General features: G+C 37.0%; 2 protein-coding genes and 1 pseudogene across 3 annotated transcripts; all 3 read right to left on the reverse strand.

Moving 5' to 3' along the window:
• Nucleotides 1-23,086: 23,086 nt before the first annotated feature.
• COMMD10 (COMM domain containing 10) lies at nt 23,087-206,645 on the reverse strand. 2 transcript variants are annotated; one of them, XM_041761617.1, is made up of 7 exons: nt 206,559-206,642; nt 204,968-205,058; nt 200,972-201,082; nt 199,188-199,343; nt 175,083-175,193; nt 24,301-24,360; nt 23,087-23,549 (listed from the first exon to the last, which is right to left on the reverse strand). In XM_041761617.1, the coding sequence occupies exons 1-7, from the start codon at nt 206,597-206,599 to the stop codon at nt 23,511-23,513; spliced, it is 609 nt and encodes a 202-aa protein (XP_041617551.1). In that variant the 5' UTR covers nt 206,600-206,642; the 3' UTR covers nt 23,087-23,510. The 2 variants fall into 2 exon arrangements, with proteins under 2 accessions (XP_041617551.1, XP_041617553.1); XM_041761619.1 differs by lacking the exon at nt 204,968-205,058 and having other exon boundaries at nt 206,559-206,645.
• LOC121494763 lies at nt 181,885-182,385 on the reverse strand (annotated as a pseudogene).
• Nucleotides 206,646-223,916: 17,271 nt separating the features above from the next.
• On the reverse strand, nt 223,917-230,814 carry ARL14EPL (ADP ribosylation factor like GTPase 14 effector protein like). Its single transcript, XM_041760864.1, has 4 exons — nt 230,746-230,814; nt 230,183-230,287; nt 227,849-227,988; nt 223,917-224,139 (listed from the first exon to the last, which is right to left on the reverse strand). Exons 2-4 carry the CDS (start codon nt 230,276-230,278, stop codon nt 223,917-223,919), a joined length of 459 nt encoding a protein of 152 aa, XP_041616798.1. The 5' UTR covers nt 230,279-230,287; nt 230,746-230,814.
• Between the last annotated feature and the right edge of the window lie 11,909 nt (nt 230,815-242,723).

Genomic DNA, 242,723 nt, shown 5'->3' on the forward strand with positions numbered 1-242,723 from the left:
TGCCCAACCTTTGGCCATAAACAAGAAACCCACTATTAATATAAAGACATATATAAGTTAGAAGTAAAGAGTGGACAAAGATATATAATGTACTCTACACAACAGCAAAAAATGGATTAGCTATTTCAACTTCAGATGAAGTAGACTTTAGAACACAGAATGTTGGGCAGCCCCAGTGGCGCAGTGGTTTAATGCTGCCTTCAGCTCAGGGTGTGACCCTGGAGACCCAGGATCGAGTCCCATGTCAGGCTCCCTGCATGGAGACTGCTTCTCCCTCTGCCTTTCTCTCTCTCCCCCCACCCCCGTGTCTCTCATGAATAAATAAGTAAAATCTTAAAAAAAAAACAAAACACGGAATGTAATCACAGATAAGGAGGGCCTTTACATAATGATAAAGGGGTCAATTATTCAAGATGACACTAATCCTAAATGTGTATGTGCTTTACCTCAGAGTTTTAAAACAAATAAGGCAAAAACTGGTAGATCTAAAGGGAGAAATATACAAATCCAATATTGTGGTTGGAGATTTTAAGTCCTCTCTTAGTAACTGATAGAACAAACAGGCAGAAATCAGTAAAAATATCTGATCTGAACAACACTATCAACCAACTTGACCTACATGAGATTTATGGAACATTCCATCCAATAATGTCAAAATGCAGGTTCTTCACAAATGCAGTAGAATATTCTCCAAGATAGCCAATTTTGTGGCCCATCAAATTTTTAATGATTATAAAGAAAAGAAATCATCCAAAGTATCTCTTAGCATATGCCAGAATTCAGCTAGAAAATATTTAAAAATTTTTTGGAAAACTACCAAATATTTGGAAAATTAAACAATATACTCCTGAACAAAATTTAAATTGAATGAAATTTAAAACAAAATATGTCAAATTTGTGAGATGCAGCTAAAGTGGTGCTTACAGAGAAATATATAGTATTAAAAGTATTATAGTATAAAAGAAGATCTACAAGGATTAACTTAAGCTGCTATCTTAAGGAGCAAGAAAAAGATAAATACATTAATTCAAAGAAGCACAAAAAAGAAAAATACCACTAAAGATTAGGGTAGAAATCAATGAAATTGAAAACAGAGCAACAGAGAAATCTATTAATCTAAAACTAGGTTTTAAAAAAGATCTATAAAACTGATACAATTGCACCTGAATTAACAAGAAAAAAAAAAAAGAGAGAAGACACAAATTACCAATATTAGAAACAAAAGATGAATATAATTATAGACCCTACAGATATTAAAAAGTTGCCAAGGAATCATTATGAATAACATTTAGGCCACCAATTTGACAGTTTGGAAGAAATGGGTAATTTCTTTAAATAAACAAATGATTAAAGTTGACTCAAGGATAATTCAAAAACATAAAGAAACTAACTGTCATTAAATCATTTGTCACAAATAAAACTCATGTGGCTTTATGTCAAGTCTATTAACTTTACAAAAAATACTAATCCTACACAATACACAGTGACAAATTTGGATTGGATCCCAGGAATGTAAGTGTGGGTGGACATATAAAAATCAGTCAATGTAATCTATCATATTAATGGAATAAGGGAGAAATAATAACATTTTCCTCTTGATAAGTACAGCAAAAGCACCTGTTAAACTAATCCATGATAAAAATTCTCAGCAATCGAAGAACTCTCTCAATTGCCTGGATGACATATATCAAAAACTTAGAACTAACATGATACTTAATGGTTTAAAGACTTGCTTTCCCATCCATGGTTACCAGAAGGGAGGGGAGGATGGGGATGGGTTACATAGGTGATGGGGATTAGGAAGTGCATTTGCTAGGAAGAGCACCAGGTGTTGTATGGAAGTGTTGAATCACTGTACTGTCTGCTAGAGACTAATATTACATTGTATGTGAACTGACTGGAATTTAAGTAGAAAGAAGAGAAGACAAGACAAGAGAAAGAAGGGGAAGAGAAGAGAAAAGATTTGCTTTCCTCCAAAGATAAGGAACAAGGCAATTTTATTTGTTCTCATCCCTGGGTCACTGCTAGTGCAATATTTAATATTTATTTAATATTGTCCTGGGGATCACTGCTAGTGCAATAAGAAAAAACTGCATAGAGATCTGAAAGGAAGAAGTAAAGCCATGATTTTCCTCAGACTGCATGATCACATGTGCAGAAAATCCAGAGGGACCTTAAAAAGTTACCATCATTAAGAAACAAGTTGATCAAGTTCACAGAAAACAAAATTAAAATACAAATATCAGTTGTAGTTTTAGACCATGGCAGCAAATAATTTTTTTTTAAGATTTTATTTTATTTATTCATGGGAGACACAGAGAGAGAGGGAGGCAGAGACACAGGCAGAGGGAGAAGCCGACTCCATGCAGGGAGCCCGACATGGGACTCGATCCCAGGTCTCCAGGATCACACCCCGGGGCTGAAGGCGGTGCTTAACCACTGAGCCATCCAGGGATCCCCCGGCAGCAAATAATTAGAAAGTTTAACATAAAAAATACCACCTAACATGGCATTAAAAAATGAAACCCTAAGAGATAAATTTAATAAAATGAGTGTCAGATTTGTGCAATGAAAATGACAAAACAGTGCTGAGAAAAATTAAAGTGGAAACTCACTATTGTTAAGATGTGACTTCTGTACAAATTGACCTATAGATTAAATGCAGTCTCAGTCAAAATCTCTAGGCTTCTTTTTTATCCTTCATGTCAACTGACAAGTTAATTCTAAAATTTAGAAAGAAACACAAAAGCTCTAGAATATCCTAATCAATTCTGAAAAATTATAATGAAGTTTATTTCGTGAGTTACTATACAGCTACAGTTATCAAGTAGTGTGGGTTTGATGTAAGAATATGAGACCATGTAAAGAGTCCAAAATAGACCTTCATAATCAATGGTCAAGAGATTTTGACAAAGATGCCAAGATAATTCAATTGGGGGCATAAAGATACTCTTTTTAATAAATGATGCTGGCAAACTGGATATCTACTTAGAAAAAAAGAACCTTGGCCTTTACCTCATATCATTTATCAAAATTACCTTAAAATAAATTATAGTTTCAGCTTTTATGTTTAAAACCAAATACAGGGGATCCCTGGGTGGCGCAGCGGTTTGGCGCCTGCCTTTGGCCCAGGGCGAGATCCTGGAGACCTGGGATTGAATCCCACATCGGGCTCCCGGTGCATGGAGCCTGCTTCTCCCTCTGCCTGTGTCTCTGCCTCTCTCCCCCCCCACCCCCTCTCTCTCTGTGACTATTATAAATAAATAAATTGAAAAAAAAAATAAAAAAATAAAAAAAAAACCAAATACAGGAGAAAATGTGAGTTTGAGGGAAGTAAAGGTTTCTTGGGACAGAGAGAGCAGGAACCATAACAGAAAACAAGTGCTAAGAGTAGACTTTTTCAAAATTACACACTCTGCCTTTGGGAGGTAAGACACTGATAAGGAGAAAATATATGTAATGAAAATAACTGAGAGTGGAGTCATTTCCAGACAATATAAAGAACTGTTATAAATCAACATTAAGAAGACAATCATCACAATAAAAAAACAAGCAGGTATTTGAAAGGACAATTCTCAAAAGAAGGTATGTGAATGGCAGAGACCACAAGAGAAATTGCTCAATAGCATTAATCAACATTAATTTGCATTCGCATTAATCAATGCGAATTAAAACCACCAGGCATCTAGAAAGACTAAAATTAGACTGATAATACCAAGTGTTGGTGAGGATGTGAATCAGTTAAGAATCTGATGGATGGATGGTGGGAATGTAAAGCAGTAGAGCTATTCTGGAAAAACAGTTTGGCAATTTCTTGTAAGTTAAACATTTTTCATACAACTCATTAGTTCTTAGGCATTTCCACAAGAAAAATCAAAACCAAAGACAGACACACAAACGGTCATAGTGGCTTTACTCATAATAATCCCAAAATAGAAATAATCCAAGATCCCATCAAGTGATAAAAAGATAAACATTTTGTGGCATATGCATACAATGGAATATTCTTCAGCTATTAAAAGGAACCAACTTTATATACATATCACAACAAGGATAGATCTTAAAAATATGCTGGACAATGGAAGCGTGGTACAAAAGAGGACATACTGTATACTCCTCAATGGTAAGATTCTAGGATAGACAAAACAAATCTACAAAGACAGAAAATTAATCAGTGGTTGCCTTGGGCCAGGGGTGGAAGAGACTGAGTGTATAGGAGCACATGAGATTTTTTAGGAAGGGAAATGTTCTATATCTAGACTGTAATGGTGGTTATATGAATCTATGTATGCATGTTTCAAAACTTACTGAAATGTACCATTAAAAATGAGTATACTCTACTGTATGTAAATTAAATCTCAACACATTTAACTAAAAATAGGTCCTAGGTTTGGGGCTTTTTTTTAAATATTTAGTTTTCAGACAGACAGCTGGATCTCAACATCTGGGGAGATGCACTGCAATGGAGCAAGCTATGCCATTCTAAGGCCTGTGATGTATCCAACTGCTGGACTAGAGCCCTGGGATGGTTTTCCTTCAAACATAGTAACATCCGAGCTCTACAAGTTCACCATTCTGAATGTCTCTGTTTATAGAACCCTATTCTAGGTGTTAGGAGAGGGTGGTGAGGTCTTGGATAACAAGGAAGTCCCATCAAGAGCTGGTGTATTCTGAATCTAGCACAGTGCCTTTTGGATGAATGAATAAGACACAAGTAAAAGAAACATTTCCAGAGGAAACCTTAGGTCTCTGGGACAGTACAAATGCAAAGACTGAGGCCAGCGGTGGAGAGGAAGCAAAGCAATAGCTTCAAAGACAACCATCAGGCTGGGAAATGCCTCAGTACTGGCTCTTAGAGCACGCCCCAGCTATGAAGTACATGGCCTAAGCATTTGCAAATCCTGGCAGTGTCCTTCACTGATTTTGCTGGTCCAGGTAAATAGAGCCATCCTCACTGTAGCAGATTCCCCAGTGAGAGGAATTTTATTTCTCGTGCACCTGCAACTCTCAACAAGATTCATCTTCAGTCCAGGCCAGCCTGCAAAGTGTAACTCTCATTTCACTGGAACCCCTTGCAGACATCTGGCCTCTCTAGGCCACTCACAGGCAGGCCTATTTTCTCCGCACCCACATGTCTATTGCTTCCCACCATAGAAGTGTATGCACATCCCAAATCAATTAATCAGCATGGGCTTCTTCACAATGACAGCCAACAAAGACATTGTAATCATGGCTGGACTTAGCTCACACAGCTCTTGTTATATCCACACTCCTCCTTGGCTCATGTGTGACCCATCTGTTGATGAGAAATTAATGACACACAGTGTATCACATATGCCAATACATTCATTGTAGGATTCAAGCTAGAAGTCATGCTTTTGGGGAAGCTTCAGAGAAGTATGTGGAACATGCTCTGTTGGCTCTCCTCCACTATATAAGACAGGCCGTGGCTCCCTGGAGAACATCTGATTGGAAATTGCAAAATGTCCTAAGTAAACCAACATGATAAAGGAAGATCATTAGCAAAATTAAGCCATAGATACTATAAAGAAGTGATGGGAGAGGCTTTATGTGAGGTGTATGACCACCTCAGAGAAACCAGTGATGCTTTGAGGATGGTAGAACAGGGAATATTTTGCTTTGCCCCACAAGCCTGAGATGCTGGGAGTTAACAGGTGGCTAATTACCTTAATGAGTGACAAACCCTAAATTCAATGTATTTGACAGACGGCTAGTTGCTTTCCCAAAGGTAATAGCATTGGCAGGGGAATTTCTTGAATTTCCAAAGAGACTCTTTTGAACTAGCAGGTAAGAGATAACCATGTTTTGGAGTGTTTTCCTCCATTTCCTGAGATGGCGGTTCCTATCACCCCTTTGCAGCCCACCGGAAGAAGTAATACAATGTAATTCATAGTAAGTATTTGGATCGAGGATCACGAGACCTGCTTTCTGTTCCAGGCACTGCCCACAAGATCTTAGATAGATCACGCATTTTCTCTGAACCTCACAAGTGGTTAGACCACACTTGGTATTTCCCTAGTTTCTTCTGGGTCTTTTCATATTGTTTTCAGAATGTTCCTTTAGCTTGCCTTCTAGTAACAATCATTTACTTGACCTCCCAGTTGAGGGCCAATGCTGCTGCTCCCAACCAGCATTTGGTCAACTTTACTGTAACAAGGAAATCTAACTATTGTAAACATTTATGCTCCCAACTTATGAGCACCCAAATATATAAACCGATTATTAATAAACATAAAGGAACTCATTGATAATAATATAATAGTCAGTGTTTAACAAGCCACTTAACATCAATGGATAGATTATCTAAACAGAAAATCAACAAAGATCAACTTTCACATACACATACATAAACAAATTCCTGACTCCACCCTAATGGCATGTTGGATCCTTCCTTGGGCTGCTACTGCTTCCAGTCAAATAGGAGTGTTAAAATTAAGTTATGCTGAGCTAATCAGTCTTATTCAGGATTTTCTGTGTGTCAGGCATCAAAGTAGGCAGATACTTGCACTGGTCAAAGATTTATGACAAGATCCCTGCCCATTAGAAACTCTACTTCCCTTTCCTTGTCTGTGACTATACTAACAGTTAGTGAATCTACTAGTCAGGGTCCAATCAGGAGACAGAAACTATACAGTGATTTAAATAAGGGAAGTTTAACATAAAGGACTATAAGTAATGACAAAACATTAACCATAAAAGAGAACTTTATAGGGTACCACAGGGCTGAGGGAGAGTACTCAAAGAAAATGAACTTGGAATAACAACTCCCTCTTTAAGGCTAACGTTTATAGCTGGTTGGAGAAGGTATAGCTTGAAGTTTGTTGGGTTTCCCAGGCCAAAGATGGTCCCTAGTCCCTGGGAGAGCACTCAGCAACCTTCTGGGAAGTAAGTAAGCCACAGCCAGTGACCAGATGTGTACAGGTGCATAGGGAGTGCCACTGAAGGTAATACTCTGCACAGGATGCCCAGAGTATGGAGCGTCTATGTTGGGAGGACCATGGCAAGGTGTTCCCTAGGCCAGGACTGCAAGGTGGTCATCAAAGGATTCTGCAGAACCTGTAGGAGAGGCCTCTTCCTCCTGCCTAGTTCCTCCAGCGCCTCCACTGAGAAAGCTCAACATGGTGATCACTGTAAAGGGAAAGAGCTGGAAGGGCTTCCAACCATTATTTCAGAGCAGGTATTGAAGGGGACATGATCTCAGAGAGCCCGAAACTGGGGGTTAGAAATTGCGTGCACCCATGACCCCAGTGTCTCAGTCTCAGTTTATCCATTTATGCAGTGGACATAATACCTGCTTAGTTTACTGAACAAGACTACTGTGAGGACCCCATAAGGGTGAAAGGGCTTTGTAAAGTGTGAAGTTCTGCACGTCTGCAGCGGGTCACTGCTGTGCTAGTGGTAGTCAGCATTACAGTTGCTGCTCCATCAAGCTGGGTGAAGTTTCACCTGGCATTAAGGCCTTGGAGATGAGACCCTGTCTTATTTATTTTGAACTGCTGGTACCTGGAACACTAGGCACAAAGCAGGCAATTAGTCTTTGTTACCAGAACTATACTGTTTTACTTATTTATTCAGAGTCTCATTAACTGAGTTGCTGAGCTGAAGGTAACACTGTATCTGACCAGTAACGGATCCACTATAGTTCACCTTTGTGAATGTTTCCCCACCTTTCTTCCTACCACCAGGAAGCTGCTGGAGTGGTCCCTGGGGAGAGCCTCTTTGCCTCCTGATCAGCCTCTTCCTGGGGACCTGGAGCAATGCCTTTGTTGCAGATCCTGATACACAAGCAGAACAGGAGCTCCACTAGGACTTCACTTGCTGGACTATTAAATGGTTGCATAAATGTATACATGTATAATATATGAATGAATTTATAAATGTATAAATGGTGGATAAATGTATAAATGAATAAGCAGTCACCCAGCTAAGGTCTTGCCCAGCATCTAAGGCTACCAAAATCAATCATTGCTTAAATATACAGCTTTAAAAAGCACACAAATTCTGTCCATCCTTTTCTTCCTCTCCCTTTAAAAAAAAATAAATGAAAAAATAAGGGTATATATGCAAAGCAACTGGTGATTTATTCATTTATTTACTGGATTTTTGCAGCAGAAAGCTCACAGAATTCAGCAGGGTTCTGTCCAGGCATTGTGTGTACCACTCTCTGAAGTCTGAAGAGTCTCTCTCTGAGTAAAGGGTAATTTCTTGGGGGTCTGCCCCTTCCACTCTGCTAGTCCTGGCACTGCTGCTGATTCGGGTATGGAGAAAGCTGGGAACAAGCTGTGGCTGGAGGGGGCAAAAACTCTGGACATGTGGATTTGTCTAGGAGAGAAGCCTCCTGCCATCTGGCTCTCCACCCCCATAATGGCAATCCCGAAGGAGAAGCAGAAAAAAGGCAAGCAAGTTTAATTAGTACCAAATGTATCATGGGACATTTCAGAGATCTCTGCAGGGAACTTTAAAGCTAAACATCACTCATGCAATGATAATTTTTTTGTTTTTGTCCTGCCTATGACACGTTTTGTGGATGATGTTCAACCACTAAGCACTTCTACAGGTTTCGGCATGGTAGTGGTTAATCGTCAGAGGCACAAATAACTTGGATGGCAGAATCAGTTTGCTCTATTTTTGATACACAGAGGGATGGGTCCAATACCTCAGAGTGAAATGAACTATGGAAACAGTCTTTCATTCATTCATTCCCCTGCCTGAAGCAAATCCTGTGGGTTTCATATGATGTAAATCAGACCGACTTGCAGATAACGAAACACATTTAGAAAAGGAGGCACAAAGGTAGCCCTCAAGTGGCTGGGTCATCTGTTACTGAACCACATAACAGCAACTTGATCAGTCCGTTAATATCTCATGCACTTTATTTCTCAGTTTCCTACTTGGCTGGGTAGTGTTGTAAATGCTTAGTCTGGAATGAGAGGAGCACTGTTTTCGATTGTTCTTGTTCTTCCACAAATTCAGCAAATGGTTGAAAGACAGAATCATGTCAGACTACCAAAGGTACATTCTTCCTTAGCTTCCTAGGGAAGTAGAGGGCGAGGATGGAGTTCAAGTTCTCAGGAATGTATAGGAAGGTGAGGGTGAGGTTGATTGCTGCCCTGCAGGAAACCGGTCTCACTTCTCTGTTGTGGTAGGTGTTCAACCAATGAGCCTTTGAAACTGACTCAGCAATGTCTCCCCTCTGTTGTCAGAGAATAGGCTAAAAGTGTCAAGCTGGTCTTCGATGAGAATCAGTCATTGATTTTAAGGACTTGCTCTCTTATTCAGTGCCTACTTGAGAATGAAAAGGTTTAAATAATGTCTTAGGTATTTTTGTCCATAGCTCTCTAACACGTTTACCACTGAAAAATAAGGTCTGCTAAGAGCTGTAAGGGACAGAGAGAAAACTGTGATTGCATTTAATGGCACTTGACTAGAGAACCTCCAAGTGCTCAAATCTTGTCCTGTCAATCACTCCTCAACTTTTGACATTCCCAAGAGAGCTGCATACTGAAAAACTCCTAGCAGATGGGAAACAAAGTGATACTTCATCATTACCTTTCAGAGCTTGATAAAGCTGGGTTAGAGCACATGGTTCACTCGTAAGGCTTAAGAATGACCCTCCCACCCTCTTCTCGTACACACTTCTGCTTTATCTCCAATTTTGGATGCCAACTATATGGTGTGTAACAATAATGTTTCACTAAGGTGGAGAAAGATGGTGAGACCCTGAAGGATCCTGGTTTCACTGGCATTCCAAACCACGGAGTGAAAGCAGGGAGTTCAAGAAAAGATGACCATGCACAGACACAGTCTTTTTATAGTACTCTATCCAGCATCTATCCAACAGTAAACACGGCCAACAATATTTCATTTTTTTGATTTTCAGAAAAAATTGATCTAAGTAGAGTTGACACAAGTTTACATTAGTTTCAGGTGTACAACATAGTGATTCAACTTCTCTATACATTATGCTACACTCCCCACAACTGCAGCTACCATCTGTCACCATACAAAGCTATTATAATACCATGCCTAAGTTCTCTCTGTGCTATGCCTTTTATTACCATGACTTATTCATTCCAACTGCAAGCCTATATATCCCATTCCCCTTTGCTCATTTTGCCCATGCCCCCACCCAACGTCCAGTCTGGCAACCATTAGTTTGCTCTCTGTATTTATAGGTCTGATTCTGTTTATTGCTTCTGTCTCTCTTCTTCTTCTTCTTTTTTTTTTTAGATTCTACATACGAATGGAATCATCTGGTATTTGTCTTCTCAGTCTGACATATTTAATTAACATAACACCTTCTAGATCCATCTATGTTGTCACAAATGGCAAGACTTCATCCTTTTTAATGCTGAGCAATATTCCATTGTTCCACATGATTTTTACCCACTCATTAGTCAATGGACACTTGGCTGCTTCCCTATCTTGGCTGTTGTAAATAATACTGCAATAAACATAGGGGTGCAAATATATTTAATTAGTCTTCTTTTTCCTTTGGGCAAATACCCAGTACTGGAATTACTGGATCATATGGTATTTCTATTTTTAATTTTTTTGGGAACTTCATACTCTTTTCTGCATAGGATCTACAAATTTATATTCCCACAAACAGTGGACGAGGGTTTCTTTTTTCTTCAAATCCTCCCAATGCTTGTTACTTCTTGTCATTTTTATTTTAGCCATTCTGACAAGTATAAGGTAATATATCATTGTGGTTTTGATTTGCATTTCCCTACTGATGAGTGATGTTGAGCATTTTTCCATGTGTATGTTGGCCATCTGGAAGTCTTTGGGAAAATATCTATTCAGGTCCTCTGCTCATTTATTTAACCAGACTGTATTTTTGGTGTTTAGCTATATAAGTCCTTTATATATTTTGGATATATTAATCCCTTATCAGGTATATAATTTGCAAATATCTTCTCCCCTGTAGGTTGTCTTTTTGTTTTCTTGATCATTTCCTTCACCATACAAACGCTTTTTACTTTGACATAGTCTCAGTAGTTTATTTTTGCCTTTGTTTCCCTTTCTTGAAGAGACACATCTAGAAAAATATTGCTATGGCTGATGTCAGAAAAATTACTGCCTGTATTCTCCTCCAGGAGTTTGTGGTTTCAGGTCTCATATTTAGGTCTTTTTTTTAAAAGATATTTTATTTATTTATTCACGAGAGATACACAGAGAGAGGCAGAGACACAGGCAGAGAGAAAAGCAGGCTCCACATAGGGAGCCCAACATGGGACTCTATCCCAGGACTACAGGATCACGCCCTGGACTGAAGGTAGGCACCAAACTGCTGAGTCACCCAGAGATCCCCTCATATTTAGGTCTTAATCAATTTTGATTTATTTTTGTGTATGGTGTAAGAAAGTGGTCTGGTTTTATTCTTTTACAGGTTGCTGTTCAGTTTTCCCAACACCATTTGTTGAAGAGACTGCCTTTTTTGCACCATATATTCTTGCCTCCTTTGACATAGATTATTAATTGGTCATATAAGAGTGGTATATTTCTGGCCTCTATTCTGTCCCATTGATCTATGTGTCTATGTTTGTGCCAGTACCATACTGTTTTGATTACGACAGCTTTGTAACATATCTTGAAATCTCAAATTGTGATACCTCCAGTTTTGTTTTTCTTCTTCAAAGTTGCTTTGGCAGTTCTGGGTCTTTTGTGATTCCATATAAATTTTAGGATTATTTATTCTAGTTCTGTCAAAAATGCTATTGGTATTCTGATAGGGATCATATTGAATCTGTAGATTGCTTTGGGCAGTAGTATGGACATTTTAACAACATGAATTCTTCCAATCCACAGGCATATAATAGTATCTTTCCATTTGTGTCTTCTTCAGATTCTTTCATCACTATTTTATAGTTTTCAGAGTACAGTTCTTTCACCTCCTTGGTTAAATTTATTCATAGGTATTTCATTATTTTTGGTGCAATTGTAAATGGAAGTGTTTTTTAAATTTCTCTCTCTGTTACTTTGTTACCAGTGTATAGAAATGCTACTGATGCCTGGGTATTAATTTTGTATCTTGAAACTTTACTGAATTCATTTATTACTTCTAGGAGTTTTTAGTGGAGTCTTTAGGGTTTTCTCTGTGTAGTACTGTGCCAACCAATATCTTAAAACTGACCAAATGGAATAGCAAATCACTCCCTTAAAAGATGCTGGGAAGCTAGAGAGAGAGAGAGAGAGAGAGAGAGAGAGAGAGAGAGGGAGAGAGAGAGAGAGAGAGAGAGAAAACAGGAAGTGGAGAACTAAAAGCATTTCCCCTCTACAAGACATTCACCTTCTCCCCGCAAAAAAGTTCTATTTAAAACCCTGTACAGAGAAGCTTATGAAATAATAAAGAATAGAATTCTTTAGAAAAACTCAGAATACATATTTAGTCTTAGAAAGCCAATGAAACAGGGAGGAATTATTTAATACAGGAGAATTGTTCACTTCTCAAAAAATATGACTGGATAGAAAGAAAATGTGATGGGATGACTAGGTGTTTAGGTAGTTAAGCATCCAACTCTTGATCTCAGCTCAGGTCTTTATCTTAGGATCATGAGTTCAAGCCCACAGTGGGTATGGAGCTGAAAGAAAGAAAAGAAAGAAAAGAAAAAGAAAAAGAAAAAGAGAAAAAGAGAAAGAGAAAGAGAAATAAAGAGAAAAAGAAAAAGAAAAAGACATTCCATGCTCATGGATTAGGAGAACAACTACTGTTAAAATGTCTATACTACCCAAAGCAATCTAAACATTTAATGCAATCTGTATCAAAATACCACCAGTATTTTTCACAGAGCTAGAACAATCAAAATTTGTATGGAACCACAAAAGACCCTAAATAGCCAAAGCATCTTGAAAAAGGAAAGCAAAGCTGGAGGCATCACAATTCCAGACTGCAAGCTGTAATACAAAGCTATAGTAATTAAAATACTATGATACTGGCACAAAAATGGACACAGATCAATGAAACAGAATAGAAAACCCCCCAAAAACCCCCACAACTATTCTTTTTCAACGCAGTAGGAAAGAATATCCAATGGGAAAAAGACTCTTCAACAAATATTGATGGGAAAACTGGACAGCTACATGCAAAAGGATGAAACTGGACCACCCTTATACGCCATACACAAAAATAAACTCAAAATGGATTAATGATCTAAATATGAGGCTTGAAGGGTACCTGGGGGGCTCAGTCAGTTAAGCATCAGACTCTTGGTTTTAGCTCAGGTTACAGGGTGAAGAGATTGAGCCCCACATTGGCTCCACAGTCAGTGGGGAGTCTACTTGAAAATTCTCTCCTTTTCTCTCTCCCGACTCACATGCATGTGTGTGTTCTCTAAAATAAATAAATCTTTAAAAAATAAATATGAGACATGAAAATATAAAAACACTAGATGAGAGCAAAGGTAGTAAGGTCTCTCACATTAGCCATAATAAAATTTTTCTAGATAGGTCTCCTGATGCAAGGGAAATAAAAGCAACAATAACTATTGGGACTACATCAAAATAAAAAGCTTCTGCATGGCAAAGGAAATACCAGTAAAAGTAAAAGGCAACCTAAGGAATGGGAGAAGATATCTGCAAGTGGCGTATCTGATAAAGGGTTAGTATCCAAAGTCTACAAAGAACTTACAAAACTCAACACCCATAAAGCAAATGATCCAATTTAAAAATGGACAGGAGGGACGCCTGGGTGGCTCAGTGGTTGAGTGTCCGCCTTCGGCTCAGGGAGTGATCCTGGAGTCCTGGGATCGAGTCCCACATCGGACTCCCTGCATGGAGCCTGCTTCTCCCTCTGCCTGTGTCTCTGCCTCTCTCGGTGTGTCTCTCGTGAATAAATAAAATCTTAAAATAAATAAATAAAAATGGACAGGAGACATGAATAGACATTTCTCCAAAGAAGACATCCAGATGGCCGATACATGAAAAGATGCTCAACATTACTCATCATTAGGGAAATAAGTCAAAACTACAATGAGCTGTCCACCTCACATCTGTCAGAGTGGCAGAAATAAAAAATAGAAGAAACAACAGGTGTTGGCCAGGATGTGGAGAAAAAAGAACCCTCGTGCACTGTTGGTGGGAATGCAAGTTGATGCAGTCACTGTGGAAAACAGTATGTATGTTACTCAAAAAGTTAAAAATAGAACTTCCCTACGATTTAGTAATCACACTCCTGGGTATTCAACCCCCCAAATAAAGAAACACTAATTCAAAGGGATACATGCACCCCTATGTTTATTGCATTATTTACAACAGCCAAATTATGGAAGCAGCCTAAAGGTCCATCAATAGATGAATGGTAAAGAAGATGTCATATATATATATAATATATATATATATTATATATATATATATATATATATATATTTAAAAATACACACACGCACACACACACACAAACAGACAATGGAGTATTTATTATTCAGCCATCAAAAAGAATTAAATCTTGCCATTTGCCATGACATTGATGGAACTAGAGAGTATAATCCTAAACAAAATAAATCAGCCAGAGAAACAGGTGATGGGGATTAAGGGCACTTGTCTTGAGGAGCACCAGATGATGTATGGAATTGTACATTGGGTACCACTATATTGTACCCTTGAAACTAATATAGCACTGTAGAGTAACTCTACTAGAACCAAAATTAAAAAAAAAAAGACAAATGTATAAAATTGCATAAAATAAAAATAAATAAATAAAAAGAAAAAAAGAAAAAAAATAAAATTGCATAAAATGCAGAAGTAGGACAGAACAGGGCTAAAGTAGAATGATGTTAGCATTTAAGAATGTTTAAACTTTTTGTTTTAACATAAACTCTGTTAGGGGGTATTATTACAAAATAAAAAAGAATTAAAATGTCTTTCAGATTATCCAAACTGTAAATTGATTACACTGAAAGTGTAACCTAAAAAAAAAGGGGGCGGGATCCAAAAGTATAAATGCATCTAAGGGAATAGTATTAATCCAAGGAAAATGATCCAGGAAAACCAGAGATGGGAGGAGTGGTTCCTGGAAGTCAGTAAAGGAGCACTGCTAAAAGTGACACATTTGGGCAGATTCCCAGAGTGCCTGAAGGAGTCACCCCACATATGGCCCCCACACTGGCCCATCTGCTCAGGGCACCTATCAACACCTTTAAGTCTGCCCAGCAGAAGTGAGTAAGATCACTGACCCAAATGTACAAGGGAGGTTAACAGCATTCTGGGCAAAGGAGCCTTCTAAGCCTGCGGGGTGAGGGGTGCCTGCACTGGGTAATCTGTAAGTCCAGAAGTAGATGCATCCAAATCTTCTTTTTGTTGCTCCTCTAATCACTTTGGATCACACAAGTAATGTATAGAACAGACTTTGCAATAGGGAACAACAAAATTCCGAAAGCAGGAGCCTTCTCTGCTGTGAGGGAGAAAAGCTGGATATTATTAATCATCACTCTACAAAGAAGAAACTGTTACTTCACATTGGATCCTACATCTAAAGACACAGTTGGTTGCACTGGGAAACTTATTATTATTTTTAAATATTTGAGAGAGTGAGCGAGAAAGAGAGCATGAGCAGAGGGAGCAGAAGGAGAGGGAGAAGTAGACCCCACTGAGCAGGAGCCCAATATAGGGCTTGATCCTAGGACCCTGGGACCATGACCTGAGCTGAAGGCAGATATCCAACCAATTGAGCCACCCAGATGCCCCAGCATTGGGAAATTTTTAATTAAAATGTTGCTCAAAAACTTTCTGCATGTCTCTCTGCATCTTGCTTGCATTCTTCATTATCTAGGTGAACATTTTTGGATCTTTGCCCTGTATGTTTTTGATAACCTAGAACGATCTGTGCCATGGAAGGGGAGACCTCTCTAAAACTGTGTCATTGAATTGCCCCACATCAGTGAGGAAAGCCTCTTTGTAGGCATTGTGTATATGTGTGTGTCTTTAATCAAGACACTCTTCAACAGGAAATGAAAATCTCACAAAATCCATACATATTTATCATCTTTCTCTACATAAGAAGGTGGCTGATATCTTTCCAGAGCATTTCATTTGACCCTAGTACGTTAATTATCTCTGAATTTCATAGGAATTTCATAGGAATGTAATTGCTTTCCAGTCTTCAGAGCACTGGCACCAAAAGCATGTCTAGGTCAACTGCTTGACTATCATAGATTTCACAGCAGTGAGAGAACTTGCTCTAGCATTCTGGATGGGAGAAGGCTGGGTCTCTAGCAGTTCAGTGGGCTGTTGTTCTCCCCAAGAACACAGTGACTTTCAGGAGATCCTCCCCAGAACAGTTGTAACTGTTCCCTCGTGAGATTACCTGTGCATTGCTAAATCAGTTTGAAAAATACTCTTGTAAATTTGAAATTTATGATGTCTCTGTTTTTAAGAATTTGGATGATACTGTGCAAATAAGAGAGGCATGGGGGAAAAAACTAGTTATGTACTCTATTAATTCACTCAGCTAATATTTCCTAAGGACCCTGATGTCACAGGATTACTTACATCAGCATGTAATAGAGTGAGATGCTGGATGGCAAAGTGGAGCACATGGCCTGGGATGTATGAGTCACTACTTTCTCTGATCACTTGGAAAATTACTGTGCTCTGCTGCCAGAGCATAACCACATTTCTGGACAGGGAGGGATGCTGAAGATTCGAAGGTGGGAGGGATACAGCAGCCTGTTTCTGGGGACAGCTTTTTGCTTTGTTCCTAAGTAGCCTAGAAGAAGAATCTGAAATGAACCTGCATGAAGAATGGGAGATGTAAACTAGAAACATCATAAAGGAAATCTGGTAGTATCAGAAGCAAGGAGGCTTGGGGAAACACCTTGAGAAATCACAGAGCTCTGTGCCTCGCAGCAAAGCTGCATTTATTACAGATGAGAAAAACCTTATTATTGACTTTTTCTTAAATAATTCAGGTGCGATGTATTGTGTTCTTTAAAAACTCAGTTCCAGAAATAAATGCAACAGGTACATTTACTATTAACTGCTTTCGCCTTCTGTCCTTTACCTAGATTCCTTTGAAGAGAAAATATTTTAAAAACCCGAGTCATTTAGAAAATGAGATTCTCAGATTCTCATTAAAAGATGCTAAAGATGACCGAACTCTGGTTTTTATGAAGGGAAGCTTATTATATATTCATTATTTTTCCTGCCAGTTTCACTAATCCTGTAACATCCTCTTCCTTACAGATTTTTAGACTGGGCCTGCTTCAACTGTCTTGTTTTTGCAGACTATTTCTTTTGAAATAAAAACTAATAACTTTCCATTTCAAATAAAGCAAGCAAAGCAGTCTATGAAAACTGCCATCAGTTGGATGTAAATCGTGGACCTTCAATCAGCTAGTACAACCTTTACACCTCAGAGAAAAGCAAAACGACTATTAAAAGCTTCAAAAGTATGCGTCAGGGTGGGGAGGAGCAGCAGAGAAGAAGCAATGATAAAATCCTTGAAGTTCTCTAAAATTATAAATGCCATTAAGCTTTACTATAAAATCCTTCAAATTAATGTGTTCCTAATTTTAGCATTAAATGAGGCTGGTGTATTGAGTAGAAGTATTTGCATAATGATGACAAAAATCAAAGTTTCAGGGGAAGCAAAATGGACTCATCTGAAACTTAAATTCTAATTCCTGAGCAGCTTCTGACTAATGAGCCTGAACAAGCCAGAATTGTCCTGGCCTTCTTCCTCAACAGTGGAAAAAAGGATTATGTAAAGACTTTGGGGGAAATTTACAATATACACCGCTGGCTCCTCAAACTTTTCCTTCAAAGGAGCCACGTTGGGGGAAGAGGGTGAATATATCTATTCCCAATAGTTCAAGGGCTAAGCCTAAAGTTGCAGGCAGCAAGCACAAAGATTTTTAAAAGCTTCCCTTTTTCTCCTTAATATGTATATGTGTTTCGAACTCTCTGCCATAAAATATTCATGTCTCTTTAAAAATACAAATGGTTTAGATAACTGGTGAATAAGAATTATGTTACCCCCATATTAGTTAGGCTTTAGGCTAAGCTGCTGAATTAAAAAGATCCCAAACACAGTTGCTCAAACAAGATGTTGAATTCCTTATATGATGGTCTAGAAATGGCAGCTTGTTAAGGATGTAACAGTAGCACTGCTCCACAGGATATCTGGGGACCCAGCTTCCTTCCATCTTGTTGCTCCCTACCCTGATGGCATTATCCTTGTCTGCTCAGTCAAATCTATGCTTCAATCCTAGAAAGGGGAAAGAAAACTGAAGATGAATGTCATTTCCACTCACATTTCACTGGCAAGACCTAGTCACATGGCTGCAGTAGCTGTAGAGGATGGAAAATAGAATTTTCAACTGATGGCCATGTGGCTGGTAAAAGTTAAAATGCTAAAGAGAGATACACCACATCTACCTTACAGATTTCTGTATCCCTGCCAACTGCTCCATCCTTTACGGATGCCCCAGGGAAGGATGGCCTAAGGCATGTGTCTGCAAACCTTTCCTCTAAGAGCCACACAGTAAATATTTCAGGCTTTGGCAACTACTCATCCTTGCTGTTTCAGGACAAAGGAGTCATAGACTCTATGACTAAATGTCAACAAAAGAGCATGGCTATTGTTTTAGTCATCCGTTAGAGTGTAACACATTACTATACATTTAGAAGTTTAAATCAACACACATTCATTACCTCACAGTTACTGTGGGCTGGAGTTTGAGTCCTTCACATAAACTATCACAAGGCTGTAGTCATGGTCAGTTGGGACTGTGTCCTCATCTGTAGGTTTGACTGGGAAAGAGTTCACTTCCTAACTTACTTGGGTTGTTTGTAGATTTATTTCCTATGGCTGTAGGGCTGCCGGCCTAGGGACTCAGCTTCTTCCTGGCTGCTGGTTGCGCTCAGCTCACAGAGGTCACCCACAGTTCCTCATCGTATCATTCTGCCCACAGCCCTTCTCACAACATGGCAGCCTGCTTCTCCCAAGCCAAGGAGGGAGGAAATCTCTACAGCGAGTTTGGTAGCACAACAAAATTTTACATAATGCAACAATCAGGGGAGTGACATCCCATTTCCTTTGTCAGATTTGAGTGGTTAGAAGCAAGTAACAGTGGTGCTCACCCTCAAGGACAGAGGTACCTTGTACCAAGATGTGAATACCAAAAGGCAGGGATGACTGGGAGCCTACCTACCTAGCTATGTTACAATAAAACTTGATAAAAACAAGGGGTGGGCTGGGCATAGTTTGCTGACCCCTGGAATAATGAGTAAGATGTATAAAACACTGTTTAGGTAAGAGATAAAAATTCATAGAACAGAGTTAGAGCAAAAGACTGGTCAGAATCAGAAGAGATAGGTAGAAAGAGAGCTCCAGAAAAAAAAAAAATTCAGATTCTGATCCCATCCTGTAATATACAAGTTATCTTATCTTGGGTTATGATGAAGAAACTGAGCTTGAGCAAATTTAGTATCACATAAAGTAGTGGAACTAGGACATGACTCTTAGACTGTCATGAGGGTCCAGACACTTAAAATTTTATTTAAAGTGTAATGGATGCCTTTGAAGGATTCTAAGCAGAGAGATGGTATAACTAATGTGACTGATGTTTTAGAAATATCAGCTCTGTGTGAAGAGTGCATTGAAGGAGGCTAGAGTGGAGGCAGGGTAGTCCAGGTCAAAGACAGCGGTTGCCCAAAAAAGGCAGTGCCCTAAATCTGCAAGACATTCTGGTGGTAGAAGTGACAGGACCACCTTATAACCATAATGTCTCCTTACCCACGACATCTGGTCACATGGATCTTCTTTGGTTCTTAAATGTGCTAAACCTTTCCCAATCTCTAGAATGCTGCATGGGCCATTCTACATGTCAAGAAGGCTTTTCACTCTGCTCTTCTATTATTTACTCTATTTCTCATGGCTTCCTGGCCTTTCAGCTAAGATCAAGTATTAGTTACTCTGTTCTTCAATTGCTTTGTTCTACCTCATCCCACAGGACTCACTTCAAATCTCAAGTCCTCAGAGAATCTTTCCTTGGTGCCCCAATCTAAGCTTGGTTCTATCTCTGATCTTCTCTTAATAGAAGCCAATTATTTTCCATCCTATACTTCGTCACAATGTATTACATTTTCTTGCTTTTAAAAAATTGACTCTAATATATTGTGCTTTAAGAACCATGTTTATTTTGTTCATCATTGTTAATATGGTGCTAGTATACAAAGTTCCTAGAATCATAGGCACTCACTGAATATTTGTTAAAATACATGTCTGGCTTCAATGTCCTTACACTTAAATACTGTGCTAGTGCCTCTCACATTTGCTAATTATAGAACAGATCTCCTCTTCAACTTTTCTGGTGTCATCAGTGTGACATACCCCAAGTAATTAGTGATGTTCCAGCGTCCAACTATTTCACATCATACTCTTCCCAAAACCTGGTCCCAGGTTAAGGATAATGTGGAGAATGAAATGATGAGCAGTAGGAGAAACCAGTGATGAAGTTGTCTTGAGATAGCTGAATTCTCACTTACTGTTGGTGATGGTATAAATGGATATGGGCCTTTGGGAAAAGAATTCATCAATATGCAAACATGGCTTTAAAATAAATATAAATAAGGGTGCTTGGGTGGCTCAGTCGGTTGAGTGTACTAACTCTTGACCTCATCTCAGGTCTTGATATCAGGGTTGTGAGTTCAAGCCCCATGTTAGGCTCCATGCTGGGTATGGAGCCTACTTAAAAATACATACAGACACACATAAATATAAGTAAAAAAATACACAAAAAGGCACGTGCACGTGTGTGTATTTACATAAGAGATCTGAAAACATATAGATCAAGAGTTTCCAAGTAGTTAGGGAGGCACTTCTGGGAAGTGGGGAGTGAGACTGGCAAAAGAGGAAATTTTTTTTAAACTATGGGCAACTATTATTTTTATAATAAAATCTCATTAAAGATAAAAATTGAAAATAAATCTTCATACTTTTTATGTAATCCCACCTCTAGTTGTCTATACTACTAAAATAATGACAGATGTGATCCAGGGGTTGTAGATATAAAGATATGTCACCAGTGAGTTCTTTCATGTGTTAAAAAACTGGTCTAAACGTCCAACAACAGATTGGATAACTACATAAAGTGGAGCTCATGCACATGATGGGCTACTTAATATACATTAAAATTATATTTTAGATTCTAAGGACAGGAAAAACGCTCAGGTATAATGTTACATAAGCAAAGCAAAGTATGGAACTATTTATGGCATTATTTCAATGTGTTAGGAAAGGAAGAAAAAAAGAGAAAAAAATAATGAGAAAGTCATATGGGTAAAAAAAAAAACAAAACCCACGTTAGTAAAATCTACCAAAATGTCATTTAATGGCCATTTGGATGATAAGAGTCTATAATTTTAGGTTATTTCTTTATGATTTTTGTTTTTTCCTAATTAAAAAGAATCACAAATTATTACTGGAGAATCACAAATATTATTTATAGTAGGTGTAAAAATAGTACATTAGTTCTTTTCTAGTAAGTGTGCCCCATCCTCATGTCAAGCACTCATTTAAGAGTGCCTGCTAAGAGAGGAGATTCCAGCACTTGTCTCTCTATCTCCCGTATTTCTATGAAAAAGTAACAGGTACTCAGTACTGTTTGGGAGTATTTTCTTTGGTGCATCACAACAACAGTGGTGCCTCATGGAATGAAATTATCTGCAATTAAATATATTTTGGGAATAATTATGTTCTCAGTTGGAATTCGACCTTCTACTTGTCCTTTCTTCAATGCCCTTGGTCAGACTTTCTTGAACTAGACTCATTGAGAGGAAGCTCTTTACCACATTTTTGTATAGTTTTAGATAATATTCTTAGAGAGTATAAAACCAGGCCTTTTAGGGAGCATAAAATGAGCTACTAATCGAGAATTTCATTTTGGACTGTCATGTTTAATTTAGATAGCTACAATGGGAGTTAAATTGGCCATTAAACCAATGAAAATTTCTACCTATCCATATGGTCACTGTCAGGAGGCCCTAACAAATTCCACTTGAGATGATGTATGTGTTTTTGTATATAAGAAGTCTGAAAGAATAGCTCCCAAAATGTTTAAGTAGTCAGGGAGCTCCCTCTGGAACAGGCAGAACAGAGTGTAACAACATTAGACAGTTCCCATAAGCTACATGGAAATAAATGCTGTTATACTATGAACACGTCTTCCAGATATCTTATTAATGGAAGTTTAAGTTAAAAAAAACTTTTTCAAATTAATCAACTATGGACAGCAATGGTAATATTACTTTCTGAAATCATCCAAACTGTCAATCATTCTAAACAACAACATACGGCATACATAAGGGCATAACTTCCAAATATTGAACATTTATTTGAGAGACCTTCAGCACTTATATGATGCAGATACCTCATAGAAGGAATGTGATTTAACTTCAGTGGCTGTTTGTTTAACCATAGGACATTTCTGAAATCAAATTTCTTCATACGAAGAAAGTTGTGCTTGACTCTAATCAATCTCTGTCTTCCTCAAAAAAAAAAAAAAAATTCTGTTTTCCTCAATTTTCCCCCTTCTATCTTCCCACTCCCTCCTCCTGTCTTTCTTTGTGGAAACAATATAGAACAAGTATTTCAGTCATAAAATTTCAACTGGTAGTATTTTTTTTTATAGGCAACCATACTCACATTTATATAGTCACCGCATAAAATCCTGTGTGTACCTCAGTTCACCTAATTCTAAAACATAAACATTTAATGGACTAAAATTAATTAACATATTTATAGGAAGAAAATGTAAAAGGTATCTGTTTTGAAATTTTAAGGATACTTATTTAGCACTCATGACAATTATTTTTATTGATGGTCTGAACCTGTCTTCCATGCTATGAAGTGAATCATTATTAATTTGTAGTACAAAGAAAAGCACATGAAAACCTAGACTATCATTAGATCATTACACTCAATGAAAAAAATTAAAGTGCATTCAGAAGCTCACAGTGGAATTAACTGATATACTACTACTTGCTCTATTTTAAATTTCTTTCCTATATTTCCCAAGCAAAACATCATTATATTCAAGGAAAAATAAAGTTTTTTATTGCATTTGGTTGCTTTCTTTGCTTTTATTAATGTAATTACTGGAGTTCTGTATTCTAAGCTACACATCGTACTTTGTATCCATGGATCCTCCTTGATACATAAAGTATCCTCAAATATGTAAAAATAAACAGGTCAGGCAATAAAGCGAAAACAAGACAGTAATAACAGTATGGTATTTACTGTTCCCTTTAAAGTGAAAGTATTCTTAACAATTGTTTGCCCTTGGCTTACAGAGCGAGAGAATGTGTGTTAGGAGCTCTAAAAACAATCATCTCACTTGGCTGTTATTTCTCTATGAAGTGATAAGCTGTGCAGTTTATAAGAAGAAAGCTACTGAATCCTTCAGAAAACACAACCTGGCAGTCTATCTTCAGAGCAGAATGATGAGGTGGCAGGAGTGTGATGGAGGAACCGGTCTTAGAGAACATCATGTAAGGGAATCCAGCTGTGCTTGTATGGTCTCCAGCTATTTATAAAGACAAAACAAGAGAAGAAATGGCTGAAAAGAGAGAAATGCATATGAAGGGTTGTTCAGAAACTTGCAGATAGGAGGGAAAGAATGGCAGTAGCAACCATGCATATTAAAATCCATTCATACAGCAATAGATCTACCATGTAGAAAAGTTTTCTTTTTGTATGAAGATATTAGAATTCATAGCAGTGATCTAAGTTTTCAAATTTGTTAAGGACGATGTCTGAGTTCTACTGTTTTAAATATACTCAGCTGTTTTAATTTGAATGATCACTATGCAAGACTTTTGAAAGGGTGGGTAGTGCATCTTCCTGGATTTCAAAGTCAGTAACAGAAATAAGACATACCCTCAAAGACAAATCTTTACAGGCCTGACATCTCCCTTCTCCCTTAGGCCCCAAATTAAAATATTTAGTATTAAATATACCTAACATGCCAGTGTGGCTAGGTACCACACACTTCATTACTTAATGCTTTACTTTAAGGTAAGATAATAATCCTCTTGCCTTAATTAAAAACATTTCTAAAAAAAAAAAAAAAAAAAAAACATTTCTACTTTCTTCCTGATTTAGTTTGTCAGATTCTCTTCATCTCAGCAATGCTTCCTGCCGTGAAACATACGGTGTTTACAAGGGATGTTTAAAGAACTTAGCTCCATAATAGGTCATTTAAAAATAAGAATTCATAAAAAGAATGCAACATTATGCAAACCCCACATAGCAGATATTATTTTAAAAATACAGACCTTGTTGTAGAAATCAAACAACTCTTTGTGACTGAATTCCACAAGAACTTTCTCCATGCTCTGGAAGGAAGAAGAAAAAGAATGAATTTAGTTATACATAATTTACATTGTAGCTTTTTCCTCTCTGGTTAGCTCCAGAATATGCCTTATTATTCTCCAAGTGGTTTAAAAAAATATCTGCTTCACTCAACCCCACTGTTCCTAGAACTCACAGACCACTTAATGACCCTCTACTTTAGCAAAAGATTTCAACTCTGTAGGGACATCTGTTCTTTAAGTTGACTCCACAAAGGTTAATAAAATATATGCCAGCAAAAGAACAATTTCATGATCTACCTTTTTTTTTTCAAGACAGAGATAATATATGAGATTGTATTTCCTCTTTCTCAGCAGTCCATTTGAAATCTAGCAAATACCATTACGCAAAGACACTGGAGGCGGCGTATCTGATTGAACTCATCCAGCCATTAATGCCTCCCGTCAGCACAGCTGCTGCCTCCAAGCATTAATCTAGCAGTTATGATCTTAACATGCTGAGACTGTTACCTTTTCTAATGTACAGACTCAGCAAAAGTTAACAATTAACGAGACAGCTTCAAAGCAGAGACTTCAACACACTCCTTCCTTTCGCCTCAGATGTGACAAGGGCAACCTTTGTGGGAGTCATGGGTACAGAGGAATACTGTGCATATGTGCACAATGGTGTAGCAGAGTGCAATGGGAATCTGGCCCACCCCAACCTGCTTTTAGGTGATTTTGTAAACTGAGAAAACATTCAGAATAGTTTCTGAAGATGGGTCAAATGTGTCTGATGCAAGGTACCTTTGGCAAATGAAAGTTAATGAGGAGAGAATGCCAAGAATGTGTTTCCTGCTCTGACCATGCTGTCATGCTCACAGGACAAAAATGGGCACCATGAACGAAGAAGCAGACCAAGGTTGAAGACAGATGTGAATTCACGTGCTTCATCGCTTGTTTCTATGGCTATTTTTTTCTTCATTTTATCTGTTTTGATGATTTCCATTTCTACTTTAAAAACCAATGTTTTCAAAACAAAGTATTTCCACTAACTCCAGGAAAGTCAATGAGCCTATGTTCAGATATGCTGCCTCCCTTTTCAAGAAGCCAAGGCACAGAGGATCAAATTCCACACTTCTTTTCTCTTGCAACACCTAGCTAAGTTGTTAGCTTTAAAATGAATAAAGGAGCATATCTGCTTTAAAGTTTCATTCTTTAGGAGGGATAAAAGTAGTAGGCTAATTGACACATTATTAAATCTCCAAAGGTTGAAATCAGTATTATCTAGTAGTGCTATATTTCCTTCCAGCAGTTACAAGAAGAGGATAGGCCTTAGTTTATCCTATAGAAAAGCAAGACAATTTCATTACTTTCCCCCCATCCGAATGTTAGGAAGGACTAAAGACTGAATCAGTTTGTGAACAACTGATTTACTGTATGGATACTCAGAGGTCGTAGCCAGGCTGGGTCCTTGTTTCCTGAATTTTGCTTTGTTTCAAGGTAGCGTTTTCTAAAAGGTTACATTAAGGAAAGGGAAGGAAGGTAACTTTGAAAATGTACTTCTTAAAATAACAACAGCTAAAATAATATGTGTGCACATGTGCATGTGAGTGTGTATATATGTATATATAGGGAGAGATATGTATATATATTTAGTGTTTTGCTTGACTGAAATACTCAGCAACAGGAAGGGAAACTGCTGATACCTGAGATAAAATACGCAAAGAACTTATGCCAATATCAGGTATAATCACTGACAGCTATTATCATTTCCCATTCAACCCACAGCGACTTAGAGAAGACCATGAAATATGGGAGAATACGGGGAGAATACAGGAGTGGTTTTAAGTGTTCCATATCTATGTGTACAGAGATTCTCTTTAGAGTTTGAGAATCTACGTTTACCCAAGGGGTGGCCAAGGGCAGTTGTGTTAGGGTGTAAATGATGGAACTTAGATATGTGGGACAAAAAGGAAAGGAGGGCTGGCTGAGAGCCAACTCCCCACATTGTCAAGCTCTGACATGGAACCTCAGAGAGCCCAAGAATTCTAAATTCAAATCTCACCCTCCAGGACACTACTGAAGGTACATTATCAAGGAAGGAGTACAGATTGTATTTACTTAGTAGTTTGATAACTTTATTTATGACTTTAAATTTAGATATATGGCCCAAGGCCTCCATTTTTACTACTGCTTCAGGTCCTGCAAATATTAGGAATGCGTGATCAGAATATTTCTTTGGACCGTGATATTTTTAGGAGAAAAACACACTCTAAGCTTTCTTTGAGAATGTAACCAGAAAGTCACAAATAGGCTTTATCAAACCACAATTAACTCTCTAGCTTCATTGTTTACTCTTCAGAAAATGTGTGGAAGATTCTGTTCACTAAGGAAGCATGTTTTCAAACAACTTCTCTTCAGTTTCATGTCTGGACAGAAATCAGTGCAGCCTAGACCCAACAAAGATATAAGAAGTGTATTTAGTTTAATGAGAGTCCAATTATTAGTATTTCAGTGCTTGGGCTTGGACTGTCTAGCTCTATAAACACTCTGGGCCTTTGACTCAACTCATGGTTCATTAGTATCTTTGTTAAGGCAAGAAAAAAAAATAAAAATGAAATTCAAACGTGCCATCTCAGCTATCAATAGCAACTCTAACAACAAACTTTCAGGTGAGAGATGTAGAAAATCCTGGCTATGGTAGTTTTATAGGCTATTTGACAATGGGTTTAATTATCCATGTGCTTCATGTCTATCACTGTCAATAGATAATGAGATTTGACGACTTAGTTCTATTTTCGCCCCCAAAGGGTCAGAAAGATAGTCTGGATAATAAACTGTAGCCTATTATGTCATTCTAAATAAGAAGAGAAATATCTTAGTGACATAAAACTATAGTTGCAAGTAATCAAAACGCTGTCACCTTGTCCATTATATACCAAAACTTGAACTATATACCTCTAATCACTTGGTGAAACAAATACATGTATGTATTTTTCATATATATATATATATATATATATATATATATATATATATTTAAATAGTACTGTACTTCACTACTTTTTATGTAGTCAAATGTTTAAGAAAAAACTTTATGAGAACGTTACATCCCCATTTTTCCAGTAATCAGATACAGAGGATATTTTCATACAAGGCAAAATGTATTTTAAGTTAAAATAATTTGTTTAAAAAATGGTGATTCTAACAGGGAGTTTATATTGTCTGGCAGAGGAATACAATGACTTGTTAAGTACTACAAATTATTTCTGGAAGGGCTTTTCATTGCTTGTGTGTTTAAGAGGAATATCAATGGATACTTGTTATTATCCAGGACAACTTACGGGTAACATGTAGTAGATTTGGTGAAGAAGAAAAAAAAAAGTAAATTCAGACATGAAGAAAATGACAGTAATATAATAACAGTAGGGGACTTCAGCACCCCATTTACTTCAATGGATAGATCATCCAGACAGAAAATCAATAAGGAAACACTGGACTTAAATGAGACATTAGACCAGATGGACTTAAGAGACATATATAGAACATTCCATCCAAAAGCAAGATGCATATTCTTCTCAAGTGCACACGGAATATGCTGCAGGAACGGTTACATGTTAAGTCACAAAACAAGTCCTAATAAATTTAAGAAGACTGAAATCATATCAAGTATTTTTGCCATAATGGTATGAAAATAAAATCAATCACAACAAGAAAGCTGGAAAAACCACAAACACATGCTAATAAAAAAGTAACCGGTCAACAGAGAATGAATAAATAAAAAAAGTACCTTGAGACAAATAAAAATGGGAGCACAACCATTCAAAATCCATGGGACATAGCAGAAGTACTTCTAAGAGGGAAGTTTATGGCAATACAGACTCACTTCAAAAAACAAACAAAAAAAAACTTCAAACAACTTAATCTTATACCTAAAGGAATGAGAAAAAGAACAAGTTAAACTCAAAGTTAGTAAAGGGAAAGAAATAATGAAGATAGGAGTGAAAATAAGTGAAATAGAGACCAAAAAAAAAAAAAAATCAATGAAACTCAGAGCTAGTTCTTTGAAAAGATAAACAACATTGCTAAACCTTTAGCCAGACTTCTCAAGAAAAAAAGAAAAGGCCCAAATAATTAAAATCAGAAATGAGAGGAAATTACAACCAATACTGGAGAAATACAAAGGATCATAAGACAGTACTACAAATAATTATGTGCCAACAAATGGGATAACCTAGAAGAAATGAATCAATTCCTAGAAACATACAACCTTCTAAGACTGAGTCCAGAAGAAATAGAAAATCTGAACAGACTGATCAGTATTGAAATTCAATGAGTAATTAAAAAAAAAAAAAAAAACTTCCCAACAAACAAAAGTCCTAGGCCAGACAGCCTCCTAGGTGAATTCTAACAAACATTTAAACTAGAGTTAATACCTATCCTTCTCAAACTATTCCAAAAGATTGAAGAAGGAATGCTTCCAGAGTCCTATGAGGCCAGCATCACCAAGATACCAAAACCAGGCAAAGCCACCATAAAAAAGGAAAATTACAGGCCAATATCTTTGATGCAAAAATACTCAACAAAATATTAGCAAACTGAATCATACATTAAAAGGTCATATACCAAAAAATAAAAAATAAATAAATAAATAAAAGGTCATATACCATGATGAGGAAGAACTTATTCCAGAATGCAAAGATAGTTCAACATCCACAAATTAGTCAACGTGATACACCACACTGACAAAAAAAGATAAAAATCATATGATCATCTCAATAGATGCAGAAGATGCATTTGATAAGATTCAATACACAGTAGTTATGATAAAAACTACTGACAGAGTAGATACAGAAGGAAATGTACCTCTGACAGACCCACAGCTAACATTATACTCAGTGGTGGAAAGCTGACAGCTTTTCCTCTAAGGTCAGAAGACAAGCATGCCACTCTCACCATTTTTTATTCAACATAGTATTGGAAGTCCTAGTCACAGTAATTGGATAAGAAAAATAAATAAAAAGCATCCAAATTGGAAAAGAAGATATAAAACTGTCACTATGTGCAGATGACATGATACAAAATATAGAGAACCTTAAAGACTCTACCAAAAAACTATTATAACTAATAAATTCAGTAAAGTTGAAGGATACAAAATTAATATACATAAATCTGTGGCATTTCTATACAATTATAACAAAATCAGAAAGAGAAATTTAAAAAACAATATTACTTGCAATAGCATAAAAAATAATAGAATACCTAGGAATAAATATAACGAAGGAGGTAAAAGACCTGTACTTTAAAAACTGTAAGACACTGATAAAAGAAATTGGAGAATACATAAATAAATGTAAAGATAGTCTGTGTTCATGGACTGGAAGAACAGATTCAATGCAATCAGTATCAAAAACCAATTGCATCTTTCACAGAAATAGAACAATCTTAAAGTTTGTATTGTATGGTCAAAAAAGACCCCAAATGACTTAAAGTGATCTTGAAAAAGAACAAAACTGGAAGTATCACAATTCCAGATAATCAAGATACACTACAAAGCTGTAGTAATCAAAACAGTATGGGGGATCCCTGGGTGGCGCAGCAGTTTGGCGCCTGCCTTTGGCCCAGGGCGCGATCCTGGAGACTCGGGATCGAATCCCACATCAGGCTCCCGGTGCATGGAGCCTGCTTCGCCCTCTGCCTATGTCTCTGCCTCTCTTTCTCTCTGTGACTATCATAAAAAAAAAAACAAAAAAAAAACAACAAAAAAAAAAAACAGTATGGTACAGACACACACATGCAAACAAACCACATAGTTCAACAGAACAGAACAGAGAGGCCAGAAATAAACCTATGCTTATATAGTCAATTAATATTCAAAAAAGGAGTCAAGTACATACAGTGGGAAAAAGATAGTCTCTTTAATAAATGTAGCTGGACAGCTACAAGTTAAAGAATCAAACTGTACCACCTTGTTTCACTAAATACAAAAATAAACTCAAAATAGATTTAAGACTTAAGTGTAAGACCAGACGCCATAAAACTACCAGAAGCAAACACAGGCAATAAGCTCTTGGATACCAGTCTGAAAAAGATTGTTTTGGATCTGTCTCCCCAGGAAAGGACAATAAAAGCAAAGGTAAACAACTAAGACTACAGCAAACTAAAAAGCTTTTGTATGGTGAAGCAAACCAACAAAATAAAAAAGCTACTGAATGAAAGACAAAATTTGTAAATGACATAACTGGTAATGGGTTAATTATCAAAATACATAAAAAGCTCACACAATAGGAAAAAAAACCCCAAACAATATGATTAAAAATGAGAAGAGGAACTGAATAGGTATTTCTCCAAAGAAGACTTACAGATGGCCAAAAGACACATGAAAAGATGCTCAACATCACTAATCATCAGGGAAATGCAAAACAAAACCACAATGAGATATCATCTCACGACTTGTCAGAATGGCTGTTAACAAAAAAGACAAGAAATAACAAGTATTGGCAAAGATGGGGAGAAAAAGGAACTCTCCTGCACTGTTGGTGGAAATGTAAATTGGTGTAGCCACTATGCAAAACAGTATGAAGGCTCTGCAAAAAATTAAAAATAGACCTACCATGTGGTCCAGCAATTCCACCCTCTGGGTGTTAATGAAAAAAACAAAACAAAACAAAAAACCCACCAGCAAATCACCAACCTGAAGAGATATATGAACACCTATGTTCACTGCAGCATTATTTATAACAGCCAAGATATAGAAGCAATCTAAATGTCTATTAATAGATGAATGGATAGAGAAGATATAGTATATATAAATAAAATAGAATATTAATCATGAAAGGAATGAAAGCTTGACATCTGCGACAGCATGGATGTACCTAGAGGGTATTATGCTAAGTGAAATAAGTCAAACAGAGAAAGACAGGGATCCCTGGGTGGCGCAGTGGTTTGGCGCCTGCCTTTGGCCCAGGGTGTGATCCTGGAAACCCGGGATCGAATCCCACATCGGGCTCCCGGTGCATGGAGCCTGCTTCTCCCTCTGCCTGTGTCTCTGCCTCTCTCTCTCTCTCTGTGTGACTATCATAAATAAATAAAAATTAAAAAAAAATAATAATTAAAAAAAAAGAGAAAGACAAATACTGTATATTTTCACTCACATGTGGAATATAGAAAACAAAACAAAACAGAAACAGATTCATAGATACAGGAAACAATCTGGCTGCCAGAGGGGAGAGGGGTGAGGAGATAAGTGCAACAGAGAAAAGGGATTAAAAGGTATAAACTTCCATTTATAAAATAAATAGACATAGGGATACTATATACAGAATAGGCAATATAGTTAATAATATGTAACAATTATGTATGGTGACAGATGGTAGCTAGATTTATCATGGTGATCACTCTGTAATATACATAAATGTTGAATCATTTGTACATTTGAAGCTAAAGTTGACCCTTGAACATGAGGCTTAGGGATGCTGACCCCCTCCATTTAAGTTGAAAATCCATATGTAACATTTACTCTGCCCAAACTTAACTACTAATATAGCCCACTGTTGACTGGAAGCCTTACTAATAATGATAACATAAACAATAGATTAATACAAATTTTGTAAGTTACATAGATTATTTACTGTTTTTATTTTCTATACTGTATATACATCATAAAGCTACAAAAAAGAAAATGTTATTAAGAAAGTCATAAGAGAAAATATATTTACAGTGCTGTACTGTATTAATGAAAAAAAAATCCACGTATAAGTGGTCCTGCCCAGTTCAAATTCATATCATTCAAAGGTTAACTGTAATATAATATTGCATATCAACTCCACTTTAGGAAAAAGAAAAGAAAAAGAAAATTCACCCTGGGCTTTAGCTGTAATGGATAACTCTTAGAAAAACTCTTTTTAGAGATGGACCACACGGGTCCCATAAAAATTGTCAGGTTACATGCGTTTATATAATTACCTCTTCCGTGTTAATGCAGACAACATGAAATTCCACAAGTGTGCTTTTAAATAAAAAATATTACAGTTGTTTTTCAGACACACACAAAAATAGGCTCACAAAATATGGAGAGAGCCCAAATGTCCATCGATTGATTAATGGATAAAGAAGATGAAGTACACACACACACACACACACATACCATAGAATATTACCCAGCCATAAAAAAAAAAAAAAAGAAAGAAATCTTATCATTTGCAACGACATGGATGGAACTAGAAGATATCATGCTAAGCAAAATAAACCAGTCAGAGAAAGATAAATACTATATGATTTCACTTATATGCAGAATTTAAGAAACAAAACAGATGAACATATGGGATGGGGGCAAAGAAAAGGAGATACGGAAAACAAGCCCTAAGACATTCCTGACGACAGACAGAGAACAAACGGAGGGTTGATGGTGGGAGGTGGGTGGGGGATGGGCTAGATGGCTAATGGGGATTAGGTACTTGTTATGATGAGCATCTGATGTTGTATGTAAGTAATGAATCACCGACTTCTACTCCAGAAAGCAATACTGCACTGTATATTAACCAAAATTTAAGTTAAAAAATAAATAAATAATTATTCAATTAAATAAAAAAAGAAATAGGCTCGTATGATGATTATATGTAATCTAAAAGTCCTGACACTGGTAACATTTCAAAGTATTTTCACCTACATTACTTCATGTTAATTTTAAAACAGTCTGAAGAGGAGGCATGTCATAAAATATTCCTCTTTAACAGATGAGCACACAGAGGCACATCGTGGTAAGAAAGCCACCTAAGGAAAACAACCATGCAACAATGGACAATGAACTAGAAGAGTCTCAGTTGGAAATTAAGGGCTATCCAGAACTGTTCTTTTCATGTGAGACAAAATACAGATAACAGTTTCAATAGGTAAGATGTTACTAGAAAAAAAAAGGAAGTAATTTAGCAATACCCAACTAGGTCAAGATACTATTATACATACCATTTCACATAAACAAAGTTTTTTGTTTTTTTTTTAACATTAAAGGTGAGGTCAGTAAATAAGATAGTTTTTCTTGTTGTGATTCTGTTTTGTTGTTATTGTTGGGTGGGGGATAAAGAGGATGGGTGATGTGTACTGTTTATCTCACATACTAAATATAAAGGAAATGATGGATAAGTGAGAATATATTAAAACCCAGAATTTCCATTCATCAAGTCACATCATCAAAAACTAAAAGGAAAGCCACAGAGGGACACCTGGGTGGCTCAGCAGTTGGAGTCTGCCTTTGGCTCAGGGTATGATCCCGCAGTCCCGGGATGAAGTCCCATATCAGGCTCCCTGCACGGAGCCTGCTTCTCCCTCTGCCTCTGTCTCTGCCTCTCACTCTCTCTGTGTTTCTCATTCATGAATGAATAAATAAATAAATAAATAAATAAATAAATAAATAAATATATTTTTTTGAAAGATAAAAGGAAAGCCACAGAGACTCATAGCCAGAATATACAAAAATTACTACAAATTAAAAGAGGCAAAACTCCATTTAAAAATGGACCAGAACATATATCCAATCATTGTGTTGTACACCTAAACCTAGTACAATGTTGTGTCAGTTATACTTCATTAAGAAAAAAAAGCCACCTGGCTGGTGGTATTTGGTTGAAGTGAAGGAGGAAACAGTCAGGAGACTCTCATGATGCCAGATGAGATTGTTAAAAGGGACTCCAGCTATGTGCTGATGATCTGGAAGCCTGGCTCTGGTGGAATACAAGTGGGAGAGAAACTAAAAATTATGGATAGTTCTCTTCTTGGTAGGTTTCCTGGCAGTTTCCCCAGCAGACAGCAGTACTTCTGGGCTGCCCAAGAGTGCCCTGGTTTGATAGCCTTGCTCTGATTTTAAAAAGGCAAAAAAAAAAAAGACAAGAGGCTTGAAGAGTCACTTCACAAAAGGCATCCAAACAGCCAAAACCATGTAAAAATGTATTAGCAACCATATGGCTGGAAGGCATGAAAACTTGTTAACTACTCTGAAAACTTGGCTGGTATTATTTACTCAAGCTGAATATATGCATACCCTATGACCTCAAAATTCACTCCTAAGTATTCATGTTATGTTCAACTGAAATGTACACATACAGACACCGTGAGACAGTACAAGAATACTGATAGCACTAATATTCAAAAGAACGAAAAAATGGAAGTAACTAGAATTTCTTTCAACAGAATATGTAAATAAAGTGTAGTACAGCAATACGATGGAACATTATATAGAAGTGAAAATAACTACAGCTAAAAAATAAAAAAATAAAAAAATAAAAAAAAAAGAAAAAAAAAAAGAAAAGAAAATAACTATAGCTAAATACGACATCATGCATGACCCTCAAACATATAAATGTCAGAGAAAGGAACAGAAGACACATATTGATTTTTTTCATTTATATGGGGACTTAAAAAACAACAGTAAAAAAGGTTTTAGAGACAAATTCTTAGTACAACTATAAAGTAAGCAACAAAGATATTACCAGATGTATTCAAATAGTGATCACCTCTGGATGACTGGATAGAGGACAGAGGAGGTAGTACTTAGGAGGAGGAGGCATAAGGGAGGCTTCTGATGTAATGACAATACTGTATATATTTCTTGGTGATGGGCTAAAGGTGCTCTTTTACAAGTCACTGTGCTTCTTCTATGTATGTGTGCCATATTTTACCAATTAAAAAAAGAGGATGGAACCACTAGGTATTAAATTCATTTGTTCATTTTTATTCAATAAATATGGATTAAATCCCTAAAGGGCCTATTCTAGAAATGCATATATGTAATGAGTGACAGAGACAAAAGTACCCCTCATTTAGTTAACAAAGGCAGACAACAAACAAGATTTGTAACAGTAAGACCAACAGCAATAACAATTCACATACATGCATGTAAGAATGTCTATTGATGTTCAGTGTTAGGAAGAAAAATAAAGCAGGGAAAGGGGAGGTGGGTAGGTGAAGATTCAGTAGTAGGTAGTCAGAGAAGGTCTCACCGAGATGATGACATCTGAGCTAAGATTTAAAAGAAGCAAGGGACAAAAAAAGACAACCCATAGGATGGAAGAAAATACTTGCAAATCATTATCTAGTAAGAGTATAATACCAGAATATATAAAGAACTCCTATAAATCAACAACAAAAGGACAAGCTCAGTTTAAAAAAAGGCGAAGGACAAAACAAAAAAGATACACAAATGGTTAAGTAAGCCCATGAAAACATATTCAACATCATAAGTCATTAGGGAAATGCAAGTCAAAACTGCAATGAGATACTTCTTCACCTTTACTAAGAAAAATATAATTTTGCCAGTGGAAATGGAGAAAACCCAACTGTTGATGAGGATGTAGAGGAACTGGAATCCATACACATTGCTAGTGGGAATGTAAAATGGTGCAGTAGCTGTGGAAAACAACCTGAAATTCCTTAAAAAGTTAAACAAAGAATTACCAGCAATTCCACTCCTGAATATATACCCAAAAGAAATGAAAACAGGGAGTGAATACTTGTATACCAACGTTTCTAGTATCTTTTCAACAGCTACTCAAAGCAATATGTTGACCTAATAGGCAGTTAAGATTTTGATGAAAAGATGGTAGTGGAAGCAAGACCATAAAGAACATTGAGACATTACTTAGAGTAATGCAAATGCATGTATAAAATTATACATGTTCACAACTCCCTCAACCATCAGTTTAGGTACTGTTGTGGGCTGAGTCGTGTCTCCCCCATATTCACATTGAAATTCTAACCCCCAGGATCTCAAAACATAACTGTATATAGTGTTAGGGTCTTAGACAATTAGAGTAAAATGAGGTCATGTAGATGGGCCTGAGTTCAACATGACTGGTGTCCTTATAAGAAGAGGAGTAAGGACCCAGAACACACAGAAAAAGACCATGTGAAGACACTGAGGGAATATGGCCATCTATAAGCCAAAGACAGAGGCCTTAGAAGAAACCAATCCTGTTGACACCTCGATCTCAAACTTCTAGCCTCTAGAATGTAAGTAAATAAATTTCTGTTATTTAAGCAACCTAGTCTGACCTACTTTGTTATGGCAGCCCTGGCAAACTCAAATAGACTCCATCTTCTGGGATGGACAGATCTTTCTTCTAAGAACAATGGAAAACCACTGGAGAGTTTTAACTATACGTATGACATACTTTGGGCAGCCCCGGTAGCCCAGCGGTTTAGCGCCTGCCTTCGGCCCAGGGTGTGATCCTGGGGACCTGGGATCGGGTCCTGCGTTGGGCTCCCTGCGTGGAGCCTACTTCTTCCTCTGCCTGTGTCTCTGCCTCTCTCTATCTGTGTCTCTCATGAATAAATAAATAAAACCTAAAAAAAAAAAAAGAATGACATAATTTTATTTACATATTAACAACTGCCCTGGCTTTTATTTGTAAATGGAATTGGCCAAACTGGATGTGGAGAAACCAGGTAGGAGACTACTGTATTGGTTCAGGCCACATAGTGTTTTGATTTAATGTGATGGCAACAGTGATAAAGTAGAAAAATGAGATATGGTGTAGAGGTGAAGAGATAGCACTTGGTGACAGATTTGAGTGAGGGTATTTGTATAAAGGAGTAGAAGTCAGAAGGACCCTCAGCTTTCTGGCAAAAGATGGAGGCAGGGAAGATTAGGAAACTAGAGAATACCTGAAGGAGAGAATCAAAGGGGTAGTTTCAGACACAATTAGCTTGATTATGTCTGTGAGACTTTCCTGCAAATGAATGAAATAAATACAGAAAGCCAAAATCAATACTTACATTGATATTTTGTTATGATATATTGATATTTACAACTGCAAAAGTGTGGGGCACCTGGGTTAAGCACAGTTGGTTAAGCCTCTGGCTCTTGATTTTGGCTCAGACCATGATCTCAGGGTTGTGCAACTGAGTCCCACATTGGGCTCCATGCTCAGCAGGGAGTTGGCTTGAGGATTCTTTCCCTTTGCTCTTCCCCCTACTTGTGCATGCTCTCTCTCTCTCAAATAAATAAATCTTAAAACAAACAAACAAACAAACAAACAAACAAGAATGAAACTGTAAGAGTAGATATGACTGCCCAGGAAAAGAATGCAGTATAAAAAGACAGGAAGGTCTGGGGCTCACCCTATGAAACTCCAGTATTTAGGGTAGGTGGTGTTCCATAAATGACAAGTACCACCAGGCCCACAAATTAGGCTAAGAGCACTGACAGGTGCATAGTATGTGAAAACGTATGGTGGGCACTTATTACATGGGTCAAAATAATTTAGTGAGTTAGTATATAGGTAATAAAACTGGGGAGCTTATTTTTAAATATATCTTCAATCTTCCATTTTCCAGTAAAACACATTAAAGTCACTAATAATATTAGGTAAACATACACAGACTAGAAGATTTACTCTCTTTTGCCTTCTACATATAAGATTACAACCAAGAACCCATTTAGGAAATTCATTATTTATATTGCCTAAGCTGGTCTCCTGCATTAAAACCTAACTTAGACTTCTCTGCATCCTCTCTGAACACTCTGCAAAGTGAAAATCAGAGCGCGAGATTAAAATTCTGCCAACTTCTTAAAAAACAAGAAAGATACATTTGTTCACCCATTCCTTTTCATTTTTAATTTGTAGTCTTACCTACAAGCACCTGGATAATGTTGCACGACCCATTAGCAAAACTCTCATGGAAATAAAATTTAGTAAGACCTTCAGAGAGGTCTAAATTGATGAAAGCTGACAGTAAAAATATCCTTTGCTTTCTCATTAGTTAGGAAGTAGGAACACATACATTTTCCAAGTGAGAAATGCATTAGCCTTTGCACAAATTATCCAAGTAAAAACAACCCCCAAATAGTACAGGTCTCAACTAGTTAAGAGTTAAGCCAAATTTACATTGCTTAGTTGGATATTGGAATTAGAAATGACACAATTAGCTTTTCACCTAGAAAATCAGAGGTGAAGGATTCCAGTAAAAGAAAAACTAATCTCATGTTCTGACAGAATCTAAAAATACTTTGCTAGGTACCTAAAGAGGAAGTTTTCTCCTTTTCAGTTACATGAAGGGCAAAGATAATACGTAAATAATATTTCAAGCTCTACTGAATGTTGACTGGATTTACAAAACAAAAGACAGTAGGCATCATTTATTTAATAAATACATCTAAACATTATGTTCTAACTATATGCAGTAATAGATAACTGTAAATATATTCCAGTATCTCTATTCACTATTATTGCTCAAAAAAACGAGGGATGTAATTTAAGCTCTCATCACAGACTGAAAATAAAACCCCATGAAATTCTACCGATACATATAAGCATTAGCCATTTCTGTCATTTCAAGAAACATTACAGAGAGCCAATACAAAGACAAACAGGAAGGTGTGATATCCTTGACCAAAGAAAGGTCCTTCTCTAGGTAGGCAGGTTGCCCTTTATAGCTAAGCTCCCAACTACAGGAAGAAGGTACGTGGGACAGAAGGGAGGAAGGGATCCTCTGCCCATCTGTCAGATCAGTGGAATCAATCCTGGCAACCAAAGGGGTAACAGATGTTACAATCAGCTCTGATTCCGAGGGTGCCAGCTTGAGAAGGTGCAAGCAAAAGCACCGTAGGTGGAGGGAAAGCAAATTTCCACTTTTCTATGAAGCAGCTTGACTACATGACCTCCCAAGGTTCTTTTCAATTCTAGAGCTTGAAGATGTTGAAAGGCAAACCTCTATAAACAAATTAAACTGGTGAACTGAGATAGTTAAGAGAACCACAAAATGTCAGTAAGAAAGAGCTCTGGCAATAACCCTAGTTCAACCCTTTTATTCAAAAGATGAGGCAGCTGGTCCCACAAAGATGAACCAACATGAAGTATATTATGGGGAGACCAATCATTGTTCTTTTCATTTTACTGTTAGGATAACTCAACCTAAAATAGCACTTTCACCTGCAAATCAGGCTAATTTATAGAAAAAAGTTCTCTCTGTGAATTTGCACATTTACACCCCCTCTCTAATTCTACACATACACAGAAGCTATGCTGAGAGTAAATCTTTTGAAAAATAGGGTTGATAAAGCACCAACGTGTCTTAAATAACAGGGAAATAATGTGAACTTAAATTTTCAAATCCTCACAACTTTCCAGAAAAAAAAAAAAGGAATGTTTGTCTTAAAAAAACAAAAACAAAAACAAAAAAGAAATACTAGGAATATTTCATAGAAGTTAACATAGTATCAGTGCCATGTTTAAAATTCTAATTCCAAACAAACAAAAATATGTCAGCCCAATGAATACAGAACATCACAGAGAAAGTAAGAGAAATAATCACTTGCACCTGACTATGGAGCTGATAAAACAGCAACCTATCCAGCAGGCTCCCACATCTCCCAGGCACAATAGCCGTGCTGCTTGAGAAGGGGAGCCGGCAAACTGGAGACACCTCAGTTTATATCAAGGACAATTTCAACAAAGAGATGGAATACAAGCCACAAAAGACATTTCTTAAATCAACCAAATGACAGCTTTTCTTTTTTAAATCTTTGAAAAAGTTTGCCAAAACACTTTCTATTTAAGAATATAGAATATATATATATATATATATATATATATATATATATATATATATACAGTAAAGGTGAAGTTCATGCTTATTAGCATAGCATTCAAGACTTCCAGAAATCTGGCCCCTGACTCCACCTATAGCTTCAAGTTTTCGCATCCTTTTAGCAAGCACACTGTATGCACTAGCCATACCAGTACACTCTGCAGACTGCCCTTTGGGTCTTTGGTCATGCTGTTCCCTGTGTTCTTTCAGTGGTGCTCCCAATGGCTCTTGTGGGTAAAAGGAGCACACATGTGGATTTGGCCAGATCCTTAATTCAGTTGACCTAACAGCCCTTTGTGCATATTTCAATTACTGCTTTTCCCTGCTATACAGAATGGAATGACCCACCTTTGAACTACAGATGGTGGGCTCCTCAAGGGCAGGGGCTATGCTTTCTTCCTTGTAGGCCAATAGCCAAGTATGGTATTGATCATAGTACTTAGTAATATATACGTTTACTGAGCTCAATTTTTATTTATTTTTTTGAGAGAGAGAGAGAGAGAGTGTGTGAGTGGGGGTGGGAGGGGCAGAAGGAGAGGGAGGGAGAGAATCTCAAGTAGGTGCCACTCCCAGTACAGAGCCTGAGGCAGGGCTCCATCTCACAACCCTGAGATCATGACTTGAGCCTAAATCAAGAAGAGTTCGAGACTCAATTGACTGAGCCAACCAGATGCCCCTTATTGAGCTAAGTTTTAAGAAAATGTGGTCACTAAATTTAAGCATGCTTAAATACTTTCCCTCCCATGGGGAAAAATACTATACAGAGAGGATTAGAATAACTGGATTTTGTCTAAATGATAAAAATATTTTTCCATCATACTATAGTATTTACCCCACTGATGACAGTAGTCTTGTAGGTCTCATAAGTCTTGTTTTATTCAATATATATGCATAAAGTACAAAGTACAGTAATTTAACTACTGATTTCCTAGTTAGCTTGAAAAATGGCTTTTCACACTTGAAGGCCCCTTCCTATGCTGGTGAAATCAGAAAATTTGAAATTTTTCATATATTTAGCTAAAAACACAAGTTTTGGCTGTCAAGAGAACAGTGAACCATTTTTGACCAGAAACCTTTACTCAATATAAAAACCGTGTCAAAGTGTGTGTGACATATTATCACAAAATGCTTAATCAGAGGTATCTACTTCAGCTGCTAGGACATTTGACCCATTATTTTTATATGCCCTTTTTATTCTGGCTAAAATATTATTTTGTTCTTGCATAGACAAAACAGTATGTTTAGCAGTCATAACATCATCATATTTTCTGTCCTCTTAAAAATTACAATATGCTATGCATGAGCAGATCACAAACTTGGAGCCAATCAACATGCAGCTTCTATAGTATTCATTAACTATAATTTATTATGTGTATGCTGATATGTCATTATGATTTTCAGCTTTGGTACTGAAATATTTAGCTATGGTTGCTGAATATAATCAGCAAGATAAGAGGTTTTGAATATGATTACAAGAAGCTCCTTAAATGTAGTGAGAAATTATGTTAAGAGCACTGACAGCTACAAAATGGAGCTTCTTTTCTGTAATAAATATTATAGGTGATGCTATCTTTTTCTGGAAATTACTCTTTATTCTAATTATAAGTACTTATCTGATTACTGAAGCATTATCATTACAGATTTAGAAAGGCTGCATTACTTAACTTCTCAAAACATGTGTTAGTATCCCAGCTGAGGGATTCCAGGTAAACTAGATACTAAATGAAATGTTCCCAGTGCATGGTTTTTAAAGACTCTGAGCTCAATGTCCAAATTGGAGTTTCTCCTTTGTTCATAAAATCACTTTATTGTATTCAGAGACAAAAATGTGGATGATGTGTGTGGACTTCAAGAGGTACCATGGATTTTGCATCCTAAATTAAATAACTGAATATAATTCACAGTGTTAAGAAAAAGGTAATTAAAAACATGTTGGTTTAATTTTTGTCTATTTTGCATTGTCATGTCAGTCTTCAAGGAAGAGGGCTAATATATGCACCTAAATGGATATTAATTTCACAATTTAGTTACAATTTATATTTCTTACTGGCACATTGGAAGCTCTGTTTCTGGAAAATAAAAAAGGGTAAGTTCAACATTTGCTTCATGTTCTTAATGGCACCGGATTTATCATGTAAGGGACAGCTAAGAATGCACTGTTTGTGAACCTGCAGAGTAATCATAAGACAACCCCTATTCTACTCTCTACACTTAATGGACCCAAAGTCCTAAAGACAGGCAGGAACAATAATTTGATCATGGGGTTAATTTAAGGCAGTAGTCTTCTAGAAGAAGTTGTTATCTTGTAATCATGTTGCTCCATTACAAATTTTTAACTTGTAATGGTGACAGATGAAGCCCGAGCTCATTTTCCCATCGTCATTAATTCCCTGCTAACCTAATTACCTGATTACAATTTGCACAATCTTCTTGGAATTGTGAAATTAACTAACAATGCATATTCCAAAGATGAAATGGTTCTAACACGTTAGTACTTTTCTATAAGCCTGAGTAAATCTGAGGTTCATAATTACATTTTACATTTAAAATACAGTATCTGCTCGTACATTTTAGTTTTTTCAAAAAAAAGTTCATGCTTTTTGATATACTCTTCCAAGAAATCCATCTGAAGAGATAAAGGAAAGTTGAAAGATTAATTTCAAAGAAATTCATCACCATTCAATGGAACATTACATAGCCAGTAAGAATATGGGCATATGTAGATACTATAATTAACAAATATATTAATGGGGCATATTACTGTGTCTGGGGCATAGTACAATGAACTCAACACAGAGAGTACTGGCAGGTAGTTAACTTGGTATTATCGTAGTTGAGGAAAGGGTAGAACAAGGGTTTCATTTTTAATTTGGGGAAAATAATAATTGGAGAATTTAAATAATAATTTTTATTTTATTTTATTTCATTAAGATTTTATTTATTTATTTATGAGAGACACACACAGAGAGAGGCAGAGACACAGAGGGAGAAGCAGGCTCCATCCAGGGAGCCCGACGTGGGTCTCAATCCTGGGTGTCCAGGATCATGCCCTGAGTCAAAGGAGTGCTAAACTGCTGGGCCACCAGGGCTGCCAGAACTAATAATTTTTTAAATGATTTTTTTACTTATCTGTTTTAGAGAGAGAGAGAGAGCATGCACAGAAGTGAGTGTGAGCTGGGGGGTAGGAGGAGAGAGAGAGAGAGAGGAGGAGAGAATCTCCAGCAGGCTTCCTGCCAAGGGTGCGGAGTCCAAGACAAGGCCAACTCTCAACTCAATCTCATGACACCGAGATCACAACCAGAAGAGAAACCAAGAGTTAGATCCTTAACTGACTGAGCTGCCCAGGTGCCCCATTAACTAATTCTTTTAAACAGCTTTATAGAGATATTAATACACCACACAACTTTCCCATTTAAAGTGCATAATTCAGTGGTTTCTACATCCACAGAGTTGTACAACTCTAGTTGAACAACTATCACCACATGTAATTTTAAAGCCTTTTCATCACCCCCAAAAGAAACCCCATATCCTATAGATATCATCCACCTACCCTCCTAACCCCAGTCCTAGGCAATGACAATGTACTTTCTGTACCTATAGATTTGCCTATTCTGGAAACAACATAAATTTTAAACTGACCCCTAATGCACACCAATATTTAAGGAATGATACAAACAAGTGGAAGTTTGCAAACACAAAAAAATGAGGGATGCCTTGAGAGGCAGGATAAAGACCTGGAAACTGGAAAAAAAAAACTAGAAAAGTGTTATTATGGACCCTAAGAAAAGAGTTTTAAGAAGGAAAGTGTGATTCAAGTGTCAAAGGCTCCCAAGAACCAACTGAGACAAGATACGCTTTTATTTTGATTCCATGACAAAGACAGTGTTAGCGACACTGGCCCAAGTATTTTTGGTGGATCAGTAGAGAGAAGCTAATCCCTGCTGATTAGAGGGATTATAGAGTAAGGAAATCAAATGAATGTAGACCAGGGGCTGATAAACTCTAGTCCCTAGGCCAAATCTGCCTTGCTATCAGTTTTCATAAAGGCTTATTGGAATGCAGCTACATTCATTTGTTTAGGATTCATCTGTGGCTGCTTTTGTGTTAGGAGAGCAGAGTTATATAGCCTGCAAGTTTAAAATATTTACTATTTGCCCTTTGCAGAACAAAGTTTGCCAACCCCTACTGTAGAAAAATGTCTCAAATTATTAGTTCTATTTACCAAAAATGCCCCAATCAGTATCCATATTCCATGTTATGTTCACAGTTTAAAAGGTCCTGTTGTTTATACCCAAGGGGAGGTAAGTAAAATCAGCTGTCTTGAATATAGTGCAATTATTACTCACCTCAGGGTTGAAAACTTCCTACTCTCTTCACTATAATCCGATGTGCTGCTGTTTTAATAGGGAAGGCTGGTGATAGGCCCAGAGGCTGTTAGATCATATCCTCTGATTATGCAGAATACATTACTTAGCGGCTTATATTTATGTAACTTTTCAAACATTAGTAAAGTCCTATCTTATGCACACTTCTTTAAGAGAATACAAATGTGATTTAAAACTTGATATTTTTAAAAAAGTAACTATTGGCTCAAGTTTTCTCTCTTTTCTAGTTTATACTAATAAATACTTTTTTGAACAATTAGTGCCAAGGGTTTTATTTTAATGAGTCATATACTCCTATGAAGTCCATAAAAAATTTGAGCGTAGTTCTAAAATTCCAGTTTATCTACAAAGAGAAGTAAGAAACCAAAGGTTTGGATCAGAAACATTAAAACTCAATTGTTCAGCTTTTGCTTGTCCTATGTGGCCTCTGACTGGAATGACTCATAACATAATAAAGCTACACAACTTGGTTTAATGCTTTGTATCTGTTGATGATTAGAGAGACTTAATGCCTCTCTAGTCTAAGTCATTAATATTAATGAGTTTTGTGATGACCAGGGCAAGTTAATAAAAATAAAACTTTAAATATTCTATTAAGAAGTTCTTAATAATTTTGAAGCTGAAATTACTTTACAGCATTTTTTTTTACAGTGCTAGAAAATAAACAAGACTTTCAAAGGCATTTCCTATCCTGAATGGGGGGGAAAATGACAGAACGGTAAGAGCATCTATCAAACACTGCTTTTTGATTACAGGTTACATAGGGCTGCTTCAAAATTACAGCTTAATGGAATAGGGAATTTAGATGTATATTCCCTAGATGACTGGAATACAATATCAGAAGAGGTTAGATCTACTTAACCCCAAAGCGATTACAGGTAATTTTTACTTTCAAGTCAGATCTGAGTTAATAAATACAAAATTGATCAAGTTGGTGGGATTTACCCAAATAACTGTGAAAAAATTACTCATTTATGTCATGGAATTGGAAAAAGTCAGTGATTTTGTAAAAACACAGAAATGTGTGGAGCAATTCTATTTAAAGTGGGGTAAAAGAATGGCCTAAGGATTTTTCTTTTAGAAGTTTATAAAGAGACTGGCTTGAATAAAAGTTTGCAGAAACTTGTAGAAGCAGCCAAAGACTGTTGTAAATGAGAGCTCTGCCAAATAGACACAGGCTCCATGTAGACGGGCCAGACTAATTTGAAATCCATATTGTTGGTAACAGAGCTAACTGATGCTTTCTTAGAGGATGATCTTCCACATAGGTGACAATATTACAGGTCTTGGTTTGGAAATGTTAATCCAGTTCACGGAGAGGACTTAGGTTCAAGCAGTGAACAACTAGATCTGAGATAGGCAGTATATAAAATATATTAGGCAGAATTGGTAGTACATTCTTTCATTCCAGAATGTTTACCAAAAATGATGACATAAAGAAACATTATTCCTTCCTCTTTCCTTTCTATTCTCGATGCCACCACCTGGTCTAAGAACTTATTTATCAAAAACCAGAATGCTGAATTTGCCTAAATTCCATTTCTTCCGTTTCCTTATTCTCTAGGTCATTCTAAATATAGAGGCCAAATTCAGCTTTCTAAAGTACTGCTCTTCTACTAAAGGGTATCTCCACCATTACCCTTTTTGCCTTATTGGTCAAGATTTTCAATAAACTGATCCCAGTCTATCTTTTCCTTTTTAATTAAAAAGTTTTTGAAATATTAAGATTAGAGGGACTAATATGGCAGATATTCATATATCCCAACACTTAGGTCTATCTCATATTACCATTTTGCCTTTAGAAAGAGTAGATAAAAAATACACTTAAAGTCAGCCACCACTCATCCCAAATCCTTCCCTTTAAGAGGATGAAGCCTTACTGGAAATAAAAACATAAAGCAGGAGAGACGCCTTGGTGGCTCAGTGGTTGAGCGTCTGCCTTTGGCTCAGGGCATGATCCCAGAGTCTCAGGATGGAGTCCTACATCGGGCTCCCTGTGGGGAGCCTGCTTCTCCCTCTGCCTAGTCTCTGCCTCTATGTGTCTCACAAACAAATAAAATCTTAAAAAAAAAAATAAAGTAGGAAATCAACAAAAGACCTAAATATGTAAAAATAGAATTACTGACTACACCAAGATGAGAATAATTTTTAAAAATGCTATCCATTTATTAATCTTAGATTGGAAAAGTGAAAATAAGAAGATAACAATAAAATAGCAATTAATACCTCTTTTGCCTTCATTTCAAACTTGTGCTGGAGGTGAAATCAGACCTAGTATTTGGAGATGGGATTTGAATATGCAGAAATGGGGTAAGGGTATTCACTAATTCTCCTGCCCCCATCCCTTATTCTTCTACCAAAAAGTAGAAAATTAAGACTAGCAAAGTATAGATCAGAAGGGGTAAGACAATTACCTTCTTAAAAACTTGTATGTATGCAAACCAAGATGGCCTACAATCTAAGGAACCAAAATAACTGGCAAAAATTATTTCTCAGTACATAGCTACATTCATGGAAAAGTTGGGGAGAGGTTTGCTTAGGAAGGGGCTAAAATACCTGAAAAGAATAAGTATGGTATTTAAAATGTGTTTCTTAAAGAAGATGAAGATTAACCCTAAAATTAAAAATACATAATTTATTATATTAAAAAAATCACAAAAAGTAACATGAAAATGCATGACAGGATACTGGGCAAAAATACAGCTCAGACTAATCCAATTTTTTCTAACATGAACAAATTAAGACTTTTTATTTACTGCCTGAAATCCAAAGGTCAATATAGCTTGTGAAGTAAAACGTGAAAATTCTAAGGGGGAATCATAGACTGTGTAATCATCTCAGTACAACATTATTCAGAAACTGGGTCAGGAATCATAGGTTTGGTAGGTGACCCAAGATTTCTCCAAGTGTATCAGCTTTCCTCTGATAGGCTTGGTAGGAAGTCCCCCTCTACAAATACTACATTCCGACAATACTATTTCAGTTCTTGGAAACAAGGTATTCACGTGCAATCATGCATGTGACAGTAAATGTAAAATTTTGTTGTGAGTGCATTCTCTTTGATTAGTCATACTTTAAATACTGGCAAGTTACAGAAAGGGACTGATTGATTGGTTTTAAAGATTTTATTTATTTATTCATGAGAGACCCAGAGAGGGAGAGGCAGAGACATAAGCAGAGGGAGAAGCAGGTTCCCTGTGGGGAGCGCCATGTACTCGATCCCAGGACTGGGATCACACCCTGAGCCAAAGGCAGACATTTAACTGCTGAGCCACCTAGGCATCCCCAGAAAGAGATTTATTTATTTATTTGTTTGTTTGTTTATTTATTTATTTATTTATTTATTTTTTAAGGATTTATTTATTTATTTATGATAGACATAGAGAGAAAGAGGCAGAGACACAGGAGGAGGGAGAAGCAGGCTCCATGCAGGGAGCCCGATGTGGGACCCGACCCCAGGACTCCAGGATCGCGCCCTGGGCCAAAGGCAGGCGCCAAACCGCTGAGCCACCCAGGGATCCCCCAGAAAGAGATTTAAATTAAAAAGTGTAGTAAGAGTCATTCTTTATAAGGTAGTTTTATTTTTGTTGCATCAATGCAGACCTATTAGTTCAGGTACAGATAGAGTCTTTTAAAAAAGATTAGAGGTAAAACATTAAAACCTGCAAAATATTTTCTAACATCTTTGAAAGAAAGTGATGCTAATCCTTAGTACCTTGGCCAGATTCTAGTTTGGATAACTCTTTGCCATTGAACTAGTCTCCAACATTTAAAGAAGAAAAATGTAGCAATTCAATTTTAAAAGAATCTATAATTTGGATCTGTAATTTATTAACACCTCAGAAATGATGTAAAGTTTCCAATTTTAAGTAAAAACATGTGTATTATATTCAAGGATCTGTGTAAGCAGATTTTTCTTTTCTATACAGTCAAACTAACTTTGGCTGCCCTAGTTTTCATTTAGTTACAGAGTAAAATATATTTAAAATATTTGATGCAATCCTAAATATGCTCTCTGCCCTGATTTTAAAAAGTCCGAAGGCTACTCTTCTCTTCCCACTTGAATCTAACTGATCATGGACTTTTTTTGTTGTTGTTGAGTTCAGATCTTTTGAAGATTCTTCATTACTGGCAGAAGTTCAAATTCCTGAGGTTGCCACTCCAATCCTTCCACAATTCAAGTTGAATTATCTTTTTCTTATTACCTCCCCAAGGATGCTATACAAATTTGCTAATTACTACCCTCAAACACTTGTGTTTCTCAAAACAATGCCTTTGTTTCCATGGTTTCCTTCAAAGAGAATGAACTCCTTCAGCTAACATCCACAGCCCAAATCCAGCTATTCCTCCAGCGCCAGCCCCAATACCTCTTCCATGAGGTCTTTCCTTGTCTCTCAAAAGGAATGCATCTCTCCCTCTGAGCCTCAATACTGTCCATACTTGAGGCAGCAGTGCAGTATCTTATGACACATTCTACCTGGTATTGCATTTCCCCCAAAAATACATCATCACCTTTCCAGTAGGATGAAAGCTTCTTTAGGGTAGGATCTTGTCTTCACTTTAGGATAAACAGCACTGCCGTGAAGTGTGGGGCCTCTGGTGTCAACCTGCTTGTGTTTTAAACCAGCCTTTACAACTGTCCTGAGCAAATTATGAGATATTCTATGCCTCAGGTTCCTCAGTTGTAATACGGGGATGACAAATGCAGCTACCTGACAGAGATATGAGGATTATGTAAGTTTTACGTGTTAGAAGCACTTTAGGCCAGACGCCTGGTATTCAGATTGCAACTGTTTGTAATCATTGTCATCACCATCCTGGTATTTGATGCTCCACATGTACCTAGCCCAGAGCCTTGAACAGAACAGACGTTTAATACATGCTTGCTAAGTTGAATATTTTTTGGCTTTTTCAACTGAATGGAAAGTAAAGCCATATATAAAATACTGAGTAAAGAAAATAAAAGCAAATACTCTTTCAAATATAACATTTTAAAAATAAACAATTAAATACACAGAGTTATCCAAATATATTAACTTTTTGGAAAGGGTATAATAGCACTGCTTGGATATAACCTAAACACGCTCACAGTTCTGAAAGCTACTTTCATGCCTATAAGTTGTCTAAGAGAGCCTTTACATAGAAAATGAAGGTCAGTTCCAAGAGCATTATCAGGACTGCATGAAAGGATCCTGACTCTGGGCAGGGAAGGAAAAGAAGCCAGTATGTATAATATTATGTTCTAGGCAGAGAGCATGGGGAAGATTGGCTTCCTTTCCCACATGATGTTGCTTCATATTAAAACTGCAACTTCTAGCTATTTTTAGATGTAATATCTCTTGAACACAGACCACCAAATAATGCAAAACTATGTTACTATTTTGTAAAGTAGACAAAATGACTTTTGTAGGGAGTCTATGGAGTTCATGTCCACTGGTGACCTAATCCAGAGGTGAAGACATAGTATCAGTAGTAGAAATATTTTCACTACTCTTTTTCATCTATATGTGAAAGCAAAATGAAATGCCAACTACTCCAAATACAGTTGGGATCTGAGGCTTTTAGGACATGAACTTACTTGTGGTTTAGTACTACATAACCATATATACAGTACAGATTTGTACTGTACTGCACAGAGAAGTAAATATTATTCTTGAAGGCAAGGCAAATAAACAATGTCTCACAGTAAAAAAAAACAGACCACATTTTGCATTTAGAGGACACCTTTCAAAGAGGTCAAGATATTTTGTGAAAAGCGAGATAAACAGTATCTTTTTTCATCAAGCTCCTAATTAGGAAAAATACATGCTAAGATAGGCAAGCAAGGAATCAGCAATATGACACAGGGCTCAGGCTCAATAGTCATAATGGAGATCACAGTGCTGTGTGTGTTATGTCAATGGGTAGGCCTCAAAACTACACACTTTTCTTTTCAAATTAGGCCTTGATTAGTGTTTTACATGGCATTGTGGTTATTGTCTTGTGAGAAGAGAAGAAACAAAGACTCTAGTCTTTGCATGCTCAATGTCGTGGTGGGGGGGCGGAGGGGTAACGGGAATGGTAGGTGCTGGGAAATGCTGCAAAATGGCCCAGTGAGATTCTACTGAAGGGATATCTGGAGTAGTTGAACTTGCACGAAGCCGTGCATTTTCTGACTATTGAAGGGAATGAACTAGACTATTACACAGTAGTATGGTTTCATACATATATTCAAAATTTGACTGAATTACTGTTGCACAGATCTGGCAAGATGAAATCTTCTCCCCACTGGCCACCAGGTCCTGCACTTCAATCACCAGTAGTCATCTAAGGATAATGTACACCCCAGAAAGCAGAGCCAGATGCATCCTACACAGCAAGAGGCAGGTATAATGTGGAATAGTCTGGCTTGATTTAGGGGCTACATTATAATAGTAAAAGGCTCTGAAGTACCAGGTTCATGCTCTGGGTAAAGTCCAGCTCTCTTTAATTCTTAATTAAAGAATTAATGTAGTGTGGTTTGGTACAATTCAAATACACCGGAGCATTTAACACATGTTCAAAGAAAGTCCTTGAAGAGTGAAGTATGAACTATTCATTTCCTAAAGTGTGTGTGTGTGTGTGTGTGTGTGTAAATAAAAACTTCCTTAAATATTATTGAAGGTCTTCTGTAAACCATAGACATTTTCAGTCCTGACAACCAAATATCAAACCTCATTTTGAGTTTTTCTTCTTTGCTACATGAACTGTTTCTACTATAGGGACTAACAAGACAATTTCCAAAGCAATATTTTCAAATTTTATGCTCATTTCCACAAAGGAAATAATGGTGTGCCTGATAGAACACTGGCCATTTTAAAGCAAGACTGTAGATTTCTGTGCCATAGAAATATTGGCAGATATTGTACAAATGGGCCTAACTTGTAGCTCAGATTATTTTGGAAATGAGGAACAAAGTTTGAAAAACGTATTTTCATTGTGCAGGTACAAAATGTAAAGAACAAAATGCAGAAGCATTTTGTTCTTGGCTCACTTCAGAATAAAAGACTTGGAAATGCACAGACTTGGACTTGACAACTAATATTTAGGCAATAATCCATTTCTTTTCTTTCTTTCTTTTTTTTGGGCAATAATCCATTTCTAATGATTAGGGTCATATATTTCCAAATAATTAACCCTGAAAAAGCTGACCCTACAATTACTCTTTGGCTCTAAGAAAATCATACCTTAATCGCTAACGATAAAATTTAAGCATTATAATGTCTTGTTATAGGAGTGGCAATTAAGAAAATAAAGATTTATGGATAACGTAACAACACACATGTATGCCACCTATAAATCATCTTAGGGCTAACTTTGAAACTAGTAATGACTGTTCTCAATTTAATTACAAAGGGCAAGAAATTTGCCCATAACATGTATTAAACTTTCATTCTGTTGAAAAGCACATTAAATGATATTTGGACAGTTTTGAGGGATGTAGAAAGTTTTAACATAATAGGTAAGGGTGGGCCAAATGAAAACATGGACTCAAACAAAAAGGATGAGAGGAAACATTGAATAAAAAAGCAGTAGAGCACCAAGAAGTTAAAAGTACCTGCTCTGGAGTCAGACTGCCTGTGTTTGAATCCTGGGTTCACAAATTATTAAGTTGCAGGGCTTCACAGCAAGTAATAATTAATCTCTCTGTGCCTCACACTCACTTATCTGAGTAACTTAGCTCAGGATGATAGTGAAGATTGTATGACATGTAATGTCTTAGAATTGCAAATGACACAAAATAGATGCTTAGTAAACATTAGCTAATATTAAAAACTAAGGGAAACACAGTATTTCTGAAACCCAAATACTACAATGGCTGGCTAGTACTACCACGGATTGACGGATTGAAAGATCCTGAAGACACAAAACAGGAGCATGGAATCTGCTGGTAGTCTTAAACAAAGAATAGTTGAAGTTGATAAGCAAAGATAAAAGTAAGAAACTAAAACTCAGTGTTGGTTCTAGGAATGAAAAAGCCAGAGATCCACATCTATGCAAAAGGATGTAAAGTAACAATGAGAAAAGGGATGAGAAAAACAAAAAAGGCAGGAGTCAGGAGTTTTGGTCACTAATAACCAGAAAGATGTCAAATAAATGCATTGAAATGAAAACTTCTAGACATGGTAACATATTTTTGGAAGGACCCAGCCGCAGGTTGGACTGATCAATTTGATGAAAGAACTTTACTAACATAAGAAAAAAGTACACATTAACATCACTCTAACCTGACTAAAAAATAAACATAAAAAACATCACCTGCCTCCAAACTGCTCCCCGCACACCCCCCATTCCCCGCACACCCCACCTCTGCAAAAAGACCCAAGAAAATCCTCCAAATAGTTGTAGAAGAGCTATTTAGTATTACCCTGGTAAGATTAGCCAAACCTTAAAAGGAAACAGCAATCGTCACATCAAGATTTTCAGACTCAGTATCTCCATGGGTATATCTCTGATTTCTGATTGCATCTAGCTTTTCTGTTCAATAAACAGTTTTGAACATTATAATCAACTTCTTTTTATTCAAAACTAGTCATATTGGCAAATTAGGTAGTACTGAGAAATGTAATTCATTATGGCAGTTTTCTTTTTAAGTATGTTTTTAATCAGTTTTGGATGCAGGTGCACTTTTAAAAGAAAAGCAACAAATTTCCATGGGCTACTGATGTCTCTAAAGTAGAAACTGGTTTTGTTAGAAAAAGTCAAAGAAAAGTGAAATCAAATTTTCTAAGTTTCCATGAGGCAGTTCATGTACAAAACCACTCTGATTTGTTAATAATTTCTAACTTTCACAGAGATCTTGTTGCTTCATGTCTTCCTATTTTTGAAGAGTTTAATGAAAAAAGCATATAATACTATCCCATAAATATATCAGTACCGTGTAAACTAAAATTTTTACTTTTCTCTTCTAAACACCTATTAGCAAATTTTGTTTCAAGATACAATTAAGAAAAATATGACAAATTCAAGCCTGAGATCTAATTTTAAACCACATTCATTTTCCAAAAATGTAATTAATTTAAATGAGGTTATAAAGAAATCAATCTGTTCGTTTTAGCAGATAATTTACTTGTGCAAATTAGCTAGCTATTGCTTTGCATGACTATTAATACCTGATTTTCTCTTTCTATTGAATCTTGTCTAAAATAAGACAGTGATATTCTTTTATTATGCCCACTAAAGTTTGTGTTTACTTCTTTTAATACTGATAATTAATATATATTGATCAAAACGCTGATACACCATGGTACTTTTGAAAGCAACGTGTCTTCTTCTTTTTTTTTTTTTTTACAGATTTTATTTATTTAGTCATGAGAGACACAGAGAGAGAGGCAGAGGGAGAAGCAGGCTCCATGCAGAAGCCTGACGTGGGACTTGATCCTGGGACTTCAGGATCGTCCTGAAGTCGTTCTGGGCTGAAGGCAGGTGCTAAACCACCGAGCCACCCAGGGATCTCCAGCAACATGTCTTCTTAATAAAATGGGTCAATACTGAGTACTGAATACATCAAAATACTCCAGGTTACCTTGGAATAAAAATACTACTTAACCAAGTTCTTCTCAAATAGGGTAACTAAATATAAACAATACCCAAATATTACTCAAAAGTCAGTACTTTAAATCTGTTTTTTGGGGGGAAGAAAATGAGCCCACAAAAAAGGTTAATGCTAAATAAACAGCTTTTACAAACTCATTAAGTACTATAAACATTGATAACGTTTTCTGCCCATTAAAATGTGTTGATAAGCCTCCATTAAACTTTTATCATTTTCCCAGTTTTTCTTAATTTAAAAATCTGTGCTTTCTACAATTTTACTATAAGAGAAAATGGATCATGATGGCAAATGAGGCCACATTTACCTCTTCCTTTTCTCCTCAAATTTCAGACAGAATATCTTGTTTAAGAAAGGTAACATTAGGGGCACCTGGGTGGCTCAGTGGTTGAGCATCTGTCTTCGGCTCAGGTCATGATCCCGGGGTCTGGGGATCCTGTCATGCATGGGGCTCCCTCTGGGAAGCCTGCTTCTCCCTCTGCCTATGTTTCTGCCTCTCTCTGTTGTCTTTCATGAACAAATAAATAAAATTTTTTTAAAAAAGTAAAATTAATAGTTCAGGAAAACAAGAAAGAATACCTTCACAGAACAGGAAATTCGAGGAAGTTCTATAAACTAAAAATCAGAGATTTTTTTTTTTTGAGAGAGAGAGAGAGAGAAAGAGAGGAGGACTGAATGAGGGAAAGAGGGAGATAGAATCTCCGTGAGCAGGAGAGAGAGAATCTCTCCATGAGCAGGCTCCATGCTCAGTGCAGAGCCCAACTTGAGGCTTGATCTCATAACCCTGAGATCACGACTCCAACCAAAATCAAGAGTAGATGCTTAACTGACTGAGCCACCAGGCACCTCAAAATCAGAGATTTGATTAAAGGGGGAAAAAAATTAAATCATAGAAAATTGGACTAAATATAAGCAAAGGGGAAGCTACTACAGAAGTTCAGAAAAACAAAGCTCATGATCAGTAAATAGTATGAGGAAGAGCATATTTTCTCCAATGTGCTTTTTGACCATGCAAAGTCCCAGAGTGGACAGTGGGATCAGAGGAACACAGCAAGGTGCCAGGTCACTTATGGGAAGGAAGCCCCAAATCCAGATAACAAATTTCTGCAAGAAGTCACACCTTGCCCAGCCATACTGTCTGATTTTGCCTTATAAGTCACTGAATGAAGGCTTCTTCTCTGTCAGTACTTACTTATTACCCCCAAGAAATAAAGAAGAATGGGTTCCCATTTGGACTGAGAATTAAATACTGTACAACTACCAAAACTGCTAAACCTAGAGTTTCAACTATACATACAAACAACCAACAGTCACCAATCATTTAAGGAAACATCAGCAAGTCATCACATTTAAACTGAAGAAATAACATATCAGCAGAGTAAAATAAAATTAACATTCTAAGTGAAATGAAAAGATAGCATATCATTAACAACAAAAGGAACAAGCAATTAGTATTTTGATAGGATCACATTAAATTTGTAGATTGCTTTGGGTAGTAGAGACATTTTAACAATATTAACTCTTCCAATCCATGAGCATGGTATATCTTTGCTTTTTTGTGGGTCATCTTCAATCTCTTTCATCAATATCCTATAGTTTCCAGAGTATAGGTCTATCATTTCATTAATTAAATTTATTCCTAGGTGTTTTATCCTTTTTGATGCAACCACAAATGGGGTTGTTTTCTTAACTTCTCTTATTGTTATTTATTAATGTATAGAAATGCATCAGTAGGGGCACCTGGGTAGCTCAGTCAGTTAAGCATCTACCTTTGGCTCAGGTCATGATCTTGGGACCCTGGGATCGAGCCCGACATTGGGCTCCCTGTGTGGCAGGAAGCCTGCTTCTACCTCTCCTTCTGCCTGCCTCTCTCCCTGCTTGTGCTCTCTATCAAATAAAGAATTAAAAAAAAATTTTTTTAAAGAAATGCAACAGAAATGCATTACAGAAACACAAAGTATTTTAATTTTGCATCTTGCAATTTTACTGAATACATTTATTGGTTCTAATAGTTTTATGGTGGTCTTTAAGGCTTTCTATATATAGTATCATGTCATCTCTAAATAGTGGTACTTTTACTTCTTTCTTACCAATTTAGATGTTTTTTATATTCCTTTTCCTTGTCTGACTGCTGTGGCTAGGACTTCTAGTACTATACTGAATAAAAGTGGCAAGACGGGCATCCTTATCTTGTTCTTGATCTTAAAGGAATAGCTTTCAGTTTTTCCCCCACTAAGTATGATGTGGTATGCCACATATGTTCTTTATTATATTGAGCACATTTCCTCTATATCCATTTTGTTGATTTTCTAATCACAAACAGATGTTGAATTTTGTTAAATGCCTCTGCATCTACTGAGATGATCATATGGCTTTTATCTTTCATTTTGTTAATGTGGTGTACCACACGAATTCATTTTTTTTTAAAGATTTATTTATTTATTCATTCAGAGAGAGTGAGAGAGAGGCAGAGACACAGGCAGAGGGAGAAACAGGCTCCACGCAGGGAGCCGGAGGTGGGACTCGATCCCGGGTCTCCAGGATCACACCCTGGGCTGCAGGCGGCGACAAACCGCTGCGCCACCGGGGCTGCCCAACCACACGAATTCAATTGCAGATACTGAATCATCCTTCCATTCTTGGAATAAATCCCACTTGACGTTGGTGAATAATCCTTTTAATGTATTGCTGAATTGGGTGAAAGGGATTTGGAGGTACAAACTTCCAGTTTTAAAATAAATAAGTCACAGGGATGAAAAGTACAGCATAGGGAATATAGTCAATAATATTTTAATAACTTTGTATGGTGACAGATGGTAACTATACTTATTGTGGTAAACACTGTATAATACACAGAATTGTTGAATCACAAGGTACACATGAAACTAACAGAACACTGTATGTCAACTATATTTCAATAAAAAATGTCTATTTTAAAAAAGATTTCTACAAAATTAAAAACACGCCTGATAAAATAACGACAATACAAAACCTAAGAAAATGGACTATAAATGTAAAGGACCTGTCTAAAGTTCAAATCATTGAGCCTAGACAAGAAAAGACAAGAGATTCTCCACAATCTCCAAAATGAGAAAAACATGAAGTAAGAGGAATGGAAGGTGTAGATTTAGAAGCTCCAGAAGCTACCTAACAAAAGGATAAAACAGAGAGAAGTGGGTGAAAAAGTAATGACAGAAATAAAAGAAGAAAATTTTCCTTGGCTGAGAATAGATTCAGGCTTTCAGATAAAAGTACGAAGGGGTACACTAATAATAAACACAGACAATCTAATGTTGGTTAATACCAAAATTCTGTGGACACAAATTTCAAAATCTTCTGGGGTGGAGGGGAGGCTAAGGAGGGGAAGAGACCAAAGGAGAAAGGGAAATAGATCTATAAAGATATAAAAATCATATTGATATCAGAATTCTTTTTAACAAAATTAGATAATGAAAGTCATGAGCAAGGTCTTCAAAATACTAAAGTTATTTAAATGTAGAATTCTGTCAAGTCTAATAAGCAATCAAGTGAGACACTAAATGTACATTATCAGTCATGCAGAGACTCAGGTTAATTTATATCTTCAGATACAATCTAAAAGAATTACTAAATGGTCAATTCTACTAAAACAAAACAAATCAACGAGGAAGATGTAAAATAAAATTGTGATGTCGAAAGTAGTAAAATTCAATTTACTAAATTCAGTAAAACTAAAATTATTTTTTAAAAAGATTTTATTTATTCATGAGAGACACAGAGAGAGAGAGAGAGAGAGAGAGAGAGAGAGAGGCAGAGACATACATAGAGGGAGAGGCAAGCTCCATGCAGGGAGCCTGATGTGGGACTCGATCCCAGGACGCCAGGATCATGCCCTGAGCCAAAGGCAGACGCTCAACCACTGAGCCACCCAGGCACTCCAGTAAAACTAAAATTAAATAATTACTCATACATAATGTTAAAAAGAAATAATAATCTAAAATTAAAGTCCAAAAGTATTTTAGAATAAAGCCAGGAAGAAATAATACACATATACTAAACAGCTCTAGATACTGTTCTGAAAGGTTATCAAAGTTCAGTAAAAGAAAAGCTTTTGAATGTTCTCAAAATATTCTTTTTATTCAGTTATACAAAGAAATGCCCAAAAAAGAAAAAAAAAGATTAATTTCTGTGCCCTTATATTTAACATGAGTTTGCTAGTCCCCAGATATACCCACATTTAGACATCAATAAATCCTTACCGGTATGTAAAAATCACCATAATACTGTTCCTGGAGCTACTGAGCTCTTTTTAAAACTAATTAGACAAAAGCTATAGTATATGGCATTGAATATTCTATACAGATTGGAACTAAACAATGAAATAACATATGAAATGAAATTATTACTCAGAAAGGTTCAGTACTAATTCTTGGAAAATACGTCCTCCAAAGTTCAGATGACCACAGCATTTTTTTGTTTTTTAGTTTCATACATTTTGTTTTTTAAGCTTTAATTTAAATTCCAGTTAGTTAACAGACAGTGCAATATGAGTTTCAGGTGTACAATACAGTGGCTCAACACTTCCATATTAACACCCAGTACTTATCACAAGTATGCTCCTTAATCCCCCATCCACCTTCATTTTCGTAACCATCAGTTTGTTCTCTATAGTTAAAACTGTTTCTTGGTTTGCCTCTCCTTTTTTCCCTTTGTTCATTTGTTTCTTAAATTCCACATGTGAGTGAAATCATATGGTATTTGTCTTTCTCTGACTGACTTATTTTGCTTGGTGTAATACTCTCTAGCTCCATCCATGTTGCTGCAAATGGCAAGATTTCACTCTTTTTTTGTGGCTTAGTAATATTCCATTATATATAATATATATATAGGCACATACAGATACACACACACACACACACACACACACACACACACACACACCACATCTTCCTTATCCATCCATCAGTTGATGGATGTTGAGCTGTTTCCATAATTTGGCTATTGTAGATACTGCTGCTATAAACATTGGGGTGCATGCATCCCTTTGAATTAGTATTTTTGTATTGTTTGAGTAAATATCTAGTAGTGCAATTGCTGGACTGCAGGGAAGGTCTATTTTTAACTTTCTGAGGATCCTTCATACTGTTTTTCAGAGTGGCTGCACCAGTTTGCATTCCCACCCACAGTGTAAGAGGGTTCTCCTTTTCCCACAATCTCGCCAACACCTGTTGAATTTTGTGTTGTTGATTTTAGCCATTGTGACAGGTGTGAGGATTCATTAACCATATTACAATGGGTTCATTTCTGGGTTTTGTATTCTGATCCACTGATCTATGTGTCTATTTTAGCTCATTGTAGTTCTGATTTGTACTTCCCTGATGATGAGTGATGTTGAACATATTTTCATGTGTCTACTGGCTATCTGTATGTCTTCTTTAGAAAAATGTCTACGCATGTCTTCTGCCCATTTTTTTTAACTGGATTGTTTTCTGGGTGTTGAGTTTTATAACTTCTTTATAGATTTTGGATATCAATCCCTTATCAGATATTTCATTTGTAAACATCTTCTCCCATTCTGTAGGTTGCCTTTTAGTTTTGTGGCTCCTATCACTGTGCTGAAGCTTTTATTTTGATGAAGTTCCAATACTTTATTTTTGTTTTTGCTTCCCTTGCCTCTGGAGACATATCTAGAAATAAGTTGCTATGGCCAATGTCAAAGAAGTTACTGCCTGTGTTCTCTTCTAGGATTTTTATGGTTTCAGGTCCCATATTTTGGTCTTTAATCCATTTTAAATTTATTTTTGTGTATTGTATAAGAAAGTGGTCCACTTTCATTCTTTTGCATGTTGCTGTCCAGTTTTCCTAGCGCCATTTATTGAAGAGATTTTTCCCCATTGGCTAATCTTTCTTGTTTTGTCGAAGATTAATTGATCATAATGCTATGGGTTCATTTCTGGGTTTTGTATTCTGTTTCATTGATCTATGTGTCTATTTTTGTGCCAGCACCTTACTGCTTTCATCACTACAGCTTTGTAAGTAATTTGAAGTCTGGAATTGTGATGCCTCCAGCTTTTCTTTTCTTTTTCAAGATTGCTTTAGCTACTCAGGGTCTTTTGTGGTTCCATACAAATTTTAGGATCGTTTGTTCTAGCTCTGTGAAAAATGCTGTTGGTATTTTGATAGGGACTGCATTAAATGTGCAGATTGCTTTGGCTCCTACAGACATTTTAATAATACTTGTTCTTCCAATCCATGAGCATGGAATGTCTTCCCATTTCTTTGCATCATCTTCAATTTCTTTTTTATAGTTTTCAGAATACAGGTCTTTCACTTTTTTTTTAAAGGATTTTATGCATTTATTCATGAGAGACACATGCTTGCATGGAGAGCCTGATGTGGGTGGGACTCGATCCCAGGACCCTGGGATCACAACCCGAGCCAAAGACTCAATCAGCTGAACCACCAGGCACCCCCAGGTCTTTCATGTCTTTAGGTACATTTATTATTCCTAGGTATCTTATGGTTTTAGGCACAACTGTAAATGAGACTCATTCTTTAATTTCTCTTTGGGCTGCTTCATCATTGCTGTATGGAAATGGAATCAGATTTCTGCATTCTGTGATTTTACTGAATTTGTTCCTTAGTTACAGCAGTTTTTTGGTGGACTCTGGTTTTCTATAGAGTATCGTGTCATCTGCAAATAGTGAAAGTTTTACTTCTTCCTTGCTGATTTGGATGCCTTTTATTTCTTTTTGTTTTTTGATTGCTGTGGCAAGGGCTTCCAGTAATATGTTAAATAACAGTGATGAGAATAGACACCCCTATCTTGTTCCTGACTGTAGAGGAAAAACTCTCAGTTTTCCCCAGTTAGGATGATATTACCTCTGGGTTTTTCATATATGGCCTTTATTATGTTGAGGTACGTTCCCTCTAAACCTACTTTGTTGAGGATTTTTATCATGAATTGATGTTGAACTTGTCAAGTACTTTTTCTGCTTATATGAAATGATCAGATGGTTCTTATCTTTTTATTAGAGTGGTGTATCATGTTGATTGATTTGCAAATATTGAACCACCTTTGCAATCCAGGACTTAAACCCCACTTGATTGTGGTAAATGATTTTTTTAATGTATTGTTAGATTTGGTTTGCTAGTTGAGAACTTCTGCATCTGTTGTTCATCAGGGATACTGGCCTGTACTTCTCTTTTTTAGGGTGTCTTTATCTGGCTTTGGTATCAGGGTATAATGCTGGCCTCATAGAATGAATTTGGAAGTTTTCCTTCTTTTTGGGGGGAATAGTTTGAGAAGATTAGGTATTAACTCTTGAAATGTTTGGTAGAATTCGCCTGTGAAGCTGTTTCTGAACTTTTGTTTGTTGGGAGTTTTTTATTACTGATTCAAATTCTTTGCTGATTATCAGTCTGTTCAAGTTTTCTATTTCTTCTTGTTTCAGTTTTGGTAGTTGATATGTTTCTAGGAATTTATCCATTTCATCTAAGGCTGTTCAATTTGTTAGCGTATAAATTTTCATAATCTCTCATAATTGTACTTCTGTGGTGTTGTTATTTCTCCTCTTTCATTTGTGATTTTACTTATTTGGGTATTTTCTCTTTTCTTTTTGGTAAGTCTGACTAAAGGTTCATTGTTTTATTTTGTTTTATTTATTTTTTCAAGGAAACAGCTCCTGGTTTCCTTGATCTGTTCTACTTTTTTGTTGCTGTTGTTTTTTAGTTTCTTTTTTTTTTATTTTGATTTTTTTTTGTTTTTTTTGTTTTTTAGTTTCTATATCACTTATTTCTGCTCTAATCATTATTTCCTTCCTTCTGCGGGTTTGGGGCTTTGCTTTTTCTTTTTCTAGCTCCTTTAGGTATAAGGGTAAGTTGTTTATTTGGCATTTTTCTTGCTTCTTGAGGTAGGCCTGTATTGCTATAAATTTCCCTCTTAGGATGGCTTTTGCTGCATTCTAAAGGTTTTGGATCATCATGTTTTCATTTTCATTGGTTTCCATGTGTTTTTTTTTTAAAGATTTTATTCATTATTCATTTTATTCATTATTTATTCATTCACTCACGAGAGACACAGAGAGAGAGAAGCAGAGACATAGGCAGAGGGCAGAGGGAGAAGCGGACTCCCTGAGGGGAGCCTGATGTGGGACTCCATCCCAGGACTCTGGGATCATAACCTGAGCCAAAGGCTCAGCCACTTACCTACCCAGGTGTCCCTGTTTCTATGTTTTTTTTTTAAGATTATTTATTTATTTATTCATGGGGGGGGCAGAGACACAGGCAGAGGGAGAAGCAGGCTCCATGCAGGGAGCCCGATGCAGGACTCGATCCCGGGTCTCCAGGATCATGCCCTGGGCTGAAGGCCATGCTAAACCACTGAGCAACCCGGGCTGCCCGGTTTCCATGTATTTTTAATATTTCTTCTTTATTTCTTGGTTGACCCATGAATTGTTTAGTAGCTTGCTGTATAGCCTCCATGTATCTGTGGTCTTTCTAAACTTTTTCTTGTGGTTGACTTCTAGTTTCAAAGCATTGTGGTCAGAAAAGGTACATGCATGGTATGACTTCAATCTTTTTTTATTAGTTGAGGCCTGTTTTGTGACTTAATCTGTGATCTTTCTGGAGAATGTCTTCTTCTGGGAATCCTATAATACGAATGTTAGTATATTTGATGGAGTCACTGAATTCCCTAGGTCTGTTCTTGTGTTCCATAATTATTCTTTTTCTATTTTATTCAGTTTCATTATTTTCTGTTATTTTGACTTCTAGGTCAATAATTCTTTCCTCTGCTGCTTTCAGCCTGCTGTTCATTGCATCAAACCTGCTTCCAATCTCATTCATTGCACTCTTCATCTCTTGACTGATTCTTTTTTCAACTCTTTTATGTCTATGGTAAGGGTCTCGCTAATGTCTTCTATTCTTTTCTCAAGCACAGTGAGTATCCTTATGATTGTTGCTTTAAGTTCTCCAGCAGGCATGTTACTTATATCTGTTTTCCTTAGATGTCTGGCCATGGCTGTATCTTGTTCTTTCACTTGGGATAAATTCCTCCATCTTGTTATTTTGTCTAAGTCTCTGCCTCTTTTCTGTGTTAGAAAAGTCACTTACATTTGATTGGCCTCTTCTTTCTCTTTAGTTGTGGAGTTTGTTCTATCTGTCTTCAGGTCAATTTCTGGAGCATTTAGGATGATTGGCAGTTACCTAGTTGTGCTTTTGGGATGAGGTGAGCCTAGGGTCCTTCTACTCTGTGGCCGTCTTCCTCTTCTGACCACAGAATCTTGATGTTAAAGCAGTTCCACACATGAGAATCTTCAATTATCTACTGCTGATGTTTTGATTAAAATTGACCAGAACCTACCACAACAGTCTTCCTTTTGTTTTAGTAACCAAGTTTGAGGTCTTATTTTTCTTTCTGAGAACTGTACACAATTTTGAAAAGAAATGGTATTTACTAAAAAGAACAGCAAGTCCTAAACTAGCACCATGACACTGGGTAGAGGGCTCTTTGCTACGAATGCTCATGGAAATTAATTTTGAGAGTTGAAATGAGTCTTCAATTTACAATGTTCACATTAAGAGTAAACTGATGTCAAAAGCTGTTTTGTCTTCACGGTTTTGCTAAAATGTCCTCTTGTGTATTTTCCTTTCATAAATTTCAAATGAAAATAAATAAATTTTCTATAGCACAGGCCATCTGGAAATGAATAATACATAAGTTTAAAATATTAAATAGAATAAAAACAAAAGAAATTTAACTTTCTACTATTAAAAAAGAGACAGTGGGCCCAAAAATGGAGCCACTTGTGCTAAGCACATGTCAGGAAATGTAGATGTAACACCTAACTTAATTACAGTTTCAACATCTCCAAGGAGTGTAATCTTAAACCAGTCAATGTGGAAAAAGCTGGTCAGTTGTAGTAAGATAATCTGCCTGTAAGATCCCTGCCATCCCTTAAAGGAAGGTGACCTGAAACAACAGACTTCTTGCTAGTAACTTCCTTGTCCTGCTCCCACCTGCCTATAAAAATCTTTGTGCTGCTCTTTGGAGCTCCTTTCTATCTGCTAGATGGGATGCTGTCTGATTCATAAATGGTTGGGGGAAAAAAGCTAATAAAACCTTTAAAATTTACTCAGTTAAATTCTGTTTTTTTTTAACACTGCTCAGTAAACAAGCTACATACTTAAAATATCTATAAAGGGTCTTTATAAGATTCAGAAGACTTCTTTTTAAAGAGGAAGGAGAAGGGGTAGGGGGAGAGGGAGAAAGAATCTTAAGCAGACTCAGTACTGAGCAGGGAGCCTATCACAGAGCTCTATCTCATGACCTTGAGATCAGGACCTGAGCTGAAATCAAGAGTTGGACTCTTAACCAACTAAGCCATCCAGGTGCCCCTTAAAAGACTTTTCGTATCTTTTTAAACGATTTTATTTATTTGAGAGAGAGAGAGAGAGAGAGAGAGAGAGAGAGAGAGAGAGTACACACAGGGGAGGGGCAGAGGGAAAGGGAGAAGCAGATTCTCGATGAGCATGAATCTGGTTCAATCAAAGGACCCTGAGATCATGACCTGAGCCCAAGTGTCAGACACTTAACCAACTGAGACACTCAAGAGCCCCAGACATTTTTAAAATTTTGTTTCAAATGTCAATATGGGGAACTTGGGTGGCTCGGTCGGTTGAGTGCCCAACTCTTGGTTTCAGCTCAGGTCACGATCTCAGGGTCCTGAGATCAAGCAAGCCCTGCCTTGGGCTCTGCACTCAGAGCCCTCTGTCCTTTTTCCAAAATAAATAAACATAGAAAACACACCCAAATCTCAATATGACACAGAAGGAAGAAGTTGCCCATCCTCTGGCTTCTTGAAACATAAATCCAAGGACCTCTTAACCACCAGTCTTCAGATTTCAACTGTCATATACATGCTTGGAGCTGATAATTTTTATAGCACCCAGAATATAAAACATTAAAGTCCAGTACAGATTAAAACTAATACCCAAATTATACTTCAGCATAATCCTGTCCATGCTTACTGAACTTTAGGAACAGGTATAACAGTGTTTGTCATATATTCAGTAACTCCAAAATGAAGACAAGTTGCAAACTCTACATATGAAGTTGGCCCAAGTCTCCAAGTTCAGTGTCATTCAGTGATATAAGATCATCTTCGGCTTTACAACAGTATGGTCAACTTTCATTACATTTTAGATTCTTTTTTTTCTGATCATATATCCATCTAGAAGCCAGGCAGAGCATTTTAATATGGTAAAATATTATGGACTTGCCACCCTTGGGATATTTTTCAAATGCTTTTAGAAATTTTTATAGAAGGTAATTTCAGTCATGTATATTTGGGCTAATTTATTTAGCTGAGAAAGAATACAAAAATAGCTCCATATGCATACCCATGAAAATTTAAGAAAATGAGAAAAATTAAGATTGGATCTAACTGCAATGTTTCTGTAGACTGCAACTCAGCTCACATTAGTAAATGTTTCAAAGATAAGAAATATGCTCTTCTCTCCCAGTTAATGAGATCAACATTTCTCAATATTTTAATAAAGCATTTTATATCTCTTACAGGCAAAAAAGACACAATCCAAGAGTCCAAATAAATCTGAATTTACAGTTGGCATAGATGTGCACTATTAAATATCAGTGTCAGCTTATGCTATCATTAAATTCAAACTAAGATCATGATATGTGAAGGCTAATTGTTCCTAAATCATACTGCATCAATAGATGACCAAAGGAAAACATCTTCAGGGGAAAAATGTAGTTAATGGTAGAGTCCCAAGGCTGATTTACTCTTTTAAAAAGAGAGTCTGCTTCAATTTGTGAAAAATTTGTACAATGGGGCACAAACAATGAACAACAAAAATGAAGATAAAGTAACACAAAATTAAGCATTTGTAATAATGTGAGGGCTTCAGAAACAATGGAGAAGAATAATAACGAAAATGGGTTTTCCTCTGTCATTCTGCCTAATTGGTAGCATTAACTAGGAGCTCTGTGCAAGGGTGCGTGTGGATACAGGCAAGCTCCAGATCAGACAGCAGGAGCCATAGTGGGTATACAGGAAGCCGTCTGCTGGGCTGTAATCCCTCAAAGGCCAGAATAATGCAGGCCTATTTATGCAGTGCCAAGATGTACAATGGAAACCTTACCCCTTCCCATAGGGTTTGCTCCCTTTCTTCTGGGATGAGGCTCTGGTTTCTGGCCTGGCGATGTAGACCTGGAGTGTCCTGGCTTCATGTACAGACTTGTAATGAATCTTCCTTTTTTCAGCTCTATATCTTCTTCCTGCCCTTCTTCACACTCGCAGATTTTCTGCACAGAGGCTCCTTTGGGTTTAGCCAGGTGGAGAGAAGTCCTCTTACCCCTGTGGCTCCCTCAGGGCTTGTTTCATTTGTCAGCTTACTCCCATCTTTCCTTCTCCCACAAACTTCTTGAAAACCAGCAAGTGCAAGTGAGTCTGGTTTTTTGGGATCTCTGGCTGCACGGGATCTACCGCTTTAGGTGCTCCGATGTGCCTCTTTTTTTTGAAGTGTCAGGAGGGACAGGAAGTCCACCTGTCTATTCAGGCTTCCATCTTGTATCGGCTGGGACTACTTTTCAAAAATTTTAACCAGACTTCTTCCATCTAGTGCTTGTAACTGTGTATAAAAGTCTTCTCTGCTAACTTGTAGAATAGCTAAACTTTCTCACCTCTAAATAAATTTTAAAACTCCACAGCATTTCAATTTAATATAAATTGATGGGAAATCAGTAGCGATTTTCATAACTGAATGATAACAAATTACTATTGCTACACCCAATGCTCACTTAAGTTTAATCTACCTCCAGTGAATCTTAAGAAGATTCAGTTTCAAGTTCAAGGGTTTCTTTACAAACTAAAAGATAAAATGTATTTTTTTTTCCCAATTAACTCAGCAATTGAACAATAAGCAATTAGCTGTGAGACAATGAAAATAAAAATCTTGCCTTTTTTCCCCTCAAGAAGTCAACAAGTCAAAAGGTTGCAGAGGTGGGGGGATAGGGTAACTGGGTAATGCGCATTAAGGAGGGCACATGATGAGATGAGCACTGGGTGTTATACTGAATGTTGGCAAACTGAATTTAAACAAAATTTTTAAAAATCACAACCCTCAACAAACAAACAAACAAGAGAAGGCAATGAATCAAAGGGATCAATGACAATAGTATATGGAAATTTGGGGGAATAAAGTTTGCCATTGTTCATAAAATCAAATATGAAAAATAGCAATAATATAATCTTTAAAAATTCTAGAAACAGAAACTAACTTTAGGACAGACACACCACTTAATAACAAATATGATTGTTAAGTGACTATGTGAATCACAATTAATTGAATCATTATGTTGATTTATTCCTTTACTGCCATTGTCTCATTGCTGGTGCATAAAATCAGATGTGGAACTGGTCTCTAGCCAAGAATTCCCAAAGAAACAGAAGTATAACAAGAAGTTACAAGTCGTATAAAGCCTGCTTAAAGTCTGCACCATATTATACTCTATTTTAAAGATTTTAATAAGCTATAGAAAAATGTTCTGAAAAATTACAAAATAGTATAGTTTATGTGATATAAACCTACAGCCATCTCTGCCATGCTGCCATTATCCTTTAAGTTTTTTAGAATTCAAATTTAATGTGGTGGAGAAAGAGCCCTACTAAAGGTGGGAAAAATAAATAAACTGACCTCCACAATGTCTTCTCATTTCTAAATTTTCTAGTCTATTTCACATTCTCAGTTCTTTACTTATTAATGCTTTAGTACCATGAGAAGTAAAAGTTACTTTTCACTTCACAGTAACCTCAAAATCCTACATGAGACAAATGTGTTTAGAATTAAGATCTTACATTAAGACACATGAACATTAGGAAATCAGACTTGGTGATCTGCCATGGTTAGGTTGTTTAATTTATCCAGATGTCTGACAGATGAAAGATCCAAATGCTGATCCACAACAATCACTGGAATAATGTTTGGGAACCTACCTAACTATTGGCATAAAACAAAAAGTAAAGTACTTTTCAATAAAAAGTAAATACTTACTTGTAATCATTTATATATTTGAAATAGCCCCAACCGTAAGAATCCTGAAGAGACCAAGGTAAAGAGAGTATGGTGATAAAAATTTTGACTTTAAAGGAAGAATATGCTAGTAATCATGCTTTGAAGTGAACTAATAACATAGTTAAGAAAATTTTTTTTTCACTAAAAACAATAAAAATTGCTAAAGACAATATTACTAACATTTAACGCAGCATAAAATTATAATAATGTATACTGAACTATATTTTTGTTTTTTGCTTTAGTACTGTTTTCGAAGCCTGGTGGGAAAGTTAAGAAAAATAAGATTATCTGCACAGCCAGAGTAGTTTTCAACTCTGGTTCTAACAGAACCAACAGAGACCACTATCAAACATTTCCTATGCTCAGGCCCATTCTCAAATCTTTAGACCAGGATAAGTTCATTACAACAAAATAAAATTGCATCAGAAAACACAAAACCGCATGGGCTGTTCTGATGCCTAATTAGGTCTGGAACACCAGGAACAGACCAGCTTTACCTTCTCACATCTTCCACGTCTTTGGTGTAAACTCTTTATTCTTCCTCTGTCATCCAGTTTACTTCTGCTTTCTTTCTTTCTTGGTCGTCGTCTTCTTCTTTTTGATTTTTAAGTTTTTATTTTAATTCCAGTTAGTTAAAAGATAGTGTTATATGAGTTTCAGGTGTACAATATGGTGATTCAAGACTTACTTCCGCACCATCACAAGTGCACTCACTCCTTAATCCCTGTCACCTTTCCTGACTTTGACGTTGTACTTTCTCTAATTATTCCTCACAGGGTTGCCCTGTAGTTCATCTATATCAGAACTGAAACTTCAATGTTGCCCCAAAGCTACACTGAAGTCAACTTATGCACTCTAAAATTTCATGTAAGGGGAATTCAAGGTCACAGAGGGTTGATTGTTTAATGAATATTCTGATGTGAGCACACGGTAGTACACAGTAGAGGGAAAAATACACATGTTTTGATCCTTTATGCAGTTACGAAAAGCAATATATGACAAAGAGCATGAGTTTCTGGTGAAATGTAGTGCAGATGAACTCAAAGATATATCCTGGCAGATTCCAGTGGGTACCCCAAGATGGTTTAGAACTCAGTAATGGGAAGGAAAAAACTGATCATCTTTCAGTAGAAAACATCTCTCAGTGATAAGAAAGTCTTTACCAGTCATTATAGGGGATCTATTGTAGTGGCTTTGCACGGTACCTCTCTTTTAAACAGATGTGGCCTAGAAATGGCTAGATGTATTGTTGTCTGGCTTGAAATTCATGCCCTCCGATCTTTTCTATTTTTGGAAATGTTTATAATGTTTTTGCAACAGATTTTATTCTATCTTAATAATTTCTTTCTTTCTTTCTTTCTTTTTTTTTTTTGAAAGTAGGCTCCACACCCAGAGTAGAGCCCAATGTACGGCTTGAACTCACAACCCTGAGATCAAGATCTGAGCTGAGATCAAGAGTGGGATTCCTAACCAGCTGATCACCCAGGCACCCTTCTACCTTAATAATTTCTAATTTCTTACTTATTCTGTAATTGGTAAGCTCATATGAATATCATAATAACAGCACCAATCTTTTGATGCTAATGTACACAATTTACCAACCTTCAGACAATGTATACACAATAATGAAATGCATATACTTCGGAAGGTACCCTGAGTACAATGAGTTCTGGTGACACCAGACTTTGGCCTTTGTTTTTCATTCTTTATATCCAAACCTACAATGTCTTACTCTAGCTCAAATGCATTAAAATTCCAATTCATCAGCATCCAGATTTTCTGATAATTATGTAATCACCTTTAAAAACTAATGGCTGCATACTGTAGGTTATTGGAAAACCAGATGCTTAAATAATTCCAGGAAACCTATTTTCTTCTTGAATGTTTTGAAACCTAATTAATACAAAGATATTCTTTAAATTGTTTTTATTTTGACCTTATCCTCAAAAAATAGATTAAAGAAGAAGTCACAGGATTTTATTTTTGACGCAAGGGAATACTCGAACATTAAAATGATAATAGCTTAAGAGCCAGAAATAACTCTATTTTCTACTATTTTTTTGGGTAAAGATGCCAAATTAAGTTGTCCAAGATATGAATAGATTAGAAGGTCAAATAAATAGACAAATCTGAGTTTGTTTTGAGCTGAGAGAAGATTTCTTTTAAAATATGTGAATTCCTGCAGAACACAGATAATATAAATATGCTTTTATTCCAAACACCATTTGTAAAAGGTCTAACTTTGGGACTGCTGATCCCATACATAAGAAGCCTTCTGAGGAAAGAAAGAGCTAGAGGCCATGTACTGGGTTTAGTGATTGAAGTTATCATAATCCAAAAATTTATGTATGGGAAGATAGAACAATTCTTTAAAACACAAAAGTCTTTGCTCAGATATTTTTTAAAAAGGAAAAAAAAATACTGCCTTTTTTTCTTTCTTTCTTTTTTTTTTTACTTAACATTTCATGCTTAGTTCAAGTCTTTAGCATACCCAACCAAATCTTAGACATAAAAAACCTTAGACAAATGTATGATGTGAGGAGCTGTTTGGTGAATCATTTGAGGATTTATTTTTTTTATTTTTATTTTTTTAATTTTAATTTATTTATGATAGTCACAGAGAGAGAGAGAGAGAGGCAAAGACACAGGCAGAGGGAGAAGCAGGCTCCATGCACTGGGAGCCCGATGTGGGATTCGATCCCGGGTCTCCAGGATCGCGCCCTGGGCCCGCAGGAGCTAAACCGCTGCGCCACCCAGGGATCCCCTCATTCGAGGATTTAAAGTAGGGAAATAAAATGATTAAATCTGCATTTTAGAAAAAATCAAGTATTCACTGTCACACGCTTAAATAATTTGAAACCATGGTAGTTCCTCAATTACAACTTGTAGAATAACTTCAGCCTTATAGAATATTTCCTCAAACTGATTATCAAGTGAATTTCCAAATAAAACTTTCTGGCTGGACTGTCAATGAGTGAAGTTTCCTACTTGACAGTATATTTTCATTCATTCATTCATTTATTTATTTTGAAGATCTAATTGGCTTTATTATATGATTCACAAACTGGGTTATATCCCATCTAGCAAGTAGGGGGGGGGGCTCCCTCCTACTTCATGGTTTAAATAACTTACTTGACAATATTATTTGATGAGTATACTACACACATATGATACATATAAATAAATTACATATAGAGTGGACATACTCCTAAATTTTTATCGATAGTGTATATAATCAAGGAAGGTTGAGGTAAAAAAAATTTCCAACAACAACACTGAAGAAAATTTCATGACACTAGACTGGAATTATTTCTTAATTAGGACATACAAAGTGGAAAACCATTAAAGAAAAGGTTGAGAAATAAATGAGATAAATTGTATCACATTACATTCAACATTTCTTTTCCTTGAAAGATGCCTTAAGACAGTTTAATAGCAAGTCACAGAAAGGAAAAAGACAATTTCAACATATACAACCAACAAAGGGCATGTATCTACAATATCTATAAATCAATATGAAAAGTAAGACCACTTGAGAGATAAATGGACAAGAGATTTAAAAAGGCACTTTCTATAAGTGGTTATTTACACAGTCACATGTACATCACATGTCAAACATGCTCGACTGTTTGGAAATGCAAACTACAAGTTCAGTGTGACACCTGTCTACAAAGTCACCAGAAATGACAAACACAACAATACCAAGTTTTGAAGATGTGTAGCAACCATAGCTCTCACACAGAGCTGGTGGGAAGTAAACTGGTAGAGCCACTCTGGGAAACTTGACTATCTATTAAAATTGAACCTGTGATCCAACAATTCATATCTAAGTATATACTCAACAGAAATGCATGCACATGTGCTCCAGTCATAGTACAAACTCAAATTCCCACCAATATGAAAAATGGTTAAATACTCTATGGTATGGCCATATGGTGAAATGATATGCAGCCAGGGACAAAAGTGATGCTACACAAAATATGGAGGACTCTCACACAAAGTTAAGCAAAAGGACCCAGAGACAAAACAGTACATTCTAACTGATTCAATGTATACGACATTCAAAAAACACATCTAATCCAGCATATTAAGATAGTAGAAAGTGTGGTTAACTTTGGGGAGCAAAGTAGGGGTAGTGGTCAGGAATCAATAAGAGGTCTTCTGAACATGCAGACGTTTTCCTTCTTCAGTGGGTGGTGGTTACATAGGTGTATTCATTTTGTAGTAACTCAATGAACTATAGATACACTATACTTCATTAAAACATACGGAGACCAAAGGCTAACTTTAGCAACTTTAGTCTGAAGATAAATTTATTTTCTTAAACAATGGGCAAATTTTTCTTGACTTTTCAGAAAACCCTAATTAGAGGGAAAGAGAAAATTATTTTAGTATGATAGCTAAAATGTTCTCATTAAAAAAAAAATCATTATATGTGTTTTTAAAATTTTTGTAGAACTGGCATTGGAAACTTATAAGTCTTCAGAGAAACTAATTGGGAAGTAACAGGTGAATATGAATACTGGAGCAGTTCCTTTGATATGATCCAGAAACGAACAGATTAAGAGGAGAAAAAGAAAAGTCAAGTCGTATTTAAAGAACTGTTTAAGATATGTATGAAAACAACTCCTTCTGAATTCAACAACACTGCTTCACACTCCCTCCAAAGCAGGGAAGTTATCTAAATTACTTGTACTCAACTGTGTCAAGCTCAAGAGCCACTTCATACTGAGCTGAATTTTATATGGGAGCTGGAAAGCCACAGACTTCAAAGCCAAAATCTGGAGGATTTGTCCCTCATGGCATGTCAGGATTGCATACTAGAGCTATTTAAGAAAGAAGTCTTGGGCTCTATTTGCATACTTCTTTTCTTACCAGCAGCACATCAGCTGCCATTTGTGACTTACCCATTGGCATATCGGTTTGAACCAAGCTGGGCTGAACCAAAGCAGCTCTGATTAGAAATGGAAGGCTTCAGAGATGTTACAAGGTAGGGGCCTTCATGTGGGTTTATGTAACTGTTGGGACATACAAGTTAAATATCTCTGTCCTAAAGAAAAAATTTTTATACTGAAGTATCAAAATTGTCATAAGAAAAAAAAGATATTTTAGAAAAAAAGATATTTTAGAACAAAATTCAATCCACAGTGTCAGGACCAGAACTCTCTGCTCAAAAGAACCTTAGCATAAAAGTTCAGAAATAACAATGCTTGATAAACTGGAAAAAAAATGACAAATGCAAATACGATGATGCTGAGTATTTTCTTAGACATAAAATTATAAAGTACTTATGTGTGCCAGACACGATTAAAATTGCTTTATATATATTAACACATTTAATCCTCAAGCAACCTATGAGATAAGGCATGAGACCCAGAAATGTTAAGTACTTGTGCAAAGTCACATGAATTACATCTGAACCCAAGTAATCGGATTGTAATTTCCATGCTCATACTGGAAGAGATTGGTTGATTCTAGCTAAAATGTACACCCATATAAAATATGGGGCATAGTAGCATTTATTATATTCATCCATTCAACAAGTATTTATTTATGATGGGCTAGGCACTATTCTAGGTGCTTGGAAGGTAACATATAAAACTAAAGCTCCCTGCTCTTGCAGAGTATGCATGCATTCCAGGGGAGGCTACAGACAATAAACAAGTAAAGTATGTAATTTATCTAATAAAATATATAGCTTGTCTGAAGCTATAGGGCATGGGGTATGCTAAAAATATGGTGAATTATTAGTTCCTAAGGTAGACAGGGAAGTCTTGCTGAAAAGGTGACATCTGACTACACATTTGACAGAAATAAAAGAATAAACCACAGGATTATCTGGGAGAACATTCTAGACAAAGAAATAAGCAAGTACAAAATCCCTGAGAAGAAAGGATGTATGGTATTTTTAAGAAACAACAAGGAGACATTATGACTGGAACACAGTAAGCAAGAGGGAAATTAACAGATGACTGGTTAAGAGAGGTAGTAGTGGGATACATTATAAAAGGCCACTGTTAGGATCTTGGCAACCGTTTTAAGATGGGAAGCCATTTGAGAGATTTGTGCAGAAAACCAAAAAGCAAAGTATTTTGCGTTTTAAGGGCTCTATAAGAATCCTTGGAGTTTTTTTACATGAACACAACAGGCTAAGAGTAACAAACAAAAATAGATGGTAATAAGTGAAGTAAACATGTTTGAAGGGCCAGGATCCCTATTGGCAGTAAGAACGAAGTTAGAAGCGGCTAAATTTTCACTGACACTGGAGTTGGAAAATGGGTCTGAATCAAAATCTGCTATGGATGCCAGGTTGACAGCGGAGGCTGAAGTAATGGGAATGCAGAGTCAGCAGCACCAGAGTAATGTAATGAATTCCTCAAAGAAATATTCCCAGGGAAAGACCGAGAACGTCATTTGGACAGCTTTACTAACTAACAGACACTCTTAGTCAGGCATTTGAAAGACTGCCTGTTCTAAAAACAAACAAAAAAAGTACTGGTTTAGCACTGAAAGGAAAACCATTTCAATCTCCTAACAGTCATTAAAATAAGAAAACAGGAAAATACTTCGCATATAAATTTTCAGGGTAGTAATAATCTAACGCATATGGCTTTGAAGATGGGTAAAACTGTTACTTTAATACACTAAGATGGATGAATAAGGAATGACACAGATTGCTTAGGCAAACATAGTTGAAATGAAGTAAAATTCAGTGTTCAATGGATAAACTATTGAAGTATCCAGTAATGATGCATTTAAATAGGGCAATTTGGCTGAAACTGTACTCATATGTAAATAATTTAAACACACATTGAGCTATGAATTAGCTAAAAAATAATATGAGTTCTAAAAACATACCCAATAGGATAATTTTGTCTTTAAGGTTAAAGAGAGTTGATTTTAAAAGGGTCTCAGGTTCCCTTTTGTGAAGCGATCCCTTAAAGTATAAATGGTTGGTGGAGCACAGGAAGCCGCTGACATGGAACCTTGGAGGGGGGTGCCAGAGGAGAAGGGGCAACAGCTCTACTAACCAGCCACTCAAAAAGAGTCCAGGTCACAGCAGTCTCTGTGGGGTCTGAGACTTCTTAATTTGCTACAAAATCCTCACTCTATCTATCCAAATGTCTACACCCTACCAATGAACTTGAATCTTGAAGGTACTATTTGTAAGATGACAAAGACATCAATCATTTGTGTGATGTAATTTCAGATTGGTGCTTTTTATACCTGCTTCACTGTTTATTTTTCTCCAATTGTGAAATGTGCCAGAACCTACTTATCTTTTTTTTTTTTTTAAACAAAAAACACTGATACAATTAAGAAGAGTGTGGGTTAATAAGAAACAGCTCATCATTCAGAAACATAGATTAAAGGGCAATAGTAAATACTTAATTCCCTAGAGGGGTCTCTCTGGTTCTTCAAGACTAAGAATTATAAAAGCTGTAATTCCCTATGGCCGCTAATTGTGGGACTGCTGCTTACCTGCTGAGTGTCAGTCTGAATTGGTTGCCCAGATAGCTACAAAGCTGTCACATATGTATTTCAGGTATTTGATTTTCCTATTAAATTCCTAGGGCTAGATTCACTGTTTCTTGGCTCTCATCTCTTCATTTTTGCCATTTTTTTGGAGATACGTTCAGAGGTTTTTGAATGTCTGAGTTAACTATTTGCATTCACATTTCATGGATAGATTGGCTGGGTATATACACTTCTAGTTTCAAAACCAGTCTTGTATAGAGCCATAATGACCTTTCCTTGTTGTGCCCTAGAATTCAGGGTTGCTGGTGACTTTAGCAGTCTAATTCATGTTCTTTTGTTGGTAACCTATTTTTTCCCTTTTTTAGAATCTCTTAAGATTTTCTTTACCTTTACTGGATTGAAACTCTAAGAGTATGTATTTATATGGGAATATTGTATTCATTTATTCTGCTTGATATATGCTTAGCCCTTCCACCTGAAGATTAAAATAGTTTTATTCAGGTCTTGAGATTTTTAAAAAATTATTTCCTTAACTTCCTATATGTAGTGCACATATATTATTTATGCACATTATCTTTGAATCCTTCTGTGTTTTATTTCACACATCATGTTCTTAAAAAAATCAAAATATAACACAGTATGTTAGAAAGTGATAGACTGTAAAGTAGAAGGTCTCTGACATGTTTGAGGAACAGTAAGGTTGGTAAGGCTGAAGTGAACTGAGTGAGGGAGAGAGAAGAGTGGAAAATACGAGAGGGGAAACCTTGAGGGCACCATACCATTTAGGATTTTGTAGGCTAAAACAGAGACTTCTCAATTTTTCTCAATTTGAGTGAAGTGGTAAATCTTTTCAGGGTAAAAAGCATGGTTAAATCATGCATTTCCTCTTTGTTAGTATTTTTAAAATAGATTTAATGTTCCAGTTATAAAAATTATGTGATTTATTTTTAATTTATTTCTATCAGAAGCCCAGAAATTTTGAAAAAGAACAATACCACAGCATACTTTTATTCCAATTTGTAGTGATGCCCCCAAAAAAATTGTATGCAAGATTTGTAAGCTGAAGCACTCTTAGAAAAAAAGATTTTTTTTTTTAAGATTTATTTGAGAGAGAGCAAGAGAGATCACAGAGGGAAAAGTAGAAGCAGACTCCCTGTTGAGCACAAAGCCCAACATGGACTTGATCCCAGGACCCTGAGATCATGATCTGAGCTGAAGGTAGATGCTTAACTGATTGAGCCACACAAGCAACCTCTTTTCTTTCTTTCTATTTTTAAGAGAGAGAGAGAGAGAGTTTGCACGCCTGTGTCCTTTGTGGAGCCCAATGCAGGGCTCGATCTTAAGAACCTGAGATCATGACCTAAGCTGACACCAAGAGCCTGATGCTTAATGACTGAGCCACTCAGGCACCCCAGAAAACATTTCAATCAAGTTAAGTAGTTATCACCTTTAATCTGCTTTTTATTATATGGTCAAATTATTACTTAGCGAAGTTCAGTTGGTATAAATATATATATATATATTTTAAATGCAATAAATACATACTGCATTTCTTCCAAGCCGACACTTCTTAAATCTTCTGCCTGATTTACACTAATGCTATCAATTCCTACTGAGAACAGTAAGGCTAACAGTAGAATCCTTTGTTAAGGTGAAATGACTGCAAAGCTAAGGGGTCAGAATATAATGTCATTGGTGTTTCAAACAATTTTCCTAGTTGTAATCCAAGTGAACTTAATACGACTAAAAATCATTTGGTCTAGTATGTGATAACCTTCTGTTCTGAATAAATTCATTTTATCTGGAAATCAATATAGCTCATGCTGCACACAAACAAGGTCTGAAAATAGTAATACCCCAGAGCTCCAACAGGATGCCATATCCATGAGGTTTTTAGACCAATATGAAAGGCTCCTTCCTGGGAGAAATGATGCTTCTGAGCAAGATATTTCTTAAAATACTATTTCCAGAATGGCTTGCAACCACCATAATAAAACATCATCAGGAAATTGTCAGCCCAATTGTTTACCACATTGGTGACATCGAAAAAAATTCCCAAATTTCCTGGAGCACGGTAATTAACAGAACAGTTTTATGATTAATAGGCTTAAAGGCAGGAGTTTCAGTGAATCTAGACCAAGCGACTTTTATATCTTTGATGACTGTCCTGACCACTTTTAACTGGTTTAATGTAATTTTAAAATGTTTCCCTAAATGGCACATCTGTTAACAGAAACCAGCTTAAATTCCCATTAAGTTTTATTCCACAAACCTCAAGGTTCTGCTCTGAGAACCTCATAAGTATCCTCCATGCTGTAACAGGATTAGTTGTGTATTTCAACGTTAATCTAACAGTTGTTTTAAAAAATTTTTAACTGTGTATGCTCTTCAGGAGTTCATAGTTAAGCAAGCAATATCAATTCTGCTTAAGGTATAAAAACCCATTTCTACTGGCAATGATATGAAAACCCAAACCCATAACCCTTATATGGGTGGGACAAACCCCCAGGGAATGGGCTCATCAAAGCATAGAACCAAGACTATGATGGAGACTGAGCTTTGACAAGGTACCACTGGGTAAGACTCAAATCAGTAATCATTTCTGTCATTTTCAAATATGGATCTGTTTAATGCCTTCACTAGTTTGGACTAACCATTTGGATGATCCCAAACTGTTCTGAAACCTTTGCATTTAGCTGTCCAAGGTTTTGTTTTTGGTTTTGTTTCAAGCTTGAAGTAATTCAAGGCATCCTGTAGCAACATACTGCATCAACAAGTTGATTTTTAAAAAATAAATGTCTTCCACTGAAGAGATCAATGTTCTTAACTATTGTGTCTTTAATTAAAGAAAATGCATGTGGGTGGCTCAGTCAGGTGTGTCTTTGGCTCAGGTGATGATCCTGGAGTCCTGGGATCAAGCCTCACGTTAGGCTCCCTGCTCATCCCTGCTCAATGGAGAGTCTGCTGCTTCTTTCTCTCCCTCTGCCCTTCCTCTCCCTCAGCTCATGCTCTCTATCTCACTCTCTCTCAAATAAATAAAATCATAAAAAAAAGAGATGTGCTGTACAACAGAGCACCTAACTACACCTGATGATACTGTATCAAAATCTGTTAAGAGCACAGATCTCACATTAGTTGTTCTTGCCACGGTAGTAATAATAGTAGTAATAATAATAATAGTAATAATATTACCATTCAGCAAGCAATGAAGAAAAAAATAATAAACCTGAAGGTAGTGAGCCTGCTCAGCCACATGGCCTCCTTATGCAAAGCTAATAAGCAGAGGACTATGCTCTTTGACGGGAACTTTCAAATAAACACAACTCAGAAAACCTGGACAATGGAAAAATTAAACTGTACTTAGAATACATAGTAGAAAACTGACAGAGTGAATCTTTAGAATGTGAGAGAAAAGAACAAAAACTGGATAAAACCTAATAAAGTATATATTCGATAGACTGAGCCAGAAAAAGGGAGTAAAGCATTCTTGAATTTATTTAGTCTCATGTACCTAACTAGTGTTTAAGTTGGGCTCAACGATATTTTAAATAAACATGTTTCAAATTACTTTTCATTTAAAATAATTAAAAATCTTAAATAACCCAGGCTATGTTACTTCATGTACAAATATATCTTTTCATTGCCAAATAACTGTGCATGTATTCTGGTTCACAAACAAACCCACACTAGATTATATATTGTCATGTTCTGTTCCCCAGCTGTTTCATATATGAATCGTTTGTCTCCCTATTTGATGATAAACTTCTTTGGAGCAAACCAGACTGCCTTCTCCTTTTGTATTTGTTCCTGCTAACATACCGCTGGACTATGGAACCACTCAGTAAGTGCTTGTAGAATTGAACATATCCTTCATCATTGTCATCTCTGTTCTCTGAAGTACAGTTGAATAGATTTAATGCCTTGGTGCTGTCAGCTTTTATACTTTGTCCTGCTTCCGTGACCACCATGGTAGAACAAGGCAAATTCAATTTTTACATTTATTCAATGTTGCTCCTGCCAGCATTATCAACAAGGATAATCAATGCCAATTCAAGTGGTGAGTTTTATTACATACGAGTACCTGTCACCTAAAGACAATCCAAAACACCTATAGACTTTGTCATTATTCGTTTGCAGCTGACTCAAAACAAACGATCAATCCTATATGTAAGTTCACTGCCTGCCTGCATTCCATAAATGGGAATTTAAAAAATAGTTAAGAAGGGAAATAATAAAAATCACTATTTTTAAAGTAGAAAAGTTGAAAATGTTCTCTGTGTACCAGCACGTTTATGCCCAAATGTGAAGGTAATGTGAACTGACTGTACTGCCTATAGACAGATATTTATTTTACACTTTTACAGAGAGATAAAATAATCAACCTTAATCCTATCATAAGTAGGGAGTCAAAATCAAAACCACAATTCTCACAGTAAGTTAATCTTCCAAAATAAGACCATGTCCCAGTGCTTATTCACTGACAGTGAATAAATTTTTCTTTCCAATGCAGAAAGATTAAACTGAACTATGAAGTAGTTAAAGCTTGTTTATAATCAGGGTTAAGTTATAACATGAAACTAATTGAAGAGATAGTCACAATGGTCCCAAAAGGTCCTATTTTAATAAGCTTGAGAGGAAAAGGATCAGAATCCAGGCTTAATTGTCATCTACAATCCTACAACTCATGACAAATCACAATTTATGCAGCCATGAAAACATCCATTTAAAGTCATAGCAGGATTATATCATCTCTTCAGATTTAATTGAAACTCTGAAGGCAAAAAAAAAAAAAAAAAAAGCAGTAGACTATTAATGGTTCTTTGACAAATCTATTTTATTACACCTTTTATCTAATTCTTTCAGTTGAAATAAGAAAAAAAATACTATTTATGAACATGATAAATGTGTTATTTTCTTAACTTTAATTACTTTGCCTAAATTAATTTGTATTAAAATTAACATCTAGTTTGAGTCATGCAAAATCAACAATAATGAATAAAATTGTACTTTATTTTTCCAGTTTTAAAACTCTGGCCCAGAATATAAATGATGTTAGCATCAAAATGGTGGTTTTATGGCTCACACTATACTAGATTTTATGTCTCCTAACCCACTTTTAAAGGTGAATTCAACGTGTATTTTTAAATCAAGCCACTACAATGACTATGTAGCTGAAAAACTCCTATCTGTACCAATTTCCAATGGCAAAGTTGAGATTTTTTTCTCTAATTTAAGGAAAGCAGGAATGAAACCAAAATGAACACCTAAGAGTCAGTGACAGTAACCGTATTCACATTTATCGCCATGATGAAAAAAAAACAATCCTTTTAGTCCTGATTCCTATAAAAGATTTTAAGCTCCATTGAAATGTAAGCATATGTGCATTATCCTGATGACATTTTATTCCCTCTCTTGCCTTGTTGACATTTATAACATGACCCAGTTCAGCTAAAATTACCACAGTGAAAAAGTAGCAGCATTGTGATAAGTGATTTTACCTAGACATGCTGTCTGGTTCCCACTGGTATACACATACTGACAACTGACATCCCTGGGTGAGGGAGACTAATTTCTTCTACTTGTCTTTTCATGATAAAAGGCATTGATAGTGACTTTTTAAAATTCTTTGCTTCCAAACTGAGAAACTGAAAAGTGGTGAATGCTTGGCATCATCAATCAAGTTGGAAAACTAAGCCCTGTAATAACACACAAGCAAAAAATAAAATAAAATAAAATAAAATAAAATAAAATAAAATAGAATAGAATAGAATAGAATAGAATAAAATAAAATAAAATAAAATAAAATAAAATAAAATAAAATAAAAAATAAAATAAAATAAATAAAATAAAATAAATAAGATAATAAATAAAATAAAATAAAATAAAATACAATAAAATACAATAAAATAAAATAAAATAAAATAAATCCCAAGCCAGTACCTTGGGAAATGAAGGTAACAGGAATGAAACCGCCAAAGTAGGAGATCTTAGTATTTCTGGACATGTTCCCTGCTCCCCACCGGTAACAGTGGACTGGCGCCAGGAGGCATCTGAGACAAAACATAAATGCAGAATTTCAAGGACAGTACTCTTCGATGTTAAATTATCAGTAAGTATGAATGGAATAAGAAGTCTCTGCAGGTAGCACCCGATTACAGCTGTAAAATCAAGGAGTCTTTCAAAGATACTGTGAGAGATAGAAAAAGGAAAGTAGAAGAGTACCTCCAATGGACTGATGGATTAGAGAGAGGACGGATAATCATAACTAATGCACCACAAGGTCATTAAAATTAGTGGTGGGAATAATAATGTCTGCTCAAAGAAACCCAGGCCCTCTTGACTGAAAATGTGAAGCTCTATCAAGGAGGGAACTAGGGAAGGAGGATCAGGGCCCTCAAATAAGGAGAAATAAAGAGAAAAGAATCTCTGTCCTGTCCTGAGTCCAGTACTTAAGTGATGATACTTCCTAAATGATTGATTCTAACTTGTGCCAAGGAGAGTGAAGCTGGAGTGCTGATAGAGACGGGCCCTGCTTACCACCCTTGTGAACCAGGAATGCAAGAGAGTAAGAGAGTCAGGCAGAGTTTATAGTATAGGTACATTCATCAACACCTTGGGCCTGGGGCACAGAAATCTTGAGAATTTGTGCAAAATGAAGGTGCAGTTATACGAAGTCTACCAATGAGTGCTTGATGTTTTTAAACTGTCAAAATCAGCAATGTGCCTATATGAAAAACTCCTTATACTATATTAGGGGTTATTAATAAATCATAACTGCAATTTTATGAATAAATATGTAATTTCAGTGTGGTTGAAGTCACGCTAGGTGGGACTTGGAGGTACCTGGGACACCTGCTGTGGGATGGTAAGAGATAGCAGGAACATCCACTAGTGTGTGTATGACCTGACTGGCACAAGGAGTACACACTTACGGGTACCTGGCTTGAGGCAAGAAAGGGTAAGGCTAGACCTATACAAAGGTGGTCCAGAGACAAAAGTTGTTTTTAGGAAGGATTCTGTGACACCCGGAACCCAGCACAGCTGCAATGATTAAAGTGAACCCAGTGCCATTTTGGATGCTCCGACATTCACATCTGTAAGAGCATCAAGAGACAGCATTGCTAATGAGAAATGCTACCCAAGGCACACATTACAGACGTGGTGGTGAGGATCCTGCGAATGCATGACAAGACAAGAGTAGAGGAACAGGCGGAGCCTGTGTGCACTAGTGAAAGAGCACTGGAGACTATCAGAATAAACTGGGGTACACATCATAGGGAGGTGACAGGTAGGACATGAACCTGTATAACAGAGATATTACCATTAACATGACTGCACTGAAGCCTCAGAATGGTGTGTCTTGAGTCTGCAAAATGTTCTATTCTGACAGATGTGATAAGGGAGAGGGAGTAAGCTAGCAAAGGGTGGAGGTTAGGGGAAGAGCACATACTCTAGAGCAGACTTGTACTTCTATAATATTTAGAAAAAGAAGCTTCTCTCTAGTGACATTCTTTATTAATGGTGCTGTTGTGGGGGTGATGGGGGTGGTGGTGGTGGTGGTGGTGTTCTTAACCACGATGAGGACAGCTACAACAAATGATATTTGCCTAGTGCCAGTGACCATGAAAAACATTTTATTATTCATTAACTCACTGAATTCTCACAATGAAGTTAGGAGGAAGGTACTGCTATGATTGCACTTCACATGAATAATGGAACTGAGTTTATGATTTATCCAAGGTTCCATGGAAGGTTAAGTGATGGCAGCAGTTTAGGAACATTTTGGCAAGACCTCTGCTCCAGAAGCATTCTGTTTGGCAGCTTCACTGAGAGTGCACAGAGTGGAAACCTGAAGGTATCATAAGCCAAAGCCAGAAGCAGGGACAGGGCCATAGCAATGAACCATGTCCTCAGTCTCCACCTTGAGGCTAACCAAGAGAGGAGTAGAGCTCAAGTATTCTAAGTCAGGCTGTGTGGGACTTAAAGACTATGCTCCCCATATTCTGTCCATATTAAGGAAAGTCATAGCTCCTCAAATTAAGGGAAGGAGATGAATTTCCTCCGGTTCAAGGGGCTTGGAGGAATGAAGAGGGCTTTAGTCTTCTCAGGCTGATCTCCAGGTTCTCCTCAAACCTTAGGAACTCAGCATTCCCCAGTTCACAATGGGAATATGGATCCCACAACTTGAATTCTCCCCACAACCCAGCCACTGTCTGTATTCCACTCCAGACCCAACCACCACTGGGCTTCTAAAAAGTGCAAGCTGGAAAATGTTTACCACCTGAATTATAAAAACTCTCTGTATGGACCTTATAGGAAACAGACTATGATAAATTTTTCAAAATAAGCAATAAATAATAAACATACATGATACAAAATATCACAAATGAGAAAGCCAAATATGAAATGGTCATGTTAGTTTATGTACAATCATTTAAAAATGCTAAATCTTTAAGCAAGACATAATTTCAGTTGATAAGTAGTCTGGAACACCAGCACTTAAATTTTTAAGACACATTTAAAGTCTAATGATACATACTGAATGCTATATTTAATAGTGGCAAAATAAATTTATGGCCAAATTTTAAATGCAAGTTTAGATAAAATCAATTACATTTTACAGGTCCTTTTTTCTCCCTATAGACTCTCTAGCTTAAGCTGAATTACTTGTCCAAAAAACTCTTAGCTTTCATTCAAGGAGTTGGTAAAAAAAATGAATGCTTATTATGGATCAGACAGTGCATTTGGGATCTTTTACTTTAATGAAATTTATATTTTAAAAAGATGAAAATAGAAGAAAACAGGCAAAAGAATGGCAAGCTGTAATAATAGGTGAAAAAGAAATTAACAATAGATGAGATGGACATGGTGCTGGTGACGTACCTCCCTAACGACATATATTTAAGTTAAGAAAGTGAGAGAAGGAGTTAGCTATGTGCAAAACTAGAAGAAGAGTTCCAGGCAGATGAACAAGAATGGCAAATAAATTGCAGCAGAACAATACTATCCTGTGAAGAACTACAAGGACATGAGTGTTACTGCTGGTCAATGAATGAGGTCAGATGGGAGAGTGAGAGAGTTGGGCCCAATGGACAAGGTTTCACAAGCCACAGAAAAGAGTCTGGATGTTATGCTAAATACAATGGAGAGTTACCAAAAAAGTGTTCTAAGCAAGGAGTATTGTGCTCCAAATAACATTGCTCAACTTTAAACTGTATAAAAATGGATTAGCGAGGCTCCAGTGGGAATCAGGAAAGTCAAAGGACAATGATCTTTGGAACAGGTGGCAACAGATTATAAGAGGGGAAAGAAGATTCAAGATACAATTTTTTTAAAGATTTATTTATTTATTTTAGAGAAAGAGCACACGTGAGTTGGGGGGAGGGGCAGAGAGAGAGGGAGAGAGAAGCCTCAAGCAGATTCCACTGATGCAGGTCTTGATGCCAGGATGAGTAAGTTCAATTTATGGTCATGACTGAGGTTGTCATACAAAATGTCAAAGACAACAATGATAACATACAAAGATTAATACAAACAAACTACATATATATGCTGTAGTCACTTCTACTCATCAATGGGCAGGTAGTTCTGGAATGTGAAATAAGGTCAGAAAGAAAAACTGAAAGCAAACACAACTGAAAATAAGTAAAATGTTTGTATTCTCAGGCAACATGACCCTGTATGTAGAAAACCAGAGAAATCTGCTCCTTCCAAAAACCACTGGAACTAAGAAATGCATTGAGGAAAGTCATGGCTTACAAGACCAGTAGTAAAAGTTAACTGTATCTCTATATACTATCAACAACTCAAAAGTGAAATTGAGAAAATAATTCTACTCATAAGAGCTTTTAAAAAAATGAAACCCTTAGGAATAAATTTAGCAACGAAAAACAATCTTTTCACCAAAAGCTACCAAGCTGATCTTTATAGAATTTATATTCAGAAATGCAATGAATGTAAAGTAGGCAAAATAATTTTAAGAAAGGAAAGTAGAAGGACTTTTTATAACTCAGTTTCAAAAACTTGGTATAAAGCTACAGTAATCAAGATGATGTGGTATTGGTCTAAAGATGGACATTTACATCAATGCAGCAGAATAGTCTGGAAATAAACCTTTCCATTTATGATAAATTGATTTCAGACAAAGGTACCACCAGGGAATTATAGGAAGGAAAGAACAGACCACATGGTTATCTAATTGTCCCAGCACCCCTAACTGAAAGACTCTCCTTTCTTCTATAAAACTATAAAACTTCTGGAAGAAAATATAGGAGAAAATTATTTTGATCTTGGGCTAGGCCAAGATTTCCTACATATATCACCAAAAGCATAATAAAAAAAATTTTGATTAATTGGACCACAAAATTAAAAAGTTTTGCTCTAAAATATCACTCATATTTAAGGAAATTCAAATTGAAAACCACAGTAAGATACCAGTATACATCTAACAGAATGGCTATAATCCTGAAGGCTGCCATTATCAATCATTACTGAGGAAGAAAAACTGAAAACTTCCTACTTGGCTGGTGGAAATGTACAATAGTATAGCCACTTTAGAAGAGTCCGGCAATTTCTTAAAAAGTTAAACATAAACTTACCATATATGAACCACCAACTCTACTCCTAGGTATTAGCATAAGAGAAATGAAAGCATACATGTATCCCTACAAAGACTTGCATATGAATGTTACAGAGGCATTATTCATAACAGTTCTAAATTGGAAAAAATCCAAATGTCCATCCACCTGTGGAATGGGTAAACAAAATATAATATATTTATACAATGAAATACTATCAAACAATAAAATGTAATCACCAATATATTCCACAACATCAAGGAACCTCAAAAACATGATGTTAAGTGAAAGAATTCAGAACTGTAATACTTCATCCATCTTAGGCCTAGATTTTATCACAAAACCATGGAACTATAAGACATTCAGCAGGCATTAAAACAAAAATAAAATTTAGTACTCATTCAATGAACAAATATTTATAAAGCATAAGTGACAGATCAGGAAATGGCTGGGCATTGGAGATACAATGATGAGTAAAAACAGAGGTGGTTCCTACCTACATCCTTCTAATTCTACTGAAAAGCAAGTTCCCTTCCAAAGTCCTCCTGTAGATTAATGACTTATTTGAGCAGCAAGATTTATGGACTATTTCTCAATGAAAAAGTATTAGTTCAATTTGTAAGAAAAAAAACAGGTTGAGTTAAACTTCCAAATTCAAGTTTCCTTAGAGGACTTGGACTAAAGAACTGAAAAGAACATCATTAAGTGAAGAGACCTGGAGATGGAAGCTCAAAATGCTTTGTTCTTTTCAACAGCAAAAAAAAAAAAAAAAAAAAAAAAAAAATAGATTAATAGTAAAACCATTTCCAAAGACTTATAATGGTGCTTCTAACACATGCTTTCTTTAAAAAAAAAAAAAAAAAAAGGTACAATGAGCTCAGCTCTTAGAAACATAAAAATGCTTGAAGCAATTAGGCAAGGAGTACCAACTGGAATACCTTCATTCTTAAGGCTACACTGAGTGCTTCATTTTAATCAGATGATTTCAAATGCTGCCTTTTGAATCACTCCAGTCTGGCTTTACCTTCTATCACTGTTTGCATGCCAGTGATCACAAACTTCTTTAAGAGTTCCCAACAATACATCATAGTCTCTTCAGGGTTTTTGAACATGCTATTCTCACTGCCTATAATATTCTCTCCAAACCCCTTCTCTCTCTCTGGCTCTGATTCAACGTTACAGTTTCAGCTCATGTCTCAGCTTAGATCTTTCCTGACATTCCCCGGTCTAGGTTAAGGATTCCTAGACTGTGCTCTGAAGGTACCACGAACTTTTCCTTCCTAGAACTCCTAAAATATCTAATTATAAATGAAATATCTGATTCAACAATATGTTTGTAAATATGTTCCCAGAGCCTAGGAAAGTCTCCAGCATCTAGTTTGGAACTCAATAAATATTTGTTTGATAAATGGCATTCAGGTAAAATATGGATAAGCATACTCATTATTTCTTGTTTCACATATTATTTTGTATTTTTCCCTGGTATAAAAATGTAACTTATTTTGTACTCCTTACTGAATCAATAGAAATATACTGACATTTCCAAAGTATTTCCTAGATTTCATTTCCTCCTGTTTTTTTTTTAAACCACATCATTTAATATAGACTGTATCTGATTCCTATAAAGACTTGCAATGTGTAATTTATAAGTGGACAGCAAAAACACAGTGAAAGAGGTCAACTTGAAAGGAATAACAGACACAAAGCTAAATAACACAAAACACTATTAAATATTTTACAGTCTAATTAAGAGCAATTTACAGATACCAATCAACTAAACTAACGCAAAAAAAAAAAGTCTAATTGTGTTCTTTTGAATTCGAATTTCTTTTGTGAACAAAGGTCAGAATGAATAACTGAGATCATTTCTTCTAAGGTTATCTTTCTGTTCAACCTCACATTTCAGAATGGAACATTAAATTTGCTCATAAAGCACTGTGTCAACTTTATGCCTACAAGGAGACACTCTCTTACTTTTAACAGCATATTCCCATTTAACTAGATGAATCAATGAGTCCATTAAAAATCTTCTGGAATATAAGAGTTCGATAGTCTAACGGGTACATGAGCCATAATTATTAACCAAAATAATTCTAACTTGTATTACAGGTTTCCATGTTTTTACTAACAGAAATTTCAGGATAAGTAAATTTCCAAATTAAACTACTAAAATTGCATTCCAATAGTCAAAACTAACTTTTCTTAAGATCCACATAAACTATTTTTTTCTACTTGGGAAACATTTTCATGAAAATAGAACAACAGGCTTAAATTGAACTTAATTATCCCTAGACAGTCAGACATCACAATTTCTTCTTAATTGTACTCTGTGTCTTCCCCCAACTCTTTAATACCCCAGGGAGAATTAACAAGTTTTCCTCCCTTGATCACACATCTATTTGGAACATATTCACACACTTATCAATGCTGGCTGATGCACCAGGCATCCCTATGCCCATATGCTCACCGAAGGACATACCACATATCAAAGGACTCAGTACAGTACATCTTCTCATGAACCTGCTGTGCAGATTTGTTTTTGTTTTTGTTTTCCGGTTGAACTGTCTGTCCTCTCATCTATCTCTTTATCTATCTAGTTATTTTTTCTCTGGTAAGAAAAAAAATCTCAGAAAATAAAGGACTCCAAAAATCTACCCTGATTTTCTTCCTGACTTACAACCCATTTAAACAAAGAAGAGTGGCTAAAACTAAAATGTAACATTCGAAGCAACCAGCAGGACCACCTTAAACATAATTTACTAAATCGAAAGAACAAAAAAAACTTTTAGTTAAAAAAAAAATTTATAAAAAACAGAAACTCTCCTCTAACTTTCAGAAAGTGATGATACAGCTTTCAATCTATACATAGCCCATGATCAAGAGATGTGAGTATCTATACTTTTTCCAAGTTCAACACCAGTAATTAGTATTGTAAATCTAAGGAGTCTTTTTCATTGCATTTCTAGGTGATCTTGAAAACACAGGCTTCTATCAGAAGTCTGTGACTGACTAGCTATGTAAACAGAGTAACTATCACCATAAATATCCTCAGCAGTAAGATGAAGGGACTGGTATTTCTTTAAATGTCTCTTTAAGAAAACAAAAACAAGACCCTTTACAGATTCCCATGGGACCCATGGGACAAGAGGTATAAACTCTCATTACCTGTTGCTTAAAACAGTAATGACCAATATACTGCAAATTCAAAAACCTAATTGTTCAGTTGGTGATTTAGATGGGTTATGAAATAATTGCGTACATCTGAAAATCTGAAATAACAGATGTACGCTATTCTATTTTTTCAGTGTTGAGATAATGTTTGGTTAAATAGAGGTCAAAGGATCCTTAGCAATAACTCTATTTGTCTTTCTCCCACCACAGGCCAAGGCTCAGAAACTCTGATCCACACAAATATGTTCCTGTCACCCCCTCACATTCCCAGAGTTTATTAATCTATGTTGCCTACCTCTTCCAGGCAAAAACAGAATGGAATTAAAGAATCACAAGACAAATGTAAATATGGTCAACTCTTAGTTACCCACTAGGACATTCTCTCGTGCCCCAAAGTTCCCTTGCTTCCTGACTGAATACCCTGTAACACACAGAAGCCTTCACTCCTGAAGAACATGAATGGAGGAGAGTCTGTTTGAGAAACTCAATACCTGGATTTGTTATCTGAGACTGTAATACTTGATAATGCTGTGTAAGTAATTATAGATGACTCTGGATGCACTGTTATATCTTATTATCTAATCCCTGCCCCTTTTATGAGGTCTCTTTACTGCTTAAGAACCAACAATAGCTCCCAAATTCCAGTCAGAGGAAGCTTCAGCTTTGATGCTTGGCTTCCAAAGATAGCATAATCTGAGCTCTGGCTACACATTCAAACAAATTGCATATAACCTTAGGACCAAAACTTGACAAAGACAGTATCAACATGGATAACTAGGGCCCAATTTCATTCCTTAATACAGGAAAAAAAAAAAAAAAAGCACTAAACAATCATCAAAATATTATCAAACCCACTGGGATATTAAAAAACAAAATATAATGCCAGAATCAAGAAGCATTTATCCAAGAATAACATGATGGTTCAACAATAGAAAAATAATCAATATAATTATTTCATAAAATAAAAAGCCAATAACACATGATACAAAATCCTAATATTACATGGATAAGATGCTAAAAGGACTCGGTATATTTAGTTGCTATTTATTTATTTTCCTATGGCTGCTGTAACAAATCATCACAAATTTGATAGCCTGAACAACAGAAATGTATTCACTCACAAAGTCTGCAGACAGTTGCACTGGGCCAAATCCTTAGTGTCAGCAGGACTGTACTCTCTGGGAATCTACTTCAGCATTTCTTGACTTGTGGCCATGTCTTTAGGGATCCCATCAATTTGTCCTATGTAGGTCTGTCAAATTTCCCGTTGTCTCTCATAAGGACATTTGTGATTATGTTTAGAGCTTACCCAGATACTCTAGAATATTCTCTCCATCTCAAGATCCTTAACTTCAACAAATCTGAAAAGATACTTTTCCTTATAATATGTACAAGGTCCAGGGATTAGTACCTGATATTTTGAGGGACCCATTATTCTACCTACTACACTTTTCCTTTAAAAAAAAAAAGTTTTATTCTCAGTATTAGTTTACTAGAGCTGCCATGCAAAATGCCACACAGTGGGTGGCTTAAACAACATAAATTTATTTTGTCACAGTTCTGGAAGAAGTTCAAGATCAGGTGCCAGCAGGACTGGTTTGTACTGAGGTCTCTCTCCTTGGTTTGCAGGTCACTACCTTCTTGCTTTGTCTTTATGTGGCCTCTTCTGTGCAAATGTATCCATGATGTCTCTTCCTTTTCTTAAAAGGACCCTAGTCATTTTGGATTAGGGACCCATCCTTAGAATCTCATTTAACCATAATTATCTCTTTAAAGGACCTATCTCCAAATACAATCACATTAAGGCCTAGGGCTTCAACCATATGAATTTTGGGGAAACAAATGAGTTCATAGCACACTCTAAGAAGGTTCATGTTGGGGAAGAGTAAAAGCCCTAGTCAAGGATAGTTAAAATGTTTTGTTTTTTTTTTTCTTTAAAGATTTTATTTATTCATGATTTATTTAATCATGATATTTATTAATCTTTTTAAAAAAGATTTTATTTATTTATTCATTATTTTATTTATTTATTTATTAACACAGAGAGAGAGAGGCAGAGACACAGGCAGAGGGAGAAGCAGGCTCCATGCTGGGAGCCTGACGGGGGTCTCTCTCGATCCAATCCCGGGACTCCAGGATCACGCCCTGGGCCAAAGGCAGGTGCAGAACCACTGAGCCACCCAGGGATCCCCTAGTTAAAATGTTCTTATGACAAAAAACTCAATGCAAGTTTTTTTTGAGCCCTTATTACTCTACAACTCACCTCTAAATGGTTATCCCAATGTCTATTTTCCTTTTTCTACCCTGTCTCACAAGAGACTGCTTCCTAGAACTATAACTCCACTTTTCCTACTTCCCAAAAACATATGCCAAACCTGAATCAGGGAAACTCCTACAGCCAGCTCCTGTGCTATTCTGAAAGGTCCAAGAAAAGACCTGTTAGTTTTGCTTACTAAGTTGGGTCAACTTACTTAGAAAATTGTGTTTTCATCAGTAAGTTGTGTTTCATCAGTTTTCATCAGAGAAAGGCAAAACTGTTTTTAACAGTGTAAATTTGTGAACAACCCAAATCTACACAGTAGTATCTGTATGGAGTTTACTGTTAACAGCAGTTGATTTGGGATTGTGAAACTGGGGGGATTTTCTTTCCTTCTTTATAGTTGCCAGTATTTTCTAAATCTTCTATTATGATTATCTATTACTTTTGAATTAAAAAAACCCTTTTGGAAAAATATATGTCATTGTTTCTTAATGGCTACTGAATAACTGTTTACTCAAAAGTATCTTTAAAAGGATCTATTAAAACCTATCCCCCCTAAAATCTTTGTGAAACCTACAAATTTAATTTACAAGTTTTCACCTTTTTGTCACTTCAGCTGATAATGCAAGAATTACAAAAGATAACAAGAACTTGAACAAAATTATAATTCAGGATTGGTATGTTTAATTTATAGCCACTTTAGAAAGTTCCATGCTAGACATGCATAAAATTTACTGGTGATTGATTATGCTGTTTATAATAATTTTTGTGGAAATAGGAGTCTCCAGTAAAAACATAACCTAATGCTCTTAAAATTATTTCTATATGATGGGGTGCCTGGATGGCTCAGTTAAGCAGGTGACCCTTGGTTTCAGCTCAGATCATGATCTCAGGGTCCTGGGATCCAGCCCTGCATCGGGCTCTATGCTCAGTGGGGATTCTGCATGAGATTCTCTCTCTCCTCCTGCCCACTTCCCTCATTCATGATCTCTCTCTTTCTCTCTCAAATAAATATAAATAAATCTTAAAAAAAAAAAAAACCCTGTTTCTATGAGAACATCAGATTTGTCTTATGTTTTCACTGAAAACACAAACCCTTTCTGGTCCACATAAACACTACATGTATTTTTTATGATTAGCTTTTCCTCTTTTTTGTAATGCAGATAATTGAGAAGTAGGTAAAATAATTTTCTGAATTAACAGAAACACAACAGGAAATATTACAAATAAAAACTCCATAAAAATTCAAATTTTCTCCTCACTGTGAAATCTGATCAGTTTGCTATCTCTTCTTTTTCCAATAATAAAACTTTATGTAATGGTTAAAAATAAGTATCAAAGGAAAAAAGATTTCCTTAATGTTAAAATGATTCTTTTGTATGTAAAAACACTGTATTAAAAAAAATCAGACATTGTGTTCTTTTAGGATTAAACTTCTAATCTGTCTAACTGCAGAAAATTATCAGTGCTGTAATGGTCTGGGTTGTCTTACTTCAGAACAACTGTCCCCTTGGTATTAAGTTCTGTAAGTGATAAGGCTTTTCCTTTCCCACAGGAGGCAACCTCAAGAGCAGTTTTTCTATTCTTACCTCAATAGTAAGAAGGAAAAAAAAAAACTGTTTTTCTTCCAGGCACTCAGTATATCTTCCAATATTTATACCAAAGTTTTCCTCACAAAGGCAATCTTTAATTAAAAAAAAAAAAATCTGGGATCCCTGGGTGGCGCAGCGGTTTAGCGCCTGCCTTTGGCCCAGGGCGTGATCCTGGAGACCCGGGATCGAATCCCACGTCGGGCTTCCGGTGCATGGAGCCTGCTTCTCCCTCTGCCTGTGTCTCTGCTTCTCTCTCTCTCACTGTGTGCCTATCATAAATAAATAAAATTTAAAAAAAAAAAAAAAAAAAAAAAAAAAATCTCTGAACTGATCTACAAATAATTAGACAATATTAAAAATATTGATTATAAACAAATGAGAATAAAGGGAAAAGCCATTTATTTTTATTTTTATTTTTTTTATAATTTTTTTTATTATTTTTTATTTATTTATGATAGTCACAGAGAGAGAGAGAGAGAGAGAGGCAGAGACACAGGCAGAGGGAGAAGCAGGCTCCATGCACCGGGAGCCCGACGTGGGACTCGATCCCGGGTCTCCAGGATCGCGCCCTGGGCCAAAGGCAGGCGCCAAACCGCTGCGCCACCCAGGGATCCCAGCCATTTATTTTTAAACTAAATATTATACCTGCATTAACAAAATATTGAATACAATCTTCATCAGTGACTTTTTAACTTGACTATAATGCATTGATAGCTATAACACTGAAAATATTCTGAGATATTATCTTAAATGTAAATAAACTTTATATATGTACATCTTTACACAATGCTGACTATGCAGATAATAAAACTACATAAAACATTTTATCAATCACATTCACTGACACTGCATTTGCATTAAAATATGAATTCACATATAAAAACCTCAATATATTATGAAAAGGCTACAAATTTTCTGGACTGTAAAATTAAAATGAGACCAATAAGCAAACCCACATGGTGTCTTCATCCCTCCAGAGGTATGTGCTGTCTATCAAGGAGATGAGATGGCAAACATCCAAAGGGTAACGTCATGAATTCATTGGTCCTTAACCTTTGTGGATTTATAGGCTTGACAGTACTCATAAATGCTACAGACTTCTTCTCAGAAAAAAATTGTGTGTGCACAAAATGTAGCAATTTTAGGAGCTTCACAGACCTTCTGGACACATAACCCCATGCCCTTACACAGATGCCTGGTATTCACTGGCTACTTGCATAGTGACCCAAAGGTCCAGAGACTGTAGTAACTTGTCATTTTGCTGGGGCACACATTTGAGTCACACTAAAATAAAGCTGAAAGACTGATGTGAAGCAGCAAGTCACCAGTTAGTGGAGAGGCCTGGCATTCACATCTCAGTTTGACTCTGGCAGCTTTACAACTCATAATTAGCAGAATAATTATCAAGAAGTACTTAGAGGTAATCATGAATATATTCTGAAGGTCTCTGAATTTCTCATAACAAAAAGGGCTCAATGTGCTTTCATATATTCTAAGACTCCTCAAATTATATCATGATGATTCTCTAAAAGAAAGCAGGCTTATTAAAGAAAATAAACCAATAAAAAAATAAAGTACATTATCTTCATAGACATTAACATATTTATTAAATCCCTATTTTGTATAAGGTACTTCCTAATCATTGTGTAGTTTATGGAAATAAAAAAGATATATACTCAATCTTCTAAGGGCATTCGATATGCACTGTATATATTTTTTTTTAAGATTTATTTTTTAGAGAGAGAGACAGAGTGCTTGCATGTACATGAGTGGGGGGCGGGCAAAAGGAGAGGGAGAGAGAATCTCAAGCAGACTCCCTACTGAGCCCGGAGCCCCATGTGGGGCACAATCTCCCAACCTTGAGACCACGACCTGAGCAGAGGTTAAGAATCAGATGCTTAATGAAATGAACCACACAGGCACCCCATACTAAGTTTATTTCTAAAAATATTGAGCACAAAGAACCACATGGCTGAAGTTTTATTATGGATATGCTAAAACAAGCAGTTAGAAGTGTTAGATACATTCACAGTATCCTTCAATTCCTATAATCATTACAGTTTTTTTTTTTTTTAAGATTTATTTATTCATGAGAGAAACAGAGAGAGAGAGAGAGCGAGAGAGAGAGAGAGAGACAGAGAGGCACAGACACAGGCAGAGGGAGAAGCAGGGTCCATGAAGGGAGCCTGACGTGGGACTCGATCCTGGGGCCTCCAGGATCACACCCTGGGCTAAAGGCGGCGCTAAACTGCTGAGCCACCTGGGCTGCCCCAATCATTACAGTTCTAACATGGATTTGCTGATAGCCTTCAATGTTTGTACTGACTTATGTCATGTGAAGACAAACCATTAGAAATTCAGTTAGTTATCCTAAAATAAACAAGGTTGGGATTATAAAATGTGATGAATTCATTATCTAATTTCAACAAAATGCCAAGAGTAATTTCTTGAACTAGTGTAGAGTTGGTGTGTTTGGTATTTTTTTTTCATCAAAAGTTCTACTACATCTATCACCCGGGGCCCCCACTTTACATTCTCCTTTATCCATTTCCCCCCACCAGCATACCTTTCCCGGGCACATACATGCTGTTTCAGCACCTCCTATCACTGGAACTTCATTTCTAATCTTCAATCTCCTTGCTAGGCCCCTTGCAAAAAGCTCCAGCCCCAGGTAACCAGAACCATCACCCCTGGCTTAAATATGTGGGCTTATCCACTCCTATACCTCAAAAGGTATAAGAGTACCTGAAGAGAAGATTCCTGCTTCTATTCCTAGAACTTTATGAGGGGAAAGCAGTTTCTAGTTTCTCAAGTATGAACTCTGATCGTATTTCCTCATCAAACCACTGCTACAGATGGCTGCCTTACTCTAGGTGCTATAAATATTACCCTGAGTTACATTACGGATCAAGTCAACTTTTGAGCGTCAGAACAGAAATCCAAATGATATTTATCAGATTGTTTTTCAGGAGAAAGAGGTTAGAATTAATAGACTGAGTACGCTGGGTCGGAGGCCCTGACTGAGGTGGTTTACATATATCCTCATTTGGTCAATACAATGAAAGAATTATTATCACTATTTAACACATCATAAGAAAACCAGAGAAAGGGAAACTTGCCATGGTTGGAATTCAAACGCAGTCCTATCTGATCCATGTGTGTTCTCTTAGCAGCTACACATCATTGTGTTTTATGTTTAAGTTTTAAATATCATTGTATAATGTAATTATTTTGAGTTGCTGATTGTGTGTGCGTAAAATGCAGTTTTTTTAAAAAGATTTATTTGATTTAGAAAAAAAGCAAGCAAGCAAGAGTGCAGAAGAGGGAGGAGAGGAGGGATAGAGAAAATCTCAAACACACTTCCTGCTGAGCACTAAGCACGGAGCCCTGAGGGGTTCCCATGACTCTGAGATCACGACCTGAGCCAAAATCAAGAGTCAGATGCTTAGCCAAATGAGCCACCCAGGTACTCCTGCATATGTAGTTTGGTTTTTTTTAAAGATTTTATTTATTTGACAGAGAGAGCGCGCACACAAGTAGGCAGAGCGGCAGGCAGAGGGAGAGGGAGAAGCAGGCTCCCCTGAGGAGCAGGGAGCTCCAGGTAGGGCTTGATCTCAGGATCCTGAGGTCATGACTTCAGTGGAAACAGATGTTTAGCCAATTGAGCTACCCAGGCAACCCCTAAAATGTAGTTTAAAATAGAGATGTGTTGAAAACCTTTATCGATCTTCCAAATCCATGTATTTAAAATTCTGCAAATATTTGAAAAAGCAATTGAAAAATGCCTAAATATGTGATTTGAAGCTCACTAGAAATTCCTTATGCAAACTTACATGAGTTACTAATGAGTAAAAATAGCAAGCTAAACAATAATTATTATCAAACTATTTTAATATGATCTCCTGGTAATACATCAGGGAATAAACTGAAACTTCCCTAAGTTAATGGCAATTTCAAATAACATTAACTTTTATACTTTACTTTTCTTCCCCAAATTTCTAGTCAAATACTTGCAGAAGAAAGGAGACTATACTGTATTATTTTCTCTGTAGAGATATTTTATGAACTATGAGAACAGTATCAGACTTGCTACTTCAATTATATTTTAAAAAGCACACATTGCTTTGTTTTAAAACTTTACAAAATCGGGATGCTTGATGATTCAGTAAGTTCAGCATCTGTATCCTAATTTTGGATCAGGTCATGACTTCAAGGTTGTAGGATTGAGCCCCTAGCTGGGCTCTGTGCTCAGCAGGGAGTCTGAGGATTCTCTCTCCCTCTTCCCCTTCCTCAACCCTGGCATGCTTTCTCTCTCTCTCAAATAAAATGAATAAAATTTTATAAAATTTCACCAAACTGTATATTCCATTTTGTAACTTGCTTTAAAAAAGAAATCAGCACTGCTTTTTTGAAATGTATCCATGTTGGTAACATAGAAGTCAAATTCTTGCATTTTGATTGTTATATCTCAGGGTTAAAGAAACCTCTTTAATCATCTGCTTAACAAAGGCCATCACATTGTTTCACTTTGCCACTATTACAAATATAATTATCATCCTATATATTAGGATGCTTTCCAGTGTTGCTATATGAAGGCATGAACTTCAGGGTCATAGGGTTGTGCATCTTCAAAATTACCAGGTGTTAGGTAATTGCTTTTTAAACTGCCTATATCATTTAACTTTGCCACCAGAAATGTATAAAGAGTTCTCATTTCCCTACATAAATACTTGGCGGTATCAGACTTCCCATTTTTTTGTCAATTTGATGAGTATGCCAAATGCTATCTCATTCATGTTCGTTACCTGATACTCCATTGGTTATATCATTACTGATATAAAATTTCATTTTTCTTAGTGCTGACACTGCATTGAGACAGTGTTTACATATTTTAATGACCATTTTCAAGTTGCTATAATTTAAAACATTTAAGAATTAGCTTTTCAGTCTGGAAATATAATTTCTCCCTCTTAGGAAATGTTCTAGTTTTGCCACTAGATAGGGCAGTATCTCTTAAAAAGTGCTTGGCCTATTCAACACAAACTTATCTGGTTTTGAGGATTCTATTAAATAAATTAAAAAAAAAGTACTTCTAACTCTTATGCTATAAAAATATTTGGCACTTATGACAAAGTGCAGGCAATATTAAAGACATTAAAGGTACTTACAATGTCATCTTTTGACACATATCTCAATGAAATTAGTAATTCAATCCTCTGCTTACAGAAAGCACTTTATACACTATTTATTTTACTCAGCCTAATGCTGGTTTGTTGCTCTTTCATTAAGTTAGTTCTTCTAAGGCTGGGAACTTTGTGTTGTAATATCTTTAAATGCGAAATTTATCTCTAAGGAACAAAACATTAGAGCACCCTAAAAGTTTCTCCTCATGTCCTCTTCCAGTGCTATACTATACTTCAAGGATAAACACTATCCTGACAACTAACAACATAAATGTGAACTTTGTATACGTAAAATTATGTACTTTGTGTTCTTTTGCCTTTGGCTTTTTTCTTTCAACACTGTATTTATGTGATTATCCATAGTGCTAAATACAGCTGTAGTTCTATACTGTCATTGACATCCAGTATTTCATTATATCACCATATTAAAATGAATTTATCTATCCTACTGTGCTTGAGCACTAGGTTAGTTTCTACATTGGGATTCTCATGAAGAGTACTGCTAGGAACACTGTTCATGTCTTTGGGTGAACATGTATCTGTGCTTCTGTTGGGTATATATCTAGAAGGGGGATTTCCAGGTTACAGAGCACATGTGCGTTCAATTTTAGAAGATAATGACAAATAGATTCCCAAAGTGGACTACCAAAGCCTAATTTTTGCATTCACTCATTCATTCATTCCCTAATTTTGAAAAGTGCATCAAGCAAAAATGTGTTAAGGTACTATGCTTGACACTGATGAAAGTGGTCAGCACCAAGTTCCTATATCTCCACAGCAATCATTCCTTCCTATATTCATTTTCCTGAATACTTAAGGTAGGCCAGGCACTGTTCTACAGGTGGAGACCATCAGATTAATAAAAAGGACAAACTCCTCATCCTCATCCTCATGGTACTTACATTCTGATGGGGAGACAAACAATAAAACATAGGTAATAATAAGTTTAAAAAGATGCAATATCAAAAAGGAGAAATGCTATGAAAAAAAATTAAGTGGAACAAGGGGGAAGAATGTGGGAGTATTTTAGATACATGCATAGGGAAGGTCTCTCTAAGAAGGTGAAATAAGGTTCTGACGTAAGGAAGTAGAGATAAAGGTAGTGAGAAGTAGTTACATTTAGCATCTACATATTCTGAAAGTAGAGATAATATGACTTGTGATGGGTTGGATATGGGGTGTGAATACAGTGATTATGACAGACTATTCATAAATGTTTGGATGAATAACAATATTGAATAATAAGTTTGTAGAATGAGCTATTATCTGTCAACAAATGCACACTAATTGATTAGGTAGTCTTCAAAGTGCTGAGTATGTCCTCTATAATAATACTAAGATTGTATTTCAAATCTTCCTCTGCTGACACCCCAACAATCAGTTGATACTAACTTTAGTTCTTGTAAACAAAGAATTCTTATCCTTTATAAATGATTTATAAATGAAACAAACGTATGAGCTTGTCTGTATATGTGTGTTTGTGTGTGTGAATATGTATATACACAATCTTAATAACATCAAATGCTTAAACAAGTAACTATATAAAATGTTATTTTCTAATTAATATGTTATCATTTTGATGCATGAGTACTAGCAAAATCTTAAAGAAATGGCTAAATCTGTCAAGTAAGTTTTTTTTTAAGTACATAAAAACAAATCTTTTAAGGGGCGCCTGGGTGGCTCAGGTCATGATCCCAGGGTCCTGGGATAGAGCCTTGTGTCTGACACCCTGTTCAGTGGGGGTGTCTGCTTCTCTTTCTCCCCCTCCCCCGCACTGGTGCTCTTTCTCAAATAATTAAAATCTTAAAAAAAGGGCAGCCTGGGTAGCTCAGCGGTTTAGCGCCACCTTCGGCCCAGGGCATGATCCTGGAGTCCTGGGATCCCACGTGGGGCTTCCTGCATGGAGCCTGCTTCTCTCTCTGCCTGTGTCTCTGCCTCTCTCTCTCTGTGTGTGTGTCTCATGAGTAAATAAATAAAATCTTAAAAAAAAATAAAATCTTAAAAAAAATCCTTTAGAAGTGCCTTGAGGAAGTTATTTTTAAATGTTTTAATAAGCATACTATGACAACGCTAAAGTTGTATACTCTATGCTATTATTACCAACTGCTATTGTGTTTTTAGTGTTGACTTTTTTCTTAGTGTTTTGGTTTTAATTTATGACAACTAAACAAGAAGGCAGGTAACTTGGTTTTAAGTTTAGTAATACCACCACACACTGGCTAATACTACTAATAATATGAAAGAACAAATGACAAATAAGTCTCTTTAACTATTCTAGCCTACTTTTTGCTTTACAAAATAAGAATCGCAATACTTTCATGTTACTTCTTTAGAACTAAAAATCATATAAAGTACACTGTAACTTTGGTTTTATTATGCCAAGGAACACTATCTGGAAAATCAGTCTTAAATGACAGATATGGCACACCAAAATGGCAGCCTATGTCATAAGTAGTCAGTTAAGACATCTTTTCTCTTTTAAAACAATGAAAATCTTAAGTGCTAGGTTTACAAAGCCTTGGTATGTACTTATCCAGAAAGTGTTATACTTGATCCTTGTATCTATAAAGAAAGGAGGGGGAAAAAATGAAAGTGAAAATTTCCACATAGAATCAGAAGAAGAAAGAAGAGTATTAATCTAATTGTTTAGCTTTGAAAAGCTTTAGAATAAGCTGGAACAAAATCTTAAAAAATATTAAAAAATGATTTCCCCCCTCCCTCTGATAAGGCAATGTTCTGAAATCAACTGAGAAAACGTGATGAGACAGAACACCTACATTATTACCCTTATGCCATCTCTTGGAGGACCCACAGGAAGAACCCAGGAAGTCAAAAAATCCTTAACCCTAGTACTCTCTAGGAGATTACTTATTTTAGTAGGGCAAGACTTGGAAATATAGATTCATCTAAACTATTAGTAACAAAACATAATATAATTCATGTCAATTCAAAACACAGCTATTAGACAATTGTAATACCTAAAAACTAAATGCTTATTTCAAGATTAGAGAAGTAAAAAGACCAAATATTCTAGATTGCATATAATTTAATGCACATAGTAATGCAATAATTATATTGATAAATCTAACCAATTAAATTCAGTAAGATCAAAAGCATTTTAAAAAGTACTTCAGATTTTCTTTTCTTTTTTTTTTACTTCGGATTTTCCAAGTTCATTAACCCTAATTCTTAAAAAAATAAAAAGGCTTACTGAAATAGGAGAAGAAAAAAAAAAGCTAGATTGTATTATTGCAGTTATTTGGACACAATATTTCTATTTATAATATTTTAGGAGGAAGGGAGAGGAGAAAAGCTGATTGCTTCCTCATGCCTATCAGCTCAACATCAAGGAGTGTCCCTGTTTCTCAAAGGAAAGTCAGAAGACTCTGCTTTTGTTGGAATATATCTCTGACCCAAACATCTGCCAAAGAGATTTGCTTCTGGCAGTTTATCTCCCATAAAGTAAATGTGAATTTTAATTTTATTTCACTAATCCTATTTTCAGGAAAACTATCTCAAAATATCCTCCTTCCTTTATTTTTTAAAAAGATTTTATTTATTTATTCATAAGAGACACACAGAGAGGCTGGCAGAGACATAGGCTGACAGAGAAGCAGGCTCCATGCAGGGAGCCCGACATGGGACTTGACCCTAGGACGCCGGCATCACACCCTGAGCCAAAGGCAGACACTCAACAGCTGAGCCATCCAGGCATCCCTCCTCCTTCCTTTAAATATAAGTGAGCCAACTCATATAACCTCTACATTTTTCCAGTGCTGGAAATCAATGAGAAATGTGTGCATGGGTTCACTTACCCATAAGGGAAGTGGAAATTGCTGTTTCAACTCTTAATACCACTCAGTAGAACAAATGGATTAGGACATTTAGTTTTTTTTTTTAATATTTAATTTATTTATTTATTCATGAGAGATGGGAGCGGGGAGGCAGAGGGAGAAGCAGACTCCATGCAGGGAGCCTGACATGGGACTGGATCCTGGGTCTCCAGGATCAGGCCCTGGGCTGAAGGTGGTGCTAAACTGCTGAGCCACCCAGGCTGCCCAGGATTAGGAAGTTGTTTTTGTTTTTTGTTTTTTGTTTTTTGTTTTTATTTTTTATTTTTTTGGATCAGGAAGTTTAAAGTTCAGGGATGGCCTGGGTGGCTCAGTGGTTGAGTGTCTGCCTTTGGCTCAGGGGGTGATCCCCGAGTCCCACGATCAAGTCCCATGTTGGGCTCCTTGCATGGAGCCTGCCTCTCCTGTCTCTGCCTCTCTGCCTCTTATGGATAAGTAAATAAAATTTTTTTTTTAAAGTTTAAAGTTTTAAAGTTTTAAAGTTTAAAAGTTCAGTTGGCTAAAAATTCAGGATAAACTTGTAGAAATCTCCTTCATGAATTTTGCACAATACACAATTATATACTGCAACATACTGCAAAACTGTACTGTATTTATACTGTAAATGTAATTACATACCGTAATTATACTGTAAATGTAATTAGTTAATTACAAAACACCTAGTAGCTGATATTCTGAATGCTTGACTTGAAGACAATTCAGCAAGGAGCTAATAATTTTAGTCAACAATTTTCAGAAATAAAAAGGATGAAATCTTATTCAACTTTGTTTCTAAATTGCCTTTTTACTTTCAGCTACTAACACACCAGTCATGTATGTAAACTAACAAAGGAAGGGAAAGAATCAGTGGAGGTAGAATTCAAAGTGTTTTAGGCAAATAAGAAACACTGAGAGTAATAGGAAGCAAATCTAAAACTGAGAGTATCAAGAAAACATAGTAAAAACTAAACAAATGTTAAAAAAAAAAAAGTCTAGGGGCACCTGAGTGGCTCAGTCGGTTAAGTGTCTACCTTCAGCTCAGGTCATGATCCCAGAGTCCTGGGATCGAATCCCATGTCTGGGTTTCTGCTCACCAGGGAGTCTGCTTCTCCCTCTTCCTTTGCACCCCCCCCCCACTGCCCCACTGCTCTCTTGTGGGTGCACTTTATTTCTTTCTCTCAAATAAATAAAACCTTTTTAAAAACGTCTAAACCAAATTAATAGGCGTCAACTTTTCCTAGTATCTGTGTTGTGAAGGTGCTTAAGAAAGTGATGATATAATGTAGGTGCTTAAGAAAGTGATGACATAACTTAGTCTCTTAAAAGGAAGCCATCACAAGCTTAGTTTTGGGTTGTTATTTTATATTTTGTCAATGTATAAAGTATAATGCTATTTAGAAAGGAACACAGGTAAATACACACAAACATACAACACACGTGTGTATATGAAAATGTGTATATATGTGTAGCATATGAGTATGCAGGCATATGTATATTCTTATAATAAATCATGTAACTGAAATATATAATTTTTGTTCAACAAATCATGTAACTGAAAGAGAGACTAGAAAAACTACCTCATGAAACAGAATGGTGGAGCTTTTTTCTCCAGGTAAGGAATGATTACTGCACTGCTTCTAGATATGGGCAAAAACTCACTAACACCAGATGCTACCATAGGTAGTATGGCTAATTAAGATTTAATGTACTTTTCTACTTCAACAACTAAATGGGAGGGGCTGCAGGGAATCTGTTTTATAGTGCCAGGCAAATCATATGATGATCAGAAAGTGAAAATAAATTCATACGAAAAATCCTGTTTTCTTGCATTTGTTGGAAGAACATTTGCACTTAGGTGGAAGTCCCCTTCTCCCTTTCAGTTTAAAATGTATGCCGTAGATTTTAGCGCTTTCAGAGTATGGTTTTAGACATGCCAGATGTATGTCTAAAAAATCTAGAAAATCGATGTTTAATGAAAGAAAAAGAAGATCTGCTGAAGCTTGGGAGCCATTTTATTACTCTCTGATTTAGCAGCATCTAACAGAGATGGCAAGTTTTATAATGTACCTTTAGCTACTAAATTCACAAAACAAACAAAAGGTTTACCAGGGGAGGAAGAGAGTGATCAGACTCTATCCTCTAGTTACTCTTCCAGTAAAACAGCATGTGTTGTCTAAAATTGCTATGGGAACCTGGGAGCTCATAAGGCAAATCGAGTTCTAGTTGAATGTCTTCTTTAATATCCTATACTATGACCTCCTCAGTAAATAACAAGTTTAGATCCAGATATCCATTATAAGTATGATCAAATATTCACATTAAAATGAAGTACAATGAGGCTAAACTTTGTGATTTAATTATCATGCTGAATTCTTGTTAAGCATGTAAGTAGTCTGACTGCAGGATGCTTTTGTTTGCATATTACAACTGATAACATATTCTGTAAATTCCAATGCGTAAAGGGAAAGACAGATTTGTCCTCAGTTATCCTTCTGCCTATTAATATAAAGAAACAATAACATTAGTAGACATTATTTTCTCCTCAAAATGGTATAAATATCTGCCATTTATATCTAACTAGTCAGCCCAGGAATTAGATCCAAAGGAAAATTAGTAAAGAAGGCACAGAGAAGAAGGGAGGAAGAGAGGAAACATCTAAATGAGTATGAGATCAGAAATAATAACGTAAGCCCCAGTGTAACATGTCCCTATAGGAACCATTCACATTTCTTTTCAGAAAAGTGGAATTTAGTACAGGAGAAAGAAAATTTGATTGAGAGAGCAAATATTTAGGTTCACCCCACCTTTGTCATTTACAGGCTGTGTAACTTTGGATAAATCAAAAACCTTCCAGGAATTTGCTCTACAGACTTCAAACCAAACAGCAACTTCCTATTCTTTCACTTAATGCTACAGTAAGTCAGGGTGTCAGCTCATGACATTAACATGATTTGCACAGGAACAAACTGACATTAGTCCATTATTAGAAACCCTTTATAGTATTGGGTAAAGTAAAGAGACTACTACAGGTGAACATCTACTAAAAAGCATACATCTCTGCTACGTAGCAAGGAGGAAGCCAAAATGCACTAAAAAATTAACTAGCTTCTTCTTGGCTTCCTTTTCTTTCTCTGTGACTAATATTCAAATCTTTCCCTTTAAGGGAAGCAATGGGCATTTCTGAGGATAACCTGACTTAAGGCTTTAGTTTTTAAAAAGTTAATCAAAACTGGGGGGTATGTGTACATGTGGCAGAAAAAGGAGTGGAAGGGAGTAAAAATGAAGGGGTCACGATGGGTGGCAATTCTCTTTACATCTTTGGTTGTCAGGCCCTCCATGTGATAACTGCAAGGAAAGAAAGCATCCATAGTTCTGGCACTGGGCTGAACCCACTTGAGAATCGGGGCTAGTACACTTCAAGTCCACCTCCACTACTAACTCAATACTTACTGTAGGCAAGTCACATAACGTGCTTCCCGTGCTTTTGTATCTGAACTGGATTCTACTCAAAGGGTAACTGGCCACGTCCATGGGAGCTTATATGGTAATTTACACTTCACTGCACTTTCAGAAAGGTAGAAAAAGTAGCAGAGTTCTTCTACAGATGTTCTGTTTGTGTAAAAATAAAATTCTGTCCTCGGCTGTACTTATAATTCTTTTTGGCAATAAAACAAACTGTTTACAAAGGACAATAATATTTTAGAAAGTAAAAAATGTTACCCAAGGTGTTCATTTAAATCTCCAAAACACATTACCTACAAATAGACAAGAGAATGAATGAAATGACCTTTATGGTGTCTTCCAAAACTGAAGACTCTATCATCATGAACTACATTATGTGAAGTATGAAAGGCAATCCTACATTTAAAAATGCCAGAAGTGTTTACTGCAGAAATGATAAAAAAGTATGGATACTTATCTGGCAGAAATAATTATCCTTTCTTGATTATATACTTCTGATATAAATTATTAACAATCTATAAAGGGAAAACACTTATCATCAAGATGTTATTTGTGTACATACTGGAAGACAGGTACAGAAACGCTTTTAAGCTTTATTTAGAAAACCACCTGTCACACTAAAACAATATCCATTATTTGTTAGGTTTTTAGTGTCTTAATAAATTTGAAAATTAAGAATATTCTACCCATACACATAATTCAGAATGTACTATGTTAGCTATTTCTCCAAACACTATATTAGACTGGGATGAGCCATTTATACTAGTAACAACATGAGAGATGTTTGAAAACAGCATGCCATACACAATTTACAGCTATATATAGTGAACTTTCTTCCTTAAAGTAAGCCAGTACGGTAAAAACACCCTAACTCTGACACCTTAACATCCTCAGATAATCACGTACATTAATCAAAGCAGGCATGGGAGTATTAAGAGATTTTGCTATTAAGTTTTTTTATACCAGAAATTCATCCTTATAGCTTTGCATATCGAAAATTGTTTAGCCATGAATTTATTCCCATGGACAACAAAGCAATTAAAAGTGGAAAATAATTTTTGCAAATATGCATAAGTACAATTCTTTTAAATTTTCTGAATACAAATAGCCTATAAAAATATCCATCTATACTGTATATTATTGGTAAAACCAGGAACAGCAGATCCACTTGACCACCCACTATATGGCTATATGCATTTATCCTAGCATATCCGTGTAGCTTTCATTGAGATCAGTGTTCAGGACAATAAACAGCCTCAAATTCAAGAGAATTCTTTGTCAGCTTACCACAACCACATTTCTTCATATTAAGTCAATCAGCTTACTACTATAAAGGCCACAAGTTATGACAGAACTTTTAAAGTGAAATGGTAAACATCTGAATACATAACCAAATGAAAAAGCTTGAAATTTCATTTCTAGCTTGATTAAGGCTCCGAGTTAAGCAGCCCCCAAAGCAAGCCACATGATTGTAATACAAGTTCATATAGCAATCAGAAGCCTCTGTGAAAATACTTTTATTCTAGCATTTATTAAACAGATCCTCACTACTTAGCTGCCTGTCCCTCATAAAAGGTACAACTAGATATAATCAAAGAACACAGCAAAAAGAGGCTAATTTTACTGAAGAAGTTATATTACAAAAATATATTTTCTTCGAGTTGAAAAAAAATTTCTCCATAGAATCAAAGTCATGAACAGTAGATTTCCAGACTCTTTTGTAAAATTTGATGTGAGCCTTAATGTAGCTGAATTATGCAACCACTGAAAACTCTTAATTTCTAGGTAGTTGGAAACCCTTTAGAAACAGGGGTGGCGAGGGAAAAGTGATTATTATTACTGTTATTAGTAGTGCGGATAATATTAGCTATCACTTACTGAGCACCTACCCATTGTGACTCATGGCCACACTATAAGACAGGTATTATTTTAACCTTACAGACTTAAAACAATCAAGCTCTGAATAATGAAATGACCTGCTTAAAGTCATATCCAGGACCACATGACTTCCAAGGTCCAGCTGTCTATCACATTGTGACACGGCCATGCTTCAAAATACTCTCTTTTCCACAGCCCAAATCCCCATCTTCAATATAGATGACACATGAGAAACTATTCCGATCTAATTTACACTGAACTTAAGTAACTAAACCCTACCAGAGGCAGTATTTTCACTTTTCAAAAAGGAGATAACTATATTCAAGGATGGTATAGTAGATTGTGAAATAAAAACGAGGAGAATGACTTGCCATAGGAAGTAGATTGGTCCTCTAGAAGAGGACATGTATACATTCTGCCTGGCATCTATCCATTATTTTTTCTGTAAATATCACTACTCCAAATTCAGTGTGGTACTACCAATCACGTGGCCTTCCTCCCCTAAAACCCTGGTGACCATGAGAACCCTGAAGGGCCTGGACTTTGTTTTCCTTGGGGATTTTTAATTGTCCCTGAGGCAAACAACAGTCATTCAACCTCATCAGAAATCTGGGACTGCAAAAATGATTTGCCTGTGGAATGTGCAGCCCAGGGGCAGTACCTGCCTGAGAATAAAGCCCACAAGAGCAAGGCTGCCCTGAAGGATTTGGAGACAAAACGGTGGTGATATTCCTCAAAGCCCTGAATCCTGCCCTGACTGAGACCTCTTGGTTCACAGTTTCTACCTGAGCCAGTGAGTTGTGACTTGTTAATTTGTGTTAGGTCTCCAGATACTAGCACCCAAAAGAATGCTGACTAACAGGTTTCTGAGAGTTGCTCTTGAGGTCATCCTCCACCAGGAGTGCTTTGTTAGTTCTTTGCTTTCTCCAGTGCATTACCCAAGGATGTGGGATTCAAGCAGGGCAATGAAGAGAAGCAAATTCAATTCCAGCTCAAGAATGATTACTGAATGGTAAATACAGGCATATAGAATGAGATTGGGCGGTTAAAGGCAGTATTTATGGATATATTTGTGGAGGCCGAGAAAAATCAAGGCCATTCCACCTCAAGTTTAGCTTTAGCACAAGTACTTCAGTTACAGGAAGAAAACAGCTTACAGCTTAACGTCCTAGAAAGCCCCTATTAGAATAAGAACAGAGCTCAATGCCCTTGAAAGCCCCATATCAAAATGTAAATAGAACTTGAGAAATTCCTCCATCCCTTCTGAAAATCCCCTAGACCAGCCTATAAAAAAACCAGCTGTAACCCACTTTGGGGTCCAAGTCCCTGTTCCACTTTGTCGGGTATACTTGGACCCAAGCTCAAGCTTGCTAATAAACCCTCCTGCGCTTGCATCGGTGTCGGCTCCTTGGTGGTTTCTTGGATTCGCAATTTTGGGCACAACATATTTTCCTACTTGGGTTATCTATGTACAAAATCCGAAAGGAGCATGACTCTCATCTGTAAAGTCCTACTTTCGGTCATGATTGATAGAAAACCACTATGTTACAATGTCAAGACTGTAGAAAGTTATAATAATAAGGCAACAAGACAGCACAAAATGTATAATCAAATGTAGCTGATTATAAATCAAATATAATCCAGCAAATATCTGTAATTATGTTTGTTTGATTTGTCAAAATACAGATTTTACATAAGTTAAATATTCTTTTTAAGTTTTCATTTCCCAATTTAAGTTTTAGATGTAAATCATATAGAAAGTAAAAATGCAGCTACTTCAAAGTTTTACAGAATTTAAGGTTTGAATTTTTGTACTCATCTCTTTCTGGATTGGTACTTTGCCTCTGAGTATTAGTTGCCTTACCTTATTAATATTTCAGACACAAAATTTATATATAATTAAGATATAGACAAAATGCCATAAAGTGTGGTAGCAATGTATCTATCATGACAGCAATTCAAGATGATTTAGCATTCATATCCCAAAAAAGCTAGAACTCTTGATTGCCAATGATATAAAACCGAACCCAGTTAGCATAAGCCAAAAGGTAATATATTGTCTCATAGGATTAAAGTGTAGGAATAGGGATCGCTTCGGGCCTAACTGGATTTAGGCCTCAAAATATATATCAGGACTTAGTTTCTCTCTCTCTAACCTCTTAATTCTACTTTCTGGCATGCTGGCCTCTTCTTTCTTGCTTGAAGGTACTATAGTCATCTTTCAAAGTATACTGATAGGTATTTAGCCAATTTGGACCAATCAGTGTGTCCACAGAGGCACAATGTGCTGACAGCTGATTGATGGAGCTCACATACACCATCTCTGAGCTGATAGGTGGGTGTGGCCTGACCCTAAGAGTGAGGAAGGGATGGATTCTTCAAAGGAAAATCAAAAGGATGTTTTCCAGAATATCAGGAATACTTGCCCAATACAAATTACATCTTTTTCATAATAAAAATTATGTGAACAAACAATAAAAACTACCAAAAAATGCCCTAGGTGTTTTTAGTATGCTGAAAACTAAAAATACTTTCTTGAAAACAGTATTCATTAGACTTTTGTTGCTGTTTCCTTAATACTATGACAAAAGCATTAAAACTTCTATTTTCCACTGTTCAAATTTCCTTTTACAATGTCAACTGAAATACAATGTTAACTGACAAATTCCCTTTTACAGTGTTAACTGACAGTCGTGGCTGTCAAAAAAAAAGGGGGGGGGGATATATTTCTGAATAGTTAGAGACTGAGACCAATTTTTGCCAAAAAAATAATTGTACCAGAGTTCTTAGCTGCAGAGAATTTATGCAGAAAAGGACACAAAATAATGAAGGTGAAGAAACAGGAATGGGTACAAGCTGGAACTAAAGGGCACAAGGAAGCCAGAACTGTGCTCAATATCATGCTGAAGGACGAGTTGGCCTAGAAAGCCTCTACTGAAAATGCTAGAACCATTGCTGCTGACCACAGTGCCTCCACACAGTGGGAGGCAGGGCCTAGCACCTATAGTAAATCCTAACCTATAATAAGCCCTTAATAAATGGAATTTATTATTCTCCTAAAAGCAGAATTTAAGTAAGTATGCAGCAAGTACTATTTTCACCATGGTCCTCTATGATTGATAGATGATCATTAAAAAGGAACACAACTAAAGATAATTTCCCAAATCACACAATTATTGGTAGAAAGTAAGCAAAACAGAGTATTCAGAACCAGCTATTTGGCTCTAATTGTAGCAGAAAGAATTCCTTAAAAATAAACTGCATCTCCTCCCCCAACAAAATTTACCCTGCCTGTACAACAGGCTTTATTTAAGTCAAGTGGGCTTAAGAATACAATCGATAAACCTGGGAGATAATCAAAGTTTGACTTCTGGGGTAGGTTATGACAGGTCATAAACAAGTCATTTCTTTCTCCACCATGAGTGTATCTGGTTAAGTGGTCAGTCACTTACTACAAAATAAGTATCACTGTGCATCCAGGTGGATTTCCATTATGGCCGCTGGAAGCTGATGGAGTCAATATTCTGGTGTCAACTGACAGAATAATGTGTTAGCTCAACCCTTCGGATTCCTGTCCAAACTATGAATCTACATACTTGGAGAAAAAGTTGTCACCTGGCTCCTATATTACCAAACTGCTTTTGTGGTTGCAGGATAAAATCCCTTATCATTCTCTTTGAATTCTACCCAAAACACAGAGCTATAATTTAAGGAAAATAAATCATAAGATATAAAGGAAGTATTTAAGAGGAAAATTTGGCTTACAACATACAGTTGTTTTCATTAAAGTACAAATACTTGGAAGCCAACAATTTTATCTATAAAAAAGCTTTGTTTAAAAAAAAGAATTTAATTACTACAATACGTTTTCTTAACTCAGTTAAATACAACTACAGTCATTTCTACATTTCTGTTGTGAGTTTGAATTAGAATATGCTAGGAGGGACGCCTGGGTGGTTCAGCGGTTAAACATCTGCCTTCTGCTCAGGGCGTGATCCTGGAGTCCTGGGATCGAGTCCCACGTTGGGCTCCCTGCACGGAGCCTGCTTCTCCCTCTGCCTGTGTCTCTGCCTCTCTCTCTCTGTGTCTCTCATGAATAAATAAATAAAGTCTTTTAAAAAAATATGCTAGGAAAATATCTGCATGTAAATGTTAATACATGAAGTAATTAAGAGATCATGTAATCTACTTTATAGTGCTGCCCCAAATTCTGTCATTCTTTGTCATATTCATATCTAGGTAGGTTGATGGGGATTTTTTTTTACTTCAGTAAAGTAGTTGTGCAAGTAACATAAAAGTTACTTTTAAACACTAAAATAACTTCTAATGCTATGTACTAATCAATAAAATATGGTAGCAATCTCTGTATATATGTGTAAACATTTGATAGTATTGAAATACACACATTATCATTTGTCTGTAAATGAGAATTCTACAAAAAAAAAAAAAATACCGCCACTACTATCTGCTCCTACTGATATTCACTAATTTAGGTTATATTTTTTGCTATAATTTTAGCCATCAGTTCTTAATTACAAAGGTTTTGTAACATTTTATGTATTAGAGCATGAGAAGCTGAGGAATGTCTGATAAGTTTAGGTAGAAAACAGAATCTTTGGGGCTTCCTTTGGGGATATGTATTTCTACACTGTTTTTGAAGTGTTTTTGTTTTGTTTTTTGTTTTTGTTTTTGTTTTTGGAAACTTGAGTCATTTATCTATATCTTAACTTTTCATTTGGGGCATACACTGAATAGTATTCAATAAATATAGTTTAATTAAAAATGCCACAGAAGGGCACCTAGGTGGCTCAGTCGGTTAAGCGTCTAACTTGACTTTGGCTCAGGTCATGATCTCAGGGTCATGGGATCAAGCCCCAAGCTGGGCTTCCTGCTCAGAGTGGAGTCTGCTGGTCTCTCTCCCTCTTCTCCTCCACCTGCTTGTGCTCCTTCTCCCTCTCTATCTCAAATAAATGGATAAATAAAATCTTTAAAAAATAAGAAAATAAAAATGCCACAAGAAACAAAATATTCAACTTTCTAGTGAAAGTTCAAATTCTTACATATTTCTAATGTTTTAAAAAGGCAAGAAGCAGCAGACCATAAGGAAAAAGTATGTATGCTGTGCAGCTATCATGTACTACTGATTACACTACACTCTTGGCTCAGTAAACTTCAGTAGAGAAACTAATAGTTTCACCTCCACTTAAAACTTATGATCCTGCCAAGGAAAACAAGTTCTCAATAGGTCAAAGACATATTGATCTACTGAGCCAGGGAGAGATGATGTTGTTCCCTTACTCAGTCATTTCTTAAGTATTTCTTGGGGTCCTTGCGAGTATTGGGTCTCATGACAAATGAGATCCCTATTCTCTAGAGGCCACATTAGAAGACATGGGACAAAAGGCACTAAATGAATGATTACAAATGTGAAAAGTGATACGATACGAAGAGGAGGTATATTAAGGCAGGAGGACTAAGCCAGGTCAGGTCAAATTGGGAGAAAATTTCTCTCAGGAGATGACACTGGACAACTGAATGGTAAGTAAAAATGCTGAGAAGTATTTTTTTTTTCAGACAGAACAAAGAGAATCTGTACAAACCCAGAGAGGCAAGGACAAAGTAAGTATATGTGGAAGTGTACATGACAGGAAAGGAGGAGTAGAAGGGCATGAATGTAAGGTGAGGGATATGAGACTCACACGGGAATGAGAAGCTGCTAAACATTATTAGTAAGCAGGGAAGCAAAACCAATTTACAAAAGCAGTTTTGGTTATAGGAGCAGAAACTGCAAGGACTATGAAAATAAATGTGTTTTAAATAAAAGTTTGTGAGATGAGAAGAGAGGGCTGTATCTCGAACAGTGGAAGGACTCGTCTGTTACTTCCGTTTGATTCTTGGATTCATTTGAGCATGGTTACCTGTTGTCAGTAAGAGGCCAAGAGAGAGAGGAGGACTCTGAGGAGGGAGCACAGAGAAGCTGCTCAGATAGCTGGAAGGGATGGAAGGGATGACAGCCAGAGCTCAGGAAACTACAGGCAACTAATCCACCCAATGTGCTACCTTCTCCAAAAGCATTGGGCAGCACAGTAGAGTCAGAGGAATTCACCCAGTCAGATTTCATGAGGGTGGGTGCAGGAAGAGCATAGGGGAAAGAGCTTTAGGCCACTGAAAAGGGAGTCAAGTGATGGGGTCAAAGTCCAAGGTGGATAAAGAAGAAAAGGAGAATGGGAAGTGTCAACTAAAGAAAGCTCAATAAAGGCAGAAAGGAGGAAGTAATCAGAAGCAAGATATCTGTACAGTGTTTGTTATTTCAAAGTCAAAAAATTTCTGAGGATGGCTTGAAAGGTGGCTGTGTGGATGATCAGCTGTACAGGGAGAGGTCAAGGAATTGTTTCACCAGGAATGCTCTCTTTGCACAGGACCCCTTGCCCTCTCGGGATGCTTTGTTGCCTGAGAACTCTCCCAATAAGACAGCCTGGAAAAGTGCTGCCTCCTCCTCCCTGACCCACCCATTCTACTACCAACTTGAAGAGGCTAAGGGAAAAGCAAGAGTGAGAAAGCAAAGTCAAGGAATAGAGTGTTTGAGCCAGCTTTTCAAAAAAAGCTTGAAAAACACAGACCCTTTTATTCAATTGCTATCTTCCACAAAAATATAAAAGGTAAAACTGAAAAAAAAAAAAGTATAGCTCCTCTACTAGACAGTAGGACTGGGGGCCTGTTAAACTGCCCTTGCTCATCATTCTCCTTCCCATATCCTTATATCTAGCATCTACCTATAATATAAATTCAGAGTACAAATTCACCTTTTGTTCAAAGCAAACAAAAATACAAAAATTCCATGCCCTTTTAAAACACACATTCTTGCTGGGATCATTCTGAATCAATTAGGTTGAGAAAATATACAGATCTATGGGTACAGAGCTCCAGTGAATCACGGAGACTTTTTTCTACATCTCCCTCTCTATATTTAGCAATAGAATCTATTTGTCTTTGGGGGGAAATTCTAGATGTGCCAAACATTTCATTTGGCATTTTCTGTATGTAATTGCATTCAATTCTCTCAAAATTCTTGTCAGGAAATCATAGTATTTACATTTTGCAAAACAGGAGGCTGAGGCCTGGAGAGGTCAAAGTAACCTGCCCACAGTTACAAAGCTACTAAGCGAAGGAGGTCAGGATTTGAAGGATCTGATCACAAAGCCCCAAAGTCCATTCATATCACTTTGTCTTCAACTTAATAAATGTTACACTTTTCCTTTATTATCATTTATATATAAAATTCCCAGGTTTAAGCACATAGAATGTTTTCTCATACATAATATTTTTTTTTCTCATACATAATATTAAAAACAGCTCAACCCTTGAGAATTTCTCATACAACTATTTTTCAGTAATAGCACGTGATAGTCATTCTAACAGACCTCCACTCAACTGGTTTTCCTTTGTTAAATCATGATGCTTCCCACTGCTGCCAGTGAAAGGTGATGTTGCTTCTTTAGTGTTATTTCCTCATTCCACATGTCCATAAGTGATGAGGCTCCACCCTAGGAGTTAGGGTAAACCACTAAGATTCCCCAGAAAGGCTGGTGGAGAAGAAACTGCAACCACTAAAATGTGCCTATGTAAAAGGAAGAGAGGTCAAGGAAATGAGTATTTGAGAAGATAAACACTGAATTACAGGATCAGGACAAAGGGAATTCAATTCAAAGTTAATTCAAATTACTCTAGAGGGAAGTTGATTTTATTCAAGAGCTTTAAAGAAAAGAAGGGAAGAGATAGGAAGGTAGGTAGGTCAGTACATAATTAGGGAAAATAAGGTATGAGTACAAAACTAGGGAGTGAAGAACAGAAGAACTTATCTGCTAGGTGAAAAAATTAGAGAACTATGGAGAAGACAGAGAGGTGTGCCATGTTTCTGCATGTGATTACAGTAATAAGTACATCTACTGGACTTCCAGAAATAAGTCCAAGTAAAATGAGGTCCTGTGCTATCTCATCTGTCATCCATTAAATGTCTTTCAATAGTCATTGACAGTATTTGTTCTCAAAAGCCTCACGAACTCAATCCTTGAGTATATGGAATTTAGGAAATGTGGTCAACCCCAAATTATGAACTTTAAAGAAGAGAATGATCAAAATCATTAAAATCCACAAAAATTCTAAGAGGAAGTTAGACTGGCTTAAAATAACCCCAATATTCTCTACAATGCATGGGAAAACATAATCTTCAAGATGTTCTCCCCCATTTCTGAGGATCAACACTTACATCATTCAGTTACAGCCCTACCACTATACTGACTGAAGTAACGGTAAAGACATCTCCTCAGTCACCACAAATGAACTGCTTTGTATCAGCTTCCCGAAAACCCCAAAACTGATCATAAAACTTACATTCATTCAACAAGTATTTACTGAAAGCTCCTATATGTCTGGCACTGTGCTCAGTATGGTGAACATAATAATGAACAAAACAGAAATGCTCTATTTCTTTCTAATGAGAAAGAGAGGTGTTCCCAAAGAACAAAGCTTTCTTTTGAAAAAAAAAAAAAAGTCACAAGTTTAAACTGACTGCTACTCCAAAAGTCTTTACCCTTATTAATTTCAAGGAGGCCTATCATTTCCTTCTGGAAGGATATGGATTCTTTAAGTCCTTCTAAATAAGGATTTAAAGAACTGGGAAATATCACATTAAAAGTAAAAACAAGACTGACTCTCATTTTAATGAGTTCATATTCTATGTAGTCACTGAAATTCTCAGCCATGAGTTGGCTAAACCCAGATTTTTAAAACTACTCAGGCCTTTAAAGTTTATTCTCAAGGAGTTTGCTAAAATCCTGGTTTAGATCCTCTAAAAATTTCTTTTTCCTTTCAATTCTGGCATCATCTCTTCAGTATCTCCTATGAATATTAATATTTCATATTCCAACTATAATGTTAGATATAATTACTTTCTGTATTATCTGATGAGCCAGTGGCCTCTCTCACCAACAATCTCTTGATGATTATGTATTTTAATTTATTATTTTCACTCACCTTCTTTCACTTACAATCTACCTTTTGCCACTTGGCTGGAATTTTGATATCTTTTTACTTGATTTTCTAACTTTTTAAAAGATTTTATTTATTTATTCATGAGAGATACAGAAAGAGAAGCAGAGACACAGGCAGAGGAAGAAGCAGGCTCCATGCAGGAAGCCAAATGTGGGACTCAATTCCGGACTCCAGGATCATACCCTGGGCAGAAGGGAGGTGCTCAACCGCTGAGCCACCCAGGTGTCCTGAGCCACCCAGGCGCCCTGACTTTCTAACTTTTTAATCTTTGTGAGGGTCAAGGTACTTTAAATCCCCCCAGACTGCTGTTTTTCTAAATCCTTGATAGCTTTGGTGCTTACCAAGAATACCGCTTTGCTCTCTAAATTTTATTAACATTTGAGGGATCTCCTAAGTTTCTTAGCAATAATTAAAGTTTCTTCTCCACGTAGTTTTACATTTATTTAATTAATTAATTAATTAATTTAATTTATTATTTATTTATTTATTTATTTATTTATTTCAGAGAGAGAGAGAGAGGAAGAGACACAGGCAGAGGCAGAAGCAGGATCCTCACAGGGAGCCCGACGTGGGACTCGATCCCAGGACCCTGGGATCACATCCTGAGCCAAAGGTAGACGCTTAACCGCTGAGCCTCCTCGGCATCCCACGTAATTTTACCTTGATGTAGTAACAATTTTAATTACATCAACTGACCACTTCTTTGACAAAACTCTCTCAAAACAGGGCTGAGCTCCCACTGACCCTAACCATACAATTCTTCCCCATTTTCATAAGCAATACTACCACTCATCCATTTACATAACCCAGAAACCTAAGGATCACCCTTAACATCTCTTTTTTCCCCTCGCCTCCCTCCTGGTTCCCAATCCCAAATTTGTAAGTAGGCTAATCTACTTCCAGTTACTAAAGAATTTTTTTTTAAAGACTTTATTTATTCATGAGAGACAGAGAGAGAGAGAGAGAGAGAGAGAGAGAGAGAGAGAGACATAGGCAGAGGGAGAAGCAGGCTCCCCACAGGGAGCCTGATGTGGGACTCCATCCCAATCCCGGGACTCCAGGATCATGCCCCAGGCTGAAGGCATCTGGGACCCTGGGATCACAACCTGAGCCAAAGGCAGATGCTCAACCACTGAGCCACCCAGGCATCCATAGAATAAAGAATTTTAATCTTGCCTCAGGGCCTATGCACATTTTATTGTCCCTATTAAAGCATATTAAGGCAATGTTCTTCCCTCCTTCTAAAAGACCTAGTTCCTGCTCTTATTTTTGGGTTTCAACTTCATGTCATCCCTTTCGCCATAGCTAATATAGTTTTTGCTCTCTGATCTTAATCTTCTTCCCCTCTGTGTGTCCTTCATATAACACCCTTCACCTGGTAATTCCATAATTTGGAATCATGTTTACCTGTTTGTGTCTCTATATGTTCCCCAGGAAAATGTGAGCTCTGTGAGGGCAGGAGCTACCTCTGTCCTTACTATTTACCTCCTACTCTAAATATGCCTGGCACATATTAAATGTTTAGTAAATATTTTTTGAATAAATTAATAAATACACTTGAAAGTCTAGATGGAGAAATGCTGAGACGCTGGTCAGTTTTATAATACATATAACTGTGGTAAACAAGACCACGGATGCTAGAAGTTAAAAATGACTTTCTTATGTTAGAAAATCTTCCTTCACATTTTCATCTTGATGACTTCAAATATGTCTACCCCTGACCAGCAGTACCAGGAACTCAGTGCTTTTTCAAAATGATGGCTCTCTAACAATGCTGCATTCAACTGAATAGACTCCCTATTATTGTTTCCCTACTTCTTTATGTGGATTTTTATGATTAAGTGTGCTTTGCACTTTTTAAATCTATGACTCAGAAGTAATACATATTGTACATAGGTTTAAACTACTCCCACTTCTAATTTCTCACACATTAGTTACAAATCACTAGTTTAAATTTACTTTATATTGCTATTCCATACATTTGCAGAAAATGGCAGATACAAAGCATAATCCTGGTCTATATTAAGGATACTGATAAATAAACATCCCATAGCATAAAAGTCAGCTTTCAGAAGTCACAAACTAAATATCCATTCACCATAAATTCCATTTAATTTATTCAACATAGAAATACATTTGGGAAATGAAATGTGATTAAAATAGATGTATAGCAGGAATAAAGATTAACTAACATTTCTCTATTTTCTTCTCAAAATGACAGCAAAAAAAAAGTCTTTTATATCACAAGAATGAAAATGTAGTCAAAAGCTGATAGGATACTATAATATACATAATCTCCCCTAAATGTCCCTGAATTAAAAGAATTGATTCTCTGAGAACAGTTTTTTTAAAAACTCATTTTTTTAAACCAGGAACATTTTTCTTTTTTAATTTTAGTTTTACTACATTTGCTTTTCAAATAAACTTTCAGATTAGAGGCCACAAACAGAAAAAAGCTAATATTTCTCAAATGTTTATGAACGAATTGCTAATAGAAAATGTTGTAATAAGCTGTACTCTCATTTAGGCAAGTACTATTAAAAACATACTATACAAACTAGTGTGTTGTATGAAAAAGCAAATCCATTATTCAATACAGGAAAAAAAAACTGAATTGGAAAAAAATGCCTGTTTCTTATATTTTACTCTATCTTGGTGGCCTAGGATCTAAACAAAATGTAAATGAATAACTTGATTGGAGAGGGATCTGGTGAACATGTTAACAATGCATTCTAAGCAAAAGAGCAATGATAATTACAAACTGAGGTACATTATTGCTTTTAGATTTAAACCATATCCAAGTGTTTTTTCCCAAAGACTTTTTTTTTGGAGAAACAAAGAGATAGAGTGTGTGGGTACACAGGCAAGTGGGGGGAGGGGCAGAGGGAGAGAATCTTAAAGTGGACTCATTGTTAAGTGTGGAGCCCTACTCAGGGCTTGATCCCACAAACCAGAGATCATGACCTGAGCCAAAACCAAGAGTCGGACACTCAACCAAATGAGCTACCCAGGCACCCCCATAGTGGTTTTTTTTATAAATTTGAATATAAATAGCCTTCTACTCAAAACTGTTTATACATATAAGTGAGAAACATACAGAGATAACCTAATGGTCTCTAAGGGTACACGGCAGGTATAACTAGCATTAACCCTAAGTTAAAATGCAAAGACTTCATTACTGACTGTCCAAAGATATGTGAAACTCTCAAATGAAAACCTAAAATCCTATTTTAGGTTAAATGTTAATATATTTACAGTAAGCCTTCATTAGTACTTGGTCCTAATACTTTTAATATCAAGAACAGGAAAAGCTTCCTTAGTTCTTATTCTTTGAGTTGGAATCATTTAATTCTATTTCAAAGCCAACTCACCATGGCACAACCAGTGAAAAATGTGTGTTAGGTTCACAGAATTAGGACTCTATTACAATAGTGCTTTACTCAAAACCCATCTTTCAGATGTTACCTGTTAGTTTCTCTTCCTGCTTTTCAGAGACACTGTCATTTCTTTATTCTTTGTAGATTCTAGGGCCCTATTCACTATAAGATTTAGTGAATGTACCTGGGTGTTGAGCACTGAGCTAGCTAAGTATTTTGCTGGCTTTATTTAATGCTTGTGGTATTCCCTATCTAAAATGTAGGTACTGGGATCCCTGGGTGGCGCAGTGGTTTAGCGCCTGCCTTTGGCCCAGGGCACGATCCTGGAGACCCGGGATCAAATCCCACGTCAGGCTCCCGGTGCATGGAGCCTGCTTCTCCCTCTGCCTATGTCTCTGCCTCTCTCTCTCTCACTGTGTGCCTATCATAAATAAATAAAAATAAAAAATAAAGTTAAAATGTAGGTACTATTACCACTGTATTTTACATAGGAGAAAAATCAACTCTTAAAAAAAAGATGATTTATCAATGAAGCAAAGCTAACTCGAGATAGAGATGGCCTTCAATCTAGGCCTGTAGGAGTGAAGTCCATAAATCCAGCTCTTCACTATTGCTCAAAACTCTTACAGTTTGAGGTAATATCTCCGAGACGGTCTCTTCTCCACCCCTATTTCTTCAGTGTGCTGCTATCTCCTGACAATACCAATACAATTATATAGACAAGATCCTAAAACCTCTATTTTGGCCCTTTCGCTGCAATGTTGTATTTCCAAATTCCCAAGGGACACATTCAGTTAGGTGATCTAATATTGTCCCCAAACTCAGCATAGATGATTTCCAAAATCCTTTACAATTTAATTTTAATTTTTACACAAAAAACTCTACACATTAGTCCTCATCCAAGCTATTTTATCTCTATCCATGGAAATACCATTCATCTATACTCTTCAACCCTTCATTCTCTTTATAAAACTACAATCTGAGGCTATTTTTTCCCCACTTAGAAATGCCTTGTAGGTTTGAATTTTCTACTTCGTTCCTACTACCACAACCTGACAGCCCAACCCATCCTGTCTTCCTGCCCTTTGCATTCTCTTACTTCCATCCTTCCTGTTCACCACCACAGACTGATCTTCCCCAGACATAATTTTTTTATCAAGTCATTCCATTTGAGAAATCTAAGAAGCACCCCATTATCTACCACTAAAAATCTACCTGTCTTGAAAGGATTCCTTATTCCAACCCCTACTATGTGCCCTCTGCTCTCATAAGGCTGTTCCCTTCTTAGCTCTTCCCCAGTTCTTTCAATCCTGCTCTAGCATAGAACATCTGGGTTTTGGTCCACAATCTAACTCTACTCACTTCTTTGGGTCTTTTTTTTTTTTTTTTTTTAAGATTTTATTTATTTATTTGAGAAAGAAAGAGAAGGAGAGCACACAGAAGCAGGGGGAAGGAGGTGGAAGGGCAGAGGGAGAGGGAGAAGTAGATTCTTTGCTGAGCCATGAGCCAGATGCAAGGCTTGATCTCAGAACCCTGGGTCATGACCTGAGCTGAAGGCAGACATTTACAGACTGAGCCACCCAGGTACTCCTTCTTTAGGTCTTGAATCAAGCCTACCCAAGCCTACCCATTCATGGCTGCTTAGAAACAGGAAGTACTACAAAAAGGCTACAAGTCAGTGAGCCTCTGGTTCTGACATTATCCAGTATGGTAACTTGGGAGAGACTTCTGAGTCTCTGCTCCAGATTTCTGTTTCCTCATCAGTATAATGAGAAACTGAATTAGATTATCTCTAAAATCTCCCTTGCTTTGAAAACTCTTTAAATTCCTACAATACTTACTGCCTTAATACTTCAACACTTAAACATTAAAGGTTGTGTCTATATTTAATCTTCTTTACTAGGTTTTAAACAACCTGGGGATAAAAGTTATGTATTAGATGTTTTTGCAAACTTAAAAGACATAGCACAATTTGATAAAAGGATCCTAAATAAACATCTGTGACTGATTAACTTTGACAACTCCTCTGTTTATATCAAGATAAATAAAGGAATACCCTTTTAAGGAATAAAGTCTTAAAATAATCTCATAATTTTCAAAATCATGAAATTAGGATATGAGGGCAATTTGTTTTGCTTTTTAAATCTTCCCCCCACCTAATTCCCTTCCTTTTCTTTTCCTCAATTAATTTAAGTAGCAAGTGATAAAGCAGAAACTGAGAATTTCTTGTTAGGAGATCCGTAAGAATATATTTCCTAATACTTAGTATCAGTATTTCAGAAAATTATTCTGTGGCGAAAGGGGCAGACTCCCGTTTAGCTCAGTTGGCAACTTCTACAGCAAAATATTGACCTTTTCTCATATTGGTTCCCTTTCAGCTCTTTTATTTTAGTTAAGGGATCATAAAATCACATGGATGAACACGGGCCCAGAAGCATGATGAATTATATTTAAAAACATGCTTACTTTGTATCCCCTTAACAAAGAGCACGTGGAATCCATATGTCTCTGGTCCAGGTACATTACAGAATAACCTATATCTAATGCAACTGAATGATTAAGGCATATAATATTATGTTTTCAAACTCTTAGGGATAGAAGATAATTTGTATGAATATATTCTAGTGGCTGTTTTCACAGCTAACCACTCTTGAGGATATGTCATGGCATCAAATTTTTTGTTAAAATCTTATCAGGCCAATTTTTCTTAAGGCTACTAGGAAAGGCAGAACCAACTGCAAAAAGGCCTTATCAAGGCTAGAAAATAAACTTTGCCAAAGAGGCTGTACTTCCTGGTTCTAAAATTTTACATGCTTCTTAGGAATTAGAATGGTACAAGTTTTTCAGAGACAGGAACATCATCACCCATACTATATTTATGTGCCAATTTTTTAAATTATAAATTTATGTGCCAATTTTAGAAAATATAAATATGCATACACGTTTTTGCGAGTAAATATGAGCATGTGCAGACATATAAAAAGCTACATTTTTAATACTGTCAAGGAGTACAGCATAATGTTCATTAGATATTTTATAACCTTATATAGTATTTTTTTCCTTATATAGTATTTTATTTATTTATTTTTTATTTATTTATTTATTTTTTTAAATTTTTGAATTTTTATTTATTTATGATAGTCACAGAGAGAGAGAGGCAGAGACACAGGCGGAGGGAGAAGTAGGCTCCATGCACCAGGAGCCCGACGTGGGATTCGATCCCGGGTCTCCAGGATCGCGCCCTGGGCCAAAGGCAGGCGCCAAACCGCTGCGCCACCCAGGGATCCCCTAGTATTTTATTTAATGTGATAATTTTACAATAGAGCTAATAAATATTTAACATAACCATCCGCAATGGGAAAACATTTAAATAAGTTTTGTTTAACGCTTAAATCTTACAAAGCAATCAGAATCTGAGACATGCAAGAGAACCTAGTCAAGTATCTAACACAATGTTACATAAAAGGGGTTCAATAAATAATTATCTGCTTGATTTTTAAGACTAGATTAGTGGTTTCTAATTTCAACTCCATCATTCATCTATAAAATTGGCTCATGTCCACCTTGTTTTCCTTATCTCTAACTTGTTCTACAAATCACATAGCAATATATATGCAATATTTAAGCATTAGGAAAATAGAAGTATAGAAATTAAGGTATTATTTCTTATATAGATATAAACACACAGAACCCCAATAATTCTCATAGTGTTTATTCTTCTTAAGTCTATTTTTTTAAAGTTATGGCAGGTGATCATGTTACTTGAGTAAAAAAACTGTTTGAAGCCAACTATGCACAGATACAGTTCATTCCTTCACCTAACAAAAATCTAAGCCCTACTATGGGCTGTGTGGTATAGTAAGTACCAAGGTGAAAAGATGAATAGGGTGTGATGGCCTGAATATTCAGTGTCCCCCACCTCCACCACATTGGGATAGAGGTGGTATTGGTAGATGAGGTCTTCGAGAAGTACTTAAGTCATGGGGATGGAAGCCTCATGAAAGGGATTAATGCCTAACAAAAGAGGCTCCACAGAGATCCCTCACTCTTTCCACCATGTAAGGATACAATGAGAAGGCTGAGAGTCAGAAGAGGGCCCTCACCAGATCATACTGGCACTGTGATCTTGGACTTCACCCTCCAGACTGTGAGCAATACATTTCTACTGTTATAAACCATCCAGCCTGTAGTTTTGCTATTGCAGCCTGAACAGACTAAGATATAAAGTTAAAAAAAAAAAAAAAAAAAAACCCAAACCTCAGTTCCATTGTGGGATGAGACATACCTCAACAAACAGAAATGTGTTAAAGTGGTCACCTTGCACTGAGGAAGCCTTGGGCAAACAGGAATAGAATAGGTGATAAAGGATGAGTAGGTATTTTCCAGATGGCAAGGTAAGGAACAAAGAAGGGACAAAATATGCAGGGAATAAAATGATGTCTGGCAATCTTAGAGAAACTCAATCCAGAAAGCATCTAAGGTGGTGGGTGGAAGGCAGAGGTACAACTTACAAGGCTTTGACACAACCAAAGGAGTATGGAGTCACTCAGAAGTGGGGATGGAGGTAGGGGTCATTGAAGAATTATAAGCAGCAAAATGTCACATTAGACATTTATATATGTATTTATGTATTAAAGATTTATTTATTTGAGAGAGAAAAGTATGTGAGTGAGGGGAGAGACGGGGAGAAGGAGAGAGATAATCTCAAGCAGACTTCTCCACTGAATGGGGAGCTCGATGCAGGGCTTGATTCCACAACCCTGAGATCATGACCTGAGCCAAAATCAAGAGTCAGTCACTTAAACAACTGTGCCACCCAGGTATCCCTATTTATTTATTTTTAATGGCACTAGATTGGAAGAGGAAGACTCCTGAAGGCAAGATGATAAATCAGGAGATTAATTCAATCTCTTGTGATGGAGATGATGAAAGCCTCAGCTAAAGCAATGAGGATGGGAGAAAGATATTAATAAAAGTAGAATTTATAATACTTACATATATTTTAAATATGTGAGGACTAGTAGACAGAGAAATAACACTTTCTCTTGAATCTCTTCCTTTCTTCTCTCACACTGCATTCTACCCGCCCAAGCTTCTTTCTGCTCTGCCCAATACCATTAAGCCCTTGCAGATTCTTTGTCTCTATCAGGACTCTATCCATAGGATTCCTGAACCCACTGCTGTGGCCTGAGCTCCGGGCCCCATGCTGCCAGTCAGTAGTCCCCTGACTACTTCTGCATGCCCACCCACCAGCCTCAGCTCGACTCTGACCCATAGGGTCAGGACCTGCTTGCCCAGTGCCTAGGGACCAACTCAGGCTCTGGCAACCCAGAAAACGTGTCCACCACCCAGGAGGCTGCAATCATATCTTCTCTAGAAAGGCTGGAACCCCAACTCTGGGGAGGGGTCCCCTTGTTGGAAGCATTCCTTCCCTGGACACATTCTCCTCTCGCCCTAGGGTGTCTATTACCCTTCTCTCTACAGTTTATAGTTACTTGCCTATAGTAGCTAAATAGCTCTATGTTAAGTTTCCCCTGTTTAAATCACTTTGTGGTTTCTGTCTCCTGATTGGACCCAGAAAACTCTGATAACAATAGTAAAAAAATAAGTAACTTACTATTTCACAATGAAGAACATGAGAACTAATTAGGAATTTTTTTTCACAAATAATGAGAAAATGAAAGTGAATCATCTATTAGGAGTATAACCTGATAGGACCTAAATATGAGAAAACAGAATTTAAGGCTTTATTTATTTATTTTTAAATTTTATTTAAATTCAATTAATTAATATATAATGTATTGCTAGTTTCAGAGGCAGAGGTCAGTGAGTCATCAGTCTTATTCAACACCCAGTGCTCATTACATCACGTGCCCTCCTTAACATCTATCACTCAATACTCTATCTCCCCCACCCCCTTCCTCTCCAGCGACCCTCAGTTTTTTCCCTGTGATTAAAAGTCTCTTATGGTTTGTGAATCTAAGGCTTTAGAATAAAAATCTGAGATACATAATAACATTTTTTATATTACATAAAATAACCTAATACAACTGAATTAAAGTACCTACAAATGAGGAAACACAAAATTAAAGTCCTCAGAATAATACTGGTAAGATCTCGACTCAGGGAATACTTCAGGTTCTGTTGGTTAAAGCCTAAAGTGATATCATGAAAGTGTCCAGAGAGCTGAGAAGGTCAAAGTAAAATTCAAACTCAGAATAGCCTATCAGGCCCATTTTTCTACTTTTTAAAATTATAGTAAAATACACATAGCACAAAATTTACCATCTTAATCATATTGAAATGTACACCTAGTGGCATTAAGGACACTCACATGACTGCATGACCATCACCACCATCCATCTCCAGAGTGTTTTTATCTTCTCTAACAAACTCTATAGCCATTAAACACTAAACACTGCCTTCCTACTCCACCCTCCTCACAGCCCACAGCAGCCACCCTTCTGTTTTCTTTCTCTATGAATCTGACAACTCTAGGTGCCTCACATAAGTACAATCATATGGTATTTGTCCTTCTTGACTGGCTTATTATATTTTGCCATATCTCCAAGGTTCATCCATGTTGCAGCATGTGTCAGAGTTTCACTCCTTTTTTAAGACTTGAGTAATATTCTGTTTTATATATATTTACCATGTTTTTATCTATTCATCAGTCAAGGAGCATTTGGGTTGCCCCACCTTTTAGCTACTGTGAATAATGCTGATATAAACATGGGTGAATAAATATGTTTGTGTTCCTGCTTTCACATCTTCTGGGCACAAACACAGAAGTGGAATTGCTGGATCATATAGTAATTCTATATTTGATTTTTTGAGGCGTCACAATACCATCTTCCACAATGGCTACACTATTTTATATTCTCCCTGGCAATGCATAAGGATGGCCATTTTTCTTTTCATGCTGCCATTTGATGAACACCAATTCTGTGCCATACTGTGCTGTGTTTTCACATAAGGATATCTACCTAAAACTATTCATTCATTCAATTCATGTGTAATTATTTATTAACAACTACATGTGAAGTACTTTCTAGACCTTGGGACTACATTAGAGGAAAACAATGCCACTGCCCTCGCAGAGTTTATATTTCAGTAGGATGACATAGATACAAAAATAAGAAACATATGACAGATGATGAAAAATTCAGTGGAGACAAAGGAAGGTAAGCTGACAAAGTACTGAGGCTGAGAGAAGTCCCTCTCTGAATGGTGCCACGTGAGGGGAAAGCTGAGGGAAGGAGAGGAAATTGCTCTGAGAGACCACAAGAGCAAAGCAGACTTGTTCCACAAGCAAACCACTGCTTTCCACAAGCAAACCACTTCTCTACATCTTCTAATCAGCAGCCTCTATTTTATCCTAGCCACCCTAAAATATAATTATGTATGAGAAAAAAGCTAACCTTTTATTTTAAATGGTTTAATAGAATTTCAAACTTTTGGGCAACATTAAGAATTTGGCTATTAAAAAAAAGAATTTAGCTATTTTCTTACAGAAAAGTTAAAATGGGACACCTCAACACACTCAGAGGAAGACTGCTAGTTTTGATAAATGTTAAGTCATAGGGGCTACTACTTGCAGGGGATGGGGAGGTCATCAGAATGACAAGGAAAGAGTTTCTGTAAACATAGAAACTTATTTGCATATTGCAAATAAGAGACTTTATCCAGGTAAACTCTGGAGTCATCCTTAATGACTCACTTTCTCTCACACATTATCTCTAAACAACAAATCCTAACATCTTTACCTTCCAAGTATTCCAGAATCCCCCTTTCACCTACTCCAGCCCATCATTCTGGTCTAAACCACTATCATCTCTTGACTGAATTACTGCACTAACCTACTAATTGGTTATTCTGGAATATATCTCTTCTGCCCCAAATCCTCCACTCACAGTAAAATTTAAAGTTTTTTGCCAAGGCCTGTAAGGCACAGGATTCCATGTCCTCTCATCCCATTTTTGCTCTCACCATTCACAGAGAAACTCTTTCTCCCAACATATATTCCTACTCCTGAGGCAGGAACTTTACTATTCTGGGAGTACAACAAGCACACTCCCATCATAGAGCCTCTGCACTTCATGTTCCTACTTACTAGATTCTTCTTCCTTGGGATACGCACACCTCGTATGGGTCTCCAGTTAGATATTACCCTATCAGAGAGTATGCCCTTTCCTGATCACCCCATCCAAAACAGTACCCTATTATTACTCTCTGTCTCCTTACTCTACCTAGATTTTCTCCATAGCATTTATAACTACCTGATAGAGTATACACTTACTCAATCTCTTTAAGTTCATTCTCCCACCTACTAGAATGAAATATCTAAGAGGCTCAGGGGTTTTGCTTTTTTTTTTTTTTTTAATTTTTATTTATTTATGATAGTCACACACAGAGAGAGAGAGAGGCAGAGACACAGGCAGAGGGAGAAACAGGCTCCATGCACCGGGAGCCCAACGTGGGATTCGATCCCAGGTCTCCAGGATCGCGCCCTGGGCCAAAGGCAGGCGCTAAACCACTGCGCCACCCAGGGATCCCGGGGTTTTGCTTTGATTACTACTCTACCCCTAATACCTATAAGTGCTTGGCACATGGTATGCTTTCAACATATGCTTGTTGGATAAATGAATGAATGAATGAATGAATGAATGAATCCTTCTTAGTAGTAATCTGTCCTTATTAGGGAGACAAACATGTGAAAAAATACTTTTTTTTTTAAAGATTTTATTTATTTATTCATGAGAGACAGAGAGAGAGAGAGAGAGAGAGAGAGGCAGAGACACAGGCAGAGAGAAGCAGGCTCCACGCAGGGAGCCCGACATGGGACTCGATCCCAGGTCTCCAGGATCAGGCCCTGGGCTGAAGGTGGCGCTAAACTGCTGAGCCACCACGGCTGCCCTGGAAAAAATACTTCAACAAGGAAATAAATACTCAATGTACTGGCTTCCTCGGGTAGCACACACAATTCTATTTGTATATATGTACAAATACATCTACAGAAGGTGGATCGTTATTCAACTATAACTACTGAAAACAAATAATCCGACTGCAACTTTTGGAATGACTTTTGATCATAGTTAGGGAGCTGAAAATTGAAAGCTACCAAAAGTGAAGGGCAAACACCAAGTACTTCATTATCTACAATGCAAATAAGTCTTTTTTTAAAAACAGCTATTCACAGTGTGATGGCTGAAAATAACCATGACCTCTCTGGATATAAATATATCTATACTTACTATATAAAATAAATTGCATGATCCAGTCCACCAATGCAAAGTAAAAAGTTACAATTTTAAAAGTCAGGAAATTCCAATGTTTATTCTCCTACTCTGTTACTAACTTGCTTAGTACAACTTGGATCATACAGCATAATGAAGGTATATACAATAGGAAAATTGAAAATTACTATACTTGTAGAAATAATGTTGGAATATGTTTGCTAGAGGAACTATAACTTAGACATTTCCTCATTTCTTTTTTTTTTTTTTTTCATTTCCTCATTTCTAAGGGAGTTTAGTGACAAGGCTTTTTCTAATTCCTTAAAAAATGAAATAAGTAGGGAACAAGAGATAGTTGTTAGATGAATCAGGATTATGATTTTGTCTTGCCCTTATCTCATTTATTACCTAAATATTTTTGATATATATTAAAAGAAAACAGGAATTGGGGTGCCAGAATGGCTCAGTTTGTTAAGTGTCCTACTCCTGATTTTTGGCTCTGGACAGGATCTCAGGGTCATGAGATTGAGCCCCACATCGACCTCTGTGCTAAGCATGGGAGCCTGCTTATGATTCCCTCTCTCCCCCTGCCCCTCCCCCTACCGCATCCCCCCAGTATGTACTCTTTCTCCCTATCCCTCCACCCCTCTTCCCACTCACTTTCTCTTTCTCTCTCTGTAAAAATAAATAAATAAAACTTAAAAAAAAAAAGAATCATGATGAGTAACAACTCCGTGGAACGATTATTACCACCATTTCACAGGGAAACAGACTCAAGTCCACAGAGCCATCTGTAGATGAAAAAATGAGAGGCAAAGAATGACAAGCTTGGGCAGTCTGCTATAGCAGTGCACTCACAGCAGTGACTGAATGTTTGTGCTCCCCCAGATTCACATGTGGCTGTATTTAGATAAGGCCTCCAAGGAAGAAATTAAGGTCAAATGAAGCTACAAAGGCAGAGAGTCCTACTATGACAGAATTAGTGTCCCTCTGAGAAGAGAGATCAGAGCACTCACCTGCTCTCTCTGAGTGCAAACACCAAGGAAAGACCAGGTGGGGACATAGTGAGAAAGCCAGGAAGACAGCCCTCACCAGAAACTGAGTTTTCTGGTACCTTGATCTTGAATTGCCCAGTTTCTTGAATTGCCCCGTGAGGAATAAATATTCTCTGTTTCAGTCATCCAGTTTGCAGTATTTTGAGATGGTGGCCCTTGCAGACTAACACACTGTGTACATAGGAGTTTTAAGAGTGGCTGATTATCATTTTATGTTAAGAAACTACAATTACAGGGCAGCCCATGTGGCTCAGTGGTTTAGCGCCTAAGGTGTGGTCCTGGAGACTCAGGATAGAGTCCCATGTCAGGCTCCCTGCATGGAGCCTGCTTTCTCCCTATGCCTGTGTCTGTGCCTCTCTCTCTCTCTCTCTCTCTCTCTCTGTCTCGAATGAATGAATGAATGAATGAATCTTTAAAAAAGAAAAGAAAAGAAACTACAATTACTAAAAATATGACATGGTGAACTGTATTCCTTACTTGAACTGTGCTTGGAGCCAGGAAACAAAACCAGGGGGGCTTATGGGGTATGATGTTTTACCGGCCTGAAACATTCTTCTTACAGAGGCACCCTCTCAACCAGAGAACCAGATTATTCAGACTTTCCTGAGTTAAATTTGCTTTCTTTATGCACTGCCAATTACAGCCCTGGTCTCAGAGGCTCTCTTTGGCCTTCAACAGCAGCACAAGGCCACATTAGCAACTTCAGAGGGGCACACACTTTCTTTAGATATGTTAATAAACTGGAACTGTTATAAAATATTCCATGCAATGGAAACCAAAGAAAGTAGAGTTAGCAATATTTATGTCAAACAAAATAGACATTACAACAAAGAGTCTACAACAAACAGACATAAAAGGGGTATATAATGAAATAAAACAAAAGGGGGTCAACCTAACAAGAGGATGTAACATTTGTAAATATGTACACAGTCAACATGGGAGCACCTAAATATATAAAGCAAAAATTAAAGACCTAATGGGAGAAAATGACAGCAATAATATATGACTTTAATACTCAACCTAGATCAGTGGGCAGATCATCCCAACAAAATTAATAAGGAAACACTGACCTTAAATGACATATTGGACTGGACAGACTTAATCGATACATACAGACCATTCCATCCAAAAGCAGCAGAATACAAATTCTTCTCGAGTACACTTAGAATATTCTCCAGGATAGATCACATGTTAGGCCATAAAACAAGTGTTAATAAATTTAAGAAGACTGAAATCATAGCAGGTATCTTTTCTGAACACACAGTATGAAATTAGAAAAAACTGCAAGACAAAAATTGGAGAAAATACAAACATGAGGAGACTAAACCATGCTACTGAACAATCAATGTGTCAACAAAGAAATCAAAAGAGAAATTAAAAAAATACCTTGAGACAAATGAAAATGGAAATACAACTTACCAAATCTATGGGATACAGCAAAAGCAGATCTCAGAAGGAAGCTCATAGTAATACAAAGTTACCTCAAAACAAAGACCTCTAAAAACACAAGGTTACACCTCAAGAAACTAGAAAAAAGAACAAGCAAAACCCCAAATTAGTAGAAAGAAAGAGAGAAAGAAAGAAAGAATCAGAGAAGAAATAAATGAAAGAGACACAAAAGACAGAAGAAAAAAAAATCAATGAAACTAAGAACTAATTCTTCGAAAAGATAAACAAAATCAACAAATGTTTATCTAGCCTCATCAAGAAAAAGAGAGGGCTCAAAAAAATAAAATCAGAAATGAGGAACTAAAAGTTACAAGTGATACCATGCAAATCAAGGATCACAAGAGACTACCAAGTATAACCATATGCCCAATAAATTGAACAACCTAGGAAAAATAGATAAATTCCTGGGAATATACAATCGTCCAAGAATGAATTATACACGAAAGAGAAAATTTAAACAAATCAATTACTTGTAAGGAGAATAAATTGGTAATCAAAAATTTCCTAAAAAATAAAAGTTCAGGACTAGGTGACTTCATTGGTGAATTTTACCAAACATTTAAAGAAAATTAATATCTATCCTTCTCAAAAAAAAGTGAAGGAGGAATGCTTTCAAACTCATATGCAGTGAGCGTTATTACCTTGACAGCAAAACCAGATGAAATACCACAGAGAAAGATGATTACAGAGCAATAACCCTGAAGAACATTGATGCAAAAATTCTCAACAAATTATTACCAACCCAAATTCAACAATACATTAAAAGGATCATACATAATGATCAAGTAAAAGATTAAATTCCAAGGATTGGGAAGCTGGCAGTTTCACCTAATACATAGAAAAAAACCCAGAGTCAGGCAAGTGAGAAAAAAGAATATGCTTCAAACAAAAGAACAACATAAAGCCTGGGGGAGAGGGAGACTTTAAAGAAACAGAGATAAGTAACTTAACTCCTAGAGAGTTCAAAGCAATAAAGACACTCACCAAAACAGGGAAGGATGGATGACTACATGAGAACTTCAACAAAGAGAGAGTATAAGAAAGTACCAAACAGAAGTCCAGAGCTGAAGAATACAATAAATGAAATGAAAAATATGGTAGAGAGATTCAACAGCAGAGTAGATAAAACAGAAGAAAGGATTAGTAAGCTAGAAGACAGGATAGTAAAACTCAACCAGAGTAGCACAAAGAAAAATGAATCTGAAAAACGGAAGGTAGCTTAAGGGACCCCTTAGGGCATCAAGCAGAGTAACATTCAAAATATAGGGGTCCCAGAAGAAAAAAGGAAAGAAAAGGAGAGAGAAAACTTATTTGAAGAAATAATAGCTGAAAACTTCTATAACCTGGGGAAGGAAATAGACATCCATATCTAGGAAGTGCAAAGAGTTTCAAAAAGGAGCCATATCACCATACATTATGATTAAAATGTCAAAAGTTAAAGGTACAGAAAGAATCTTAAAAGGGTAAAAACAGAACAACTTGTTACATACATGGAAACCCCCATAAGAAAACAAGCAGATTTTTCAGCAAAACATTACAGGCCAGAAGGGAGTGGTAAAATATATGCAAAGCACTGAATCACAAAAATTTTCAACCAAGAATACCTGGCAAAATTATCATTCAGAATTCAAAGAGAGTTAAGGAAAAGCTAAAAGAGTTTATTACCACTAAGTCAGCCTTACAGGAAAGGTTAAAGGGACTTTTTCTTTAAACTGAAAAGAAAAAGTGTTAATTAGGAACAACAAAATATGTGAAAATATAAATATCACTAGAAAAGGCAAATATATAGTAAAGGTAGTTGATTAATCACTTATAAAGCTAGTATGAAAGTGAAAAGATAAAAGTAGCATTAAGATAACTATAACAGGGCAACCCCGGTGGCGCAGCAGTTTAGTGCCGCCTGCAACCTGGGGTGTGATCCTGGAGACCCAGGATCGAGTCCCACATCGGGCTTCCTGCATGGGGCCTGCTTCTTCCTCTGCCTGTGTCTCTGGGCCAAAGGCAGGCGCCAAACCGCTGCGCCACCCAGGGATCCCAGTTTCTACCACTTAAAATAGACTGTTTTATATATACGCTGTTATACATGATGAGCCGCATGGTAACTACAAAGCAAAAACCTACAATAGTTACATAAAAAATAACAAAGAAATATAAGCATAATACTAAAGAAAGTCATTAAAGCCTAACTAAGGGTGGCCCAGGTGGCTCAGCGGTTTAGTGCCATCTTTAGTCCAGGGCCTGGTTCTGGAGACCTGGGATCAAGTCCCACATCGGGCTCCCTGCATGAAGCCAGGTTCTCCCTCTGCCTGTGCCTCTCTCTCTCTCTCTCTCTCTCTCTCCCTCTCTCTCTGTGTGTCTCTCATGAATAAATGAATAAAATCTTTAAAAAAAAATAAAGCCTAAATAAAAGAGCAAAAGAAAAACGAAGAAACAGAGATCTACAAAACAGAAAACAATTAACAAACAGCATCCCTATCTACTTATCAATCATTACTTTAAATGTAAATGGACTAAATTATCCAATCAAAAGAAGACCCATTTATACATTGCCTATAAGAGACTACTGTCAGATATAAGGACACAACAAACTGAAAGTAAAGGGATGGGAAAAAATATTCCATGCAATGGAAACCAGAAGAAAGTAGAGTTAGCAATATTTATGTCAAACAAAATAGACATTACAACAAAGAGTCTACAACAAACAGACATAAAAGGGGGTATATAATGAAATAAAACAAAAGGGGGTCAACCTAACAAGAGGATGTAACATTTGTAAATATGTACACAGTCAACATGGGAGCACCTAAATATATAAAGCAAAAATTAAAGACCTAATGGGAGAAAATGACAGCAATAATAGTAGGGGACTTTAATACTCAACCTAGATCAGTGGGCAGATCATCCCAACAAAATTAATAAGGAAACACTGACCTTAAATGACATATTGGACTGGATAGACTTAATCGATACATACAGACCATTCCATCCAAAAGCAGCAGAATACAAATTCTTCTCGAGTACACTTAGAATATTCTCCAGGATAGATCACATGTTAGGCCATAAAACAAGTGTTAATAAATTTAAGAAGACTGAAATCATAGCAGGTATCTTTTCTGAACACACAGTATGAAATTAGAAAAAACTGCAAGACAAAAATTGGAGAAAATACAAACATGAGGAGACTAAACCATGCTACTGAACAATCAATGTGTCAACAAAGAAATCAAAAGAGAAATTAAAAAAAATACCTTGAGACAAATGAAAATGGAAATACAACTTACCAAAATCTATGGGATACAGCAAAAGCAGATCTCAGAAGGAAGCTCATAGTAATACAAAGTTACCTCAAAACAAAGACCTCTAAAAACACAAGGTTACACCTCAAGAAACTAGAAAAAAGAACAAGCAAAACCCCAAATTAGTAGAAAGAAAGAGAGAAAGAAAGAAAGAAAGAAAGAAAGAAAGAAAGAAAGAAAGAAAGAAAGAAAGAATCAGAGAAGAAATAAATGAAAGAGACACAAAAGACAGAAGAAAAAAAAATCAATGAAACTAAGAACTAATTCTTCGAAAAGATAAACAAAATCAACAAATGTTTATCTAGCCTCATCAAGAAAAAGAGAGGGCTCAAAAAAATAAAATCAGAAATGAGGAACTAAAAGTTACAAGTGATACCATGCAAATACAAAGGATCACAAGAGACTACCAAGTATAACCATATGCCAATAAATTGAACAACCTAGGAAAAATAGATAAATTCCTGGGAATATACAATCGTCCAAGAATGAATTATACAGAAAGAGAAAATTTAAACAAATCAATTACTTGTAAGGAGATTAAATTGGTAATCAAAAATTTCCTAAAAAATAAAAGTTCAGGACTAGGTGACTTCATTGGTGAATTTTACCAAACATTTAAAGAAAATTTAATATCTATCCTTCTCAAAAAAAGTGAAGGAGGAATGCTTTCAAACTCATATGCAGTGAGCGTTATTACCTTGACAGCAAAACCAGATGAAATACCACAGAGAAAGATGATTACAGAGCAATAACCCTGAAGAACATTGATGCAAAAATTCTCAACAAATTATTACCAACCAAATTCAACAATACATTAAAAGGATCATACATAATGATCAAGTAAAAGATTAATTCCAAGGCTATAGGGATGGTTCAATATCCACAAATCAATAAATGTAATACACTACATTAACAATAAGTAGGATAAAAATCTTACAATCATCTCAATAGGTGTAGAAAAGGCATCTGATAAAATTGACCATTTATTAAAAAAAAAAAAAAAGAAAAACCTTTAAGAGAGTGAATACAGAGTGAATGTACCTCAACATAAAAAACAACGTATATGACAAACCCACAGCTGACATCTTACTCTTAAAGCTTATAGCTAAGATCAGGAACAAGACAAGGGTGACCATTCTTGCCACTTTTATTGAACATAGTATTGGAAATCCTAGCAATAATCAGATAAGAAAAAGAAAAAGAAATAATAGGCATCCAAATCACAAAAGAAAAAGTAAAATTGTCACTACTGGAGAACATGATTTTATATAGAGAAAACCCTAGAAACTCTAAACAAACAAACAAACAAACAAAAGCAACCTGTTAAACCTAATAAACCAACTCACTAAAGTTGTAGGGTACAAAATGAATATACAAAAAGTCTGTTCCATTTCTATACAATAACAATGGATTTCCAGAAAGAGAAAATAAGAAAATAATCCCATTCATAGTTGCATCAAAAATACCTAGGAATAAACTTAACCAAGGAAGTGAAAGACCTATACACTGAAAACTATAAGAAATTCATAAAAGAAACTGAAGGCAAAAACAAATGGAAAGATCTGTGCTCACTGATTTGAAAAATTAATATAGTTAAAATTGTCCATATTACCCAAAGTAATCTACAGATTCAATGTGATCCTCATCAAAGTCCCATCACATTTTCCTCCAAAATAGGACAAATCCTGAAATCTGTATGGAATAACAAAAGGTTCCAAAATAGCCAAAGCAATCTTGAGAAAGGAGAACAAAGCTGGAGGTTTCACGTTCTCTGAAATTTCAAAGCTGTAGTAATCAAGCCAGTATGGTACTGGCATGAACACAGAAACACAGACCAATGCAACAGGAAAGGGTTCAGAAATAAACAATCATTCAAAACAAAAGGAGCAAGAATATAAAATGAGAAAAGGACAGTCTCCTTAATAAATGGTGCAGGGAAAACTGGACAGTCACGTGCCAAAGAATCAAACTAGACTACTATCTTATGCAATACACACACACACACACATACACACAAAACAACCCTAAAATGGATTAAACACTTGAATGAAATCCTGAAACCATAAAACTCATAGAAGAAAATAGGGGGTAAGCTCCTTGACTTCAGTCTTGGAGATGTCTTTCTGGACTTGACTTAAAAGCAAAGGTGACAAAAGCAAAAAATAAACAAGTGAGATTGCATCAAATTAAAAAGCTTCTACACAGGAAAGGAAGCTCTATCAAAAAGATGAAAAGAGAATCTATTGCAATGGAGAAAATAACTGCAAATTATACATCCAATAAAGGGTAGCAGCCAAAATATATAAAGAACTCATACAACTAAACATCAAAAAACAAAAACCAATATGATTGGATAACAGACATTTTTCCAAAGACAACATCTAGATTGCAAACAGGTACATGAAAAGGTGCTCCACATTAGTAATCATCGTATCAAATCTATTATGGTCTTACTGTAGATAACAATAGTTTCACACCTGATTATCAAAAAGATAAGAAATAAAATGTGCTTGGGACACCTGGGTGGCTCAGTGGTTGAGCGTCTGCCTTTGGCTCATGGTGTGTGATCCCAGAGTCACAGAATCAAGTCCCAAAACGGGCTTCCTGCATGGAGCTTGTTTCTCACTCTGCCTGTGTCTCTGCCTCTTTCTCTTTCTCCCTCTCTCTGTGTCTCTCATGAATAAATAAATAAGATCTTTAAAAAATAAAAAAATTTTAAAAAACAAATAAAATGTGCTGGGGATGATGTAGAGAAAAGGGAAGTCTCCTGAACTGTTGGTGGGAATGTAAAATGGTGTGGCCACTCTGAAAATAGTATGGAGGGCCCTCAGAACATTAAAAATATAACTTCCATGTGACTGTAGCAATTCCACTTATGGGTATTTATGCAAAGAAAATGAAAACACCAAATGAAAAGATTTACGTACCCCTGTGTTCATTACAGCAGTATTTACAATAGCCAAGATGTGGAAAAAACCTAAATGTCCACTGATGAATGAATGTATAAAGAAGATATAGTGTGCGTGTATGTACATATTACATCTGTTTAGATACACATATACACACACGATGGTATATACTCAGCCATTAAAAAAAAAAATGGAATCTTGCCATTTGCAACAACTTGGAAAGATCTTGAAGATATAATGCTAAGAGACATAAATCAGACAAAGAAAGACAAATACCATATGATATAACTTCTATATGCAATCTAATGAAACAAGACAAATAATGAACAAACAAAACAAAACTCATGGATATAGAGAATGTAGTGGTTGTTGCTGGGGAGAGGATTGGCAGGTGGGCAAAATAGGTAAGGGAGTCAGGAGGCACACATTTCCAGTTATAAAATGAATAGGTCATGGGGGTGTGTTGCACAGTATGGTAACAATGGTATGGTAGTGCATATTTCCAGCTGTTGAGAAAGTAGATATATTCAAAGCTCCCTCATGCACTCATTCTCACTCACTCACTCAGACACTATATAGTTTATATATATATACATAAAGTTTATGTAATGTTTCTACATATATGAAGCTATAAAATGTAGACATATATTTTGTAACTTTTATGGTGAAGGATGGTGAGCAGACTTATTGTGCTCACCTCCCAGTGTATGAAGATACTGAAGCATTACAATGCACACCTAAAACTTATATAATTTTGTATGTCAATTATACCTCAATAAAAAATAAAAAGTCATTTGCAAAATATGACAGCTTCTACAGTTAATGTTTAAAAAGCTAAACAGGTACTATTTTAGCTTGACATTTTTATTTCATTTGCAGGAATGAAAATAAAATAGACAACAAAGGCAAGTTCACTAGGAGGACTTATTCCGAACTGATGAAAACTTAAAATTTTGTCATAGATCTACCCAAAGCTTTGTACAAACAACTGTCCATTATCCACATTTACATGGAGAGAGGGGAAAAGCTAAGCAGAAATTCAAATTTCAGACTAATACAAAGTTTGTGTCTATTGTTTTGGGAAAATAGTTACACAAAGTAATCTCAATTATCCCTGTATAGCTATAAGCCCACAGTTTCAATGAAAAAAAGGGTAAAAAACTATGTTTACTCATATGCAAGACAAAACCAAAAACTTACAAATTTCATTGAAATGGAAATTGGATAGGCTTTTCTTTGCACATCATTTAATTTTTAAATTAAAATAGATATATTGGGCAGCCCCAGTGGCGCAGCGGTCTGGCGCCGCCTGCAGCCCAGGGCGTGATTCTGGAGACCCAGGATCGAGTCCCGCATCGGGCTCCCTACATGGGGCCTGCTTCTCCCTCTGCCTGTGTCTCTGCCTGCCTCTCTCTCTCTCTCTCTGAATGAATAAATAGATAAATCTTAAAAAAAAAAAAAAAAAAAAAAAAGGAAAAAGAAAAAAAAAGAACTTGAGTTAAAAAAAAATAAAATAAACTAAATATATCATCTAATCTTTTACTAAAACAGGGTACTATACAAAAAATGATTTCAAAAGTGAAATATCACTACTTGGCGATTTAAATTACAAGAACAGAAGAGTAATCTCATACTAATTCAAGAATTTCATGCCATAAAATAAATCCAAACTATAAGCTATTTGCAAAATAATCAAGATACTTCCCTTGTGTTGGTTTTTGAGTTTTAAAAATTATTATTTACGATCTTTTCAAGAAAAAAAGGCCAACATTTTAAAAATAAATTTTAGTAAGATGCTTTAAAAAAAATCTAAGCAGATCTAAATAAGAGGTACTAACAAATATGTTTTATATTTTGATATTAACAGTATTTGTATATATCTATTTAATTGATGTATTTAGAAACTTCTCACTAAGGTAAATAATTATTTCCTTTTAGCTTATTCTTTATGTTGCAAGACTCCTCTTTTCTTATTTGATCCCCTAAAGAAGTGATAAGGAGCCCTCTAGTTGCTAGAGAGGTTTCCAGAAATTGAAGGGCAAGTATAAAGTGGCCAAATTACTAACAATGCCTGGTTCCCTCACTCTAGTTTACTAAGCAAGAGTTGCTCCATGATTGTGAAATACACACACACCTGCACATACACAGTAAGAGTGGGGCAGAATTGGGGGGATTGCATTTCTGAATTTCCCATCTATTTGAAGACAAGGTCTTCCTCCACCTAAAATAGATGCAAAACTATTGCTCCAAAGTAGATCCCTAAGGTAGGATCTCAAAGTAAAATCCTCTACATGATGATGATCAAACACTGATGAGAACATGTATGTACCAGTATTTCTTCCAAAAGACCTAACGTGAGGCACCTGGGTGGCTTAGTCTGTTAAGCACCTGCCTTCAGCTCAGGTCATGATCCCAGGGTCCCTGCACTGAGGTCTCTGCTCAGCCAGGAGCCCACTTTTCCCTCTACCCCTCCCCCTACTTATGCTTTCTCTTTTTCTTTCTCTCTCTCTCTAATAAATATAATAAAAATTATATTAAAAATAGTAACAAATAAATAAAATCTTTTTAAAAATTTAAAAGAAAACCAAAAGACTTAATGTTTCTCAACTTTGTTTCACAAAATTGGCAAGACAGTACACACGCTGTTCTTTCACACAAGATGCACATTTTTGCTACATATTAAACTGTTGGGTTATCCACAATTTAAGTCTTCAACCACAATCAGTTCTAAATTAACCAAGTTCAATTATCAAAAATGATGAATATACATAATCCACCCAGTGGCGTGGGGCCTGGTCACCCTCCACCTGCATAAGTACATTCTTTCTAACAGCAAAGAAATTCACCAAAAACAACTTGGTTAGATCACAGCCAAGCCTGGTATCTGAGAACCTAATTATGGAGACAATAGCCACCAAAGGTTATAATCTTTGACAATTTAAAATGTTAAACACCTTCCCTCACACATACATATCATATAAAAGATACAGCTAACACTATATAATATACATACTATATATATATATATATAGTATATACATATATATATCTCACTAAATGAAAGTGGATGTGTATATGTTTGGTCCAGCTGAATTGCTTTATAAAACCTCTAGATATTTAAAGGAATTTGCAAAAGGTTCTCTAGAATATGTAAATCTGAAAACTTTGGTTGCTCATATACCTGGTATCTGGGACATCTATTCCAACTGTCTATGCCAAGAAAGATTTCCTTTGGCTGATTTTATCCAAATGTCATGGCAACAATTGTTCTCACTGTAGATCAGGACAAGTAAAGGAGTTTAGTGATTAAATATATTCCGTTTCAGAATTATAAGATCGTTAATGTGACCTTGGGGAAATCATTCTCTCTCTTTATAAAACTGCCAATTTATAAGAATAAAAATTAAAATGATTCATAGGAAGCAAAAGAGAAAAGTAAAATGCTGGAAATGCACTGGGTCCTACTAAAATTGTCTCTGTCACACACAATAGCAACAGAAACAAAAGATAACTCTAAGATCTGGTTCAGATTGTCACTTACTGACCATGACAACTATGCTAGTCACTTAACCATCTTGTCTGAATTCAGCTTTCTCTCATCTATTATTATTAATATGCACAGTACATGCAGAGTTAGAAGCATCAATGACATAATGTGTAAAAATATGTTAGAACAATAAAGAACACATATTTGAATTAGTACCAATTATGGTTATAAGCATAAATGAGATTGGAAAAATGTACTCTTATTCCTTAACAAAATGACTTATTCATGTAAAAATGGTATTTTATTCATTGTCTGATTTACTTTACTACAATAATAAAATTTAAGACCTCAATTTTTCTCTAAATTTGATGTATTTTGGGGATCCCTGGGTGGCTCAGTGGTTTAGCACCTGCCTTTGGCCCAGGGCGCGATCCTGGAGTCCCGGGATCGAGTCCCACATCAGGCTCCCGGCATGGGGCCTGCTTCTCCCTCCTCCTGTGTCTCTGCCTCTCTCTCTCTCTCTCTCTCTCTCTATCATAAATAAATAAATCTTTAAAAATGTTTGATGTATTTTTATTTTATAACTCAATTATATTAATTCCTTTATCCAAAATTTTCCAATACATTAAAATCAACACATATTTACTAAATTCCAAGTATGTACAAGGCACTATGCCATGTCCCTTTACTAAGAAGTTCATCAAACGTAGAGAGCCAAGGCCCTTTCCTTTCTTCATTTTGTTCTCTTGGGTTTACATTCGATTTAGATGGTAACTTTACCTGAGATTCCCTCTACCCCCAACTATTTCTAAAAACATAAAAAAGAGGAAACTAAAATTATTCCACATCATCATGTACTTGGCACTACACGATCACACTCACATTATCACGGTCAATCCTCACAATAACCCTAGGAGATAGGTATTTGCAACCCATTTTATTTATTTTATTTTATTTTATTTTATTTTATTTTATTTTATTTATTTTATTTTATTTTATTTTATTTTATTTTATTTTATTTTATTTTATTTTATTTATTTTATTTTATTTGCATTTTAAAGATGAGAAAGAGGAACACCACATCAGAGAAAGAATTTGAATCAGGCTTGCTGAGTCCAAAGCCTGTGATCTGTCCACTGCGTCAGCAGTTCCCAGACTTTTCTTTTGTCTAATTTGATTGCAGCTGACACACAAAATTACATTTGTTCCCATGACTGGACTTCACAGACCAGTACCATACGTATGCGTGTGCATGTGCTTGCGTGCGCGCGCGCGTGCGCACACACACACACACACACACACACACACACTGGCGGGCCTCATGACACTGGCAATATTTTATTTTCTAAGAAATAACATATTTTTTACAGCTCTATCTACCCACAGCATTATTTTCTAAAACAAAAGGATAATGTCATGAAAAAGAACAAAGACATAATTGTCAAGTAAGAACAAGCCCTCGGAAGAAAGAACAGTCATCAAAGCTTGTCAAACTTCTTTCTTCTGAGGGCTTGTTTCTCATTCTGCCATTTTTATCACAGAACAGCACAGGGCGTCTAGCTGGAAGAAGTGAAATGAAGCATGTAGTTTCCAGTGAGAGAGAAGAAAATCAGAACCTAAAACAACTGTCCTACATACTCTTCCTATTTTCAGAACCAAGGTGGTAAGAATGCATGTCACCTTGACTAAAGCAATGGGTTTTCTTGAAGTTTCACAAGCCAAGGATCTGAGGACAAATAAATTACTAGAGGTTTACAAAGAAGGTAAAGAGGGATGCTTGGGTGGCTCAGTGGTTGGGCATCTGCCTTCGGCTCAGGGCATGATCCCGGAGTGCCAGGATCAAGTCCCACATCAGGATCCTGCAGGGAGCCTGTTTCTCCTTCTGCCTATGTCTCTGCCTCTCTCTGTGTCTCTCATGAATAAGCATATAAAATCTTTCAAAAAAAAAAAAAAAAAAAAACAAAGAAGGTAAAGAAGCTTTGGTACCAACAAATGAACATTTTCCAGTATTACTATGTATCTTCACAGACAGCAGTCCTTGAGGTTTCTCCTTCAACTAAAATCTTTACACCTGATGCAATCAAAAGAGCAGTTAAAAAGAGTAAATCTATTTCCTCGTGCCTGGGAGACTTATCCATCTTCAGCTGCTTTCCTGTCCCCCCCAGCCTTACCTATCCCATTTAATTAAAAAGAGCAAGTACTGTGTCTTTCTCATGTTTTGATGCAGTATCTCACATTAGGATTCTGTGACTCTTTGAGCGTCAGTATATAATAAATTTACTAGTCTACTGCCAAGCCAGAAAAATATGTAACTTAATGAATTTGAAGTAAATTTTCAGAATAAATTTATATTTTAAAAAATTCATAGTTTGTCCTTAAAACAATGACCAGTAGCAAAAGAAAACCATTTTTTTTTTTTAAGATTTCATTTATTTGAAAGAGAAACAGAGCCCAAGCAGGGATAAGGGGAGAGGAGGAGGGAGAGGAAGAGAATCTCAAGCAAACTGTGGTGAGAGCAGAGCCCAACACTTAACTCAATCTCACAACCCTGAGATCTTGATCTGAGCCAAAACAGAGTCAGATGCTTAACCGACTGAGCTACCCAGGGGCCCCACAAAAGATAAAAATTCTGGGAGTGCATATATCTAAATATTCATTAGAATCTCCTCCATATTTAAATTATAAACACAGGCAATTTCAGATTGTATTTCAATGATTCTCTGCTGGCATGAGAACTCTGGAAATTCCTGGATATTTTAGCAGTCTAAACAATTCATCCCCATTAATTACTGCCGTATAGTCCCACATGCTACAGAATGGCATGATACTATATTCTGACAGGAACACTACCAACCACAAGAGTGTTTACAAAGGTAGAAGGAAAATCACTATATATGTTTGGTATCATTCAAAATGCAGATAAATGTGTTTCTCTGGTATTTCTCATTTAATCATTTATCCAACTAAAAAATAATTTTCTTAATTATTTGATTCAGCCCCTTAAATTATATATTTGTCACTAACACAAGCATTTTGCAATAAATTATAAATAGTCATGGTTTGATAACATTTTCTAAAAGGAAATAGAAATACTGACCTTTTTCCAAGCATGGTATTTGTATTTTTGTAGACTTACTAGGCAGAGGATGGGATCACAAGTATAGCAAGGGAGGCCCACAGACAGAAAACCACCTGCTGTTTGCTGGCCAATTGCACTTGAAACTGACCTCTACAATTCATGACCATTCAGAAGCCTCTAGTGTATCAGGCACCACATGAGGGTACTTTACCACTTCCAATCCCTGACCCACTACTATTTCATCATGATTTATTCTCAAGTCTTCAGAATGGAACATATGCACTAGATGCCTAAAGCTTCTACATGGTCACTTTGAAATAAAGCTCATGGTTTTACAAAATAATTCTTATAGGCCAACAGAGCTGGGAAATTTTCTCTTTTAAGGATTAAATAGTATCCTGACATACTATACATGGTGTAGTTAGGTTAGGTATCCAATTGCCTGAAGATAAAAAAAAAAAAACACAAAACTTAAAATAAGTATTCTTGATTTTGTCACTAACTCCCTTAAAGTAGAGTACAATGCTATTGGAAGACTCTACTCACAATGTAAATAAACTGCTTTCTAATTGTTTAAAGAGAAAAACCACAAAGGAAGTGAACTAAGCATTTTTCTGGGCTCTATATTTAGGATTCAATCTTACTGAATATAGTCAGCCATTGTGCATACTCTTCCTTTTACTCAGATTATCCATTCCTTTTTTTCACTCACTTTTGAAAGCCTATTTGAAATGTGTACTCCTCTGTGGAGTCTTCCCTAGGTATATAGAAAAGATCAATCCCCACATCTATGTGTTCATGTTGCACATTGAATAAACCTCTATGACTCATTACCATTTAGAAGTATCTAGTATGTCAGGCACCATTTTAGGTGCTTAACAAATTTCCCAATTAAATGCATTGTCTCCAAGCCTTGCTCACATCACTGTGAGTCCATCCTGAGGAGAAACCTTCATACCCTTTTATATCCACGCAGAACCACCTATCACAGAGCATGGCACATAATGGGTTTTAAATATTTTCATACTTTATTAACACTATGCATTTCATTAGCAGAAATATACAATTGCATTTACCCAAAATATAAGATATAATTTCATCAGCATTTATTATTCTAATGTAAAATTTGATTCTTGATTTTCTTCTATGGCTGAAATTGACATAAATAATTGCTCAACATCAATATATTTTTCCACAATATATTTTTCATATTCTCATTTCTAACTCTTTTTCCCCCATTTTCTACTGAAAATCAATTGCTGAAATAACTTTGTCTCTGAATCAGGAGAGTTATTCATTGCATACTTTATTACATTGGGAGTCAGATCTGTATTCAGATCTCAACTCAGTTACTTACTAGCTATATGATCTTGCTTGGTTTCTTTGTTTCTAGAATGGAAAGAATAGTCTCTATTACACAGAACTACTGTGAAGAATAAATTAGATAATTTATATATTTTTAAGATTTTACTTATATATCTGAGAGAGAAAGACAGCAAACAAGGGGAATGGCAGAAGGAGAGGGGCTTGATCACGACCCTGAGATCATGACCTGAGCCGAAGACAGAAACTTAACCAACTGAGCTACCCAGGCACCCCTAGATAATATATTTTAAGCGCTGGCACATACTAAATACCTAGTACATGGACACTGTTGTCCCTGTGACACAGATTTAGCCCTATTCCAACAATGACTACAGTCTTACTTCAGACCGGTGGTACCTGAACAGATGTGTCTAACAAAGAACATGAAAAATACTTGTGTGACTATCCTGAGAGTTTTGATTGATGGAAGATAGGTACAGGCTCAGGGAGTATAAGAGAAGGTAACTATAGGACAAGAGAAGGTAGGTACAGGCTCAGAGAGAAAACTATCCCTTGATGACTTTGAAATCACAGCTGAAATCACTATTTTAAGATATTAAATTTATTAAACTTTTTAAGCCCATTCCCAAAATCACTTACTAGCAAAATGTTGGATTTGTTAAAATGCCAAATTTGAATTCCCTATTTCCCATTTTGTGGATGGAGTTGGGAATGTATGATGCTACGTGAAATAGGGAAAGACAATTACCATATGATTTTACTCATGTGTGTAAGTTAGGAAACAAAACAGGTGAACACATGGGGGGAGGGGTAAGAAGAGAGAGGGAAGTAAACCATAAGAGACTCGTAAATGAGGAGAACTAACTGAGGGTTGATGGAAGTAGCTGGGTGGATGTGCTAGATGGGTGATGGATATTAAAGAGGGCACTTTTGATGAGCATTGAGTAATGTATGTAAGTGATGAACCACTGAATTCTACTCCGAAACCAACATTGCAGTCTATGTTAGCTAAAATTTAAATAAAAATTTGGGGAAAAAAAAGACGTATTCCATTCAACAAAATATTTGTCTATACAGCCAGCTTCCTTAGCAATACATGCTTAATTAAAATAATTATATTTTAAATTCTCATAAAGATTAAGATGCAGAAAAAATATTTCCCTCTATAATCAATTCCTGATTGGGGGTTTATTAATTTTTAAGGTCAGAGAGACAATGTCTTAGTCATCCCTGTCAGTGCATGAAGAGAGATCTTTAACATTATCACCATGGCCCGATGTGTTCAGGGCTCAAATTGGCTCTTCTGTGAGGTCAGAGAGGTCTCCATTCTATCTGCTGGTAAAAGTTTCTATGTTTTACTGTTGTCCGACTTAACTATTTAGCTCAGCATTTTAGAACAGTCTGTACGTCAGTGTTTAAAAACACTGTGGTGGCTACGGATTTATTCATTAAAAATTTATGGGCAGCCCGGATGGCTCAGAGGTTTAGTGCTGCCTTCAGCCCAGAGTGTGATCCTGGGGATCCAGAATTGAGTCCCACGTCGGACTCCCTGCATGGAACCTGCTTCTCTCTCTGCCTGTGTCTCTGCCTCTCTCTCTCTGTGTGTCTCTCATGAATAAATAAAATCTTAAAAAAAAATTAGTAATAACTGGACACCTACCATGTGCCAGGCACTGTTTTAGGCATGTTTATTCCTGCTCTCTGGGAGTTTGCTTTCTAGGACAGGGAAACAACAAACAAACATAGTTAGTAACAGTTATGTTAGGGGTGACAGTTCTACGAAGAAAAGTAGAATAAGTTAAGTGGATAAAGAATGACAGGAGGGCCGCTGTCATTATGTGTAATGTGTTCCAGGAAGGCTTCTCTCTGGTAAGATATTTGGGCAGAGACCTAACAGAGGGAAACAGCAATCCACATAGATTTCAAGGAAAGAAGCATTCTAGAAGAGGAAATGGAGTGCAAAGGCCATGAGGCAGGAGCATGACTGAAGTGCAGCAGGACAAACAAGGCAACTTCTGTGGTTAGAACAGAGTGAGCAGGGGAAACAGGTTAAAAGATAAGGTTGACCAGACAGCATAGAGCTATCTCTTAAAGGACCTTGTGGGCTACGCTAAGGCCTTTGGGTTGTTATTCTGAGTAATAAGGGAAGCCCTTAGAGTATACTGCACAGAAGAATGACATAATCTGAACTATGTTTAAAAATTATGACTGTGTGAAAAATAAGCTTCAGAGAACAAAGGTAGAAGCAGGGAGATTAGAGGCACAGATGACAGATTCTTGTCAAGTATAAATGATTAGCCACAGGAGAAATAAAATTTCCTGGACTTAATTAATGAACATGTGACCTAGACCCTCTAGTCCTGGGGACAAGACTGCAAAAGATGTTAGCACCTGTTACATGTCAAAGCACAACTAAATTGTTTGCCAACAAATTAGCCAGACCTGGGGAAAAAATAATTGCTTGCAAGACAAATGACACTTCATTTACAAAGTTTTTCTATAATGTAGATTAATCCTTAAAGCTTTAGATGCACATGCCCAAATCTGTCAGATTCATGAAAGTCAAACTACAAAGATAGAAATGAATTATCTACTTCCAAGAATGGGAGACTAAGACCAAACTCTCCCACTAAGGATTAAATAGAAAAACGTGACAAAAATTCAAAAACAAAAATTCAAAAACATTTGCATGAGAGCACTAGAGAGCTGACAACAAAGTAGCGATTTCTGTTCAGGATCCCAAAGCAGTCCAGGGAAGTAAACCCAGCCTTTGGAGGCATTCCTCCCTTCCTCCTTAATAGAGGCAGACATTCAAATGAGCAATTAAAAAAAGGTGCAGGAGGGGGTAAAGATGAGCCATCTTATTAGCAATTTACAAAATAAATATTTAAGCCACAATAAAGTAAAAGCTACATTTACCAAAAAGTCTAAAACTAAAAAGAGTTCTTACCACATTCTGGTAACGACGCCAAACAAGCATGCTGATACACTGTTGGTGTAAGTGTATTCCATACAACTACTTTAAAATTAAACATACACATACTTTAAAGCAGATGGTGAAAATGACTCCAATTCTTCGCCCCTTATTATAGACATTACCTCTGAAATGTGATTCTGTAGCATCTTCCATAAATAGAGTCCACTTCCCTACTTTTGACTCTACTTTGGCCAATAGAATGTGAAGTCAACAACAGGGAGCCAGTTCTGCACCTATGTCTCAAGAAGCCTGGTGTCATTTCACGTTCCCTCTGAACCAAGTGAACAAGCCCAGGCTCAGCCACTCAATGATGAAAGACATGAAGCCCAAGCACCCCCATCACCGCAACGAAGGAAGCCATCCTAAACTAGCCAGCCCCCAGCAAACCACCCACACATGAGCAAGGCCAGCTGGGATCACCCAAGCCCAGAGAGCAAACTATATTGCCCACTCACAGACTCATGAACAGTAATAAATGGTTAGCATTCTAAACCACTGAATTTTGAAGTGGTTTGTTATAAAGCAATGGCAAACAGTACCCAGAGTGAAGTATTGCCATAATTATACCTATAATTATATGTAATTATATACATATAGTATATATGTAAGACTGGCTTTGGAACTAAAAAGTGGCCTAAGGCTTGAAAAATGGTGCACAAACTGTAAGAAAAACTGGAAAACAGTAAGAAAACTTTCATCAGAGGCTGAAAAATTTAGGAGCCTGTGTATGTAGCAAAAAAAAAAAAAAAATGGTAAAAGTATGTTACCTACATAATATTCAGAAAGTTAAGAAGTTACTTAATGAACATTTGATTTGGATTTGCCTAAGATCTCTAGGCAAATGTGGAAAGTCACCTCATTGTTCCTAGCCACACATGATAAGGTAATAATGGCAAGAAAGGGATGAACCAAAGAAAAAAGTAATCACTTTACAAGGAAAATTTAGGAGGAATAAAGATGGGCCAGGATTTGCTGGGTTGAAAAATACAGTAACTTCTCATCTCCAATCTCTCAGCTGGCAAACATTCTCCAACACAATACTATCTAGGACTGTAGATCAAATCAGGTGAGTAGATGTAAAACCTTTTGTTAATGCCCTAAATGGACTATGGAGGGGCTTACTAGGCCCTCTCAGCTAAATCAAAAGCCTCCCAGTTCTCAAAGAGTTGTCTCATGGAAGTCTGACACATCCAAAAGAAGTCTATCGAAAGAGGCATGCCGTAGAAAGAATTTTCACTGTGGCTTTGGGCATATCATAAAGCCCAGCAAGTCCACTCACAAAACAGAAACCCAAAAGGAATGGGTGATCCTATGTAACATGAGGCAATGTACAAGAATATCCACAGCGACAGTATATATATTAGCTAAAAACTGGAAACAATCCAAATGCCCATCAACAGTATAATGAATAAGTAAAATGTCATTTATTCATATAATACAACACTATACAACACTGCAAACGAATAGACTACAGTTCTACATGACAAGGATGAATATCACGAACATAATGTTGAAGAAGCCAGAAACCAAAGAACATAATCAATATGATTTTTATGAAATATGGTAAAAAATAAAACCGTCAAAGCCAAATTGGTGTTTGGAGATACATGGTTAGGGGATAAAATTATCAAGAGAAACAGGAAAATGTTACCAGAAAAGGGTGAGTGCATGGGAGGGGAAGGCGGGGGAATTTATTTAGAAGAAGCTAAGGAGACTTCTGGCAGGCTAGCAATATTTTATACCCTGCTCTGGGTGGTAGTTACACAGATGTTAGCTCTGTGATTAACTGTACATCTGTGTTTCATGCATTCTTCTGAATATACATAATTTGACAGGTGTGAGAGATGTCAGTCACACTACAGGTCAGACTACGGGAGCCACAGAACTAAGCAGGTGCCCAGTTCACGAGCACCACAGAAGAGATTTATTTTTTAAAAGGAGATGATCTGCTGAGATTTTACTGGATACATGTCATCAAAGCAACGCTGATTTATTGTGTCAGCCTGTTTAAGAGTAGAAGGGGTAAAAAGGATTGCCTGCATTTGCGCCATTCTTATAAAATCTAGTAGATACTATATTATGACATGAACTGTGAGTGCATCTCAACAGGAACACAACTTGCTTTCAGTAATAGTTTACTGAGCTGTGTGTTCCACAGCCATTCAGAAAATCCTGATATTTATCTAGTTGCTCCTCGTAAGTTAAGTTCCGTGTGGAATATTACATGAGGAGAAACACTTGAGACAGTCTCTCCTCATGCCAGAATAGCTAAAAGTAGGAGGCCTCCGTGTGAGGCAGACCAGAGATGAGAGACTCCACAAGATACAAGGCTCCCTTGTATCCCTTGAGACTCCCTCAAGACTCCATACTATCAGCTTGACCTATATGATAAGAGACACGGATAGCACAGAATAATAATATATTACCTAGTTTCCATTAGAGCTTTCTTTAAAAAAAGGCACCACTATAAAACATATTTGTTTCTCTTATTAGAGAGTTACAGACAGATTCAGTTAAGAGAATACTTTTCTTTAAAATTTTAAAGTCATTAAACAAGAAAAAAAATTCTGCTTGAACTGGCACCTAATAACTTTAGTTAAATTCAGAATGTACCAGTTCGCTGATGTTAGTAGTGGATATACTATAGGACTATTATAAACAAAACTTTACATGTTCCTATGAATCTGTAATTGTGAAATGGGCCAGAAGATTAGTACCATTTTATTTTGAAAGAGCATTAGAAAGCAGACAAAAGGGATCCCTGGGTGGCACAGTGGTTTAGCGCCTGCCTTTGGCCCAGGGCACAATCCTGGAGACCCGGGATCGAATCCCACGTCGGGCTCCTGGTGCATGGAGCCTGCTTCTCCCTCTGCCTATGTCTCTGCCTCTCTCTCTCTCTCTCTGTGTGACTATCATAAATAAATAAAATTTTTTTTAAAAAGCAGACAAAATGCAATTTTAATATACAAGTTAACATATTGAGATCTGTAGTGGATTTAATTTTCCAAATATAGACACAGTATCTCTTATCCCTCTCTTACAACATGACTTTAAGACTTGTCCCATAAGGCACCTGGGTGGCTCAGTGGTTGAGCATCTGCCTTTGGCTTAAGTCATGATCCTGGTGTCCTGGGATCGAGTCGCACATCAGGCTCCCTACAGGGACCCTGCTTCTCCCTCTGCCTATGTCTCTGCCTCTGTGTGTCTCTCATGAATAAATAAATAAAATCTTAAAAAAAAATTTATCCCATATAGAAGTGGGGTCGGTATCACTCCTCCATGAACCTGGCAGACCTTTGTGATTGCTTCAACCAATAGGGGACAACAGAAATGGTACTGCTGACTTCTGGGGCTGGGCAACAGAAATGCCTGCATTTCTCAATTAGGATGCTCACCTGAGGAATTTAGTGGCCACTGGCATGAAAACGAGGTGGAGAACATTAAAGCCAAAGAGCACTGAGGAGAGGGTTAGTGGAAGCCTCATGGACCTATCAGTGGTTGCAGGATCCTTGTTTTATTTTGGGAGGAAGTTTAGAAATACTGTTGTTGGCAGAAAACTTGAGAAGAGGAAATATTCCTAATGTACATTCTCACTGCATATGATAACATATGAGAGGAAAACTAAAGAATATGCCATTAATTCTAAAGGGGCAAGGAAGCACCGGGTTAAATAAAGCCTTGTGACCTAATAAGCACCTCCAGGTGATAAAATGATTCTCAAAGAACGTAATGGCTTCCAGGTAAAGATAAAATCTAGAGTGGGACTGGAAGATCCTATGCTGAGATTTCAGAGGAAGCTAACACAGAGCCTCAGGGAAGTGTTCAGACTGGTAAAAGGTCTCACAAGGTGTATTAATTTTTATTGCTATATAACTACTAGAAACATAGTGGCTTAAAACAACATCCAATTATTAGGTCACCATTCTGTAGGTCAGAATTTCAGACAGGCATGGCTAGCCTGTCTGCTTTGAGTCTCACGAAGGTATTACCATCAGGTGTCACTCAGGTGGGGCTCTATCTGGAGGTTCTGGGGAAGCATCCACTTCCAAGCTCACTCAGGTTGGTGCAGAATCTAGTTCTTGCAACTAATGGTCTGTGTTCCCTGTTTCCTTGCTGTCTACCAGAGAACATGTTTCCTCCTAGGGACTGCCCTCATTCTGTCTCACCAATTCTCCATCTTCAAATCGGCAACACTGAATGTGGAGTCTCTGGCTGTGAATCTTGCTGATTTCTTCTGCCATTAGACAGTGAAAACTGTTTAAAAGCATTTAAAAAGCATACCTGAATAGTCAGGGCCACCACCCCAATAATCTCCCTGTCTTAGGTCAACTGACTTGAGACCTTAAATTTATTTAAAAGATAATGATGTGTTTAAACAAAAGTAATCACATAGTGTGAGGCTTATGAAATGTGTAAGAAAAATATATGGCAACAATAGCAAAAGTCTAGGAAAGGGGAACCAGCAGTATACTACCGTAAAGTTCTTACGAGTGCTTAGAACCTGAGGCAAAAATTGTGTACACCATTCACGTATTTGAAAGCATACTTTAATGGTTAATATTTTTCCAAAACATTAACTGAAAAACTGAAACTCAAAACATTAAGTTTAAATATTTCATTTATATCAACAACGGAATTTGTTACAATTTGTTATACTTTCTTGGCTTGAATGAAAGCAAGCTCACCAATATTTTTTAAATCTACTTCTTTGCTTAGGTGATTTTTAACCGAGGGAAATGCCAGGTGAAACAATTCCTCCTGACCAAGCACCAATCTTAAGTAATTTTAAATTAGCTTCAATTTAACTTAAACTTCTTTGACAGGACACCACTGTCACTGGTGCTGTTAAAAAAAAAAAAAAATTCTTAGGGAAGAAGGAGTGCACTTATCATTGTGAGCATAAGGTGATATATGGAAGTGTTGAATTACGATATTGTATACCTGAAACTAATATAACACTGTCTGTTAATTAACTGGAATTAAAATAAAAATTTTTAGGGACACCTGGGTGGCTCAGCAGTTGAGCTGCTGCCTTTGGCTCAGGGCGTGATCCTGGGGTCCCAGGGATTGAGTCCCACATCAGGCTCCCTGCAGGGAGCCTGCTTTTCCCTTTGCCTGTGTCTCTGCCTCTCTTTCTGTGTCTCTCATTAATAAATTTTAAAAATAAATAAAGAACTCTTTAAAAAATAAAAAATTTTTAAAAAGAAAAAAATTCTCAAGGTCACTTAAACATTTGGGGAAATTGCATTAAGCAAATTTCATGAACCAGTTTTTGAAGATCCAAACACCATGCTTATTTTATATTACAATTATAAATACTGCATGCTGCTAAAACCATTTCAGATGAAATTTCTACAGAACTTAGTCTAAATATTTAAGAACCAAGTCAGTGGCTATTTTTTTAAAGTAGTATTCATAGAAAACAACTTTTTTCTGGTTAGAAATTTAAAATTTGAAGACACTTCATTTAACTTTTCATAACTTTATTACAAATGTGAAATTAGAATGCCTATAATATCCCTAATTTTTATCTTATATACACTTTTCCATAATAATTTATACTCTTACCTGCTTCTAACTTATTTTAAAATTGAACAGGTATATTCATACCTCTTGCCAAAGTCCTGAGTTTATCAAATGTTCAAAGTTAGATTCTCTCCTTTGTTGTAAGCAAAGGGATAGGCTTTTATCTTAAGCATACAGCTTTTTATATAGTCAAATTTTTTCATTGTAGAATCTCACTAACTTTTTCTACATAAAAGTCACACAGCTAATACAGCAATAAACCCAAATGGTTACCCAACTGCAGTGGTAAAAGTTAACATTTTGCAATCCTAACAGAAGACAACAAAACAAAGCCTAAGTTCAAACACCACTATTATAATCTATCAATGTATTTAACAAATCAGTATATAAAGTACTTGATACTTACCCAATATACTCAGATCAAGGCTATGTGCAAGCCAGATTATAATGAAATATCCATCAATTTTTAAAAGATACCAACTATAAAGTCATAAATTCAAAAGAGAGTCTACTGCATTAAGATTATCTACCAATGAGGTACTAACAGAAAATGTTGACAAATTTATACACTTTTATTATCTATCTGTATGAGTGAGCCATTTTCTCCAAAATGTTCTGATGGTACATATTCTTTGATTTTGTATGTCTAAACATAAAATGACTTTCCTTTAAATATTCAAAATATTGCATATATTCTAGTAGGCCTAAATTTGACATTATCTCTAAAGATGTACATAGCTGTGATTAGCCCAGAGTCATTCAAAAAGCAATAGAATTGGATCCAGCTTTTTGCCTAATGTTTACTTAGTATTCATTTATAATTTAAGTTCAAATGCTTCAGGAAAAGAAAAGAAGGTTACTAGCACCAAAGATTAAAATTCAGTAAGGTCTTATGACAGACCTAAACTTCCCTTATATTTTCTTCCAATTGCTGTCAAATAGCAATCTATCCTCAAGATATTAGAGAGGATATTTACAAATTCAAAGAAATCTTCTTTGTGCCTTCTACTTTCACAGCCGGCTCCACTTTTGACAAAACTCAGTATTAGCCTTATGAAGAGTGGAGTATTTAAATTATCTTGTCCCAACCTTCTCTTTAGAGGATAAAGATACCCATGAACTAAACTGTACTGTAATAGACACTTTTACATTTCCTATCATATTTAATTCTCAGACAAACCTTGTTAGGCCGCTATTATTGTCCAAATTTTCAGATTAGAATTTGAGCCTCAAATAGGTAAGTAAACCTGATTGAGATTCTTCAGCTACTTCCTTCCTGGAAGGCTAACAGTGTGATTCTGAAGCCTGTGTTGTTTTCACTGCATATCAATGCCACCTTCAAAATCATTCACCTTACTCTGTCAGATCTAATATGGAGTTCTTTATGACCTGGATGGGAGAAATCACTGAACTCAAGCCCTTTATTTTGGACAGGAAAGTACCAAGATAAGGGAGGTGAAATGCTTTGGTTCCATGACACACAGCTAGTTAGTAACAAATTCTAAACCTTTTCTACAACAATATTGACCTTGCAGGGGGAGGAGGACAAAACAAAAAACACCCACAAATAGTAATCTTCAACCAGACCTTTTAAAATATAGTAAGTTAAATGTAACAGTAGCTCTCAAATTTTTCAGGTCCTAATTTGTTAGGATAATTGACTTTTAGAATTCCTCTAATACTACTGAATGTGATATGTTTTAATGGCCTAGAAAATAAAAATGAAATAAAATAAAAATAAAAATAAAAATAAAAATAAAAATAAAAATAAAATAAAAATAAAAATAAATAAAAATAAAAATAAAAATAAAAATAAAGGGCAGCCCAGGTGACTCAGTGGTTTAGCGCTGCCTTCAGCCCAGGGCCTGATCCTGGAGACCCAGGATCAAGAATGGAGCCTGTTTCTCTCTCTCTCTCTCTCTCTCTCGAATAAATAAATAAATAAAATCTTTTTTTAAAAAAAGAAAAATAATAGGTGATTAATGTTGCTAACATAAATTAAGGCAAACCCCTACTGTACAAAGTGGCAGAATTCGAGTCTACAAGAGTGAAAACCATGGAGGATAGTCCTATCTGAATCTAAATCCAATTAAAATTATTTGGCTGGTAGCAACAGAACTCAGCTCAATATATTTAGAAGAAAACAGAGAATCATATTAGAATTAGGATTCTTCAAACTGGCACTTATTAGGTCAATATACTCACACTTTTCTCTGTCAGTTTAAAAATTAGCAACTATCACCTTCATTATCTCATCCCCTCCCTTTTTCATTGGGCACACAGAATATTTACCTGCAAGATTTCCTAAGAATATATTTAGCTAACAAATACAGAATACCAGTGAGCTTCTATTTAAGAACCTTTTCTCTCTCCTAACAGACTCTAATCCTATAAATCAGCAGGAGGCTGGTAATAGGCAGGAGACTTTCTTAATGAACACAGCAGTACTTTTAAATTCTAAGAAAGAAGAACCTGACAACTCTGAAGGCATAGAGAAGTGAGGCATGTGCGAGACGAAGCATGTACAGCACAAGTCATCAGGTAATACAGGGAGTGACATGATATTGTAATTATGTGAATTCAACTATGATTCACTTATATGACTTCACCTACACACTTTGCAGAGAGAGACAGAATTAAATAATGCAGGCAATTTAGACCCACCATGTCCCTGAATGAGCCTCGATAATGTCGAATTTCCACATCCTCCATCACTGAACACAGATGTGGGCTAATTGCACTAAAAGACATACATGAACTGTACTTAACAAGTTAAAGAACCAGCACACTGTTCAACAAACTCCCAAAGGACAGTAAGATGGCAGACACGGACCTATTTAGGAACGTGATGCTCGGGCAGCCTGGGTGGCTCAGAGGTTTAGTGCTGCCTTTGGCCTGTGGCCTGGTCCAGGAGACCCAGGATCAAGTCCCACATCAGGCTCCCTGCATGGAGCCTGCTTCTCTCTCTCTCTCTCTCCTTCTGTGTCTCTCATGAATAAATAAATAAAATCTTTAAAAAAAAAAAAAAAAAAGGAACGTGATGCTGGTATCCAACATGACGCATTCCTAAGGGACTCCCTTTGCCTGAGAATAGTCCGGTCTCTATAAGATCGTCACCACCTGCACAGCCATGAGACTCTAAAACCCTGAGACTCTAAAACCCGTCTCTCCCTAAGGTGAGGTGCCACTGTATGTAAAAGAAAAAAAAGTGGCCACCATTCTTTTTAACATTAATGTGCAAAAAGAAGACAAGTTTTGTGGGGGAGACTGGCAGAAATGAGACTGGTGGTTTCTGAATCCACGTTGAAGTTGATTTGGGTTGACTTGCCACATGAACCACTTAGTGAATGTTAATCAGCGTAAAGGAAGTCGACTGGGTGAAAGAATTTTTATGTCAGAGCCTCAAAAACTACCTAAAACCACTCGTAAAAACCAAACTGCTCCCAAAAGAATAATGGAGGTAAAAAGCACCCTCTGAAAATAGGTCAGGCTTGCCCTCTGTCAATCCAATCAGCAAGCAGCCATACCAGTCAGGAAATGTTCCACTTTTATGCAAATCACTACTGCTAACTTCTGAGATCACTAACAATTAAGCTGCTAGATACAAATTTGAAGGTCTAAATTCAATTTCCCCCCAGCAATTAGACAATAGGTGAGAATTAGGTTAATCAAAAGATAAAATATGATTGCTACTTCTTACAAATTTCGAGGGGAATTATTATGTTTCCTTAGCCTAACTGCCATCCTGGTACTGACAATAAATGGTATGTTCATACTTGACTGTGTGGTGAGCCAACAAGTCAGCTTGAGGCCGGATGATTGGCTGGGAACATCAGACACCCCACCTCCCCAGACAGGGCATGGCTGCCAGGGGCCCTGAGGCCTCACATGGTACCTCAGCTGGCCTGTTACCTACTTGCACTTCATTTGAGAAGCGATGCTCTAAGAACAAGTCAGTAAGGACTGTTTTCCTACCAGAAACTCTCAGATTCTCTAGTACTGTATGTACTTCACCACTCAGACGGCCTCACCAGGAAAGAACAGGACACAGCAAATGGAAATAAATCACCTACCCTCCGGAGATTTTTGTGGCTCTCAAAACAAATGTTTAAGAGCATAAAGATTGTGAGAATAGGCAGTAGTCTTGGACCTCACTAAAGACAAGTGGCAAAGTAATCATTATGGAAGCACAGTGGCTACTTTATTAAATTGTAAATTATTTTCAGTCTTCCTGGGCAAATAATTAAAAGTAACTCATGGTTTATTAACTTCAAGGGTCCAATGAGACAAAGCATAAAAGCATAAAGAATAATACCTGGCAGATATTAAGTGGTCAAGAAATGTTATCTACTACCGTCATCCTCTTGACTGTTTGAATGTGATGGGATCAGGGTAGTGGTCACTGGTCTGTGCGCCACAGATACAGAGATTTGGCTTGGATTGGCTCCCCCAACCCAGGCTGACTCAAATTCAGCAAGAGATAATTCCAGAAGGGATGACGATGTAGGTCAGCCACCTGCATATTTTAGATACTATTATGAAGAAATTAGATGTCCCTTGGGCCTCCAAATTGGCCCTGACCCATGTTAACTGACACATGGCAACTCAGGGGTTTGCTTCTAACATAAACTAAATTTCTTTATGAGAAATGTTTCATCTTTTTTAAGGGATTACTATTAATTAGGCCACATTTTTCAACTGTATTTTTAAGCTTGTTCTGTATCTTAACTTAAAGGGTAATCTCTCTATCTCCAAAGGTCACCATTCAAGAAACAAACAGCTAAAAGATATATGATTAGGTAATACTTTGTTCATAAAATGCATCATCAAAGAGAAGCATAAATGCATTTACGTGGCAGCAGTATTATTAAATAGTCACTACCATGCCAACCTAAAATATCTGAGGAGGTGACTATTATGTAACTTAGAACTGACTAATAGTAGTCATTTGAGTCATTGTCAAAGCTAAGACATATATAAGGGCGCCTGAGTGGCTCAGTCAGTTGGGCATCTGATTTGCTGATCTGAGGGTCATAAGACTGAACCCCATATGGGGCTCTGTGCTCAGTGAGGAATCTGCAACAGATTCTTTCTCCCTCCCACTCTGTGCCTCCCCTTGCTTGCTCGCACTCACTCTCTCTCTCTCAAATAGATAAACATAATCTTAAAAAAATGAAATACATTAATTATTCTACTCATCTGTAGAGAGCACAAAGGATTGACAAATTTACATAGTTCAATCAAACTACTTTAGGTACATGTTTACAATTTTCTTATTTTCCTGTACTTTAGAATCAAAAGAAGTCTATATACCTTACAGTCAGTTGAAAAGTAAAAAAATGCCAAATTGCAATGGGGATGAAAATCTTAAATATCATCTACATGAGGCAGAAAAACTTCAGGTTTCTCATTTTAAAACAAAACCATCCTATAACTAGCAACTTATTTTTCATAGACTATTTCTTTTCTCATTAGAGCATTAACAATTACAGGATACCATCCTCCTCCTCTCTTAGCCCAAAAGGATAATTACAGTATGCCTGCCTCAAAGGAGTGTTTTGAGGCTCAATATTTGCAAAGAGTTTTGAGCCCTGTAGCTGAAAGCATTAAGTAAATATGAAGTACTGTCATTGAGAATGGTCAAATAAAAGCAAAGATGATTTAACATCATAGAAAATTACATTGATAATTGGCACAGTGCCATGCTACCCCTGTGGACTTGTTCTTTCAGAGCACATACTCTATGAAAGGTCACTGTGGGTGAAAAAAATCCCACAGGGAGTTCAAGTAGCCTACACGGCAATATTAGCAATTACGGAAGTTGTATTCTTCCTCTACATTCATTTGGGAATCCTTTCTACTAATTAAGAGAAAAGGAACAGTGATTTGTTAAAAATGATGGCTACAGACAATTCAATCTCAGTGGTTACAAACTAGAATATGGTAATACCGAACAATATTTTTTAAAGAGCGAACTATTATACAAGCTATCAAGCCAGTACTCAACAATCTTCCAACATAATATATTCCTAAAAATATTTTCCAGGATAACTTATGTTATAGTTTAACAAAAGGTTAAACTACAGAATTGCAAATTCAAATTCAGTGAATATTAAGTACCTTACTATGTGAGGCTCACTCTAACAGGCCTTTTGCTGACCTTATTTCAATTAATTCTAAAAAATAATCCTAACAGACAGGTATTACCAGCCACATTTTCAAATTGGGAAATCTGCTGCAAAAAGATTCAGATTCTTGCCCACATTCTAAGAATTTAAACTCAGTTTTGTCACTTTTAATCCACTGTCCCCTTCATTCTGTCAGACTAGTAATCAACTGACCAATTATTTAACTTCACCGGACATGAGTTTTCTCATCAATAAACTCAGAAGGTTGAAATATTTCTAAAGTCTAAGAGTGGCTGGGTGGCTCAGTTGGTTAAGTGTCTGGCTCTTGGTTTTGGGTCAGGTCATGATCTCAGGGTTGTGAGACTGAACCTGGTGACTGGCTCACTGGGGAGTCTGCTTGAGATTCTCTCTCTCTCTCTCTCTCTCTTCCTGTGCCCCTTCTCTAGCTTGTTCTCTCTTTCTCTCTCTTAAATAATCTTAATAAATAAATCTTAAAAAGAAATGTCCTTAAAGTTGGTTTCCTTTATTCTCTTTCTTGATTTCTCTCTCAAATTTACTGTTTTAATACAATTCAGTGGCTCCTAATGCATTCACAGTGTTATACAACTAATGTTCTAATTCCAGAACATTTCATCATCCCAAAAGCAAACTCAAAACCTTTAGGCTGTCATTCCTCCACATTCCCTCACCCTAGGCCCTGGCAACTGCTATCTGCTTGTTGTTTCTATGGATTTGCCTAACTTGTATATTTAATAAATGGAATCACACAATATGTGACCTTTTATGTCTGGTTTCTTTTACTAAGCAAATGTCTTTGAGGTTCATCTACACTGTAGCATGTATCAGTACTTTATTCCTTCTTATGGCTCATTAGTATCCCATTGCACATATACACCACACATTGTTTATCCATTCATCCACTGATGGGCATTTGGGACCTTTTGGATACTGTGACTAGTATTGATGTCAACACGCATGTACATGTCCTTACTTGAGTCCTTCTGGGTATATCTAGGACTGGAGTTGTGGACTCATATGATAATTCTATGTTTGACTCTCTGAGGAACTAACAAAGTATTTTCTACCATAGCTCAATCCCACCAGCAATTACAAGGGTCCCAGTATCTCCCCATCCTTACCCACACTGATGTTCTTTCTTTCTCCTCCTTCCTTCCTTTTCTCTTTGTAATTATAGCCACAATGAGTATACGGTGGTATCTCACTGTAGTTTTGATTTGCCTAATGACTAATGATGTTGAGTATATTTTCATATGCTTGGTGGCCATTTGTACATCTTCTTTGGAAAAATGTGTATCCAAGTTCTTTGTCCATTTTTAATTTGAGTTGTCTTTTTGTTGTTGAACTGCAGGAGTTCTTCAAATACTTTAGATACAGATCTCTTAGCAGATAGATACATGATGTGCAAATATTTTCTCCCATTCTCCAGGTTATATTTTCATTCTCTTCATACTATCATTGATGCACAAAAGTTTTTAATTTTGATGAAGTCCAATTTATCTTCTTTTGCTGTTTGCATTTTTGATATCATAACTACCAATCAGTTGCCAAATCCAAGATCTCTTTTTGCTAGAAAATTCCATAAGCTTTTACTCATTTCATAAGTAAAGTTGTATCTGAATGACTCTTTTTCTTTTACTGCTTGAGAATTACAAAAGGGTTATTTTGGAGTATTTATTACATTATCCTTACTAAGGAAGTGGTAGCATTTTAAGTTTGGATAAAATTACCCTGTTAAGATGGATGGGCTGGAACTCCTTGAGATAAAATGGGTTATCTCTGAAAGAAACTGCACTTCTCCATTACAAAGACGACAGAAAGAGGAGGTAAGAGGAAGAGAGGAAGAGAGGAAGGAAGGAAGCAAGCAAATTCTCCCTGTTTGAGAACCTCATAAATTAACAAATACACACAAATTTTAAAAACATTCCAACATGCACCCTTATGTTTATAGCAGCATTATCCACAATAACCAAAATATTGAAACAGCTCAAATATCCACTGACTGATCAATATGTGTGTGTGTGTGTGTGTATATATATATCTATATGCAATGGAATATTACTTAGCCATAAAAAAGAATGAAATCTTGCCATTTGCAACAACATGGATGGAATTACAGAGCATTTTGCTAAGCAAAATAAGTTAATCGAGGAAGACAAATACCATATAATTTTACTCATATGTGGAATTTAAGGGAAAAAAAAAGAATTAAAGAAAAAAAAAAACGAGGCAAACCAAAAAAACAGACTCTTAACTACAGAGAACACACTGATGGTTACCAGAGGGGAGGTAGGTGGGGGGATGGGTAATAGGTGATGGAGATTAAGGAGGGCACCTGTAATGAACACCAGGTGTTGTATGAAAGTGTTGAATCACTGTATTGTACACCTGACACTAATACTACACTGTATGTTAATTAACTGGAACTTAAATAAAAACGTAAAAAATAAAATAAGTATAATTTAAAAAAGACATTCCAAACTCTATGTCCAAACATGGATAATTAATCCCTGGAAAAGACAGCTTACCCTGCAATAAAAATTCATTACTCTAGCAGTTACTAGAATTCTAACACGTGCAGCATTTCTTTTTGTTTTTTTTTTTAAGATTTTATTTATTTATTCGTGAAAGAGAGAGAGAGAGAGAGAGAGAGAGAGACAGGCCAAGACACAGGCAGAAGGAGAAGCAGGCTCCATGCAGGGAGCCCAACGCGGGACTCGATCCCGGATCTCCAGGATCCCATCCTGGGCCGAAGGCGGCACTAAACCACTGAGCCACCCGGGCTGCCCACATGCAGCATTTCTAATATCTACTTCCCTTATGCTGGTATCTACCAAAAGGTTTCATAATATGGCTTCAAAAGGAAAGGTACTGCTGAAGGGTTACTAGAAAAATAAACCCTATTTACCAAAAAAAGGAAAATAAGAAGATGGATTATATAAACATAATATTCTGCAGCCATTTAAAATGGTGTTGCAGAGTAAAAGTTTATCTACTGACAATGAAAGATGTTTATAACGTAATGCTCTATGGAAGGAAAAAATGGTTTATAATAAATGTACTATTTGGCAAGCCATATACTAATTCTCATTCAAAATTATTATCTGTATGCCATTTATGTAAGTTGTCAATTATGAGTTTTGATTAACCACAACCACAATAACAAATACATAGTGATTCACTGATGTTATAAAAGCAAAGTTCTTCAGTATAAGCAAACTTTATATATACAAACTCTGGATAATAACAAAAAAAAGTTTTAAAAACAAAGTATGACACCGTAAAACGTGTATATATAGCATGGGACTTCATTAATTAGACAGAGATCAAAACTTTTCTGAAAAGTTATCAAGATTTTTGGAAATGAGATTACATTCTGTCTCTTGATTTTGCTATTAGCAAGAGCAGGGGTGAGTGGTCAGATACGAATAATGCTCCTTCACCAGCCTTACTGCTACCCCTTTGTTCATCTAAAAGCCCTACTTATGACATGTTCCCACTGCTTACAAATTTCATTCTCCGTTATATAAGGTAACTGAAGGCGACTACTCTCTGTGCACTAACTGAACAGTTGCCTTCGGAACCTCAGACATGTAATCTAAGGACAGACCAAAAACAAACTGGTGACACTGAGCTGATGCTACATACAAACAGGTAAACAGCCCACAGGCTCACAATGACTAGGCATCTTGGGATGATTATGGTTCCAAGTAAAATGGCAGGTGATCCAAGATTTGAGGATCAGATTAAATCCTTAAAGAACTTTATATACAGACATGAGTTTTTTTTAAAAGATTACATAATTTTGGATCATAACAGTTGAAAAACTAAAAAAAAAAAAACTACAAAGAGATTTTTATATGTGAACATATTAGAAAAATCTATTTCCCCAATACCACAGAAACAGTCAATAGTGCCCAATAATTTGCTCTGAGAGAAGAAATATAATAAAAGTGACTCTTCTTCATATAAGTTTAATTTCCTCTAAATAATTCTGATATAAAGAAAAAGTTTGAAAGAAACACAACTTACCATTTAAGATATGTTTAAGCAATTCATATGGCAACCTCACACCAAAAATACTTAAAATCTCATTTAAACTAGCTCAGAAAAGTGTTTGCCAATTCCTTTTTTTGCCAAAATTATTAGGACTGATTCAACAACGCAACTTACTCGTGAGACAATTTAATCTAGCTATCTTTACTATGTCTTGAATCTAAAATTTATAATTATAAATTATATTATTATAAATTATATAACCATCCCCAAATTAGAATACTCGACTTAGAAAAGCAATTCAGAAAATCACCAATGATGTTCAAAAGCTAATAAATTCAATTGAAATATAAAATTTTCACATTTTAATTGATTTTTAGCTATAGTATCATTGGTAGAGAGGGCTAGTTATGAACTACTCCAGTATTTTCCAACAGATGCTGAGTCTATCATCAAACAAGAAAGTAACAGATCAAGAAGCAGCCACTGGCCACACTCCAGAACTCCTACAATATAGACCAAATCTTCATAGGGTGGGACCACTTCAGTTTCCAAGTTGATGCAGGGGTAAAAGTTCAGACAAGACCAGATACTAGGTTTTACTTTTATCTACCTCTCCCTTGTAAAGGATATGCTATATACCAGGCCAAGTCACAGAGGTATGAAGATTCAAATGAAAAAATCCCTGAGTGATCCTGAAACTAAGATCTCTGTCTGAGGGTAATCTGTACCACAAACTACTCTAGGGAGGCTATGGCCCAGGGTTCCAGCTCTATTTCCAGCCAGTTCCTATCACACCACCCCCAACACACATCATATCCTCACTTTCCACCTGACTTGATTTAGAATCACTCATGTGTGCGTGTGCACATGTGTGCACATACAGTCCATCCTTTCTACCTTCATCTGATATACTGGGCAAAGATGAAACCCTGATTAAATCCAATTTTCCACCTACTTTATCTCTATACCAGAGCAGCTAAAAATGGATCAAGAAAAATGTGCAATCTTCCAACAGTTTTCATTTTAAATCCATGGCCACAAATCTCAAATGGGCAATCATCACTGTTCAACACAGCAAGGTAGACTAAAATACCTAGTTTGTTAATTTTCTCAGTATCCAAAATACTCTTTCATACTTTCTCCTCTGTTCTCAAGCTTCCTAGACCTACCCACTGCTCCACTAATGACTATATAGAGAAAACAGAAACAGAGACACAACTTTTTCTTCCGACACCCAAAAATACCTACCTCACCCACACTCTTCCTTACTCCCTATTACAACAAATGGTATGTTCCCATTCCCCATTCTCCCATCACAGTCCAACCCTTCCATTCATGCTCTGGATTTCACATTTTACTTACTTTCTATTTTTTTTTAAGATTTTATTTCTTTATGGGATCCCTGGGTGGCGCAGCAGTTTGGCGCCTGCCTTTGGCCCAGGGCGCGATCCTGGAGACCCGGGATCGAATCCCACTCTGGGCTTCCGGTGCATGGAGCATGCTTCTCCCTCTGCCTATGTCTCTGCCTCTCTCTCTCTCTCTGTGCGACTATCATAAATAAATAAAAATTAAAAAAAAAAGATTTTATTTCTTTATGAGAGAGAGAGAGAGAGAGAAGGGAGAGAGAGAGAGGCAGAGAGAGAAGCAGGCTCCATGCAGGGAGCCTGACGTGGGATTCAATCTTGGATCTCCAGGATCAGGCCCTTTGCTGAAAGTGGTGCTAAATCACTGAGCCACCCGGGCTGCCCACATCTTCTTACTTTCTCAATTAAATTATAGCCCTCTCTGTGTTGTTAATTTCTCCACCCGAGGGATCTATCCCATCAGCATACAAACCTCTCCCACCAGCACTCACTAAACCCACACTCCTTACACTGCTTATCCTATCTCTATGCTTCTTAAGAGTTACTTATATGGTGGCTTTCACTCTGTGTCTTCATATTCTCTCCTCAGTTTAATCCAATCATCTTTCTTCCTCTCAAATGTAACTGAGATTACAATTGTCAAAGTTATCAGAGAAGATCATCGAATCAAATCCCTCACTCACCTGTCTGTTCTCTTTCCTGACCTCTCAATAGCATTTGATACTGCCCTCCATCTTTAACGTGTCCTCCTGCCCCAGACAGTGATCACCAATGCTCTTCATGTCACTCAATTCATCTTTTTACCACTGAACAGTGATTATAAGCTCAGGCTATTGAGTCAGATGAACCTGGACTCAGATCTTGGCTTTATCACTTTCTAGGACCCAATCTAGGTACTTATATTTAACTACTGAGAAAAGTAGGGGAAATATTAGTACCTAATTCACAGCTGTGAGGGTGAAATTAGGTAATTTATTTTTTTCTCTTTTACCTCTTAGCAGCATGTGACATAATTCACTCTCTAAGAAATGTTCTTCCTTCGGTATCTGGCTGCTCCTTCCCAATCACTGTCATAAGCGCCTCCAACTCTACTTGCCTTTGAAATTTAGGAGCTCATAAATTTCTATACTCTGTCCCTTTGTGATTGATCTCCTCCATTCTCATGACTGAAATTATAATCTAAATTCAATGATGTCCAAATCTCGATTTCTAGTCTATAATTTTCTCCCAAGCCCCAGATTGCCAACCATTTCCACCTGGATATCACAGCTATGTCATGCTCCATGGGCTCAAAAGATATCTCTTTCCTTTTTCATGTGCCTTTTCCCTCACCTGAAACTCCCCTGCCTGTCACTATCTCTAAAACTCCTTGCCCTGTTTCTGGAGCTCCATATATTTCCTCTTTTGTAATAGTCACTAACCTTCTATTTACTGGCTTGCTAGACCATGATGGGAAAATAAGACCTTTCTTACTTGTATCTTGCCTAGTATCTCTTACACAGGCAAGGTTTAATAAATATCTCTTGAATGGAATTTGAGCTCTTTAAAACCTAATGCTTATTTAATTTATGAAACTGCATTTTATTTGTGCAGTTGTCTAATTCATTGCAAACACTTGTATTTCAATTACTTAAACCATGAGTTTCTATTATTGTCATTTATATTCCACAAAAATACATCAAACAAAATGTAAAGGTATTTCTAAACACATTCTTATTATGTCTATGGAATATTATAATTATCAACTGCCTCTGGATATAAAAAGTTAAAAAGGTTCCAAAGCTAGGAAAGACGAATAAGGGTTATATTATTTGTCTCCCTACTTTGGAATCCCACAAAATTTTTAAAAATAATGTTAGTAAAGAGATGATATTTTAATTCTGAAATGAGCTTTCTGGAGTTTTTAAAAGGATTTTCTTTTCCAAAAAAAAAAAAAAAAAAAGGATTTTCTTTTCCAAGATTCTTTTATCATTTCCTCCAAATGAACACTCAATTCTATCACATTCTAATTGTGTATCAATATTCTGTTTGTCTAAACTAGGGGTGGTGGAAGGGGAGGTGGGCGGGGGGTGGGGGTGACTGGGTGACGGGCACTGAGGGGGGCACTTGACGGGATGAGCACTGGGTGTTATTCTATATGTTGGCAAATTGAACACCAATAAAAAATAAATTTTAAAAAAAATATTCTGTTTGTCTTTACCCACCAAAGATAGCATCCAAAACAATATATATATATATTTTTTTTCTTTAGCTTATAAAGTCCTTTCATGGATAAATGCAGTTTCCATTAGGGAACTTGAAATATGTAAAAAGTTTACATACACACAAACACTCTTCTCACACAGATACAGGAAGGTTCACTGTGATATCAAGGAGCTATACATACATGATTTGAACACATCAATGTACTTGAATACATAAGATCTTTCAGAAAGTCCAAGTGACCAAAAAACTAAAAAAATAAACATTTTGTATTGCTCTTAGATAGAAAATATGACACCTGAAGGCCACTATAATCGAGAAATTGATCACAATGAAAAAAGATACAAAACAAAGTTAAGAATTAGAGAACTAGAGCCAGAAAGCCTTAGGAATACTTAAATAAATTTGATTCCAAAGAACCAGGTTTAAAACACACACACACACACACACACACACACACACACACACACACACACACACAAAACCAAAGAAGTAGTTTTTGTTCCCAGAATATCTGGATAATTATCTCACAAATATGGGCTGTTCCTATATTCTCTGCCAGAGTATTTGATCAAACTGCTTCTGCATGTTCTATAATAAAATAAAACACGTATAACAAAAGTTCATTTAATTTGTTCACTAATGTTCATTTAATTTGTTCACGAATACAGAAATTATAAAATAGAGGGCTCTCTAATATTACAGAAATACCTGAGGTTTTCACTGGTCTCACAAAATTATCCAAAGTAATTAATTAACTAGTTATCAAAGAACCTATATTTGAGATGGTAAACCTTTCTCCATAAGCTCTTAAATTCTTTGAATGCAAACTTTGAGTTTCTAGGTGTATTTGCAAAATAATTATGGAAAGCCATTTATTAAACTCAAAAGACCTCTTTTTAGGTCACGACCTTTCACCTCCTAATTACACTCATGGGGAATAACCCTTAATACCAAGGAGGCTTCATTCATTCATTCATTCATTCATTCATCGGTCATTCAGTAAATGTTTGTTTAGTACCTATTCAATATACACAAAGATGTTTATCACAACATGGAAACAAAGAGGAACAATTAGAAAATCATAGTATGTCATAACCAAAGGACAATGCAGTCATTTAACATACATTCATGTAAGTATGAAGCAATATGGAAAAGATTTTACAGTTACATGAAAAAAAGCAGTTATACATAAAAAATCAAAGAATTCATAGGATCACTTTCAAAATAATCCATGGAATAAACACCAAAATAAAAGAGATCAAATAGACTGGCTGCATCTTGGTAGTAAATCTATGAGTTTTCCTGTATATCTCTGGAATTTTCAAGTTTTCTATAATATACATACACAACTTAAGTAATGAAAAAACCTACATTTTTTTAAAAAGAAATACAATCAATATTTATCAATCATTCCATTTGAGAAGAAAAGCCACTGACCAGTCTTCAAAATTTTCTGAATCCTAAATAATCATCTCAAATGATACAGATGAAAATTAGTATCTTGATATAGAGTTGATGGAGGCAAAGTTCAATTTATAAAATCACTCTTCAAAATCAGTGAGTAAAAAGCCCAGAACTTTGCAGAATGTTTATTCAGATCACAAGATAGCATGTTGATAAATAGCTACTTATCAAAATGAGGGAAAAAAATCTGATTAGTGAATGAGATTATCGCCTCATAACCATATAGAGTACTGAACAGTACTAATAATACCTCAATTCTTGTTCCTAGGCCAAATATAATCATTATTTTTTTAAAATCACTTATAAGAGATCCATTAGAAAAAAACAACTGGAGTGTCCTACAGCAACACCTAACAGTGTTGTGGATTTTGGAATTTTACTTGACTTTGACTTTTTTCCCCCCTATAATTTTCAAAAGATCCATTATAAATATACAGCTATTAGAGAAAATTAACTCAAATTATCAAGGGACTATGCTGAAATACATTCACTACATGGATTAAATTTGTAAAAATATAACATTTGTAAAATGCAGGCCTGCTCATCAGAGTAGCTTAGAGAAATTTGAAGGTCCTTCAAAATCCGTCAATACAAACATCACTTTTAAGGAGATCAAAATTCTTTACATTTCTAATACAAGAGTTCATATATGAACAACATACGTATTTTCCTCTTACTAAGATATCTGTCATAAGCAGATCTAAGGATGTTTTCTTTTTAATGATATAGCCTATTTCTTTGTTCATAAGGTATCAGCATCATGATGCCATGTAGCTTTTACAGTAAAGTATGTTAATAAATGGAGCTTCTACTAAACATCAGAATATATAACTGTACTTACTATGTAAAAGTGTTCAGTTACATCTCACATTGACTTAAAGTGTAAAATTATTTCAACTTAATCAAAGGAAAAGGAAATTTAGAATCCATATCTCTATCACTTTTTGGAGAACCAACAACCAACAATTAGAACAGCTTTCAGGGCACCTGGATGGTGCAGTGGGTTAAACATCCAACTCTCGGTTTCCACTCAGGTCATGATGTCAGGGTCCTGGGATGGAGCACCATGTTGGGCTCCACACTCAGCACAGAGTCTGCCTGGGATTCTCTGTCCCTCTCCCTCTGCTCTTCCTATTCCTGCATGCAACATGCACACTCTATCAAATAAATTAATTTAAAAAAAGAACAGCTTTCAGCACCCTCAAATATATATGCATATTATAGGATCAATTTCTAAATTATTAAATAAGCAAAAGATACAGTATAAATAAAGAACAGCAATGAATAAAGCACAGACCTCTGAGGTAAAACTGTCTGGTTTCTAGTTCTGCAATTTCTTTAGTTGTACAACCTAAGAGAATAATTTAGTGTATGCGTTTCCATTCCTCTGTCTATAAAATAAGGATAATAATAAGAATTCACACCTGAAAGAAGTATTTTAAATAAAGGAGTAGCTAGCACAGAGTGAGCACTAAAACAGGGCTTTCCCTACTTTTTCTTCACTCTCAATAGAATTTGCCATCCATTTTGGAAAAAAGAATAAAGATCTCTAACTCAAAAAATTGGTACTGAAAGTCCTAAATTCACTCGAAATTGTAAGTGCCCATCCACAAAGTACCATGTACAACCTGAGCATAATCCAACTTAACATCAAGATAAATGACCGTTCCTCTTTAAGGCGAATTTTGTCTCAGTTGTTTCAAAAGAAGACAAGATTGAAATACAAAAATTCTTTCTTAAAAGACGTTACCAAAAAAATTTAGAACCACTGTACTAACAAAACACAATCGTCTTGGCATTGCAAAGTTACTGGGGAAAATGCAATAATGCTCACTCAATAGCAAAATTTAAATATTTTAGTGTTTCTGGGATATTCAAAGTTAAGGTGCTTTGAATATTCAAAAATGCCAATATTGTTAAGTATAAAATTGCTATTCTCTACACAAAGACATTTCAACTGTCTATGATTAGCCTGGAACTAGTTATACTATATAAGTTATTAAAGCCATTCAACTATCGTGGGGATTATTTTGTTCTCTTTTCTCATAAAGAAATTAATACAAGTGACAGAAGGTAACAAAAATATCAACAGTGTTGAAGGCTTTTTAATAAATTTCATTTTGGCAAACAATCATAAAGAAATTAACAAACAATGGAATCATAATGATTTCATTTATTTGTTCTGTACATATCTGATTAATAGGCATTAATTTTGTTGATAGAAACAAGAGAACTCTATTGTTATATACAGATTAGAAATGTGAGCACTTAGCATTTCCCACAAGTACGGACTTCACACATTATTTTGAATGTTATTTCAAATAACACTGTAAATGCCAGAGGTTAGGTAAGCAAAGAGCTCTACTGCCCTCTAATGAAATAAACCAAAAAAAAAAAAAAAAAAATCTCATTTTGAGTTCTCTTGGAACAGGAAGATAATCTTACTTTGCTAAATGCAGTAGACAAACGCTAAGACAATTAACTGCAAACAACTAGAATATATATCAAAATACTGTAGGAAAAGCTACAATCACCCAGTTTTCATGATAAAATTAGTAGCAAAACAGGAAAGCCTTGAGACAAGAACGTTCCAAGAGAAAGGAGACCAGTACAACAATGCTATCTAATGTGATAGCAATTAAAACTTCACTGCAAGCTACACTTTTCATGTGTATGTTGGAAGTGAATAAGAAGAAAGACTCTTAGAAACTGCACACTTCAGTGAATTACAGGAAGTTTTCAGTTCAACAGCTCAAAAGTAAACACCATCAAAAACAGTCTTTCTCATAATTTTTACTGACTCTAATCCTCTCAGAATTATTTCAAATGCACATCTATTTTCAGGATAACTGCCTTGTGTCTTCACTTAAAATAATTTTATTTAATGCTTCCTGTTCTAAACAAATGCCAATTTCAGAATACAGCAACGGTATTCTATTATACTTTGCATCATAAACTAACAGTGTTGGCTTTTGTCGTTCTTTAAATTAAAACTCTTCATTCTTTTAACAAACTTGGTTTTGAAAATATGCTCCATATTCCTGTTCCTTTCACCTAATATTCCAACCTGTCAAGAATTCCCAAACTCTCATTCAAGTACAAAGAACAGAGTACCAGATCATAAAAGAGAGAGAGAGAGAGAGAGAGAGAGAGAGAGAATGTAAACAAAGGAAAAAGTACAGCTTCCCAGCAGCAGTTCGGTGAAAGAACAGAGATGTGGTAGTCAAGTGTTCCTTAGAGCTAGGACACACATCACTTGGAGATGGCAAGAGTCTGTCCAGGGGGCAGACACTTCATTAAATGTCTTCTGTTTAGCAGATACAATAAATGGGCCAAACCCCCACAATGCTATAGGGAAGATAGGCAATACACAGAGGCTCACGTAAGTCTGCATACAAAATAAAAATACCCTTTACTTTTGTGTGCTGCCACTCTTCTTCCCAAGGATCTGTTTGCCAGTGAAAATGGTTCCCTAGCTCTACAAGTTATAAGGATAACCACACATTCATTCAAAATTTCAAACCAGCAATGCACAGGAACATCAAATGTACTCAAGCCTCTATCTCCAAAGAGGTGAATTTTACATCTGTAGAGATTTTCTAAATAATATGAATTAAAAACATGACTCTTGTACTAGAAGCATGATTCATTCCTCCCTATTGCCTAAAAATATCACTGCCATATAAACATTTTAAAGACTTAGTAAGGGACCTGGGAGGATTCATGCATCCCGAAGTCAAGCACTGCCTAAACTGTGATACTCAAGGTACCCAGTACATGGTCAAAATAGTATCCATCCCACCTATATTTTACATTTAGCTATTCAGACATAATATATGGTAGTCATGAGAATACAACAGTGAAAGTGTACAGCCCCTTGGAGTATATATGAATCTGTGTAGGTATGTATGACATACACAGGTGCATATATGTGCTTTCACTCAGAACAGTCCCAGTCTACACCAGTGAGGTCCAGATATTATCCTAAATCTAAAGGAATGCCTTCCCTAGTTCAAGGAAAGAAAAGAAGGACTTCCCAGGCTGTCCTTTGCCTCCCCAATTCCCAGTTAGCCTAAATATGAAAATACATGACCAAAAAATAAAAGGGGAAAAGAAGGCAAAGAAAGGGAAAAGATTAACTCCATCAGGAAAAAAGTTTATTGTCAGCTTCAGTTTAAAACAAAGATATTTATTTATCCAGCAGCCAAAAAAAGTTTTATTGATGATAATGATGATGAAGATGGAAGCAGCCTGCATTTTTCTGAGCATTTACGTAATATTAGGCATTCAACAAAACACTACATACAATGGGTATCTACTCTTCATATAAAACCTTGTGAGACAGGTTATTATTATCCCCATTTTACAAGGGAAGACACTAACACTCATAAAGATTTAAGTAACTCTGCTACTAAATTCAGTATACTAGTCAGTTCAACATATATCAGTATACTAGTCAGTTCAACTCTTAACCACTAAATTTATATTATTTTACATATTATTTATATTTATTAACTGCAAATGTATGAAATGAAATACTTTTGAAACACTGTGGTGAATTAATTATATGTGGTGAGACCCAACTCAATTGCCTAAAATTTTGTAGACATGGAACGTGGGCAAGGTATTGGTTCTAGTTCTTATGGTTAATAAAAATGTGCATGATATAACACATAATGAAAGTTCTAACAAAGAAGTAATAATAATCCCATCCTTCAATGCCCATTATAAACAATAACATTTGGGGATCCCTGGGTGGCGCAGCGGTTTGGCGCCTGCCTTTGGCCCAGGGCGCGATCCTGGAGACCCGGGATCGAGTCCCACATCGGGCTCCCGGTGCATGGAGCCTGTTTCTCCCTCCGCCTTGTGTCTCTGCCTCTCTCTCTCTCTCTGTGACTATCATAAATAAATAAAAAAAAAATAAAAAAATAAAAAAATAAAAAATAAAAAAAAAAAAACAATAACATTTCTCCCGTCATCCTCTGATCACATCCAGGCAGAGTAATCTCTCCTGCCTCTGATCCTCCTACCTCATTCTCATCTTTATTTTATTTGTCTTAACATGAGGCGAAGTCTCCTTCCGTTAGGGGGGGAAAGTCACTCCCTTAGAAAGAGAATCAATTACAATAAAAATACAACAAATAGCTTTTATTGATATCTTAAAATATATTTCTCTATATGCTAGAGTAAAGAAAATATTCCATGCCAACTCTTTCAAGTAGATTACACATTCAAGCTTCCTGAAATTAACACTAAAGGAGAAATCACCATGCAGTAAAAAACAAATCCAAAATTCCATTTTGCAAGAATAGGGATTTAAACACATGCACACAAGTGCTACACACACACACATACAAATACAATTCATGCCACCTTCATAATCTAGGCATTGGTTAGACAACAATAGTCCCTCTAGCATATGTATGCAGCTTAAAACACAAAACACTCAGAAATATCCACAAATATCTGAATCATTAAAATCTTGTATCTGGCATTACCAAGTTTTCTTATTGCAGAATTTAAAAGGAGACATTATGATATGTTTTTGCAAGAAAGGCACCTTGCAAGACAAGATATTTCTTCAAATGAATACTAAAGCGACAAATCATTCTGATATCAAAAACTGTCACTTATAAATAAAGAGCTGTTAATTTGTTAATCCTTATTTGATTGTATTTAAATTTTCATCCAAGAGAGCAAAGACCTTGCTAACAATAAAGTACATGACCCAGTAAACAAAATACACTGTTTCAATGAGATACCATTTCTTACCTTTGAATCTTCATTGCTCACTCCTAGCTGTAATACAGCCTGAGGAGATTTCAGTTTCGCCTGAGCAGAGTGAGCCATTTGAAGGTTAAGCTGCCATTCGACCGTCTCAAGCTAGAAAAGACAAGTGCAGATTGGAATCAGATGGTATAGAAGGAAGACAACGGTCAACTTTAAGCATATCTCCCATCCATGGGAATGAACATGAATAGCCTGGACTTCGTGGAAAGTCAGTTCCCGGGCTCCTTCAACCTGCATATTCTGCAAATTCTCCCTTTGGACTCATAACACTGGCCTTGTGCCACACCTGTCAAATTCAACAATAAAGATGGTCTTCAAATACGCTGTATTTTAAAAATAGAGGTCTTAGGCTAAGCAATGAAGTACACTAAAAGAGACAATGGCTTTTAAATAGTAAATTACTATTTTAAGATAGTATATATGTAAAGCCAATGATTTTTAAATAGTTAGAGATTTTAACTCACACTTTAATGACCTCTCATTATCTTTCAAAACTCTCCCTTAGGTAGAATACAGGTAAGACTTTTTGTTTGTTTAAATTTAGAGGAAAATTGAAGTACCCAGATGGTAAGAGGTTCACACATTTAGACACAGTTAGTGAGACTGGAAAAGAGCCAGACAAAGAAATGATATTTATTAGTGAGCAGGTGTTATCATGCTTTCCAAAGTACTCTTATTATGGTTCCCGGTTATGACAGAAACTAATTAGAACATTTCCTTTGAACTTATTAATTAACATAATAATAGCAAAACTTAATCAGGTAGGGCAAAAGTAGTAAAGACAGACTAAAACAGTTTAAGTTTTCTCTTAAAATATTAAACAGCACAAATGTGGCTTTATTAAACTCGATAGACGACTAGTTTCTCTAATCTCAGAACTATGAGTATAAATTTTGAGATTTAACTTCCAGTCTCAAGTATCAATATTTAGGGAAGACTGTGACATGCAATTGTCATATGCCTCAGACAACATGGCTCTAATAACTGAATGAGTAAAACTAACTTACTACATTGGTAAGAATGGCAACCTCACAACAATTTTTACTCAACCAAAATACTAACTGCTACCTTGAAAGACTGTTCAACAGCTAGAATCACAGCAGTGACTCAAAGCCAAATTGGAAAGAGAGCAATGAAAGTATGATCTATTTGAGAGAGGATATGACAAAATAAAGATACGGTTTTGTTCTTTCTGGCACTGAGCCTTTGAGGGGTTATGGGTAAAAAAAGGAAAGATGTTGCAGAGACATAGCCCACAACACCAGAAATAAAACAACAATTTAATGGTGTATGTTAAGGACCCTTAACATACTGATCTTTAACACACATCAGAGTAAGTGTAGTCTCTAATACCAGCCCACCACTCTTTTGAACAGTTATGTGCAATAGATCTACCAATATATAAGAAAAAGTATCCCATAACCATTCTCATATATCCAAGCATTTTGATACATGTCACTGTCTTAATTGAAAAGTACCTTCCAGATACTCATATGAACCTATAAGATACTGTCTTGATCTTATTTTACTGATCCTATCCTAGCCCTTGAAGCACTTATAATAAATATTAAGTGAATGAATTAAAACACAGCCTCATTATGGCCAATAATTTGCATAAATTAATGCATGCTTTGTCTTTGCATAACAGTGGTAAAGGAGAATTTACAACAGCACTGAGCTTATGCTTTCGTTCCAGCTCGCAGCTGTCATTCACTAGTTATGGGTTATGGAACCATGGTTAAGTCACAATCTTTTAAGACCTCAATTTCTTCATAGGAATTAATCTATGTGAACTATCTGCTTTCTTGAATTATTAGTAATAACAATTAAGAAAATGCATATTCAAAGGTGTTTTGGAAACTGCAAAGTATTATAATTTTTTTTTTTTGGTCAGCAGAGTGTTCAACAATTTATTTTCACAAATATTTAAAGTTAGTATAATATTTGTTTACTTCATTAGCATTTTTTGTATTTTTTATTAGAGTTCAATTTGCCAACATATAGTATAACACCTAGTGCTCATCCCATCAAGTGCCCCACCTTAGTGCCCATCACCCAGTCACCCCAACCCCCAACCCACCTCCCCTTCCACTACCCCTCCCCTTGTTCGTTTCCCAGAGTTAGGAGTCTCTCATGTTCTGTCACCCTCTCTGGTATTTCCCACTCATTTTCTCTCCTTTCCCCTTTAATCCTTTTCACTATTTTTTTTTATATTTCCCTAATGAATGAAACCATCTAATGTTTGTCCTTCTCTGATTGACTTACTTCACTCAGCATAATACCCTCAAGTTCTATCCACTTTGAAGCAAATGGTATTTGTCGTTTCTAATGGCTGAGTAATATTCCATTGTATACATAGACCACATCTTCTATATCCATTCATCTTTCGAGGGATACCAAAGCTCCTTCCACAGTTTGGCTATTGTGGACATTGCTGCTATAAACTTTGGGGTGCAAGTGTCTCGGTTTTTTCACTGCATCTATATCTTTGGGGTAAATCCCCAGCAGTGCAATTGTTGGGTCATAGAGCAGTTCTATTTTTAACTCTTTGAGGAACCTCCACACAGTTTTTTGGAGTGGCTGTACCAGTAGTATTATAAATTTAAGGCATTTTTGATTACCTGATTTTTTTTCTACAGTATCTTAAATACAGTAGACATTCTGTATCTGTTGAACTGAACTGAAATGGAAATTAATCAAAGAATCCTCACAAGGAAAGAAAGGTAATTTTTAAGAGTCATGACTAAAAGAGTTGGTGGGTTGCCTTTCTTAAATTCCAGAGCCTTTTCCATGAAACTGTGATTTAAAAATATTTGTTCCATGTCCATTTTAAAGAGTAATTTAAGAAGCAAACAGAATTGCTAAGTTCCATACGTATGTATATGCACATACCCACACCCACACATAAAATTTCTTAGAAAATGATCAGTTTTCAGAAACCTTAAATGAAGAGGAAATACAGAAAGAACAACTAGAACTATAAAAGAATACTTAACAACTACACAGAGTAATAATAGGAAAACAAATAAACCCTTTTCAGTGAAACTAGGAGACAAAGAAAAATTGAGAACCATTATAAAAAATAATTGACACATACACTTCAAAAACATAAATATCCTAAGAAACAAAAGTTTTGAAAGAAGTCACTCTTTACATGGTTTATAACACACTGCTATATTATTGGCCATATCTCTAATAGGCACTAGTAATAGAAATATAAGCAAAATCCCACTTAAAATGGGATGATATTGTATAGTATACTACTGTGGGTGAAAACTGTATAGTATACTATTGAATTATCATTCCACTGAGATTCATAACTAAAAAATACAAGAGTCGCCAATATTTCAATTAAATATAAAATAAGAAAATCTAGTATACAATTTTGACTTACATTAGCTCGACTATATATGCTTCTATTTAGAATAAAATTCTGCCTCATGTACAGCAGACATTTATACATTATAATACCAGGAATCATTTTAATATTTCTTATGTCACACTCAGATTTAAATCTGAGAGTCCTTATATCTTAGTCAACATCCTAGATTTAAATGTCATGTAGGGGATGCCTGTGTGGCTCAGTGATTGAGTGTCTGCCTTTGTCTCAGTGCATGATCCTGTGGTCCCTGGATCAAGTCCAACATCGGCTCCCTGCATGGAGCCTGCATCTGCTTCTGCCTATGTCTCTGCATCTCTCTCTGTCTCTCATGAATAAATAAATCAATAAATCTTTTTAAAAAAATAAAATAGAAAAAAAATAGAATAAAATAAAATAAAATAGAAAATAAATGTCACCAAAATAACATAAAACACAAGCAAAATAAGCCACTGATATTTTTAAGGTGTTTCAAACCAAGTCAAACTGTTTAAAGGATAGTTCTTTTTTTAAGATCTTATTTGTTTGTTTGTTTGTTTGTTTATTTATGAGAGACACAGAGAGAGAGGCAGAGACATAGGCAGAGGGAGAAGTAGGACAGAATCATGACCTGATGCTCAACCACTGAGCCACCCAGGTGCCCCTAAATGATAGTTCTTACACATCTCACTAACATTACTTCTTACCTGACAATGTTACTAATATGTCAGTTCAAAATATGATTTAAATACATATATATGACTTCATTCTCTCTCATATTTCCATGTAATGACCTCAATGTAAACTTAAATTTTCATAAGTGCTTTGTAAACCACAATTCCAAATCACACAGAATCAGCCAAAATTATAATTCTATTAACCCTTTTAAATGGAAAAAGAAAATGTAAAGTTTCACACCATATTTTAACTAGTGGGGTGCTCTAAAACAGAAGCCACTGTTTGGATCATACAACACAGCAAGAAATACTTTTTATGTTGCAAACAGGCATATAGGCCCTGAAGTTCCACAGAATAATTTTTACCTGGAGGTGTGTTCTTTAACAAGTTTCATTATGTTTCATTTTGAAAATGCTATTTGAAAATCCTCTAAACCACTAAACCACTAATATTTCAGGCTATTTACAGTTAGAAAAATACTGCTCAAAAATACTGAATGAGTTTTAGGAACTACATGTGTAGCTAATCATGAAAAATTTTATTATTTATCATAATAAATCATGAAAACACATAAAATTAGAGCCATATCTGCTAAAATAGAAAACACTATCTATATTGTTGCTATAAGCCACCATCTACTTTATAACTAGAAAATACCATAAATAGAAACTTCACTTCCATATGGCTCATTACAGAAACTATACACTTCTATTTACTCTAATGAAATACAAAAATTAGGCAGTTGACTAAATGTTTCATATGAGAACATAAACCTATTTGTAAAGCTTAGCTAAATACTTGCTCCACAAATTTTTTCTTAACCACTTCTGACTTCGATTTCTTCTTTTAAATCTGATCGATCCTATGAAGTGCCCAATTTAAGAAATAGTGACTTCTAGTATCAAGGACTATGAACTTAAAAAAAAAAGAAATCTTTCTACAAACAACACCTACATCCCTTAACAAAATACAAAGAACAACTATCTGAGGGCTCTATAAGGCACAAAAAGTACATAGAATTTGGAGAATCAAAACATAATGCAACGTTAGCAGCCACGCATCAAAGAAATAAAAGAGAAGTAAAAAAAGCTACTTTGACAGAATTGAAAATACAACATACCAAAATTTGTGGGATGCCACAAAAGCAGTTCTAAGGGAGAAGTTCATACCGATACATGCCCACATCAAAAAACAAAAAAGATTTCAAACAACCTAACTTTACGCCTCAAAAAGCTAGAAAAAGAACAAAACCCAATGTAAGTAGAAAGATAGAAAAAATAAATACTAGCAATAGATAAAATAGAAACTAAAACAATAAAAAAAAGATCATACCAAGATCTAGAGTTTTTTTTTTTTGAAAAGATAAAAATTAACAAACCTTTAGCTAGACTCACCCAAAAAAAGAAGAATCAAATAAATAAAAATCAGGAATGAAAGAGGAGACATTACAATTGATACCACAGAAATACAGAAGACCATAAAAGAATACTATGAACAATTACATGCCAATACATTGGACAACCTACAAGAACCAGATAAATTCCTAGAAACATACAACCTACCAAGATTGAATCACAAAAAAAAAAAGAAAGAAAATCTGAACAGACTAATTCCTAATAAGGAGATTCACTAACCAAAATCCTCCCAACAAACAAAAGTCCATGACCAATGGCTTCACTGGTGAATTCTACCAAATATTTACAGAAGAATGAATACCAATCTTTCTCAAACCCTTCCAAAAACAAAAGATTAGGGAACACTCCCAAATTCATTTTACAAGGCCAGCATTATCAATACAAAAATCAGACAAGGGTGCCACAAAGAAAGAAAGAAAATTACAAGCCAGTATCCTTGATAAACACTGAAGCAAAAATCCCCAACAAAATATTACCAAAGCAAATTCAACAATACATTAGTAGGACCATATACCATGATCAAGTGGGATTTATTCCAGGGATGCTAGGATGGTTCAACATTCATTAATCAATCAATCAATGTGCTATACCATATTAACAAAATCAAAGATAAAAATCGTATGATCATTTTAATAGAAGCAGAAAAAGCATCTGACAAAATTCAACATCCATTTATGATTTTTAAAAAAACTCTCAAAAGGCTGGGTATAGGGGGAAGATGTTTCAACATAACAAAGGCCAGATATGTCAAGCCCACAGCTAACATCACACTCAATGGTGAAAAGTTGAACGCTTTCCCTCTAAGATCATTAACAAGACAAAAATGGCCACTCTTGATACTTTTATTCAACAAAATATTGGAAGTCCTAGCCAGAACAATTACAATTAATAATAATAATAATAATAATAATCACCCAAATCAGAAAGGAACATATAAAACAGTTAGTGCAAATGACAAGATTTTATATGTAGAAAATCCTAACAACTCCACCAAATAGCTCTTGGAATTAATAAATGAATTCAGTAAAGCTGTGTGATACAAAATCAACATATAAAAATTTATTACAATTCTATACACTAATAATGAACTATCAGAAAGAAATTAAGACGATCCCTTTACAACTACATCAAAAGAATAAAATACCTAGAAATAAATTTAACCCAGGAAGTGAAACACCTACATATTGAAAATCACAAGACACTTCATGAAAAGACATGAAGACACAAATATAGGAAAAATATTCCATGCTCGTGGATTGGAAGAATAAGTGTTGTTAAAATATCCATACTACCCAAGCAATCTATAAATTCAATGAATTCTCTATCAAAATTCTTTTTTTTAACGTTCTTAGTTTATTAATCCTCTCATGAAAAATCTGCACAATCACCACAGATAAAGCCACTGCAGAATCTTTACTCCTTCTGTTGTCCAATCTCCAGCTCACTTTTTGCCAGCACCAACGTTGGCTTTTGCAGTCCCCCTGACTTTCTTCATTCTGTTTTTGCATTCTTTGTGCTGTTTTCTTGAAGTCTTTTTCTTCTCATACAGGCCATGTCTTGCAAGTCTATGTTTGGGTTCATTTTTCTTTGCATAATCCAAGGAATCATAAATCATGCCAAAGCCAGTTGTCTTGCCACCACCAAAATGGGTTCTGAATCCAAATACAAATATGACATCTGGTGTGGTCTTGTACATTTTGGCTAGTTTTTCCCAAATTTCTGTCTTAGGTACTGTTGCCTTCCCAGGGTGAAGAACATCAATGACCATCTGTTTCCGCTGAAGCAGTCAGTTGGTCATGAACTTCCTGGTCTGGATAGTTTCTGTGTCGTTCATGATGGCAGCCGAGTTTCAAGCAGCCAGGGAGGAAAAGAGCCTCTATCAAAATTCTAATGGTATTTTTACAGAAATAGAGCAATCCTAAAATTTATATGGAACCAAAGAAGACTCCAAACAGACAAAGCAATCTTGAGAAAGAACAAAGCTAGAGACAACATGCTTCCTGATTTCAAACTATATTACAAAGTTATAGTAATCAAAAACATGATGTTGGCATAGAAACACACACACACACACACACACACACACACACAGATCAATGGAACACACTACAAAGTCCAGAAACAAGTCCACACATATACGGTCAATTAATTTATAACAAAGAAGTCAAAAATATACAACAGAGAAAGGCCAATCTCTTCAGTAAACAGTGTTGGGAAAACTGAACAGCCACATAATAAGAATGAAACTGGACCACTATCTTACATCATGCACAAAAACTAATTCAAAATAAATTAAAGCCTTTAACATAATACCTGAAACCTAAAATTCCTAGTAGAAAACATAGTGGTAAGATCCTTGACATCATTCTTGGTGAGGAATTTTTGGATTTGACACCAAAAGCAAACACAACACAAGCAAAAATATACTAGTGGGACTAAAAGCAAAAATATACTAGTGGGACTAAAAGTAAAAATCTTCTGCACAGCAAAGGAAATTGCCAACCAAATGGAAACACAACCCACCAAATGGGAGAAAATATTTGCAAATCATATATCTGATAAGGGGTTAATATCCAAGATCCATAAACTCACAAAACTGCAAAATAAGTAAGTAAGTAAGTAAATAAATAAATAATCTCTTTTAAAAATGAGCAGAGATATGAATTGACATTTTTCCCAAGAAAATATATATATGGCCAACAGGTACATGTAAAGGCACTCAACATCAGGAATCATCAGGGAAATACAAGTCAAAACCACAATATCACCTCAACCTGTTGGAATGACTATCAAAATCACAAGAAATAACAAGTGTTAGTAAGAATACAAAGAAAAGGGAACCTTCATATACTATTGATGAGGATGTAAATTGGTATAGCTGCTATGGAAAACAGTATGGAGGTTCCTCAAAAAAATTAAAAATAGAACTACCATATGATCCAGCAATTCCACTTCTGGATATTTATCTAAAGGAAATGAAAACATAAACTCAAGAAGATATCCACAACCCCATGTGCATTGTACAATAGCCAAGATGTGGAAACAACCTAGGCACCCATAGACCACTAAATGGCTAAAGAAAATGTGAAACACACACACACACACACACACACACACACACACACACACACAGAGGAATATTATTCTACCACAACAACAAAAAAAGGAAATCTTGCCATTTGCAACAACATGGGTGAACTCTGAGGGCATTATATGAAATAAGTCAGGCTCAGAAAGACACACCGTATGACCTCACCTATATGTGGAATCTAAAACCAACAACCACCACCACCAAACCCATTGCTACAAAGAATGATAACCACAGGTTGTCAGAGGGCTATTGGGGAGGGAGATGGGTAAAATGAATGAAGGTAATCAAAAACTACAAACCTGCAGTTTATCAAATAAGTAATTCTTGGAGATGAAATGGACAGCATGGTACTACAGTTACTACTACTATATCATATATTTGAAAGTTATTAAGAAAGTGTATCTTAAAAGCCCTTATCACAGAAAAACAACTGATAACTATATATGGACTAGATTTACTATAGTGTTTACTTCACAATATATACAAATACTGAATCATTACAATATACCTGAAACAGATATAATGTTATAGGCCAACTGGATCTCATTTTTTAAAAATGACACAACGACATGCTGTCTAGAGAAAAACACACTGAAGATAATGTGGGCAGTTTGAAAGTTAAATGATGGAAAAAGATGTATCATGCAAACATTAATCAAAACAAAGCGGGCGGGGGCTATAAAATTATCCAAAGTGGAGAAAGACATTATATAACAATAAAAGGACCAATACACCAAGATATAACAACGCTAAAGGTCTTAGAGCTACAATACATGTCAAGCAAAAATTAATAGAACTAAAAGAACTAGAGGAATCCACAACTGTAGTTATAGACTTCAAAACTTATTTCTCAACAACTGATATTAGAATAACTAGACAGAAAATCAGCAAGGATATGAAGACTTCAACAACATCATCAACCAAAAGAAAAAAAACCAAAAGTTTTTGCTCTGCAAATGACCCTAATTAAGAAAGATGAGAAGTCAAACTACAGACTGGGAGAAAACATCTGCAAATCACACATCTGAAAGGATTAGTCTCCAAAATATATAAACAACTCTCAAAACTTAATAGTTCTTTTAAAAAAAAAAAAAAAAAGAAGTGATCCAATTAGAAAATGTGCAAAATGCAGAGAAACATTTCACTGAAGAGAAATAAACAGATAGCAAAATAAATACAAGAAAAAATATTCAACATCATTAGCTATCCAAGAAATGCAAATTAAAGCCACAATGAGATATCACTGCACACCTATCAGAACAATTAAAATAAAAAATAGTGACAACTCCAAATGCTGCCAAGGATGTAGAGGGAATGGATCCCTTATACACTGCTGATCAGAATGCAAAATGATACAGCCACTCTGGAAAAGGGTTTGAGAATTTCTTATAAAACAAAACATGTAATGAAACATGTATCACCCAGCCATTATACTCATGAGTATACTCTAGAAAAATAAATACTTATGCTCATGCAAAAACCTATATACAAATGTCTATGGCAACTTCATTTGCAACCAACAAAAACTGGAAACAATTCAGTTATCTTGCAAAAGCTAAATGCTTAAGCAATCTGTTTTATATATATACCAGAGAATACTACATAGCAATAAAAAGAAATGAACTATTAATACCTCTAACAACCTCAGGGGTGCTTGGGTGGCTCAGTTGGTTAAGAGTCTGACTTTTGATTTTGGCTCAGGTTGTGATCTCAGGGTCATGAGATTAAGCCCTGTGTTGGGCTCCATGCTTAGCAAGGAGTCTGCTTAGGATTCTCTCTCCCTCAGTCCCTACTCCCACCTCCTCCTTTCTCAAAGCAAAACAAGACAAAACTCTAACAACCAGAATGAATATCCAGAGAATTATGGTAAGTAGGAAAAAGGTCAATCCCAGAACATTGCATACTGTATGATTCTATTTATATTATACTTCTTGAAATCACAGAAACTATAGATATACAAAAGAAATTAATGGTTGCCTGAAGGGTGTGGGATGGGCATGAAAAGGAAGTGGGTATGGTCATAAAAGGTAACTTGAGTGAACCTTGTGGTAATGAAAATGCTCTGTATCTTGACTGTATTAATGTTAATGTCCTGCTTATGATATTGTACTATAGCTACTCAAGATGTTATCACTAGGGGAAACTGGGTGAAGGGTACATGAGATCCCTCTCTATTACTTCTTACTACTGCATGTGTATCTATCATTATCAAAAGGCTAATTCATTTAGGAACAGCATAAATTAGAGAAAGAGAATTAGTAAATGTAAATAATTACGAAAATTCTGCTAAATTCATATTTATACCTCATCCTTGGGTACATGATTATGACATTTAAAGAAAATCTACCATTCTACAAGGTCCCTATGATTCTTTTTTTTTTTTTTTTAATAATGTATTCATTCATTAGAGACACAGAGAGAGAGAGAGAAAGGCCGAGACACAGGCAGAGGGAGAAGCAGGCTCCATGCAGGGAGCCCAACGTGGGACTCAATCCCGGGTCTTCAGGATCACACCCTGGGCTGCAGGTGGCCCTAACCCACTGCCCAGTCCCTATGATTCTAATTGGCTTTTCCACATTCTTTGTTTCTAAAATTTATATATATAAAAATGAAGCATAAGATAACATCTTCTTTCGCAAATTTCACACAGGGTAGAAGGGGATTTTTCAATTCAATGTAATACGTTTAATAAGGTTAGCTTCTTTGAAGCATTTCTCATTATAAATATGTATCACCAAGAAACCAATACATGCTGGGAAAATCAATTTCTGAATATATAAAAGGTCATATTTATGATCCCTCAATAACAGCACAGGTACATGTATGTTTATGCAATTAATCTTTGTTTAAATGATAGAGTCAGTAATTTTACATTTGTCTAAAACAGAGAAGTTTCCTCTATTTCAATTATACTGTATTGGAGATTTATTTCCTCAGGCAAAATAGATACAGGGTTTGCCAAAGGACACAAGATGACACCACCAACCTAGGAGTACATTTCAGTGGAAACATTCTGTGTACCAATAAGAGTATACAGATGATTTATTCCTCAATTTTTTACCTTCTTTTCTTTGGAAAGAAAATGCTATTAACTATGAAGAAGGTACTTAAAATCAGCTCAAAAAGATCCATTAATCAAATCAGCAAAATGTTAAACAGTCTATCATTTGGAGGCCCTCCAGGAGATCTCAAATTTTATTCCCCATTTTTAAGCTGGTTGTGCCCAAGTTACAAAGTTGCATTCTAAAACATCTCATGTGGAACTTAGAATGAATTTGCAAACAGAATAACATTGCAAATGGTGATTAAATTACCAAGTAGTTTAACAGAAGCAATGCAAGTGGTTCCCTACTTTTGTCCTAACCCGAGGAGTACCTAAAACTCAAAATGTAACAACGTCAAGTCCCCTTACCCAGTGGTTAAAAACAGGTAATATTTTAGGATTAAGAAAAATCTTCAATTTCCATCATTGTATCTATGCGGTTTTCTTTATTACATACATAGATATCATCCTACACACAAGTATCCAATTTGAGAAAAAGCTTGATGCTTTCAGATATTAATGTTTCCTATCTTTATGTAAATTCCATTAAGTTTAAGAGACCTCCATTTCTTATCATGAGTATCAGACTTTCACACTGTTTTTTTCATTTTTAAATAATGGCAAAATGATATAAAGGCTGGCTTGTGCACATAGAGAAAATCAAACAAAGCAATGTCACCATAAACTGAAATGAAAAAACTACAGTAATAGTTTCAAGAAGAATGATCCAAGGATCAATTTGTTTATTTTTTTTTAATGTTAAGTCTGAGATGCCTATTAGACACCCAATAAAATTACCAAGTAGGCAGGCCCAGGCTAGAAAAAGAATTTTATAAAGTAACATGTAAGCCCTGATGTCTAGATGAAATTGCCATGGAAGGTACAAAAGAAAATAGAAGAAAACTAGGGACTGAGTCCTGGCATTATGCAAAATTGTGGAAATGAAGAGAAAGTAGCAAATATGATTACAAAAAGAAGAAGAAAAACCAAAGGAATATGGATCTGCCTTATATCCATCTTAGGCACTAGTGACATAAAAATGAGTAATTTTAAAATCTCTGCTCTCAAAGTTCCAAGTATAGTGATGAAGACAAACATGTACAAAAACAATTTTGATGTAACATGTCATCATGTCTGTAAAAAATCCTAAGTAATCTACTAAAAAGCTACAGAAACTAGTGAGTGACTTGATGAAACTTGTGGCACATGAGATTAAACATGAAAAATCAACAGTATTTCAAGATATTAGAAACAACTAGAAAATATCAAAAATGCAATCCCATTTGTAGTAGCAACCAAAATCATGGCAATACACAGTGTCTTGGTCTGTTCCAGCTGCTATGACAAAATACAATAGACTATGTGGCTTAATAATAAAAATTTCTCACCGTTCTGGAGGCTGGAAGTCCAAGATCACTGTGCCGCCATGGTGGGGTGAGGGCTGCTGACTTCTCTTTGTGTTCTCACATGGCAGAAGGGGATAAAGCAGCTCTCTCTGGTTTCTTTCATGAGGGTATTAATCCCACTCATTAGGATTCTGCCCCCATAAACTAATCACCTTCCAAAGGCCCCACCTCCTAGTGTATAATCACCTTCAAGGCTAAGTTTCAAAATATGAATTTTGGGAAGACACCAATATTCAGTCTATAGCACAGGGATACACTTTAAAAAATCTGAGTAAATCCTGGACATTGAAAAACTACAAGTTACTGGAATGAATTAAAGAAGGTACCAGTATATGGAGATATACCATGTTCATGAATTTAAAGGCTTAATATTGTTAAAATGTCAGTTCTACCAAATGTGATCCACAGATTAAGGGCAATCCAATGAAATTCCCAGCAGGCACTTTCTATAGAAATTGACAAACTGATTCTAAAATTTAAGTGGAATGGAAATAACCTAAAAAAGTCAAAGCAGGTTTGGTTTGGTTTGGTTTGGAAGAGATACACTACCTGACTTCAAGATTTATAATAAAGCCACAGCAATAAAGATAATGTGCCACAGGCAAAAGAATAGAAATATAGACACACCAATTGACTTCTGACAAAGATGACACGTAAATGATGCTGGGACAACTAGCTATTTATATGTTGTTCAGCTGCCCCCTCTCGTCACCCTCTATGTCATCCTCTGATCATTGGCGAGAATAGGGGGCAATAGGTCTCCAAGGACCAAGCCACACAACTTCCCAAGTCCTATGAAAGTATTTTCAGTTGTGACATCTGTAAGTACACAAAGACAATGCCAGGATCCAGAGATAATTATTAGGCAATACAGCATCCATATTACATAGATGTGAGCACATGAGCATATATCAAAAGATGCAAACAGATAAATGCCTTGAATTCATATTGGAGTTAATCTGCACCCTAGGTGACTGCCCACCTTGACAAAACATACTGCATAAATCATACTACAAAGGGCCACACATTAGGCACTCTCCAGAAGACATCAAAAATCCAAAAGTGACAAAATCAATGCCCTTCTTTACTGCTGCTGCTACACCAAATCATAATAAGAAGTACAAATGCTTTATTATACATATCATAACTTAGGGATACTTCCCAACCTAAATCCTTAAGTTCAAATGCGACTAAAGTCAACCTAGTCTCGCCACTAGGGTCGCATGGAACTTAATCATACTCCTTGACTCACAGATGTGGCCAAAATACCTAATCATATGGTCTTCACACCCAAGCTGTAAAGTGATGAGGGAAAACATCAATGAACCATCCTTCAAACTGTTGGCCACTGCTGCATACCAAGAACATAAGAGAATAATAGCGTAAGTTTGAGGACACTGAATGTCATTTAACTAATGCTCTCACAATTGGCAACACTCTGAAAAGTACATCAACTCGATTTAGCAATCCTTGAATACTATGCACATAATAGTAATTTTGCTAACGATGCAATTTTTGGCATTAGTAAAATCTTTAATCTGTTAATGGTTCTGGTTTTAGGCAATAATTTATAAAGCAGAGAACACATTTCTGTTTCAAATAAGAATGATTAAGGGTCTCTTAGAAATACAGCTCTTTAAATTGATTGCTGCAATACAGCTAATGACATTACCTTCTTTTCCTGGAGAATCTCAGTTTTAAGCTAAAGCAATTCTTCCTGCATTTCCACTTTTAAAAAGGGAAAAATGTAAATGGTTAAGCCAAGTATTCCAGCAAAACTCAAGAGTTATGAAATAAATGAACTACAAAAGGTTTGAAGTACAACCAAAGCGAAAACACAAAAGAATACTGGGTGAGGCATCCAGCTGGCTCAGTCAGAAGAGCATGCAATTCCTGATCTAAGGGTCGTGAGTATGAGCACCATGATGGGGGTACAGACTACTTAAAATAAATAAACTTAAAAAAAAAAAAAAGAATACTAGGAAATAGGTGTACCTGGGTGGCTTGGTTGGTTTAGTGTCTGACTCTTGGTTTCGGCTCAGGTCATGATCTAAGGGTCATGGTATCAAGCCCTGTGACAGGCTTCATGCTCAGAGTGAAGTCAGCTTGAGATTTTCTCTCTTACTCTCCCTCTGCCCTTTCTCCTACTTGTACACACTCTCTCTAAATTCTTAAAAAGAGAGAGAGAGAGAGAATACTAGGAAATAAAGAAACCAACTCCCTTCTTATTTGTTCTTTCTCCACCAATCAATACAAATATCCTTCTTTATAAGAAAATCTAATACACTGCACTTCAAAACGCCACAATTTGTAGAGCAGAGATATTATTGTTTACTAATTCAACAACTATTTATTAAGAACCCACTGTCCTCCAAGGGCTATTTAAAGTAATGGAAATATAATAGTGAACAACTGCTCTTGTGGAGCTTACAGTATGTCTCTATTACAGTAATAGAGACAAAGAACTGTAAAAATAGACAAGCAAAATATATAATGTGCCACACAGGAATATATGTTATGTTAAAAAAATGAAGTAAGAAAGTAACATAGACGTGTGAGTCCTTTTCACTGTGATAACCAGGGCAAGACGCAATGACAAATGTGACATCAGAACAAACAGCTGAAAAAGGAAGCCAGCCATATGAACCTCTAGGAGAAGAGCTTCTCAAGTAAAGAGACCGGCAGTGACCAAAGTCAGGCAGGTGAAGGATGTTAAGAGGTGAAGGTCAACAAGATAAGGTGGTGGACTGAGGGGGTTATGGATTAGGAGTAACCTTAAAAGCAATCATAAGAAATTTGACTTCTATTGTTAACCCATGGAAAGCTTTTGGTGGATTTGGAGCAAAGGAGGTATAAAATAAGACTTAGAATTTTAAAAAATCACTTTTAAAGTTCCTAATCTGGTAATGGTAGGACACATATTACCCATTTTACAAATAAAAATTATAACCACTAGACAAAATACGTTATTTTATTATGATTTCTTTAGAGAGTGGAGGAGGGGCAAATTGAGAGTGAGAGAGAGAATGTCAAGCAAACTCCTGGCTCAGCACAGAGCCTGATATGGGGCTTGATTTCAAGACCCTGAGATCAGGATCTGAGCTAAAATCAAGAGTTGGACACTGAACCAACCAAGCCACCCAGGTGCCCCAAAGAGAAAATATTTTTTTAAAAAAATGATTAGAAAGCATTGGGTAAGAACTAAAAGCTGGTAGAAGTTAAGGGAATTCAACTCATTTAAGACAGGAAGCACACATAGTAACAGATTCACATTTCTATAACACAGTACAGACTGTTCAAACTAAGAGAAAGCCTCAGATTTGGCCCTGTGGGTCAGCAAACCCATTCCACAGTATTGACCCAAGAAAAATGAAAATATCTGTCCACAGAAAGACTTGTACACAAATGTTCACAACAGCCTTATTCATAATCCTGAAACTGGAAACAGCCCAGATGTCCATCAACAGGAGCATAGATAAACAAACTGATATTTTTATATGATGAAGTACTACTCAGCAACAAAGAAAATGACTGATATAAATAACCACATGAATGAATCAAAAAAAATATTATGTGAAAAGGTATGAGTCAGACATTTGAGTCCATGTACATTAAATCCAAGAACAGACAAAACCAATCTGTGGTGACGGAAAGTGAAGGCAAGAGTAGAGGAATCAACACCTGGGCATTTTCCAGGGGATGAAAATTTTCTTTATTTTGTTATGGATGGTGATTAAAGAGGCGTATATAATTTCTGAAACTCACTGACTGAACTCTTAAAATCTGTGCATTTTACTACAGGTAAATTACATTTCAATAAAAAGCAATAAACAAATCTAGCAGTATTTAAACCTCACAAACATTTATACTCAGTCAATCCCAGCACATGAAAAAATATGCCTTTCACTTGATTCATAACATGCCAACAACTAAACAACACAGAGGCATAAATTCAACTTGTACGTGGATATAATTACAACAAAATACTTTTTCCATAAATGCAGATGATAATAAGTATTTAAATCTTGAAGAAACGTTCAAACACACATTCATAGCTATCTGTGTTTCAAGATTTAGCTCCATGAAGTACACTCTTCCTGCCCTCTTTACATAATGCTATTCATCCATCCTTAGAATTCTAAAAGAAATGAAATATGATACTTTAAAAAATGCTAAAGCAAAATAATACAGTAAATTTACAAGTATCCAATCCAAATGTCTAATTTCTTATACTCCATATAAAAAACAGGTATTTAACAATAAATGAAGCAAACAATTAGCTGTTACACTTAACAAAGTGTATTGTACTATAATGGCCTTAAAGAGACATATTTTTTTAAGTTTTTTTTTTTTATTTATTCATGAGAAACACAGAGAGAAAGAGAGGGAGAGACACAGGCAGAGGGAGAAGCAGGCTCCATGCAGGAGGCCCAATGCAGCACTTGATCCCAGGACTCCAGGATCATACCCTGAGCTGAAGGTAGATGCTTAACCGCTGAGCCACCCAGGTGTCCCTAAAGAGATATATTTTTAAGAATGTCATAGGAAGATTATGATTTTAGAAATATTGGCTATCCATCTTTAAATGGAATTTTCTCAAGAACCTCGAAGAAGATACGATGAAATTTCACTAGTGTACAATGAAATGAATAAATATTATGAATAAATTCAACAGGTATTTGGTAAAGTTAAGAACATTCTTAACGGGAGAAATTCACATTAAACGTATTTCAAACAAATTTAAGTGTCAAATATATTTTTAAAAACTCTAACAAACAGGGGATCCCTGGGTGGCTCAGCTCAGGTTTAGTGCCTGCCTTCGGCCCAGGATGTGATCCTGGAGTCTCTGCCTCCCTCCCTCTGTGTCTCTCATGAATAAATAAATAAAATCTTAAAAAAAAAAAAAAAAAACAAAACTAACAAACACAAAAGTGCATTTTAAGAAAAGGAGCAGGCTACTCAGAGTGCTTAACATATGCCTTACATGCATTTCTCATCATCACATTTGTTACTAACTGAGGAGCAGAGTTAACCTAAAACGTAAAATTATTTTGGGGAAAAATTATACAAAATATTTTGTAAAATCACAGGGCACAGAAAAATTATGCAGCTAACACCTAGGTGGTAGTATAGACTAATGGCTTAGGAATGCGACTACTTGTGTCAAATCCCAGCTCTGCCACTTTACAGCCTCAGAAAACAGACAAATATGTCAGTAATAACTGAAATAGAAGTTTTTACAGTTTACAGAGTAGGAATAAATGTAAAGGAACTCTAAACAGAATTTTACGAGTAAAACTGAATACAGTATTCAAGTTCTATCTCAAGGGAAATTCACAATTTAATAAATGTTGTAACACAGGCATTATAACAAAAAAATTAACAGAAAACCTGTTAGGAGGGCACTGCTGACAGAGGCAACAGTGATAAGAGGGAAGAAAACAAAATTCGAATAAGTGGTGGTGACATTTCAGTATCAAGTCTCCAAAGAGATAAGGTATATTAAAAAAAAAAAAAAAAAAGTGAGATGGGATAAAATTTAAAAATCCCTTCAATCATATCTGGCAAAATCTATCATGAAGATTAATTTTCAGTCTGCCTCTGACTTACTGGACCTAAATAATAAAAGACAAAAAGGGGTGTTTTTAAAAATTAAATTAAAAATAAGCACCTTTGATTTTTTAACTTATTACTTAACCAAATCTGACAATTTGAATTTAGAATTATTACCCACAGATGTTCCACTGCAAGCACTACATAGAGAGTTCATGCAAGTGAGTCCCTAAATTACCCAAACCAACAGTCATTGTAGATACACCTTTCGTTCACTACATAAGAAGTCTCTGCCATATATTTTTGTTGCTATTTAAATGACACTATCTATTTTCACACAGCCTAAATAGTTATCAGAGCCAAAAAGGAAGACAGCATTATAGCTGCAGGAGGTAGCATGATTTAAAAGGAACAAAGCTTAAGAAACAGACCTGATTCTCATGTAAGCTTCACCACAGACCAAGCGCGATAAGGTGGTAAAGATACCCTTTATAAAGTATTATTTTCTTCCTTTTCAAAGATATCATACATACACAGAAAACTCTGTAAACCACCCTGCACAGTAAAATTGTGTCTGACACAGAAAAACTGTGTAGCTAACATCTAGGTAGAAGTATACTATCATGGCGTAGGACTGTGACTACTTTTGCCAAATCCCTGCTCTGCCACTTATTCAGCTGCATGATCCTGAACCAGTTATTTAGTCCCTCTAAGCCTCAATTTTATTTTCAATATAAACTATAACTATTAAAAGGTTTTACAAGATACAAAGCACTTAGCAGAGCATTTGGCCTACAATAAATACATGAAATGTTTGCTATGATTTTAAGAAAGAAGAACAAAGCTGCTGGCAATACAATGACAGATTTTAAGATATACTATAGAGCATTAGTAACAAAAACAGCATGGTACTGGCACAAAAACAGACACAGAGATCAATGACACAGAAAAGAGAGACCAGAAAGAAATCCACACTTACATGGTCAATCAATTTATGACAAAGGAGGCAAGAATATACAAGGGGGAATAGACAGTGTCTTCAATAAATGGTGCTGAGCAAGCTGGACAGCTACACACAAAAGAATGAAACTGGACCATTTTCTTAGATCATGCACTAAAATAAACTTGAAATGCATTAAAGAAATAAATGTGAAACTAAAACCATAAAATTTCTAGAAGAAACCATAGGCAGTAAATTTCTTTGACATCAGCCACAGCAACATTATTTTTTAGATATGTCTCTTCAGGCAAGGGAAATAAAAGCAAAAGTAAACTGCTAGGACTACATCAAAATAAAAAGCTTTTGCACAGCAAAAGAAACCAACAACAAAATGCAAAGAAAACCTATTGACTGGGAGAAGATATTCAAAAATGATGCATCTGATAAGGGGTTAATACCCAAAATAAAGAACTTATAAAACTCAACACCAAAAACACAATCTGATTAAAAAATAAAAAATGACTTGGACATTTTTCCAAAGACCTACATGTGGCCAACAGATACATGAAAAGATGCTGAACATCATTCATCATCAGAGAAATGCAAATCAAAACCACACTGAGATATCACCTTACACCTGTTAGAATGGAGAGAATCAAAAAGACAGTAACAAGATGAGGGTGTGGAGAATAAGGAACCCTCCTGCACTGCTGGTGGGAATGTAAATTTGTGCAGCCTCTGGAAAACAGTATAGAGGTGTCTCAAATAATTAAAAATAGAGAGGCCCCTGGCCAGCTCAATTGGTAGAGTATTGGACTTTTTAAAAAAGATTTTATTTATTTATTTGAGAGAGAGAGAGAGTGCACGAAAGGATGGAGGGGCAGAGGGAGAGAGAGAAGCAGGAAGCCAACACAGGGCTCAACCCCAGGACCCCAGGATCATGACCTAAACCAAAGGCAGACCCTAACCAACTGAACCACCCAAGTGCCTGTAGAGTATGACTCTTGATCTCAGGGTCATGAATTTAAGCCTCACATTAGGCATAGAGCTTACTTAAAAAAAAAAAGAAAAGTAAAAGTAAAAATACCATATGATTCAGTAATTTTCTGAGTACCTATCCAAAGAAAACTAAAACACTAATTTGAAAACATATATGTACCCTTGTTTATTATAGCATTATTTAGAATAGCCAAGATACGGAAGCAACATAAGTGTCCACCAATAGATGAATGGATAAAGAAGACACATGGTGTGTGTATGTGTGTGTGTGTGTGTATAGAAAAAGAATTTTTCAAAAAAAAAAAGAAAAAGAATTTTTCTTATAGAAAAAGAATCTTCTGCATTCTTAAGGGAATAATACACAATTTATCATGTTCTTACAGCCTCTTCTTTGCATATTTTATATGACAACTGATTAAGCCACTTCTTAGATGTTAATATAATGCAACATAATTTGGATAAAAAATATTACTTTAAAAAAACTATCATCCAAAAGACACTGAAAAATTACACACTAATGGAAGCAGGAAAAAGAAATATTTTTAAGTGTACAATTATACTGTACTTGTATAAATTCAAGAAAGAAAATTATATAAAGAAAAAGGCAAATATTAAAAGGCAAGTACAGATTTTGCTAAATTGAAATGGTTGCTAAATTGAAAGAAGAACTTCAAGGACACAGAATGGAAAACTAAAATCTGTACAGGATATAGGGAAAAGTAGAAATTTAAATGATGAAACATGAAGCCATGATGTGGAGGACACCTGAGAACTCTCAGAATGCAGTTAAAAAAAAAAAAAAGAAAAGGAGAGAAATGACAATAATAAAGAGCACTCTCTAACAACCTGTAGCTTACATCATACGTAATGGTAAGAGACTGAATCATCACCTCTGAAACCGGAAACAAGGTGGAGCACCAAGCTGGCTCGGTCAGCACAGTGTGCAACTCCTGATCTCAAGGTCCTGAGTTCAAGCCCTACATTGGGTGTGCAGATTATTTAAATAAAATCTTAAAACAAGCAAACAAATTAACTAAATAAATAAAACTGGAAACAAGGTAGGATGTTTGGGCTTACGAGTCCTACTTACCATCATATTAAAAGTACTACTCAGTGCAATAGGGTAAATAAAAATAGTAAAACACTGAACAAAACAAATAAAACCTGAACAGACTGTCTCTATTCATGGACAGGTCATAGAAGACAAGATCAATATATAAAAATCAACTGTGTTTCCATATACTAGCAGTAAACAACTAAAACCCAGAATTTTAAAAACAGTACCATTAAAAAATAAATAAATAAATAAATAAATAAATAAATAATAAAATAAAAAACAGTACCATTTACAATAACTCTAAAAACAAAAAATACTTAGGCACAAGTCTAACATAATACATACTGAATTTATATGCTGAAAAATGAACAAAGCTGTTATAACAAATCAAAGACAACCTAAATATGTGAGAGAGCTATACTCAATACTACTAAGAAGTCGTTTCTCCACAAAGTGATCTATCTATAAGTTAAACATAATCTCAATCAAACTCTCAGCTGGATTTTTTGTAGATTTTTTTTTGAAAAGCTCCTTTTCAAATTTATATGAAAAGTCAAACTAGAATATGCCAATTATGAAAAAAAACACAAAACAAAACCTAAAGTTAGCAAACTAACAATACTTGATTTTAAGGCTTCCTACAATGCTTCTGTAATTAAGGCAGTATGATATTGGCATAAAAGCACAGAGATAGACACAGAGGATAATGGAACCAAAAAACAGTGTCCAGAGAAAGAGACACACAAGTCTGTCAAATGATTTTTGACAAATGGGCCAAGGCAATTCAGTGACAAAGGATGTTATCAACATATTATGCTGGACATGTATAAATGAATATCTAAAATGAACGTCTTTATGCAGAAAAGAAGGAAATTTAATCTGTCAACTTACACCAAATTAACTCAAAAGGGATCTTAGAGCTAAACATAAAACATTAACTTATAAAGCAGAAGAAAACAAAAGGGAAAATCTTTGTAACACTGAATTAGGCTACAAATTCTTAGATACAAAACCAAAAGCAGGATCAATAAAAGAAATTAACTGATAAATCAAACTTCATTGGAATTAAAAGCTTTTCTTCTGCAAAAGCCACTGTTAAGAAAAGGAAAAGGGAAGCTATGGATGAGGAGAAAATATGTGCAAATCCCATCTGAGGACACATGCCCAGAATACATAAAGAATTAAAAAACGCAACAGAAAGAAATCAAACACTATCTCCATATTATAACAACCCAAAACAAAAACACTCCCATGCATTTCCATATGCTGGGATTGACACCTGAGACTGCCCTTTAGATTACTAACATGGAGTTTCCTTATCTGTGATAGTATGGAAAAAACAGGCAAAAGCTCTGAACAGATATTTTACTCATGAAAATATAGAGAGACAAGTAAGCGCATAAATAGATCATCCACATAATTTGTTATTAGGAAAACACAAATTAAAAACACAAAATACCACCACAAACCTTAGATGAATAGCTTTGATAAAAGCAACTGACAATACTAAGTGCTAACAGGGTACTAGAACTCTCAGAGAATGCTGGGGAAAATGCACAATTATACCAATCCTTCACAAATCCTTTTAGCAAATCGGAGACGAGGAGAGAACACATCCCAGCTTGTTTTACAATTCTAGTCTTACCCTGATACCATCAAAGATACCACAAAGAAACCATTATCTCCCATGAACACAGATGGAAAAACTGTTAACAAAATATTAGCAAATCAAATAGCAACATATAAAAAGGATGATATTCCACACCAAGTGAGACCCATCCCAGGAAAACAGAGTGGGTTATAAATCTGAAAATCAGTTATGCAATAGAATCTAATATAAAAAGGCCAAAATCTGTGGGATCATTTAACCTCCAGCGACTAAAGGTAACTAAAGAGCTCTGAATGTTGCTGCTATTTTACATTTGTCCCTAAGTGTTCACTTTGTTCACTAACTGCTGCTCACACTAACACAGACACACAAAAACAATGTAATTATGTTATTCAGTAAAAATGTAGTAAGTCTTACAGACAGCTACACAGTTGACAAGAAAAACCAACTCTGCCTGAGTACTCAGGAAAGCAAAAAAAGGAAGACTGTCTCATTCCCACTCTGAAGTCACCGAACATATTTTAAACTAGCAACTAAAACTAAATCACACGGTGGTAGCCAATACATCTGGAAATAATCTTACAGGAATATTGTATATAGGGGCCCCTGCGTAGCTCAGTTAAGCATCTGCCTTTTGTTCGGTCATGGTCCCGGGATCCTGGGATGGGGCCCCGCATTGCAGTCCCTGCTCAGCCAAGGAGTCTGCTTCTCTCTCTCCCTCTGCTGCTCCTCCCTGCTCATGTTCTCTCTCTCTCAAATAAATAAATAAAATCTTAAAAAATAAGTAAATAAAAAATAAAAGGAATATTGTATATATTCTTTTTTTTTTTTTTTGCCTGACTACCTCTCATAAAACATTACCACTCTAAAACCCTTAAGGTACAACAATCCTTGCCATTCTTATTGAAAAATATTTTCCGGTTAATAGAATCCTCTACCTTGTGGGGAGCAAGAATCCTCTGCCTGAATTTTTCAACAGTTTCTTGACCCATAGAAGACCAAGCATTGCTGAACGCTTCTGCTTTGTCTTGTCTGAGATGAATGGTCTCTAATTGCTGCTGCAGAGCCGCTGGCTTCACGTTGTGATACACGGCCTATTCAAGAGGAAAAAAGATGACACATATCTCCAAGATTCATACAGAGACCTCAGATTATAATTAAATACAAAATTATCTTTAAATGATTTGAATGAAATGAGTATTTCCTATTTCTATTGCAGAGTTTTAAAAATTTTACCAGTAATAATATACACAACTGGAAGATGCAGGGTTAAAAGGCCTAAATTATTCAGGCTATGCTTTTCCATTTTTGCCTGTGTTTTAAGTAATCCTAAGTCCACTTCATGGAAAAACTTCTTTGTAGCTATGTAAATGGTACCCTAATTAAAATATCATTTCCTTATTTCACTTAACTATTTCAAAGAAATGTACAGGGCACCTGGGTGGCTCAGTTCTTTTAAGCATCTGACTTGGGCTCAGGTCATGATCTCAGGGTTCTGGAATTGAGCCCTGAGTCAGGCTCCCTGCTCAACAAGGAGTCTGCCCGAGATTCTCTCTCTCCCTCTGGCCCTTCCTCTGCTCATACTCACTCTTTCTCTCAAATAAATAAACCTTAAAAAAAAAAAAAAAACAAAGAAATATACATTATTTCTCAAATAAGAAAAAGTTTTCCAAGAAGCACTTTCTCAAAATTATCAATATCAACTTCCTAGGTAATATATAATAAAATATTATAAACATTTCTAGTAACATCTATTTCTTACCATCATTCTGGAACAATTTTTTCATAAACTTCATGGTTGCTCTGTCCTACCTGATTATCTTTTACTAGTAATGAAAACTCACCAGGATTAAGAACTGTAGTCACCTTCACAATCCGTAATCAAGCCTGTATGTAGTAGATGCCTGGGAGCTTGTCGTCCTAACAGTATCTGTTCTCTACAAGACTCTAGAAGCCACAGTACTATTTAAACTTTTATTTCACAAATATTCTACCAAGTCAACGTTCAGGAATTTAGTGAGACTCTATTCTAAGCCCAGCAATGTGCTAGGTTTATACAAGAGGAACTAAAGATCTGATAGGTCCCTCACAGATTCAAAATCCTGTATGAAGGTTGACATACTGGAAGTGACAATGTGCTCCACTCTGACAAGCCAAGGATAAAAGGGATCCAGATGAGGGGAAGGCTGCCCAGGGAAAGATCATGGTGGCAGTGAAAGGAGTGGGACTTGAAAGAAAACTGAATGCACTGGAATGTAGACAAAAACTAGGGAACCAAAAGGGCAGCTCAGTAGGAAGAAACAGTATGACAAAGGGTCCTCTAACAACTACTTCTCTTCTAAATGTTTTATCATTCTCGTTAAAGAAATCCCCCAAAATCATTTATTAAATTTCTTAAATAAGAGAAATTTCTCTAAGTTATCAAACAAGGTAACAACAAAAATGTCTTATGCCCGTCTCAAGTCAGTGAAGTCTCGATTCATGCTGTCAAATAGTTTACTCATGCTACTCAACATGCAGATTGTTTTCTAGAATGCAATACTGTAGGGAAAAAAGTCATACATTCAAAATTTTTTTACTATATTAAAATTATCAATTAAAATATATTCACAGCTTTCATCTGTACCCTTTTTGGGAAGAAATACGATGTTTACAGCTATCAGAGCAGTACCAATCTGCAGTAAACGAACCATGGTTAGGAAGCATGGAGCACTCAGAATACCTGTTCTAAAATGAATGATACTGTTTCAAGAACTAAGTGAAGATCTTGTTTCTCTAGAGAAAATGCGGCCTGAAGTTTTTCTTCTTCTTCTTCACTGAAACTGCTCTCAGCCTACAACATAAAAAGCAAGCTATTAGCACACATTTGAGTATTCAAAACTTAAATACTCAACAGAAGAGTATTTGGAGATTCATGTATTCATATGTGGATGAGAAACTGAAAGAAAAGGTGAATGCAGGGTGAAAGAAACTGATGTGTTTGTAAATTTCATTATCTCAAAAATCACAGTACAACTCAATATTTGGATCATGCCAAATCATTTTAAATTAAAAAAAAACCATCATCATCATTTTAAGTTCTATGATTTATAGGAGGTGGAAACTAACAGTAACTACCAAAAGACATGGACATTTACAAAAAACAATACTAGAAGGTAAAACCCCAAAATGTTGACAATAATTAATAGTAATGTCCACCTTCCTCATTCAAATATATTTACTGAGTATTTATTATGTGCTACAGAGAAAGACAGTTCATGCCCTCAAGTATACAATACTCTAATTAGAAGAGCATGTAAAGGGCAGCCCTGGTGGCACAGCGGTTTGGCACCGCCTGCAGCCTGGGGTGTGATCCTGGAGACTCAGGATAGAGTCCCGCATCGGGCTCCCTGCACGGAGCCTGCTTCTCCCTCTGCCTGTGTCTCTGCCTCTCTCTCTCTGTGTCTATGAATAAATAAATAAAATCTTAAAAAAAAAAAAAAAAAGAAAAGCATGTAAAAACAAATAGTTATTCAAGTAATTTTTATTTTGATGAGTTCTTCAAAAATGTGATTTACAAGAGCATCTAGGGGTACCTGGGTGGCTCAGTCAGTTGGGCATCTGCCTTCGGCTCCAGGTTATGGTCCCAGATCCTGGGATCAAGACCTGCATTGGGCATCCTGGTCAGCAGGGGTCTGCTTCTTCTTCTGCCCCTCCCTCTGCTCTTGCTCTCTCTCGCTTTCTCACATTCTCTCTCTCTCTCTCAAATAAATAAATAAAATCTTTTTTTTTTTTTAAAGAGCATCCATAGAACAGGAAATTAAGTCTTTTTTATAATTTGAATACATAATTTTCAAGACTTACACATTATACACATTAATTTGATAACCAAAATATCAGAGAAGATGGTTACCAAACTGAGTAGAACCTCTGACCAGTCCCCTTCTTCCCCTGACCTCCCTTCTTTCAAAATAATCTCCCTGACCTAAAGACACTGGTTTATTAAGTATGAAAAACGTAAACTACCAGAATAACTTTACATAAAAATAACTACTTTATCCACACATACTAAAAACACCTTTCCCTTACGGCTGCCCCTCCCTAACAGCAATGTGGAGAAATTTCAGAAGTTCCACAGTCCCTGCCTTGAAAGCTTAGGACAATAACTACATGGCTGTTCAACTGAAGCAGCACTAGAACCTAAAGGTAGCATATTTTGGGAGGTCAGTCATAACTCCTAGTCCCTACTACCTGTTTTATGACTGGGAAAATCATGAACCCAATTTGGCCAAAATGCCAATCACTTACCTCAAGAGAAATGTTTTGGCTTAAAAGTTGGAGAATTTCTGTGACTACCATACATCTTCTTGAAATAATCACATAGGGGCACATGGCTCCGTCGGTTAAGCATCTGCCTCTTGATTCTGGCTCAGGTCATGATCTCAGGGTCATGAGATCGAGCCCCATGTGAGGCTCCAGGGTGGAATATGCTTAAGATTTTTCTCTCTCTCTCCCCTCTGCCCCTCCCCCGACATGTGTGTGTGCGCACCCATGCGTGCTCACTCTCTCAAATAAAGTCTTTTTTAAAATTATGAAATGATGACCTATAGTACCAGATTTTATCAATATGAGGAATATTATAATAATATTCCTGAGTCACAAAATGCAATGAATATTTATAATTTAACTTCCAAGTTGGTCAATCTGATTCCTTTTAACATACATCAAATAAGTTGTTTTGACAAAACAATAATAGTGACTGGGCAGGTAGAAAGATAAAGTTGCTGTAAGGAACAGGTGAATTAATAACACAAAGCCATTAGAACAGTACTGGAGGGAGCAAACGAACTGGGAATCACAAATACCGGGGAATGGAGCTGCTCTTAGGTTGTGGTGTCTAATCTCTCCCCCTACATCACAGATTCCTTATAGCCAGGAATTTGAGGACCTATATCTGTTTTCTGTTTTCCATGCAAGGAAAAGAAATAACTCTAAGAATAGCTATTGAGCACCGACTCCATAAGCACCAATGTATTAGGTATGGAAAAGGTAAAGATGGGTAAGACATGATAATTAAGGTATTCAAGGTCAGCAAAAGACTTTGCCATCAGAAAACAAATACTATGCTGTACTAAACTGATGTGACAATGAACCAAGTGTTTTAGAAGCATAGAAAACAAATTATTGAGAGCGAGATGGCCAAATCCTTGAAAGATGCCTAGTTTATTCACTAAAGAAGGGAAGAAAGACATTGCAGTTAAGGAAAAGAGTGTATGCACAGACACAGAGGTAGAAAAGTTGATGTTCTAGTAAAAGAGCAGAGTCCAGTGTGATTGGAGCACTTGCAAAGTGGGAATAATATAGCTTGTGGCCATATTATACTATTATTATAAAGTGATTATAATACAATGCTAAAGATTTTGAACTTTTGCCCATGGGGTAATGGGAAGTCAATGATGGCTTTAAACACTGTAAAGATATGATCAGGGACTCCTGGGTGGCTCAGCGGTTGAGCGTCTGCCTTTGGCTCAGGCCATGATCCCAGGGTCCCGGGATCGAGTACCGCATCACACTCCCTGCATGGAGCCTGCTTCTACCTCTGCCTATGTCTCAGCTTCTCTCTGTGTATCTCTCATGAATAAATAAATCTTTAAAAACAAACAAACAAAAAGATATGATCAACTGGGCTTTTTTGTTTTTTAGGAAAAAAATATTTGGAGAGATAAATAGACTAGCACCATGAAGCAACAACAGGAGGGAGAAGACTTTGAGCAGAGATACCAGTTTGAAGACAGTTAATGCATTCTACAGCAGGGACATAAAGGATCTGAACTAAGACTATGAAGAGAACTTGAATTTGAGAGACACATCAGATGAAGAAAGGGCTCTGAAGCGGGCTGGCTCCCTGGAAAAAGAAGAGGAAGTGGTCCAGGTTCTCTGGGTATGGTACAGAAGTGCTGAACCACTATATTCTACACCTGAAACTAACATTACATAGTATGATAACTAACTGGAATTTAAGAAAAAAAAATTTAAAGTTCAGGTTCTCATTTAATGGTGACACCTGGCAGCACCAGGCAGAGCAGTTACTAGTTACTAGGTGCTCCATAAACATGTATTGGATGGAATTAAATTTTCACAATGCATTAAAGAAGTTAACTTAGATTAGTGACCAAGGAGTAAAACACTAAACATCAATATGTCCAAAATAATCACACCCTTGAAATAGAAGAGACAGATTCAATAAAAGATTAAATATTGGGGTGATAGCAAAACCACATCATTATTTTTAAGAGGAAGAATGAAATCAGAATTTCCCCAAAGCATGTTACACAGAACCTGAGTCCCAAAATATATACCATAATATCACAGTTCCAAGGTCAAACACGTTTGGAAAATCTTGCACACCATATTCACCCTTAAATCTTTACTGTAAACACTACCATAAAATATATTTATATTTTATATACTTATATTATAAATATAAATATTTATATATTTATAAATATATTTATACATGCATATGTATACACACTCTGAAAAGTTCCTTAAAAAAAAAAAAAGATTAAATTTAACGAAGAGAGAGTTTCCCAAATTTTTGACGATGGGACATTACAAAATTTTCTACAGACTCAGCACTGGGGAACACTGTACTTTGGAGAAAGTTTCTCAAGTAGAAACAGAGTTTCAGTGCAATCACAAGAAAGAATTATAAACTACAGAAATGAAAAGTACAAACCTTCAGGTGAAGTTTTTGAAGAATTCGGGTGAGCAACCGTGGAAACCTTCCTATTTCTATTGCATTTATCAGCGACACTGCTTTTTTCATGCTAAACAAATTTGTAAAACAAAATTTTAACATGAGTTTTCTAAGTGATACTGTACTTGCCATAAAAGTACACTTGTCTATAATTACTATTGTCTCAAAGTTTCCATTTCAACAACTCTGATTGCTATAAAGAAGATAATGGCCAGCAAAGGAAGCAGGACATTTCCAGAAAGATGCCACCCAAAAGTACCTTCCATTTGGCAGTTTCTCTTTCTTTGGAGCAAGGTGAGCTACTGAGGGAAGCTTGCATTCTGTGGGGAATGACATGAACTCAGCAGCGAGTATTTAATACTCACTTAACCCACAGAGGAACTACGGAAAGAGTGGAAGGAGGAAAGTGGCAATGACACCAAAATACAAAGAAAAGAATGCTGCACAGCAGATAATGCTATTATAAGTGTGTGTGTGATAGATAAAATCATTTGGGGTAACAGTACATAATTGTTTTAAAACCCTGCTTCGACAGCAATAATCAACTTTAGGTGATAAGAACTATTTTACTGCATTATACTGGATATAGCTTACTGATGTGGTGGGCCATCACAAATCAAGGAATCCAGGAGGAAGGAAAAACTTTAAAATGACAACTCTCTTCTTCAAGAAGATTCCTGCCCAGTTAGGGCACGAGGAAATTACTTTCCAACTTCAATTACTTACCGGCACACACCACCTGCGCTAGTATTTGTTTTTCATGAAATGAGAATCACTTCTATTTAAATAATTGCATTTTAAGAGAGGCCTTTATATCACCACCCTGGACAGCCCACCTCACCCACCAAAAATGAACCAAAAATAAATAAAATGAAATCAAAAGGCATGTTACCAAATTCTGGCTAGATACTGTAACCAGCTGAAAACTCGGCCTTCCGCTACTCTATCGGCCTGAGGGCTACTCTATCTTGACTGAAAAGGATCTGAAGGGGCGCCTGGGTGGCTCGGTTAAGCGTCTGCCTTCCACTCGGGTCCTGATCCAGGAGGGGGACTCTGCCCAGCAGGGAGGCTGGGTCTGTCTCCGCGGCCTCCCGCAAGCTCTCTCGTTCTCTCTCAAATACATAATTAAAACAAAAAAATTCTTTTAAGGGATATTGACACGTGTTGGGGATTAAAGTCCGTCCGGCACCAACGCGAGCCCTTAGCATAATCAGGCCTGAGAGAGAGAGCCGAAAACAGAGAGGCCACAGCTCTCCGCGTCACTCAGCAGCGCTCCAGGTAGGCTCGCGTCCTCCCGACCCCACACTCTGGGCATGGCGACACGCGCCACACGCCACACGCCACACGCCACACGCCGGCCCGTGGCCCCCAGCCGCCAGGCGCCCGCAGCCCCGTAGGTGAACCACCGGGAAGGGGAGACGCCCACAGTCCCCCGCACCCCTGCGGGACCGCCCCGCCCTTTCGCCACTCCGCACGGCCACCCCCTCGGCGGGGCCCGTCTCGGAGCCCAGGCGACAGCCGGCAGGGGCGTCCCGGCGCCGCCCGCGGCCCCGCCACCCCAGGCAGCTACCTGGGGCTCTCCGGCAGCATCAGCGCCGTGGCGGCCGCCATCCTTGTCGCTCCCACGCCTGGCCCCGCCCATGCGCTGTCAGCCCAGCCAATGGGGGCGGGCCTACGGAAAGCCGGGAGGGCCCAGCCGCGCAGCCTCCGCCTCGGGCGCCGGGGCCGCGGGTCCTGGCCCTGCCCCGGGGCGGAGGGGAGGGGCCGTCCTCGCCGTCCTCCCTCCGCCGTCGCTGTTCCGCCTCTAGCCCGTGTGCTTGTCCACTAGTGATCTATTTGCTTATTAGACATGCGCAGCTGACCCTGGACCCACTGGCGGCTGAGGATGCCCAGCCGGCCACAAAGTCAAAAATCCGTGTAGAACTTTGGACTCCCCAGAAACTTAAGTACTGACAGCCTCCCGTTCACCGAGTGCCGTGCTTGCCGACAGCCTAGTAGATTGGCTCATTTTGTAGGTCATGTTTATTGTATACTACAGTATTATAATAAGCTGCAGTAAGCTAGAGACGAGAAAATGTTCTTAAGGGCATCCTAGGAAGGGGCGCCGGGTAGCTCGGGGCCTGACCAGGCTCCGGAGACCGAGCCCTGCGGCTGGGCGCCCTGCCCAGAGCCCAAGCGGAGTCCGCTTCTCCCTCTCCCTCTGCTGCTCCCCCTGCCCGGTGCTCGCGCGCGTGCTCGCTCTCTCTCTGTCAAATGAATAAATAAAATCTTTTAAAAAAAAGAAGATCAAAAGGAAAATACATTACAGTGCGGTACTCTATCAAGTATGAGTGGACTTGCGCAGGTCAAAGGTATATATATCTGGGTATGAATGTGTATCTTTTTTTTTTTAATTATTATTTATTTATTCATGAGAGACAGAAAGAGAGAGGGGCAGAGACACAGGCAGAGGGAGAAGCAGGCTCCGTGCAGGGAGCCCGACGTAGGACTCGATCTCGGTCTCCAGGATCACGGCCTGAGCTGAAGGCGGCGCTAAACCGCTGCGCCACCCGGGCTGCCCTGCATGTGTGTTTTCATGTTGTAGGCATGTATCAACATATTTAGGTGTCTGTGCATATACGTGAACGTTTACTTAGCAGAGAAAGTTTAAGCACCCCACCCCAGCCAGTGTCTGGTCTATGCTGCAGAGGGGCAGGCCGTGGTAAGCTCCCCCCAAAACCAGCCTGGGGGGTGTCACCCATCAACCTCCAGGAGAGGTCATGCCACCAGCTCCAGCCCAGGCACTGCCTAATCAGCCCTTCCTGTATCTGTATCCCTGCGACTGTAGGGCACCAGGCAGAGCTTGCAGTGTATACCTTCATTCCTCCAATAGGATTTGTTGAGCACCTGTTGTATGCAAGATACTGTGTTAGGCATACAACACAAAATCCCTTTTGTTAGGGATACAAAAAAACAAAACGCCTGCCCTCAGGATTTGCCGGTACTTCAAATGGACAAATTTTATTGCTCCCCTCTGTGGTCTGGTGCTGAGCTGGGTCCTGCTTAATAGGGAAAACTGATACCCACCCAGACTGCCATTTAGAATCTCACAGTAGAGCAGGGACACAACATGGGTTCATACAAACCTTTGTCGGCCTTGGGGAAAAACACATAGTACATTGAAAGGATTCGGAGGTGAGAGAAGTGGTAAAGCACGACCTGGAAACCTCTCTGTTACAGGTGGCATGAAGTCTTGAATGATAGATTATGCCTGGTGCCTTTGAGCTAGTGAGAAATGCGGACTCATTAATGTTTTCAAGTAGAGAAATTTTTGTGATGAGAGCTACTGTTCTTTTTTTTGTCTTGTTTTTGGTTTTTGTGTTTTGAAGATTACTGTCAGCCAAATGATGATTGGATTGGAAAGAGGTAAGCAGGGAAGTCAAACAGGGAACTATTGCAATAATCTAATGGAAGGCAGTAAAATCCTGTGGTAGTAAAATAGCATTAGAGGATGAAAAAAAATAGCAAGTGAGTTAGAGTTATATTTCAGCTGTAGAATCTTCGGGAGCTGGCAAAAGATTGAATTTAATTTTCCTACCTAATTACGTTTTACTTAAATTATTATTTAAATTAGTTGGCATTCCTAGAGCAGCCCAAAAACATCCTAAGTGAAAGGAGAAGCCAGATTGCAAATTAAAAGTGAATAATCCCCACATGGATAATTGAGTCAATTATACAGTGTGTTGAACACATACAAATACATTTAATTCTACAACACTCCACACACTCCCCAATTTGTGCAGTATCAGAAAAAGATGTATGTGAATCTACATAAATTATGGGTGCCTGATACAAACACAGATTACCTGGCATCATTTTAGAAGGGTCGCAGTTCCCTCAACTTCTGAATAATTTCCCTTGTGTTTTAATTCCTTGCCTGAAGTAGAGCCACTAACCAGCTAAAACCATTTTGAATCTGCAATGAAATTTACCTCCTCGTTTCCTTCAAAACCATAGCTAGTATTTTGAGCTAAAGGTCATCAGAATGGTTGGAGCCCTAAATCCATGTAACCTGGAATGAAGCCTCCCCTAAATTTCTTATTCCTGATCTGAAAAATGAGAATAAGAATAATATCTGTGTTTGCTCCCCTGGGCTGAGGTAAGAAGTAAAACAGTGTGATGCTTCTGTGGGAGAAGTACTCTCCCCTCCTTTATAATGCAAAGCACCTGCTTCCAAGGTTTTAGAAAAAAAAAAAAAAATCTCCAGGGTTTCTCTTAATTTCATTGATGGAGTTATTACTTTCTATTGGTACTTGTTGCTGTAAAGGCTTGATGCAGAGAATAATTTTACCCCTTAAATGAGACTCTCACCCAAAATATTTCTGTGGTCTCTGGAGTATAGGCATGAGTCCATGAAAAAGTCCTTGTTGCCACCGGCTAGAGACAGGATATGCACCTCCTAGAGGCACAGTTCTATACTACACTTTACCCCTAACCCTCAGACTTGTCAACTTGTCTTGATGATGGGTCCAGAGCCCAGATTAGCTGCCCTGATCTGTTATGGCTTCTAAACATGCTGAATGCCCCCAAACTTCTTCCATATCCTTGCCTTCATTGCAACTTCCACCAAATCCAACTTTTTCTATTTTTTCATCCTGTGTTAGCCTGGGTTGTCTACAAAACAGCCTGAGGAAGTGAATTGCATTCACTTTTGCATTAGGAGTGAATGCAAAAGGAAAGGAGGGAAGCAAATACAAGGGGACCTGTTATCCAGCTGGTTACAGATGGAAAACCTAGTTTATTTCTCAGTGCTGTGGTATTTCCAGACACACTATTTTGAGGTACGGTGTCTTAGAACAGCCAGGAGGTGGGAGTGAGCACATTTGTCTGCAGACTCCTTCCAATCTTCTTGTTGGTCAAAATTTCTCCCATTGGCTGACACCTGCCCTCTATTCCAGGGGTATGTTACCTGGCACTTGTAGGCATTCATGGGAAAATCCAGAGCTTCCATGAGTTTGGCACAACCCTGCCCCTACCTCTTGGATATCTCCTCTCCCATTACACACCCCGCCAAGGGTGACAGCAAGTGGCAGGGGCTTTAAGAGCAACAGTTCAGAGTTCACTGAGGCCCCTTTATCAGGAAAGTTGAACAATGAACCAAGATGATGAACCATCTCAGGATGAAGTAAGGCTGAGCATATCTGGGGAGGTACATAACTCAGAGACAGTTTTGCTCCTTGGGTGGAATCTCAACCCAAGAGTTGAATGAGCCTTGAATATTTTAGCTCTTTGGTGATGCAGGCTTTTAGTTCACATATACCCTGTGTCTGTAACAGCAAGGTTGGAGCACTGTATCCCAGGAGCTAACACTTCCATCTGGGTAAGACCTTTGTCCTGTTTGGGGACCCTCCCTTTGGGCAAGTTCTTTTTCAAGAGCCCCATGGCCACTTCCTACAATATAGTCTGCACCCACTCTCTCCCCACACCACATGATTTACATCTTTGATACCCAGTGGAGTAAATACAAGATCTGGGCCTTTTATCCCCCACAAAATCTCCTCCAACCCTTAAGGAAACCCTGGGTGCACCTAGGAGCCCAGCCCAAATCAATGCAAATGGTTATCTTTGGAGGAAGGGTAACACCCACTCACCCAACAGACTAGTATCTGAGTCCTGGGAACCCAGTCCAGCCAGGACAGCCTTGTAAGAAGCTCTTGATATATATTGTTAAACTGGGAGCATAGGCATTTTATTACGCACCTCGAATATTCTGGCAGTGGGTTGGCTAAGCACCTGGCCTAGGTCCTTAACTCTGTGAAAGTCTGTAGTCCTACAACTCATCCCACATTTCTCAGGTGAACTCTCAAAGGTTAGAGTCACAGAAGGGCAGAAGGCTAGAACTACCAACTACTTACACCCTGTCCCCAGATGACTAGCAAATGCAAAATTCACATTCCGCTGCTTTGTCGCATTCTCTTGCAGAAGCCATTGGCCCAGTTTTTCTCCTCCTCAACACCACATGGAACACACACCTCCCCCTTCTCCATAACACCCCTTGGTCACAGTTGCTAGCCCTGTTTTTATTTAGCTCTGAAGTCAGCACTTGCCTCATAGGTGTGAGTGAATTGGTTGAAGCGGAACCGAAGGACACCCTTCTAGATGAGAAACATGCGATTGTTCACTCCACATTTCTCCTCTGATTCTCGGGGGAATGAAGTCTCAAAACTGCATATTTTTTTTATGAGTCGGTTATAGGAAGGTTCCTGTTTGATGTGAGATACATCAGGAATAAAGAACACATGAGCATCATCTGTTCTCTGAGTATTTGCACATGAGGTTGTGATGTGGAAAGGAAGCAAGAAGCTCAGGGGAAAAGGAAGAGAAAAGAAGAGAAAAGCAAAGCAAAGAATAGCATCAAGGTTGCAGGCCACATTTGCCCATAACAAACAATATTAAGCAAACGGAGTGTGGGCAGGGGTATGGGAGGGAAATGTTTATTAAAATGTGATAAAGATATACTTTGTGCTAAATGAACAGATCCCTTTCTACTCTACTCTTAAAGTTGAAAATCATCTCAAATTATCACCCCTCCATTTTAATTTGCACCTAGTTTCCTCCGTTCTACTTCCCCTAGGCCTGTGCCATTAACAGGACTGATATTTACACATGGAAGGTGTGAAAGATTGAATGGTTTTTTCAGTAATTTCCACCACTGAACACAGTTGGAAAATAAGTTTCCCATACAGACATATTGTGTGTGGTGTTGTTACAGTTTTCTTTTAACTCCATCACTAGTAAAGAAATAAAAGTAGTAGACACAACAAACATGCAACAGAAAAAGAAAAACCCACCCAGTGGCAGCAAATGAGAAGAGAAGTGTAACTTAATAACACATTTGAAAAAGTATCTTCCAGGAAAAGAAACAAAGCATCTGCCTGGTTAATATGGACCCTAAAGGTGATGCCCCACCTACTGAAACAGTGCTAGAAAGAAGTGTCCACAAAGCCATGAGAATTCCCCAGTGTATATATTCCCCAATTTAAAGAGGAGCAGGATGAGAGGTAAATAGCAAGAGGAAAGTGTGGGAAATCCTGGGGGCTTTAAGTCTATGAGGGCTGGTACTCAGTGGAGGAACCTCCAGGAATCACTCTTTTGTCATGTCTGGGCAAGGGGAAAAGTGAGTGGTAAGGCAGAAAAAGCAAAACTATATTTAGTATCCCAAATGAGGAGTAAGGAGTTAGAAATTTAAAAAGAGAAAATAAGAAGAAAAGATACCTGAAGACAAAGCCAATGGAAACGATTACATTGGAGCTGTAGTGAAAGTAGATTCCCTCAGTATCCCTTCCTCCCTCCACTATTAACACTGGCTGAAGTCCACAGGAACCCTAGTTCTTCCCCTATACAAAGTGGGAATGAGAGAATGAAATATGGAAATGAAGGGCACCTGGGTAGCTCAGAATCCTGACTCAAGATTTTGGCTCAGGTCATGATGTCAGGGTTGAGCCCTGAGATCAAGCCCTACATTGGGCTTTCCTTTTTTTTTTTTTTTTTAAGATTTTATTTATTCATGAGAGACACAGGCAGAGGGAGAAGCAGGCTCCATGCAGGGAGCCCGACATGGGACTCGATCCTGGGACTCCAGGAACACACCCTGGGCTGAAGGCAGGCGCTAAACTGCTGAGCCACCCGGGCTGCCCTATGTTGGGCTTTCCACTGAGTATTGAACCTGCTTGAAATTCTCTCTCCCTCTCCCTTTGCCCCTCTCCACCTTAAAACAAAACAAAACAAAACAGATAAATCTTAAGGAATAGAGAAGTGAACATCAGGCCTGGCTCAGGAGGAGTCAGAGGCTCTGGGGTGCCACAGTAAATGAAGGGCTAATCTAAGAGCCTGGGGCATCCCTGCTCAGGGGTAAATTGTGATACAAGACAGTGACTAAAATCTCAGAGTTGAGATATTGGAAATTAAATCCACCAAAAAATGCTACCCTCAGCCCTGGCTTCCCCCTAAGTTTTTGTAGAGAAGTAGATAGAAAGCAACACTTAGCCATCAAGCTGGCATCCTGGATGGAAAAACAAACAGATCTCACAGTAGCAGGCAAAAGAACTAAAAAACTCTGGCACCACATCAGAGGTCTGGGCAGAGCTGTCCACATTCCACCCAAACAGGATGAGAAAAAGGGACATGGCAACTGCATAGTCATCCCATAGAAACCTATATGAAAATGAGGTATACGGTATGAAAAAAAAAAAACATGAAAAGTGCAATCTGGAATAAAATATAGCCTAAGAGGCAGAAGAAAATCCCATGTGAATGCTCAAGATAGCACTTAGTAAGAAAATTAATTCAGTGGAAAAAGAGCTAAAAGAACTTGGAAAAAACCATCAAAATTAGATGTAGAAGGTATTGTGAAACCAAAAAAGAGAGGACTAAAATTGCACCATTTCCTAACTAATATATAAGCCAGAAACTGAGAGAAACAGACTAAACACAATTGCAAATTGAATTTTTAACAGAAAGGAAGGACTATTCATAGCAAAGGAAAGAGACAAACACAAAGTAGATACTGAGAACACAGAAAGGCCAAAACAAAGATAACTATGTCTCCAAGTCAAAGAACCCAACAGATAGACACAAAAATACGTTCAAATATCATAGTAAGAAGTCTGACTCTGTTTTTGATGTTTGACAGCTAACAGCTTTCAAGCCCCCATCACCACCTCCCTCTGCTGCCCAGTAGGGCCAGACTAATCAGGAAGCCCAGGGGCTCCCTCCTGTAGCACTGGGAAGAAGTCCAAACCACATAAGCTGCTGGTGTGCATGGGATAACCATGCTGGTTTCACTCCCTAAACACCATGAAACACCTTGCCAAGAGCCCTTCTCCCTTCTCCCAGGCCATTTTTGGACCTGCTTGGGGTGCCTGCCCTACTCCTCCCAGAAAGCCCCACAATGTGAGTAGCAAGCCTTTCATACTTTCCCATTGTGTGTTTACCTTCGTCAGTCTCTACACCAAACCCAGTTCCAGCTGGGGGTGACAAGTCCACCTCATTTCGATGGGAGTATCATTACAAATATAAGCCAGATGACAATTTCTCCATAAGATTGTAAAAATTCTATGTGTAGTTTGATGGAAGAGTGTATTGTGTTCCAAAGAACCTGATACAAAATGGTGATCTCAGGACAAATTCTGGTAAAGTTATCAAACTCCAAGAATAAAGTAAATTATTTGGGCATCCAAATGAAAAAAAAGTGAGAGGAAAAAGAATCGACAAATTTCAGACTTCTCCATAGCAGGATCTACAAAGTTTTGAGAAAAAATGCTTATGTCCAGCCAAGAAGCTATTCAATTTTTAGGCAAAAGTTACATATTCTCAACCAGAATTGCAGTAATAGTTTTTAAGAGTTCCTTTTGGGAAAAGTGGTGGCTGAAAACAAATCAACCAAGACATTAATGAAAATAAATAAGTCAGGAATGGGAGTCCTTTGGCATGTAGTGAACACTAAATCCATATAGAACTAAGGTTCAGTTAAAATGGAAATTAGGTTTATAAAATTAAATATGAGTATTTTAATGTTTGATGATGTAAAATTAATGTACTGCTAAGAGAACAAGTTTCAGAATGGACGAAATAAGTGCAATCAAATTTTAAGAGTACTGATTTCTAAATCTTTCACACTATCTTAAATGAAATACATGGCATAAGCAATAAATTGGCTGTAACTCTTTAGGCTTTTCTTAATCTTTGCAAGGGTAACAATCTGCAGAACTGTGGTCTGAATATGGTCCATCAGTATTCCTGTGGAAATATTTCACTCATTTTGTTTGATCTACTCAGTGATGACAGAGGCAACATAATCAGAGAGATTTTTATTTTGAAAACAATGTGAAGTGACTTAATATTTACATCTTTCTTCATGAATCATATTCTACTCCTGAAGGCCCTTGAGTTTGAGACTCTGGCTTTAGAGGAGTATTTTAGGAACACATGCCTTTGTTAAAGAAACAATGATCTAAAATAATTTCCTTGGTTTCGTTTCCTTCTCTTATCCACTTTGCTAAAATCATTTTACATGTCTATAGGTAGATTGCATATATCACATACAGATCAAGATCCAGGCATAAATATGCATACAGGGATCACTGGAATTCAATTTGGCAAATGTTCGCAAGATTCCTGACTAGTAAGATTTTTTCTACAGTTTTCATCATCTACTTTGTATTTCCCTGCCTTGCTGGAATTTCCAAAAATGAGAATGTATTGTTTGTACAGAAACAGTAAAGTCATCATTCAAAACATAATGAAAACAAAGTGAATTACTTTTGTGCCTTTTTGTTTTGTTTTGTTTTGTTTTTACATTAGATGCTAAAAGAGCTTACCTATCAATAACATTACTTTGAGTGACCGAAATATTAACATCATTTCTTGTGGTAATTTGAGTAATATTAATTCATTACTCGTCATCAAAATTCACATAAGATTTTTTTTGTGTTAAAGAAAGAAAGGCTCAAAGTAAATTATTAATACTACTGCATTTAGAAAGAATGTAATCACTTGTCTCCTCAGCATAACCTCCCATCTTTTGTTTACACGAGATTTAAGAGCTTTTCCCGTTAGGGTTTGTTTAGATATTAGTAAAGTGACAAGAGGGACACAGTTACTTTTCTTCAGCATCAGTCAGCACAACATTACTGAAGATAATGCGGTTCTTCTAACAAGTCAAAGAGCCAGAGAGGTCCTACCCGGTCTCATTAAAACCCCAGGTAACTCTGGGTTTTTTTTGACATTTGTTTGACATGTCACCAAATTCCCTCATTTCCAACAACACACCAGCCCATTCTCAGTTCTGTGTCTAGAACTGGAGTCATTTCTCCTTTGTGATACTTTCAAACAGAAAAAGGTCAGTAGGCAAAAGCTAATAAATCCAAATAAAGTATGGATCTCAGTTAATAGTAATGTATCAGTATTGGTTTATTAATTGTAACAAATATGCCATATTCATCTGATATCTGCTATTTAAAAAACACAGTCCTACCCCATGAGGAACTTATGAACTAAGGTGAAATTAAAAAAAAAAAAAGACAATGCAAAGTAGACAAGAGCGCCATGATTGATGTGAACATGGGTCACTGTGGATGCTCTGAATCCACCATGGTATTCATGGTACCATAATAGCCACTCTTTATCAAGCTATTCTTAATGTGTGTGCCCAGCATAGTTTTAAGTGCTTTACAAGCATTATTTCATTGTACCTCACAACAGTTCTATGGGCAGGCCCACTTGCAAGGATAAGGAAACTAACAAAGAGAATTTGCATAACTTTCCCACGGTCATTCAGTGGTGGTGGTAGGTAGAGCCAGGACCTGAATGCCATGTGCTAACTCAAGACTTGGCTTTTCACCACTGTCCTGCTGAGAGTTCCAGAAAGGCTGAAGGTAACAAGGAGCATGATCTTCAAGAGACCTCACAGACAGAAACTTTGTGATGAATGCATAACAACAGAAGAGGCTAAGAAGGAAGAGTCAGAGAGGAATGCGGTAGAATCAAGAGTTGAGATGGCTTCAAGAACCAGAGTGTGGCCATCAGCATTAAATACCAAGAGGAGGTCAAGCAAAAAGATGATATAAAGGACCTTGGGCTTGGGACGCTTGGGTGGCTCCATCAGTTGAGTGTCTGACTCTTGGTTTTAGCTCAGGTCATGATCTCAGGGTCATGGGATCTGCTCTGCATCAGGCTCTATGTTCAGAAGGGGGTCTGCTTGGGATTCTCTCCATCTCTCTTGCTTTGTGCCCCTCTCCCTGTTCATGCTGTCTCTCTGAAATAAATAAATATTTTTTTAAAGGTCCTTGGGCTTTAACTATAGTGGTGTTCTTGGGGATCTTGGCAAGGGAAGTTTGGGGTGCATGGAGGTTGGGGGGAGCCAATGCCAAACACAGTGAGTTGACAATGAAGAAATACGTGACAGATATGGATCTACCGAGGGCGCCCAGTTGGCTCAGTCACTAAAGCATGGATCTCTTGATCTCAGAATTGTGAGTTCAAGCCCCAGGTTGAGGGTAGAGTTTATGAAAGAAAAGAAAAGAAAGAAAAGAAAAGAAAAGAAAAGAAAAGAAAAGAAAAGAAAAGAAAAGAAAAGAAAAGAGAAAAGAGAAGAAAAGAAAAAAGAAAAGAGAAAGAAAGAGAGATACATAGAGTGCTGAGCATTATTTCTAGAAGTCTGGCTGTCCAGATAAAGGGAGAGCTCAGCAACAAACGTCTACCCAAAGAGAGATCATTTTCTACAGTTGGTTTTGCTTTGTTTTTCTAAAAATGGAGAGACCAGAGCATGGGTAGTGGGTATTGAGCTGACCCACCTCTTCCACTCAGTTTTGCAACAGCATCTAATTTTATGACTATTCCTCTTCTCCCACTCCATGCTGTCTTGTTGGGATTGCCAGTCTGGGGCGCAGGTTCTGACCCACCTTAGGACCACTCAGTATTGTCACCAGGGACTTTAGAACTTGATTGACACTAGGATAAAAATGGTTAGAGTTGATTCACCCCAACAATGAGGAGGAGTCCAGCCCATGGTTAAAAACCTCTTATGATTTTTCAGCGTGACCATATGGAAGCTTTCCCTGGCAGGCCTCAGGGAAGAAAGTTGCCTGTCCCACACCAGTGGGGTGCACAGCCAGGGCACTGAGTCTGAGGGGGAGTTGCAGTCAAGGACTAAGCCCCTTTGGCTCATGCTCTTGGCACACTTGCATTTCTGGCCAGGTGCCTCCATTCCTTGGTCCCTTTCTCTGAGGCTTTGGGCACAGGTCTTCCTCAGTTACTTCTACTCCTTATCGGGAGGAGGAAGGAATCTGAAAGACACCTTTCTCCACTCTGACTCGGTAGCCATTACTCTTCCATGTCTAGACCTTACCCACTTTGTCTCCCCCAACACAAGGGGCATAAAGTTTTATGCAGGAGCCTTCCGTTCAGGGCTCCCTGGGCAGTGTTTGGACAGATCTACCTGAACCTTGCCCAGGAGGAACATGGAACAGAGGGAGTCCTGCACCATCTGGTATTAGTCTCCCTCTTATTCCGCTGCAGTGCCTAAAGACTTGAGTCTTCTTCTTTGGCTCTATTTGTTGCTTTAAGCAGCTACTATGTCAACCTGACAACTCAGCTCTCCCCCAGATCAGCGGAGATCCTGACCACTGGTCCTGAAGGCCACGGTCTATAATGCAATGCTACCCATCCCCAGAGAGCTGCCCTGGCACCTGTTCTTCTCAAAGCCAGTTCTTGTGCATTTCCTTACACATGATGGGCCCTTTTTTGGCTTCAGTTAGCCAGAGCTCTTTGTAGTTGCAAAACCCTAGCTGTCTTGAATGTATCTATAGGCTGATCATGAAAAGCCAACAAAGAAACTAAAAAAAAAAAAAAAAAAAAAAAAGTCCATATCAGTCCACATAACTAACTGGGTGTCATCAACACAGACAGCTTGAGAAAGAGACATAGTGGGAGTTACGCATTTTATCTGAAATATTTTCTCAACTATATTTCGGCCAAATGTATCATTTTCAGTTATCGTCCTGAAGCAAAAAACAAAGTACCAAGATAAAAATATATTTACCACACCTAAGGGTCTGTCATAAATTTGGAAATGTTAAACTAAAATGTTGAATTAAACTTTGAGGGAAAAAACCCCAAATCTATTTCAGCAACAGTCTTGGTTTTGTTCTCTGTGTAAAACTTCAAATGCCCAAGAGTGGCCAGCAGAGGGAGCCAAAACCAAGCATGTAACTTTTTCTCCACAAACCTTTTAGGAAAATGGGTTATTAAAAACTGCAAAATGTAAATGAACCTCATCTTCTCAAAATATATGCAAAAATCACAGAAATCATATAACTTAATGCTATTCTGCTGCCAAGTGCTGTATAGAAAATTTTAAAGCTGGAAGGAGATTCTGAATCTCAAGTAGTTCTAAAAAGAAGCATCCCCACCCCTACCCCCCAACCTCCCTTCCTCTCTCTCTCCCTTCCATCTCTGGGACTTGCTTGCAATAACTCCTAAAAAGTAGGTAATTTGTATTTTATTTCAGTTGGCACATTCTGAGCTGTATAACAACAGTTTCTCAGTTGTCACTACTGGGAGCATAAGGGTTCATATTGGAAATAGGTTTGTTGAGAAGCCAGAGAGCCTCTAACTCAGACCTCTTAAATCAGGCCTCAGGTATACCTTAGGAAAGAAAAGGAACACGTTTCTTTTTTAATTTTTTTAATTTTTTAATTTTTTTTAAGGAACACGTTTCTGATGAAGGTTGATTGAAAAAGAACGTGCTCCAAGTATAAATGTCTCCCCATTTTCTAAGTGGTTTTGGATGTTTTGTTTATAAACAAGATAATCCTACTTTGCCCAACGTAAGAGAGGGAAAGGAATTTATTGAAAGGATACTGGTTTGTACTATCCTTTTAGTGGTTTAGAGTTAAAATGTGGGGGAGGGGTGCCTAGGTGGCTCAGTAGTTGAGCATCTGCATTTGGCTCAGGTCGTGATTCTGGGGTCCTGGGATGGAGGCCTGCATCAGGTCACCAAAGGGAGCCTGCTTCTCCCTCCGCTTATGCCTCTACCTCTCAATCTGTGTCTCCCATGAATAAATAAATAAAAATCATTTTTTTTTAAACTGTGGGGGAGATATTTTCTGCATATAAATAATAAGAGTTAATTTTGTGAGAATTAAGTTTCAAAATTTGAAAATTTAATTAAAGATGGATTTTAAAAAACAAACACTTCAGGCACAAATGACTTTACCTACAATTTCCAACAAATATTTAAGGAAGAAGAATGTCATTTGAAACAAAGTCTTCCAGAGAAGAAAAAAGAGAAAGCTGTTCCCCCTCCTTTAGGGAAGCTAGCATTACCTGTATATCAAAACCTAAACAAGGGACTTCCACTTCCAATAAAGATGGGGTGGATATATTTTTTCTATTTCTCTCAGTAAATACAGCTAAAAAGGCTGGACATTATAAATAAAACAAGCAGAAAACTCTGAAACATGGAGAGAGGCTGGCAGATGGATAAGGACCTGACAGAAGGCATGACACAGTGGGAATTGGAGTGCGTTCTCTTTTTACTTAATATCACCTATTATTTTTTCTTTCTTTCTTACCCGCTGTATCCCTAGCACCTAATAAAGTGTCTGGCAAGTAAGAAGTGCTTAGTAAATTAACAGATGAATAAATGAATGAGGGATCACTAAGTGGTGGATTGATTAAGCATGCACGACTATTGAAAGCAGTGTTGGAGAAAAAAAAAAAAATTAAACTCAGTCCCTGGGGGCACCTGGGTGGCTCAGTGAGTCAAATGTCTGCCTTTGGCTCAGGTCATGATCACAAGGTCCTGGGCTCCCTTTGCCCCTCACCTCCCTTGTGCTTTCCCTCACTCTTTCTCAAATAAATAAAATCTTTAAATAAAAATAAACTCAGCCCCTGATCTCTGAATTTATTATATATGCCCTAAACATTGGCCAACTTAAGAACACACAATCATATAAAGTGAGGGCAGATATCTGCTCAAACTACAAAGTCTAAACAAAAATCAACACTTTGTAGACATGTCAGTGATGATGTCATTTCCTTTCTACAGTACCATGGAAAAAAGGAAGAATTTTAGGCAATCTGTGAAGATGAAAAAGAATATTCCAAATACAGGATTAAAATAGAGATTCTAAAAAAGAAACAGTATAAAACTGCTTGGCTACATCATAACTAGAGACCATTCTCCTGAATAACCTGAAAACTGACTTCTGCTGTTGTAGACACCATGAAGAAGGAAGGAAAAGAAATAAGATACAATGATTTTCTTGGGTGCCTGGGTGGCTCAGCTGGTTAAGCATCTGCCTTCAGCTCAGGTCATGATCTTGGGGTCCTGGGATTGAGCCCTGCATCGGGCTCCCTGCTCAGTGGGGAGTCTGCTTCTCCCTCTACCTCTGCTCCTCCCCACCAACTCATGCTCTCTTTCTCTCTCCCCACCCCCCAAAAGATAAAATTGGAAAAAAAAATATAAGGATTTTCTTCTCATTATTTCATACAAGAATATGAGGTAATCTAAAGCACTCAATGCCTAGCACATACTAAGAATCAATAAATCCTAGGCAATCAAGAAATCCACACATCAAATGACACCTGCTTGCAGGGCTGCTTTACTGAACAACTGTAGGTGGTGCTGTTGACAGTGCCGTCTGTGCGAAAGGCACCCTCTGGCCGCACAGCACATATCCTAGATGGCTAAACACTGCAGACCCGCTCAAATATATGTTTCAGTTTTCAAGGCATTACAGAACGACAACCTGATACCTACAATTTCTATACATATACATGAAGGCACACCACCACCATTAAGAGAGAGCCAAGCAGCAAAAGGAATATCCTGTTCTACTGATAATCTCCTTGATTAATGTCATCAGACAGTTCGGCTATACTCCTTGTTAATCTGAATTCAGTTCAAATCACTAGAGAGCTTTGTTCATTTTGTGACAAAATTAGACACTTGCCAAATAAGTATCTGACAATTCACATAAATTTATTTTTGCAATGATCATTTAGTGCAAGGACCTTTTAAAAAATGCATAGAATTGGCAATAGATCAAGATGAAATAATGTGATTTCTAAAAAAGCACTCCATCAAATATTCTGGCTGGGTTTCCATAAAAGCAGTATGAGGTGTTTGCATAGTAATCACGCTGTCTTTTACTTTTAGTTTTTGCTTAACTCAGAAAACTCACCAACATAATTTCCCAACACACTTTTTAAACCGGCCCATTTTAGGGACACCTGGGTGGCTCAGTGGTTGAGCATCTGCCTTAGCTCAGGTCATGCTCCAGGGGTCCTGGGATCGAGTCCCTCAACAGGCTTCCCACAGGGAGCCTGCTTCTCTCTCTGCCTGTGTCTCTGCCTCTCTCTCTCTGTCATGAATAAATGAATAAAATCTTAAAAAAAAAAAGGTCCATTTTAAATCAGATTATCTCATCTAATGTTTAAGACATACATGATGACAAGAGACAAAAGGGAAAGATACTTGAAGGTTAATTTGCCTAAGATTATATTTGTTTTTAACATGAAAATAGGACAGCTAGTGATAAGGCAGTGTTTTTCAAACTTATCTGGTCATGAGACTTACCTGAATAACTGAACTGGATGACAAGCGTGGATTTCCAGACCTCATCCCCAGAGGTTCTGATTCCTGAAGTTTGGGATGGGGTCATTCTTAAAAGCAGTTAAAGAAGCTTTACCATCAGGCAAATCAGGGAAATAGTTGGCATCAGGGAAACAACACTGACCTAGTCATGGAGTTCAAAATACAGGCTACCAGCTCTTCTGTGTGTCCTTAGCTGACTCATTTTATCTCACTGGGGCTAAATCCTCAGTTGTATAAAACACAGGACGAGTTTTAGTCTATAATCCCCTGGAAGATAGGAGCCAGCTGGGCTGTGCTCACAGCCCAGTACCCTGTGCCTTGCCTGATGCCTGGCACACAAGAACCTCTCGATTATTATCTGCTGACTACTTCACTAGCTAGACAACATGCGAGATTCCTTTTCAAATTTAAAATTACATGCTTCTAAAAATAAATAAGCCATAACACAGTGCACTTGGTCAGCCATTTATAAAACAATAGTTATTCTCAAAAGAAAACAAAATATAAACCAAAAGAAGCACCCACTCCTTTTGACTGGCACGTTGTTGGTGAGCATTTCAGAGGATCATGCTCGTGCAACTTGATCTCTGCCTTCTTCGCAGGACATGATGGTTCAAGGTAGTGAACTGGATGCACCTGGCTCACAAAAGTAAGAAGAGGCTCAGTGAAAGTGATTTGAAGCTGGAAAACCCAGGAAATTATGTGGAAGACAGAGTAAGTTTTCCTGCTACACATACAGGAAAATGCTGTGACTATAGCATGGCTTTTAGGATTTTTGTTGTTTTAGTCCCAAAACATCCCGTCAAGTAACAAGTCAAGAATTATTAGGAACTTTCCCTGGCACATGTGGATTGTGCAGAGATGAATGCTTTTGGAACTGACAAAGAGGGGTACCTGGCTTAGTCAGTGGAGCATGCAAATCTTGATCTCAGGATTATGAGTTCAAGCCTTGTGTTGGGTCTAGAGATTACTTAAAAATAAAAATCTTACAAAAAAAACAAAAAACAAAAAACAAATCCAAAGGAGCCTTAATTCAAATTTCTGTATACCTCCTACGATGTATCAGAATTGAGAAAAATCACATCACATGTCAAATCAACTGCATATCAACATGAGTTAACATACAATTCACTTTTACGTAATAACTTGTTTCCTCCCTTTGGAAAAAAATTTTGAAAATACTGATCCTGAAATGAAAAAAAAAGTAAACTACTAGCTTTTAGGACATTCAAGTCCAACTATATAAGTACAAATTCTTCATAAAAATATTGACAAGTGTTACCAAATTCAATTTTACTGTTATCAAAACATTAATAAAATATAAGACTATGGGGTATACAGTGCAAAATCACAAGGCATGGAGGTTGGGGGTCTTTTATAATTGAAAGAGCAATTCTGGCTTGGAACTGGTGGTGGTAGGTAAGGTTGTAAGGGTAACTGGGTCTTATTAATTTATGATTTTGTGTGCTATGTAAGAAAAGCTCTCAGCTGCGGAATTCTGAACATCTTAAAACTACATTGTCTCAGGCAGTGAAGAGTAAAGAGATTTTCATCTTGAGAGCAGAGATGGAGGTGTCGTTGAGGTGACGCTGTCAGTCTCTGGTTACAAAGTGAAGCCGTCTGAGAAGACACGGTGAGAAGGCCCCAGAGTGAGTGCCCATTCTACACTGTTTTGCAGCTGCAGAGAAGAGGAGTCTTCCATATGCCTTCCCAACATTTCCCCACGCCCTAAAATCCAGGTTGGCTTGGCTGTAGAGAAGAACCAAAGCAGCTGGTGTGCAACAGCTCCTAGTCAGGAACGGGATAGGGCAGCGAGCTGACCACCTCCCCGGCTTCGGTGACAATGGCATCGTACACCCACCGTCGGTTACAGCGGCACTCGGGCCCACACTTGTTGGAATTGCACTTGGGGCAAGGGTAGAAGCAGCCCAGACAGTTCTTCTCCAGGCAGTCACACAGATCAGCGTCATTACACATCAGCCTGCCACTTCTGTCGTACTTCTTCCTGACTCTGCCAGGGAAACAGATGACAGGACCAGTTTCCTCAGCATGGAAAAAAAAGAACCAGCATGCAGCAAACCTCGTAAGTACGATCCCTTAATTCCTAGGAAAGAGCACCCCGAGGATGAACCAGGCATGCTTCAGAATAGTCTCTCGCAGAGGTGCCCCGTCGAAATTCTACCAATTTCCAACAGGGCCAGGCTAGTCCCTGACAGTACCCTTCGTTCTTCCAGCGTGCCGGGGAAAGTAATATTGCACCAAAGCAGGTTATAAAGACCAGCTGGATAGAAGCTTCTTCCTACAAATGCCCTGCCCCCAACTTGTCTTTAAGACTCTAAGCATTCCTGGGACGCCTGGGGGGCTCAGCGGTTGAGCATGTGCCTTTGGCTCAGGGTGTGATCCCGGGATCTGGGATCGATTCCCACTGATGCGGGAGTCCCTCCTTGCAGGAGGCCTGCTTCTCCCTCTGCCTCTCTTTCTCTCTCTCTCTCTCCCTATCTCTCATGAATAAATAAATAAAACCTTTAAAAAAAAAAAGACTATAAGCATTCCTGATAAGAACTTTTCCTGATAAATTACACTTTTTTCTTTCTACAAACAAGCACTCAGGTGAATATGATTCTGTTTTTTAATGACTTAAGATAAATGTTAGAACTGTCTCTGACTGCTCCATCAACAGGAAAACACACACACATACCCCTCCTCTGTTAACAGTCTCCAGGGGCCCCTGCTTCTGTTCCTTTCTGGTTCTGCCCATTACCCAGGGCGGAGGGAGAAAGCAGGAGACCGAGGTGGGACCCCTGGTAAGCACTGTGCACGGGCAAGAAGCTCCTTGCTAGAGGCTCATCAGGGGCTGCACCTTAGCTTTGGGTTCCCACCCTTCCTCTGCCAGCCCCACCTCGTCCAGGAGGCAAAAGCATTCACAAGAATTTTACCAGCCTCTCAAATACAGGTTCTTTTGAAATAAACCTTTTCAAAATTGAGCTGCTTGAAAGCCTTAGTGTAAGAAAAGTGTCTCAGGACAGCCTATATCCATTATTAAGAATTGGAAATTAAAAAAAAAAAAAAGGCTGGCCCTCAGCTCATGTGGTGAGACTAGGAAACTTCTCCACCCTTTGTCCTGAAGCAGACACAGTAATGCTCTCCCCAATCCTTCCTTCTCCTAACAAAGCAGGGAAGGTAGAGGATCGCTATGGAGACTCGCTGCCTGCCGCCTAATAATGTTCTCCCTTCCACAGGAATACCTTCCACTGAAGAGTGATATTTAAAGCACTTCATCTGTGACAGGAGGGCTTCCCACCCCCTGCCATGCCCACCAGGAGATTCAGATGTCAGCACACCAGGGGATTTAAAATCCATTATGGAAATCGGGGAGTGGGTGGTCATGAAGCCACCAGAGAGCACATATGGGACCTTGTCCTGGTCCCTTTGCCTCAACCCAAATTATTCCCTCACCTTAACTCAGATACCAACAGACAAATTTTATAATTTCCTGCCCACCTGATGCTATCTTCTATAAAATTCTGAATTATCATACACACACAAGCGTGCAAAACATACTTGCACAAATAAAAAAAGATGAAGCAAACCTCCACATGCCCACTGCCCAGCCTGATAAAGGGTCTAACAGCGTTGACATCTTCTTCATGCCCTGCCCACTGCATCCCTCAACCCCACCTTCCAAGAGGAACCACAGCTTGCTGTTATAAAAATCATGTCATAATCATGTTACAAAAATCAGGTTATAAAAATCAAGTCTCTGTCTGGCTCAGTTGGTAGAGCATGCAACTCTTGATCTCAGAGTCCTGGCACTTGGAATTGTGAGTTCAAGCCCCATGTTGGGTGGGGAAAAAATCATCTCCCTGTTTCGGTTACATGTGTATGAATCCCCAAGCACATTGCATTTCCCTATGTCGTGATTTGCAACTTACTCATGATGATACATCTAGCTGTTATTCAAATATTTTCACTTTTATATGCATTCCACTGTATAACTTGTATATTCCACTGAGAATATACAAGTTTCTCATCTTTTCCATCATGGATGGGCATTTTGACTATTACTATCTTTTTTTTAAAGATTTTAAAAATTTATTTATTCATGGGAGACACACAGAGAGAGAGGCAGAAACACAGGCAGCGGGAGAAGCAGGCTTCATGCAGGGAGCCTGACATGGGTCTCGATCCCAGGAGTCCAGGATCACGCCCTGGGCTGAAGGCAGGCACTAAACCGCTGAGCCACTCAGGGATCCCCGACTATTACTATCTTATTTTCTTTACTGTTATAGCAATGCTATGAAATTTTTGAACATGTCCCCTGTTGTACATGTATAAGAGTTTTTCTAGGATATATAAGCAAGAGTGAAGATGTTAGGTCATAAGGTATAATAGGTGATACTAAAAATTTTTAAAGAGTGGTTGCACCACATTAGACTAAGTTCATGACCAATAGCTTCATCAACATTGACATTATCAGACTAAGTACTGCCTCTCTGGGGAAGTGGGGCACTGCCCTGTACTACACTGATGTGATTCCATATCCTGAATGTTTCTTAACCTTTTCTTCTACAAAATGCCTGTTCGTTGATTGGTTCGTTTTTCTCTTTGGATGTTTAACCTTTTCTTATTGACTTGTATATATTTTGGATACATAATCTTTCAAATTATAAATAGCTTCTCCTATCTTGTGGTTTGTCTTTCATTATTTTTCAGGTGTCTTTTAATGGACATAAATTCTTAATTTTAATATAGTCAAATTCATCAACCTTTTTCTTTAGGGTTTGCTTATACTTATGATGTGCTAATAATTGAAACAAAGCAGAAAAAATTATTAAATTTCTTTACTACCTACAGCCCACTGACAAGTCCTTAAAATAGGCAGAGTGACAGTCCTCTGGGAACTCAGCAGCCTTGATGTTGATTCTTGGCTAAGGGCAAAAGGCAATCTTAGCTCAACCCCCAGGACCCTGTGAGTCTACTTTAACATATAACAATTCCTTTTGAAACTTCCTTTATCTCTACCCACCAAGATCCATGTTGGCAGTCATCCCCAAGCATATGACCCACTGACATACATCTGCATGGACTCATGACTGAAGGTTTACTAAACAGTAATAAATGACCTTTCCCAACAATAGCTAGGGCCCTCAGGATCCTGGAAACCTTGTTTCCAAAATAACTGGGAGGCTAACACTATCCATAACCCCCTTCCAACTTGAAAGTACATAATGGGCCGTTCCTCATGACCCCAGTGAAGCTCTTTCTGCTCCCAGGTCCTATCCCTGTGCTTTAATAAAACCACCTTTTTGTACCAAAGATGTCTCAAGATTTCTTTCTTAGCCATTGGCTCTGAACCGTATCATCTTTCCTATATCAGCAATCATTGCACTTATGATATATCCTTGCATATTTGATACCTGAATTCATTCCCACGATTATATTATTTCTCCTTCTGGTGATACATCTTTCTTACTTTTCATCATCTTTCTTATTGAAGCTATTACTCTAATCCAAGGGCTTCTTGAAGCCTTTAAAAAAAATTGATTCCTAGTTTGGGATTATTGCCTATTTCTTGAAGTTACTAACTTCCAAACACATTGAGCGATACTGTACTTTAGAAAAGATATTTTTAAAACATAAAAAAGAGGCAACCTCTCCTTTGCCAAAAACTCATGTATTTTATAATCCCACAAATCAAATGTAAGAAATCATGATCTTACTTGTATTTTACAGAAAAATACTCATTCATCTTTGACATCCGAGCTTTCTTTTTCTGCTGCCTTGTTTCAGGATTGAAGTCTGCTACCTGTGGGCCCGGGTTTTGAAACGCCAAGCATTTTAACTGCCGCTCTATCTGTTGCTATGAAACAAAAAACATATATTGGTAGGAAGAACTGGATAATTTTGTTTTATGTTGTATCAGAATAAACCTTCTGTAGTAAGAACTGGATAATTTTGTTTTATGTTGTATCAAAATAAACCAAAATAAACCAAAATATAACTTTTGCCATAATGTCATGAAAGTACAGAAGTTTTACTTAGAGAAATAAACAGCTTAATTTCATCACATTTCAAAAGATGTTGCAAATTTCCTTAAAGTAGGGGATTCTGAATAAAGAAATCCATAGTATAAAACTCATATAATATAAATAAAGGAGTGTGTCTAGGTGGCTCAGTCAGTTGAGCTTCTAACTTCTGATCTCAGCTTGGGTCTTTTTTTTTTTTTTTTAAGATTTATATATTTATTTTAAAAGGAGGGGAGGGGCAGACAGAGATGGAGAGATAGTCTTAAGCAGACTCCCTGCTGAGGACAGAGCTCAATCTCACTGTCTTGAGATCCCAACCTGAGCCAAAATCAAGAGTCAGATGCTTAATCATCTGCACCACCCAGGTGCCTCTCAGCTTGGGTCTTGATCTCAGGGTTGTGAATTCAAGCCCCACATTGGGCTCCACACTGGGCATGGAGCCTACTTTAATAAATAAATAAATAAACAAATAAATAAATATAAATGTATTTTATATTTCATATTTAAATTTATAAATATAAATAGCTATATATGTATATGTATTGTGTGTGTGTGTGTGTGAACATACATTGCTGTTGTTGCTGTTGTTCTGCTTGGTTGTTTTTATATATATATATAAACCAAGCAGGAACAAAATTTCTTTTGTACTTGCAAAATACCCGGTGGCTTCTCAAATCTGGTGGGGATGAAAGTCAGAATTAGCGTTTTATGGAGGACAAGAACAAGGGAGTAAAGTCCTGCAGTTGTTGGCTTGAGAAACCCGGTGGAGCGTCTGAAGCACCTCAAACCACAGTGAGAACCCCAGGTGCACACGGCCCCTCCCCCTGTCTTCCATGTTCTCGAACAGGTTTCAAAACAGCCATTACTTGGGTGGGTGGACTCGATCAGGTCTTTGAGGCAGTATGCAGCCTGAAAGATCCACTCTCAGTGAAAGCCACACTTGAAAAAGAAAATTTTCCTAGAATGGCTTTCTAGAGTGTTAGTGGAAAATTTCAAAAGAAACCGTCCGGAGACATTTACAATTGGAAGGGAAACCAAGCCTAATGGAGACACACAACAAAGATGCTTTGATAAATCCTGATACCTTATTTCAAAAATGTAGCACATATGTCATGAGGAAAGGGCATGCCCTGCTCAAGGATTTTAGGAGAGAAGCATCTGAATGGCCCCTCAAAACATAGGCTGATGGACATACAGATGAAATATTTTACCTGGAAACAAAAGGGAAACTTTCAAAGTGTGAATTTCGGTGTACAAACCAGTGACAGAGTCGCGGCCTGATCCCCAGTCCATTGAGCTTGATACTAGTCCAGGCTGCCTAAGATAATATACACACGTTTCTTGACATTTTCATCGCGGTGTGTGTATGTATGGGTTTGCTTTACAAAATTAAATTAACCTCATGAAACAACTCGGTGATTAGGTATGGCCATGAAAAAATGCAACTCTATACCATCGATTACCATTCTCCGTTGCATGGCAAAAGTCTGGGGACAGAGACCCGAGGGCAAGGCCAGCTGTGTCCAGGTCTTGGCGCTGCCCCTCGGTAGTGGCGTGCCTCCAGCCAGCTCCCACTTCTCTGAACCTCAGAGTCTCCTTTTTGCAAAATGGGCTAACAGGAGCATCTTGTGAGAAGGATTTGGTGAATTAATATATACAAAGTTTTAGAATTATGACCAGCACATAATAGGGAAGAAAAAAAAAACAAGGGTTTTTAAAATAAAAACACTGGACTATATTCTCCATAAATACTCTTCTTCAAGGGCAGGATTTTATTGCACAGAACACTGGGCTATAAATCAAGAGAGGTAAGTGGCGGGGGTGAGGAGGGGCACATGTGAAATGGGACCAGCCCTGCAGGGACCAGAGTGAAAAGTGGAAGGGGAAGGTCCCATTCATAGAGAAGCAGAGAGCCTTCCTGTGAAATCCTGAATGGACCCACCTTCCACCCAAGTCCACCTCACCTCAGAGATCTCCAAATTGAGACCTCTCCAAATACCATGAAACCCTAATATCCATTTGCCATACCAGCTGCTTCTGTCCAATGTGACAGTTTTTCTCAGGAGGACTTTGACTTGTGTGTCCCTCGTGAGTGGAATTGTTTTTGTCTGATTGGTCATTCATTTCTGATCACTGAAAAAATAATTGGGGAGATAAAGTGGAATACATTAATATCATACATCCTCTCTGGGTGTCCCCACCTGGGTGGCTCAGTGGTTGAGCATCAGCTTTGAGCTCAGGTCAGATGCTGGGGTCCTGGGACTGAGTCCTGCATCAGGCTCCCTGTGGGGAGTCTCTGCCTGTGTCTCTGCTTCTCTTTCTGTCTCTCATGGGTAAATAAATAAAATATTTAAAAAATATATATCATACGTCCCCAGTAACTTAGTCCTATGACTTTCCTCCCTACATTTTTCTTTCTTTCAAAGCCAGGTTTCCTGAAAAAGCCATCCAGCTTCTTCGCTTTTTTTTTTTTCTACCTCTCACTCTTAGACCAAGCATCCGCGCCCCCCCATCCTCCCCTGCCCCCCAGCCAACTCCCAGATCACTTGACTGACACTCTTCTGGGTGTTCCATGAGCAAATCAAACATACCTTTTACGGTTCTCAGCATCACAGACCTCGCTGGAGCAGGCAGTGCTAAGACCTTCTCCTTCTCTTTAAGACAAGGATGAATTCTTAGACCCTCATTCTTCCCAGGTTATACTTAGGCCCTTGAAAAAAAGGAAGACACATGAATGTCCTCTATCCCCAGTAACACTGTGAAAATCTCATCCGCTCCTGTGGTTCCAGTGTCACCTCTTTGCAGTGCAGAGAGTCCCCCAGGGTGCCTCTAAAATCCCTGACCTCCTCAGTCAGGTTTTCTGACAAATTTCTAGTACAACTGGGGATAAGGAGAAGGCATCAGTGTTCCAGAAAACTTGGCTGCTGACATACCTCTAATTTACTTCAAAATACTTATTGTATACATGGGGCACTGTTATGTGTGTGTGTGTGTGTGTGTGTATGTGTGTGTGTGTGTGTGTGACTCTGGTGAAGCTAACACATGATGCTAATCGCAAATGCACAGCCCAGGCTGCTCTGCAGTGTTGTCTCAGAGAGGACCAAGCTCTGAAGGGGGCTTCCACAGTCCTGCTGCTTTTCTTCTCCCTCATCCACTGCTGGAGCTGTCTTCAGGGCACTCTTTCCCTTTCTTTTTAAATTTTATTTGAATTCAATTTGCCAATATATAGTATAATACCCACTGCTCATCTTATCATGTGCCCTCCTTAATGACGGGCATTAAGCAGGACATTGTTTCCACCAAAGGAGGCAGGGTTGAGTCACCAGGTGGCCTGGGGTTGGCACACCACCTGCCCTCCAGCTGGGCATTCCACCTCTGTACTCCCAGGTCTGGGTCACTAGACCTTGGCTGCCCACTCTTCTGTATCCTGCGCTCCAGTTTCCAGGATTAGGTTAAGAAGTTAATTTTTCTTTCCTACCATTGTTAACAGTGATCTTCCTTTTCACTCTCTGTCAGCTGGAATCTACCCTAAAGATGGGGTAGTAGTAGTAATAGTCCTTACCCTTGACTGAGACAGCCTTAATGTTCCTGTCAGCTTGACAAAACCCAAGACCAGGCTTCTTCCTGACTCTTGGCCCTGACCTCGTTTTCCTTAGAGCTTTTACTTGGGTAAACTCATTACTGTAAGTTCTTTCTCTGTCCTATTGAGATATAAATCTTCTCGGAGCTTCTTGCCAGTTGTACAACCCAGGAACATCTTGCCCAGAGACGAGGAGGCAGCCCTGTGAGACGTAATCAGCCAGAAAGATGGCGCCTGCGTTTGCCAGTCTCTGGGGGAGGGAAAAGCCCAACTTGCTAATTGGTGGGTGCCAATTAGCAAACACAGGTGCCTTCATCACAGAGAAAAACATTTGCAAACTCGGGAATAATTCCATGTGCTCGACACTTCCATGGACCAACCTCCCGCCCGTCCCCTAGTCTTTTCCTTCTGCCTTTTGTCTCACACTGGATTCACACCAAGTCTTGGGTTCCCTCCCTTATCACCACAGCCTTGGATAAAGTCTCCTTTGCCTTGTTTAACTTCACTCCGGAGCAATTTTTACTTTGATAACCTCTCATGCATTTTCACATCTGATCAGCCAAACATTCTTGTGGAGCATTTCCCACTTTGATGATAAAACCACAGGGAGCGGTTTTAAGAATTATAAAGTCCTTGTTGAAAGAGGACCTCAAACTCTCTTGGGTGTTATACTATATGTTGGCAAATTGAATTTAAATAAAATATTTAAAAAAAAAACCCTCTCTCCATTGTGACCTCAGTGTGTACATCCTCATTGATTGAACCCTTCTTTCCAGCTTATCTCTGAACTCAGGCCAAAGACCCTGCAGGCAAAATGTGCCCTGACATAAACAAAAGTCTCCCCTCAAGCCATCAGGACTGAGTGGAGCCAGCAAGACTCCGTGACTGCCCCCTGACCTCTATTGCCCACCTGCACTTACCCACCGATCTTGGCCTCACATTTTCCTTGCATAAACCTAGAAGTATTTCTAACAGTTTAGAGATGGCCTTTGAGATGTTAGTCTGCTGTCTTCCCAAGTTTGGCCTCGCTGAAATAAATTCCTTTCTCATTTGGCCACCACCCATCTCTCTGCCTTTGGACTTTGTCAATGGAGAGTGGCCGAACCTGGTCTGTTTGGGACCCCCGGAACCAGGGGCCCTTGCACCCCAAGGCCCCAGTTACCCTGTCAAATTCCAGGTCTCCTGGGGTTATAATTTGTAGAGGAGAATCTCAGTAGTCTATACAGTTAATGAGTCCTGCAACTATGGGAAAAGATAGGCTAGGGAAAGTAGGTATAATTTTCTGTATCCAGTCTTACCATCTGATCCTAAAACCTTTGCCTGTGTCTTCTTCCCACCCTCAATCCATCCAAACCACTGCAGTTATGTTAATATTACTAAATTAGATATTTCTTTATTTCAGGGGGTAGGGGGCCAGTAACTAGGTATATGGATGAAAAGGAGGCCATGTGATGTAAGGAGCACTGGGTGTTACACTGATGAATCACTGGGTTCAGTGAGTTACTGAACTCTACCTCTGAAACAAATGATACACTGTATGTTAATTAATTGAATTTAAATTCAAATAATATATTTCTTTATCCTATTCCTGGTAAGACATCAGTGATTCTTTTCTGCCAATAATATCCCATGAGCTCAACATAGCAGAGAAGATTCCTTACAATGACCTACCTCCAACCTTCCAGCCTAGGCTCACCTCCACCTCCACCTCCTAGCTCTTACCTGAGCTCACCACTCCCATTAACAAACATGCCTCCCATCTCTTACCTAACTTGGTGCTTCCCCCTTTGAGCCTTGGTTCTCAGCTCCAAGAAACCTCTAGACACCTCCCCTGACCTGTCTAGTCTTTGAAGGCCCCTTCTTCCCTTGGGCTCTCTTTGGTGCTTCCTCAAGAAAATTTTCCCCCCAAAGGGACCCTAAATCCTCTACCATCTTCATGTGACAAATTTTCCTCCTCATGGGAAAAGTATGATCTTCTGACCATCTTTGCAATCTAGAATTTTTCCTAAAACAGCATCCATATAACTGCGAGGGGAGAAACGAGTATCTTATGCAAATCCTCTGCCTAATTTATTTTATTTAATTTAACTCCTTTGTGAAATACAGTTCTCCACAAACAGGTTGGGGTGGGGGGGTGACTTGCTCCTTTATATTCCAAATAAAGCAAAAGTAAATTATAATTGAATTTCACTGAGGACTGAAATTTAATTGGATTTTATTATGAGCCCGAGATATCCGTCCCAGGAAAAGTAATGAAAGTGTGCAGAATTCCACCCCCCCTTTTTTTTTGCTTAGCTTTCCAAAGATAAGGGCTCTTAACCAGAGTAGCAACACAGGGCCTTTGATCTTGGATGAGTAAAGAATAAAGTACATATTTATTCCCACTAACCTCTAACTGAAATTCTGGCATTTCCTTCTGTTATAACACAGCCAACAAATAATAACAGTGTTAGCAAGGACTTGTGACTTTCTTGCCTGAGAAAACACAGATGTTTTCATTACTGGTTAGAGTTGCTGCAGATCTATGTTAAAATGTTATTAACACTTCTCGCTTCTTCAAAATGATGGTAGTTCTTAGGCCTGCTGCTAGGATTTGTTTGATAGGCCAATAATGAAACACATATATTACTGTCACAAATTGTTTTTAACATTTGGTAAGTGTATTTCAATAGAATTGACTTCCTTTGTTAACTTACAGATTTTATTTCATATGATTAAAAACATCATTCCAGGGGCACCTGGCTGGTTCAGTTGGAGGAGCTTGAGGCTCTTTTTAAAATTATTTATTTATTTTTTCATCTTTACTTTTTAAAAAAAGATTTCTTTTATATATTTAAGAGAGAGAAAGAGTGCACACAAGTAGGGTGGGAGGGGTAGACTCTGCTGAGCTGATGTGAGACTTGATCCCAGGACCCTGGGATCATGACCTTAGTGGAAGGCAGATGCTTAACCAACTGAGCCATCCAGGCATCCTGAGATTATGGCTCTTGATCTTGGGATTGTGAGTTCAGGCCCCACATGGGGTGGAGACATTATTTAAATAAATAAAATTTTTAAAAAGAATTAAAAAGGAACGCTTGTGTGGGAACTTTGATATAAATGCACACATTTGTCACAGGGTCTGATGGAGCCCTTTCTTGGGCTCCCGGCTCAGCGATGAGCCTGCTTCTCCCTCTCCCTCTGCCCCTCCCCCATCTTGTATGCTCTCTCAAATAAAATCTTAAAAAATAATTAGAAAAATAAAAAACAAATACATCATTCTAAACAAACAAACATTCTGAGAAATTGTCCATAGATCTAACAGTTGACCAAAGGGGTCCAGGACATAAAAATAAGATTTGGAACCCTTGCACACTTGCAAGGAGACCCACTGCCACCACCTCCACTGATCACAGGGACGAAAAACAACAGGTTTCTGGCTAGAGACAAGGCTCATCTCCAAGCATCAGGCTGGAAGCAGTGTGGTATATTCTAGGTTACTGCAGTGAATGGAACACAAAGTGGAGGACATCGCTTTAACAAACTCTGAGTTCTGTCTTAACATCACGCCAGGTTGTATATTAAAGAGCCAGCATATGGTCTAGCCCACAAAGAAGAGGCTCCTCCAGGGACCAAGGTAGCACAGACCTCCAGAGCTGGGCTTCTCAAAGTGTGGTCCAAGGATGGGGCAACTATTTAGTACCAGACTTGGGCTGGAATGAAAATGGATTGACTCACTAAGGACATTGGGTAGCTTAGCAGACATTTTTCTTCATAGCAAGATGGTCTTCCTGGAAGAGGCAGTTCCCTGATATTATGTCGTAGCACAAGTTCCATAATTCACCAGATCAAGGACCACACTGGAGTTCCATTAGGTCTTTAGTTCTGGAAGTAGTCTTACACTTTTCTTTACCCTTCAGCAAGTCTGGAACTGCTGCATAGTACTCAGTACACATCTCATGAATATTATGCAAGTGGATGCCAATTATTTGAGACCTACTATATGTCAGGCACTTTGCTAAACATCCTACATATACTATTTTGTTCAATTCCACAACTGTGAACTAGATGTTATCTCTACTTTTCAGATGACCAAACTGAGACCCAGAAGGATCTTTTGGCCCTATAATAAGTACAGGTAGGCTGCCTGAGTTTGAAACACAGAACTATCTGGCTCCCCAGACTAAGCTTTTTTCAGGATGATACACATGACCACCATTTTTACACAGAACACTGCTGAGGGAGGGGATGTAGTTAACGCCAGCCACTCAGAACCTTTTCAAAAAGAAGTGTGGAGAAGGAATAAGGGCGGATGCATTTGGGATCATCTCAGATTTGCCCCCACATCTCAAAGGGTGTGCTGGGAGGAGACTCCCATCTCAAGCACACAAGCCACATCTGATTTCAGGATAGAATTTGGGAGTCCGCATGAAAGAAGAAAGCCCCTGGGGGCACTGGCTGGCTCCCCTCAGGAGAATGTGCAACTCCTGTCATGGGTTCGAGCCCCATGCTGGGTGTAGAAAGGACTCAAAAAAAAATAAAAAGAAAGTCATATGCAAACAAAATTACCTTGAAAACGCCTTCAGAAAATGCTGCATAGGGAATAGCTGTATAATAGCTGGACATTTCACTAGTATTGGGATAGATTACTGTTTCTCAGATTGAACATCAAATGAGACAGTTGGCTTATGCACAGGAGCCATCATGGATAAATTGTTTACCTTTAAACCTCACAATCACATCCCCTGGCAAGTTGTTAGCTCTGTGGGGGCCTTGGGAGCTAGGTCACCCTAGAAATAGGCCCCAATCCAGATCATCTTCCTCTTCACCCTGGGGCACTGGTCATAGAAGGGAACATAGACCAAATGGCTCATGTTTGAATCCCTCACACTCATGTTTAGGAGGCCCCCAGCACCATAAGTTGAATTTTTGAGGGTCGATTATACCGTCTATATACAGTAGAATAAGTATTTTTTCCTACTTTTTATCCCTAAGGACTCTAGCAAATTATCAAAGCAAGAAAAACCTTCAGTTTAAACTCCAGCCCAAAAGTTTCCCACCGCTTTTATTCAGGAGCTGAGAAAGCCATTTATTCTGAGGCACTATCTGTAAGACACTCTTCAGAAAATATTTAGAAAAGACTCACACATAGACCTCCACAGAGAACATTCGAATGTGTGAAGTAGTAGTGACTTCATCAGAAGGTTTTCATTAAACTTGTGAATCACGGTACAGATTCAGACTGTTTTAATCTCATTCTGTCTCCAGCCTTAGTTTCCTCTACTTGCTAAAAATGAAAAGTCATGGGGCAGCCCCCGTGGCAGTGGTTTAGTGCTGCCTGCAGCCCAGGGTGTGATCCTGGAGAACCTGGATCGAGTCCCATGTCAGGCTCTCTGTATTGATGCTTGCTTCTCTCTCTGCCTGTGTCTCTGCCTCTCTCTCTCTCTGTCTCTATGAATAAATAAATAAAATCTTTAAAAAAAAATGGAAAGTCACCAAGGTAATTGACTGCTGACACAGATCCCACCAAGGACGTGCGTGGGAGACAGGAACAGCTGTGGTACTGGTGATCAATTAAACCATCCCCTGCTGCTGTCTCCCAGCTCAGTGCAAAGCACAAAACTGCACACTAACCTCCAACAAAATCTCCATTGCCATTTGTCCTTAAGAATTCATAGTAAATTTTTTTTAATTAATTAAAAAAAGAAATCACAGTAATTTGTATCCAAGCCTTTGGGAGTGTTCTTAGATTAACAGTGTAAATGCTTTAGAGACAACTTACAAAATATAAAAATGTATCCTATGCTGTATTTTCCTACACACACACACACACACACACACACACACACCCTTCTGTGGCTCAATATGAAATAATGTGAAATCATGGCTCAGTCGGTTAAGCAGTTAAGAGCCTGATTCTTGATTTTGACTCAGGTCATGATCTCAGGACCATGAGATTGAGCCCAGTGTCTGGCCCCGAGCTGGGTGGGGAATGCCTCCCCTGCTCTCTCTCTCTAAAAAAAAAAATGTGAAAACAAATATTGTGTATTTAAAGTAATTTGAAGGGACGCTCAGCAGAGATGGATAAGCAGTGGAGCAGAGTGGGACCACAGAGCAGTTCTTGCTGCTGCCAGAATGTGGCAAGCTGGCATCGATCTGAGACCAAACCCCCTGCAAAGCCCATCTGGGTCACTGAACAGATTAGCATCCATGAGGGCCTCTGCAGTCACACCTTCTTCATAATCAGGATCTTTTGAATTATACATTTTTATTTTTCTCTGCAATTTAAAAGATTACAAAAAACCCCCCAGAAACCTGTGTGTGTAGTCTGCCCCATTAATGGAAAAGAGAGATGGAGGGAGATTAGGCCATTTTCACCTGTAGGGGCCAAGGGCAGGTCACCCCAAAATGGGCCACTGCGGCAGAAATATTATTTTGAATTAAAGGCAATCAAAACCCAGCAGATTCAGGAAAAGCTCTTTACCTTCCCCTCAACTGCCTGCTTGTACCAGGAAGAGAGCCATTAACGGATACTCCCCTTTACAGAAGAAACGTCTCCTAACAGGGCAACCCTTCATTCTTCAAACATCTCTCCCCTTCCTGCCAATGGTCTTCCTCTTTTTTGTACCCTCAGACCCCTGCTCCTCCCCTTAGCTCATAGAAGTGTCCTGTTGCCCCACTGTCTTTGGAATTTCCACATCCATGTGGATTCCCTGTATATACACTATTACATTTGATTGTGTCCTGTTGATCGATTTGATTCTATGTCCAGCTAGAAGAATCTTGACGGGCAGAGGAAATTCTTCCCCCCTGACATAGCACTGTCCTGATAAATACACTTCCAACCACTCATCTCACATTTTAAGTGTGGAGGTTCCTTTCTCCAGACTCCTAAGGTACTTTTACACTCATTTCTTTGCTTCCATATTTATTTCAGTTCACTTTGCAACAAAAGGACCGCAATTCTTTTCCACACTTAACTACAACACATGAATATGGCAATATTTATTCAGAGTCAACATCTGGTGGATGGCTTAAGCCTTGTCTTTCTCTACCAGCCTCAAGTGTAAATGCAGCCTTTGAAAAGGACCGTCTTTGTAAGGACTGACCTCCTACCTCTTTTCACTCCTTCTTAAGGACAATAGCCTCATCAAACCCCATGGCTGGTGGCAAAGAGAAAATGCACGTACCTTTCCATTGGATGAATAAGAAGGAAGACAAACTGGAAACAAGAGAAACTGTACTTCCTTGTTTCCTTTGTTTTGCTGTGAAACCGTAAAGCCCTCTGGGGAGAAAGACACATGGTCTCCAAGGTGCTCCTATAATTGAACGGGCTTTTTAAATAATGGCTGAGAGGAGGAGAGGTGGGAAGCCAGAGAGGTGGGGGGTGGTTAGCAATGCCAACTCTCTCTTCCACCAAGAGCCTATTCTAAAATCATACATCAGGGAAAGAAAGTTCATCTGCTCCCATCTTCCATCTGCAATAAGCAATGAATCTCGAGCTCTAGTTTTTACTCTACTTTTGAGTATCATATGTTGACTTCAAATGTTCAACTAATATTAACACTAATATTAACACCAATTGCCCCTGGCTGTATTTATATTTCAGTGTAAATAGCACACACACACCCACATAGACGTACACACACACATATATAGTATATAGAGAGTATAGTTTATATTATTACTATATTAGTACATAATATGAGAGCATATTATTGTATTATTATATATTATCATATTATTATATAATGTATAATTATATTAATATTTTATCACAATTATACATTATGTTTATCATTTATATTATTTACATTACTACATGTTTTATGTAATATAATATATTATATGTATAATGTTATATAACAATATATTATTATATGTGGCATATATGAAAAATTATATAAGAATTATATATAATGCTATATAACTTACATAATATATAATTATATATAATACATATATAATACATGGCATATTATTTATATTATACATAATTTTTATGTATAGATAATATATGGTATATTACATAAAAACTATGTATAATATAAATATTCATATTATTTATAAGCTTCACTTATAAGAGCCTGCAACCCATCTGGCAATGCTACAAAACCTTAAGGCTGTGCCAGGATTAAGTATATTTGATTTAAATTTTATTTTTATTTTATTATTATTTTTTTTAATTTTTATTTATTTATGATAGTCACACACACACAGAGAGACAGAGAGAGAAATAGGCAGAGGGAGAAGCAGGCTCCATGCACCGGGAGCCCGACATGGGATTCGATCCCGAGTCTCCAGGATCACGCCCTGGGCCAAAGGCAGGCGCCAAACCGCCGCGCCACCCAGGGATCCCTGATTTAAATTTTATGTCCCTTAAGCAACTGATATATATTTGAAGTTACACAGTAAACTTTGCATATCAAAATTTTTAAAAATATGCATTTAAACTAAAAAACATTTTGAAAAAAACTGTTGTCCCAAGAGAAAACTAAATTATGTTTATAAATTGTGCCTAGGATATATTTTAATCTCTAAATTACAGCTCCCTAACTGTTGGCCCCTGCTGCAAGGACTCAGATATTGTGCTGTGAGTCATGAAAACCACTTCACTGGCAGGTTCATACCCACCCTGTTCATTTGTGAATTAGAGGGTAAAAACCACCATCTCATTCCTAATTACTTTTGCTACAAAGAACAAGGAAAAGAAACAAAATCTTCAGCTAGAAGAGCTTGCAACCCATCTGGCAATGATACAATCCCTCGAAGCGGTGCCAGAATTAAGTATATTTCATCTGAACTTCATATCCCTTAAGCAACTGCCACATTTTTGAGATCGCACAGGAAATTTTGCATATAAAAATGTTGCCATCTTGCCATTTAAGGATTGCTAATCCCATTTTGCTAATTAAGGACTGAAAAACCTCAAAGCATTTTAGCATCCTACCAGGCTTTTCCACAGCACACCTTACAAATATATATTCTTTGGCCAACATTTGGCTTTGTTCTTACACACTCGACAGGAAAAGGTACTCCTCCCTGATTTTATACCACACAAGATGAACAGAAAGAACAAACACAGCAAGGGCCAAATGCAAGGATGGGAATCCTCTAAAAACCAGATGGAGGAAAGTCTTATAAAGAATAAGGATTTTCGCCAACTGAAAGTCCCAACTGAAAACTTTAAAAGAAAAAAATTAAAGTGCCATGAAAGCACAGTGAATCAGAGGATTGAAAATTATTGCTTCCTCTTATTCTTCCATTTAAAAAGGAAAATAAATCATATAATATAATTATCCTGTATTATTTCCAAGCTTCTCACGCAAAATCTATTAGCTATTCAGTAATGGTTTAACTGGCAAATCTTCAAAAGAACTTTACTTCATGTTTTCAAAAAGATAAAAACGTAAACTTAAAAGATGGAGTATTTTTTTTAAAGATTTTATTTATTTATTCATGAGAGACACAGACTGAGAGAGAGAGAGAGAGATTGAGAGAGAGAAGCAGAGACACAGGCAGGCTCCATGCAGGGAGCCCACCACGGAACTTGATCCTGAGACTCCAGGATCCGCCCTGGGCTGAAGGCAGGCGCTAAACTGCTGAGCCATCCAGGGATCCCTAGATGGGATATTTTTTAAAGTTAATAATAAAAAAAATAAAGTTAATAATACCTCACTAAATTTGCTACTCCTGAGTTTTTTGCAATTTTTTTAAAGTAGGTTCCATACCTCATATGGGGCTTAAACTCACGACCTTGAGATTAAGATTTGTACCTCCACAGACAGAGCTAGCCAGGCACCCCTCTGTTGCAGTTTTAACATGACTTTTGCTAAGAAAATATTTTTCTTTCTCTTTAGATGTCCTCAGGTTTTCTGGAGGATAAATTGAACGTAATTTCAAATTGGTTGCTTTTTCAAATGAAGGATTCACATACTAAAACACTCTTCAATTCTCTTACTGATTCCTAGAGAGTAAAAATCTTTATATTTGTGAGTTGTATCAACTCATTTTATCAGTTTATAGCTAGCTGTATATTAATTTGTAATAAACACTATACTTTATAAGTAACACAGCTCATAAGCTTATTTATTGTAGTATCATTTATTGCAAAATATTGGAATGCCCACATATAGGCAAGCGGTTGAATCAACTATGGCCCTTCCATGTCTACCATAAGCATGCAATACAATACATCTGTGAGAAGAGAGTAAGGAAGATCTCTATGAAGTGATATAGAGTGATTTATGGACTATGTGATTTAATGAAAATAACAGAATACAATAGAGTATTTACCCATGTAAGCAAGTCATACTACCTATACTATACTAGTACAGTACGTAAGGATATGAGACAATTTGTTACTTGTAGCTAAATAATTTCAATAAATTCAATATTATGTAGGGTGTGGCTTATGAAATAATTAAAAAGTCATTGCTCTGAGAGTTGTGAGCATCTAGAGAGGGTCTGCAGTAGGAAAAGTCTTCAGTTTTATCTTGCTGAATGTGTTAGCATCCTTAGCAGCTACTAAACAAGCTCTCACTGGGCTTATTAACTGATTAATGAAAAAAATCCAATTGAGAGTAATCCTTACTGTCTGAGTACTACTGCTGCAGGTTCACTGTGGCTAGTGTTTGGTTAAGGTCCTGTTACACTGTGCAACTGTAATGAGCTTTGCTTATGAAAAGGGAGACTTCCTAGCGGGAAGCACCGAGGTGGCCCAGTAGTACATGGAGCTGATAACCTGAGCCAGGAGCAGGGGCTCCATCTCCGAAGTGCTGGGGGGTATATCTATTACCGCTACTCTTCCAATCACTCACTCAGCAGGCATTGATTAAATACCTGTTATTGGCCAGGAACTGTGTGAAAGATAACAACACAATTAAGACATAGTTCCTCTCTAAAGAGTTCATAAATCTAGAAGGAGATATGTAGTCAAATAAAGACAACGTGTGCATCACAACCGCTTGGGACACTGCTGGGGCCAGGGGAGGGAGTGGAGAGACTGGT

The sequence above is a fragment of the Vulpes lagopus genome, chromosome 7 (genome assembly GCF_018345385.1).
Source record: "Vulpes lagopus strain Blue_001 chromosome 7, ASM1834538v1, whole genome shotgun sequence".
Classification (NCBI taxonomy): Eukaryota; Metazoa; Chordata; class Mammalia; order Carnivora; family Canidae; genus Vulpes; species Vulpes lagopus.

What these genes read in the sequence shown, in the direction of transcription:
- COMMD10 (XM_041761617.1), bottom strand. Translation starts at nt 206,599, where the DNA reads ATGGCGGCCGCCACGGCGCTGATGCTGCCGGAGAGCCCCAG. An exon ending in TTCAAAAACTTCACCTGAAG is followed by an intron (nt 201,083 to 204,967) that starts GTTTGTACTTTT and finishes TTTATGTTGTAG; the next exon opens with GCTGAGAGCAGTTTCAGTGA. An exon ending in TGAGCAATGAAGATTCAAAG is followed by an intron (nt 24,361 to 175,082) that starts GTAAGAAATGGT and finishes TCTTCCTTCCAG; the next exon opens with AGCATGGAGAAAGTTCTTGT.
- ARL14EPL (XM_041760864.1), bottom strand. Translation starts at nt 230,278, where the DNA reads ATGAATGACCAATCAGACAAAAACAATTCCACTCACGAGGGACACACA. An exon ending in ACATTGGACAGAAGCAGCTG is followed by an intron (nt 227,989 to 230,182) that starts GTATGGCAAATG and finishes TTTGTTTCATAG; the next exon opens with CAACAGATAGAGCGGCAGTT. An exon ending in TATTTTTCTGTAAAATACAA is followed by an intron (nt 224,140 to 227,848) that starts GTAAGATCATGA and finishes TTTCCCTGGCAG; the next exon opens with AGTCAGGAAGAAGTACGACA.